Source organism: Varanus komodoensis, unplaced genomic scaffold (assembly GCF_004798865.1).
Source record: "Varanus komodoensis strain SLA01 unplaced genomic scaffold, ASM479886v1 scaffold9, whole genome shotgun sequence".
Taxonomy (NCBI): Eukaryota; Metazoa; Chordata; class Lepidosauria; order Squamata; family Varanidae; genus Varanus; species Varanus komodoensis.
The window spans coordinates 26,945,233-27,168,721 of NW_025336598.1; the positions used below are offsets into that span (position 1 = coordinate 26,945,233).

Below are 223,489 nucleotides of genomic sequence, written 5' to 3' on the forward strand. Positions count from 1 at the left end.
TGTTGCCTGTTCCTATTTATGAGCAAGGTATGTTCTTACCCCATATCTGTTTACAATTTATTTTAAGTGTTAAAATATGCTTAAATTCCTGAAGCTACTTGTGAACTGGTCTAGGTAAATGTCCCTTTGCAATGACTTGTAATGGACTAAAAAAGAGATGAGAAACATATAGTCCTTCCAAATGTTGTTTGGACTCCCATTGTCCCATGGGAGTCCAACTCCCATTATCCTTCACCATTGTCTATGCTAGTTAAGGCTTTGTTCCAGTTTTCTAATAACTAGAATATTTGTAATGTCACAGATCTACTGATGGTGGATGAGGGGCAGGTGATAACACAGCAAATGGAAAGATCAAGTCATTCCTGCTGCTCCAGAGGAAAACTGTACAGGGACTTGGAGTTATACATAGCATGGCGTAATGCTGGGAGCTAGGAAGATGGCAGGCATTCCCACAGGAGACCAGCCGTGTCACAGATGCTGAAAAATGTCTCAGCGAGGCTGGGGCGCTTGGGTTGGCTCAAGGTCCTAGGATGCAACATGGGGAGGAAGACGAGAGGCAGAGTATCTAAAGGCTAGCTGCTTTGCCACACCAGACCTTTCCTGAGAATGGCTCAGGTGCACAGCCAGTGCAAGGGGCTGCAGGGGATGAGGAACTCCCAGATGTGGACCAAGCCCTCCCCTCTCAGCTGGACCCAGTGGCAAAGCACCAGCAGAGGCAAGAGGGCCAACTGGATCAGGAGCGAGCAGAATGCGGGCATGCTCGCTTTCAGGGGGTGCCTTCCAAAGGGCTGGGGTGCACGCATGTTCATAAGGAGAGCTTCAGGAGGCAATCTTTAGATTGGGTTCAACATACCATTTGTGCATGCTCAGAGACTCATCTGAGTGACTTGCATTTAGAAGCAATAAAGAGTGTTTTGCAAGGACGTTGACTGTGACTGGTGTTTGTTTGAAGGAGGAACCATGGCTTGCAATACATAAGAACCTAAGACTAAATATAAAAATAACTATTCATGTTACACTTTTTAAGTGTAAATATCGAGTCATACAAGAAGCATCTAAACATATTATCAGCTTTGACTAGCTAATACGTTGGCAGAGAAATGCTGTGAGTTGCAGAACCTTTTCTGCCTAAACAAGCATAGGACTGTGCCCTAAGTAATACTAAAACAAATTCAAATGTAAAAGAAAACTATTGAAAAATCTACTACTAACAAACAACTACAAATGAACAATTAGTAACCTAGCGACAAGAGAACTAAATGAGGCATAGGAACTATTTTGTATATAAAGCACAAAAGACTAGATTTTCTCACTTCGTGCTTTTAGACAACATATAATACATAAAAAACACTCATGAACATTTCATGCTGCAATTAAGGATGCAATCCTATCTATGGCTGGCAAATTTTTGGAGTTCTAGGACTTTTCCCTCTAAACATACATAGGATTGCACCTTAGATTTCTAAAGCTGCAATCCCATATATACTTATATGAGAGTCAGTCAACACTGAAATTAATGGAGTTCACTTCTGAAAGCACATGTTTAGGGTTGCACTGTAACAGGATCAAGGCTAGGCTCTCTCGAGCAATGCCATGATTGAGATAATCTAAGATTCCATAAATCTGCCTGATCTAATGAGAGAATGCAATTAAATCTGAATTCCTGTCCACTCAACATTTTGTACTCAAGTTTTTTGAACATTTACTGAACTTTTAAAAAAGGCATTCAAAGTAACCTAGGCAAAATGGATTTATATCACACTACTGGGACCTGCAAAATTTTGTAAGCCATTGCATGTCAGAAAAAGAATGCAATATAAACTGTTACACAGGAAAGAATGCTGAAAAAAGAAAGCAAGAAAAAAGAAATATACACAATAAATTCACAATCAGGTGCACCATAATTAAAATAGGTAGTATTATAATTGTTTTAAAAAATCTTTACTAAAAGTATATTCAAGAACTCTATTGGCATAAACAAAGTGGCACTGACACTTGATACACAGGCAAGTCATTTGCCTAAAAATACACCTGATAGTCTAGCAATGGCATTTGTCTGTAACCCTCACTGTTCCAGGAGATGGAAAATGAGTTACTAAAAGACATGTAATCATCACTTACATTCGTCTTACTTGAGCAGAATGTTATTTGTCAGGTAATTTCTAGGTAGCAGGTCGTAAAGAGTGTCATACGCTAATAAAAGTGACATTTCTTAGTAGTAATTTGATGTTAGATAATGACATATCTAATATGAACTTTCATCCTTAGGATGTTTTGGAGTGTAAAACCTGCAAGCTCCAAGAGAAGTCTGGTAAAAGTAAAAAAGTCCTTTCAGGCTACAACCCTGGTGGCATCAACCTGGGGATAAATCCCACTGACCTCAGTGGGACTTGCTTCTGAGTAGACATATAAATGGCTATACTCTCATTCACTGATGTTTTACTAATTCTGTGAACCAGTATGGTTTAGTGAAGCCTATATGCTGCTCCCAGTCTCAGAGGCAGCATATCTAGGTACTGGAAAAGACAACTGAGACAGTGTTGTTGCACTCGTGTCCTCCATGTTTCCTGGGACTGCTGGCTGACCACTGTTTGACCAAAATGCTGGATTAGATGGACCTGTGGTCTGACCCAACATGTCTCCTTTTACGCCTTAAGTACCGGATATGGAGTATGAAAGTCTGAGTTCAAATAACTTGCTGTGAATCTCACGTGATGCTGTAGAAAGGTCTCCATCTCTAATCTAACAGAGTAGTTAGAATAAAAGGTATGCTGTCCTATAGATCTCTGAGGAACTGCAAGACACAAAGTCTTCTGCTTGTACCATAAAGGTGAACTTCTCATCTTCCTATGGATTACACCTGCTCTCACTTGAAAGAGACAAGAATTTGGCCTGAGACTAGGTGTAAGTGTACATTCAACACAACAAACACAGCGCTGGATCCAGACTAAGCTAGTGATATTTTAGCCTCCTTGAATTCCATGGGACTTATGATAATCATCATTAACATGTTCCATTGATTTCCACATAGGTTGGATCCACCCCTTAATTTGTAGTTACAACGGCAAGAAAGTTTGGTCTTTGTTAATCCATTTCTCCTTCTCCACAAGTTTCAGAGTGGCAATCCAGGCATTCAAGCATTTCTGAGTTTCATTTATTTCAAGAGGAATAGTGTGCAGCAATGGAACGAATCCACCTTTTAACATGCTTAATTTTAGCTGCCAAGTAGAGCAGCCATTTAAGCAGTCATCACAGTACCATACTATATGTTATACACCAAAAACCTGTATCCAAACATGGAATCAGATAATTCATTCATACAGAGGAGTTTCTTGTGTCACCTTGTCTCCATGGGGGTGGCAAAAAAATCTTGCACTGGATCAAGAAAGCTCCTCCTTATGCTTAAAAACTAAGTTCATCCCTATTGCACCCTAATAATTTAAAATTATTTGGTAGGAAGTTACAGGTATGCATTTATTTTGAATGAAGGAAACATTCCCAACTATGTTGGGTATTCCATATAGGCTTACAGCCAGCTCAGCCAACCTAACATTCAAACAAAATTTTAAAAGAGACCATAACATTTATACGTTAATGCACTCCCTCTCTGGTAATAACTATATTACTTAAAAGTTTCTAAAACACTTTGGGAAGCCAGCTTTATAAAAGGAATAAAGAAGCCATACCATAGAAATTACCCAAGTCACTTTTATAATGGTACCCAACCTTCTAGCCTCCCTAGATAGAGGAGGATTTCCATACTTTCCCTGTGTGCAATACAGCCGCAACTTAACAAAAAAATTTTTTTAATGTACTTCCCGCCTTTGATATCAAGGAGCCATGTGTTCAAATACACGCGGACATGTTCAACTACCTGAAAGCTTCAATTTGTAGGAAAAAGAAGAAAAGCAACGCTGGGGACACGGTACAAAGGGTGTTTACGCCACTGAAGTTCTTTTGAAATGGAAAGACACGGCATGGAGGAAGCTTGCAACTACGGCACAGCCTTACCAGTACCAGTGAGGAGCTCATCTTCAATGTAGCGGGGAACGTAGGTGGCAAAACTGTAATTTCCCTCTTTTTTTAAACTATTTTTTCTTCTTTTATTTTTGAAATCCTCATCTAAGTGGCAGTTTCTTGTACTATAGTGACTCCTGCTGGGAGAGTTAAGTTGAAGTAGCTGAAGGTCTCTTACAGATATATCAACTCCCGGCCAGTATAAAGATGTCCTAAACGCAGGAGATGGAGTTAAACTGTTCCCCTACCTTGGACGCAATGGCTTCTTTCATCACTAAGAACAAACCCCTAGGTTTTACAATTGAGACTGAGAAACTAGTACAGTACTTGTACAATTTTTGATCTACAGCATCACGACGTGAAGCTGCAACAATTAGATGTAAAGGGTCCATTCATGAGGAATAACATCACTTTGACCCTTTGTGTTAGCTCCTACTGCTAATCTTTCCATACGCGTGAACTTACTTTCAATTTGAAGAAGATGAAATAGTCTTTTGCAAAACCCAATACTGTTTTCTGATCTATGTACCTGAATGTAGAAACGTAGTCTTACCTCGTTTTTTTCTACGACAAGCCAAGCTACTTGTAATCCTTCCAAGCCTTTAAAGGGGACCTCCCTTGTTAGCATCTCCCAGAGAACCTAGAGTAGGAAAAAAGAAAAGAATTTTTATTTCTGTATTTTGTATTTTAAATGCATTATTAAACCTTAAAGCAGCACTATCTGTATCCAATTAGCAGGCAACCAGAGCCCATTTGCAAGAACCTGGACACATGTTTGTGTGCAAGGCCCTCATACTAAATTAATTTTGAATATTTCTCTCTATTATTTTATGTCAAACTCTGATTTAATAATTACTCAGGGAGGTGTGGGGCTGGATTTCGTGGAACAGACAAGGTTATGGTCCTCCTCCTATGTTCCCTAGCTGTTTACATCCGATGGTTGGGACATTACAACTACTGGATTTCTTCTCTTCCAATCTTACTAGAAAATGTTGCTGCAACCCTGTCTCTGTTGTATAAAAGCTATTGCTTAGAAGCTAATCTACAATTTTAGAAATGTGTTACTTCCAGAGTCACTTCTACAAAGAAAACAGTTAGCTCAACACATGAGAAGTGTTACGACCTACCGAACAATGGCTCCCCGTCTTGCAGTATATTTCTGTATAAATCCCAATGGCATAATGCTGTTTTTCAGTTTAACTGTTTAATAGCCATATTTTACTTTTAACCAAACCAGCAGTTCATATAAACATCATGTTTTAGTTAGCATGGCTCCAACTTATTCACTTAATTGCATACTGGAATCTCATGTGAGTTGCACTGAGATGGTGATCCCACAGTACCCCAAAGGGTAAAATAGTCCAGCAAGCCTAGGAGGCCAAAATCCTTTGTTTATGGATGTAGAATGCTCCCTTTTGGCAGTGGAATTGAACCACCCGGTTAGGTATTCCAAATATTACTACCTTCTCTAAGAGCTCACAGGCATGTCCTGTGAGTTAGCATTCAGGTTCAGTTCAGATAGACAGAATGGCCTCTAACTGGAACTCTGAAGGTAATCTGTAGGAAAAGGCAAACTCATTGATAGATGCTGCCCATATAAAGCTGGTTGAAGCCAACCGGAAATACCAAAGTGTGAGCCACTGTAACCTGCTGTAGATACCCTCCCACTTTTAATGTTATCTCTCCAGAAATTTAATAAAAAAGCTTCTTACAATCAGTGGCCAAAACCAAAGCCTCAGAGGTATTCCCACACACTGCGGCTGGTGGAGCTTCCCAAGTACCTCTCAATACTTCACACTGTGGGAAAACCTTAACATCTCATAAGATCACAGCCACCAACTCTAGCTAGGAAAGAAGCAAGCAGGGTTTGCAGAGCCGTAATCTGGATTAGACAGAATGTACCTTTCACTCACTGTATCAGTAAGTTTTCATACTCGAGGCAACATACATTCAATGCTGTTAGTGTCATGATGCTTCTTCACCAGGTCTATACTTCCAAACTTAATTTTATTACAATTAATAATTAATTATGCAATTAAGTGTATCTATGCATGCATTGGTAAAAGGAATACCACTGAATTGATGTTTCAATTGAATATGCTGTAACTATTTCAAGAGTTATCATCATCCTTCTTTTACCTATCAGGTAAAAGTATGCATACTATTTTCCTCCTAATGTAGAAGAATGATGTGTAATATTTTGAAAGACTGTATCAGTTGTTTGAATTACTGACATCTTTGATATATTAGGGATTGCTGGGTAAAAACCTATGATGTAACCTGGCATTTAAGGTCTACTAACTGTGCTAAAAGGCCAAGACTCTGATCGCAAACCTGTCTTCTTATATTTCACTCATATCTGTAAAAACCACCAAGAAGCTTAGAGTATAATGTAATTGTACCCATTTACACAGAAGCAAGTCCCACTGTTTTCAATGGGATTCTCCTCCAAGTAAGAATGAGAGAGAGTTGCACACCCTTACGTGTCCCATTAAATTATTGCCAAATCTCAAAAAGACAGATAAACCATGAAAAAGAAGGGCACAGCACGAACAATATATGCCACCCTCCCTAATTTTCTTGTGACTAATTCAGAAGAGGCAGGACCGACCAAGGAAAAACTTGGACCTTTGGGTTGACAGCATTACATTGTGCTATGGTGGGAAAATACTTTCTTCCTTTTTCATCGAAAGTAGAAAATAGAAAAACAATATGATAGTTCAATGAATACGACCCATTCTAGCAGGGAAAACCCGGGGAAAAAACAAATAAAAGAAAGGCCATGGATTCTGCCAACAGAATGCCATTTTTCAACAACTTAGTAGTTTACATTTGAAAAGGATTCTGCTCTTTGTTATCAGAATTTCAGCTGCACTTCAATTGATGAAAAGCAGATGTCTGTCTAGTACAAAAGCCACTTGTAAGTGCTCTGGTTTGTGATACTAGGCTGTTCAAAACTTGCATTTATGGACAAGGTTGTTTTAAAAGAAAAATGGTCCTGTTTTTCATGGACAAGTTCGTATCTTCAAAACATATTGTTGGCCTAAAGGTTTGTGTTAGGAAAAATGGAAGACATGTGAGGAGAAAAGCTTGACTGAACCCTGTGATAAGAAAATCAAAACCAATGCACTTCAGCTTACTAAAACAACTGTCTTAGAAACTGATCCATGTTATTATGCATCCATAAACATTTAGATAAGGGCCAATACACAGTAAGCTTTCTAAATGGTCATACTTGCTCATAACTTTTCAAATTCTTTTCGCTGTTTAACTTGAAAACCATTTCCATAACCAGCTAAAAATAAATATTCAAAGATTTGCAGTATCTGTCATTGGAACCTGCAGACTCAGTCTACTGGGCCGAAGCAGTATGGTTATTAGCCAAGCTGAAACACCAGCTCTTGCATGTTTACTGTTTCCCTTTAGTGAGGTGGACTTTTCTCCAAAAACACTGGATTAGATCTAGATTATGGGTGCCACCTTATATGTACTTACCTGGGAGTTTACATCTGGATAGACAAGAGCAGAATTTTGATGTGTAAGTTAATAGCAGCAGCCTACTAGGATCTAGCTAATCTAAGATGGACTTGTTAAATATTGTTTGGAGGTTCACAGAGGCTACTCACCACACCATATGAATATGTGTCACATGTTTCTGATACGGGGAGACTCTGGATAACCTCTGGAGCCATCCAAGGAAAGGTACCAACTAGAGACATGTGTGTTGTATGTGAGTGGAACCTTGAAGCACCAAAGTCACAAATCTAGACAAAGAAGTCAACAAACAAATGAACAAACGAACAAGCAGTAAAACAATTGTTCACACACTTGAAGAAAAAAAGATACCTAATATCTTTTATATATGGCTGAAGCAGCCTACCTTTAATACTCCATCACCAGCTATAACCACTGAAAATTAAAAAAAAAAACAGTAGTAAGGAAATGCCATTATAACTATAAACAAACTGTTCAGTTTCCTTAAAGAAATCTTCCCATCCTGATGATGGGCATGTTTATTTGGCAATCAGAATCCATACTGCCTCATACTGTCTCCGACCTGGTCCCCTCCAAATGTTTGGACTGCAATTCCAGCATACACAACCAAAAGATAACTATTGTTGGAACCCAAACTTCTTGAAAGAACTAGGTAGGGAAAGGCTGGTCTATGTCTACCAAAATATATCTTGGGATCATGGTGGACAGTCTACTGGAGATATTGACTCAAAGGTATAGCAGAGGAAAAGGAAACACTCAATGTTAGTAATTACTGGGAAATTATTGAAAAATAAAACTGTATCATAAAGGTATTATAAGGCTGTCATATGCATCTGCATTATTACATTTGGAATTTACAAAAAGGTATCAGAGGGCAAGAAATATTCTATATAAGGTCAACTGCTGTATCTTCCCAGAACAAAAAATAAAATATTTTGGACATTTTAGGTTAGGAAAAGAGCACCAGGGGAAAGCCACTGCTGTGGGAATAATATTAGGATTGAGGGTCATCCAATATAATTGGCTTACCTTAGGTACAAAACAAAACAGACAGACAGGACTGAAAACAAAAATTGCTACACAGTACTTAATTAAATTTTAAAGGTTTTATAAATAAGTTAGAAAGATTGATAAATGGATTAGAAAAGATCTAGTCTATTAACAGGTATTGGTCATGTTAACTGAATACAGGCTCCGCATTTATAGCAGCTTTCCACAACCTGGTGCCCTCAACAGCTGGAAGAGGTGCTCCTGCCAGTCTTTAAAATGATAAACATAAACATTAATTACATGAAATTAAGGATTAACTTCCTTTTTTTCTTTGCACATCAACTTTGGGTGTGTCCCATTGTACTAATCACACCTGGCGTAAGGACATTCCATCAGGACAAACAGCTACAGAGAAGCCTGAACTGCAGTCACTAACAACCTGCAGATCAAGAGACAAAAAACTACAGATCTTTGGTGCTGAACATGTTTCAGTGGCTTCTCATCTGGCTCACTAACAAGAACCAAAGTCCATTTCTTAACAAGGGTGTCCCCCGTGTGCAAAGCAAAACAGTTTGAGATGGCTGGAGCCCTTCTGTGTTACAGTGTAGCTGATTTTGCAAGTGGGGCAGGCATGTCAAAGGAGCAATATTTGGGTCTGCACAGGCATTGCCCCGCAAACCTCTTGTTGCTCCCGGTGGTATGAAGGAGAGGAACAGGCACACCCAGATGGCACCTAAAGATGATCCTGGTTTTCTACCTTATGTACGGTACGCAGAAGAACTGGCACAGAAAGCAAAACTGACAAGTCTCTAAGCAAAGCCTGGAGAAGGTCCATGTCAACTAGTAGCCCACTAATGAAAATTAAAGCAGAAAATTCTCATGATTCTTTCTTCAGCTGGATATATCTACCAAGTCTTCCTTAATTAATAAGGAAAACAAATTTCACTGTGATTTACAAATAAGCAAGCACCATTTGGATTATTTTCTTTGAGCCTGAAAAGCGATGACTTTTGGAGAAAATGTTTTTAAAATGGTGAGTGCTTCCTTGCAAGTACTAATGAGTTAGAAAGGTATCAGCTTTGACAAAACCAATTGTATTCTGGAGGTGGAGCAAATGGAGGGCTTGATTCACCTTCAACCAACTGGTATGCACATGCTGACTTGTTCAAAAGGGACACAGTTGTGGGTATAGGATGGTTGCAGGGGGTAGCTACACAAGTGTTATTTTTATTGTTTAATCTTTGCACGTGTATAATCCTTGCATCTAGCAAGCTGATCTGGGAAAAAGACCTGCTTCTGCATGAAGATCACCCTTGCTAGAAGATAGGCATGATAATCTTCAGAATCTAATCTAAATGTCAGACTTAACTTGCAAGTTTGCCAATGTTAAACTGTGTCAATATATCTGTTTTAATAGAAAATCATAATGTTAGCAAGTAATACGTACTAATTTACTTTAAAACATTATGTTCAATAGATGCCACAGATATTCTATGATGCAAATTCCATGAGGTATTTCATTCTGATGTTTCCCATGATGCAGAAGCAAATACCCAAATGTTTTTTGGAGTAACTTTACAGATGGGAAAATCTCAAAGACCCCAGTAACCTTCCCTTGGGACAAACAGGACAAAACATTTTTTCAGTGTTTTCAGAAACACATGGAACACATTCTAACTGTACTGTTTTCCCCCCTTGTATTTCCAGTCATAACACTAAAACCCAGTTTTTGCAGAACAATTAAATAGCACAGAGCTAAACATGCACATTCATGCTGTATTACCGTTTCGGGACTTCAGATCCCTGTGGATTACTTTCACTGGAGCCTCCATGTGCAAATAGTGCATTCCTAAAAGGAAATTAAAGGTTTTAAAAATTGTTGCAGCAAGATGACTTCTTATCAGTACTAGGAATAGCTGGTTCAGAAAAGGAATGAGCAGAGGATCTCTCCTCTCTCTCTCAGCACACCTCTGGGAGCTATTCACTGATGTCAATGGAACTTACGCGTATTTATTTATTTAGCAGACTTGTTTGTTTGTTTGTTTAGAAAATTTCTATGCCGCCCCATTCGCCGAAGCCTCGGGGTGGCTCACTTATATGCCATATCATGCATGAAGTCCAGTGTCCATGTTTGGAAGATGCTTTTCTTTCTCCTGACCACGAAATGCTAGAGCTCATAAAGGAAATTACTTTCCTTTATGAGCCCCACTTAATTGTTTTCTTATAGAGGATAATGGGGACCCCCTGTGTGTTGTGGACTGCACAGGAATGATAAATCAAGGTTTGGTGATAATTTCTAGGGTAATCACTTTACATAAGAAAGAAGTACTTTCAATTTAGATAAACAAGAAGGTACCACTTTTTAAAAAGGGGCAAGAATAGAACTCCATTACAGTGAGGGAAAAAGTGTATATACTCTAGTGAAATGTCTGCTACCCAATACAAGTTTCAACAAAAGGTAATGAGGAAACAGGGCCACATGTGCATCTCTGCAAATAGTGCAGAAGGAAACAGTGATGCTGTTTTCATTTCCCAATGAAATGAGGTATCTATAGATATCTAAAACACAGGCAGAACTTGTCATGGCCCAAATGGGAAAATATCGAAAGAGAAAGATTATCTTTCCAGACCATCACAAAGCAAAATGTAACAAAGGATTATGTCACAAAGTTATGGCATGTTTATATAAAACTACTGCGGACAAACGCTGGTTTCCTCAGCTAAGAAATGAAGATCAGCACCACCCCCTAGAATCAGACACAACTGTACTTAACGTCATGGGGGAACCATTACCTTTTTAACATGTTAACTGAAATAAAATGAGCACAAACTCTATCCCATAGAACAAACATGAAATTCCAGGTCTCCATGGTTGTCCCTCTTATAATACCAGTATTGATACATAAAATGTACACAACCCTGCATGAAATCAACTGCAAACTTACAATTCTGAAGTCAGTAGCCAACCCTGGTGCAGAGGAGAAATTTGGCTGCAAGTCACTGCTCTTCTTCATCGCTCGGCAGGTGCATACATTGCATAAGCACTGGTTTGTACTAACAGAGCATCAGTGCTAGTGCGGGGGCAAAGTTGGATACCACCCTGAATCGTCCTGACCAAGCATAACGATCTCCCGTAAGATTTTTTTCCATGGCATAAAGTACTGTAGATACAAAACAGGCAGTCTCCCCCGCTGCCTATCATGCCCACAAGCAGTTATATTGCCAAATATCTCTGACTCCAGATTTTATTTTCTCAGTGCATTATACAAGACAATGGAGACTTGCACGTACAAGCTCTTTCAACCTGTCTGAAACCACATGAGCTGGTACACACAATATAAAGCCTACTTCTAGCTTGTCTAACTCCCTTCTAGCACAACTGAGTTATTCAGATTTAGCTGAACTTTAGTAACAGGTATCCAGTCTCTGAGCTTCTGCAAATCCTTTAAAAAGCAAGGCAGAACAAAACAAAACTTCTTACACAATGGCACAGTTTTAGAAATAGGATATGTTAGCCAGTCGCTGCCTCAGAAATCTTCCAGCAAATTCTCCCCTCAATCTCCTTATATTTATATGTATACTTCAGAAAACCCCAATTATACCACTACGAGTAAGAGGAAATAAGCCACTTCCAAACTGTTTGTTCCTTTCCTTAAAGGTTATCCTAGGCAGGCACAAGGATTTGCTAGAGATCATTCTTAACCAATGTTTAATCTAATTTTATATGCCACTGCTTGCATTGCTATTGCAGCCAGTTCAGCTCTACATAAATCAGTAAGTTCCAAAGCAGAGGCCTCTAGCAGTTCAAATATGCCAAACATTCCCAAGAGTATTAAACACCCAGAATCCCACACCTAGGCCCTGTCCTGCACAGATAAGACCCCCAGTAAGAACCCACCCATACCCTACTTTCCACATCTGAGGCCCTCCCCTTAGAAAAGTTCAGAGGATAGGAACTAGGGAGAGGGCCTTTTCAGCGGTAGCCCCCTGATTGTGTAATGCTTTCCCCAGCAAGGCCTGCTTGGAGCTAATATACCCTGTTTCCCCGAAAATAAGACCTAACTGGAAAATAAACCCTAGCATGATTTTTTAGGATGCTCGTAATATAAGCCCTACCCCAAAAATAAGCCCCAGTTAAGATCATCAGCCAGACGGACGCATTTAGTACGTCCGTTGCAACACAATTTGAGGTTTGGAGAGTTATGACAATGTTCCAGAAGATGACATCACTGTATTTGAATAAATGTAGATTTTTGTACATGGATAAATGTAGATTTTTGTACATGGATAAATGAATAAATGTAGATTGTTGTACATGAAAAAATAAGACATCACCTGAAAATAAGCCCTTGTACGTCTTTTGGAGTAAAAATTAATATAAGACCTAGTCTTATTTTTGGGGAAACACGGTAGTAATCTTTCCAGCACTAGGTCAAGACTTTTGTGAATTCCCAGGCATCTGATGGCATAGCATTATTATTTTAATGCATCCATTTCATGAAACAGTTTAATGGTTGTCACTGATTTCTTGTAGTTTTATGGGGCAGTTGTATGGGGTAGCATGGCGTGGACATTTGTTTTAGCTATTCTAATTTTGTATACTTTGATTTTGTTTTAAATCACCTTGAGTCTTTTTCTTAATCTAGTAAGTTTTAGATCTAATAAAAATATAATCACAATCTACTGTCCAAACTACTAGATGACTACCCCTAGTCCTATAAAAATGCAAGGTAGCCAAAGTTGTTTTTGCAACATTCTCATCTGTGAATTCCATTTGTTGAATCACTTCTCATAATCATGGCATGATTAACACTGCCGCATGTGCTAGTTATGTGCTGGCAGGTTTTCCCTCATTGCACTTCCTGGGGCAGCCTGACATGTCACCAGCCTCTGGGGGAATCCTTTGAGTCATATGCCTTTCTTCTGTCTTAAGAGGCAATAGGATTATGCTTTTAGAGAAAACTGGAAACTTTGTTACTGTGAGCACAAGTGACAAATAATTTCTGTAGGCATTCTCAAAAGCTGCCTGAAATTATCTTATTTATTTTTAAGATTTATATCCTGCTTTTCCCCCCAATGTGCTCAAAGCTGCTTACATCACTCTCCTGATGCTGCTCTCAATTACATCAACAATCCTGTGGAGTAGGGCTGAGAGTCGGTGACTGACCCTAGGTCACCCAGTGGGCTCCATGGCTGAAAGGGACTAGAACCCAGATCACCTGACTCTCAGTCCCACACTCTTAACCACTACACTACACTACACTACAGTCCATTTGATAAATCAAGATTCAATAGCAGGTTTTTAAGAGAATCAGGAAAAGTAACCAAGTTGCTAGCGTAAGTTATGACCAATTCAGACTAAGGATTAAGCTGTTCTGAATGTAGACTAAATATGAGATCTGAAGGAAGACTATTTACCCCATGATTAACATATTTTATATATTGTCATGTTCTAAACACCACTATCAATGACTCTCACTTACCTTTAGCTATATCAGTTGCCCAAGTCATAATATGATCCATATCCATTTCTTCACTTCTGTTGCTATTAATGTAGTCATACAGTGATCCAGCAGATGCATATTCTGTTAAGAAAATCCACACAATTTAGAACTACTGAGAACACATTCCTAGGCAACTTTTTGCAAAAAATAAGTAAATATGGAAAAAAGGAAGGTAGGAAGGACATACAGCTTCCAGCATGGCCCAGGCATGGCCAGAGTATGGAGTTGTAGGGGTTTTTTTTTCCTTTGCCTAAACTTACACAGAATTAAGCCTGGAGTCTCATTAATGGACAGGCATATAGCAACAATGACTGGCAATCCTAGCTTTCCACATAAGTAGATTTACACTTCTTAGAATACTGCAACAAAGTAGTCCAATTAGCATGCAATAGGTGGAGTTCAAGTGCATTAATTTAAAGCAAAGGATGCTATTACTAACTGGTACAAGTTGTATAAAATTATTTTAATTAAGATGAAATTATAAAAATAATAATAACAAAAAGCATATGAAACAGGCTACCATGAAAATTTTTATTGTTGAAGAATGGTATAAAATGTATTTTAAAAATAAATGCATATACTTACTTAATGGACAGAAGAACTGGTCAACAAAAAGAACAATCTATTTGACACTATGATGATTATATAGCAGTAGCCATATAAATTATTGTTGGTTGCAAGATGCATATTATTGAGAAAAACTATTTTGCTCTTCCAAACTGAGCACATAAATGTACAGAACATACTGGCACTGCCATGACTGAACTCAGTAGTTCTAATTGCTAACCTTCTTCTGAAGTATAATCATACTGTTCAAACACCCCCCCCCCTTTGCGTGTCTTGACAAGGGGATATAAACGTCTTAAGATACACACACGTGCTCTCATGCTGGTGCACCACATTGCTTCAGGTCAAATTCTGCACCTCCTAAACTGTGCTCTGAATTCACCAGCCTGAGCAGGAGCATCAGTCCTTCTCAAAAGAAGTCTCCAAAATCTTGAGTTACTTTCTCTAAAGTTAGCTTCTAGACACAAACAGTGAAGGGGGGGACTAAAGGCAGTAATGCTCAAAAACAGCAAATAAGACGAAACTCGGTTGAATTCCTTTTTCAAATGCCATGATTTAATGGACCAATTCATGAAGATGAGATACTATGGTAAAATTATGGTTCTTGGTTATCCCAGCTGGTCAAGAAATTGTTCCATCCAAATGAAATGTTATGCAAGACTGTAAAAGCCCTTCTCCCTACATGTTTCTGCACTTGTTTTTCATGTATGTGGCTCATAAACACATTTGCTGATATAACCCAGACTGCAGGGAATCAAGTATTATGCAAGTGATGCAGTATTACATTACAGAGCTCGTATGGAAAAATTTCTATCTTACCATCTAGAATCTGGTCCAATAAAAGAGCACTCAGAAATGTTAATATATGGAAATTTATTTCTTAACCCACAAATTATATAAAGATTTATATCCTACTGATATTCATATTCCACAATAGGCCAACATGGGTTGGATCCAGATTTAGTCATCCTTACAGTAAGCCCATCAGGACATCATCAGTTATGAATAACTTAAGTTACATTGATTTCAGTAAGTCTTCCTTAACTGTAATTAAATTTGGATCCAACCCACTATCTGGACCTATAATTACTTATTACTTAAGTAATGCAGTTCTCTATGTGTTTTCAAGGATGGACCTTAATGTCCACAAAATTTAAACTAAGTACCATCTCTGAAACTTTCTAAGATGTGCTACTTTGTTTTCACAGAAAATACTGCACATGGCATTATGTAAATCACACATTAACATTCTGGCAAATTACATTAAAACACACAGATTTTCAAGGACTCTCTCTCAATCATAATCAATCCCTATTTCAGCTTTTGTTGCTTGTTACCAATCCCATTCTTGCAGTTTTACATTGCCATTGGTTTACTCTTCTGAACCCACTGATTAGCCTTGTATTGTACACACCACTGCTTTAGACACGATACATTGTCAACCAAGAATGCGCTTGCAACTTTGTCTATACAGTTCAAGTAAATCAAGATAAGTAACACTTAAAGATAAACTCCATGATACATTATATAAACTTATTTATGCTTAACTGAAAAGATCATTGTTCTAGTTGAAAGGAACAATTTCTGTTTGTTTCTCATGGGTAGCTTTTATTTGGCTTTAAACTGTTTAAACCTTCTCTAGATACTAATATTAATAGTGGAGAGATGGCAGCTTCCCACTTCATGGTTATTTCAGCGCACATTTACAAAATGCAAACTGGGAATGATGTCTGGTAGGGACTGTACATAGCATTATTGCTTGATAACTTCAAGCAAATCTGATGCTTGATATGCAAGCATGACATAAAAACATTTTTACCACTAATGTTTAGAAGAACTGCTTGCTACCATCACTGAGGGAACGTGACTGTAATGTCGTTAGGAAAAGTGTGACAGCCCAAATGCAGGAGAAGTGCTACTCACTCTCAGACTGTGTTAGTATGGCTGTTCAGAGACTGGAAGGTGAGAAAAACCATTAAGACCTAGTGCCTACTCTAAAGACAGGCAGCTTTGTCCTGCTGTTGGAGAGTTGTTGTAGGATGCAGAGCATGAAGTACCTCTCTAACTGGAACCATGTTTGGGCAGAATCTGATGTTAACAGCAGTGTACAACCGAGAACAGAATTAAAATGTCTTTTGCTACCCTGAGCTAAGTGTATGATTTTCAGACCTGCTGGATAGATAAAGCGGCAGTACATGGACCTTTACTAAGATACAGCTGATTTCAGAAACATCAGACTTGGCATGTAAAACATGCCATGGTCACCACCACTCTACCCATCGTCCACCCAAAGGAGGAGGAGCAACTTACCTGTAACAATGCCATAGTTGGGGGGTTCAATAACAGCTCCATAAAACTGAATGATGTTTCTGTGGCTGAGCACACTGAGTATTTCTGCCTGTTCAAAATCCAAGGAAAATGTTAAATGTAAATATAAAACTGCATGCAGGTTTAGTAAAATAAGAATAGAACACTCTGTGCAGCAGAAAGAAATACAGAAATACATTTCTTTCACTGCAGAAAGAATGCCTATTTTCTGAGAGAGCAAGGCCGAGATCACACAAATGGCTTCATACCAAATCATCTTCAGGTAAAGGGAAGCAATGTATGAATGGAATGGAAAATATGTGTAGGACTCAACAGATACAGTCAGATTTCTGTGACCACACTAGTAATTTTCAGAACTGCCACAACCTCTGAAATTGTCAGTTCATACAATATGCCTCTCCACATAATCTCTGAGAACAATCAAGAGGGACAGAGTAGAGACCACTGTCTGTCAGAAACTGAGACTCTGCAATAGGAAGTACAATATGGAATACTCTACAATATTTCTAAAGCTCAAACTTTTAAAATGCCTGAGTAAGGATCTAGGAAAGCCATGGATCAATGCTGTTGTCAAGGGAATTCATGGCTGGGAACATGCCAGTAGCCCACAACCCCAGAGGGTGCACTGGCAAAAGCCCCTGGAGCTGCTCATCAATGCAACCGCTTTTTCACCTGCTTCTTGCTCTAGCCCACACAGCGGTGGTGCTGAGAAGGAGAAGCAGCAGGTGCCTGACAAGCAAGCAACTGGTGGCAGTGATGAAAAAGAGGATGGAGACCAACAGCAGCTGGTGACAATGGTAGGGAGAAAGCCGCCTCACTGAGGAAGAGGACCCACTGAGAGTGTTGCACCTAAGGAACCTCAAGAACCCAAAGACAGCTCTGCCACAAATCAACTGTTTTCTAGCCCCAAAATTTTGAGTCTGCATTTCTGTTAGGGAAAGGGACAGTCCAAATTATGCCAGGAATTAAAAAGCTAAGAACATTACACTCAGTTGCAGCCTATGGATCAATCATAATAAGCATACAGAAGGACAAGCCCTATTGAAAAAGCGTCAACATGGCTTCTACAATGCTAAGTCCTACCACACTAACCTTTTAAAGTTCTTTGAGAGTGTCAGTAAACATGTGGACAGGAATGATCTTGTAGCCCTTCTTTACTTGGACGCTCAAAAGGCTTTTGATGAAGACCCTCACCAAAGATTCCTGAGCAAACTTAGCAGGCAAGGAACAAGAAGACCCATGGAAGCCCGCAAGCATGACACAAGTACAGCAGTATCCATCTACTCAAGTTCTCCAGCAACTGGAATAGTTTAATAGTTTAATTATGGGCTGTGTGAAGTGGTCTTTCCTTTTCCCCTTGGGTCCTCTTATGGATCAGTAAAAGAAAGCCGAGAATAGAAATAAAAGGAAAATTCTCTCAGTCAAAGGATGTAAACAGCGGGGTCCCACAGGAATGGCTTTCCAATTTACTCATAAATTATCTGGAATTAGAAGTAAACAGTGAAATGACCAAGGTTGCTGACACACTAAATTATTTGGGGTGGTTAAAACAAAAGTGGATTGTGAGGAGCTCCAAAAGAATCTCTCCAAACTGGCAGAATGGGAATTAAAATGGCAACTGCAATTCAATGTGAGCAAATGTAAAGTGAAACCTGTTGGAACTTCAAGTGCAAGCTGATCTGAGCTAGCAGTGACTGACCAAGAAAGATCCTGGAAAGTGGGCAGTTCAATAAAAATGCCAATACGGTGTGCAGCACCTGGGAAACAGGCAAAATCTATGTTGGGCCTATCAAAGAACAGAACTAAAAATAAGGCCACCAAACTTGTACTTCCCTTATACAAATCTATGGTGCCCAGTATTTAGGATACTGTGTACAATTTTGGTTGCTGCACCAAAAAAAGAATATTGTAGGGTTGGAAATGTATGGAAAAAATTAATTTCCTTTCTACAAGGAAAGATCACAACATGTGGGACTGCTTAGCTTAAAAGGGGGTAAAGGAGATATGATAGAGGCATACAATATCATGTAGGAAGTGGAGGCAACATTTTCTCCCTTTCTCACAATACAAGGATCCAGGGTCAAGTTGATCGGAGGAAGATTCAAGACAGATAAAAGGAAATCCTAATTAAACGACTGGGTGGGAGGATAGTGTAGTACGCATGGGCTTCCATGAGACAGCTGGTCCATCACTGTGTGAACAGAACGCTGGACTCAGTGTGCCCTTAGACCGATCTAGCAGGGCTCTTCTTAAATGCAAATTTTTTTTTTTTTAAAAATGCATTTTTTTCCTGCCCAGTAACTAGCAAGCTTTGCTTTGATGTATCAGTCATGATTTTTTTTTCTTGTTCTTTTATTCCTCCTTTGTTTTTTGGAAGAGTAAAGGTCAAGCCAGGGTGAATTAGAAAGGAACCACACTGGGAAAAGGAGAAGAGAAAACTGTCCAATATGCATCTTTGTTTCTCAGATGAAGGCTGCAGTCCTACACTCAAATGCCCATGAACTCAATGGAACTTATTTCTGCGACAGATGCAAAACCTGCTTGATACTGTCTAACAGTATAAATAATATTCTATATAATTGGTAATTTAACATGGCTTTGTGGTCAGATTTGCACCATTGTTCAAGATATGTGTGAAAAATGACACAGTGGGAAACTTAATTTAAACCAATGATTTAAACTAACCTTCTTTGTTCCTGATTTAAATTATTATTTAAATCCATGACAGTTTGCATGTAATGGCATCAAATCATGGGTCCATTGATTATTCATGGATTGGTTAACCCATGATTTGCTGCAGTACCTGCCCCATTAAGTACCAAAGCCTCTTTCAATATGCAAGCTCTGATCATTCTGATAAAGAGGTTGCTCTGTGACTTCCAAACCAGGGCACTATAATTAATCATGTCTTAAAGAACCCAATTAGTAGTTAACTAGAAATTGATTTTGTTTAACAATTAACCCATAGTTAACCCATGATCAGCCCACTGTTGAAGCCATTTTCCTATTCTGATATCACAGAGCAACCTCCAGTCAGGCTGATTGGAGGATGGATATTTGAAATAGCAATTGCACGAGACAAGTATGCACCACAGCAATTCAAGCATTAATTAGCCTATTAGGCCCGCTAATATGAATCGATCCACACTAATGTTGCCAAGGTTTTTTTGGAGCAGCTAAACTGCATTTGATGATATTTGCAGGAAATCATATAAGCAGCCTCCCCATATTGATGGATAAATAAAGACTTGGAGCTGGGAAACTCAAAGAACTATTTCCATTCATAATTTATGTTAAAATTTCTCACTTTCCTTTCATTCTGCTTTCTTTCTATTACTGAGCTGCAGGCAGTGTGAAATTGGAAAACCAACACAGTTAATTAATGCACTAGCCATTTCAACCACGCTGGCTTAGTTATTCCACACGACTCCCACAATGTTGCTGTGGGGGGAGAGAAGCAGAGTCCTGCTGTTTGAGCAGCCATGTAGGCAAACATGTATGAGCATGCAGTTCCTGTCTGCAATCCAGCAGCCTCGCCTGTGCAGAAAGAACCATTTGATCCACTGGTTCCCCTCCACACACACTACTTGGGCTTCTTGCTAAACGACAGGATTTCAATCTTGTTGAAAGGGCTCCATGTATACTTTGTGTTCAATTGTCTCAAAGCCCTGAAAATATGTTCTACTCCTGGCCATCTAATTTAAAACATTATTGGTACAGTCACTACACATTTTTATACTGGTGAGACTGCATTATGGAAGAAAAACTACATTATGCATAGCTTGCAGTTATGTTATAGCCACAAATTCTGGTTTGCATCAGTTTTACTGAGGTCACTAGTTTTCACTCCCAACAGCAAATCTCTCCAGATGCGAAATGAAACAGCCACCTTTCTCTCACAGTGTATCTCCTCAAATAGGCTCACTGTCTCTCAGAATCTCTTTAGGAAATAAAATATCCAAACAAAATCCAGTTGACAACTTCAGTTGCACAGTGAACTATAAATCTGAAAGTAAATGTCAACATACATAAGTGAACGAGATGAATAAGTTGCCCATAAGCCACTCTCAGCCAAGGGGGCCCTGATGAAACCCAGAGTTGTTTTGATAGCTCCTTGCTCTTCATGATGCTGTTTGTTCAAATGAGCTCTCCAATTATCGTTGGAGTCTTCCAGATGCAGGTATATTTAATCCGGGATCATGTGGCACTGGGGTGGCACACAGATGGATTGCATGCCTCTACTCACACTGATTTCTACAGACAGTGATTGACCACAGCTTGTTTAGGCATATCATAGCAAAGGGGTTGAATACTTGAGCAACTGACCAGCGCCAGTTTGTTTTTGTTTACTTACTGTGCCATGGTAAAAATATTTCGCACTGGTGTCTTGTGTACATCAGATAACAATGCCAATGAGCCCCATTACAATTTCAGGTTGCCTTACAACAAAATGCAGAAAAATCAAAGGAGGGGTGAATATTTCTGCAGAGCCTTGCTTTAATCCAGCAGGAGAGAGCTATGTGCAGAAACCAGAAATTCTGATTACTAATTAGTATTACTAATGCTAATGATGCCATAAGACCTTTGTTTTGTATTTTTTGCTTGTATTTTGTTGCTGATTTTTAATGTGTTATTGGTTTTCATTATATTTTTATTGTGTTTTTATCTTGTGGTTATGAGCCACCTGGAAGTGCTGTGGCACAATTGGGTGGCATGCAAACGTTTCAAATAAATAAATAATACTTCACCATACAGACTAAGCAAGCAAACAAAACAAAATTGCAGTGTGAGGCAGTTAGAACCCAGAGATCATACTTAGAAAATGTTTTATTATATTTGTTCTACAGGAGAAATCATAAATGTATAACAAGCCAAAGGATTACAGCTAATCCGCAAGTTTAAATTTTAAGTTTTGTCCTCATAGAGGAATCAGTGTATTTTTTTCAGCTGGCAGACACAAAAATACAGGGCAATATACTGATTTATTCTACACTGCTCTTACTTTTGTCTTCAAATATGAAAACCTTGAGATGGTGCTTTTAAGTCCGGACAGCTGAAACACATAATGGAAAGAACCTCCTTATTTGTAGCACTGTTTGTTAACACATTTTAACACGCATCCATAATATGCATGGAAGAGTCATGAATCAAGGACACATTCATGCATTTCCTTCAGAATGCTCTCAAATATTTTCTCCTTTCTTTTCCCCAAATATGTTAAGAACTATGTACATGAGGGGCATTGAACCTCTTGCAGCCAGAGAGCTAAATTCCATTTTAGAGAGGTTCTCAGAGCCAAATGCAGCAAGGGTGGGGCTGCCAGGAGCTGGTCTCTCCCTTCCTCCTTCCAAGTAGATCAAGACAAAAGGCTTCCTAACTACAGTCTGTATTATGTTAATACCAGCCTGCTAGACTGGCTGACTTCACCTTCAAGGGGTCCCATGCCACGTGTGGGCCAATGGGTCGGAATGCCTGGTGCTGCTCAACTGGGCTGCCTTCTTAATCTGATGTCTGCCAATTAGACTAATACAGTTAAGTCCAACACCATGCAACTCTGCCTGTTCAAGAGAGATTAGCACAGAACCAGATGCTGACTGGCTCTCAGAAGCCTCTTGGCTTATCTCCGGCTTCACCGGCCCTCATAGCATTTCATCTAAGGATTCCAATCCTGCCTCCTCCTGCAGTTCTGCCTGAACTGAATTTGAGGCACCAGCCTTTGAAAGCTGTATTTTAGAAAACATGGACCTAGTTTGTAATTCACTGCATCTTCCCCAGTACATTTCTGGAGATGTAAATCAAGAACATTCAAGTACCTTAACATCACTAATATCCACCTTCAGGCTTGTTAGGGTGCTTCCAGATGCAGGCTTTCATCCTGCAATCAATTTGATCTCAATCACAGAATTTTAGGAAGGATCCAGACAATTACATCTTCCATTTGCAACCTCTTCCACCACGCTGTCCCACTGCTTCTTTTGTGCTTTTTCTGACCAGAAATCTATTGATGAGGAAAAGCCAGAGTAGGCGTACGAAGACTTTTGATCTGCAGAATAAGTAACTCTCTGTCTGGAAGCAGCCTTAGTTTCTCTGAACACTTAGTGAGATTGCAAAAAGACAGATGCACTCAAATCATATTTCAACCTACCTGTATTCTACCTTAATTCACAGCTACTTGCTGAATCATGATAGTTCTGTCATAGTGTCTCATGTTCATACCATTGCTTGCAAACTAGTCTCAGCTCAATGCTTTCCTGTACCTGAGTTGTGCACACTATAACATCCTCAGTGTCTTTCTTGAAATCTAGTGCTTATATAAAGTGTATGCAAACATGAAAGGAGTCAGGGTCAAATCCTCACTCCAGGATCTCACTGCTCTAGGTTGTGCTCTAGTGGCAGCCCCCCTTTCATTCACAAGATTACTTGCCACAACAGCCTGGCATTTCCATTTTTCATTTTCTTTATGACATCTGACAAACCGAATTCAAAAATATAGCTCCTGAATGCCACTCTGGGTGAAAGGCCAATCTTGACTGCAGGCACACCACCCTCGGAATGCCACTTTGGATTTATGTAAATGTGCAAGTGCACACTTGTCTAAGTTCAAGCAGATTTATTTTAAAATGCAAAAACATTTGTGCACTGTTTTTAAAAAATGGATGATAAACCAGTGATAGCCTCCCCATGTGCCTCACAGGAAACAGACTGGGTCTCTACGACACGGCAACCAACTGTGGCTTGTCACCAATGGTGTGCTGTTGTGTCCCCATTCAGGGAATGCATGACATGCATGCAAAGTATGTTGGTCCCTTTGGTGAACAATGCTACAAAAACTTTAAAAAAAAAACCCTAACTCTGGACGTTAAAGAAATTGTGGCCAACTGTATTAAGATAGGAAGAATATATCAAATGTTATGAATGTGATGTTATAATTGATGTGTTGTTGCTTTAGATGAAGCTTTATTGAAAAAAGTTACTCTAAAAAAGTGTTATGCCATTAAAACTTAATATAATTATGACTGGGATAAGCATCCTTTCTTTCCTAATGTATTTTCCCTGTACATAAGCCAGAAGAAGAAAACTGTCAGCAAACCACTGAAAAGACTGCACTCTGATTCAAAGAATCTATGGAACTCAAACCTTATAGTTAAAATCATACTCAAGTTAAAGCAACCAGACCTTATTTCTTCAGGAAGAATATTTTCTACTGTGCATGGTTCTTTTTAATATTAAAAAATTAAGATTTCATCCTCACCTCTTTTTTAAGAACAGTGAAAAGTGGGTTTGGCCCCATAGAATTTTCCAATCAAGCCAAAAGGGCAGAATCTTCACTCGAAAGCTCACAAAGAGACTGCTCCATCCCTTCCCAATTTATCCACTGCTACAGTTCTTTCAAAAGGGGTGTCTGGTAATAGAACATGAGCGCTGAAATATTCAAAAAGCATAGGACAGGAATATTTCCATCAAATCCAATTGTGGTCCAAACCCAACCAGCTGTTAAGTCAAGCAATAAGAATGTATGCACACTTCTGCTTAATAAAATTTGAATCAAACACTTTGCATCTGATTCTCCATGTGAGCTTTTATGCAAACTTCTAAAGTGTAAGGAATCCTGGGGTGGAAAAGCTGTTCTGAGAGCTTTCACATAGTTCATATAATTAGGGAAACCACTTCCTTTGATTGTAAGTGTTCAAAACAGCTGAATTTCTTCTATCAAAGGAACTCTATGATTTGGGTCATCTCTTTTACTTCCTCTTTCATGTTTCCCAGGATGAGAGGTGAGAGGCTGCAGAGCACATTATTGGGGGAAAAATCACTTTTTGTTTTAAGGATTGAACTTGGACTATTCAAAAGGTTGCCATTTGGGAGCTCTCTTTCTTTCCCTCCCTCTGTTTCCTTCCCTTTTCTGTTGAGGTCCTTCAGTAGCGCTGGTGAATGTAGTCCAAACCGCCAATTTAAGACTGAGAGAAAACTGGTTTGTGATTTGTAAAGAAAGAGATTGTATTTTTGCTTTGTACTGTTTGGGATGAATGTGTAATTAGAAGGGGGCTGAAACTGCAAGGTCTTGCCCTCCCTATCCAGATACCTTTTAGCAGTTCTAAACTCTGACCAGGCCAATGGAAAAAAGAAAAATTAGAGATGTAAAAGAAGATAAAGAAAGCCATTACCTCTGCTTTTGAGAATAGTTATCTAGTCTCTCTCCTTAAAAGTCTCTTCCCTTAAACACAAACACCACACACAGGGAAATCAAGTAACCAGCTAAAGGAGAAAAATATTGCTTGTGTTTGAAAATCAGTGCCAAAGCGGTGACAGTGTTAAGTGTCACTTATTCCAAAAGACTTTCTCCTGCCAGCCACCAACTCTAATCTGCAGAACAGATCCTCTTTCCACAATATCTCTCCTCCAATTAAAAATAAAAATGATTGCAAAGAGCACCCATGTGATTTGAAAAGCTATTTAAGTTAACTGGGAATCTATCCACTTAGACTACACTCCAAGACAAACTTAGGCATGCCTAAATCCATTGACTTTACTGGGCTTAAATGCAAGCAAGTCAGAGCATGGCAAATGACTTCTGAGAATTATCATTTCCTTGCTAAGCCTTGGTACTATCAGACATATATATAATCATCTAATGATGCAACTCTTTTTCTTTAAATGGAAGCTAGCTACATGTTAACACCATTATCCATCTAATATTAAAGGCAGTGTTCCTCTCTAAATCAGGGCATGATCTGACAGCACATGAGGCTGATCCAAAATAGGTCTGGGTTTGGTCAGTACACCGAGTGGAGCTCACCTGGCATTCCCATGCAGCCACCCTGAGTCCCACGATGAAAAGAACGTGAGGCATAAATTAATATTGTAAATGAGTAACTATCAGCTGCTGCGGAACATCAACAGGCGAGTTCTCCTGCACTTGTCCCCTGGTTGACGGCTGTGTGAACAGAATGCTGGGCAGGATGGACACTTAATCTGATGGAGCAAAACTCTTCTCAGCTCTCAGCCTGCTCAGTGGTTACTTTTCCAAGGGATCCTGCTCAGGCATGATTGGCGCAGGTAGCCTTTGGCTCATGAGCTACCTTCCCTGTCCCTTTTGGCACCACGCAGAAAACATAATAAGCCTACAGAGAGAAACTGCCTTAGTTTATATACATTTTCCTGACCTGCAAATTATTCACAGACAGAGGCAGGATCTTTTTGTTGTCATTAAATCTCCCTATGGGAAGGAATGACGGGCAGGGCAGGGGTGTACATTTAACGCTTGTTCTTCTTCTTACCTTGAGGCCTAGTAACGCAACTGAGGTGGAGTGTTATCGGAAGGAAAGCAGAAGAGATTAATGCACCTTCTCTCAATACCTTTTGAGTGTCTCTGCAAAGGCCAGTCCAAAAGCCATGAAAATCTTGGGCGGCAGACTGGAGGAAAAGACACCCAGCCAGCATAAGATTATCCCTCAACAAAAGTGCTGTATCTAAGTAGGTGTGTGACAAGAGCGGCACCTTGCAAACTAGGGCTTCCATTTACTTATGGCTAAAAAAGAAGAAATGCAATGCATGCAAAAACAGGACAAATATTGGCATAAAATGCTGATTTATATGTATAGGTGTGCATAATTATTATTTCAAAATAATTGCTATAATTTAAATGGCAACACAGCACGTTTTTCCACAGTGGAAAAAACAGAGACTGGTGACCTGAGTGACTTGGATACCACCTCAGGCTGCTGTCGAGGAGTCAAGTCTTGTTTGGCAACTCCAAGGGGATTCTTCCAGACTCTTTGTTCTTTATCTTTAAATTGGACACAGATTGGACAGTGCTTCAAACAGAGGACAGTGACTGCTCTGTAAAGTAGGTCACATAACCACTCAAGTGCAAACACTGGCTTGACCTTAAATATTCATGGCTGATCTTCCATACTTTGATGAGTTAGGCAAAATATTAGATGCCCACATTCGTGTCTCTCTTTCCCACCCAAAACGTGGCCTGCAGGGGTGGGTACTGCTTTTTTTCCTACTGCAGAAACTCTGTTATGAAAGAAAAGATGGAATAGCTGCATAAGGTCTTCTGAAAGTGCCAGCAGCCCTTCATCCTGAATTACCCCAGTATTCAAGATTTAGGAGACTCCTACCCTTTCCCTTCCAAGAAGGTGTATCTTAGCCTGTTACGTTAGGTACCTTACCGAGTACATATAGTTTTTACCAATGTAGTGTTCATTCCACAAAATTTTGTTTCTATAAGTTGCTTACACATAAAGTGGAAATAAATAGGTTGAATTTATTTTTATAGTTTTTCTTAGTTGGCCCAGTAAGTTCCACCATCAAACCCAGAGATGACCTGCGATAAAAATGTAGCTTTGCACATTAATTTCCAAGTTATTAAAGCTAAGGAAGACAACCAGGATGCAGTTTTAAGTACTTGGGGACATGTGGGTAATATGAAAGGACCCAAAGGATAACAAAGTCCAGAGGGATTTTTTTGTTTTGTTTTCAGTTTTAATTGAAGTTAAATAGAATCTTAAAATGTGGATCATAAGATCCAGCAATGCAATACTATTTAATTTAGCAAGTGCTCAGAACTGCAGTTTTTCCACACATGTTGGCTGCTGCAGAAAATTATGCAAACAGGCAGTGCAATTGGCATTATATCCCATAACCTGTTACTGATCAATATGCTGCTCCTCACCCTACCCCCGCTTATAATGCAAGAACATACACTTTGTGAAAATGCACTGTGGATGTTCTTTTAGTAGATGTCTTATGCTCCTCTTCTTCCTGACTCTCCCACTCATTCTCACACAATCTGAGAAATGCTCAAAAATGCTGAACTTGCACCAACACGCTCACATATCTTTTCCCCATAGAAGCCAAACTCATTTATTCCAGGAAAACGTGACTTCAGAATCCATCCCCCCACACCACACTGCATCCATTTGCCTGGAGTGTGCAGAGGTGCCACTGAACAAATTCAGCCCTTATGAGAGTAATTGGAGGTCTGTGGCCACCATTTCAGAAGCTGGAAAAACAAAAAGATGAGAAACATGCAAAAATTGAATGCAGAAAATTGAAATCAAATCAAAAGCTACCAGAGGACTACCCTGGACAACCTTTGGCCGTTATCACATAGCAATGCATCTGAAACGTTTGCACCAGCGCCGGCCTATGCAAGCGTTGTGGGATCACAGCAAAACCAATGTGAGACCATACGCAATGAACTGCGCCACCACAGAGATTCTTGTCTTGAGCCAGTTCTAAACCCCTATGTGCTGGAGCAGCAATTCTTATGTTCAGCCGATTGGTGTATTTACGTAGCAGTGACTGACGGGTAGCTTTCTCTGTATCTGTGCAGAGCCCAGTTAACATAAACAGGTGCTCAATGTTTCCTTATAACTGTTTATACTGCCCTCTTAAAAAGGAAACTTTCTTCATGCACATCTTAAATGGCAGACAGCGTAAGCAGAGAGGAACTTAACAAGGCTGCAGCTGCGTTATTTTATAATTCCATTTAATCTTTTTCTATCCATTTTATCTGAGATACTAAACCAAAAGCTAGACAAACTATTTGCAAGAGTCACCTTCCCAATAGAAGCAGAAGATGGTAGTAAGATGGTAAGAATGCAAGGATTACGTTAACATTTCTATCAAATACAGTAATTGCTAAACATTGCATTATATTAGAAAGGTTTAAAATATATTCTGGAAATACATGATTATTTGCTCTGGACAACTTTTATATGCTTCCACCTTTATTGAGGTGCCATATGCGCTGTGCAACTGTAGTGAAAGCATAGGCCCAAGTCACAAAATTGCAGTGTCAAGGCATACCGTGAAAAAATGTCTTTTTTAAATGCTGGTGAAGAGCAATGCTGCAAGTCCAGTAGCTTCAATACTGTATTTTGCCAGTACATTTCCCTCATTTTTTACAATAACCTCTACTACAGAAAGCTGGCATTTTAGGATGAATTGATGTAGCCTCAATGTGGAAAAGGTGTTCTTTGTTATTACAAGACAGCAGTCAAATGTACAATTTCCCATCTTAATTCTGGGAGGTTTTTTTAAAACTTGGGAAAATGAAGTACAGTTCCAGGAAGACCCTACCCTGCTTGTTTTGTTTTCCTGAGCTTCTGCATTACTTTTTAGAATCACATCCCTTTTGCTGCTGAGATTTCTCTTCTAATGTCATGCTTTTCGGCAGAGCATATTGATGTATGACAAAATACAATATTGTAGATACTTCCAGCATTGCTCTCCCATCAACATTTTAAAAGGTATTTTTAAAAGGTGACTCGGGCCTATGCTTTCCCTACAGTTGCTCAGCACATATGGAACCCCAGCAAAGGAAGAAGCATCTAAATACTCTCCAAAGTAAATAAATAATCACCTATATATCACATTTTTCTATATGTATAAAAATCGCCTTACTCAACCACCCTCCTTTGCCTACAAACATCCAACTCAGGAAACACAAAACATTCCCCACCACTGCTAATCGCACTTCCTTCTCTCCTTGTCAACACCTTTTTCATACCATGTAGGAATGCAGCTTTTTCCTCCTACAGACTTAAATTTGCATTTGCATTTGAATTGCTTTTTTTTTTTTAGTGCAGGAAAGGTTTGTAGGGAAAGCAGAATTAAAACCGAATATTCATACTGCTAACTAAGTTGGACTTTCAGATAAGAAACTGGGCAGAAAAAGACAGCATAATATAGTAAGTTAATATCTAACCTAAAAACAGGCCTCACCTCTTCTAATAGAGCACCAGCCACCCCAGGAGAAACCCATCCCTGAATGGTGTGTCACAGCAAAGACCTAAGTCAGGTCAAAGGATATGTCTGGATTCAACCCTGAGAAAGCACAACATCACTGAACTGTATCCAGACTTAGCCTTGCTTAGGGTAGACTAACTGAAATCAGCAGTACACAATATAATCATAACTAACCCATACCATTAATTTAAATGGATCTATTTGAAGCATAACTATGCCTGGATTCAGCCCAATATATCATTTATTTATTTGTTCTGCTACTAGTTCATCATATCCATTTCATTAAGGCATATGGGTATCTTGATCTTTTTCTTTATTAGTACTTGATTTCATGATACATGCCGAATAAGCCAGGGTTTTTGGTCCAGGACAGTCTGGCATATAAATATTATAAGTAAAGGGTTTGGTCTAAATGAGTCTGTGCTAATGAACATAAACTTGGTCAAATGGGGTGGACAAGTTTAGCCCGGCTGGTTCTCTACCCTTATGAAGATCAACTGAATGGTGACTGTCTTCAGAGATGACATAACTAAGCTGCAGCTTATCTTTCTCACTCCTGCTACATTAACTCAAGAGTCTGTGAAAACAAGCTATGCCTGTAGCTTAGTGAGTCTGTGCTGGAGCAGAGTCAGCACATTTTTGCTCTCTGCCAGAAACCCGATTGCACTATGGGTTCCCCTAGATATCTGATATACAGCAAGCCTGTTGGACTGTTAATGCTGCAGACCCTCAGCTTACGCACAGGTATAAATAACCCTTATGTCACAGGCACACCTTAAGTCTTTGGTGACCTTCACCAAAGGAAATTGGATCCAGAGGAAGTGTTGGGACCCTTGAAACTTCTCATTGCTTGGAAGTGGGGTGTAGGCACATAACAATCAAGCGATGCATGCTTTTCCAGCTTTTCAATAAGCACGTCAGAGGAACACAAGCAAGAGGCTGTCCAATTAATGTGATTGCTGCTACCAAATTACAGCCCAAGCACTATATTCTTACCCTGTCTCTTGCATCCTCAGTCTTTGGTAAGCCTCCAGGATGAGGTGGGAAGCCTCCAAAATGTATACACGTGGATGGGAAAAAACATAATTAAGTTGATATAACTTTGCTCATTCCTACAGCTAATGAAGAAGAAAACGGCCTTTACGCTCCTTAACACTGGTTTGCCACCTTAGTCCCCACTTGATTATGGACTACAGCTCCCATGACCCCCCATCAGCAAGCCTGATATTCACGGCTGATGTATGCATTTTAGACCAGCAGCATTTAAGGAATCAGGATTGAAACGCACGGTCTCAGGGTTTTCTCTGCCCAAGACATTCACGGTGCGCTTGTGACCCCTCACTCATGGAAGTTTGCAGGGCCCTCCTGCAATGTTATCCTCCTCCTAGGGTCTCTTCTTTGTTTTCCAGCCTCTTCCATGGCTTTTTAAAGAGCAGGGATAATGCAGTATTTTCCTAGATGATGCCATTATTCCATGCAGAAGCCTTATGAAATGTCTCAGTCCTGCTCCGTACTACTGTGCCATCTTGCACTGTGTAGTGGAACACACTGGAGCACATGGAAAGGCAGAGAGACAACCTGGAGTGGAATGGCAGTGGGGAGACTTGTGTGAAGGACACAGCAGTCCTTCTGCAAAGAAAAGAGAAGCAACGGCCTTGGCAAAGCACTCGGTTATGCCTCATGTACAGCAGCCCTTGGGAGTCCAACTTATTAAAGGGCTTTCAAAGCTTTCAAAGCACTTTGAATTATGCCCAAAATGTTCTAGGAAGGTAAAGTCAATTTCACAGGCTCAGTTCCCCACACGCTTCGCAAGGTACCTATGGCAAGACCATCTACTCCATGCAGATACAGGGCAATGATCAACCATATTATAATACCGAAAACTCATTCAAAATTGAGAAATATGTAGCAGCAGACACCCAATGAGGAGTCTGAATAGTGCTTCTACCTGCTGCAGTTACTTAACCTTTCAGGCAAGGCCCAGGGGCACCTGAGGTTTCAAACATCAGTGATTTCAGGAAGCCAGCTCTTTACCCAAAGAATGCAATAAGCAGGTGGCAATAAAAAGCACCATTATCAAATTCTAATCATTTTATTAGTGTCATAGAAGGCTTGGAGGATTTATCAGTAAGGAAGCCAGGAATGCCTTTTCTGTTCCTTTCCAACAAGAAAGGACAGAGACAGGAAATGTTGCCATGTTTGATCCTTCTCCACAATTTCATTTGCAGAAACGATTTTCTTTAACAGATTTCTCTAATGCCTTCCTTAATAATAAAGCAGTGAAGTGTACCAGTGTATAATGCAGTAAGTATAGTGAAGCAGCTAAGCATGATGGATTTAGATGTGAGAAATCCAGATTTAAGTCTGCATCTGACCATAAAGTTTAGCATGGGCTCAGACACCACACAGCCTAACCTGAGTCACAGGGTGGATTAGAGGGCAAAATGAGGCAGCCTAGATATGTCAGCCTGCAGCAAGAGTTGCTTACAACACACGTGAATAATAAATATAGATCAAATACTCATATGAACTGTTATTGACTTTTAGAGGGCTGTGCCTTCCTACTGGAGGTAAGCTCTATAAACAGCAAGGATATGAAGTACATAATCTACAGACATATTATTATAAAACTAGACTCCATATTGATCCACAAGGCAAATACCATCCCCCGCTCTCAGAGATTACCGGTATGTTGAATTTACATATAAATATGTTATAGATGCAAGAAAGAACACTAAGGAAATATGATTAATGTTTTTCTGTTAACAGCTGAACAAATCAAATCTCCATGACTAGGTGGTATTTTATTTGCTGGTTCAAACAACAGAAAACAATGGATTTTAATTAAATCTTTCCAAGACTGAAACTGTTCTGTACTCATAAGTCTGCCAAAAGTATATTTATGGAAATTAACTTGTACAGCATCTCACTGATCTTAAAATAAAAGTTCTTATCTGATAACTTGTGCTGTTATTACTCAAAACATTCCTTATAGACCTAAGCTTCAACCAGCGATAAAAGAACTTTGAGACTGAATCACTCAAGAAAATCAAGGTTTGCACGTGGCGTGCATTTTTCTAACCATAAATTTAACCCTACTGAAAAAATAGTAAGTGAGGATAAATTGCCTATTCTGGATAGAAATCCATATGAGAATCTAGAACATCCGGAATTATAGTCCCAAGCACAATTACCCTGAAGCTCACAATGATGTCATTGAGAGATATTTTACAAGCAAATGAAGCATGTTTTACACTTGGGCTTGCACCCAATGCAATTCATCCATCAGCGGAATGCAAACCGCTGGTGGGAGATTCCCTCTCTCCATTCAGCTCCCATCACACACGAATATTGCTCCAAAGCACCGCAGGGTAAATATGTAGACAGGGGTGCAGAGGGGGAGAACAAGGGGAAATACCCCTGAATGAGTGGATGTCTGCTTCAGACCTGCAGGATGTGGCCCTTAGTATTTAGATTTACTTAAAATCCCACTGAATTCAGGAATGTCAAATCAAATCCCTTCCACTTTCGGCTGCATTCCTACAGGCACCTGAGAGGAGTAAAGCCACTGAACTCAGTGGAACTGACTTCTGAGTAGGTATATATACAGTTGCACCGTTAACCTATCGTGACAACAAGCAGAACACCAAAGTGAGAGATCCTTTAGCCCAGACAACTATAAAAAGCCACCACACGTAGACTCCTTTAGAAAATCCCAGCCCATTATAGTGAGTTGACTTTATTTTCTTTACATGTCAAATACTTAATCAGTAAATACTATCAAGCAAGTCAGAAACTGGGTGGTCTTCAATGGCACAAGTTAGGCATATTTGGTAATTTAAATTTCTATATTATAGATTTAATTTGCTATTTCGTTTCAGTATATTTCTCTTTTCTTGCATTCTGAAATAACCAATGTGCTTGGCTTTGATATAAATGACATAACCTGCTCTGGATTGCTATCTTATAACAGATATGCAACCCAGTCATATGCATGTTTACTAAGAAGCAAATCATACCCTAATACGTGTACACAGGATTGGGCTGCATATCCGTTATTAAACAGCAATGTATCACTCAAGATGCACTCTTAAAGTTTCCATAATGTGCTCTTGAGATATTCTCTTATAGTTTGCATAATCAACAAACCTACTCAGTTAGCATCCTGACCAAGCACGGAAAAGCAGGGTACAATCCAAAACACTCCTTGGAAATAATTTTCACTTATATCTCAGTAAATCTCAGTAAACATACATAGGACAGGATTGTAAGTACTTTCAACCTATTCATACCACTACTTCATTTCTAATTTTGTGAGGGTATTTTGCTACCTACATATAAATAATGTTGTCTTCCTGAGTTGTGTGGCCTTATAACAGAAGCCGGAGTTCATACTGAGAATACCTATTCGTATGACAACATCTTTCTGTAAATAAAGATCTGACTGAAATATGATGTTGCGCATCTAGGCTGCAATCCCGCCTGCAATGAGAAGCATGCAATTCTCAGAAAAATCAACATGACAGGTACTTTTATAACCGAGTGCAAAAGTGCACCACTAGATTAGCAATATTTTAACAAAAGAGAAGCTATCCTATTAGGCTCTTGCTAGACACTGGTTTAAAAATCAGGAAATAAACATGAAGTTGACTCTATCCCATTCACCAACATGCTGAATGTCAAAGTTTACTTTTCAGTATGTCCTCCTATATGCAAAGTTTAATTACATTAAGTCATTCCATCAGAAGTACCCTGGCAACCAACTAGGAAAAAAGGGGGCTGCCAGTGGGGCTGGGCAATATTAAATGCTCGGACACAAGAGGGAAGATACTATAAAAAAAGAAAGAGCTTGTGTTTAGCCACCAACTGAAATGTTACTACTCAGTCATTTTTCTGACAGAAAGAACCAGTTAACTGCATGCTTACCTCCTTTTCTATTTTAAGCAGCTTCTTCACAGCCACCTCCTTGTCCTGAGAGATCCATCTGGCTCGGTATACACTGCCAAAACTCCCTCCGCCACAGTTTTCAAAGAACTGCAAGTCATCAAATTTAATTTGCACAAATGAAGCTCCGAGAGACAACATCTCATAATGACAAAATATACCACGAAAAAAATCTGTAAAAGAAATGGGGGAAAACTAATTATACTTCTGTCGCTACAATTCATTGTATTCTTAAACTTTTCCTTATATGATAATGCAAGCAAAGTTCTGCCGGTAGAACCTTGGACACTCACACTGAGTATATATAAACAGCTAGAAAATCCACTGCACGCTCTCCTATTTTCAGTTGCTGGAACAACTCACGTCTGTCTGTCTGTCTGTCTGTGTGGGATCTGTGCATGCGCACAGAGAGTACAAGACCGGTTCCCTCAGAGTGACATACCCTGTCAAGGGGAAGCACTCTGCAACTGCCAGCTTGCCTAGGAGTTCTGGAATGTGGGGTATGCCATGTATCCATGCTGTGAACACTTTGAGAAATATACATAACCTAAGCCCCTGAACATTCCAGCATAACCACTACTTTAGGCCTCTCCAGACCAAGCCGTCCGTCTGAAAATTCTCACTAAAGCAGATGCAGGGTGAGAAAACTCAGCCAAAGTCTGTTCCAGAAATGGTTTAGCTGTAGTTTCAACGGTAAATGCAGAATAATTTATCTCGACTGCAATAAACCAAACCCCCACATGTTTGCCAACACAGGATTTCTTTTTCAGTAATAAGAGATCATACCATATTCCTTATAAGTAGAACAAACATTCTTCCCTTAAAGTTGTGAGTCACAGGGCATCTTCTTACGGATTATGATCCAGCCTAAGTCTGACCCCCTGACTAAAAGATCACACTGGAAAATCACACCTGGAATCTCCAACATGGTGAGTCCTCCCCTGGCACCAGCCACGGTCTCTGCCCCCTTTCCTGTCCTTTCTTCTTCTTTTGGACTTGGAGACAGGCATGCTGGAAACTGAGGTGCTGCCCTCAAGAGTTTGAATGAGTGGCTTAGTATTTTGGAGGAGAGGCTATATGATGTAAGGTGTCCTGCCTATGTATGGGAGCTCAGACATGAATTCTGCCTTGCACTTCAGTTCTTGTGCAAGTTGCTTTTCTTTCAGCCTCACCAGTTTGCCTTCAGAGAGAATTAGTACTTTGCGACTGACCATATGCACCATAACAGCCATTTTATCAATGTGAATTGATTAATGGCTGCCCTCCTATGGCAGCCATTTTGTGAGAGTACCCACAAAATTGCAAATGCGCCCACAGATTCAAAAAGAGAGGAAAAACCCTGTCACACGCAATGTTCAGGTTAGCAGAAAAGTTAATTAACCCCAGTCTTCAAGAATGAGAACAAACCATAGGTTAACTTGGGGTTGTTTAAAACACAAACGACTCCAAGTTGTCAGGAAACAACCTGTTGTCAAACTTGTTGTCATGGAAACAACCTATGAATCCCACATTCCTAGGCCAGCTGGAAGCCTGAAGCAGCTTGTGCACAATGCAGATCGCTGCAACTGCTATCAAAAGCAACGTGATGTACGAACAGGGTAAATGTAAATTTTAGGGACATGACAGTGTACCTGAAAAGCCTGACTCCATCTCACAGTGTGGCAATACTGTGCTGTATATCCAACAACAGAGCTTGTTCAGTTGGTTAGTTTTAAATAACCAACAAAGCAAGCACAATCACATAGCAATTTACAAAGACTCTGGGAGGACTTTTTTGCACAGTTCTGTACTGAACAGGTTACTCTGGTCTTGCAGAGAGTTCACAGCTGGAGAAATAAGTGACTGCCATGAGCTGTTTCTTGACCAAATTCTATTACATTGCAAAGCTGTATTTGAGTGAGTGCACACGCACACGTGTATGTATCACAACCATTCTCTGGGTCTAGCCCCTATATATTTTTACTTGAGAACGCTGTCATAATCAGGGGGAAAGGTAAACCTAAAAAACAGGTTCAACCATCTACTGAGTTTCCATGTCTGCTACTGACTAAGTTATTTCCCCATTACAAATTGGAGATGGGAAGGAGGGGCACAGCTGAGTCTGATTCTCAGTGACTCACATAGCACAACCCAAGGTGCTCATGGCTCAGGTGGTGATATCCACTGGTGATTTTCAAACTATTTGCTTGACTCAGACTTCCCCAGCCTATTGCCCTCCAGAGGTGGTGAACTGCAACTTCCAACAACCCAGCAAGGATGCATGTTTTGAAAAAGCTGCCTTAGCTTTGAAGTGGTGCTTTATAAGCAAAAAAAAAGTGCTAGCTAATGTATTGTACCATCACAACAATATAAGCCTTCCTTATTTTTAAAGTTTCTCCACAGAACTTGTTTCTCCACAGACACTTCCTCTACTAGGGCAGGGAGTAAAAGCAGGTTGCTTTCCTGTAACTGATGTTCTTCGAGTGGCCATCTGTGCAGTCACACATACGGGTGCTGTGCCTGCACAGTGCCTTTGGCCGGAAGATTGATAGCTAACGATTTTTGGCGGGAAAAAGCTCCGCTCCCCCTCCCCTTCTAGCCTATAAAGAGCGGAGCGTCCGCCATTTTGTTCAGTCTTTGAAGACCGAATGTTCGCCCCCATGTGGAAAAAATATCCCTACTATAAATGATATTGGTACCATGAAAAAAAGGGAAACGTTCAGTATCGATGAAAATGTCCACTCACCGACACCAAGAAGGGCCGGCGGGTGGGTTGTGTGACTGCACAGATGGCCACTCGAAGAACATCAGTTACAGGTAAGCAACCTGCTTTTCTTCGTCGTGGCCTCTGTGCATCACACATATGGGTAGATTAACAAGCTTACCATTATTGGAGGAGGGGAGGTGTCCTCAAGAAGAACAGATGAAAGACCGGCCCTGCCAAAGGAGCAGTCTTGCCTAGCGTGAACATCTAGGCGATAATGCTTAGCGAAAGTGCAAAGAGCTGCCCAAGTAGCTGCTCTGCATACGTCATCAATGGGGACTCCCGACGCGAAAGCAGAGGATGTAGCGACAGCCCTAGGCGAGTGGCTTCGAAGAACTCTAGGTAAGTCAATACTAGCCAGCTGATAAGACAGGGTAATTGTATGGACTATCCACTTGGAAAGCCTCTGAGGAGTGATCAGAGCGCCTTGATCTCGGGTAGAGTATTTGACGAAGAGTTTATTTGAGCGTCGAATAGACTCAGTCCTCGATCTATAGAAGGCTAGGCAGTGTCGAACGTAAAGTGAGTGCAACGATCTTTCTAATGGAGTCGTCGGGGATGGAAAAAAGGCAGGTAAGACAATGTCTTGTCCCATATGAAAAGAGGTGGCTACCTTAGGAAGAAAAGATGGATCTAATCGCAAGACAACTTTTTCTCTGTGAAAATTCAGGTAAGGAGGATCTATGCAGAGAGCGCATAGCTCGCTAGCCCTTCGAGCTGAAGTAACTGCCACAAGAAACGCTGTCTTCCAGGAAACAAGGCATAAATCGACTGTTGCTAAGGGTTCGAAGGGAGCTCTTGTAAGGGCTTGTAAGACTACAGAGAGACTCCAGGTAGGCATCAGTGGTCTGATTGATGGGTTAAGATTATGAAGTCCCTACAGAAATCTCTTTATAACAGGCTGAGAGAAGATGGGTGATCTGTCAACTAAGCCACAATGATAGGCGATTGCTGCCGTGTACACTTTAATAGAAGATGGCTTCAGTCCAGACTGATGCAGTTCTAATAGGAACTGAAGGATCTGATGTATAGATATGCAGCATATGGAGAGAACGAATAAGGCTCGGCAAAGGTTGATAATCGTCACCATTTTGCCACATAGGACTTCCGCGCAGACGGTTTTAACGCAGAATCAAGGATGTGCTGAATATCTGGATGAAAGGCTGTCGGCACCGACAGGACGTTGCTTGGATCCGATGACACGGGAGGAACAAGTGAAGAAGCGCTGAACTCACCGGATCTGGAGGCAGGATTCGATCCACTTACAGATGCCATCGATACTGATAGTGAAATGTCAGTTATCGGATTCGCCACGCTGTTAAGTTCATGACGGTAGATCTGGATGGTGAAGCGTGCCGTCCCGTTGGGTTATGAGGTACGGAAGCAGTGGAAGATGGAGGTATTCTCTGTGGGAGATGTTGAGCAGTGTCGAAAACCAAGCTTGGCATGGCCACCAAGGGGTAATCAGTAATCCTGTGGTCCGATTGTGTACAATCTTCGCTATCACTCTCATAGTAAGAGGGATCGGGGGAAAGGCGTAAAGTTCAGGTTGCTCCAGGGGATCATGAAGGCGTCCCCTAGGGATCCGTGTCTGATTCCCGCTCTCGAACAGAAAACATCACACACCTTGTTCTGTTGGGTGGCGAATAAGTCCACATCGGGAAACCCCCAACGACAGACAAGACGGTCGCGCATCCGAGGATCTAGTTCCCATTCATGAGAGATGAGCATGTGTCTGCTGAGAAGATTCGCTTCCACATTGTCCGTACCAGCTAGATGGACTGCCATTGGCGTAATGTCTCTCGGGATGCACCAATCCCAGATTTTCATCGAGAGTCTGGCCAGAGCCGGTGACTTTGTTCCCCCTAGCTTGTTCAGATAAAAGACAGTGGCTATATTGTCCAAAGTTATCTGAACAACTCGATGTCAGAGAACGTCCTCGAAAGAACGCAGGGCCTTGAATACAGCCAGGAGTTCCAGGAAGTTGATATGATTCCTGGATTCTTGATGATTCCACGTGCCCTGAGTGTGTAAATCGGAGCATACTGCTCCCCATCCCAGGAGAGATGCATCGGTACCAAGGGTTACCGAAGGGCATCGGGGTCTGAATGGAACCCCAACAGTCAGATTGGCTGGAACTGACCACCAGAGTAGAGAATGGAGCACAGAGGATGGAATTCGAATCAACTTTGATGGCAAATTCCTCTGTGGACGGAACATCTTGTTTAACAGGAGTTGTATGGGACGAAGTCGAAGTCTGGCATGTGGGACCACAGCAACTGAGGAAGCCATATGCCCCAGAAGTCTCTGGATGGACTTTGCCCGAACTGTGCTGTCTCGTTGCATTCGATGGATGTGGCGAGCAAGAGTTTGTTGTCTGTCCCAAGGAAGGAAGGCTTTTCCCACCGTAGAATCCAAACGGGCTCCGATGAAAGTAATCGTCTGTACCAGAAGAAGAGAAGATTTCTCAGTATTAATGCATAGTCCCAGTTCGTCTAATAAGGCACAGGTCATACGGATGGAAGCGAGAAGTGCTTCCCTAGATTGGGACACCAGCAACCAGTCGTCAAGGTAAGGGTAAATTTGTACCCCTTGGAGGTGTAGAAAAGCGCAGACAGGGGCCATACATTTGGTGAACACTCTCGGAGCGGTAGCCAGTCCGAAAGGCAAAACTGTAAATTCGAATAATTGGGATGCAACAGCAAAACAAAGGAAGCGCCTATAATTTGGGTGAATGGGAATGTGGAAATAAGCGTCCTTCAAGTCCAATGAGGCGAACCAATCCTCTTTCCTTAGCAGTGGCAGAATATTTTGAAGGGTGGTCATTCGAAACTTTTTCGTTGCGATGAATTGATTCAGATTGCGTAAGTCCAAGATCAGACGCAGACCACCGTCCCGCTTCGGGACCGTAAAATATCTGGAATAGAATCCATGAGGACCGTCAGCCCGGGCCACTTGTTGAATTGTTCCTTTACGAAGAAGTTGTTGGACTTCATCGAGCAATACCGGCGAGCATGATGTAAACCAGATCGGACTCAATGGAGGAATGATGTCGAATTCTATCCGATAGCCGTGCTGTATGATGGACAATACCCACCGATCAGATGTGATGGACTCCCAAATGGGGAGTCGGCCTTTCAGTCAGTCCCCAGATGAGAGGGGGGTGGGTATAAAAGGAATCAGAGGAGTGGTTCGTCCGTCCCGTCAACGCTGTCTCCTACCTCCGTCGGAACGACGACGGCCCTGCTGGTACCGTTGTGGAGGCTGTTGACGGCTGCATTGCTGTTGCTGCTACCAGTGTTGAGGCTGCTGTTGAGGCTGGTATGATTGCCTATAAGATGGACGGGTCCATGATCACTTACGCCTGGTGTGGGTCTGTAGCTCCATCCTCTGTGCTGTCATGCGAGACTCATGGAGTTTCTTTAGCTTGTGGTCGGTCCTCGAGTGGAAAAGCCCAGACCCGGCAAAGGGCATTTCCTCTATTCACCTCTTCGTCTCCTTCAGGAAGTTACAGTTCCGTAACCAGACGTGCCTCCGGAAGGAGATGGCACCGACCAAGGCCCTCGAGTCTGTGTCCACATGATGTTGGGCAATGGACAATTGCTGGACGGTGACTTGCATCGCCTCCTTGATGAAGACCTTAGCCAGGTCACCCTGGTGGTCCGGGAGGGCTGAGACGATGTTATGGAGGCGCTGCATAATGAAGTATTGATACCTCGCAAGCGTCGCCTCGTAACTGGAAATTCTCAGTCCTAGGCCAGAGGCAGTGTACACTCACCTGGCCAGGGAGTCGCTCTTCCGTCCCTCCTTGTTCCTCGGTGCGGTGTGACCTCCTGCCTCTCTGCCCTGGGAGGACTCCACCACCACCGACTTTGGTTCGGGGTGGCGGAGGAGGAAGGGTATGTCCTCTCCTCCCGAACCTGGTACATGGATTCGTACCTCTGCAAAGTCGGTTGAGGGAGAGCGGGCAAGTCCCAGGGTTGCATCATCGCCTGTTGCAAGGTGGTGATCAGCGGCAGGACGACTGATGTAGATTGTTCCCCGCGGATGACGTCATAAAACTTACCCGTACTCAGTCCCGGACGCTGGACGGCATCGATCTCAAGGGACTGGACAAGGCGGGACATCAACTCCGCGAAGGAGACGTGTGATTTGTCCGGTGACGCAGGGTCCTGGGAGGTCACAGTGACGTCTGGGGAGGTAGAATCGACCTCCGAATCATCAGAAGCAGCACCATAGTACAGGGGAGCCGATGAAGAGGACTCAGCCGGAGAGAAGGACCAGCTACTCTCATCCTGAGGAGGTATCGGGGACGCATGTCTCGGGCCTGAGGACAGTGGACAGTCGTGAGGAGGTGGTGAAGATCAACCCCTGGGACCAGGGTAGTATCTGACAGAATGCGGATTGCCCCAGGCCTGATAGTAGGGACGGTACCATCCTTCGGAACGGTGTTCCACGGAGCGACTCCTCCAGCTCCTGGGCGGGGACATTTCAACATCCGCCTCCAATGTGGCTGCGGGCATAGGTGTGGGAGACCTAGACCTAGGGGAAGAATCTTGAACCTCCCCCTCAGAAATCGACTCCTGTGGTAGAGTTGGGAGAGGCTCTGCCGAAAGGTCAGCCACACGGTGAGGGGACCCTTGAGGGGTAACCCTCATAGCCGCCTGAAGGGCCGGGTCAGGTGGAGTCAGTACGGTGACTGCCGCCAGTACCGAGGGGGCCATCGAACCCGAGTCACGATGCCTGGGACGCTCCAGATCCTTAGATTTCGACGGCTTCGGAGCCTTCTCCTTCCTGGCCTTCTTGTGGTCTGCCAATTTGTGAGTATCGGCATGCTCGCATTTCTCATGGTTCTTCTTCAGAGAAGCAGGCCAAGCACCCATGGTAGACGCGCCTTCATCTGAAGGGTGAGAGGGCGGAGCCAAAGGGCGTGAAGGCAGAGGAGCAGTGGAAGAGCCAGGCTTCGGAGTGGTGACTAGTGGGTCAGACTGCAGAAGAGCCCGATCCCACAAAGGCCTCCGTAGGCGGTTCTCGTGATTTTTCCTGGCCTGCTTAGAGAAGGCCAGGCAGTGAGAACACTTATCGGTCCTATGCCCTTCCCCCAGGCAGAGGAGGCATAGGTCATGCGGGTCTGCAGGAGACATCTTAGACCCGCATTCCGTGCACTTGCGGAAAGCCGCTCGCTGCGCCATCATAAGAAAAGGAAAAAAGGAGAAGATAGTGCAGAGGGTAAGAATATATTTTTGGTTTTTGGTTTTTTTTTTATAGAAGATCAAAGAGAGTTAGAACGATAGAAAAAACAGAGAACTCTCAAGAGGAACAAGAATTTCTACAAGAACTACTAATACTAACAGGGCTATAATAATTGGGAGAGAAGAACAATCGAGAACAAACAAGACGAGCAACGGTCAGAGCGAGAGTGAAAGTGGCACAAGGCACAGTGAACAGCGATCGCAAAGGCTGAACAAAATGGCAGATGCTCCGCTCCTTATAGGCTAGAGGAGGAGGGGGAGAGGCGCTTTTTCCCACCAAAAACCATTAGCTATCAATCTTCCGGCCAAAGGCACTGCGCAGGCGCAGCACCCATATGTGTGATGCACAGAGGCCACGACGAAGAACTAACCCATTCAGATGTTTAGACTACATAAGTCACCATGGTCAAACATCAGGAATGATGAGAATTGTAATCCAAAACATCTGGAGGGTACCAAGTTGCTTATATCTGCACTAGGGGCTCCCTTTAAAGATACAGAGAAACTTTTTGTTACACTGTCATGTATTTGGCTCTGAAATGGTGTGCACATCACAATTTTTAATTCCTTAATTGTTAAAGCGTGGATAAATGTGGGATTCAATTCTCAGTTGCCTAACCATAAACAACCCAGATATCACAAAATCACCAAGGAATATTCTTGCACTGTTAATTGAAACCAAATATGGCACCACTCAGATGGCTTGCGCACTCCACTTCTCTTTTAATTCCTTGATTATACAACCCAGGAATTGCCCATTGTGATGTACAAATTGGGTGCGTATGATTAATTCTGTTGCAATCCTTCCTTTAGGCACATGTCTTTAGTCACACAATTAAAATCACAAAAACCTTGCCAATGGAATTTCTGCCATATGCATTGTCAAGACCCATCTGCATTTTCTTGCAAAGCTCAATCAGTGCACTTAGCAGAGATTACCAACCAGGGTTAGAAGGAACAGAGAAGCTGAGCAAAGGATGTCTTAGCGCTATGCAAGATCAGTAGCTCCATCTACAGATGGGAAAGAGTTACACATAAGCAGACCTGTGGAGGGGGGGCTGCCCCTCCAAACCTTCCCTGCCATTCTTCTTTCCCTCAAACAAATAACTGAAATAACAGTTTTATCTTGTAAAAGGCCTGCAAACCAGATGAACTCTCCCCCTACATTTTCGGCAGTCCCTAGGCTAACAGAGCGGGCCTAATATGGGCCCAAGTATAACACGGAATTTTGCGGAATCCAACCAGAAAATAATGCAGGGATGGAAAAAGGACCTCTACAAATATACTTACCAAGCCCATGGTCACCAGTCAATAGCATAAAAAAGGATGGAATGAATACAATTTCCTATCAGGATCCAGGCCAAGGTGAAAGCACAGTATCAGTTCCTGTGCCTTTCTTCTGACAGTATAACAAAGTGTGGAACCCATTGTAACAAACACTTTCTCCAAATGGTTATGCTAACACCAAAAAGTCATTCTGTCATGTATGAGGAGTCCAGAATATGAGTCATTCAGTGCCAGTATTGCCCAATTTGTAAATACCTCCCACACCACAAAGTTTATAGCAGAAAGGGGCCTAATGTACCTAAAGCACACTGAGTACTCTATATGTATGTGAACCACATTTTTAAATAATAATAATAATTATTACTACTACTACTACTATTACTATTATTTGTATTTGCATTATGCTCTATAGCCTAGCGGCTCCCCAGACAGCTTACAATAAAACAGCTAAAACAATTTAAGACAACAACAAATAACACAATTTGTTATTTGTTGTTATTAAAACCATATAAAACCAATAAAAAAAACAATGCAATATAAAACACAAAGAATAAAATATAAAAACAATGGCAATGCAACGAGAAAATTCAATTGAAAAGACAAGTAGCAATATTAAACAGTGTTTAGAAAACCAAGTTAGCTATTAAATGCCTGTTTAAACAGACCAGTCTTTACTTGGCAGCTAAAAGAAATCAATGATGATTCTAGGCTCGCCTCCCTGGGAAGCATATTCCATAAGCAGGGTGCCACCATGGAAAAGGCCCTTCTCCTTGCCCTTCCCCCCTCACTTCTTTTGAGATACACAGAGGCAGAGAAGGACCTCTGTCGATGATCTTAGTGAACAGTGAACTTACCTCCCACGCCACAAAGATAACAGCAGAGAAGGTCCTGAAGCACACTGAATAGTCTATATGTATGTGAAAAACTATATAAATACCATTATTAATATTAATGGTGATAATAACAATATACTTGTTTATTGTTCCTTTGTGGGGTATTTTACAGAATAGGATGCAACAACCTGCTGTTTATTTCTATTGCCCCATGTAACCTATTCCTTTAAAACTGATTTCTCAAAAACAAGATTCACAACCTCTTTATCTGCAGAAACAGCAAATGTGGCCTATGTATTGTTGTAGTTTTCTCTTTTTCTGTCTCCAATTCAATAAATAAAAATAGCAATTTAGGTTATCCAGCATTAGTACTTTGGTGGCACCTGGGCAGAGATGGAGGGGGGGTTGTTGTTCATTTTGCTTCCATCACCTCTCGTTTTGTCTCTTAGTGGCTTAGACTTTCTTCTTCATTTGTTTCCGCACACTGCACTCTGCTTTCTGTTTTGCATGCCACAGATTCTGTAACAAAACAGACTCATCTGCAGCATTCTGAGCCACTCACTTCTGTTGGATTTGCTCCCAAGAAGGCAATCCTCACAAACACAAATGTTAACAATAAGATTTTATTACTGGCAATAATCTGCAAGAAGAATGATGTCTTTGAGTAGAGCCAAACTAGATAGTGTAAGACAGAGAGTTGCTGATACGTCATGCATTTATTTCATTTGTTCCCTGCCATGTCTAAGACAACAACATGACGCAGTGCATGTCCCACTCCTGCCTAGTATCACTGGCTGGCTTGAGGCATGTCAGGTTGCAATTCATTTTTTCCCATTTAATTCCATTTCTATACAACTCAACATTTAAAGCTCTCTGGGCAGTTCACGACAGTTCATAAAAACAGAGACCATAATGTAAATACAAATGGCATACTCATATAAGTACAGGAAACAGAATCAACACTTGGAGAAACTAAGCACAATTTGCCAACACAGTTAGATCAGCATTAAAAGCCCCCATATCCCATGAGTCACTAGTGGATGCCCCAGGGAAAGGGCAGTGTTGACAGGCATCAACAGTGCAAAGATGTCTCATCATCAGTTCCTTCCATCGGAGCACATGGCAGTGCTTACTTACCATGTCCATTATATCCCTTATAATGAACTTTGGTGAAAACCCATAAAGTGAGAGAGGGAAAGGGGGGAAGGAGAAAGGAGGTGACTCAGGCAAGAAAAGGAAATGAAGTGCCGCAATACCTAAGCGAAAAACTGGCATCTGCATGCACGTGACAGTGCTGGTGGTGGAATGTTTCATTATCTTCCACAAAAGGGCAATGGGTAACTTGACTGATGGCAGAATCAGCATCAAGACCAGTCTAACTAGTTATGCACAGACAAACCTTGCTATAAAAGCAATGTATCTCCTGTGGCACAACTGTCTCGGGTCCAAAATCCAGATGTTACAGGTTGCACCACTGCACTAGTTCGTCTCCCAGCCATTCAACACACAACTGGAAAGATGTTTTGCTGAAGCCAAGGAAAGCTGGCCAGTGAACACATGCTTAGGATCAGATCAGGCGTTTTCTCCAGTTCCAAAGCATGTATTCTGCTTGTCTGTTCACAAGACATAAATACTTGGAACTTAGCATGTGACTGTGATCTCATTTCCCGCACTCCTTCACCCCCAAGGGAAGGAGGGCTGAGGACAGGAGCTTAATCTTAAGGTTCAGTGTAGAGCCACCATTCTGCCTGTGGGCTATTTATTTATTTAAAGCTTTTCTATCCCATCCCCTACAAACATCTCGGGACAGCTTCCAATAAATGAGTAGAATAAATAAACCCCACAGCATCTGGCCATTAATATACTAAACCCAGTTAAAACCAACTAAACATTAAAATAGCAGCAAAATAACAAGGGTTTTTCTCTTTCTCACTCTCCTCCCCTGCTTTCCCCCTACTGGTTGCCTGTGTATCGGTGTATGAAAATGCTCCGGAAATTGGTATTTCCCTTAGACAGGATAAAGCAGTGGTCCTCAGATAACCTTCACTCTGGTCAGAGCCTTCTGAAAGAGGAACTTTCCATTTGTGAGCATGCAATGTGCCTTTCTAAAACGGCTCCTTCTTGAGAAAATAACAAGGAAAGCAACACTGTGAATTTTCTCAAGTCTTATGACCCGATCGTTTGCAGAGGCTCAATTGGGAGTGCCTGGCTACTATAGTATGAGAGCCACAGGGAAGGTTTTGGTGATTGGTTTTGTTGTCTGCAACAGATTAGGAACACATGAAGCGCATTTGAAGGAATGGCTCCATCCTTATCTATCATAGAGAGACTTTTCTAAAGTAACCATTACCTCATGAAAAGAAAGCGCTTAAGGTGAGGGTTACTTTAGAAATTTCTCTCCAGGATGGACTCCAACTTCAATCTGATTGAAACAACTTAATGAGGCCCACGAGTCACCCCCTCCACACACACAAAACCCCACCTGAGCAGCAAACTTACATTCTGCAGTTTTTCTGAGATGAGAAGGCGATGTATTCACTTCCAGACTATTATTTTTATAGCTTAGAAAGTGTTGTCTTTCACATCAGAGAGAAAAGAATCTAAGCAACCTTTGTTGCATTTTGTATTTCAATGTTAATACCCAGCAGCCCATTGTAGTATGTGCTTTATATATCCAACTCTTTAACAACAGCACTGTCAGTTCAGTATTGTTAAATCTATGCTGCTCAGCATGACTCTGTTATCTGATAGTTGCCTTTATGCCCTAAGGGCCTAAAATGTTCCTAAATGAGAATAAGCCTAGATGGGAAAGAGGATATTCACAGCCTTGTGTTTACTGCAGTACAATAAGCTACAGCAGCCTACAGTGTTCCTTCCCTTCCTTTGCTGGAGTTGGGCTCCAAGCTCTCTTAAAAACAGGGAACTTAAAAAGCAGTATTTGAAGGAAAAGATTAAATGTGTAGACAGGTGCTCATTTGGTTGCCTGTCAGTAAAAATCATCCCCCAGTAACTAAGCAGTAAGACTCTCTAAGAAGTGTTGGACTTTTTTCCTTTTCCTTTATGGTTGTCAAAGAAAGATGTTTGTAGGCTCATCTGCAAAGCTGAGCCTGGATCCCACAAAAAAGCCATTTGCTTTTTAATCGTAACGATTGTTTAAGTAATTGGGTAGGGATGTTCTTTTAATTTAAAGAGAGCTTATTTTTATCAGTGCATAAATTTTGTGGACTTATTTGGAGAAGTGAGCTTAAACCCTGAAGGGTTTAGCCTGTTACACTCTCGTTCCTTCTGCTAAAATCTTTTGTCCAGAAGCAGGCAGGAATCTAAGAATCCCACATACTCTGGCTCTTGATCCCAGCTTGGGAGCTGCTTGCCAGATGGAATGCCTCTTCCTGTATTCAGACAGATTACAGGGCCACAGTTTCAAACATCGCATTTGTTTGGATGGAACAGTTATTCCAGAGAAGTAAGACCTTCTGAGATGCTGTGCTTACAATATTCTTTTCCCACAAAGGCCCATCAGGCCTTAACATTGTTGATATACTAGAAGAGGACATATGTATTTGTTCCAACAAGACTTTGGAGAATGCTGAACATTTGGACTGTTGCCTTTTAAAGTCACTGGATGAAACTTGCAGCAGGATGCAAAGGTCAACATTGATTAAAATAGTTTAAGTATTGTTCCAGTACTGAACATTTTGCAGAGGAAGAGACTGGGGAGCTATGTACATCCATGCCAATCACTCAGTTTAATGTTTCATTTGGCACCTTATATTTCAAGCCTTGCTGGAATTATGATTGTTAGAGATAATGACAAAGCATTGTATTTTCAATTTCATTTTCTTCATCATGTGAAAATTGCTTTTACAGTCTTAAGCAAATTTTCTAGAAAAGTCCAGACACTGTGCAGTACAATCCCAAGTATGTTTATTCAGGAAAAAAATTCCTCTATGTTCAATTGGACTTACTCAGTAGGAAAGACATTTAGCACTGTGGCCTTGTTTAATCATCTTATGGTAAACTTATCAAATTATAGAGCTATGTTAATTTAATATGTGATATTAAGGCATCTAGCTTTTTGCATGAAGTAAGCATATCCCAAGATAGCAGTGTTTCCGCAAACTGAACAAATTGTGTATCTTAACAGAGTACCAAATCCATAACACTTCAAGCACACAGACGTGACCTAACATAATAGTACTAACATGTCTTGAACAATTAGTTACCATATTTCCAAAGAATCCAAGAACCAGATGATTCTCTACAAATCTCCCCTTTCCAAATGAAGATCTTAAAAATTAATTAAAATAAAACCAAAGCACAAAGTGGCTTTCAGTGCTTCCTTTAGAAAGGCAACATGCCAATGTATTGCCAATAAAGCAGTACTACATTTGTGCTAGCTTAAAACATATACCAGAATGTGCCAAGTTTCCTTATTTGGGGAAAAAAGCAGTTCCTTGGCTTTCCAGAACTTTTACAATCCATTTTTAGATTCGTGCTTTCGTGTCCCAATATTGCACTCAGCTCTTGGGATTTCAAGTGCAATCCCCTTGCAAACACCCAAAGCAGTGACAGACAGAAAAATACATATAACATGTCGGTTTATTCCGTTACATTCTCCATAAGAAAAACCGCACTGTAAATAGCAAATACAGCTTTCATTTTTTTAGGATAGAAAGTGTGCATTTATTAGGTCTCATTATTAGGATCGTTTTCTGTCCAAGCAAGGGTCCTGACATTTTCAGCAGCTGCCTAAAGGAGAAGCTGTCAGAGGAAGATTTCTCTGTGGTGACTCCCAGGGCCAGAAAGTTTCACTTACCAGGCAGAACAAGAGCTTTTTTTTGTGGCGGGGGAGCTTAACCACACCAAAATCCCCTACAAATTTTACCCTTGGCTTTTCTCAAAACCTTGCTCCCAAAAGAAAGTCATCAACCAAAGACTTTCACAAGCTTGCTAACTTCTATATATAGAATTTTAACCAAACATGTTTTCTCTTCTGTTTGAAAATCCCTTGTAACTTATCTTTCTTTGATTTCTAGTGTTCTTAAGCAGTCAGATTGTGCACACCAGGGTTGTGCTGGGAGCAAGAGATGGTATCATGATTAACAAAAATGTGCCATGGCCCTTAAGATATCAACACAGACTGAGGTCTCCTAGCCTTTTCTACTAAAAGGGTTTTTTTTTTAAGAAAATCGACAAAGGAAAGTTGGGTCTGAAGAGGAAGACCTCAGAATGTACCATAAAATCTGGTGAATGAGGTGGGATGAAAGTCCTGTATGGAAGAACTCCCAATACCTCACCTGAAGGGGCTTTTCATGGCATCTCTCCATACATGGAAGGCTCTGCCCATCTGGACTTGCATGACATCCTTATTATTAAACTTTAGCAACCAGTTTAAATCCCTTCTGTTTGCCCACCCAGTAAGCCCACATGAATATATTACCCTTTTTTAAAAAAAGTACTAGTCTGCTGGGAATTTGAAGAGGAAGAAAAGGTAGCTGAATTTCGGTGCAGGAACTGGAGGGAGTGGCTTCCCTCTTCTACCAGCCAATCTGGTTTCTAAGCTGGGTGCAGTGTCTTTCCCTATGCATGGAACTCCTTGTTTCCTATGGTCCCAAGGCTAGTGCTTCAATGCAAGGGCAATTTTAACCATGTTTTTAATTGAACAGTGATCCAGTGGCATTTTTGGTAGTGAATAGTTTTAACTGTGGTAATGTCTGGGGTTTAGTTACATGGTACTTACATGCTTGTGGGGGGGGGGGGGATGATTTTCCTGCTCAAGTATGCAAACTATTTGCTTTGCTGCACTTTTGTTAGCTGCTTTGTGAACTTTATTTTAAATTAAAATTAAATACTTGAGTTAAAAAGCATTCTGTAAATATTCAAAACAATTCAAAACAATTTAATAGTCCATACCTTTAGAAGTGGCATTATATGAACATTAAGCATAGTGCTCAGTTCACTGTGGATACTGCTGCCACATACGGAAGATGCTCATTCTATTTTTGCCCAACCTTATCTATGCCACATTTCACCAACATGGCAACTTGAGATGATTTGGACTTTTAACTCCTATCAGCTCCAGTCAGCATGGCCAATGACCAGGAATTCCGGGATTTGTAGTTCTAGAGATCAGCAAAGCCTTTGTCAACAAACAAAAACAAAGACTTTCTGTCTAAATGGGAACTTTGTATCTGCCTCCTATATTGCAGTTCTGTTCCACTTTTCTGGCTTGATGCAAATTCTAATGATTAAGATTATGGTGATTACATTTATATCCTGCCTTTTCTCCTTTTTGAGAGGAACCTAAGGCAGCTTCCATAGTCTTCCTCCACTCCATTTAATCCTCACAGCAACACCATGAGAGGTGGGTTAGGCCATGAGTGAGCCAAAGTCACCCAGCAAGCTTCATGGCTGAATGGGAACCTGAATTTCCAGGTCCCCAGTCCAGGACGCTCCCCGCCATACCACACTGCGTCTCTTACCTATGCTCTGGAGCACCCTGACTCAAAGTATGTGGGCAGGGGAAAGTGGTGAGATGAATGAGGCATGCATGACTTCTCATCCACCCTCGAGACCAGCACTACCTGTGGATGACTAGGCAGTAAGCAGTGGTAAACGTAAGCCAGAGGCATGTCATGGAATCTCCCAGCTGTGGACAGAATACAGTCTGCAGGTCCTCCCCAACCAGGCAGCCAGTTCTACCCTTAGAACTTCTCAAAACCAAGCCAAGCTATGCCAAACCAAAACAGAATGTGGGAGAAACCAGAACTGACAGATTTGCCACTTCAGGCCTGGGGCTTTGCATGCTTTGCTCTCCAAAGGATGGGTATGAATCTTAATCAGGGACTTAGCTGTATAAATCAGGGATTTAGCTGTATAAGTCTTTCTCTTTCTGGATGGACTCCTCATCTTCATGGATCTTCTCCATGCTGATAACAACAATATCTACTAAATTTGAATGGTATAGGTGGGTGAGAATTTCACTTCAGTTCATTTTTCTATTAGAATTTACCAGGATTCAGAAAGTTCTTAATATTTAGGAAAGGAAGAACATGAGATCAGTTAAAAAAAACCGGATAGGGGAGAAAGCAAAACTGGCAGATTTGCCCATTCTTACTTCTCTTTCTCTCCAGACCCTCTCCTCCCACAGCTCTTCCATACTGTGCCACCATGTTGCTCTGCATCATGCCAAGGCAATGAGCTCTCCAGGGGAACAGAGCTTTTTCCACTCCCAGAGGCAGTGTGCTGCTTTTTGTTGGAATGTGTGTATGTGTAAGAAACAGGTGTACAAATGTATGGGTGAATGGAGTGTGTGGGGGAGTATGTGAGAACAGAATGAGTGCCTGTGTTTCTGTGTTGGTGTGAATGACTGTGTGTGTGTGCAGGCAACCATGCCAATTTTGAGGATGGTGCCACCCACTGCTGCCATGGGTCCCCCAGTGCTGCTCTCAGGCTGAAAAGGGTCCTCATTTTGGAATCAAAATATCTGACTAGGAGAAGGAGACTCCAGCTGAAATCCTCCATCAGCCAAGAAGCGTATTTGGTAACAGTAGGTCAATCTTACTCTTGAAGCCTGATTTACATCACACAATTGTTGCTCAGATGAATTTGGGGAAGAATTGATGCTGAATCAGTTCTTTGGAGGAAAAGTAAGATATGAATGTATTAAGTGAACAGACAATTAAGATCTTTTGAGCCTACAGATTCCATCAAATGCTACCTTTATATATGAATCTTAAGCATTATTACTATTTTAACTTTTTAATTTTTATAAAAGTGCTAAAGCCTAGGGTTTTAGGACGACTGGGTGTTCTGTTCTACAGAGCAATCATGACAAAACAGATAGAAAGACAAGCAGTCAAATATTAAGTTTCCATTTTTCACACAAGTGTACAGTGCTCTGCAAGATGCTACATCACTCTTGTTATGACTTTCTAATAGTTTCTGCATAAGTCACAGATAAAACATTTCAAGGTAGCTTATACAACTAAATCTATGTCCGAACAAATGTGTATGTATCTCAAAATCTGCAATGACACTTAAACATGTGCAAGGTTTTGACACCTCAATTTATTTCAGCTGTTTGGTTTTGGACTTGAAACAAGGGCACAAAACCAGCCTTATTCTCAAGGAATACTAATCAGAGATCAGAAGCCCAGCTTCAGCACTCACGGGTCAAGCAGCTGTCAGGGCTTCACACCTTGGTAAGCTCACTGGCGCCAATGCCTGGCTGCAACCGGTGTCTAGCAGAGGCAAGCAGTCATTTTAATTTCCCACAATTCCCTTGATGTCACCCCCTTCCAAGCTACTAAACCCTTTGCACTCTTACTTGGGACTTCTGCATTTTAACAGTGCAGCTCTCTCAGATGTTTTTAATGCAGCATCTAAGTCCAAGCACACTTAAAACTCATTAAGGCTTACTTCTGAGTAAATATGCCAGGTATCAAGCTGTCAGAGCTGCAGTACTGCATAGTCATTTCAGGGCATTCCGAATGTTGCTTAAGAGATTGCATTCTTCACAGACACTGCAAAAAGAAAACTAATTTCCTCACAAAGCTAAATATCTAAGTGGGCTTTAATTGTGTTTTTTAATGTTTTTATTGGTTGCATAACTTGTAGCTTTTCTCCTTCCATGGGGGCCACAAAATAAAAGCATAAAAAAACCAAAGGAAAAACAAAACCATGATTCTAAGTGACCTTTCTGAGGAGGTTGGGAAAAGGCCGAAACTCAGGAGAATGAAATATGAACCTACTCATCCCTGTGCCTGTTGCAAGAGAGGAGTTGCTCAGGTACACCTGATTCAGGAAAAAAGCAGCAGCATCACCGCCACCAGGGCCTACTGGTGGAATTCCAGTCTCCATAGCAAGTTAAAAACAAGAGCCATAAAGTGTAAAGAGAGCACGAGCGTGCTTTTAAGTTAAACACAACGTTGGATTCCAAGAACAAGAAGGGACGTTTCCAACTCGTTAGCAAACTTATATAAAACCTTCTTGGCAGGCGAAAGGGTCTGACTTGGCAAGCCAGGCGCGCGGTCCCCTTTTCAAGAGGCTGAGGCCGGCCAGAGCGAGCGCAGCAGGGAAATTTATTACTCCGAGAGGTCTCTCCTGCTCCAAACACGCGCTAAGCTGCCAACCTTTCTAGCTCGGGTGGATCGACGCGCCTTTGGGCTCTCAGCGGCGCCAAACGGGGAGCTGCGGCGCGCCCCTGGCCCGGCCCCCCGCCCGGCCCAGCCCGGCCCGCTGCCCCGTCCCCCCTCGTGGGAAGGAGGCGCGGGGCGCAGCCTCGGGCATTCTCCTCCCGCAGAAGGCAGCCCCACTTCAGCCAGCCAGCCCGGTTTGCGCAACGACGCAGCGCGCGCCTTTACCTTCCTGCGGGGACACCGGAGTGGCGCTGCCCGCCGAGAGGAGCCGCGAACTTGTCCGTGAGGAGCCGCTCGGCTCGCTTCTTCCGTCTCGGGGCGCCTTCAGCCGGCGGGACCTCTTGCGACGCGCGGGGAGTGCGTATGCGCGCGCGCGAGGGAGCGAGCGTGTTTTTCTTGTGTGTTTGTGGGTGTGTGAGCGCGCGCCGTGTGAGAGTGTGTGTGTGTTTCTGCGCGCGCGCGCGCACGCTGTGTCTCGCACGCTTCCGGCTCATGTCAAAGGAGGCGAACAATCCGGCCGCTTGGTGTCTCCGGAGCCCGCGCTGGAAGCGCCACCGCGCGCCCCGCTGAGCCCGGAGCAGCGGCAACCCGCGTCCCCCTCGCGGGGCTCCGCGCCCTCAAGCCTTCACCTGAAGAGGACGCCAGCTCGTAACCCGCCCCCCCGCCCACACACGCGACTCACGGAGCAAAGTCCAACTTTATCAGCCCCAGGCCTCGACCAAACTGCAGGGCAGAGCCGCGCGGGATTTCTTCATATATTAAAACAGAATGAACGAATAAAGAAAAGGCCATTCCTTTGAGATACAACAGAACGCAAGCAGGAGTGGGGTTCCCACCCAGCACTACCTGAAGATACCAGAGATTAACCTTTAACCAGCAAACTTTTGCACGCAAGGCAGCTGCTCTGCCACTGAGCTGGTGTCCATGTGGTGTTTTAAATATGAGCAGAGTTATATTGGCGAAGGCTTCTTGGAAAGCTTTTGGGGAAATTTGCAAGAGACCTCCGGACTCCTGCTGGTGTTTGCTGTTAACCGAGGGACGGGCACGCCAAGCCTGCTTATGCTCAGTGGGCTGCACCGGCAGGTCTGCTGTCTGAAGCACTCGACACGGAAATTCTCTGGTGCACAACTGGTATAACTTCCAGGCACCAAGGCGGAATTTTCGGTGACTTGGCCTATGGTTGGTCTGGCCTACGGTGGTCTACTCTTCATTATTTGGTTCAAGCCGTGGAGTTTGAATTTTATTGCCTAAGACAATAAAATAATGTTTACTTAAACCATTTGGCCATTTAAATCCACTGGAGTGACTGCTGGAGAAAAGAGCTCAGGATTGCTTTGTAAGGCTTCGATCCAAAACAGGCACAGTGAGGAGGAAACCCCCCTTGAGCACAGCAGGGCCGACTTCTGAGTACACGGTGGAGCATTGCACTGCATGGTTGAAATCCTATATGGTAGAAATACCTACATGGTAGAAAGGCCAACAGTGGGATTTACTTTTGAGATAATGAGCATAGGATGATTCTTACACTGCCACCCCAGGAATTAAATAATCTCTACTTTAACACATTCCAGAGATTTTATATCTCTTTCTAAAGGACTTCCTGTGAGAATTGGTTTTAAGGAGTAGTAGGGACATCTATTTTGCAAGGTTGGTACCTAGTGCTGCTGATAGGGATATGGGAGGACTGACTCTGGGCATTAACAGACTGGCTTAGAAAACACATTTTAGCAGGTTAGTTGTTGGTAGAACCATTAGCAACCTTACGCACCCGGTGGTGATATAATGGCATGACTGCGGACAATGGTCCTGAAATATATTTTAGAGCTCAGAGTTCCAGTCGTTACTGAGACTCATACATCAGCAGGTAAGATGTTACAGTACTAGCAGGAGCACAGATTATGCAGTAATAAAAGTAGGAATGTAATAATGTAAAATAAAGTGCAAAAGTAGGACCTCAGCAGAACTTTAAGAAAGCAAAAATGGGGATGACAGAGGTGTTGCACAAGTATAAGGTCAACAATGAAGAAATTGAAGTTGTGTAATAGTTTGCATACCTTGGCTCCATCACCAAATGGATAATTAAAAGACTGAGACTAGGAAGGGCAACAATGAAAGAACTAGAAAGGATTGTCAAGTGTAAGGATGTTTCATTGGAAACCAAGGCCAAGATCAACACTGATATATTCCCAATGCCTAGGTTTGCAGGTGAAAGCTGACAGTGAAGACAACTGGCAAGTAGAAAATTGGCATGTTCGAAACATGGTGCTGGAGGACAGTTTTGCAAATACCCTGGACCGACAGAAAGAGAAGTGCGTGGGTCCTAGATTAAATCAAGCCAAAACTCACCCAGAAGCAAAAGTGATAAAAAAGAGGCTGTCATAGTTTGAACAGAGTCTGAGAAGATAAGATTTGCTGGAGAAGATGATAATGCTAGGCAAAAGAAGGGGGAGACTAACTCTGAAGTGGAAGCCACAGGAAAAGGAAGCCGTAGCTCTGAGTTTGCAAGCTAAGCCGGACTGCCAAGGACAGAACTTTCCGGAGGGCGTTCATTTATAGGATTCCGATAAGTTGGACATGACTTGACAGCAAATAACAATAACAACATAGGTGATGTGGATCTGAAGCTGGGAAGCACAGTGCACAACCTGCTATGTAGTTTCCCTCTGAAAACCTCTTTGGAACAAATGAGGACGATCAATTGATGCTGTCCTTCTCCTGCCCAGCTCCCATTAGTGGCACTACAAGTTTTCAGAACTTTCTGATACCTTTTATCCATTGGGTTGAATTGAAATATATTGCTCCCCAAGCAGAAGGCCATTCTATTTTATAGGGTACCCAAACATGCAGGAGCATATTTTTCTAGACAAAATCTAATGTTGCATGGGTAAACTTCTGCTCACATAACAGCACATTTCAAGAGCTTTCCCTAGAAGCAAAACTGACAAAACTGACCCTGTCCTACTTCAGACACATCATAAGAAAGCAAGACTTCCTGAAGAAGATGGTAATACTAGAGAAAGTCAAAGGCAGAAGAAGACGAGCGAATAAGTGATGGATTGAGTCCATCAAGGAAGCCACAGCCTTCCATTTGCAACAGCTGAGCAGGGCTGTCATGGAGAGAACATGCTGAAGGGCTTTCATTCATGGGGCCACCATAAGTCAGAGGCCACTTGACTGAGCAGAGCAGCAACGATGGGGAATCCTCTCCTTGCCTTGGCAGCACTTATTTCTCTCCAAAATCTGCTCTAGCGCCCTCAACCTTTGGGAACGGATCTGAGGGATGGGGGGTGGCAAGGGTGGGCGCCCCTTGCACCCAGCCCCTTCCTGTTGGGCTGATGGATGGCATCTGCCAGCCAGAGGGCTTGCCTTACAGCCCAGCCCATGATGTCCTTATGTATGCAATAGCAGCACCGCATACTTTTCACTTAGTTCACTCAGTATAGTCATTGTTTTGTGTAATACTCTTTCCTATATACGCATTGAATACAGCACAATTGATTTAGGAAGAAAAACGCATATATCACAAAGATGCAACCTGCATGCATGTCATAGCAATGTGCTATAGGTATCACAATGAATAATTGTGGCAAATACATATATACATAGGTGAGTGACATCATCTGCAGCAACTCTAGAAAGTGGGCATACTAACTTCTCCTTCCGGCTTGTTGGAGCAGTTACTGCAGGTGTGCAGATCCCTCCCATGTATGTCCCAGGCCTTAAACTGACACAATTTCTCCTTCACTTGCTTCCTCAGCACCATATTTGCATACATCTTGTGGGGGGTTTTTAGAACTCTCAAGGAAACATGGGAATCCCAGCAGCAAGTGCTCCAGAGAGGAGCTGCGTCAAGGAGGGAAAGAATTGGTGTTTCCAACAATTGAGAGGATTACTTTACTAAGTGGGTGATATTGCCACCTCTCCCTTTTTTTTGTTGATCAAACTTTCCCGGTATTTCCCCCGCCAATTGGTGTTTTTCTATTGACAGTGAGGCAGGTGACCTCTGGAAATTGCCAGACTCGGCCTCTTTGCAGCCCTGCCTTGTCTTCCCCTTGACAGCTGAAGCAGACAAAGGAATTGACCACAGAAGGCCACACTGGCCAGAGGTCCCTAAATGCACACTTGGGCATCTACGATAAACTAGGAAATCAAGGGAAGAACGAATCCCAATTGCAACTTTTTGAATCTCCAGGGAAAAAATGGGGATGGATGAAAAAAGGTAGCAACTCAATGGGGCAAGAGGCAAGACCAGGTCTGCCATGAAGGACACGAGTATATGGGCTGCAGGACCAAGGGAGAAGAGGAGGAGAACAAGCTCTGGTGCCCAGTCAGCTGTCATGTGCCCTGCAGCTTGTTCAGTGAACAATCCGCTCACCATGACTTGTTCGCAGGATGGTCTACCATGACACGTTTATCTGCCCATTACATGACTCGCACCTTTAACAAAATTAAACCATGTTGCTTAAAATGTGCTCTTAATCCACATTTCCAGTTCCTTGGTTAAAACCTCCAGTAAGCTCTCTGCCGAAATCCCTCCCTCCCTGCTTGGTATTGCCACCCAAGGCACTGTTTGGTGATGCATCCTTGAATGCAGGACCTACGAAATAAACAAAATTCGTTTCCCTCTTGCTTTTGCTCATAATGTAATTATAATATAGACTGGGGTAGAACCCACACAACTTGACACATCTTTCCAGTGATTGTCTCCTGAGATTTTCTCTGTCAGTGGGTTGGCTCCACATGGCTAAATGAGGTTCCATTGACTTCAATGGCTCTGCTTTCAATCTGACTAAATCCAGAACCATTGCACTGTTCCTTAACACAGCTTGCTGCTGCATGTCAGTTAACAGTGAGCTGGACTATTAAACCAAACACTGGGATGAGAGAAGTAACTGCCAGAAAATGTTGCAGTTTATTCCCATCTCCTGCTGACCTCTCCTATTTAGATTTCAGAGTCTTCATGGAACTCAGGCTCTGTCATTGCAAACATCTCGCCTGCTCCAGGGCTTAAAATACAGACCAATGGCAGTAGGATGCTATGTTTTCAGCCCTCTGAGAACTTTAGGGGTGCAGGCTATTTAACTCCTTTGGGGTTTTGTGCATAGGACAACCAGAGACTTACTGCCGTTTTACGTTGTTGGGTTGATTTGCAGTGATTGATCCTAAATGGAGGTTTTCCAGCATTAGCACTCCAGAAGATGCTGCTCCCCAGTCAGGCTCTAAGGATGATCACAAGGCCCATAGGCAGCCTTCCCTCCGACGCCCTCCTGCCACGAGCACAAGCAACATCCATGCCTCTTCACACAGACCAGATGCATCTGTTAGGGAAGGAGGAGGGAGAAATTATAGCTGAACCACCTTCTCGCCTTCTTGGTCCATTTGCAAATGTAGCAACTGAGCGGTCGAAGGTGGACTTGACTGTCCCTCCTGCCCTGTTCATCATAGAGACATAGGAATGGAGTGAGTCAGAAGGGGCCTCCGGGCCATCTAGTCTGACCCCCAGCACCAGCTGGCTCCGCTCACGACATGCCCACCATGTGGACGTCCAGCCTATCATCACAGCATTGCAATTTGTAGAAAAATACTGATGATGATGACAGCAATGTGGTACAAGTTTTCTTCTTCTTTGCCTGTACCCTGCTCTTAATCCTTCCTTAATCTGCATCCTTAAATATATATATGTATATACATTCTTGGTGCAACTTCCATAGAGTGCAGAATTCTGCATCAGTGGGAGCGAAGCTTGTTGATTCAAGCCTTGTCTTGTTACACCAGTTCACTCCCACTGCTGTATGTATTAATGAGCGCTCTTAATTTTACAATCTGCCATGTCCGTTTGACTTCCCTGAACAGATCTCATGGTTTTCACATCCCGGCAGAACTTGATTATTACATCAGATGTGGTGACTAATTTGCTTACATCTTTCACCCCCACCTTTTTCCCTGAGGCAACAATGAATTATTCAGACCACTTGCTGGCACATTTGAATAGAATATTCTGATTCATAGGAAGTTGCTTCAGACCTGGTACAAACTTAAAGCTGGTTGAATATGGCATACTGGAGTTGGCAAATCGATCTGCTTTGCTTTGCCCTACACTAATTTTTTAACCTCATTTTTCTCTCCCAAATATGCACTTGGTGAATTTTGGTAAATTCATATAAACATGAAATGGAACGAAATTCACACCTATCTGTGCCAGCAAAATTGAAAAGTTATCCAAGCATGGAGTCAACCAAGATGTATTTGCCTACCCTATAGCAGATGATGTGGAGCCTGTCACAAGGGGGGGGGGGCATCCCTAATTCAGTACCACTAGCATGGCTGAATGCACAGCAATTCCCAGGCAGACTTTCAAGGGTTAAGCACAAAGTCCTGGGTTTGGGGGGGGGGAGGCTTTCTCCCACATTGGAAATGCTAAACTATCACATTCTTTTTTTTGTCCCACATATGGAGAATGTTGTGAATGTTGATAAATTCTTCTCAGCATTGAATTGAATTGAAATTCTCACCTAATATTTGGCTGCATTAACCCCAATATGGGACAGAATTCCTCCATGAGAGGTCCGGTTAATTCAAACTGGATGGTTATAGGAATGTTATCCACAGAAGCAGGAAACAATATTTAATCAAACCCCACTTTCTGAAACACATTCTAGGATAGCTCCACCTTATGCTGATGGCTGCTATAGGAATCAGCAGGAAGGTTCCAGACTAGGTCCTTCCTCACTATTGACCGGTCACCTGAATAACCCTCTGTGGAGGCTGACTGGCATCCACGGAAAACCTCATGATTGGTTGGGAAAGAGGCCAGACAAGGCTCTTTCCTATGTTACTCTTAGGATCCTGATAAGCAAGAGATAGTGAGCTGGTCTGCCATTCCACTTTATTTTTAAAGTGGCATATTAATTCTTTAATCAATATACTAAATTGAAAATGTGATTTGGATATTTTGTTCTTTGCCTAGTCTGAAAGTGGCCCTTACCCGAGCATCAAACTGCTTCTCACATACCCTTCAAAATTTAAAGACCTCTCTGGCAGAGGGGCTTTTATCCATAACTATGGAAGTCTATATTCTCACATTTTGGGGAAATAAGAGTTATTAAAAATATGAGTGGTGGCAGAGAGTGGTGGCAATTCAGTTACTGGGTTGCGTGGAAATTCAGTGTCCTACCTTGCAGGGAGGGAGATACAGGCATGTCAGTTTTGTTACAACAAACCAGATAGGGTGGTACAATCTTTTGTCCTAGAATTTTCTACGGAGAACCTTTTCTCTCTGTGATGGACAGTGGAAGCTCTGGATTAGCAGCTTGCTTTTCAACCAAATCAATAGTTTGCCCTGTTTGAAAACTGTTTCTAACTGGCTGCTGCCAATCCCAAGCTGGTCACTCCATATTTTCTAGGGGAAAATTTTGCATAAACATGCTCAACAATTTAGCTCCCGTGGTTTCCTTGTGAGCTGAGTTTGCAGCGCTGAAGCACAGTGGCATGTCTCCCTGTTGAAACACAGGTTTGGGTGTTGCTCCTTGGATTCAGAAGAAGTCTAGAGCATAAGTACAATATAAAAGGCACTGTGTTTCATTTCCGCCACTACGGCCCCTTCAGGTAATACTGAAATTAAACCATTTGATCCTTTAATATTTCTACTAATATCACAGTTTGTAGTTGATAGCTTTACTCAGCTGGCACTTACTCCTACATTGTAAATATTCCCAAACATGCTCTTAATCTTATATATAGCCCTCATGCTAGTTCTTATATTAAACTTTGCAATCCAATAGAGTTAAATTGCTGTTCTAATTTCAGAGCAGCTTTTCTCTGTGGTGTAATGCAGTTTTTAACACTGTGCTTATTTTTGAATCCGCCTGATCATCTCATTGTTTCATCTGTTTCCGTTGTCTAATCGAATCTAATATCACCCTGGCCCATTTTTGTGTGGCTGCAGTTGGTGCTGGACCTCGTCATTTCAGAGGGCTTGGCCAAGTCTCCATTGAGAAGACAGTTCGCCTGAAATGGGATTTTGAAAACAGCAAGATACCAGTTCCTTTCTATGTGTGCACACCTGTGCATGCACGCACACACACACACACACACACACACACACACACACACGTGCAAGGGAAAATGTTTTATCGCTATTTAACACATATTCAGACAAAAGCCAGAAGGGAACCCCCAGATTCTCTTTTCCCATACTGTCCAACACCGATTCCACACATTGCTGCTCTGTGACTGTCTCTATCAGACAAGGAGGTACAAATATTGAAAAACAAAGAAGCAAATATTTCAGAATGTTGCAAACAAAAGCAAGACATTTTTGCACAAAGAAGCAAAGTGGGTGAGGACAAGAGGCGGATCCAAGACTGCTGCAGCCAGTCCTGAGTCCATCAGGATTTCCCTCCTCGCTCAGATGGGCATAAACATTTTGGTACATGCACAGGGTCCCTTCCCATACCTGCGGATGGGGATAAAGCAACAGGGGAAATGCTCGCTGGTGTGGCCTTGTGACCACCTTGTGCATGCTTTTGACAACTAGGATTCAAGCAAGAGGAGTAGCGAGGTCTTGGCACCGGCAAGTGGTCTGATACGAAGAATTTTCTCTTGGATGTTTACCGTCATGGCCCCAAACGGCTGCGCTGTGGACCATTCCCAGCACAGGCACTCGTCTGCACACATTTCTTCCAACACAGGATGGTTCAGATCATACTTAAAAGGTGCAATCCCTGAAAGGTGTGTGGAGCTGTCAGTCATGGACATTCGAGCAGAGATGGTCTGTCCACACTCCATGCTCAGTTCCTGGGGGGGAGGGGGGAGGGAATCCAGAAACTGACTTCCCATACATTGCAGTAGCTGCCGAAGGCCTTCCTCCAGGTGCCTCTTGGGGGAGGCTCAGAGGGTGGGAAGGAGGAAGCCAGCCTGCTTGCTGAAAACTGCCCCCCCCCCCACACACACACCCCAGGAAAGATCATTCTAATTAGGTCCTTCTGACATGAACATCTTTTCAGCACCAAGGTTAAGACAAGTGCTTGGTACTATATGATGTGATTTTAATCAGGTCTTGAATTTTTGTTGTTGTTTTAGAGCTATGTAAGGTATTTTTAAGGTTTTAAGCTTTGCAAACTGCCCAGAGCAATTCAGTATTAGGGTATTCATTGATATGGAAATTCAAGGAATGAAGGAAGGAATGGCACTGGCTCAGCTGGGCACCTGCCAAGCAGAGAATTCTTTGGAGATGCTGTTTCTGGCCACCACCCAAGTGTGTCTTCACCTGCTTCTTGCTCCAGCCAAGGGGATGATGGGGGTGGGGAGGAGCAGGACCTGCCTGGTCTCCTCCCTCCCTGCATCTCTGCCAGCCAAGGAAGCACGTGACAGTGACGAGGCGGAGGAGGGGGGGGCAGTAACTGGGGAGAGGCAGTGGGAAGGGAGGGGGTGCCCATTGAGGAGGACTTTAAAAGGTCCCCAGAACCTCCATAGCGCTCCGCATCTTGAGGCTCTTGGGCTGCCCTGCATTTGTCACTTGCGCCCTGCCAAGGGCAGCACTGCACAAACATGCAGGCATTTTCATACTTGCAAAAGCTTCAAGGGCCTCTGCATGAGCAGCTGCTCCTCTGCAGTCTCACATGTAAATCTGGGAGATTCAGGGTTGCTCAAGCCAGCAGTAGCTTGGGCAACAGGGTAACAATGCCTGCTGCGTTCAGCAAGAGTCTCAAGCAAGAATGTGAGTTGGACAATGCCCAAGAGAGGAGGTAATATTCCCCCCACCCACTCCCCCCTTTCACTTTCCTGCTGCCATTGACTCAGCCAGCCCCAAGGAAAAGAACCCAGCCCACCTCCATTAGCAGCCACTAATAGCAGGAGTGATTATTAGTAGATCTCTGGGTGATTTGCAGAAGAAGAGCAAGGATTTCAGCCTCCTGATTGTTTAGCAACACCAGTGGGAAATCCCATTCTAAATTATGCTGCTGATTTTTTTTTTAAGCTTGAGTTAAGAGTGGACAAACATTCCATATTCCTAGACCTGTAACCCTTAATTGTTTGTGTATGTCTTTTGCCCCCTCCTCTAGCTGGTGGGTCTCAAGGTTCTAGTTAGATCCTGCAAGCCTGAAAGGAGCCCATCTAGACATATTGAACCTGGCTGTGAGGACAAGATTTCCCTCTCAGTTTGGCTAAGCAGAGAAATGGAATGGAGTGGGAAGGATGAAAGCGTGTAGGTGTTTGCTAAAGGACACACAAAAGGAAAGAACCCAGATGGGCATCTCCACCACTTTAAATGCATTAGAGATTGAGACACAGGTGCATTTATAACACTGGACTTAATCACCTGAAAGGTGGGCAGAGGGACCCGTGTTCAGGTGATGGTGCATTTTGCTTCACTTGCCTCCAACAAGGCAAGTCATTCCTGCTGTGCTGGGGTACCTCTGTCCATTCTGCTGGGTGGGGCCTTGTTCTTCTGCTCCCAATGAAGGGGGCAGCTAATATCCTGCCCAAGCAAAGAGGAGGAAAGCAAATCAACCTGGATTTCCACAGATTCAAATCTGCAAGGGACTTAAATTCATCTTCACTCCAAAACACGAAGCCTGCACCTGGAATGTTTACGTGAGAGTAGAGTCAGGGTATGGTAGAAGTTTCCACTTTTTCCCCCTCTTTTTTCCCTTTTTTTTTAAGGAAAACTTTTTAATCCAGCTATTATTTCCTTTGATTGCTAATACATTGACCTTTGGTGACACCTGCTGCTTGTGCCTGCTGAACTTTAATGCTGATCAGAGTAAAGAACACTATGGTTATTTGAAAAGGCAGGGTGTAATGCATTTCAGATTAACGGTGAAAGAAAAGCTATTCAAGGAGGCAGAGGTTCACTTTGCTATAGCACACTCTATGCTGCTTTTCTTATTATCAGTAGGGAAAAAAATGAAATGAGAATAGCACATCTTTTAATTTCCTTCCACTATTACCTCTTGATTTGCATTCAGGTCTCCCAGAAGGAATACCTCTGAATTCAGAAGAAGGCTATTTAAGCTGCATGGTGTTTAAAAATTGCTGGAAGAGGTTAAGGTACCGTATATTATGCAGTTGACCTTACTAAGAAGCTACGCTAACAATTTAGACTTATAATTTTCTCCAGTTACATTTTGTTAAAATATTTCTTTTTTCATTTTATTTTTCATAGCAAAACTCATTATCCCTTCTGGGTACCCCTGCAGGTTAAACCCTTTGATTTTCTCTTAACTTGTTTTTTAAGATATTTTAAATGGCATAAAAAATTATGAGAAGTTATTTTACTTGCACAGAATTGTCTGGCCTTTTTGCCTCTCCATGGAGTGAATTGTTTTGTTTTGTCTTTTTATCTCCCTTCGTTGGAAGAACCGAGCAGCAGACAGCATCCTGTAATGCTGCAGTGCTCAATGCAGTATTTCATCATGTTTAAAAAAACTCTTGGGACTTGGCTTCTCAGTTAAAAATCTTGAATACTACAAGAAAGAGTTAGATGTAGTGTGTTTTGTACTAGCCTGGAAGTTTCTCCTACAACTGCACAACATTGGATTTCTGCTCTAGACAAATATTGCAGGAATTGATTTTATTTGAATGTATTTCTTAGGTGCGTGAATGAGAGGAAGAACGCCTGCTGTGGACCGCTGAGGGTTGCTGCTCTACAGTGAATTCCATCGCACTACCATCATCGTGCTGGTTAAGAACACTTTTGCAAGATGGCATCCACCACCCCCAGCAAAACCTGCCCATTGGTCCATAGGGCAGGTGTCCCATTCAGCCAGGTATCGCATTTTACAGAGGACAGCCCTCTAGACATTGGAAGAGCTCTCCAAGGATAGTGCTGCATTGGAAGGCGTCCTCTATTTAGTGGGCTGCCTAGTCCAAGCCTGGTTTACAGTGGAAGAACCATGAGGTCTGGGGTTGGTTGCAGAAACTGCCTCAGCCACCCTTCTGGTTGCTCCATGCTAGGAGGGCGATGGGGGAGTTGATCCTCTAGGAGCTCGTGGTGGTTCAGAGAATCAGCCACGGTATCCTCCTGGACTGCCTTGCTGGACTGGTAAATTGTTCTGCAGAGGTTGCTTTCCTATCCAAATCGCAAACCGTGATGCTGGGGGACCACAGTCTGACCACTTGACACGGATGCTATGGGATCTCCCAGGTTGCAGTCACGTCCCGTGCGCTTTGGAGCATCTATCTAAAGCCACTCGGTGTGCTCACCAGATACGAGCAGTGAGGTGCCACAAAAAGCACAGGGAGTGACATTCAGCTCTGCTTCTTTCTAATTCAGGTGTGCTGCAGGGGGGACCAGTGTTTGAGCTCAATCACGGACCAACTGAGGAACAAAAAACTGAGACTTGGTGGTGGTAATATGGATTCACCCACTTTTGGATGGAGTTGCACTGCCTGTGAAAGAACAAGTTTGCAGCTTGGAGGTGCTGTTTGATCTTTCTCTGTGACTGAAGCCACAAGGCTTGTGCTGGGACAAGGAGTGCCTTTAACCAGCAGCTTAGATTGATTTCATTAGTCTTTCACAGAACTGCTCCCAGCTCTGGTGGCAACAGACTTTTTTAAAGGTGCAGGCAAGATCTTGGTGTCTTCTTCTTCATCTGTGAAACCTATGTAACTTTTGCTTTAAGAGATGCAAATTGTCCCCATCTTTGATAGTGTCTGTTGACATGAAATCTGACGAGGAGGGTATCAATTGTCATAAGTGTTAATTTAAGCTGTTTATTTTATCATCAACATCTAGCTCCTTTGAGACCATGGGGGGTGGCTTGAGTAGCAGAGAGGAGAATACTGTTTCAAATGCAACATTAGTTTGATCATTTATAAATTCCTGCACCCCAGCTGCGTTCCTAGATTATTCCTGCTACTACAATTAATAGCATTAAGGAGGTAACACAGACATCTTTGCTGATAATTGCTGCACGTTTCAGATGATATGCTTCTTAACCCAGGTTCAGTTTCTCTGAGTAAAATGAAAACAAAGGCTACACTGGGGAAGGAGAACCTTTCAGTGCTGCCCTGAGGCTAGACTTCAGGACTGAAGATGCACCTGGGGAGGGAACAAATGCCCACTGAGAGAGCAGCAGGTGATGGGTCGAGCAGTAAACTGCCTCCATTAAAATTGAGCCAGCATGGTTGGGTCAGCACTGTACTAGGTTGGGACTGCTCCCCGTTGCATCTTTTTTTCCTTGGTTTTTTAAAAACCATTTTATATTCACTAGCTGTACATGGTCACAGATGCTCATTCTATTGTTTTTCAGGTAAAAATATTGTCCTTTGCTGTAAAACCATGTTGTGCATTCCCAAGTATGTGCATGTAGCATTAGGAGAGCGGAAGGTCTTGCCAATGTATCGCTCTGGTCATGATCATGTATGGAAGCAATGCACATCTCTGTTGAAAGAGTGCTACAAAACCACCTTAAGTCCCACGGCTGAAATGGCTTAATGCTAGTGGCTGTAGAAAACTTCCTGGAGGCTGTAAGGCATGGATGCCTGGAAAGAAGAGAAGTGCGGACTTTTTTTTGTACTAAATATGGATAGGATTGCACCCTACTGGGATCATGGAAGTCCTGGCTCCACTAAAAACCCTGACTCCTTTGAGATTTGAAGATGACTCCTCCATTTGGACCCTGGCATATCACCCCTTCTTATAGAAACATACAGAGACTTAGCTTAAAGCAACTAGTTTTAGCCCCTTTTGCCCAAGTCACAGACAAGAAATGTTTATTTACACCTGAGGATCTATGCTCCCAGTTTATGTTAGGGTGTGGATTAGGAACACAGCCTGGTATTTTAAACTGTTTTTTTAGGGTTAAGCACTACCCGTCACTTGGGAAAAACTTGCCTGCATTTGGGAAGGTGTTTGATTCTTTTTGCTTGCACTGAATACGATCCGTTTGACACAGGGCAGAGATGACGAGGGAGCTCTTTACTGCGTGCTCTGTTTTGCAGTATCTGTTTGATTTCAGAAAGCAAGTACTATGCAATCTCTGCCTGATTTATCTTTGGGTCCTTTTCTTTCAAAAGAGGATTCTCACCGATGAATGTTGCAGCACATTAAGTAGTTCATGAAACCTGAGGCTATCATACCATTCTTTAGAAGGTCTCCAGCAAGGCTTTCCCATTCGACTGAGCAGGCAAGGGACTAAAACTAGGACTTCTTGAAGCTGAGAAGGGCAACTTCATGCTTATGGCAGTGGAGCTAGACGAAAAGTATCCATGGTCATCCCTCAGAATGCCTTACTGGGCCTGATATTGTGCCACTGTGGAACACCAGGGCATCCAAATGGAGGCTCACAGGCCCAGCTGCCTGAGAAGGAAGGCCCAGGAGAGGCATCGGTGCTAGTGAACTCTGCTCCCCCACTGGGGCCCTGGCAGCTGCCCTAGCATGCCAGGCACTGACCCCACACTTGTGCTTCAGCCATGCCCATTAAACTCGCCGCTATTAATGACATCACTGAGGAAGAAGGCACTCATCAAACAACAGACAGTGCGGTCTCCAGTTTTCATTGGGCAAACATTACAGTCCACACTGAGCAGCACACAGTATTGGTAGTAATAGATTAGAAAGGATAAAGGTACAAATAACAGAAGTTACCATTTTTAATAAATGTCTGCAAACATATTTTAGTTGGCAGTTACATTTAATGAAGACAGTGCACTTTATTTACATAAAACATACAAGACACTCTTTGTTGGCATGATATCTAGACCAAGTCCAAAGACCAAACAGTACCTCAATGACATGCTAAATAAAAATAGATAAAAAATATTATGACACAACAACCACATAAAGAAATAAATAACTCTCTCAATGAATTAACATTTTGTATACTGCCTACTTAAAAGTGCAAAACAATTCTTGAAAATTAGAAGATATTTTGTAAAATTTAAAGTCCAGAAAATATGACCCAATCAGCCCAAAGTGCAGCTGATGCTGAAAATTTCAGTGTCCAGGAAAAGTTTACCTTGAAATAAATTGTGCATATTGTGCTCTTTTTTGAAGAAGTTGGTGTTGGTTTTTTGCTGCTTTGAATGGTTTCTGTCCCTAAAACCTCTTTACCTTTGTCCTGGCTTTCTGTAAAATCCTGATTAGCAGTTAAAAAAAAATGCCGTCCAAAATAAATGAAATGTAAACAAATATGTACCTAAGCACTAGAGGCCCAGTCAGTGCCAGGGTTAACTTTCATGGCCACAATGCTTTACAGCTGTAAGGCAAATGTGGTTAAGAGCTGTCCTTTAAAAATATAGTTCTCTTGCAGTGAAAGGTTTTCTATTCTCTGAATACTAGAGCCATAGTCATACACGACTGTACCAGTTTTCTGCCATTAGTTATCTTTGCCACTGAAGCTCATGTGAGCCAAACATGCAAAAATCAATAGCAAATGTTGGCCTTTAATTTGATAATGGATTAGAAAATGCTGCCATTTCTTCTATTAGATAAGAGAACCCACCTATATATTCCTTAGCAACAGCAGACATGCGAGTTCTCTTTCCACCAGTGCTGAAATCTTCCCTCTCTTTCTCTCTCATTTTAAGTCAAAATTCCTGTTCTGTACAAGACTTCGAGTATGTTTCAGAATTCGCTAACAGGACGCAACACTAGCAACCTCCAAGCTACAGTGCAAGCTGGACCCCTCAGCCACCAAATGCCTCTGTCATTCCTCGGGGGTGGGAGGGACATTGTGCGTTCACTACCGGAGAGGTTCTCATCTCTCGTCGCTTATGTTTGCAGTGGCAGTGCAGCAGCAGGAAGGGCTGGCATTCTGAACAAATGACCTTGTGCCAGAGAGAGAAAAAGGGAGGTGTCATCGCTCGGAACACTTAAGCACGCCGTGGCTCTAGCCGGTGTGACATCTGCGATAAAGTCCTCTGGTTGTCAATCACGCTTAATTGCCGCACATAACTCCGGACATCCTGATGGTTCTTATTTGCCAGAGATGCGTCAGGATCTGATGAAACAGAAATGATGTGCCGTTCGTATGCTTAGTCAATCTTAAACCTGAGCAGAATATACAAATAACTTATGCTTTCTAGTGAAAGGATACGAAGGGGGAAAATCCCGGGCCAGCCATCTGCAAACCTTCCGTTACCTTCATCTGTGCAAAATGGACCTTGTCGTATTCTTCCTTGGGAAGCGTTCCACAACCTGGTCCCACATTTAACTTTTGTTTCTTATTTCCACTGATACCGGATAAGCTTTGAACATCATTGTTTTAGCACAGGTAGCATTGCCACATGGAGTAAAGGGCTCCTGGAATCTCAAAATGTTACCTGCATCTGTCCAGTAAAATGCTCCAGGGGACACAATCCTGCAATCACTGGGATTAGATAGTGCCTCTAGTCTAGGCATCACCAACCTAGCACTCCAGGATGCTGGGAGTTGGAGTCCCACACATCTGGAGTGTCTGGCTGCTGGAATCTATAATTCTAGATTGTGACCCCAGTTATAACCTAGGGCAGTAGAAGCTGATGAAAATTATAGTCAGGAAAATACACACTTTGCAATACTTACTGAAAGGTTGGCTCTGGCAGAATTTCACTGTTCTGACAGTGTTTGAAATCATGCGCTAAAAGGAAAAATGACAACTATAAATGATAGTCAGAGACAGATGAGAATTAAAGCAATCATCCTACATGGGGAAAGCAAGCATGCCAGGGAAAATGTTTTTGTTTCCACTGTTCTCTTATTTTTCCATGTGCAGGTCTCTCTTAATGTGGGCCACATGAAACATGTCACAACCTATTTTTATGTTCTTATGTTCTTCATTCTACACTCTGAATTTGTACAGCATCACATGCATTTTATTCATTCATACGGCTAATCTGACACAGCTCTTATAAGCTTTCTCAGCAACACTGGTGAACGGATGCTTGCCAGACCGGTGCAAAAATGCTTCCCCTGTGGGAACAGATCTAGCCCAACATTCCGCTTTGTGTGGTGGGCAGGCAGCTACTTCGGGGGACTGATGGGCACAACTTGAAGGAAACAGGCTTTCCTTGGGTTGGATGCCACTGCCCTTGTTATAGCTGCCGGTGAAACTGGATTTCTGTATCCTTCCATAGAGAGTACATATTCCATAGAGAATACAATTGAAGACTGCTGGTGAAATGGATTTCCGCAGCCTCTCCCCGCTGCTGCAGCCCCCCACATCATGCCCTCCAGATCTCCAAAGGGTCCTCCCAACCCTCAGAATGTCTGGGCACATGGGGGGCTCCCCAGAGGAGAGGATATGGAAGCCCCATTCCACCAGTAGTATCCATCCTGCAGGCACAAGAAGGAAGCTGGATCCAGGCCTCTGCAGTATGTCCCCAGGTCAGTTTGTTGCCTGAGCTGAAGGGCAAGAGGGCACCCCTTCCCACTCCATCCGTAGGAGAAGACCACATGGACACGTGGGTGACAGACAGCTTCCAAAGGAGGCAAACTAGCTTAGGCAGCACAGGGGGTCTGAGCGCACACACAGCTCTGCCCCCTTAAACAAAGAATTGCCACATCTTCCCCGCAGCCTCTGCTACCCAATTCTGCAGTATCTGGTATTCAGAAGGATACTGCTTCTGAACAAGACGGTTTCACTTTACTGATAGTCCTATTTTCCAGGAATCTGTTTAATCTCTTTTGTGTTTGTTTAATCTCTTTAGCCAAAAAAAAAAAAAAAAACCTTTGAACATATGCCTCCACATCAAACTGGGTTTTTATTCCTAGGTTTTCCAAGGAGCATTCTGAAAAGCATACAGCTAGGAAGAGATCTACCAATGTCTACCAGAAGATACTGGGTCAGATCCAGACTGAGCGAGACTTAGAGAAGGCTCATTACAATCAACTGGACTCCCATCCATCGTGACTTACTTAAGTGCTATTGACTTCAGTGGGCCTGTTCTGGCTATCAAGTCTGGAGCTGACCCATTGCAAAAATAAGAATGTCTGATTATTCTTTCCTATTAGTAGGAGGACTCAAGCAAGCTTTTAGTTCCATAGAGAGTACAATTCATGTGGCTGCTGCAAACCTGAGGGCACAAGCCTTTCGCTGCTCAATGGCTACCGGAAAGGCTGTTATTCCGTTTCAGAAATGCACTGCAAGGTCAGAATGGAAACTCTGACCTTGAAGTGCCCTCCCTCCACCCCGGCAGCCAGTGCCGTCCTTTCCGCGTTGGCTGTGGCTCCGAAGTCAGAAGACTGGCCTTGGAGCTGCTGCTGCAGGGGTGCTCCCGGGGGTGGGAAGGGAAGGGAAGGGAAGGGAAGGGAAGGGAAGGGAAGGGAAGGAGAGGCTCCAGGCCTCAGCTTCCCCTGGCAAAAAGCACAGATAGCTGAAATTGGCCATCCAGGTGTTTTGTGCGATGGGAGAAGTGCAGAGCAGATCTGTGTCTCCATGCTCCTTCCGTCCTTGAGAGGATGCCTGCAATCCTCTGAGTCTGCAGGACTATGGAGGAGCTCACTAGAATGTGTCCTGAGAGGGCTTATGGGCTAAGCAGCATAATACTTCTCAGTATTGCTACCTCTTCCCATTTCCATTACGTAACAATACCCAGGCTTTTGTTTACGTAACGCTGAGGTTCACCCGGTGTGCCGCTGAACCCTACCTACTATGATAAAGCCACAGAAGGCCAGGCCTTGATCCTGCCAGGGGAGAACTGTTGTTCCCCTGGAGGCTCTGGGTCGCCTGCCCCTTGCTCCTCGGGCACAGCCTGCAGTCCCGGTTCAGGTCCTGTGCGCAGCCTAGAACGGTGGCTGCAGGCCAGCACATTAGCTGCTAATCCGCTCCTAGACCATGCTTCTATATTGGTATAAATATTCATACACGCCATACAAAAAACCACTCAGCCACATGCTTTTCGCATAGGCTTTATGTCCCGAAAATGAAAGAAGGCTTGCCTCCTCTTTCTCCCAATAAGGATCAGTGTATGAATGCCCATTGTTCGGATCCATAAAACCTGAAAACCAATATGCACACATTTGCTAATCCTCATTTCACACCTCAAGGGCGAAGAGGCTCGGTAAAAAGGAGAACCGCTGGATGGCCCTGATTTGTCCTGCCACGGATGGAGGAGCTTGTGCTGCAGCGGCACCTCGGAATGGCCAGGGGCTGCTTCGTGCGGCTCCCACAGCAGCGAGCGAGTGCGGGGAAGGCCTGGGCAGGGAGAGGGATTCGTCTCTTCAATTAGCTTCGTGAGTTCCTCCATCTCTGCCCATTTGTTCCATTGCTCCATTCAGACGGGACCCGTCGGGGCACCTCTTGTGTGGCCAGGTGTCCTACACTGCAGAAGACAGTCCTCTAGTTTGCAGAACTAGCAGAGGGCAGTGCCAGGTCTAGACCTGGTTTAAAAGTGGGAGAGTCTTGGAAAGACCTTGAAGCTGTCTACCAAGAGTAAGCTATTGAATAAGGGACTGAGCAAGGCACATGCGTCACTGATCACAATCCCCCGATATGGGGAAACAGACTGCATCTCTATTTCAATAAGGTTTTTTCCTAAATTTGTACTTATATACATACGCCTCCCTAAACAAAGATTGTATAAATTGATGTCCTCTTTTCATGATGTAATTCTTCTGGGGGGAGGGGCAATGTGCAAGTTACCACCCTAGACACCTCTAGGCATAAGCTTTCTCTATCTAACCATCCCCAGTTCTTCTTCCACCTTATCCATCCCACAATTTTGCTACTGACAACAAATAGCTTGATTTCCTGGTCTTGTTAGATATGTGAAGGCTGGAAACCCATCCAAAAAGAATTCCTTTTCTTTCCAAAAGCCCTTTTTTGTCCCCTACCCATGCCCAAATTAGGAAAATTCAGCCACTGCAGATAGTGAGTCAGTGTGATAAATACAATATTTAAAGAATATGTTCATATCTTGCTACTTCTCCTTTATTTCCTCGAAATGATTTGTAAAAATGACATAACAGGAAGACAAAGGATACAAAGTTTCTGCATGTTCTAAAGCCACACTGAAAAGATTTTAGTATAATATTCTCTGGAAAGATGGCCAGCATTGCGACTTCTCCAATTCCTCATTAAATTAGCACTCATGCCCTTTGTACAGATAGCCAATCAGTCTCGGGCACATGAGGCAGCAGCTGAACAGGGATGCCTAGCTGCCCAGTGAGGAGGGAACAGGGACATGGGGAAGCCAAGGCAGCAGCACTGCTCCAGGTGCGAATGCCAAGCCGATACATCAAAACAGAAGACGAGTGAGGACTCCTGCATCTCTATTAAGGGGCATCTGAGTCGCTTTCCCCTCCCAGCAGGAAGAAACACAACCTCACTGCTCTGCGCAGCCTCTGGACAGAGCGGAGCCGGTATCTTTCTCTCCACCTTGTGCAATGGCACCACAGTCCTGCATTAGCCCGCCCGGTTCCTCCTGCATCCCCAAGGCAAGGGCATGTGGGTCTCACAGAATCAGGCCACGGAAAGAGACAGGGAAACATTGGCTTTGCTGGGGAAATGGAATCCAGAGTGGGCCTGCTTTGGATGCAGCTGAAGGCATAATTGTCACAAAGGTGGGAGCCATGTGTCTGGACTATACCAGTTCCTCACAGGAAGCCCTGACCTACTGGCTTTCACTCCATGCCAGAGAAGGTGCTAGAACAGACTTTTTTTTCCCTGCCCAACATATTCAGGAATGTTTTTTATGTTTTGATTTTCATTTATATGGAGGAACATTCAGTCACCTGAGTTCCATTAATCTTCTGAAGTGCCACAGTCCTGAAACATCTGCTACTTTTGAAAATAAGGCCTTTGTCTTAGGTAGATGATACCTACTGCCATTGTAGAGATAGCCTCAGGAGAAAAGTTTCTGAATCTGGGGTCAAACGCAGCCTTTATTCATTTATTTATTTATGCACATATTTATATGCCAGCTATAACTGCCAAAAGGCCCTCCAGATGTGCCCGGTATGGTGCAAGAGACCCCTTTGCAAAATCGGAATAGTTGTAAAATGGGTGTTCTTAAGCAGCACTGCAGGCATGTCAGATCACAATCCACAGACTTGCTATGTGCGAGAGTGCCCTCCAGAGGCTGTTTTGGAAAACAGCGAGCATTCACAGAGTTCTTAAAAAAAACCATGGAAACAGAAAAACAATGACTATTCTTTTAACTAACAGGCATCAAGGGAACCTCTTTTCTGAGAAAGCAGGATATTCTATGGAGATCAATAATTGTCTAACGACTGGAAATGAAAGAGGTATCTGCCAGCGAAACTAGCCACAGAGAAAAACGAGAGAGATGAATAGATGTTTTATGAAATAACTTGCCGCAGCTTCGTTTGTCAGCATCAGATGCATTAAACTAACAAGTGAGAGGAAAGAAAGTATCAAAGAGGTGTACTTCTGGAATGACATTCTTAGAATGTAGTTATAACATGAGAACTAGAGTTGCCTTGGAATTGGAAGCGAAATAGTTTGCTGTTTGATGCCTTGCCTAGTGCAGTCCTAGGCAAGTTAAGGCAGAAAAAAATTTAGGCCTTTTTTCAGTCTAAAGGTGCACAGGATTGCACCTCTAGTCCCTTTTACATGTCCAGTCATAGAAATTTTCATCTCAAAATGCAAATCGTCGCCACCACCTCCATCTGCTACTCCTTTTGGCTGAGTGCGGATAATGCCAACAAGTCAGCCTTCATCTTTGTACGGCCACCCAAATACTTGCTTCACACTTTACCTACCATTTTTTCAAAGTTCACTAGATTGTCAATGAACGTCTTGTTGCCTTCGTGGGTAAAGGTCATGTCTGCAAGAGAAATTAAGACATCGACTCCATGACTAGGAGTGATTGCATCTGGCACGCATTAACATGAAGGCTCCTAGAACAGGCTGGGTGACCTTGCGGCCGGGACTACAGAGAGCCTCACTGAACACATCCGTGTGCAACCGTCAGAAATACCTCATGCCATTTCAAAATGCTGCTCACTGGGATGCCTTCTACTTGCGTCTGCAGCTATGCCGAGGGTGCAATCCTAGGGGGGTGTCAGTGACCCTCCAAACACGAGTGACTGCAGGCCTCCCATGCAGTGTAGGGCGGGCGCTGCCGCCAAGGGGGCCCTGGAAGTCCTCTTGCGCCGCACAACAGCTACAGAGCCAGTTTTGCCTGTCTAGCTATGGCTGCTCCAGGGGACGGGCAAGGCTGCCGAGGAGACACCTCGTATCTCTACTCAGCTTGTTGGCGCCAGCCCCCTCCTCCCCGCATGCAACACCCATGAGCCCCCTTCTTGGAGGTAGCTCTGCAGCCTAGGAAAACCAACCAGCACAGTTCCTCCCACGCCGGCTGCGAGGAGATGGGACGTGTGGGCAGGGATTCCCCTGTTCTGTGGTTGGAGAAATTTTCCAACCTTGGAACTGGGAATCTAAACCATGCAGGGCACCCTAGGCCCTACATAGGGGCCACAGGATTGCTTTGACAGACAGCAAAGCATATGTTTATGAAAAGAAATCCCCTTCGCATAGCCTGTCAAAGCACGGGAAACAGATCAAACATCCCATCTGAGAGCCCTGCTTTTACTTTTCACTAGTATTTCTTCTTCTTCTTCTTCTTCGGCTAGTTACCTTTTATGAGTAAAGGCATGAAGGGGATAACAGGAGGCTCCAGCTTCGCTACGGTGAGCCGGTAGGCCCTGTGGTTTCTTGAGGGGTCCTAGAAAAGACAAGAAACGATCAGCCCTCTGCAAGCATCGCTTACCAGGGAGAGCCATTTTAAAACCTTGCCATCACCTTGGAATGCCATTTTTAGGAAAACGCTTCTGGGAGAATTAGAAGAGTCATCCTCCACTTCAATCAGTGCCTGTTTCTGTATGTTAAGCACTCTCAGATGAGTGTTTACAAAAGCAGTGTCTATTATTAAATGGAAAAGTATAGCGAGAGGTATTGTTTTTAAACAACCTGCTTATCTGAATAGAAGTCTCTTTTGGGCATTTGCTTAGTCATCTCTAGCAGTGGTACAATCACAGTTCTGCAGCACTAACACATGATCAAATCTGAGGATGGAATGTACAATCTAGCAGCTATATGCAGGGATGATAATGTTCCCCACATTTCCCAGAGATTGGCTTTAAGTGGGGCATACATTTTCTCAGAATAGGTTCCCTAAGGGTATAATTTATTAGTCATACATGCTTGTTTTATCAGCACTATAATGGGATCATAAACTCTTTAAAGTCACACAAGGACACATAAAATGTTGAAAGTAGAGGAATTCGGATCAGGGGCTCAGGAAAAAAAAATCCAGGTAACATTGTGTACAGTATTAAGTTTCTCTTGCCATTTACCATTAAACTTTCAAACTCAGCATAGATCTTCTTGAACTTGCTTGGAAGTTTCTGTCAATTGATACAAACAAACAAAATACAAGACGTGAGAGTTGTATTAAGGCGTTACATAACAGATGAACCCATTTCCTGAAGCTACAGAGGGTGATTCAGCCTTCTGCCCCATACGGTCCAGCCTGGCTTGTGCTGCCCCACGCACAGGATTCCCTGCCACGGCCCCTTCTGTCTGCTAGCCGACTGGGGCTTGCCCAGGTGCACCCAAAGCAACAGGCTGAGTTGCTCCCACTGTTTCTTTAACACAGTCCCGAGATGGAAGAAGCCTTGCTCTTTTGCCACACGTTTACAACAATGCAGCAGTGAAAAACACAGCAAGTTTCCTAGCAACCAGATTATAAATAGAGCCACGAAGCTTGGCGCGGACTTGGTTCCAAGCCCCCAAATACCCTGGGAAATCTAGATAGTGTTGCTCTTGGTTCAGAGAGGCGATACAGCAGTAAAATAGCCCACGTTCCCATCTGGCTTTGCCAGTATTCATCCAAGAGGGCGGGAGTGGAAGGAGGACCACTGAAGGATCCATGTTAGCCCCACTTTACTGCAGCACATCTGACAAATGCATAATCAGGACTTCAGGAACACTGATCTGACTATCTCAGTTACAAGTTTCTGTAGTATTTACTGGTCCATCATTCCTCAAGCACAGGCTTCCCAGAGATGCTGTGTAAAATAAGGTGCTGCAGAAATGCTTAACTAGCTTTGCAACCAAAGGTTACACCATGGCCTTGGGTATTATTTTTGGCAGATTTATGCTGGTGGCAAAGGTTGCACTCATTATGCACTTACCTGGAAGGAAGCAGCAGTGAGATCAGTGGGATTAACAGTAGCCACATGCATGACTGTGCAATAAGGCCAGGATCCACAGAGCCCATACATTAGTTCGATAAGCTCTAAGGGTACATAGGCTCACTCACTCTATCTATCTATCTATCTATCTATCTATCTATCTATCTATCTATCTATCTGTTTAGGGCAAACATCAGTCTATATATGCCTACATAATACTAAAAACTTCAGATGTTCCCATAGTTTAGAGCTGCCTTCCTCAGCCTTCCAGGTGCTTTGAACTACAATTCCCCCATTCATAAGTACTGGCCAACTTGGTGCTGATGGGAGCTGTAGTCCAGCATATCTAAGAGGATCCAGGCCAGGGATTGCTGGTGACAGCAAGCATGAGTTTAAGCCAGTGGCTGAGCAAACATCAAGCTTGCAGGACCGACTTTATTTTTTCAGAGGAGGCTCCGGATCCACCAGTTCTGAACACAGGAACGTCTTCTGAGTGAGGGAACTGGATGCACCACACCAGAATCGAATCCTGGTTCCCCTGAGCATCCTTCATTTCAGCAGTATGAGAAAAGGCAGCGCTTCAGCTCCGCCCTTTCCGCTGTTGCACGGCCACTTGCTGGCAAGTGTCCAGCAAGATGTGCTTTCAGCATCCATGGAGGCTTTCTATCTGATCGAGAACCCCAGAAAACCGGCATCCCCAGTCCTACGGAAAGCCTCCACGATTGCAGGAGGCCCTCTGCTTCCAACAGTTGAGCACTACTAGTGGAAGGTGATAAATGTGGCAATGGAGGGAGTGAGGCTAGAGCTGCCTCTGCTGGAGAGGTCAAGTTCACCACTGGGAGGATGCCTGACAAGGAAGAAATCAAAGCCCAACAGTTGTTGGCTTCACCTAAAACTTACCTCCCATGTCATCGTGAGGCGGCTCACGGCAACATTGCTTAGTCCCATGATTAAAGCAAAAAAAGAATTCAGATTTTTGTATTCCTTACAGCTGGAAAAGAAGAGATTTATAGTTTGAAGAGGAAAGAGAGGAAACCTTTTTGGAGAATGATAAAAAATAATGGAAGAACACATTTTCATTGTTACAGCCCTTCTCTTCTTAATTGCATTCATCCAGACAGGGCTTCATAGCACACTTAACTTCAACAGACTGGTGAAAATAAAACAGCATATTTACTCTAAACTAACTTGAGGCCTTGGCTACAATTCTGAACATACTGACTTAAAAGGCAAATATGATTTGTACCATCAGGAGTGACTTCCAGAAAAACTTACCTTGAACTGAGTTGGTTGTTTGGGTTCAAATGACAAGGCACCCTGAACCAAGCAGTCTTTGACAGGAACTCTTTTTGATTTTTGTTCTGGTGATTTGTTCCGTGCCAGCCAGAATTTCTCTTAGAACTAGACCAGGGCTGGGAAACCTTTTTCAGCTGTGGGCCATACAGGTTTCCCACAAGCATGTTGCCAGCCATGTGTGAGCCACAGCCTGAGGTAAGCCCAGTCCCCCCAGCAGCTGGCTTGTGTCCCCACTGTGTGTCCACACACACCCGTTCTCCTGTGGGGGACCAGCTGACTGATGACACAGCCCTCCATGGGCTGCCCTGTGTCAGGGCTTATAGCTATGCCCCCTGGCACCAACGGGGTGTGGACGTGCCCCTGGTGGTCGCATCAGGACGATGGTCCACCATCTCCCTCATGGGGCCGGGACATAGGGCAGGGGATGCCTTTGGTTCCAGTGGTACTGGGAGAACGGCTCTCCCAGTGAGGCTGCCAGCAACTGGCTTCCTCTGTCCCATACCTTCTTCCTCCCACTTCCAGCAACATTGGAGATAACAAGGGAATTCCCTTCCTCCGTCTCTTCTCCAAGCTCCTGGCAGTCTCCAGGCCAAGGGGTAGGGATTAGAGAAGTGGAACTAGAGAAGTACCTGAGGCTCTGCAGACCAGAGACCGCCTTTCGCTCCAGTAGGCATTTATACCTACTGAAGCAAATTTATTTATTAGTTTTATATCCTGCCTTTTTTCTTTAAAAAAAACCCCTCATCTTCCTTCTCCTGTTCTCAAATCTTATTCCCACAACGCTGTGAAGTAGGTTCAGCTGATATTCTGTGACTGGTCCAAAGTCATCCCGTGGGCTCCATGGCTGAGTGGGGACTAGCACCCAGATGGCCCGAGTCCCAGTCCTGTGCTCTCAGCCATTACACTACACTGAACAGCTTTTATCTTGGGGTAAGGCGAGCCATGTCCACACCTGTGCAGAGAAAATGCAATAAAACCCCACTTTTCTGTTTACTTGCTCACCAGAGAGAGTCAATATCAGGAGCAAGTCATCTGGAGGCTTGTACAGATGCAGAGATTACAATCTCTTGCATGTTGCTTGGGACGCCTGCCACACAAGAGACAGTGGATTCGGCACATGAAGAGGAAGCCCCCCCCCCCCACCGCCCTCAAGGGTCCACAGCTAGATATCCCTCAGGCTAAATTTGGCTCAGGAAAAGTTGCTGAGGCCTGTGGTGCACGTACCAAACTGCAGTGACACAGGAGTGGAGCGAGTTTCTCTCCACTTCTGTTTATGGACAGGGCTTGGGATGCTGGCCCACCAACTCCCCCGTGCTTTTGAAAGTGATTGGTACAACCCCCTTGCAGTTAACCTGTCTTTTTTCCTCTGGCAAGGTATCCAGGTCAGCTTTACCTTAGCAACATTTTATCCTCACCACAACCACCTGCAGAGGGAGGGAGGTTAGGCTGAGAATCCCAGACTGGCCCAGTGTCAGCCGGTGAGCTTCATGGCTGAGTGAAGGCAGATCCCCTAGGTCCCCAGTCTAGCGCTTTCACTGCCACATCACACTGGACTGCAAGTTGCCGTCCTTTCTCCCTTAAACATAATCCCAGTTGCTGATCCCAGACCTTGTGCATCTGTGGCCTGCAGCCTTCTGCTGCTTCCAGAGTGTTCTAGATCATGGCGAGTGCCCATCCACTTGGAAGTGGCCTGACCCAAGCTGTTTTGGGGACAATCTCCCTTACATCCCTGTGGACCACTCTCCTCCCCTTTCTGCTCTAGCTTTTGTTCCCTTCACATTGCTTCTTTTAGCAAGAAAACCCCCTCCATACTCCTCTTGCTAGCAGAGCACTTGCAAAAAATCAAATGTCATGGGTTATAATAGAAAGATAAAGATAGTGGGTGTCGAGTCTGCTCAAGTCCTTGTATTGAAAAAGCCAAAGTAATTCAGCTATGCAGTTTACTACGGGAGCGCTGCAAAAACATGGAAGTAAACAGTGGGTTGTCTAGTTACACGGCAGGAGTTTAATGTTATGGTGATGCTGGAACACCAGTTGGTTGCTTACCCCTGGCAATCCTTATCACTTCTTCAGCCATTACTTTTTCTTATTAAGATAAGCCATAATTGTTTGATTTCAAAAAGTATATATAAATCATTCAAATTATTTGGCTTAATAACAACCTCCCCCCATTGTGCTGAAAATTAGGAAAAGAAACTATTTATTGTTCTTCTGTATGCATGCCACTGCCCTCTGCTGGGTGCAATGTGGAACAGCTCCTTCCAAACTGGCCAAAGCATAAGCATTTTTGCACGCTAAGAACTCTGTTCACACCATGCAAACCTCCTAAGCTTTTTCTGTGAGGCACTGAATGCACCCCGAAGCACACTGGAAATGCTTTCTTTCATCTGCAGATGTAGGCAGAGCTGGAAACACTCAGCACTTTGCACAGGTAGCTGCTGCATGACATTCTCCTACAGAGAATTTAGATTTTACAAAGAAGTCAGCTTGGGATTTACCTAAATCCAGAGGTGTGGTGGAAAATGTTTAGGTGCCGGTGCTCATCATGCCAGTTTCCATAGCAAGCCCCCAAGGAGAGGCCAATACCACAGGCACCTGTCTCTGCCTATATACTACACATGTCGTTAATAAAGCTCATCAGGACGATCACACATTGAGGACCAACCCATGCCAAAATACTTTGCATTAGGGCTAGTTCGCAAGGACTGAGTTGAGATGACACAATCACCCACTTTCAAGGGGTTCTTCTTGAACTCTGGGGTCATCATGTTCTCTGAACCCAGCCTAGGAAACAGACCATGGTGACCAACCCACAGTCCACAAGCCAGTGCCAAGTCATGGATTCTCTTCATGGGCTGTTTGTGGTTAACAAGCTTGTTAACAGAATGGCTTGCTAACAGAATTGGGTTCAGACTGTATGATAACCCATGGCTCAATGACAACCTATGGCTCAATGACAACCCACACACAACCCCTTGAGTCAATATATTGTCCTAGTCTGCATGACTGTGATGTCCAAACCTGGCATAAGTGGGTTGTTGCCACAGCTAACAAACTACCACCAACCCCAAAATAGCCCTTGCACTGTGGATTGTTTGTTTCTACAAAAATCCATTTCCCCCTGGATAAACTCAGAGAGGGCAAGGAAGCCAGAGATGGCGAAGCAGATGACATCATTCGCCCTCCTAATCAGAAACTCCAGTGCTTCAACCATGTGAGTTCCACTAAATTAAATAACTGTCTAAATCAATATATGATAATTATTTTGCTCAACCTCATGTGTATATTTGCATATTAAAACACCCCTTTGTAATATATAGTTTGAATATTCCTATGATACCTGAAATCATGGCAGGGCCTAGAGCAGCTTTCCCCCAGCTGGTACAACTGAGAGCCAGTGTGGTGTTGTGGTTGAGAGTGTGGGTCTGGGACACAAGTGATCTGGGTTCTAGTCCCTGCCCAGCCATGGTGCCCTTTGGGCCATTCCCAGACTCTCAGCCCAACCTCACGGAGAATGGGGTAAGCCACCTTGAGTTTCTTGAAAGAAAAAAAGGCAGAGTATAAATATAATAGAATAGAAAAGAATGAATAAGTAAACAAATACGCTGGGATTATCCCCATTCAGGAAACCAATGGGCATTCTAGTTGGGGATATTGGGAGCTGTAGTGCTTTGTTCAGTCTAAACATGTATAGGATTGTGCCTTTAATGTATTTCTCCTTATATAAATGTTTTAGTACAATCACTCAAGGCGGTTATTCAACTTAACACATTTGATCATACTTACTGGGCTGCTATTTTAATAAACTTCTTTAAGAGTTGAACACGTTTGCTGAGCTGGGAACATAGGCAAATCTCTGTAACCACCCAGAATTGGATTTCATTAAATCTTCGTAAAAACAAATCCAAATTTGCTGTAGTCTTTTTAAAATTGTGCCTTCCAAAGGTGTGATAGACTAGTTCCAGCTAAAAAAAGGTTGACATGAGAACAGGAAACCAGTTAGACAAATTATTTGTTAGACAAAATATCCTTGGATAATCACTAATTATGCTTCCAAATGATCTGAATATTGCTGCAGAGCAAATGTTCTACAATCTAGCAGACAAAAGCTCAATGTACTTACTAGTATCATGTATTTAATACATTTCCATAAATGTCACTAGGGTCATATAAAACAATTCAAATAAAAACAATAATGCATAAAAACATTTTCAAACCATTAAAACAACATTAAAACCACTTACAATTTAAAAAGTCCAATTAAAAATACATGCGATTTTGTTTTTTCTGTTTCTCTTCCCCTTTTAAATGCTGATTATCTTTCCCTTTCCTGGTTTGCAATAAACAGAGCTTGCCATTATGTCAGAATTAGACAAACCTTAATTAGCATAAACCACAATCGTGACTTGAATCCAAAACATGAAATGTGTTAGCAAACATTGGCATACAGTCAATCCTGGTTTGTATTAACCTTAGTTTATCTGATTTGGATGTCACAGTAAATTCTGACAACTTCAGATGACTGTTATCAATGTTTCATCAGTTAAATGAAGCCTTCTGGACAGGTCTGAATACTGTGGATTTCAATCCAAATTTTATTCCCCCATTTCCACATGCTGAACTGACACAAAGAAAGATATATTTAGTTGCCTTGATGTGCATCACCAGGTTGCTGCTCCATTTCTACCCACAGGCAAATCTGTAACTGTTTGAATAAAATGCACTTAAAACTTCCAAATTTCCTAAACACCAAAAAGTATAAAACCATATGCTGCTAAAAAAACCTTATACATGATTCATATGGGCCATAAAATAAATTTAGGTGTGATAGGACAGTATATATTAGAATGTATTTCCACTCCACTCCCCTCCCCTCCATCCTAGATCATTTTTCCAGAAAAGCAAGAATTGGCAGCAATGCTGTGTCTCTACACAGAACCACGCCCTTCCCCTTGCAGTCCGAAGTAGTACAGTCTGTTCCACCACCTCTACATTCTGCCGCCTGTTTGGGCTGCATGTTTAGTGGAGGCTGGATCCTAAGCTAGGAAAAATTTGCAAGGACATACACACGAATTCGTATTACCTCGTGCACACAGTTAAAAAGTTCCCACTCATAAATGGTCATCTGGTATGCCAGGTCTTTGGAACTCATGAGTTCAAATGTTCCCATAGTCCCAGCAGACGGCCCTTCTTGTTCCTGTAGCGGTGTCTGCAAAAAATAACAAGGTGTCTTGAAATCTTTATTATCAATCTGGTCCCTTATTCTGTCTTGGCAGCATCTTTTTTTCTTTTTCTTTCCATATTCTTACATATAAAAATATCATATAAATGTCTTATGTGACCTCTGGTTGCAACAGGCAATAAAAACTGAAATATTAGGTGGCCGATGTATTTCCTCTAATGGAGAAAACCTACACTAGAAAAGGAAAAATTGCCTCACAACACACATATGCACCATTTATATTTATAACCTGCCTTCTTGCCAAAAAGTGGCACTCATACTGCGGCACAAATGTACAAGCAAAATAGGTTCAGGTATGGTTGTGCCATGCAGTGTGCATCATCCTTTCCCCCTGCCTGGCATGTCTTTATTTATTTCATTGTTATACTGCCCAATAATTAGTGACATTAAAAGCTCAACGTTACATAGCTCTGAAAGCACTTTCACAGCTATTATGCCTCACACCTCTATGACAGTTGCATAGCTCTGAGGGCTGACAGTACTCTTTTGACACTATGTATTGCTCTGCTTTACAGCTTTCTATAGCCCAGCGTTTTAGTTGCCTCGGCTTCCCTTGGCTTGTGAGTGGCTTGGATCACACGAGCTGATGATCAGGAGCAACTGTGATGAGTGTGCTGCTCTTGGGAGTAAAATCGCTGGGACCAGGGAGCCTTTTTGTCCTTTCAGTTTTTCTGACTCTTCTCTGAAAACGACAGAAGGCACGTCTGTCACCAGCACGGAGGGTTCTAGTTAGAAACAAGATGGAACAAAATTCTTGCAAGTTGTGAGAAGGTTGCAGATTTTATTTCTTCAAAATGACTCTACATTTTCCATAGCGCAGATCCAGTGTTTGCAATCCTGCAAACAGGGATCTACTCACAGTTTTAATTTGTGCTCTAAGTGATTTAGCTTACTGCCCCAGCTGCACTTCCACATGCTTTTTATTCCACAAGAGGGCAGCGCAGTTCATCAACAGTTTCCCCTCCAACTGCTTCCATATTGTGATATATTAAATAATAGCAATGTATTATAAAAACACGTGCCACTAGTTCAGTGGGGCTCGATGGGGCTAGTCCATGAAAATATTTAGACAGATGCTACCTAACACAGTAGCATTTTCTCCCAATGCACAGTCTCTCATGCGTAGGGAAAAGATCAGCATTAAGGCCACGGGGGCAAAACTATCTTATCCATTTTATTAGGAAGGGTTAGGCTGCAAGTCAACAGTAGATACTTTTCACCTACTTTTCCTACTCTGCAGACAGCCTTAGGAAAATCACAGGACAATCACATGCCACAACTGGAATCTTCTAAAAATGCTGATCTTCCCCCGACAGGCAAGCTGCTTTTCCTCGACTGATGACGGGACTCAGTAAAACAGTCCAAACAGCTCTGGCTATGCTTAGCTTTCTCTTTTGCTTGCACGCACTGCAGTCTAAGGCAACGCATGCCGTAAGCTCGCAAGCATTTTGAGCAATGCACATTTCAAATGCGTGACGGCAATCCGTCATAAATAGCATGAGGGACGCTACAGCCACCAATTACAGAACATCTTGGCTGTGTGAACTAATTGTTGCAGGTCAGCTTGCACAGGTGTGTCTCTCTTCCAATGTGAAGGCAATAACCTTCAATGAGAAGCAAACCTGTAAGTGATCAGCCTGCTCAAAGTTTGTGTTTTGTGATGAAAAACTTAGGATCAGGCTATTAGAAAACCTGCATGAATGCCAAAGACACTGATAACACGATGCAACGCACATTGTAAAAAGCCTTTCCTCCCACAGCTGTCTTCTAAGCTATTCTAAATAGTGCTTACCTGAAAGGGTAAGAGGAAAGATGGTAATAATCCTGAAAATTTGAGCATGATCTAGCTACCGTTAAGCACTTTTAAATTATTTACATTTCAATGAAAGGCACTGGGAATTTTCCTGGTAAAGTCAATAGCACTTTAAAAAACAAACAAATGACCCTCTGGTTGGTTAGCATCCATTAACGTAATTATGAACCAGAATTAGGGATGTAGACATTTGTTAAATCCTCTCCACTGTGTTTCACAGATCGTAAAGCATCTTTTGTTCTGTCATCTACCTATCGACAGAATTGGTGTTTTTAAGGGATTTATGAGAATTTTTTTCCACTTGCATAAATGTGCATGACAGAAATGCATAAATGCAAATATGCATTAGCACAAATAAAAAAATGGTCAGCAAGTCCACAGTATCCACAAGAAATGGAAACAGCCATTCTGCCTTAGAATCAGGGGCTGAATTCACAGAAAGCCAAATGCATTTGAACTTGTTGCATGTTTTTTGGACCTCCCTGCTAGAAATACACTTTCATATACTTTGATGATTCCCTAACTTTTAGAGAAGCCTGAGGCGAGGAGGAACATGTGCTACAGGAGAAAATTTTCTTTCTTTCCATTTAATTAACTACTTTATATCCTACTTTTCTACCAAAAATGTCACCCAAGGTGGCTAGTAGTAAGAGCATGCAGAGTAAGAGTAAGAGCTGAGAGCCTGCTCCCACATTTCCATTCTCAGATACCCAGTTCTTTTTCACAGGCCTGTTTAGTGAAGGCTTGGCAGTGTGGACATTTGTCCACTCAATATTCTTCCCCCAAGCGGAATGGCCACCAGTTGAGGGCATTTTTATGCTGCATTTGGCAGATTTTTGAAATGGCAGTTTGAGTGACACTGGGAGGAGAAGAAGAGAGAAATCCAAGAGTAAGAAGGAGTAATGATAGAAGGGGTTTTAAAAAATATTTTTTGTGAGGGATAAAGAGGGAAGGGGAAGACTTTGAAAAAGGGGATAGGGGAGACCAGAAAATAGAGATAGGAAGTGAGAAGAGATACATGGTGTGAGAGAGCTGAGATAAAAAATGAGGATTTGTGGAGAAAGGCTGAGGAAATTGAAGCTAGAGAGTCCAATGCACTGCAAATGGTGGTTGAAAGGGAACTGAGAAAATGGCGGCACTCTGCCTATTTATATAATGGAAAGGGGAGGCGGGGCTCCCACCAACATTCTAGGCTTATCTAGAGGAATCTTCCCGAACATGGCACTGCACAGATGCAGCACCCACATGTGTGATGCACAGAGACCACGACAAAAGTACCACGATCTTAATTAAAACATAATCTAAAAATGGACCACTGAAACAATTAAAATACAGCAATTAAATTAATAGACAGCAAAAACCAGTTAAAATATGTAACAACACTAGATTAACTTATATGCCAAAGGCCTGCCTGAATATCCTCTCTTGGGAGTGTGTCCTGAAGCCTTGGAGTGGCCACCAAGAACGGCCTATTTCACATCATCACCAAACAGTGCTAATGGTGGCAGGACCAAGAAAATGGCCTCCCATGAAGATTTAGGCACCTGAGCTGACTCCTATGGGAGCTGTCAGGAAGCCCAGCTCCAAGTCACAGAGGGCTTCATAAGTAGGATGTGTGAAAATTTGGTTTCTGTTTCCAAATCATGCAAACACAATCCATTAGCAAGCATGAATGTGAAATGAAGCAAATTCCAGAATTAGTGATCATACTTGAAAAATGCGTATTTTAAAAAAATCACATTGAAATGTGCATTAAAAAGGAGAAAGACATGCACTTCTGAAGGATATCCTAGAAAAGTACAGCATTCCCATCTGAAATAGTGGAAAATATACGGAAAAATGAAAATGGCAGCAAGCCAAAATGAGCTTCAATTAGACTATTGGAGAATTCAGAGGCATTCAAAAAGCACCCCTTCTCCCATTGTCGTTTATAAATCACAACCAGCATTTTGCATCATGCCCAGAAACACACTGTAGCACCTGAGCCTTTTGTATACGCAGGAGTCATATGCTCCCTGTAACTGGTCCCAGCCAAAAGCCCTGAAACACTGGTCAAAGGAGCCATAGCCAAACCCTGCCCAACTTTTTGACTTGTTGAGTTTAACTCACTGAGCTTTGCCTGTTCAAGCTCAACAACTGGTGCGCTTCAGCTTCAGCTTCAGCTGTGAAGCAGTACAAAAATGAAATGAACCACAATAACAATGGAAGCAAGCATGGGTCCACACAGATTTTACTTTCTAAAAATAAAATTTCATTTTATTTAGTTACATCTTTGTGTATTTTTTAATGCTAAGTATTTTAGATTGAAAAATATCTTTGGCTCTGAAGTAAAGGCAAGGCTTCCATTTTACAGTCACTTCTGAAAGGAATGGAAGCTGATAAAGTGGCTCATTAAAAGCAAAACAAGGGCCAACATCAAGGTGTGGAGCAATGGAGTTCATGCTGACACAGCTTGGCAAGGAGAGCTGCTTTTAACAACATTAAAAGGACCAAAAAGTACATTAAACAAAATCTAGTCCTGCAAAAGTGGACCCCCTTGGAGGATGGATGGAATTAACTTACCAGTAAGTACTTGTAAACATTTTTCATGTTAAAAGAATGCAAGGCTTTTAATGAGAATATCATTGTAATTTTAACGACAGAAGTATGACTTTTACAGTAATTTATTCTCTGCCCATATAATACTAAAGCCTCTTATAAACTACTTCTATATTTTACTAGGGAAGACAATAATACCAGGGGAAGTCAAAGAGGGAAGAAGAGGAAGAAGACCAAATTTGTAATGACTTAATTCTATAAAATAAGCCACGGCCACAAATTTAAAAGAACTGAGCCGGGCTTTCAAGAACATTCATTCATTCAGTCATGCATTCATTCACAGGGTCACAGTAAATCAGAGACGGCTTGATGGCATGTAACAACAACTGTTCCTACACTCGAAAACACTGTTTTCACACCACAACTGTTGGCCATATTATTCTCCCATACTTGCATATCCACAGAATGAAATTTGGCACCTGGTGGGAATGAGAATTATAAAGACCTACAGTATAAAATCAATATGGTCTCCTTTCCCATAGTTTTGGTCTCATCACAGCCCTTTTCTCAAACCTATGCTTTGAAAAACTGCTGAAAGGCTGTACAGAAGAAATAATTGAGGATAAGAGATATTTATCTCATTTTATCAGTCAACTAATTTGAGCTAGCAAGACTCTCTGACCTGCAATGTTTTCAGAGGCCAGCATACTTACATACCAGTGAGTCAAACTGGTCCCGAGGACATGCAAAGAGACGTCCATTAATACTGAGCGTTGTAAACACCGAAACATCATTGGGTTTGAGCACCACCTTTTCTGTAAGCAGAAACGCATGTGATGCACACGTTTACCATCATAGCAGTAATTATGGCAAAAGTAAGTTGTAAGACATGCTACTGGAGCAAAACAGAATGGTGGAATCACACCTGATTTTCTTTGGCACAGTCTATTCTTCATACAGAAACAGAAACAGAGGAAGCTGCCATTCTTTGTTTGGTCCATCCATCCCAGTATTGTCAACACGGACCAGCAGTGCTGCTCCAGATTTTCAGGAAGGGCTTTTTACTGGCCTTCGTGGACACCTGGACTTCTGCTGCAAAGCAGGTGCTCTTCCACTGACCCTCTGACCCTCCTCATGGTTTCATGAGTTTACTGAGCAGACTTTGGTTGATACACCAATCTCATCATCTTCACTATCATCACATTTGTCATAGTAAGAACATCTTTCTCAAGTGCAGATTGGGGTCCCAGTCAATAATAGATAACTGCATTTTGTTTGCATTCATACAAGCCGATTCTGAATCTTTGCCTGGGAAACAGACACCATCTGCCCTAATTCATAGAGCTCTCCAAGTGTTATCTAAATCTGTGGAATCCTATTCTTGGCAGGAAGTGGGGATACTACTTCAGCAGATAAAAGAATAATATATTCCTTGGAATTTCTAGCTTTATTTTGCCAGCTTGCCCAGCATTCCCTGTCTATCTACATGCAAGGGTAAGCCTAGCTAGGACATCTTCCAGACTAGCTCATTATCTCTCACCAACCCATGGTGCCATTCCACTGGAAAATCAAGGTCAAGCTGGAAAGATAATTTCCTGAGTTGTTTCTCCTTCAACCCCCTAGCGTTCCCAGTTTGCACAGCCAAGGCCATAACCCAGGAATGGGACATACCAGGTTTGCTTCATAATCTTTTGACAACAAGAAACAGCATGTTCACTCCTGCACAGCTCTGATAGTCCATGTACTGTTGTTACGCCCAAACGGGGCGAATGACTTTAACGACCTGCAACCCTGTGCATATTTTCCAGGGAATGAGCCTCACTGAACTCAGGAGGACTTGCTTCTGAGGAAACGTGCCTAGTTACATTTAGTCCTGACGAGAGGGCTTATTTACTGACATAATTCTCTCTGTCCCAGCATTTGTGCATCAGAATGCCTCCCACTCTGATGAAAGAAGTCCTACTGAAATTGCAAACTAGCACCACCCCCTGGCATCAAGTTATTTGCAAAAGGCATAATTGCTGACCAGAATTTCCATTTGCATTCTAGTGCTGTTTTAATTAGCTCTGTCAGAGCTCACAGTGCCACACAAAATTGGAACCAGCAGTACCTCAAGGAAGCATTTCCCTTCCACACCCTTCCCTTCAATTAATGTTCAATCTTAAAGGTCAAATATTAAATCTTGTGTCAGAACAAAGTAACTCAAAAGAAGACACTTCTGCCATAGCAAAAAAATGGTTTCCTAAATTCCATTAGGAAATTAAAAAATAAAGGGCAAGATCCAGCCCACCATGAGCAGATCACCCATTCTTGGAAGATTCCCATCAGTTTCAAATAACCTTTCCCACAAAACAAACAATTTGCACTGAGCTGTTGGAGCTGGATGGGACCAAAGGAGGCATGGGGAGGTCTCCAATTCCTTCAGCGGTTCCCATATAATTGGGGGTGGGAAGAGGCAAGAAAAAGGGTTATCTAGGCTCTTCGGAATCCTCCAGGCCTGGTTACCCTGCCTGGATTGCTGTGCATTATGTTCATAGAGATAGGGCTAAACCAGAAGAATTTTTGTTGAGATACAAATACAGATAGCAAGAATACAGGGAGCAAGAGATTTCAAGACCTTAAGGCTTGGGAAGGGTTTTTTTAAAACTGTATTATCTGTCAGGACTAACCCTACCATGAAACAGAAAAAGGCAACTGCCTCAGGCAGAAGAGCTCAGATATCATGAAAGTGCAGCAAATTATTGATACATTCTTCCATCATTCTTGCTCCCAGGGTGGGGAAGAGGAGCATGTGGTGTTTTCATGTGCCAAGCTCACAGGACTGGCTTTGGGGTAGGGTGTGCCTTGACTTGGGTGGCTGCACTACTGGCAAAGTATCTGGGATTGGGCAGCATTTGGCATCTGCTCCATAGCTGGAAAACTAGAATAAGCCAGGCAGGGCTTTCAGCAGGCGATAAGTGTGAGATCTTTGCTCAGCATGTTTCCTCCCTCCCTTCCCTCCCTGCATGCAGGGCCTTCTGTGATGAAATTACTACAGAGGGCAGACCTTCTGGCCCCCATTCACCATTTCCTCTAGCACTTTGGTTTGCCCAGAGAGTCTCTTTCAAATTCTGCATCGGTCCAGGTATTGCAACTGAACAGGACCTACTGAGCTGATCGGTGTGTCATGCGATGTATCTGAGGGTACCAAGAAAACCAGCTTTTCTCTTCCATCTTGGTCTGCTGTTCCAGGGCAAGTGGTGAATGTTAAGGATTATTCAAATGACCTCACCTCCACCAGAGCTCATCTTCACCAATATCAAGCCTTCTCCAGATCCCAGCTTGTCAGCAACGGCACTGATGACTTCCTTAACAGAAGACAACACTGGAATGCGTATTGTGGTGTATGTGTGGTCTATGCAGTACACCTTGAACAAAACTGCAGACAGAAATTACACCATTTATTCATATGGACTTCAAGAACAAGATGCACAGAATAGAAACACGACTAAGCATTGCCTGTATCCCAGTGGTTGTCTCAGAATTTAAGGGTTTAAGTCCTAAGGGATGCTCAGGACACCCAGGGTAGTAGTGGTGGCTCCAGGGTTTGGAGGAGCATGCGGCAAGATGTTCTCAGTTGGCCCTGTTTCCTGAGTGAGTGTACCTACTGCTGTCTCTTCCACACCACCTTCTGTAGCAGGGATTTTAGCCTGAGAGCTAAACTCCACTGGCTGGCAGGAATGAAAGCAAAGGGTGGGGCAAAAAACAAAAGAAGGCTCAAGGAGCCCAAATATCAGCAGGTCTTATCTGAAAAGCTCTTCCTGCCAGTAACTAAGCCTTGGGAGAGCCATTGCGTCCTTTTCAAAAAGGAGAAAAGCACATAAAAGCCAGGAAACCACCACACTATCTATAGTTAGGGGGAAGAGAGTGGTGGCCAGGTTCCAGAGGAGCAGCCTGCGAGGCAACCCAGAGACTGGACTGCAACCTCAGAAGAGCACACTTGGCCTCTGGGTCTGAGATTCCCCACCCTGATAAGGAGAAGACAAGGCGTGCCCTGAATCAGGGGAAGCGGCTCATGGAGCTCTTCCCATGTCTATCTTCTGCCGCCACCGCCTCCTCCTGCATCCACCGCCACCTCCTCATCCCTCCCACTCACTGCTGCTGCCTCCACCATCCGTTTGCTCACCTGCTTACTTCCCTTCCCAAGAGTTTTCTGGCAGCACAGTGGAACATTTAAAATGCAGCTGCAATCCTCATCTTGGGGTGCAATGGGGGCAGCGAGGGGATGCAGGTGGGCAAGACGGTGGCATTATTTGTGCAGGAGGAGGAGGATGGAAAGGCACAACATGGAGCCATGTCCCATCTCAGAGCTGCTGCCCACCCACTGGGGAAAACTTTCCATGGGACGGAAGGGCTGTTGCTTCGACTTGCCATGGGGTGGCCCTGCTGAGCCTGCAGGTGCTCCACAGCCGTCTGGCCAAGGTTACACCTGGCCATGGGTCTGCCCACCTGTCTGCTCCATTATAGCACAGGCTTGAGCAGAGGAGTGAAATGGAGTGAGTGGATTTAGATGCCTGCAGCATCCTGCCGTAGGCCAGCAACTGTGCTTAGGGGGGGTCAGCCCTGTTTCCTTGCCACTGAGCACCACAGTCCCGTGATCCTGTGCACTGACGTACTTTCATCGCTTCCCCTGATGGGCTGGCGCTTTTGCGTTCTTTCATCCGTTGTGTTAAAGTGCTGCAAAAGAACTTTGTGCTGGAACAAAACAAAACAAAACAAAACAGAGCAAACACTTCATGATCACCGATGCAAGAGGGAACCCTTCTTGTACATACCGCACCTGAGTAGCAATGCTTGTGATATTTCACTATACATGCTTGGTTTTACTGAGAGGCTAACAGCTCAGGGCATTGTCACATCTTGCATTTTTATTTATCTGTTTATTGGATTTTTATCCCACATCATTGGCCAGAAGGCTCCCTGAGTGTTTTACAAGATTAAAAACATGCAATAAAAAGCAATTGAAAATTCACAATTGATATGATAATAAAAAAGAAATCAAGTGCCATTATAACTTCACAAAACCTTAAATTTTTCTCCAACAAGACATACTAAAAGGCACAGCAACAAATTATAAAACACAATGTAAAATGTTTAAACCGTTAAAATTAGCTTAACCTTGAAAATATTGGGCGAATAAAAAGGAATAAAGAGAAGGCACCGGGTGAATCTGGGGAGCTGATTCTAGAGTCAGGGTGCCACTATCAAGAAGACCCTTCTCCTTATAGCAGCCCTCCTTTTTTCCTGAGGAGGGGGCTCCTTGAGAAGGACTTCCAAAGATGATCTAAGGGGCCAGGTAGGCAATATGGGAAGAGGCGCTGCTTTTTGACAAGTGCAAGCAAAATATTGATTTGCACAATAAACCTATTTCCTAAGTATTTGTGACATGAGTACATGTGTCAGGATCTGTTCACCCCATCAACAATAGGTAGTATTTACCAGTCTGTACATGTAAAGCTCCTTTAGTGGTTAGCAAAATATCATTTTCTGTGGGTCAAACATCTATCATATTTACCTTTTTCTGAGGTGCTTTAGCTTCTTCGGAGCTATAAGAAAAGAGAAGTGGCAAATTTGAAAGTTAATTTCTGGGGATTTAAGATACATTTTAAGTATTATGCTTGTTTGTTTGCTTGTTTAAATAGACTAATATTGTTTAGATGCTTCTAATCAGAGTCACTTGTGCTTCAGAAGTTTCATTTCATTTAACTTATTTTATTTTATTTTCGATTTATATCCTGCCTTTTTCCTACAAAGGGCTCAAGGCAGCTTACATCTCCTCCTCCATCTTATCCCCACAACAACACCCTGTGAGGTAGGTTGGGCTGAGAGTCTGTGACTGGCCCAAAGTCACCCAGTTGGCTCCATGGCTGAGCGGGGACTAGAACCCAGGTCATCTGAGTCCCAGTCCCACGCTCTTAACCACTACACCACACTGGCTCTCCACTTTTAAATGGCTTTTTCATTCATGAACACACAAAGCACTTTACAGGATTAAAAATAAAAAAGATTAAAACACTGAAAAAACAATAAATCAACATATAAGCAAACCAAATTCAAAGTAGCACTAAAAAGCCATCCACAGCTAATGAGAAGAATTTATGAATAAAACATTTCCTGAGGAAAATCAGTTTTCACTGGACATCTAAATGCTTAAAAGTGCTTCCCAACAGATCTCCAAGGACAGGGAATACCCCAGTCAGCAATACAACAACACAACAAACTCTTTAACAAGTCATGGTTTTAACTTGTGCTACCTATTGCTGCTGTCTAAATTTGGTTTTAACTCTGGGTTTTATATTTTGTATTGGCATGTTTACAATTTTCCTGTTATCTGTATTTTATATTGCACTTTTATTTGTGCTATTGTAAACTGCCCAGAGAGTATCAGCTATTGGGGTGCACAGAAATAAAATTATCCTAAATGTTACTGGGGAAAGTAGAAAAACATGATGCTGTGTTTGGTATACATATTTCTAAAAATGTTCTACCTATTTTTGGCTGATGGTTAGGCTAAAAAGAGTGTTCCTTATATACAGCTAAAGGCATTTACAAAGGATCACTGAGAGACAAGCAAACTCAAGGCTGCACTTACATCTGTTTCATAGTTTTCTCTAGCTCTGGAAGCTGGTCTTTGAGTGCTGTTATCACCCTTGTATCATCTGATACAGATACATAAAATTCCTGTTAAATGATAAAGAACACAATTCAAACAATAATACAGAGTCGACAATTCAGTATGTCAAGGTATGTCTCACAGGTGCACTGACTGCGAATAAGAATTAGCTATTCGATAAACTGACCTATCCATGTTAGATTGCAAACATCCATCTATAGCTAATGGTTTAGAAAAGCATCTAGACCATGGGTCCTCAAACTATGGCCCAGGGGCCAGATCCAGCCCACCATGCCCATTTGAACCCGCCACATGCACCCGCGCCTGCACCCACACCCGCTGTCGCCCACCCCCCCGTCGTGCAGGGAGGCAGCGCTTTGCTCACTGAGAAAACCATCTTCAAGCGAGCAAGCCACTGCCTTGTGCACCCGCCTCGCGGCACGCGCCCGCCCCCACCTCCCCTCGCCCCGCGCGCCCGCCCCTCGCCTTGCTGCATGCCCTGCCCCCCGCCAGCCCACGCACACTGCCAGCACCACCTTTCTGGCCCCCGCCCAGCACCGGCAGCTTCCAACTGGTCCCCTGGTGGAAAAGCCTGAGGACCCCGATCTAGACCAGTGCTGTACCCTCAAGAAGAGTGCAATATAATGTTCAAAGGGATGGAAGAGGTCCTCTAAAACCTATTTTACCTCTAATACAAGATAATCTCCACCTTTTGATGCCCAGGACTGCTAGTGCCAACTGAGATGGTTACTCCTGGCAACAAATTTGAGATGCAATTAAAGGGAGCCACGCGATTTTAATAGTTTTTTTTTTTTTTTAATGGCAGCAGGTTCTGCCATTTTGATTTTCCAGCTCATGAACTAAAATGTCTTGGCTTGACAAAACAACACTGGCCACAGTTGCCTTGTATGTACAGGAATGAGAGTTACTCTATTTGATGACAATTTTATTTATTTATTAGATTTTTTCTTACAAACTCAAGGCAGTTTAAATCATTCTCCTCCTCCTGCTCTCCATCTTTTCCCCGCAACAGCAACCTTGTGAGGTGGGTTGGGCTGGGAGTCTGTGCCTGGCCCAGTCACCCACTTGGCTCCACAGCTGAGCACAGAATAGAGCCCAGGAAGCCTGAGTCCCAGTCCTGCACTTGCAGCCACCATACCACTCTGGAGATCTCCTCAGTGCAACCCACTCCACAGGTCATTCTTAGACCCTTGATCTCCTCCCTGAAATTAAAGCCAGCTCCTTTCAGCAAACACTCCACACGTGGCCCTACCCAAGAGAAAGAAACCTCCTTTTGCACCTGCAACCAAACTCTTTGCAGGAATTCCAAAGCTCAGAGAATCCTCGGTCTGGCACAGCTCTCTGCTGCAATTGTGACGGACACTCGCTCGGAAGCAGCAGCTGCAGCAGTTGTGACCTACCTCCAGAAAGGCCATTGCAGACTCATCCTCTGGCAGGAGATCGCCATACAAAGCAGCCCACAGCAAAACGAGGCGAGTGACTCTCCTCTTATTGTTTAGGGCATAATCCATTTTTTCTTGCTCTGTTCCTTGGGAAGGCTGGGCATGATAAGTGGCAAGATGTCAAGGAAAACATTTGCTTTTATTCCCCCCACCCCCCGGCACATAGAATTTCCCATTGCTTGCTCCTAACATAGCAAGCACCATGAAACACAACTGCCTGGTAGGGTTTGAACGATCAATGATGTTTGTATGTGCTTTGCATGTTTAAGGGTTTTCGCAGCTTTTGATGGCTTGGCACTGTTGTGAGTGGGGAGGAAGGAAGTTAAAGCAAAAGGGCATTTCCTAATAAAGCCTGAGTGGTCAATTGTTCATGGGGTATGGAGCAATTCATGACACTGCTCTGGGCTGAGCATTGCGGAGGGCTGGGTACATGGAACCACTCGTGCACCGAAGGCAGTGTCTGAGGCATGTGTCCCACATTAAGGGAATTCTCACTATTCTTTCTCTTCCCAGGGGAGAAAGTGGAGGGTCCCAGCAATTCAGAGAAGTGGACTTCCAGGTTAGGGTAAAGACAGACAGAGCAATATCAAGTCAACTGACTCTTGAGGAAAATTAAAGTATAACATAATTTGATCTGTCATGTTTATCAGGGACTAAAATCCCTTTCATCAGCTGCAGTTTTTTTTACTGTTGCTTTTGTTGTTGGTTTTATGGCTGTTTTTATTGCTCTTAATGTCATCACAGTTGCATGTGCTTTGCTGTTATTTATTTATTGCTACATGATGCCTTGGGAGGGCTGTTGATCTGAAAGGCCAGCAAGCAATATTTTACCTAAATAGTTAAAAAAAGTGTGTGTCATAGTAAATATGTTACTTTGCTAAATTACTGTAAGATTTTTTGTAGATTTGGGGGGCAACAGACTAATAGGGACATCCTTCTGGAAGATAATCAAGAGGCACACAGGATTTAAAAAATATTTGTTGCAGATAGCTTTATAACTGTGCCAGTTCTTCTGTTTACCGTACATAAGGTAGAAAACCAGGATCATCTTTAGGTGCCGTCTGGGTGTGCCTGTTCATCTCCTTCATACCACCGGAAGCAACAAGAGGTTTGCGGGGCAATGCCTGTGCAGACCCAAATATTGCTTCTTTGACATGCCTGCCCCACTTGCAAAATCAGCTACACTGTAACACAGAAGGGCTCCGGCCATCTCAGACTGTTTTGATTTGCACAGGTGGGACACCCTTGTTATGAAATGGACTTTGGTTCTTGTTAGTGAGCCAGATGAGAAGCCACTGGAACATGTTCAGCACCAAAGATCTGTAGTTTTTTGTCTCTTGATCTGCAGGTTGTTAGTGACTGCAGTTCAGGCTTCTCTGTCCTGATGGAATGTCCTTACGCCAAGTGTGATTAGTACAATGGGACACACCCAAAGCTGATGTGCAAAAGAATATATGCATGTATGTAAGTTTGCAGGGTGGGTGTGGACTACCGGAATTCCAGGCTGGACTTGTCAATCAAGGAAATAAAATGGCTGGTTCACATTTTTCTGATCTGCGCTGTGATGTCGTCAGCTCACAACCCTGGGGAAGGACTGCTGGTGATCCACTGACCCTCTTCATGGAGATGTGGCTCCGTCAGGAAGGTGCACAGGCACGTTCTTCCCTAACACAATCCAGGCTCTCCCTTGGCAGCCTTCTGTGCCGAGAAAGCTGGAGAAAGCCCGCCTATACCCATCGCTCTCTCCCTGCTGTGTGCACTTCCGCAGTGACACACCAACCAACCAACCAAGAGTTCAGCACAAGCAATGGAAACAAGAGATACTTTTAGCGTATACATGATTATGTCATGGCAGTTTTTAAACTAGCCAAGAGAACTGACTGCAATGTAGGCATGATTGTTAGTACTGACAAGTCAATACTGAAGAGGGGGTAGCCTCTGCCCTTGATAAGAGTAGCTGCAGTGATGGAGAAAGCAGAAGCAGAGTTCCTTCTTCCTTGCCCACAGCCTTGAAGCAGAACAGCAAAACTGGTGTACCCCATCATTTCGAAATGTACAGTGACATTTTTGTTTGACCAAGTTTTTGTTTTATTTAAAAGTACTTATTCAGGGATAGAAATTCGGCCCTTTGAGAGGGCAAATCTTAAGATGAAAATCAAACATGAAGACTGGGTTCACACCGTATGGTAAGTGAGGGTGGCTCCTAACCCAAGGGTGGCTTGCCTTGCCGTCTGAACCCAGTCACAGTGGCTGGAGTGTGGTAGGCAAACCATGCTGCTGGATTCCAACAAGACACCGAGCCATCAAACCTCACATGGTTTGTCTTCTAATAATCCAGTCAGTGACTGTTCGGCACAGCCTTAGCTTAAGGGATTGGATGGATGGATGCTGACTGTGCCTTATAACATCTATCTCAACCTCCAATGCCAGGGTCATTCCATCTGATTTTGCAAGCACTGACACGATTTCTGGAACTAGCCCTGCTTTCCCTGGAATACACTGATAGGCAGACTTGACAGCCAGAGCGTTAGCTATAGATAGATATTCGCAAAGCAGGGAAAATTGAATACAATCATATTTTGTACATTCCAGGTGAAATTAATGGCCCAGAATATTTTGCAGCTCTGACAGCTCTGACAAGCACAGTGCCGTCATGCAGATAATTCTTAAAATAAACTCTTTCCTTCAAAGTATGAGGACTCTGACAGAAAATCTGTGAGGTTATGAAGGCTGCACACAAGGCAAAACAGTATTTCCGAAAGAAGAAAGGGTGTTAGAAAAGTGGGAATTCTAAAATCAAATGTCCACAGGCCGAAGGACAAATGTGACCATGGATCCAGAAAATATTACAAATGTGCCCACAGATTAAAAAAAAAAGATTGCCTACCATTTGTTTCTCTGCAAGGGATGGTAACATGTACATGATATGATTAAACCAGTCATTTCAGAAAACGTTCGGGAAGTGGGCCTGTTAAACCGTAATTTTATAACCACCTTTTGGAAATTATAAAAAAGTCCTTGCAAACTGCTACAACAGTTTGACTCCTGAGATTTGGGACCTCTGCAGAAATCCACCTTTTCATCTAACTTGGAAAATATTTAGCCAAGATCAAAAAAGTTAGACAGGCTATTTTACGGAGGCGAAAAGCAGAGAGGAGATGTTGCACTGCAGGCATTGGTCCATATAACATTTCAGAAGCCAGGTAATACTGCACTGAGTCACTCCCAACATGCAGCCTTTACTGTGCAAGCACTATAATTATTTAATATCCTTTTACCTGCTTATTAAGTGACTCACCACAGGCACCAGTAATTTTCCCCCCAGATCTCTGTTGCTCATCAACTTATTTTTAATTCTGCTAATAATTTCTCCCATGCAAATTTGCCACATGAAAAGGTAGGGCCCTCCCTCTCCAACATTCATGCCGCATATCTACAAGAATAGTAGTGCCGAGTATAAATAAATACCCGAGAGGCTGTAATTTCTAAGGTGTTACTCAATAATGATGTTGTAACTGAATACTGATTCCATCCTATTTTGCAGTTTAACTTGTAATACAGCCTGTTTTGGCCTCAACGTGACTGGGGACCTGCTTCTCTTGGGGCACCATCCCATGCATGTTTAGTCAGAAAAAGTCCTAGGATTTCCATCCGTGTGTATTGGGGAATGCTGGGAGTTGCAGGACATTTTTTCTGTCTAAATATGCATAGGGTCATACCCTTAATGTGGGTTATTAAACTAGTGCTCCATTTTTTCCCCTGACTGTTCTCAGTCAATTTGATGAAAAAAGGATTGCTTTCAAAAAGAAATTAAAAAGAGAAGAATATTTTTGGTCAGCTACCCATGGCTTGAGTTTAGCATTCTTGGGTTTACTTTCTTAGGACTGTGTTTAGGTACTCGGTCACTTTAAGTGAAGTCCAGGGGAGGACGTCACACGCACTCCCTCAGCTTTTTCAGGTCAGGAAGCAAAGGCAGCCTCCAAGGTTGCAAGGCGATGGAGAGGTGTGCCACAGACAGAAATGCACACGGCACTCTCAGGCATCTTGCAATCCGCCAGTACCACCTCATATAAAACATCCTGAGAAGGAGGCAAAAGCGGAAGGTTCCCTCACAGGGAAAGAAAACTATCAGGAAAGTGGAGGAAAGAGTCTGGCACAGCACTAGCCCCACCTCTTCCCTGGGGGTGGATAACACTGCCCTTTTCTACCTCGTCGCCTGTCCCCACCCCACTCCAGAACTCTAGGAGAAGCTTTCAGAAATGCAGTGTTTTAAGGATCCTGCGGAAGGTGCTCCATCCTGAAGAATGACCACTAGAGTGGAACTAAAATTTATCAGGGAAATACATCTCAAATAAGCTGTATTTCCAGAATTCTGAGATCTTTCTTTTTTTACTACCCACCCTAGGAAAAAAACTGCTTTGCAGAATTCTCCCATGTTTTCTTCACCAGGTGTTTTTTGGTGCTGGATGCCCTCCCTTCTTTCTCCTTCACAATGCCCTGGAATGATATAGGATATGGTGCATTTTGGAGAAGCAGACTAAAGAAGCCTAATCTCCCTTGCACAACTGATGGGTCCTGCTTGTCCACTGCAATTGACAGGGTCGACTACTTGCAGAAGGAAACTGGTGGAGTAGAAAAGGACTGGCAAGAGCATAAATGCCCTGTTAGATCTGCTCGGTGTTTAGACTTGAGAAAACCATTCCATCTCAGTACACTGTTCTTCTGTATTTACACAGGCCTTTCAGTTCCCTGACTCTAAGCTATTGGCTGGGTAGGTAGGTGGTCAGGCTAGAACCACTGAAATTCAATGCTATGTGAGGTTTAAACCCCAAAAGGACAAACCGTTCAATTCTGGGAAAAGAAAGTATGGGGACAGGGCTGCCATGGGTCCAGTAAAAGACAAAATGAATGCAAGCAGTGTAGCAGTGGTGGTCTACACATATGCTAAAGGCTGTCCTCAGCTAGAGATCTCATAGCTACAAGCAAGCTGGCTAGACCACTGTCTCTTAGTAAGCCAGACTGTTCCCAGTAAGTACTTTTTGCCACAGCTAAATATTTTGACCTAAAATATTTACAGCAATTTGTGGAGCTTGTTTTCCTTTGAAGAAGACAAAGTTTTCACTTTTGATGAGATTGATGTTTGAAACTTTGATTTTAAATAAACTTCAAAAAGGATATTGAGCCATCAAAGCTGGGCAAAGCTGACTATTTGGCATGAACACACAGTGCATCATCACAAAATCATGTACACCAGTATCTGTGAACAGAAAACCATAAGAGTACATTATTCCTGCATGTTTTCCCAAGATAATTGCCTTTTTAGTGAAAAAAAAACCCTCTTGTTATTTCCCTAAAGAAGACAAAGGACTTATTTTGCCAGACATGTTTCCACTCATGAAATGTTTAAAGTATAACTCTACACCAGAGTTTAGCATAAGAACAACCCTAGCTTCCTTACCTGAAAGGAGATCAGAAATTTTTGTCCGTTTTTGATTAACTGCAGGTTACTGTGCCATCCTCTGCACCTGATCAAAACAGGGTTAATCATAGTTATAACTATGTTATAACTATAACATATGTTATAACTATGTTATTATAGTTAATCATAAACCATAGTTTATGAAGCTAACTTGTTTTCACTAATCATTGTTAAGGTTAGTCACAGTTCAGGGCTCAGAGAACATGCTAAATTGCAGTGACTATAAAATGGAAGTGGAAGTTTCTGACCCCTCCACAGCTATGCTGGTGAGGAGAGGATAAGGAGAGAAGCAGGGCTTGTACTCAAATGCTAAACCATGATTTAGTGTTACAGCTGAATGCACCCAAGACTTCTAGCTGTATGAAACAGGCCTTTTCTGCCTCTTCTTTCTGGCTGAAGGGTCTTGGGCCCTCCATACCAAAATCCCACCCCTGAGGTTTTGGGAGACCTTCTGAAACAGGATGTGGTGAAGAGGGGTGATGCTGAAAGGGAGGGGAGACTGGGGGACTGGTGGAAACAGAAATCCATGCAAACCTCTTTCACAAGAGCACAGATAACAATATATACATATTGACAGACAAACTCATAAAAGGAAAAACATAAAGTGCATCATACATAAACTATCTGACTAATTGAATTACCTGTGCTTAATAATAAATTTCCACAGATGTAAAGCATCTGAATCATATGAATTTTAGCATTTTAGCGAACAAAATGTGGAAATAAACATGCAGGTCACTTGAAGTTTCTTCTTCAAGGTTGCAGTCCTGTGCACTCTAACCAGGAAGCAAGCTGCTCTGAATGCAGGGACTTTCTTCTAGGAACATGAATAGGGCTCTGCTGTGAGTTTTCATCAAGTCTACACATGCCACAATTCTGTGGGAGCACAGAAGAGCTGCAGAATGCGCTACCCCTTGTGGAATTCACCTCCTTGCGAATCCTAGCTTTCTTCTTTTTCCAAGCCTAAGTTTTATGATGGTTTAGAGACAGCTTGCAAGTATGTGGACAATGCCAGAGCCAAGAAAAAGAATATTTCAATTGTCCACAGTGTGGGCTTTCAGTGTCCTTCTCAGATCTCTTGCTCTTACCCATGGTAAGCAGAATAAGAATACACGATCTTGACAAATATGGACAATGGGGAACATTGTGCATACCTGCATAATTTGCATAATTTGACAGGCTGAGAAATTCTGTGCAGAAATCGGATCACCTTGGTTAAGAATTCCGAGTTCTTTTTCTAGGTATAAAAGTGTCTTCTCTGAACTTGTCTTATGGCATTTTCACAGCAGCGCAACCTTTAGATGAAACTCTGACTTGCTGAGTTTGGCTTCTTTTCATAAATGTCAAATTATAAAATCCAAAGCAGTGCTCAAAGAAACTGACAATTTAGTTGATGTGAAATGTATGGGCCACCCACTCAGCCCATTTCAGATCTGGAGGAGAGGAATGCTCCAGCCTATGCTGGCGCAGGGAGCAAAGGGCTAAAGTTTCTACTTCAACTTTGAGCTCCTGGCTATGTCTTTAAAGTAAAGCACTATTTGACCCAAAGGGGAGACAGATACTAATGACTGTTACTAGCATTGTCATGACTGACAGGACTCCACACCAAGAGTCCTCTTCACACTATTTTTGCTATTCTATGCCAGATTTCTTCAGACCAGTTATATTACAACTTTTTATATTTTGTAATAAAGATATTATGAGGGAAGGTTTGTTTTGTTTTTTGGTAGTATATTTTTCAGTGTGAGCTAAACTTGTGGTACTCTTCTGGAGGAAAAGGAATGACTTTAGCAGCTGCAAGGAACAACTGGCTGTAAATGCCCCGGTAGACATGTCTACTCTGAAGTAAATCACATTGCCTTCAGTGCCTTTACTCCTGTGAAAATCAGTATAGAAGAAGAATTACAAGGGACAACTAGCTGAAAATGCCCTGCGATATGCTTCTTCCCTCATTAATTTGTCCAATCCTCCTTTTAAAAGGCCCAAATTGGTGCCCATCACAACATTTTATGGAAGTAAATTCTATAGTTTAACTATAAGCTGTATGAAAAAGTAGTCCCTTTTTGTCTGTCCCAAATCACCAACCAATCGCTTTCACAGGATGGCCCCAGGTATTAGCACTGAAGGAGAGGGAGCCAATGTTTCCTGCTCCATTTTCTCCACACCGTGCATAATTCTGTACATCTCTAACATGCCTCCCTGGACTCGCCTTTTCGAAAGTTAAATGATTTCAGCTGTTGGAAGCATCTCTCATGGGGGAGTTGTTCCAAGCCCTCAGCTGTTTGTTGCAATTCTCTGAACTTTTTCCAGCTCTACAGTATTCTTATTTTAGGTGCGGCAACCAGAATTGTTGGATGTTTGGAGCAGGCGTATAAAGGAAATAATGAAATCCAATGCTGGGGGACTAAATTTCAGATATTTTATTTCAGATATTTTATTGTCCTACAGGACAATATGAATCGTTTTAAGCTTGGATATTCTCTCTGAAGCCAATTGGCTTAACTTAAATTGCTGAGATCCCCAATGACTTCTAATATATGAGAATGCATTTTCATGTAATGTAGACAAAATCCAATGGATGTTAGCCAGGGCATTGTTTTCTTTCGTAGTCTTCTATATAACAAACTGTTTCAGATGTTTCATGTCTTTTATTAATTGCAGCTAGTGCAAATGAGAAGAAAAATGAGTGAGTGATTACAGATTGTTTGTGCCTCTAAAACTGAAGAAAGGAATATCATGATTGAAACTGTAGGTCATACAGTCACAAATAGAATACTGCCCCAAGATATTTTGGGTAACAACCATTTCAAAATACTTCCAGAAGATAAGTCACACCGGAAAGTTTTGGAAAATAGAATAAAATGAAAAGGGGGTGGGATTCTAACAGAAATGTGAAACTTGGTACCAAACAATTCCAGACAATTCTTTAGGGCAGTACAGTATTTGTGTGGAGTATATTGCCATACCTAATACACGTGTAAAGTTTGACTGTGGCCTTACACTGTCTAGCTGTCTGAATCCTTCCTTAAATGATTTGGTATGCAGAACTAAAGAGTTTACTTCTTATGCTACTCTAAAATTATGATAAGGCTTTTATTAATTTAGCCTACCTGATCCTTCATTCAATGGTGATTCAAGGCGCAGAGTTTCTAGGAAGTGTTCCAAAATTTTCTCTGGAGTTCCGGACATCACAATATACCTGAATAAGAACAACGAAAATTATTACCTAAACTACTACTCTGCACTGCACTTCTGAAGAAGGAGAGGTATACTGAATAAACAAGACAGTCTTATTATGGAGCATGTCTTTTTTATTTTGGCATATGTTTAATGTAACAATAAATACGTAATAAAAATAGTAGAAGCAATTATAATTCAATCAAATTCACCAAAATGACCTGTACAGTTTTATCACTTGGCTCAGTTTCATTAACTGGCATTAGGTTTATTCAGGATAAAAAAGAGTCCAGGTTAGGAGTCCAGGTTAGTAAATACAGCGGAAATACAATTAAGGAAGAAACAGGGAGAGAGAGAAGCAGCAAAGTAAAGCAGTGACGTTTCCAGAACCAGGTGCTTTAGGGACAGAGACCAGCAAAATAAGCATTTGTTACACAAGACAATTCTGAGATCAGCCGCATTGCTCACAAAAGATCCAAAACAATATTATGGACCATTTACCTCTGCCATTTTGTGAGGATTCGCAGGAATGAGAAAGAGGCATCTTTTCCACTTTATGCTGAAGCCCTTTGTGGCAAAGTACTTAAGACTTGCAGCACTATGCATGTCTAGGCAGAATTAAGTCATATATCTATGAGCATCCACCAGCCAATATAGGTGGCTTGGGCATTCTGGGAATTGCATGACCATCCTGTGCAAATATGCCTAGGATTCCACCCTAAATGTTTTTGAAAATTTGTATGCTCCTGGAATTATCTACTGTTTTCTTTTTCATTTTGAGCTCTGCATGGGACAATGTGATGATCTTACAGGGAATAAGTAAAGCGACTGATCAATTAATAAGCAGAGAAGATAGGTGTTCCACTGAGCTCATGTAATACTCTCAGCTGCTAAATTACAAGGTGTAAAGATAGAGAGCTCATTATGAAATCCAGAAACCTTGCTTGGGTCACGTAAAGCAGCATAAATGAACTTGTCCATTCATTGGAGGCTACAGATCAAGGTCTCCTGGTGGTTCATTGACCTGCGCAGGCACATCTGGTGGCAAGCAGTGGGAGCACCTTTCTTGTTCTGGCACCCCACTTTTGGAATTCTTTTCCAACAACACTGTGACAGGTGCCAGCCCTTATCAGGTTTGGTACCAGTTTAAAAAAATGACCTGTTCAAAATAGACTTTTGCTGCTTTTTATATACTTTCCTAGTTGAGTTTTCTGTTTTTACCGTGGCTCTATTTTCATTGTGCCTTTTGCTTATTTTAAATTGTTGTTTTAATTAATCCTGTATGCTGCTTGTGAGTTGGTCATGAGAGGCAGTATATAAACATTTGCAATAAATAATATTAACATCTCCTGAATCCACATCCCCAGGTGTAGCCAACAGCTAAGGAAGCCATTACTAAAGGTGAGGGGATTCCGGTCCATTGGGCACCTCTGCACTCCAAGCACTCAACTGTCATGTATCACGGAAAAACGAAAACTTCAGTTAAACTCTTCTATTTCCTTTTCCAGGAAATGTTGGAGGGATTTTTTTGGTGTTGGCTAAATACTGGGTTCTTACAACTTTGCATCCTGAATTCAAGTGGAGGGGGAAGTTCCCTCCAGTTCTCCCTAAAAAAGCTCCTGCTGAGAAGCAAGTAGTGGAGCTAAGCTCCCAGGAGCTTCTCCTTACTTTGAGCGCTGGCCATCACACACTTCTTTTACCTGCTAGCCCTTTGGGAAGAGCTGTATTGATGTCCCAAGAACACAAACCCTTGTTAAGCCAAGTGAACATCCTTGCAGAGAGACTAACTGGGTATCTCGGGGAGTAAAGCAGAGAGTGAGAGAGACAGACAGAGAGAGTTCGGTTTGCCGTACTTTGAATATGAAAGTGAAAATGAAACAGAGGAAGTGGCTTGCGGTGCCAGAAGACTAGTTGGCAGCAATGCTCTGCAAGACGCCAGTCAGTTAAGAGAGGACGTGATTGCTCCTGAAAAGAAAGATCTTCACAGTCAGCTTTTCAAGGGATATCACTTTGAAATGGGGCTGTGTTTGGGGTTAGCGGGACATGAAATGGGTCCAAACTGCATTGAGGCCACTCGCTCCCAATCTGAAGCCTTTCTCAGCCTTTTACATCCCTCCAAATTAGAGAAGTCGGCCCCAAAAGCTTTCTTGTAGGGTGGGAACTCACATCCCAGTGCAGTTTGGGATTTGTCACCAGTGAGCAAAACATTTTCTGAGCACGCCCCTTCCCCATCAATGTATTACATGGCTGTTTTCTGGGCTGATCCCTTGTTCAGACTATGTTCTAATTTCCTGACATGGAGGAAATATCAAAGTACACAAATAAGCACATGTAAGAACCATGTTCCTTCCAGGGCACCTTGGGAACTTGACGGCTTCTCTACATGAGGCACTCTTCGTGCGCTCACTCAGAGTAGTTTGCCAGTGCTTTACATGATGTCGCAATTTTCCCATGCTCTTCCATGGTTCCCAAGCATTTCCTCAACCCTTTTTTGGAAAGCAAGCAGGGTGTACTATTATCTGAAAATGGCAGGATGAATTGTAATAAGAATCTGGTCAATTTTTGCATTTCCACAATACCACAGCACTGTTTGGTGGTTGTGGAATGGGACGTATAGAAGAGAGAGAAAAGGCTCCAGAAAAAAAAAGAGTAAAGGGGGATGAGCTGAAAGAATCTGGAAGCAGATGCCTCAACAAAGTGGTTGTTAAAAGCCTTGTGTCGTGTTGAGAGGAGGGGGCTGGAGATCTTGCATGGAGAACTCTCAGCATCTCAAAGAGTTCTAATTTGCAGCAAGCTCCCTTATTTAGTGATTCAGAACTGCTAGGCTCTAACTTTATAGTATAGTTAGGGTAAGAAGAAGGGAACAAAAGTTTATTTCAGAGCTGACATAGGGATATTTTTCTTCTAAGGCTTTTCGATTCAGATTCCACCTAGCAAGGCAGGAGCTCCAAGTGGAACAAAACACACTTGATCAATGCCCAGGAAACTATCTGGAACCAACCAACCAACCAACCAAACAAAAACTTGCTCTAGCTAAAAATGTTCAGGGGAGCAAGCACAGCAGAGGGAGAGAAATCCGTGATCAGGGGTAGCCATGACAGTTTGACTGAACAGTTCTCATATGCTTAGGAAACTGGCAGTTCAGCTAGTAGGCAGAAGAAGATGGGTCTTCCTGGAAGCTTTGGAAGAAGCTATACCAAAGCAAGAGGTACGAAGTGGGAGAGATTTCTTCTCTGTTACCACAAGATAGAAAACTTTAAGGGAATTCTTAGTTACTAGAAGACAACAAGGCATTTCTGAGGAATCATGAAATTAGGTTAGCAGAACAGAGGTAGGAGAGTTGCTTGGAAAGTGGCAGGCATTTGAGACTCAAGCCTTCTGCACCAGCAGCACACGATTCAATCCATGTCGAAGTAAAGGATCTCAGGTAATAGTGCTGGACAAAGCTTCTTGCTGGGATACTGCTTGGAGGGCTTCTGCCATCGGAAAAGACAATACGGAGCTAGCTAGATGGTCACAGGTAGTATTTGCATAATGATCAGTATTCCCATGCTGCTCAGCCTGAACTACGTAAATAAACAGAACTAGTAATGCAAGCAACTTGAACTTTCAATTATAGCCAATCTTAATTCAGACAATTTTGGCTAGGAATTAATCCAGTTCAATTCTATCCCACACTGAATTATGCCCTCCTTGGGTATTCTCATCAGAGGCTGAAATAATGCAATTGCTTCTGTTTTTAAAGGTAGAATTTAAAAAAAAATGTTCTTAAGATGAAAGTCAGTATATATGCACCTGAGCACCCCCAAATCTTTATCTGTGGGGCTTGATTTGGTGCAGAGTGAATAATGCACAGATGCACACTATTAGAATTAAAAATCCAAAAACTAAAATCTATTTTCAACGCATTTTCAAAAAGTTTTTATCACTAATTGCTCTGCTTAGTAACCAGAACAATTATTGCTGGCACACTGCTCTTAAAAGCTTTTGTACATGGCAAAAATTTGTACCAAAATCTCCTTAGAACTGACTGCGAAAATCTGAAGGAACTCAGTTTTTGAAGGAAATGTGCATGGCTGGGTAGTTGGTCCTTTTCACGTGTGACGTTGCGCATTTCTTTGTGGGGTCAATGAAATCATTTGCATGCATGCATCATAGCACCATACCACAAAAACATACTTCTGCTGAGGCGGCTGTGAGATTCCCTGATTGGCAGCCCTGTTTCCTGCTGGTATCTTCTCCAGCACCAAAACATCCTGGTCATGTTCCTTAAGTCTTACAGTATTTGCTTCAACGTCCTGAAAGAATATTTTAAGAATTAGTGCACTAGATATCAGTAACTTCTAAAACATTGGTGTAATGATTTAAAGTGTTATGGGACTGTGTTCCTAGTTTCAGAAGTGTGTGGGGGGTAAAAGAGGGGGATGAGTGAATGGGGTGACTGGTTAGCCATTGAGAGTGTAAGGGCAGCACTTGGAAGTGTGTGAGGAGAGAGAAATAGAAATGTCAGTCAGTCAGCTGTGGTCTTTCAGCATTGACAGTCAAGTGAGAAGTGTCAGAAGGGTTTTGGGTTGCCAGAAGTCTACAGAGCCTAAAGAGGCTGCCTTCTCATTAGAATCCACCAGAGTGCTGTGAAAAGCACTTCAGATTCCAAAGAAGAGGTAGAAAACTCAGAGGACACATTAGTGAGAGGGGAGAGCCAGAACCTTATACTGGGAAGTATGATAAGGGCATGTAGAGAGAAGCTGACAGAAACCTGAGCACAGGGGAGAAATGAGGATCTGTGTGTGAGGGTTGGGAAGACTAAGAGTTTTTACATTGTTTTATTTACTAAGAAAAAGATGCATAACATCTTGAAATTATTGTGTTCATTTTACAAATAAAGTTTTATTTTGTTTATAAAATAAACAAAACTCAGAGTCATAAGCTGTTTGATGATGAGTGTCTCATATTCAGGACCATATAGTCCAGCAAAGGAGCCTTACCGCTTGATAACCATACTGTGGGAGGGTAATTGGGATTGGGATTAAATTCCTGGTGGCAGCATTACCTACTATGAGAAACAGAGGGAGATTTAAGAAAGTTAAAGACACTCCATATCCCAACAAGTTATAGGAGTGCCCACAATTGTACTTGTGACAGTTGGTTTGACTCAACGAATGCTCCAGCAATGGAAGAGAAGGAGCCCAGATCCAGTGGAAACTTCTGCTGGACGAAGGAAGAGGAGAGGAAGGCAGTGTGCCCTCCTCCTCTGGGCAGCCCCTGCACCTGCACTGCATACCGTGCTGGAGGGTTCTCCAACCCAGGGTGAGAGGGCTTGCCACACGCAAGGTAAATTCGCAGAAATGGTCCACCATTTCTGCTAAAAGAACTGCCCATGAGTGGAACTTTGCAACAGAGGAGCTCAAGCTGTTGTGTTAATTAGGATCCAAATCAATGAAATGCAAGTGACTTTCATGTACTGCAAATAAATACTGGAAAGCAGTACGCTACAGTTCTGTATTCCCAGAGAAAAAGGGGAAAGATATGGGATCCAATCCAGGAATTTCATCCCATTGGCATCAATGGAGAAAGTTCATTAAAACTTGCACCTAATTCAAGACCTGTGAATTGCAATGGGATTAATGCACAGCCAATCTCCCTTGGGTCTTAGTCATTGGGCACAATCCTGTGTTCACTTTAGTAGCTTAAATCCTACCAAAGTCAATGGGATTTAAGTGACTGAACCACCTTTGCATTTTTTCCTATGCTTGCAGATCTTCCTGCGTTAAAGCTGATATAATATCTACATCCCTTTTTCAGCAGAGAAGGAAACCATCTTTTCAAATCTCTTTCCCCACACCCCTAGAGTTCAAAAGATGGTTCCTCCTTATATTTCAGTAGTTGTTTAACCACCAAATTCATTTTCCAATTTAAAATTGGACTCAGATTCCCTACTGGAGTTCAACCCATTCTGAACAATAGTATCAAGCCCCATAGATGCCACTAGCAGTAATTTTTATCACTACTAGTGGTAATATAAGATTCTAGCTGTAGTCATGCCCATTCGGTCCCATTGTCAGAGGGAATCATAGAATCATACAGTTGGAAGGGGCCTAGCAGGCCACTGAGTCCAACTACCTGCTCAGTGCAGGACTCAAACAGCCCATCCAGATTTCTACCCAGCCCAACCCTGCTTAGCTTCCACGACTGGGGAGGGTCAGGCACCTCTTTCAATCAGCCATGGAGCAACAGCAATTCCCACTTCTGCAAGAATGGACGAAGGGGCCACAGACCTCCCAAGGCTTGAGGGAAGTATTTCAGGGGGAGTTTTTCTGGAGGGAAAATAGACTGGTGAGTTCTTGTCAGCACTCACTTACCCGAAGTATCCTGTTAAAGTCTTCCTTGTCTACTCTCAAGAAGTGGCAATTGTCTTCTCGTAGAACAATGGATGCTGCTCTGGGAGCGTCGTTCACTAATGCTAGCTTGCCAAAATCATCACCTTCATGTAGGGTACACACCACACCCTAAGAAGAAGAAGAACAGCAACAACCACCACCACCACCAGGAGAAAATGTATTTACATAGAGAAACCCTCATTTAAAGTTTGTTCCATTGACATCCATGTGCAAACATTGCTTTCCTAAGCCCAATATTAGAACAAATGCATCTGGCAGGAAATCAACAGCCAAAATAATACAGAGGAAACAATATACAGCAGCTGGTTATTACTAATACTATGGAAAGGCAAATGCAAAGAAAGAAATAATGGGCTTGTTCTCCGAAATTTGATTCAGTGACAGAGAGATTTCTGGCTCTACAAATGAAGCCAAGTTTCTATTTGTTTTTGTTCTTTTAAGTCAATATTTTTAAAATCAAGTTTGTTGAATAATAGGCCTTCCTCAGAGATTGCCAGTCTCAGAGATGTATTCTGGCTTATTATCAGACTGCCCTAACTCAAGTCCTGTTTATCAGAATGTGACTTTCAGAGGCAGAGGCGTTTAGCTTTTTCTTAACTCTTTCCCAATGCACATCCTAAAGCTGATTTCTTTTACTTCAAATTCCTCTACTGCATCTTCTGTAATCCGAGCAACTTACCATCTACAAGTAATAATACAGAATACAGCACGAACATAGAAGAGTACTACCATGTGCCCCTTGCAACTGATCTCCCTCTCCAAGGCTGGAGAGAGACATTCCCCTCAGATGGGAAAGGTCAGCCACAGATCCCACCCCCACCCTGCCACCATCATGGAAAATTCCATGGCCGCTTCCTCCCAAGGAAGCATTTCCTGATAAGACATCCTTGCTTTTCATGTTTCTTGTGCCTGTGTCCCACTGAAATCCACTGGACTAGTAAATGCAGATTGTATGACTAGGATCTCCTTGCACAGACATTTACAGGTGAGGGAAATTCCAGGCACTAGAGCGGAGGGGGCGCGATCCACGCTTTGTTCCCATGCCATAGCACATGCCTGGTCTGTATGGGAGTGTTGTTTGTTGCTTTCTGCTGCAAGTTGTCTCCAGCTTATAGCAACCAATGAATTTGAGTCCTCCAATATTTCCAGCCCTTGACTGCCCTGCTCAAGGCTGTGGCTTCCAGTATGGAATTGATCGAGCCCTCTCATATTTAGCTTTATGGAATCAACCCTTTCATTTCATATTTGGCTGTACGTGAGGGTTACCTATAAATCCATCTATTTGTGACTAATTCAAACCATAGGACCGATTTTCAGCAGGACATAAGAATGACTTTCTCTGTATTTCAGAGAAACAAATATTCTGGGTTGTACCCAGCTACCTATGGTCCAGCTATGTTCTGCTATGTTCACACAAAGTGTCCATTCTTGTAATCCAGGTAACCTAACTTTTACTGATCCACCCAGCCATGTGCCCACATCCCCAAAGGTAGCCTTCTCCAATCTGGTGCTCTCCAGATGTCTTGGACTGGAATTCCCAACACCTTGGGCTTCCCGACACGAGGCATTTATTGTGTACTTGTTTTGACCCTCCAGGTGAGCTTCTGTGTCTGAACAGCACTTTTGATGAGTTTGTTTTTTTTGTTTTTTTTAAGAGTAGCCAAAATTGGTATTTCAGGAAAGTAAGAGAAGCATGATTTTATCTTGCATGATCACACTGCTCTGCAACACCACAGTGCCACAGGAGTTATGTAGTGTAAAAGCAGAACAGGAAATGCTCTTTGTGTAGTGCCTGCATCTCAATTTTGTGAGGAGACCTAAAGTAGAAGCTGCAGATTAATAGCTGATTAATAGCCCCATGTGGAAAAGCTCTTACAGGCTGAGTTGTAGCCTGAGACATCTGGAGAAGGTGAAGGCTACCCCAAATGTTTTGGGTCCCCTAGAGAACCATATGGAATATGGCACAGAGGACTGTGGTATGTGCCACAGGTTGCTCAAGCAGAAACAGTTTCAGTAGCTCTAAATCTCCTCTAGACAGAACCTATCCTTCCATAGTTAAGCAGATACAATTCTGCCTCGAACACACTTGCATACACAGACATATGAAACTAAGGGAATATTCAGAAGTGTAAAAAAAAGTACCTTGCCATAGATGACTACATTTACTGATCCTTTTAGAATAATATACCAAGAAGTTCCTTCTTCACCCTGGTTAAATACTACCAACAGAGAAAAAAAGAAGACAAACTTCTAAAGGTCCGGTTTCTTAGGAAAATCAATGCTATGTGTTTTACTTTCTTCAGCCTTGTTTGTTTTATTTTTTAATTTGCAGAGATTCTCTGATATATTTTGATTAATTCTGGACCCAACCAATTAATCAAAAATCAAAACCATAACAATTTACTGTCCTTTCATGACCCTCCGATTCAAGAGCTTACTGGGTGACTTTGGGCCAGTCACAAAATCTCAGCCCAAACTCCATCCAGAGCTAAATCCTGTATGAGGCCGGATCCCACGTGGCAGACTGAAATGGTAGAGTTCCAATGGTGGCAGAATGGAATGTACCACTTTAGGCTACAAGTGGGAGAAGCACCTTTTTAATGCTCCCAGACATGGACAACCACATTGTATGGAGAAAATTGTACGTTGGAAGCCGTCCCGAGGATTATGCGAATGGGATGGCATACAAAAAAAATCCAAATAAATAAATAAATAAAATAACAGGGAGCAGGTTCAGCTACATCTTATCTCAAGGATGTGCTGGTTTCCCCACTCCCTTCCCATAAAGATGGGTGGGTGGGTTTGTTTTTGCCTGGGGAGCATGTGGAAGTGCATGCTCTATCTATGGTCTGGAGTGGACCATCCACTCGACTGTCTCTAGAATCTAGATGCTTTCTAGCTCTAGATGCTTTCCAGCTGCTTTCTGCTGCATCTGTAACCCTAAGACAGTTTATTAGCAGTAAGGCCCATTAAGGTCACTGGGACTATATTTCCAAATAAATAGGACATTAATAAGCATGGTTATGAATAGTCAGTTTTAATTATACATTCTCATTTCACCCTTTTCACCCCCTGCCCTGAAATGTTAAATATCACCTGTGAAGGACCACCAACTCCTATATCAGGTCCATCAATTTCCTCATAAGACAAATGGGCCAGCCTATTTCTGGGGTTTGGTTTCTGCACTTACGATCTGTATTCTGAATTGCAGAATTTTGAATTGGCTCAATATGATGCTGTCGTAAAATTCATTTTACTTACAGACGGTTCCTGCTTTGGGATGTGACTCAAACACCAGAACACCTGCTAGCTCCCGCTTTACCTTGAAGCAAAATGAAGAAACAGTGATGCATCTGATTTGTGTGGGTGCTTGCAATCTCATATAAGGGATGGGGGAGCAAGGGGGGGGGTCGCACCATCCAAACAGATTCCACTAGATTCCACTGACAACAGCATCCAAAAGCCTGGTGCTGTCGGAAGAGCACATTTATGGCTCAGTTTCTAGTGGAGTAAAACAGAGGAAAAGCTGTGCAGAAATAGATGAACCCTGAAGAACTCATTGAGGTTCAGCCAAACCTGCCAGTTAGGAAGAGTAGCTTAGGGCAATGCTACCATAACGTTTCCCAATCTTGGATGATAACTCTTAACGTTCATAACCAATGGCTGCGCTGCTTGGGGCTGATGAGATATGGTCAAAACCCCTGAAGGGCACCACTGATATATTTACATTGCAATTTAATAAATTTGCATGTATAACTATAAATTAGCATATGCACATTTTGTACAGATCCATATTCTATGGGGTGAAGCATCCCCCTCCTTTTGCACCCCTCTCCCAGGGCTAAGTACAAATCAGCCCAGTTTTATGATTTATTTGTAGCGAATGGCAATAACATAAAACACTCACTGTTGTTGAAAGATGAGATAAAGCCTTAATGTGCAGAAGTTCTTCATAGATAATTTCTAGGTCATCAACAGTTCTCTGGCCCGGCCTAAAGAAAGAAAACAACATGCTTTTAAGTATGTGTTTATATGAGATCAAGGATCTATTAACTATTTTTTTCTCTACACATTTATAAATACAATGGCTTCTGAATAGCTAGTTCTCAGAACAGTGCACAGCAGATTAAGAATGCATTAGATCCACAGCAAAAGTAAACAAACCTTTTTACTACCACTATTTTTTAGATTACTTCTTTCAAGGCCAAGCTTCCTGAATAAGAGGGAGAGAAATCTATGATTTTGGATCAGACTCATGACTGTTTCTGGAAAAGCAGCTGCGGAGGTGCTGCCATGTTTTTGCAGAGCACCACCAGCAGAGAATGGGGCATTTAAGCACCCCACTTTCTTTCTGTCTGTCTGTCTGTCTGTCTGTCTGTCTGTCTTTCCCAATCAAAACCATACACATTGAAGGTGTACTTTGTCCCCCAGGAAATGTGTGTGAGGTGTGGAAAAAAGAGAGAAAACCAATTTATATATTTAGACAATTTATCTACACCATTTTACAACTATTCAGTACATCAAATAATTATTCTACATCATTTAAACAACTTACATATTTACACGCATACAACCAATCAAGTAACATTTAGCGGATCAGTTTGAAGAGTATAATGGTACAATCCTAAGCCAATTTAGACAGAGAAAAAGGCCTGCAACTCCAGCATGCTCCATCCAGGTATGCATCTTGAATTAATTCCTTGATGGTTCAAATAATTTAAGTAAGTTTTAAATTACTTTTTAAACTACTAAAATGTTGTATATTTTTAGTTGCTAAAATTTCTTTAACTCCTGTCTGTCCTAGCAAGAAATAATTCAGCATATCACTGAGGAATCAAAACCAAGAGGGATACTCTCCTCATGTACTGCTAGGGAAGGCTCAAAAGTACTGAACGCAAGCAGAATGCCAAATGCTCTGCCCCAGCAAGGCAATTCCTAGGACCTTATTCTCAAGGATACAAGGAACCCCATATTAACAAAGGCACTGTTGGCAGAAAGAACACGTTCTGAGAGAGGGGTTAGAAAAAGTGGAATAAATTCAGAAGGGAGAAGGCTATCGGTGGCCTCTTGTGATGGCTACGTATTCTTTCCAGCATCAGAGGTGATATGCCTTTGAAAACCATTCCCTGGGAAACAGGAGTGGAGAAAGGCTCTTGCCTTCAGGTTCTGCTTGCAGATGGGCTATGGGGTGATGTACAGATGTAATAAAGAAAATAAATAATAGTCCCCCAGCTGGCCTCTGCAGGAGACAAGATATTGCTTCAAGGGAGCCTTGGCACGATGCAGCAGCTTCACCTTGTGTCCTCAGTTTGTTTAGCACTTTAGCCACCTGTTCTACAAAATGGCTGACGCTGCCTTGGGAGGATTCGAAATTCCGAACTTTTCACATTTCCCTAGTCAGGAAAGCCAAGCTAAATTGGGTGCTCCATGGCTCTGTGTGCAAAGCTCCCTTTTGTTCAGCTGACTGTTTAAATTATGGATAACGAAGAAAGGGAGTGGGGAGCAAAAGGGTTGGTGGCACTACCCAGCAATCTTTTCACTCAGCAGTGTGACACTATTTCATCTTCGCCAGAAAGAAGAGGGCTGGAATTTCTTATTTAAATACAAGTAGCCCCGAAAAGGTCATCTGAAATATAAAGTGTCTTTACCTTACATATCTGAGAACAAAGCTATTTTTTCCATTTGTTGCCGACACACTAAACTTTTCTAGATTTAACAGAAAGGCTAAACTCTTCTAGATCCAAACCCTCAAAGAAGTTTTTGGTCTATGGTTCACTGGTTTCTAATTGGAATATATTGAATGAAGAGCCATTTAAAAAAGTAATTTCTGATTTATACCACAGGGCAGAAAAGTTTACAAAAAGTCAAGATTTCTGGGTCAAAACTTAACATCTGAAAAGTCCATTCTACAGTCATGTCTACATAGGACAAGCCAAATTTTGCATGAGTGTTGATTGGATTGTGCTTTTCTTGTAGGCATAAGGAAAAGCAGAAGCTGCTTTAATACAGCCAGATCAACCTTAAAAGATTTTGCCTTGCTTCTGCTGAAGGACGAGGATAAAAGTGGTAAACTCAATCAGATCTAAGAAGATAGTTAAATCTTTAGGGCTTCAATCCTTTGGCAGTGGGGTAGGAAACTGATAGATCTCCATATATTACTGACTTCAGTTCTCATCACCTCCATCCAACATGGCAAATGTCAATGTAATGATGGGGTTTGTAGTCCAACATCCAGAATGCCACAGGCTTCCCTGCCCTGCTATATCTACTTTCCTGAGAATAAGCACCACCACATTCAGTGAAACTTATTTCTCAGTGGACACGTGTCAGATTGCCTTGTAAACCTCACTGAATTGCAGTGTAAAAGGCTATCAGTGGATCTATGCTAGCTCCTGTATCAGAGCTCATACGCATATGTACATCAGTTGTTGAGGAACATGGGCAAGAGGGTGCTATTGTAATCACGTCCTCCTTGAGGGTTTCCTTTGGGTAGCTGTGCAAACAAAAAGCTGGCTTAGATGGGTCACTGACGGGATCCAGCAAGGCTCCAAGATGCAACTTCAGCTATTTATTTCTCCCTGGACTGAGCTGTGGCGTGCCCTCCATAATTCTGTCTAACACTCTTTTGAAGCCACTATCACCACTCTGCTTGCAGGAAAGCTGAAAGCTCAGCCTCAAGCAGAGAAGGATCTGGAGAGTGAGAAGCACTTCCTCAAGTTCTCTTGGAAGGAAGCTGGGAAAAGCAGCCCTTTGTGAGGGGTGAAGAACTGCTGGCTGGCTGGGCGTCTTCCTCCTTCAGCCCGGGTGAATCTGGTAAGAGCTCATCATTTGCCAGACTGCAGAATCTACAAAGGAGCTCCCATCTCTCCAACCTCCCCTGCCTACAGGAAAGCACTTTCAGCATTTCAACCAGGTGGGGCAAAGCCATTCGCAGGTGAGCAGCATCTGGGCAGGTTCTCACACCTGTCCCTCGTGGGACTAGCATGACAACCATCAGTGGGCCCCTTGCCATGGGTTTCATGTCATGGTCGCCCAACACATTTCCCTGAAGCCAAACTGGTGAGACTAAAAGAAAAGGAGCTCACCAAAGTACAAGGCTCAAGTACAATGGGGCCTTCAAAAGGCAGAATCACTCTTTTGAACCTCAACACAGGTGCTGGAAGACATGCATTTCCGTTGGCAATAAGTTTGCATCCCAATTTGAAAGAAAGCCTTAAGAAATTCAATTTAAAAAGAGGTGCAGGAAGCTTGGCAGGTACCTATGGGCACTGTGACACCCACTCCTCTCTCTGCACGAACCTGCCCATCCCTGCATTCATCAGCTAAGGCCCTCTCCTGGTGTCTCCCCTGAGCAAGCAGGGGAGGGGGCCTTCTTAGTGGTGGTCCCCAATAATGGAATGATCTCCGAGATGAGGCCTGCCTGATACCATCACCATCCTTTTGGCACCACATTAAGACCTCTCAGTCATTTGGCAGCAAATGAGCTTTTAATTGTGTTTTGACTTCTTTTTAGTTGATTGTCCAACAATGTTTTTAGATATGTGTGTGTGTGTGTGTGTGTGTGTGTGTGAGCGTGTTTATATGGTTTTAAAAACTAATTTTTATATTTTAAGGTATTAATATTTTTAAGGTTCTCTGCCCACAGAACCTTAACTATGAGATGGTTTAGAAATGCTAGAAAAATGAAAGACTGGCATCCCCAGCTGTATCTGCATCATGCAAGTATCTGTATCTGTATCATATCTCATGCAAGCAAGCAACTTGGTCACACATGACAGAGGATGCACAGGGCGCTTACATGGGGTGTCGTTTGACCCTTGGCAAGTGCTGGGCATATTTCAGCTCTCAGAAATTGCTCTGCAACAGGTGCAATCCTAGGCATGCCTATATCTGGTGGAATTTCCTTCCAAGTAGATATGGCTAGGATTGGGCTATGAAATAGTTACTGTGCAGATCAAGGTTTAAATACACTCTTCTGCTTGAAAACTGGCACAGAACAAATGGGCAAAATTAGAAGAGATATACAGTAAATTTGCACCTTTGTCTTTTTTTGCACTGTATTTTTCGTATTTACAACAGGCTCTGACTAGCTTTTCCACTTGAAAGGGTATGTCTGGTCATAAAGCAACAGTTTCATTGCTTCATAGTCAATGGACAGGAGCCCCAAGTTACCCATTTTCATTTCTTCCACATTATTACCTTTTAAAAACTGCATCTTATTAGTACTTTCATAAATGTTTAATTTTATGGTCCTCTATATTCGTTGCTTATTATTTCACAGTATGTGCTGTGCTGTGCTGTGCTGTGCTGTGCTGTGCTGTGCTTTGCTTTGCATGTGGGGTTTGTTTTTCTTTTTAAGGTCTTTTTTTTTTTAAGTACCCATGCAAGTATAATCTCCAAAATTCCAACACAACGTCTGTCTTTTGAACAAATAGATGTCTCATTCTGATGAATGCGTTTGTACTTTTATTTCAGATTTCCGTGATGAGTGAAAATGTCACACAGCAGCAGTCACAACCAGTTTTGCAGATGCCCCAGGCTTTTGTTTGTCCAGGTATCACATGGTAAAATATTAGGCCTTGCAGCTTCCACAAAGCTGTGTGCTGCCCCACTGAAGTAGCTTTCTAGGATCCTGCTGTGAGAAGACCTACTTTCTGTAAGAGACTTGTTGGGCAAGCTATTCCTAGTTATACCCAGGATAATAAATGGGGAGGCAGATGGAAAACCAAGCTGCGCATTAGTGGAAGGGAGAGTTCTGTTGAAATTACATGATCAATACACACGGCTGGCTATTTGAGTAGTCCATCAAGGTCACAGGCACTGCATCTCTTATCGCTGCAGCACGTACAAGAGTCAAGAAAGCATCTCTATGGCAGGGGCCGCTGTGGGACTTGCAAGGCCTGCTTTCCTCCCCTGTAGACTTGGAGAAACTTCTGCTCATGAATTCCAGAGATGGAGGGCAAGATGGCAGCCAATTGAGAAAGCGCTACTGCAGGAAGATGTGTGCGTGTGTTTATACATCATCAGCAATACGCCAGGCACTGTACGGAAAACAGCAGTGGCTGGTTACTTTTCCAAAGCTCTTGCAACTTCAACCAGGGAATTTGTGCCCCTCCGGAGGTTGCTATGAATACAACCCCATCATCTCTCACCACTGTCTATGTTGGACAGGACTCATAAGAGGTGCAGCCCAACATCATCTGGAAGGCTGCATATTCCCCACCCCTGATCTAAAGGACAGGCCAGAGGTTAAGAGATGGGAAAAGGCAGCATAAAAATGGCATCAGCCAAATCTCTACCTGTTCACCTTCAACAGGTAGAGTACAAGTTGGGTGGCCCCGACGTGCTCCAGGTTCTGGCGTAGCCACTGAAGGCCCTCCACAGACTCTTCGGATGCGTCCAGGGTCACAGCTACCTGCTCTGCCTGCCAAGAGCAACCTAAAGCCCCATACTTGGTGGAGACAGTGCCTTTCGCAGTCTCAGGAAGATGAGCCGGAGTTGGAAAGGTGCATTCCAAGCAAGCTGGATGGAGTCAGGAAGGTGGGTGGGTCGGGTGTTTCCTCTCTGCCTCTTCCCCAGCAACGCCAAGTGACAACAGAGGGAGGAGAGGCCCAGCCAAGACTTTCCTCTGCCCCCATCATCTCACGCATCTCCATGAAGAACTTCCACACCCTTGTTTCCACGTCAATCTTCTAGGGGGCATCTTCTGACTCCACACATGTCACTGCAGAACAAAGCAAGCAACAGGCCTGCCTACGGACAGTGTGACTCGTTCCTGCGCCCAGCAGTTGTCGGCGGGATTTGCACACATTGCAGCTGTCTCTCTGTCCACTGTCACCCTCCCTAGTCACAGCCAAAGCGCACATTCTGGTTGGGAACCCAGATGCTTTTCATGCCACCTAGCCATGTTCCCTGCATAGGTTTGCATCACAGCCAAGGGTGGAAGGCAAGAACTGAAGGACCTGGATCCTGAAAGCACAGACCCACACAGCACCCCAAAAGAAAATGCTGCTGCGCCTGGACTGAGCTGTTTCACACACACACGTCTGAGGAAAGCCCCTCAGAGTCTACTGACCACGCAACTGGCTGCATCAGCAGTGCTGCACAGACGTATGGGAATGCAGCTTTTGCTGCTGAACCACTTATCACTATTATTTATATCTCAGGCTTCTTTTTGGTTAGAAAACTGCTCAGTCACTGGCTGTAGAATGAAATATTGGACTAGAGAAGGAGGAGGAAGATAAATGCATCTCTAATTACCTGATTACCTGGGAATAGGCCCCATTCAACTCAATGGCACTTACTTTCTGTGTGTGTGTGTGTTTCGCAGTTATCAGCCTTCTGTGGAAGCTTCTGAGACACAATGACCTGGGGACACAAATACTAAAGAGCTGGTCCCCGAGGAGGCCCTTTCTGCCTTGCTGTGCAGAGGGAGGGAGGGAAGAAGCCACTCTACGACTACTTGGCACCCATATCTTCATCATACAATTGTCTCCATTACAACTGATGCTTTCAAAGTTAAATACTGCACTTAATTCATAGTGATTAAATGTATGAATTTATGTTTAAATGAGAGCAAGCCAGCATGTCATGCTAACTGCTACATCAGCTAAAATACAGATTAAAAAATAAAAATTCAATTTAAGTTGTCATTTCTGAATTGCAATATACTGAAAAAAGAAGTCACAGCGTTCAAATATTTCTCCAAGAGCATACTACAAACGTGTATTTCTTTCTTGCATGCATCATTAGAAGCAGGCAGCTTTGTTTGCTGCATTGAAAAAGGAAGCTAATTTTACATTTATAGCAATGTATGGCTTTTAACAAAAAGGAAAAGGGAAAAAGAATAACCTTACCAATAGCAACAAGAGTCTGCCAATTTCCCCCCAACTGCTTCAGGACAGCTTTATTCTGTTGTTTTTTTTTTAACACTACAGACATTCATCATTTGACAGTTAAAATGTTGCAGTTAATATAATAAATAGAGAATTTAAAAAGTTGCCTGTCAAAACAAGTGACACATTTTGCAAGTGAGTTTCAGATTTGAAACAATAGAAAGCACCTTTTAAAGCAACAGCATCATTATACAATCAAATGCTCCAAGTAATCTTTTCAGCATTTAAAAAAATACATTGCTTCTTCCTTGGTAATTATGTGAGTTTTGCATCCTCTTGAACAGTTGCAAGTCAAAGACAGCAGCTGTAGTGATTTGCAAATTGGGAATATTTTTCAAGTCAACACAAAACCAATATGCTACACCTCTTGTAAACTTTAATAATATGGCTCCAGTATCTAGTCAAAACTAGGCCTAGTTCTCATCAGTGTGATAGCAAATTTGTGACTGGACTGTTATTCTACAAGCTACCTGTCAGGGCAAACAGGAATCTTCCTCATGTGGAGTGTGAGTAGTCAAGGAGGAAGTTGGGGTAGGAGCTGGACATCCTGCAGGCGACTGGTTGACCACGGTGTGAGAAGAATGCTGGACTACACTGGCCTTTGGGATGATCCAGCACAGTTCTTCCTATCTCCTTAATACCCCTCTCCCATTTTGTTCCTCAGCTACTGGTACTCGTAAACCTGGATGTTGCATATCATCCAGAAATTGAATACTACCACTAGATAGCTCTCCTCTGCCCACCCCACCCATTCCATAAATCTGACTAATTCCTCTTTCAGAGCTATCTAAGATTGTGGCCCTCACTGTATCTTTTGGTGGTGAACACCAGAGATTGACTGGCTGTGTTCACCCAAACTGACGAACAACCCTCATGGTTACCATGTTCTGCATTTTTTTTACCATAAAACTAGAGCCATCATGACAGCAGTCCCTGATAGCTTTGTCCTGTGTGAATTAGTCTGATCTCTTTTTCAAGTCCTGTGATTGGGAAGGCCTTGCCCATCCTGAAGCCAGTGCAAGTTCCAGATCTGAGGCTCTGCAGAACATCATAAGGTATACTTGCATGCCACAGACAGACTGTAACAGAGGCTTGCAAGTTAAAATATGGTGTTCATAAAACACATCTGATGGTACTCTGTGCATTTCATGTGCATTCCGGTGCTTCTATAAAGCCCAAAACTGCCTTGCAAAATCCAGAGATATGGAAAAGCAGAAGGATAACTACACCTTAGTTGGTGATGTCAAGATTGGCCAACCTGGGCACAGTCCTATGGTCTCCCAACATGTTCTGGGAAGCCACTAGGTTCTTTGGGGTGCCAGCTCAGATCCTACAGTCTCAGAGCTGGGATTCCAAAGGCTGAGTTCCCTGCTCTGCACAGACAGCACTGCACAAGTGGCCCCCCACCCCAAGGCCACGACTGGGCCTCGGAGGGGAAAATGGCATGCCTAAGGGGTGGGGCAGGAAGAGCTGGCCCACAGGGTTGCACCAGTCCCATTTGGTCCCCTAGGCTCCTTCCCCCCTGGTGCTACATCTGGACGGCCAAGAACCACCACCCAAACAAAGTGCAGTGGGCAAGGTGCAGTGACTGGGGAGACTGCCGCTGCTGAGCTTTACTCTGCACACCCAGAAGCATCTTCATAGCCTATGCATCTGGGAGGACTGTCTCCTTCACTCCTAAACTCTTGGGATAGCCTCGATCTGATGAGTTAGCTAGGTAGCTGTATATGGACGGTTCCCAGGCAGCAGTCTGTTCCTAGGTACCACCATATGTTGGTATCACACTGCCCCGAGACATGAAGAGAGCTAAGCAGAGGAAGGACTGGGGCTGTGAAAGCAGCTAGATTGGTTAGTGGTGAGAGTGCCTGAACTTGATCCCGGAACTCAGGATCTGGGATCCAGTCCCCACTTGGCCAGGAGGACTGCTCCTTTGGGCCAGTCTCTGATTCTCAGCCAAATCTACAGGGTTGGGTTGACCCTGCTCACAGGGTTGCTGTAAGGATAAAATGGAGAGGAGGAAGGTTATGTATGCCGTCTTGGGTTCCTTGCAAGGAAAAGGTGGGAAAGACATATAATAAATACATCTGCTGTTGGATCATTTGTATCCAGGGCACTGAGGGAACAATGAAAGCAATGGGAAAGGGGCAAGGAGAACACCAAAGCCAAGGATATCCTCACAATTGTTTCCCTCGGAAATTGTGGGCAGAAGCAAACAGAGCCTCTTCCTCCAACAGTGAGGGCCTGACCACATGTTATGGTCACTTGTTCTTTTTGTTCCCCTCACATTTAAAATCATATTTTTAAAAGGGCTGCCATATGACGCAAAAGAAATGTGGGTGGGGGGTGACCACCTTCAGCTTTTCCATTTTTATCTTTCATCTACTAAAATCATCCTGCATAATGCAGCCACAGATGTTTTGAAACCTTTCAGCAGAACACAATCTGTATGTACCCTCCTGGCAACCGAGTTTGTGGTCTGGCTGAAACCTTAGAAGATCCCAAGCCTTCCTCCAGAGACTCAAAAACAGTAATCTATGCATCATCTTTCTTACGGCTTTCTAAGAATCATCCTCATGTGGGCATCTGGTCCAATCTGAGAGAGCAGAAGCATGGTGTCCTGCAGTTCTTCATCACACTCTTTCTTCTCTTCCTCAGTCAGCATTGGCACATCTTCATGCTCATCATCCAAAAATCGGTAAAACAAGTATTTGTCCTGGAAGTGCTGCTCTTGATCCACTGGAAGGACCAATATGAATTTAGGAATTAATGTAGGAAAGTGTCAGCGCTTCAACAAGATAAAATGACTTAGAGCCACAGTTCTCACTAGACAAGATGTTACTCTGTATGCAGGACCAGCCAGCTGCCAGGGCACTGCTGGACTTCTCAGAAGTCTCTCCCTGCAATGCCTTGCCTCCGCCACGGGCCAAACGGCACTGCCAGCGATGCATCGGCAGAAGGCACCTCTGCAGTTCATGTGGAGCATTAATGCTGGAATAGCCCAGAGCACAAGCCAATTGACTATTTCGTATTATTTAAAGCTTTTATATACCATCCTTCACTAAAAGTCCCAGGAAATTGATATAATTCCTTGCTTTCTGATTTCATGACACCTCTACTACATGGACTTCAAAGTACATCTCTTCTGTAAGGATTTTAGCTGTTCAGCTTAATCACACAGTTATGTACAGTGATACCTCAGCTCACGAACCCAAATCAGGTCGCAAACAGAAATTTCTGAAAAATTTTGCCTCGGGTCGCGAACTCCGCATCGGGTGACGATTGCGATCACACCCGTCTCGCCCACACCCAAGCGTACTTGCTTCACATTTTTGTGATTGAAAAAAAAAAGTTACAGAATGGATTAACCTTATTTACATTGAACCTCATGGGGAAATCTGACTTGGTTCACAACCAATTTGTGTGGCGACCAGAGCCCTGGAACGGCTTAAGTTCATGAGCCAAGGTGCCACTGTATAGGTTGCTTGGGTTGATCGCTTTTATGCTGTATCATCCTGATACCTTTTGTTAACCTTTTATTTTACGTTTTGTAAAAGCTGGATTTGCACCATCACCCTTCCCCCGTCTTCTTCCATTTCTCTTTGCTTGCCTTGCACCTCATCTGAAAACCAGAGGGAGTGCTGCCCTTTAACAGCGTGGCTCACGTGCAGCAGGAGATGTCTTTGGAAGCTGCAGTTATACCTCTTTTGTCTACATTGAAGGCACAGAGCCTCAAGGCAAGGACAGATCTTAGGGAGGGATGAGCCTCTTTCTACTGTGTATCTCTTTCTCATATTCATCCCATACCACTTCCTATGGATTTGTTTTTTAAAAATCAGAGCACAGAAATGTGCATTCAAATTGTATGCAGTTCCTTGAAGTTTCTCTCCCAACTTTTTCACTGTTCGAACGAATTTCTCCCTCAAAATACACTGTGGGGGCCAAAAAGCACATTGTAAAACTTGGAGCAATGTACAGTATGAAGGATAACCATATTCCGATCCAACTGATTAAGTCAGTTTGCACCTGGACAGCTTCTCTGATGCATTTTTCTGTCCCCTCTGCATCCAGCCACCACAAGAACTAGCATGGCACAGGAGCAAGGAGTCAAATGTGAATGCCAGGCCGAAAAGCATGAAGTGGAGGCGTCCTTTTACCATTTTGCTTTGAAAGCACGATGCTTTTTCTTTTGAAGGGTGTTAACAAGAAACATGCATTTCGTGCCTGTGCTATGCAATTCATTTACTGAGCTCCCCCCACCATCACCAACCCATCTCCCGTTCCCTAATTTATTTTCTATGAAGGACCCACATAGTTAAAATACCAAATCTCAGCAGACATAATCTATACTGGGGATGCACAGATCAATCTACTTTGGGTCCATGTCAGTTTGACATGTGATCATTTCCAAATTCCAAATTGGTGGCTTCCTGTTTTTGTTCCATCTTGTTTCTCTCTTAATCTCTACATGCTTCTTTCTTTCTTTTTTTTCCTTTTTCTTTTTGGAATGGGGGAGGAAATCAGCTTGAAAATTTATATGCATTTTAAAACATGGTACAAATGCATATTCTATGCATTTCAATGTGTTTATAAATCCAAGCAGTGCATTTCAAAATTTGAAGATGTGCAAAACCAGAAGAATAACGGTATTCAGAACCATGTATTTGTTTGTGATATCCAAATTAGACTGATTTGTTTCCAGACTCCTGGGGCATCCCTAATCTACCAGTGCAAATAGATAGAACCATAGAGATAGTTCCTAGGTACCACCCAGTTCCTAGGTACCCTTGTTCTTTGGCACCAGAGCATTGTAAAACTGGAAGAGGGCTAGCAGATTAAAGGGCAGGGCTATGAAAGCAGATACTGACATAAAGCACAAGGTCAAATATGGAGAAATGATTACTGTTTATTTGTAACTGAGAAAATATTGAGGTGGTAACTCTGTGCATAAATAAGGCGTGTGGATCGGGGCAAAACTGTGCCACTTGCTCCAGAAACTGTGGTTACCCCAGTTCATCCCTTTCTTTAAAGTCCTATGGCATGAACAATGGTACACTTGGAGGTAGCATTAGGGGTGGATGCTAAGCACAATTTCCTTTCCCTGATGATATGGGGTAACCTGCCCTCCATCAAGGTGGATTTCACTCATTGGGACAGGTTTCCGGGTGCAGAGACACCTGCATTCCTGAGGTATCCCCAGAAACATACCAGTTCTCATTTAACTTATTCAATACTTGTCATGGTATAAACATGTGGTTTGTATGAATGCAGGGAGAATTCTGAAGTTCCAGCACTCATTGTGACATTCGCTCTAGAACCACCCACAAGAGAAGTTGCAAAACGTAGGTGGTTGTTTCGATCCACATCCCCAAGCCAGTTCATCTCCAACAGGGGCAGGTCTTTTGTAAAGCTAAGTGGTCGCAATTGCCAATTTGAGATCACTCCAAAATACATCGCACCACAACAGGGATATCTTGCAACAATATGCAGGTGGAATCTGGGAGATCCAGTTCTGTCCCCACTTGGCTATAAAATTCACTTTGGGCCAGTCAGTCATGCTCCGTTCAACCCACCTCACAGGGTTGTTGTTCTGTGAATACAGCGGAGTGGAGGATTGTTTTTCTCCTTGCAAGATAAAAACGATGGGATATGAATTCAGTGTCAAAATCAGCAGCAGCTGCAAGGGCTTCCTCTTACCGTGGTTGAGAACACCTTCCTCCAGCAACACCTGCCACATGCCCACAGCCTGCGTCCGCACATGAACACACGAACCTTGCTGCATCATCCAGTCTACTAGTTCTGTCCCTACACAGCACTGCCTGCAGAAGGGGAGAAAGACACTACTTCTAATTTCGCCACAGTGACTCTCAGTGCATGGCATTTTCTATGGCACTTGATGTAACCATAAACAGAGCCAGGTCAAGAAAGGGAAGCTGCTTGAAGCGCCTATCAGGGATAATGGCAGCAAGAAACTTTGCCTCAGCTAGACAAGTCAGACCTCATCGTAGAAGGCATGACACCGAGTTATTCAATGCAGTCTCTCAAAAGACTGTCAGAAACAGCCAATTTTGAGAACATAATGTAAAAGCCAGCCAGGCATACGGGAAAGTAACTCCAAGAGTGAGTCAGTCTGACACAAGTCTCTACCTAGAATAAATCCGGATGGCATTCAGCGTGCACCAATATGCTCCTGGCTGCAGAGAGGATTCCCCTGCACACAGGACTGCTTTGTGTTTGTGAGAGGGATCAGCGTTCTGATGCAGAAGCAGCAACAGCCAGCACACTCCGGGGAGTTCCACTGCCCTGTCGGACTTTTGAAACAGGATGGGAAGCAGAAGCGTAACATCGCACTTACAAAACGAAAGCCTTCCTGGAGTGCATATCTACACAGGGGGGTCTTTCCCAACTGGTTCCCATCCAGAGGAACTGGACTATGGCTACCATCATCCTCAAGCAGACCTAACCACTGGCCATGTCAACTGAGGATCATGTCACTTGCAGTCCAACATTTATGTGCTGGTGGGGGGTGCTATGTTTGGAATGGCTGATAAGAGTCATTTGGAACTGAATGACTAACTCAGGGATGCATCAAAATGGTAAGAAATCTGATGCACATTCAGTCCAAGATAAACCCCCACCTATGAAAATACAGTATGTTCATATTTTTCCCAGAAAGCATGATGGCACACATATTTTAAAATTTATTTATTGATCAATGCTGAAATTAATACTGACTTGTTTACAGCTGAAGGGGAGGGTATTTTATAAAAGTGTATCACTCTAGTAAAAATATCAGGTAATGTTAGTTCCCAGAATGCCCATAAATAAACACAAACAAGCTAGAAGGGCTGTTGCTTCTGTTGATTTCAACTGCTTGCCAGCTATAAAGAGATGCTAAATACAGAATTCCACATATATGGACTCCAGGTTGCCACTGGCAACCATGCATAACTTCTCAGCCAGTGCGCATCCAGCCCTGGAACAAGAAGAAAGATCCTTCATTCTCCCATCTCACAAATTCCCCATGTACGAAGAAGGAGGGCACTGTCACTTAATGCCAGGTTGGAGAAATAGATTCCACTCTCCTTTGCCACACTAATCCTCTCATTTTGCAAACATCTGGAAGCAGAGAGAAACCTTCTCATATAACTGCCTCTGGGCTTGCCATCCAGAGTGGATCATTTGCTAATTTTGTGTCATACTTTACAGGTCCTTCCTCTGTATCTCTTTCCACAGTTCCAGCAGATTCACAAGAAAAAACAGTCTGGCCTTCTGGGTCTGCAAGACCAGCACAATGTCTCCTTGCACCCCTTGGTCCTCTGGTAGCTGATGAGGGTCATTAACTCTCCTAAAGTGTCTTCAAGGAATGGCACAAGGTCAATAGCTCATATATATACTGTTGTAAAGCCTCCCGAAAACTGGAAGAGGACTCATTGTGGTTTCCAAGTATCATGAATGGCTGATCTCTCTCCTTGCTCAGGTTATCTTCATGTGCCTCAGGAGGAGGATGTCATTCATATGTGAGTACAGGTAATCGCTAGCATCTACCAACACCAACCAAAATCTGTGGCGCCTTCATTCAGCAAGGGTCTGATACTGCACGACTTCATTCCAATAGTTAAAGCTAAAGCTTTCTGCAGGTTTATATTCTGCCACAAAGAAAGAAACTAACAAAATTGCACCTCATGTAATCTCTATGTTGTTTCCTTTTTGGTAGAAACAGCACTATGAACTAGCATAGCAGAACAGCACTGGGATCCTTTGCTCAGCGGATATGGGAGAACTAAGCAAAGCAGTGGCTTTGAAAGGAACTTGCCTGTATTTATGAGGGAAACTTCATAGGGTTTCAATCTATGTTGTCCACATAGTTTCACAGTATGGATTGTTTTTGTTATGTGCCACCAAGTCATCTCTAAGTTATGGTGACCTGAATGAAATGAATGAAAGCCCTCCAAAATGTCCAGGCCTTGACAGCTCTGCTCAGCTTTGGTGAATTCAAGGCTGTGACTTCCTCTAGGGAACTGATCCATTTCCATCTCATAGTTGGTCTTTCTCTTCCTCTTTTGCCTCTCCTCAGTATGATTGCCTTTTTCAGAGAGTCCAGCCTTCTCACGATGTACCAGAAGTTTCAGTTTCATCATTTTTTGCTTCCGAGGATTTGATCTAGGATCCACTTGTTCACCTGTCTGCCACAAAGCTCTCCTCCTGCACCATGTTTTGAATGCATCAGTTTTCTTCCTTTATCTTCACTGTCAGGCTTCACACCTATACATAGTGATTGGGAACATAATAGTATAGACTGTTTTGCCTTGGTCTCCAGTGAAATATGCTACACTTGCTGATCTTGTCTAGTTCCTTCATCATTGCCCTTGCCAGCCTCGCTTTCCTCAAATTTCTTGGTTACAGTTTCCATTTGAATTGAGGACTGAGCCAAGATATGTAAAATATTTCACAGATTCAATTTCTTTACTGTTGACCTTAAAGCTCCGTAATTCTTCTTATGTAGTTATGATTTTTGTTTCTTAATGTTCAGCCCCAGTCCTGGTTTTGCACATTTTTCCACTTTTATCAGCAATCCCTTCAATTTCTGCCAGTAATACAGTATCATCTGTTATCTTAAAATATTGCTGTATCTTCCACTAACTTTCACTCCTTCTTCCTCTGATCTTAATCCAGCTTTCATTCTGCTATGTTTTGAATACAGCCTGTACAGATAGGAAGATAAAATACACCCTTGCCTGATGCCTTTGTCTATAGGAAACCATTCTGTTTCTCCAGATTGCATGCTAACAAGAGCTTCTTGTCCAAAATACAGGTTATGCATCGGGACAAACAAATCCTGAGGCACACCCAATTCTTTCAGAATCATCCATAGCTCCTCATGAGCCAACCATTCAAAAGCTTTGTTATAGGCTATAAGGCATAGATCGATCTGAAATTCTTTGGTGCACTTCAGTAGCCAACATACACTTTTGATATGGACTTGAGAGCTTCTTCCTTTTTTGGAATCTAGCCTGTGCATCAGGGATTTCTTGCTCCACATAGGCTAAAATTCTTTGTTGCACCCTCCTGAACATCACTTTGCTTGCACGGGAAATTAGTGCAATGGTCCTGTAGCTGCTGCACTCCTTATCAGCTCCTTCCCTGGACATTGGAATGTATACTGTTACGTTTCCAGTCTGTGGGATACTATTTATTTTCCATATGTGTTAGCATATTCTTATTAAGATTTGGACCGATCCAACCTCTGTAGCTTGGGACAGTTCTATCGGAACCTGAGATACTCCAGGTGCTTTATTTCTTCCAAGTGTATTCTGAACCATTTTCACTTCACCTTCTGATATTGTAGGTTCTTCCTCACAGGACTATACTTCAAAGTATAGTCCTGTGAGGATTTCACCTCTTCTGTGTAATTCTCCTGTATATTGTTTCCATCTTCTCTTTATTTTCTTTTGGTCCAATGGTATGTTCCTCTGTTTGTCTTTTAGCATTCCTAATCTAGGTTTGAACTGCCCTTGGATTTCTTGGATCTTCTGGAAGAAGTCCCTTGTTTTCCCCCCTCATTTGTTGTTCTCTACTATTTCTTTGCATTAGTCATTGTAATAGTTCTTTTTGTCTCTACATGATAGTCACTGAAAGTTGAGTTCAGGGTTCTGTTCTTATTTCTGTTACCTCATCCATGTAGTTTCCTTTTCTTTTTTTTCAAGAATTGCCGTTTTGCATTCTTCCCTAAAAATGCCTCTGCTTTTCAGTCCACATTTTTTCTGGGTTCATGGTAAATTGAGTTTGGTGGTGCAAATCTTTTCTTTATGCGGACTTTAAACTCCTAAAATTGCTATTTAAGTTGCATTATGAGACTATGCTACTGTTAGTGATCTTTTTTTTAGCTGTACTCTGATTTTTGATAATAAAAGTTCATGGTCACTACCACAATCTGCTCCTGGACTTGTTTTGGCTGTGTTAATACAGATTCTTCAGGAATAGGGCAACATTTAGATCTATCTGTTATGCTTATGTTTAACTGCAGCAATCTCACAAACACACTCTGTCCTTGTTACTCCTTTCTGACCCAAACAGCCAGCTGTAATTACTTTCCTCATTTAAGCACTTGTAACAATGGTCTCTGACAGCACAATCTTATTGGGACTCACTCTCAGGGAACCGAGCATAGGAAAGTAGCCTGGATGTTAGCTGAACTTAGTTCCTACTAAAATTAGCAGGGCAACCTTAGTTCCCAGTGAGAATCAGTTCCTTGCAAGGCTGCAGCTCATGGCTATTATGGGAGAAAGAAAAAAACATAGGTAAGTTTCCTAGCTTTAGTTTCTTATCCTGCCCAAATCACACAGATAACTCATTTTAACAAGGCAGTGCTGCCACCAGCAGGTTGGATAACACAATGAACAATAATACGCAGAAATCTGTACCTACTAACAGAATAAAATACAGTAACACTGACCCTGAGTGCATTCCTATCTGTGTCTACTCAGAAGCCAGTCCCACTGAGTTCAATGAGAATTACTCCTAGGTATGAGTATACCCTCATTCATACACATACACACATTCATCTGGAACCTTGCATATACCGACACTCTGAGCATATGCAACCATTCAAACATCCATTTTCCTCAGTGAGCAATCAGGGCTGTTGGGGTGGAGGGCCAGATTAAAGCTTCCCTCCTACTTGGCCAGGTCGTTTCTGTTAGCGGCACTGGAACAACATTAGAAGAGCAGTGCAGCAGAATCTGCCAGTGATTTCTATTAGTAGCACTGGAGCAGCAAACTGTTTTCCACCATTCAGCTCATGGCTGATCAACTAGGCAGCAGGGGAATGTGAGTGGAGTTTCCAGTCTTCATGAAGAGCAGGCAAGGACCATGAGTTGCCCATGAGGTCTGAGGCTAAAATCCATGACAATTTAAACAGGACACAGAGTGTGGAAGGTAAACTTACCTGTCTGGCATTCCATGTGGCCTATTTCTTGTTCGAATCAAAATGCTTGGCCTGCACATGCAGCATTAGCTCCTTAATGAGGCTAGAATTAAGCATACCAAGAGCCACAAATTTCTGCTGGCTTAGGGTGTGTTCCAATTACCCCAAGCAAATTCTGGTATCTTGAAACCTCAGAAGATAGCAAACTATAAATAAAAGTCACAAGATGATGTTCACAAAATGAAGGGGATGTATTTGTTTCCTTATCCAATCAGCTTGCAAGTACCTGTATGTTTTCAGATGATATTTGCGGTCTCTTATCATATGAGGTGCTCTGGAGAGAATTGCATTCCGTAGTACCTTTCCAGCACGGAGGATTTTTTCTGATGGAACCTTAAGAAGGATGAAGAAGGAGGAAAGAAGGTAGTAAAGGTATTTTATGCTTTCATGATCCCTTGAAAGACAAAATAGCACCCACTAGTATGCAGTAATGATACTAGCATTACTTCACTAATATTTGAAGACTTATTAAACTAGGTTTTGACAGTGTAATGGGTATTATAAACATCGCCCTACATTGGTAGCTATGTTTCTCCTAGGAACTTGTGGCTATTGTACCAGATGAGAGTCCTATGGGTACTCATAGGAAGATGTTGGTCTCCTGAACTTCCCAGTTTCTGTCGAGAGAGGGATTTGATTTTTGAATGTGCGTGGAGATGGAAATGGATGGAGCTGCTCAGTATGACAGCTCCCTGCATGTCTTTCAAAGGTTCTATACCTTTAAGAGGTTGCTGCATTAGAATTGATGCCTCCACAGTGTATTCTCTCCCTTCCATCCACTAGGCCGTTGGTATATAGCAAGTGTCCATAAAACTGATCCCTTCCAGATGTGTTTACTGCATATCCCATCCTCAGCAGTGCTTGCTGGGGATGGTGGTAGCTGCAGCCCAACAATATCTGGAAGACCACACTTTCACATCTGTTAACTATACCTTACTGTTATGCCAGCTTGCAAAACAAGCTTTTACTTTTTAATGCTGCTTTCCATTATTGAGACTATATGATCAATATATGGTGTTCCCTAATCATACAAACAGCAAAAAAACAAAACAAAACAAAACAAAACAAAACAAAACAAAACAAAACAAAAAAACCAGAGTGCAAGGGCAATAAACCTCATACTCTGAACCAGGAAGAATGCATAAAGAAAGAAAATGCTGAATCCACACAAGGGGCTTCTGGGTAGGTTTGCACATCATGCTAACCCACTGTGTGATTAATTCATGGCAGGTTGTCTGTTTGCTGTGCAACCTGCAGGGTCCCTCATCAAACTCAATGTGGTTTGCTGCCCTGCCAGCTCATTGCTCTTGTGTCCGCCAAAGGTCCCTCATGGCAGAACATCTTCCCTCCCCAGCTCTGCTCCTGTCACTACGCCTCTTCATCATGAATGGTTTTGGGGGGGAAAGAGTCTCAAAAGAGGTTTTTTGGAGGACTTCATTCTGACACCTGAGCATTGTGTATTTTATTATTATTTCTGTTAGTCTTTCAGAGATATAGAAGTGTGCAATCACAACTATCCAATCTGCGTAGTCTGGCCTTGTCCATTCTTACTGGCCACAGGGAGGACAAGACAAGAAGACATTTCAGCTAATTTGCACACAGGTGCCGGCTGTTATTTGCCTTCCTGTCAACTGAAAAGGACCAGAAAAGGTGAGGAGAGTTAAGTACATAAAAGGGGTGATGGCAGTGTGACCCACTTAGCAAAGTAATTGTTCCCATTTTAATTGTTGAACTGACACAATAATAATGTTTTAATCATAAGGTAGAGGAGTAATTTAAACTAGGGTAGTCTGTTCATTGGCTAATCCCATCATGAATTATTGCACATCTAACTCCTATTACCTCTGTAATGGTTTTAGCTGGATGAAGTGGGATATGATGATCAATACAAACAGCCTGAAAAATAAAATATAAGTGAAGTAAACAAATGAAAGAAACAAAAACATTTTTTTTAAAAAATAAACTTTCTAAAATGAAATGTGTTGGGAGTCCAAAATGATAAAAATCAACATCTGCATGTGGTAAAGCAATTCTCCATGGTATTGTGGCTATCATGCAATGCAATTAAAGACAACTAGGTTCTATACAAGAGTGCTATGTATAAGCCATTTCTGAGTTAAAACATGGCAAGGAACTGCTGAGACACCTGTGTCGAAACCAAGGAAAGGACAAATCACCGTATCACTGACCTGGGTAGCTTTCCCCCAGTCAGTTTTGCACATGTAGCAAAACTGTACCAGAAAGATGTCCAATGAGATGTCCTCACTGCATGCTCCACACTACGTCAATTATACTTATTTGGTAAATAATGGAAATTTAATAATTTCAATTATTCAAACAAAAGTCTCTATTCCTGGTAGCTGAAGGCACAAGTCATTCTCATTTTCCAAGCCATATGGAACCACCTGTGTACCACAGGTATTAGCCAGTCATCATTAACCAACATTCAGGTTGCTTTCTAGCACACACTAAACACATTACTCTGGATATGAAACCTATAAACCACATACACGAGTACCTGCTTGAAAAGAGACTGACTAGGGCAGCCTTCTCCGACCTGGTGTCCACTAGATGTTTTGGACATCAGCTTAGAGAGCCCGTGTGGTGTAATGGCTTAGAGCATGGAACTGAGGAGCTCCAGGTTCTAGTCCCCTCTCAGCCATGGAGCTCACTGGGTGACTTTGGGTGGTAAGTCACCGACTTTGAGCCCAACCTACCTCACAGGGTTGTTATTGTACAGATAAGACTGAAAGAAGGAGGAGACCTATGTAAGCTGCCTCAAGTTCCTTGGAAGGAAGAAATCTGGAGTGGATGACTCTGAATTCTCTTTGGGTTTTGGCTTTCTTTCCTGAATTCACCTGCAGAGACTCTGTGCAACCTTTTCATTTGTGTGTGTAGTCTAACACAGGCAATAAGAATTGTACTGCTGTTAAGTTCATGTCACCATTTGTTTCTGTTCAGTAGGGTCTGGTTATATATTTCAATATTTTTTCTGCATTTTCTGAAGCAACTTATGTTTTTGGAGCCACACAGGATAAAAGATTTGGGTGAACTTGTGACATACAGCAAGCAGTTGGCAGGATTACACACACACACACACACACACACACACACACACACACAATGAATAATGGTTAATAAACTCCCATTAGCTCCAGACAGAATGGCCAGGAATGCCAGGAATTGTAGCCCAACTGAAGGGCAACAGGCTGGGGAAGTCTGGCATAATGGATTCAGGCCAGAGTTTCACACATTACTGATTCTACATTTTATTGCGATTTCAACTGTTTTAGCTGCAGATTTCACTTCAAAATTGCATGAACATCATTAACTGCTTTGGGTGTTTTTGAAAAGCAGCATACAAATTCTGGCATAATTAGATGCAGCAGAGAGTCAGGGGGTTGTGAGAGCTGCGGCCTTTTAGATGTTGGACTACAGCTCCCATCACCCCTAACCACTGGCCAAGTTGGCTAGCGCCTACGGGAGCTGGAATCCAACAAATCTGAAAGACCAAAGGCTGCTGTATCTGACCAGATATTGCCCAGACTTCCTGTGACGTTTTTCTCCTCTTTAACCCGGACAGACTGGGCAAGTTGTTATTCTTTGCAAAGGAGGGTGAGGAGAGGCTGCTTAAACTTTCCCCCTCATGTTATTTTTCAGCTGCTTTTCTCACCCACAGGAGAAAGGATACAGGTACCTTACAGAACATTCAATTTGGTCTTGCTAAAGAGCTCAAATGGAAAAAGCAGATGGCATTTATTTTAAGAAGAGTTCATTTTAGTGCTCTGCTTTAGTTCTATTTCTATTTAGTTCTATCTCTGTTTAGTTCTAAATATTTGTTTCTATTTTAGTGATCTCTGTTTATTCATAACATGGCTACAATATGCTGTTGTGTAATCAGTGCAGCCAGCATAAGTTAAAATGCTACATCAGACATGCATTCTTGAGTATTTTGTAGGGTGCAGATACAAACCAACAACTAATGCCCTTCTTTTTAAAACAGATGCACACAAAATGACCCCACCATTACCAAAAATGACACATCTTGGCCAATGTCAAAGGAAAAGGAGTGCTGAGATGGAATATGGGCTGTGAGCAAATACATGCAGGAAGAAGACTGGAACACAACTAATGATTTTCCTGTCATCTTTCTTCTCCTATGCTACAGCCAAACAGCTGCTATAACTGCTTTGCATGAATTGAATATGACGCTCCAAAAGGCAAAATACCGTGCCCCGGGCTGTGCATAAAAGATATTACTGTAGATTGAGGCTGCATTTGTCATGGTCATTCTCAGTGGGGAGATAGAAACCACTTGCCAGGGATGTTTTAATCTACGCAAGAATAATGACTGTTGTTCCTTTTGTACTGAACAAAACATGCTTATTTAAATCATCTGTACATTCGAAGTCAAAATAGGACACTGAAGGCTGAAAGTGTTCATCCTGATCACAAAATAACATGTGATTCAAGTATGTTCCTCCAAGGAGATTTTTTTTTTTTTGCTTTTCTTTTTCTTTTTAGATAGAAAAGTGCAATCAAGGCCTTCTCATTCTGTAGGACATTTAGAGATAGTTTAGGAAGAGTTGTTTGCTGCTGCTTAATGCTAAAACAAATGCTTTGATTCTTCCTGGCTGCCAAAAGACACTATCCTGTGGTCTTTGTTGTTGTTACGTGCTGTCAAATTGTCTGACTTATGGCAACCCTAGGAATGAACACTATCCAAAATATCCTGTCCTTGGCAGCCTTGCTCTTGTAAACGGTCGGCTGTGGCTTCCTTAATGTAATCAAGCCACTTCATATTTGGTCTTCCTCTTCTGCCTTCAACTCTCCCTAGCACTACTATTTTCTCCAGCAAGTTGTGCCTTCTCATGATGTCTCCAAAGTACAATATCTCCAGTTTCTTTGCTTTTGTTTCCAGGGGAAGTTCTGGTTACTTCTGATTTATGACACCTTTATTGGTATCCTAAGCCTAACCCCTTCAGTCAGTTCAGGGTATTTGCAAAGCTCTCCTCCAGCACCATGTTTCAAACTCATCAATTTTCTTCCTGTCAGCTTTCTTCACTGTCCAGCTTTTGCACCCATACATTGTGATCGGAAGTACAATAGTTTGGACGATCTTGACCTTGGTCTCCACTAAAATGGCCTTACAAACGATCTTTTCTAGTTCCTTCATGCTGCCCTTCCAAGCCTCAGCCTTCTCCTAATTGCTTGACTGCTGTCTCCCCTTTGAATTCATGATTGAGCTCATGTAACTTTCCCTGGGAAGATCCCTGGGGCAGCCACCAAGAAGGTCCTCTTCCACATTCCCACCAAGTGTGCCTGTGAGGGTGATGGGGCCAAGAGAAGGGCCTGCCCAGAAGCCCTTAAATTGAAGAATATGGTCTTTCATATAGTTGGGACCTGAGCGGTACAGGTCATCACCAGAACTGTGCCCAGAAACAGACTGGGAGCCAGTGATGCTGTTTGCACAGAGATGTTGTGTGCTCCCTGTAGCCAGCACCAGTCTGCAGTCTGGCAGCAGCCCTCTGAACCAGCTGCCAAACACTCTTCAGAGGTAGCCCCACACAGAACATGTTGCAGGAATCCAGATAGGATACAACTAAGGCATCTGCTACCATGGCCAAATCAGACAGCTTGAGGCACAATAGTTTTAACTGTGCAAATGAACTTCTGGCCACTGCTGGGACCTGGGCACCCAGGCTCAGAGTGGAATCCAGAAGTACACCCAAGCTGTAGACCTATGTCTTTAGGGGGAATGTAATCTCATCCAGCACAGGTTGAATCCCTATTCTTTGATCCACCTTTGGACCAACCAGAGCACTTCTGTCTGTTTTGGCTTAAGATTCAGTTTGTTTGTCCCCATCCAGTCCAATACTGCCGACAGACTCTGATTTAGGACTGACATTGCTTCCCTGAAGTGAGATGAAAAGGAGCAATAGAGTTGGGTGTCATCAGTATACTGGTGACACTGAATCATGCATATGTGAAACAGCATGGAAGACAGGACAGAACCCTGAAGAACTCCACAGGCCAGTGGCTAGGGAGTTGAACAGAAGTACCTACAGCACCACCCTCTGGGTCCGCCCCTCCAGGAAAGAATGGAGCCACTGCGAGTGCATCCCTCCAATTCCCATCCCAGCAAGCCAGCTAAGAAGGATACCGTGATTAAGGATATCGAAAACCAGCAGAACCAACAGGGACACATTCCCTGCGTATCGAGCTCCAGCACAGCTCATCCTCCAAGGCAACTCAAGCTGTTTCTGTCCCATAACCAGGTCTGAAGCCAACCTGCAATGGATCCGGATACTCCATCTCATCAAGGAACCTCTGGAGTTGGGAGGCCACCACACTTTCCAATACTCTGCATTCGAGCCACTCCATTTCTTCAGCGCTTTTCCTTTCCAGGATAAAATATTTTGTGTTTTCTGACTGAAAATGTCGCATTCCAGTCTACTTTAGTTAGTTTACTTAGAATACTGTGATGTTTAATTGTTCCATGCCTTGTTAACATGGTTTCCAGTTTGCCTTGTTTCATGCTTCACATACTCCATATTTCAATGGTATGTGCTGTGCAGCATCAGGATTTCTCTGCCTCCATGCATGTCAGACACTAGACTTTCTTTCGGCTTGGATCTGGTTTTGTCATTAGTGACACTGCTGCTTGAACCTGGCCTGTGTTCTTTCACTAGGGTGTCTCATCTTCTGGCACTACCTCTAGTTTCAGTTTCATCATAGGGTTTTCAATGTAAGAAATATTCAGAATCGGTTTACCACTGCCTTTTTCTGCACAGAACTAACCAGGAATAACTTGAGCATCACCACCATTGTCTGTGAAAGATTCTCTGCCAGTGTCACCTTCTGCTGCCCAATAGTAGCTCTTCAGGAGTTCTCTGCCCGTATAACCATTAGAGAGTTCCATTCTCTCCTGCTGATGTGACCACTCCTCCTGAAGAAACTTTAGTCTGGCATCTCAACTTTGGCCATTCAGAGCTGAGCGGCCTTGTGAGGAGACCAGTTTAGTGACAAAATCTGGCCTCCTGGCAGAATTGCTTTCAGCTTCTTTGACATTCTCAAACCCCCTCATCATGTTAAGAAGGAGCAGTGATCTTTAGGGTGTGCCTATACAATTTTATCTATTTAAGGCTTTTATAAACCATTCAATTAGCAAAAAGCTGTCAGAACAGTGTACAGAAAAATGAAAAACCATATAGAACATAATATACATACACTGATATCAAGAAGACATCTAAAACATTTATCAAAATATAGCATCATAAACAGTGATAACCAATATATGAATATATGTGTATATATGTGTGTGTGTGTGTATAGTTGGCACCAGGTACATCTCCCTAAGAAACCAGTTCCCCGATCAGGGTGCCACGGCCAAGAAGGCCCTCCCCCTCGTGGCCACCTTCCTTACTCCTTTTAAAGGTACCTCCCAGAGAGGGCCTAAATAAAGCCACACCACAAATGCCTTGAGTAGAAAAAGATATCAGTTCCAGGGATGGAGATCCAATAGGATCTGAAGGTGGTTTAGAAAAGGCAGGACACCTGGAAGCATGTCTGGCTTTCTTCTCCCAGGAAAACCCTATGGCAGTCTTCTCCAACCTGGTCCCCTCCAGATGTTTTAGTGTACAACTCCCAACCTGACAGGAATTGAAGTTTAAACATCTGGAGGGCCTCCGCTTGGGTCCTTTTGCCTTTCCTCATGTTCGAACTGGCAGCCAGTTGAATTGAGGGACAATCTGACATAGCCGATCCACAACTACACCCGAGTCTTGTGTGAAGACTTTACAGAAATGTGCGGGGACATTGATTTTGCCTCTTCCCTTCCAACACAGAGTGATGGGCCTTAGACAAATCAACTTGTTTACTGTCAGGGTATGAAGTGTCTGAATAGTGCAATCCTGTCTTAAGCTTCTTAAGACTTTTTAGAAGACTTATTACTAACTTATTATTACTTATCATTAGACTTACTACTAACACGTATTATTATAAGTGTTAGTTCTTAACACTTATTAGAGAGGAACTCCAGCTGGATTTTGTGGAACATACCTCAGCACACGTATGTCAGTAAATGTTAAAAAGACATTGCAAATCCTCACTCCGTTGTGCAGCATTTCCCATTTCACTGTAGAAATAATGGGAAAATAGCCTACATGGGACTTGGAATTGCCACGATTTTGATTCAGAAGCTGCAGCCCTGTAACTGTTCTTTCCTGGAAAATAACCCATGCTGAGTTGGCTGGGATTTGCTTTTGAGCAAACATAATTAAAATCATGCTAAGATTCTGTTCCAAAAACATGTTAGTGAGACAGTAAATTACTTTATCTTCTCTCTTATTAATCTCTGAAATCTTTGCTGTCAGACTTCTTTATATATACATTAAAAACTTCCACAGATATATCACATATTGTTCGATTATTTAATTGGCTTTCTATTACATTTTCACTCTGGAACAGCAATTTCCAGAATTATTTGTGGGACAGGTGTTCACAATGCTCTTTGTAAGATACTGTGACTGACTACACAAATTTCAGGGGGTTTTTTAATTTCTTTTTTCATTTTTTCTGCCAAAGTTGAAAGAATAATTGCAAGATTCAGGAGAATTCATTTGACTGTTTCAAACATCTACTCCACTTGTCAGAAGAACTGAACCTTGAAAAAGACTGCCCTGTTACTCACTGTAATTACTTTTCCCCAAAACTCCAGCTGTAAAAACTAATGGAGCATGTGGGCATGTCTTTATAGACTGATGGAATCGTGCTGAAGACATGGTAAAGAAACAAGGGAAGAAAATGAGATTCTGACTTGCATCTGATCAGGTGATCCTCCGGCCCTGGCTGAAGTGACCATTTCTTGTGGTCCAATCCCATTTCCAGTATATGGGCGGAGGATGTGTACTCCTCCAGATGTTCTTGGCCTGCAAATTCCATCAGCCCTATTCAGCACAGGCAGTGAGTGGGAAGCAATGAAAAGAGCTCCAGTCAAACATCTGGGGAGGCACATGTTCCCATTCCTCTTGTAAAGTACATGGTTGCATTCCAGAACCTGAAGCAGCAGAAACAACCTGAGCATGGAGGAAGAGACTTAATCACCACTATCCGTGTCTCTGTCAGAGCTCTTAAAAATGGACCATAAAGTGAAAGTGGAGCTTGAGAGCTCAGCTAGTGGGACTGTAGGAAATCTGGTTCTTTTCTACTCAGTGTTCTCCTAATATACCTGCTTGCAGGATATAGTGCATATTAATACCTCAAGGGTTAGCATGTTTGGCTCTGGCTTATTCATTACTGATAAATAATAACTGAGATTGTGCTGTAATGGTTGATCCTGCCTATTTAGTGGGAGCTTGAAATGTGCTGTTAATATTAGAGAAAGGGATTCCTTTGTTTCTTTATTGTTGCAATCATGTACCATCACTTATTTATTTGTATTTGTTCTAGCTCATCTGTTTTCCTCTTGCAAGGAAATGATGACAGCTTTCATAATCCACCTCTCATTTTTATCCCCCAAACAACAACCCTGTGAGGCAGATTAGAATGAGAGTCTGGGAGTGGTGCAAAGCTACCTAGCGAGTTCATGGCCGAATGGGGGCTAGAACCCAGATCTCCAGTCCCATGCTCTTACCAATGCACCACACTGCATAATTGATGCCCCGGTATGCTTTCTTGCTCTTTCTATGACTACTGTATGGTTAGCCACCTTGAACCATTCTGTGGAAAAGCTACACAAAAATTAAATGAGCGTGATAACTATTAAATCTACTCAAAGCCCGTATAGTATTTCTGAAATCAAGAATCCCCAATCTGTCTGTCTATCTGTCTATTTATTTATTTATTATTTGGAATTCTTATATGCCGCCCCATTCGCATAAGCCTCGGGGCCTAAGTGTTATTCTACACATGGGACTTCTAAAAATGTCATGACATTTCCAGACAGTTTAATACGCCCAAATATTGAGAATACACCCAAAACAGCTGTGTTTTCTGAAATCCCAAAATAATAGCCCTTCCTCAGGATTTCTTTTGGATTGCTACTCTAGGAGGAGATGCCAATAAAACCCAGGCCATTGCTGCTATGAACAATTATATTAGTATTTATTTTAGAAACGTTTTTCCCACCACGTGGTTCACTGAGCCCTTAAGGTGGCTCATAACAATACAAATAGGTTAACACACACTAAGAAGTGTAACTGTCAAAATTTAAAAATCTAAAACTCAGAAAGCATAAACAAAGCAATACAGCAGCAAACAGAAGTCTTATATTAACATTCTGTAAGCCCTCCTCGCCACCTGCTGGAACAGAACTGTTTTTGCCAATTTCCTAAAAGTGAAAGCAGAGCTGGCCTGCTGAGCATCTCAAGCAGTAGTTCCTGGCTAAACAAAAGAAGAAAGAAGAACCCAAATCTGTTATTTTGTCAGCAGGTGATGGGGCATTCCCACCCAACCACCCACTGCTCTTTAGCTAGCCTGACTTAAGGCAACTTTCTAAAGTAGAGATAGTTTGAAAATGTGCACTCACACATTGTAGCCTATTGGGGAAAATGAGTGTGCTCCTGATTTTAAAAGTATTTGGATTGGGGGTTTTTTTTGTTATTGTTTTTTACATTTGGGGGGAAAAAGGTGTGAATGAGGTAGAACGTGCTTTATGGAAGCATCCAGTGAACATCGACAAGCTCAAACATCCTGTGCTCACCTTTTCCTCAGTTGGGGATTGGACTCTACCTTTGAATTCAGCTTTCGATTTCTTTTTGCCCCTTGCCATGACACCTTCCTTTTTGAGATGGTGGCCTGGGCAGGCTTCTCAAATGGCCAGATGTCCCTGTGACCCCCAAAGTTTTCCTCTTCCTGCTTTACAGCATGTTTAGTGGCATACTGCAGACATGCAGCTTTAATTTTACAGTCCATTCATGATTTCTAAATCATAGTGGAGGACAGGCAAAGGTCTCTACCAGGGTGGGGCAGCACGTGGCCTCCAGACGGCTATTTTTCCAGATCAGAGTTAATTTAAATTACATCAGTTTTAAAACTGATTTGTGACTTGAGCATATGTGGAATGATTCGATGTATTAAAATTGATTTGTAAGTAGAATATTGGTTTGTTTGAGTTGATTTTCAGGTATATGGGTAGGGCATATGAGAAGCAAGAAGATATTTTCATATCTTGAATGTTTAGTGCCAGTCTTCAGGCTTCCTCCCAGTGTCTCCATAAGATAAATTTCCAACTGGAAAACTTGTCTCGACTGTATGTGCATGTAAAGGGATGCACAATACTAGTGCAATGCACAGATGCACAGAATTTACAGGCTAGGGGGATTTACTATGGCTCTTACAGTCTTACAGTAAGATTATGGCTCTCAGGTATAGAATTATTTACATTGTTGTACTCTATGTTTTGCCTGTTTTCCACAAACTAATGATTTTCCTAGTTTATCTTCCAATAGCCCTGTGTGTTAGGCTGGGCTGAGAGGTAGTAACTGGCCCAGATCATCCACTGAGAAATGAGAGGCCTTTCCTTAAACCACAAAATATCCTGGGCCAGCACCAGCTGTATTTGCGTGTGCTGTCTTTGGTTGGTGTCTAAGTGAATCAGTATGTGTCTCTAGAGTATGTGCATGCACGTGCACATGCCATAGAAGGGGAAACTTGTGTTATGTCATCCACCATGAAAGAGAAGCTGGTCTTTTGCTTCCAAGAAAGCATGAAAGGTGATTGTCACTAAAATATGTAGTGAAATATGTTGCATTGTCCTATGTTTTTTGACTGTGTTTGCACAAACGTCATGTGAGAGGTCAGTATAAGGGCCACAGCAGAGGTCACTGTAGGCTGCTAGCCCCAGGGCCTCTCATGACTTCATCTAGCTCTCGTGCTATTATCACAGGAAATTATCACTGACAAGAACAGCATCCTGATTCTGTTGGGCTTCAAACCTCAAAATTCCCTCTGCATTATCTTCATTCAGACTCACAAGTCATAGGATCTCCTGCCGTGTTTCTGGTGGAGCTTTTCCTCCCAAAGAAACCCACAACTAATTCCTTGGGGAAAAGCTGAAGGTAGTTTGAAGCCTATGAAGTGTGTCCCCAACCTGAAAGGTAAAAGAACGATCAGATGGGCCTTGAAGCTGCCCATCAGTGCAAGCGCCTGGACAACAGACTTGAGTGGAAATCACACAGGCTATCTGGCCACAGTCTTCTCCACTAGGGGGAGATGGACTGCATTTCAAGTGAAACTACAGCCGTTACTTCTAAACTGGCAACTCTACTGATAAACTGGCTTATGCCCTTATTTGTCAGCTCTTTTGGGGAGGTATTTCCTCCCTCTTTGGCAATTTAATAGTGGCCAGAGATGCTGCAAAAGAAGCAATACATTAAACTCAAAGAACGTTCCCAACCATTTTTCTTTAAATCCCTCATTATTAGAGATAACGGAATCCTCCGCACACCAAAATCTTCTCTGAAAGTTTCACCCGACCTTCCGAGCAAGACTGGAGGGGTTGTGAAAGAGAATCAATTCTCCTGACAGATGTTGCAGGCAGACTCCTTAGCTACAACTCACTGTCTTCACCTTGCCAGTGATTCCTCTTGAGGCTGCACCAGAGGAATGTGTTCCAGTGTCCACTTGGGCAACCTGGAAAAGGGGATTTTGGTATCCAAAAGCAGCCCTATACTAAGTACCAGCCTTGCCCAGTCTGGAACCCTCCATATGCTCTGGCCTACAGCCTCCAGAATGCTGGTCAGGGCAGATGTGAGCTGAAGTCCAAAGCAACTAAGGGCATCAGGTCGAAGGACGCTGCTAGGCAGACATTCCTCTTTTCTTTTGCTGGGGCTCCAGCACAAAACGACGCCCTTTACAAGCCTGTCAAAATGAACCAAACATAATTTAAAGAGGCCAAAGCTTTAAAATGTAAAGGAAAGTGGTAGTGGCTTCTAAAAGGCTACTGCAAGTCTAAAAGGCTACTGAAGATGGGTAATTGATGTCTAAACCTCCCTAATCTTCTCCTCCAGCTCAGGGCAAGGTGGCCCGTGCTCTGATCTAACACAGAACCCCTCAGCAGGGATGCAGGAGCATTTTCTCTGTGGTTGCAAAACAGTCAAACAAGACCTGCCTGCAACCCCTGAAGTGGATACAAGCAGGGGAATACGTGTATATGGCTGCCCTTGAGAAATGCAGTTCTTTAGTGAATAAGCAGTTTGCAATCGTGCCTTTTCATGCTTAGGCTATGGTGGGAAGTTAAACAACCCTGAAAACATACCATTTTTGGTCCCATTTTCCCATTTGTGCAAATTGAACAGATATTACAAGTGATTGTGTTAAATGAGATCAGAAAAACATCAAGCTGATGTTCAAAGAATCTGGATGAATGGGAACATTGTTTGTTCCCTAATTAATGCATCTACACTTTTTCCACATCACGTATGTGCCAAATGGAAGAGAGATGGCGATGAATCTCTCAACAATAGTTCTCAAACAGCTGGCCAAGTGAACATAAGGGAAGAGCTTGGAAGATAGCTGTTCTCATCCAATCTTCTATTTAGAACTCCCACTGACAAAAGTGTGGCTTTGTGTGCTAAGGGACAGAAGAATAGTGATTTGCCTAAAGTTTTCAACCATGGCAGTCCATCTGGCTGGCTCTGGGCTTGTTTTTTCCCCTAGGGGTTTCATAGCATCATGAGCCGTGTGGCTAATGGGCAGGCTAGAAATCAAATAATAAATAAATTAAAAAATAACCCACCTTATCTAATGTCGGACGTACCCATTCTAATGTTATCTGATCTAGAGGAGACATTTTTGCTACATATCCTTTAAGACGTATTAACTTATTTTACATTGTGTTGATTTCTGAAGAATCGTTCAAAAAATTCTTCAGATATTTCCTTTTTTGTTGCCACAAAATGATTAATGCCTCTTTATATTGAGTGGTAATTCATATGATAAAAAACCATATCCTTTTCTCAGAGGGTGTAATAAAAAGTATACTTATCCCATAATCCTATGCACACTTATTCAGAACAAAGTCACAGTGACTTCAACAGGTTTTATTTTCAAATACACTTACTTAGGTTTCCTTCCTTAAATTTAAGCCAGCCTTTTTTATTTTTTTAAAGCAAGTTGCATCCTGGGTTAAAAAAATGTTTGTGGATGCTGATCTGTCATCCTGTTTTACCCACAACAATGGAAAGTGTCACAGGATAATTCCATCCCAAAGTGTTTATTTTTATGCAGGATAAGGATGGGTCAGGAAATACCACATTGCAAGAGTAGAGGAAAACCAAGAAAATGCAGCAATGCCTGTGAGGTTATTAAAGGTTAAAAATATGAGTTTAAAAGATCAGTCTCATAAGGAAGCAGGACAGACAGGAAGTAGTCGACGGGAATAAGAACATAATTATTTTTGTTATTCTTTTAATTCAGTAGTTATTCTCACTTGAGGAATAGTCCCACAGGTATTATTTCTCATGATCTGATCAAGCTATTAATTTTAATAATAAAAGTAGAAAATAGATGCACCATGCAACTCCCCACTAGCCGGAGAGAGAGAGAGAGAGAGAATAAAAATTGAAGTAAAATCACAGATTAGTATGACCATTTTCCTATCTCTGTCTCATCATTAACAGAGAAAAAGGCATCATTAGCTATATGTTGTATGTGGTCAGCTATATGATTATAGATTTCTTTCAGTCTAAAAACAGGAATCCCCAAAACCCTAGTCCACTACCATTTGATCTAATCAGATATTTAGCTAGAATTAACACTGTTTCTTTTCTTTGTTCCTCTAATCTCATTTAATTTCCCCTGAAGTGACACAGTAAAATGCTGCCCTCTTTCAATTGCTCCCAGATCATTCTGGTAACACCTGAAACTTCTACCATGCAGTTAGCTCTGGCTGAGGATTTACATATAATAGTGTGCTGCTTGCCAGATTAGATGCTGCATCAACAGCTTGGAATATAACCTTAAAATGACCCTAATCCAGGTAGGTTCTTCGAAGTGGTGAATAAGCAGCCTCAAAACAAAAGCAGCCAGGTGATTCCAAGGAACGTAAATGCAGAGTTAAAGGTAGAGAAGGGTGCAATGGAATAAAGGGGATGGTTGAACAAGGGGCCAATTTCACTTCTGAAGAAATTCAGTTCCAGTAGTGGATGTGAATGAAGGCAAGCAGGAACACGCCCAAGGGCAAAAATTGCCCCAAACAGCAGCCTATTTTAGCTTAAAGATCTTAGTGCCAGTAACTAAACCTTAGCACAAGACTTTCACCGTTTTTGGGGTGGGGAGCACAAAAGTCAGGAAACCACAACTGCTTGGTATGTGGAAAATGGAACAGAGCTACTGGAAATGGTAGAGTCAGCTGAAGAACCCTCAAATACCAAACTGAGATTCAAGATGGACTGGATTTGACCTGCAGGCCTGAGATTCAATGCCCTGCATATAGCATTTACACTTACTAGTTTCTGAATGTTCCAATAAAACTAATTAACAGTAATTCAATAATTTCTTTTCTAGCTGCAAGCATCTTGTTGTATCAGTGTGATGTACTAACACCAAGTCTGGGCTTATTTCCTATCTTACCTATATAAATCAGCTTCAACTTTGCTCACTTACTTTCCTTCCTAGCCAATGGTTTGCAACTTGGTAACTTGCAGAATTTTGCTGACAGAAATGGTCCAACGAGCACCAGCATCTTTATTTTCCACATTAGTCACAGTGATATCGACATTTCCCCTGATGCAATTCATTTATTCTGCCATAACAGACAGTTATGTGTACAAGCCTGGTCTAACCAAGTATTATGCAGTTTCACAAGCATCGAAAACATTTATTAATTGTTATAACCCTAGGCCTGCCGGGAATGCCAACCCAGTCTTCCAAGTTGTTCCACACATTCACACTCCCTTTCCCCAGCCACATTCTTCCCTTTTAACCAGTGCTTCGTGCTTCCACAGTTTTCTTTTCCTCCCGCCTCCTGAACTTATAAAATGTCTCTCCTAAGACTTTGTTATTGGCTATAAGCATTATAAGCTGGAATGTGCTGATTTTTGTGCATTTCTGGTTCCATCCCTTTTGTCTTTGGCCTCACCTACTACTGGAATTTGTCCCCCAAAAGCTCCTCTGAAATGGAACCTCTGCAGTATAGAATTGCAACCTTAGAAATGCATTTGCAAAATCATTCACTGCATTCACCCCTATGTCTACTGCCCCTCCATCCCACCCCCTTAACAAATATTTACCTTATTGCTGTTTTTGGAGATGGAGCAACTACTAGACATATTGTCCTTATCAGGCATTCCTGTAAGAGAGTAGGGAAAACATCAGAATAACGCTTCCTGAGGAATAAAGCTTCCCATTCAAGCCAAGAGTTTATTTTCCCTTATACCCAAACCTTTAATCACAATCAGTTTTACTTCCATGTTACAGATGTTCTACCAAGGTTGCTCCCTCCAATAATATCAACTCTACATATTCTTAAGTTTCACATTCTCTGGGGCGAGACAACCCAAGATATGTATCAACTAAAATCAAACTGCTAATTGAATAGTATCTCCCCAAAACCACTTAATGGAAGGCTAAAGAATGTACTAGCTCTGCTGAAACAGATGCCCAATTAAAAAAAAAAAAGCTGGAGTAGGATACACACAGACTTCAAATAATCAAATGGGGATAGGGGAGAGACACAAGTATTCACAAAATGAAAAAAAAAAATCCTGGGGAAGATTACCTTGCTGATATTCCACTGTTTAATGGCTATATGAGCACTTTCAGTCTTGAATGGCAGAACGGATGATGCCATGAATGTGCGCTCAGCTTCAACAGAAGCATTCATGAAATAAAACCTGTTAGCAAGGTCAAATCACTGGAGAAGACCCTGACGCTGGGAACAATGGACGGCAAAAGAAGACGGGGGCGGCAGAGGATGAGGTGGCTAGACGGAGTCACTGGGGCAGTGGGTGTGGGCTTGGGTGGACTCCGAGGGACTCCAGAACAATCACATTACACACAGCATCGCAAGTCAAGATGGACACTATTTGGATTTAAATAACATTTCCAGGTGAAACTTTAGAGCGACGCTGTCCTGCCTCCCTCACAGAATTTTATGGGAGTTGAGACGGCACATCTCCCACTGGTCCTCAGCCTGCACTTTCCCACCCTGCTTCCATCGTTCCCTTTCAGCAGGAAGTCCATGAAATAAAAGGTTGGTGAGACCCTCTGCCTGCTAGCTCTAGGACCCTGCTGTCTGGAAGCATCTGGTCTCCTGAGACAGATGAGCAACCAACTGCGTATTTCTGTGTGCCAGTATCCCTGTCCTCACACAGAATAGGGACCTCTGAACCATTTCCCGCATCTTTGAAGGAGGCTTCGCAAAGGAAACAATGGGGAAGGAAATGACACTGAAGAAGCTTCTCCCTGCTCGTGGTGATGGTGGGGGAATTTTTGATAAAATAGTGGGGGGCAGGGAGAAGGTGCAACCCTCCTCTCCTGGAGTGCAGTGGTCCACTCCTGAGATGAGATGAATCTGGGTCCCACAAGCACACATTGAAGTAAATGAAAGGACAACCCAGAGCCGCATGCTGTGTGAGCAGAGTAATGTGTAGTTTAGCCTTCCAAAGGAACGATATAAACAGGCAGGTGATGGTCATTTAAAAACAGTGAGTGCCCTGCATTCCAGCACATACTGCATCACCCTGTGGTTCTTTTCCCAAGAGGGCTCCACCCTTAAACGTGGCCCCGAAATTTCTCCAGACAGACATATGCCATACTGCAAGCCTATATAGGATTCCCATCTTAGCATACTTACTGTCATTGTTGGAGCCAGTCTCCATAACACCATATGGAGGAGCAAGAAGTCCTGACATATACTGTCGATATTTCTGGGGAAGAAAATAGTGCAAAGATCATTTTGGCAGAAGTTATGTACATTGATCTTTGAAATGAGATGAAATTTTGAAAGATAACCTCGAGAGACATACATGATGCCCACTGTTTCTTTTTCCATCTGCTTACAACCTTTTAAGCAGCAGTCAATACTGCCTTTGCACCTCCACTAGTTCTGCTGCACCAGGGCAAACTTCTGCTAGCACAAGGGGTATTAGCAGTTCCTAAAGTAACTCCAGAAACGAGCAGAAATGCCATTTCTAGAGGGAGACCTGTCAGACCAGCTCCATTCTGAGGGCTGTGCTGACTTGGCTGTTTGGGAATTGAGCATTGCCAGTCATTTCCAGTACTTTTCCGGATCCACTAGTTCCTGCAGTGGTATTTTGGTTCCCATGTGATACCACCCTCACAGGGCAGAATGCCACAGAAGATGCAGATAAACTGGTGTAGCACCTGCAGGTGTTATGCTTTTGAACAGCTTGCTTAGAATGAAACACATCTTAATTTTAGCTCTTGTCAAGTTTGAAGCAATGACTAGGCTAGTTTCAACCTTTAGATGCTCGCCCATGTGTTGGCCACACCTGTGACTGGTGTCAGTCTGAAGGGAGTGAAAAGCTTCCTCAGGAGAATGGAAATCTCAGGAAACTCATTAAATGATGGGCTATTATTCAATGCCAATTGCAATATATTGCAATGCCATCTTGTTCAATTCCAGGACATTAACAGTTCCTTTTGCCCCCTCTTACACATGATATAAATCAGTCTCCCTCAAGTAGGTGCCCTGCAGGTATTTTGGACTAAACTCCTAGCATTCTTTGTCACTGGCCATATGGGCTGGGGTTGATGAGAACAGAAGTCTGAAACATCTGGAGGCTGTAAGGGAAGACTGATTATGGAGATTTTCTCCAAAGTGATGAAAGTGCATCTCTGAACTGTATACTAATATAATGTACAGTAAATCACCCTGATCACAAGGGGTATCGCCTCATTGATGCTGCACACCCATGAATGCTTGTGTAGTACAGACATAATCAATACTGCATTAAGCTTATGTAACTTTTGGTCTAGCTATTAAGTTATGTCCTTGTAAACTGAGAAACAAAGAATATAATGCAGTAAAATTGACATAATTGTAGGTTAATATAAATCCATACACACTTACCGAGGCACTGTGAATCATATTTCCTTGTCATCATATTAAGGAGCATGCAATCTTAATTCCATTTAAAATTGATTGCACAATGACTTTGTACAAAGGAGATTTAGGAATCACGGAACATTTTTTTGGTTTGTTTAACTGTATGTTGATTTGCATTTGAACTGTTAGATGGCTGGTATTTATGCTTATTCACATTCACACACAATTCACAACGCAACTCTATTGCACATGATTATCTTCCGAATCAAATGGATGAATACCTTCAGATCCAACAACTGAGGAGCAGAAAAAAATTTTCTGCGAATATGTTGCAACTCACTGAAGAAGCTGTTGGGGTAAAAATACCTCACATTTAACAACCCAACTGGTGAAGCTGGTCCAGATTCTGGTTTAGAGATCCAAAGTTCAGCACCAAAATGCATATAATGAGTACACTGTTGGCCTTCTGGAGCTCCCATGTTTGCTCTAAAGAAAAAGGCAAATACTCAAAGACTCTGTCTTCTCCCCCATGGAGTGGAAGAAGAACACTGAGGGGGTTTTATGACTATTCTCATGGTTTGATGGATTAGTTCTACAAGCTGCCTGTTCCACTTCGCTGTGGAAGTGGTACGAAAATGGCACTAAAGAATGGAATGCGCCCCATTCAAGACGACAAAAGAGATTCAAACCATTGATCAACAATTTAATTCCAATGTCAGAGTATTAAGTTCTAAAAGATTATTATTATGCTACCTAAATAGTTCCCCCAGCTATCATCTCTTGCTGCAGAAGTATCAGAAGATAAATATTTACTATTAAATGTCATTCATTTTAGTCCTCTTTCAAAGACAATAAAAATAAACACACTTTTGCCTGGCACTGTGGTTTTGGCTTTTTGTGTATTCCTTTCACCTCAGCCACTGCCTCACCTGCTGCCCATTGTGTTGAGAAAAGGTCAGTGGGAAGGGCAGCTCCATAGTAGTTATTATATTTATGTATGCAACTTTATCATTATATTTAGACGGTTCCCTTTATCTTTTCCAAAAAAATGCTCCCCATTTACTATTTCATTTCATTGCTATACCAGCCAACAGCCAAGCTTTCTGGGTGGTTTACACCTTTTAAAGCCTTTTAAAAGTTATACAAACCATATACATACAGAACATATAATATACTACATGGGCACACACATATATCTGAATACCTTTTTAAACCATCAACAGTTCAAGACCTGTATAGAAACCTCAACCTATGTTGCCAAATACTCAAGAGAGGGAGGTCATAACCTGGTGCCAAAAGGGTAACAAAACTGCTGTCAGACAGGCTGCACTGGGAAAATCATTCCACAATTGGGGGGTCAGCACTGAGCAGACTCTCTCCTTGTGGTGGCTTTCCAAGCCTTCCTCACAGAAGACACCTGGAGGAGGAGGGCTTTCGATTATGATTGCACCGTATCAGTAGCACCACACTGGGGTAGCTGCTCAATTACGTATTGCAGTTCTGAGCTGCGTAAGGTTTTATAGGTCAAAACGAATACCTTGAATCAGGCTTGAAAACATACAACCTGTGTAAGCAAGCCAGAAACTGTGACTCACATGGATCATTTATACAGCATAACCACTTTTTTCAGTATCTTTTTTTGTAATGTCATCAGCTATCCCAACATTTAATTTTACCAACTGATACTCATCTCTGCAAACTCTGCTGAAATCAACAAGCTGAGCTGAATAACAGTATTGATTTGGACCTGCTACTCTGGCTTGTTGTTTGATTTTCTGTACTAGGATGGCCCCTTCTGGTTGTCAAAAAGAGGAAACTCAAAAAATGACACCATTTTGAATATGCTAATTTGCATGTATAAATACACATTTAGAAATAATTGCTATGATTTAAATAAAATACAGCACATCCCATCATATTGAAGAAGACTGCCTCGGTGATCTTTGTCTCCTGGGCAACCGCAAGGCCCATTACTAGGGCTAAAAGAATCCCTTAATTTTAGTTTCTCATATTTAGTCTTCAGTTCATTCAAAATGATGAGATTTCTTTTTAATCAGCTTTGAAAATACATACATGTGTTTGTGCACATTTTCCCTAATGCATACATTTTACTGTGCTCTTAATTCATATTTGCATTTTTGCATGCACTTTGATTTTTGTACACATATTGTTTCGAGAACTCCACTGCAAAATCCAGAGACATGTGGCGATTGAAGGATAACTGATTTTCAGTTCACACATTAGTTCAAAACAGCATAATTTCTTCCTCCACCCCTACCTTGCTCTTCTTCCTCATGGTTCTTCAGCTAAAACCAGACATGGGCTGGGCAGACAACCCAATGGGAGACACCTTCAAGTAGAGGACTGTCATCCAACAGCTCTTCAAACAGAGGCACATCCTCTGTAACGGAGTACAGCTAGCTACCTTATTCTGTAGGTTTTTCATTGGAGCGTTTGTCTTCCCAAGACTAAGGTATTTTTGACACCTTTTTAATAAACTGTTTTTAATAATAACTGACAAAGCTTTGAACAGCAACAGCAACCAAAACTTCACTTTATTAATGCTATTTTTCCAAGTTAAGACAACTTGTACTGCTCCCATAACTATGCATCTCTTTTATGTTTAACTTGCTTATAATTGATTTCACCAAATTACTCCAAATTGAAAGTCAGTGTTTACCTTCCTCCAAAGGCCTTCTTTCAGTTGCATAAATAAAAATGTATACCTCTTATTTTATCACCATTTATTTTAGAACTGGTTAGCTGTCCAAACGCAGTAATAATCTTCTTTACCTTGACCAATACATGCACTCAGCATGGCTGAACAGGACGCCACCTGCCTTATGAGGAATCTCTTCTCCTGTTTCAAAAGTGTCTCCCTCTAGTAACTCAGCACCAACTGAAGCCAAGGCAGGAGATTCTTACTGTTCAGCCACAACATAAAATTAAGAAGGTCATAACGAAGGGCTGGCATGGTAGCTCTGTTGCCCTGAGATCAGAAGTGCCCTGCCTGAGGAGGCGAGGAACCCTTAGCCCCTGCCGGGAAAGAACCCGGAACCACGGCTTGGCCTGTGCAGGCCCTGGGCCCCCACGTTCCTAAGCTGTCCTCTCCTTCAGGGATTCCATTGACTGCTCTGAGGGATGGCTAATTCCAGGAGGCCTGGCCTGGGGACAGGAAGCACCAGAGCCACCAACCCTAGGCTTGGCTTTGGTTCAAGACCATAGGTAGCAACCCTGCAGCCTGTGCTCTCATAAGTTACTCCAGCTCTGGTTTCTTAAAGGACAATTTTTTCTTACAGTCATGTCTGTAAGAAGCACTGTCCTGAGGGCTCTCAATCCTGAGTGCTGACACCCCCAACTTGCCCTCCAGAGCAGCCATTAGTAAATTAGAAGTATCTACTTACTGTTTCAACCTAACTGGAGTTTAAGAATTCAGATAAATGCTGCTTAGCTTTATTTATAGATTTATAGATTTGTCATCCATTTAGAAAAGCAGTTCATCATTCTAAAATAAATTAATTAAAATAACATGAGAAGGATCTTTGTGCACTCAAAGGATCAAATACTAGATTAAAAAGAAACCTTGTTAGTTCTAGTAAAGGTAAGATTTTCTAAAGATTCTCAAAATCTTCTTGCTGTTATTCCTTTGACACCAAGACAGCTACTTGGATTTGATCTTCAGACCTATTTCCATATTTTCTATTTTCTTACAAAGTTCTGGTGTATAATACAATTCTCCACATGGAGACGTAATACAATCCTACTAATTAACTATATAGTTTCCAAACAGAACTCCAATTCAGCACTTATTCTCCAAATACTGAGCACAATAATTTTCCATCACCAGCAGGAGGCATATAACAGCCAGCTCCTTAAAAATTGTAAATCCAGCAGGATAGAGGGTGTTAAAGTCTAATAGATGGATATGACCTAAGGTGCCTTCAATTCTGCTTTCAGAATTTACCCATTTATACACTGATAAAGCTATTGTATATGTATAATAATTGCTTAAAGATTGAACCACCTTTCATCCTGAATAAACACAGGCTATGATGGACTTGCTTTAGGAAAAGCTGTAAGTATTTGTTCATTCAAAAAAATGAATGCAGTATGAATTTTCACTTTTATTTATGTCTGGAGCTGAAACTACTGGCAATTTAGTGAAGTGTAAACACTGAAAGTATACTAAAAGGGCAACTTGCTTCAAAACTTGATGTTGCAAATGTGGCTGTTTTGGTAAATCATCATTGTTTAAAAATACCATCCTCATGCATTTAACAGGATTCAGCCACCACATGCTGTATGACTGATCTGCTGATCTGAAATCCTATTTCAGCATATCTGAATTCCTTTCCACAACATTAATACAATTCAGCAAGGAACACTGCATAACAGCTTTTAAAGGGGGATGGTGCCTATTTTAGCACAATTTAACAACCATATTCAGTACAATCAGGACAACTGCATTTGTGATACAAGATGTGTTGGGTGATGCTGTGAAGCATGTGTGCATGTTTTTAAAAAGTGATGCAAAAAACCTTTCAGACTTTTAGAGTCTGTGGTGCCCGTGCATGCTGCAGTTTCAAAGGTTGTTTCCAATCTTCTCCCAATTTAGTTTTCAGATACACTGAAACACTTCGCTCAACAAAATAACAGATCTTATTTTAATCCAGTTCAGACTTAATAGGAAACAACAGAATTGCGCAACAAGAACAAGACATGGCAAGCTTTATTCTAGTGTGTTCCCTGTTTCCCTTCCACATCTTCTTTCTCATACTAGTGGCCCTCAAGGTTTGCCATTTTAATCTCAAAATATTAAAACTATGGTTTGGTCCTGCCTTGTTCTAACTAACCAGAGTTTTAGGCAAACCGCAGTTCTCCAAGTGCAGTAGTGGGAGCTACTGACTTCCCGATCAGCACAAAAGAGAAGAACAGGAGAGGGATGTTGACATGAATCTGAAGATAACTGAACTTTGTTCATACATTGGGAAAGAAAGTGGCCACATGTCCCACTTTACCAAGGACAGCCCTTCATTTGAAGGTGTTCTATGTTCAAGGGCTGTCTGGCTCAAATCTAATTTGAAGAACCATACAAATGGGTGCTGGGGCCTTGACGCTACCCATCATGATTCAGCACCTGCACACCAAAATGTCTAGGCTGACACACAGTTCTCCTGGTCATATTGCCATAAGGTGATAGAAGAAGGTGAGGTGCGTTATATTTCTAATTGAATTATTAATAGTAATTATTTCTAAATTTCCATCTATACAGATGACTCAGAATATACAAATCAGAGTCCCCTCTTGTGGTGATCCATAAGTAGCCATACCTGGGCTGCATTTAGACTCAGTCATCCTTGGAAGAGACCCACTGAAAACAACAGAACCTAAACTATTCATGACTCACTGATTTCAATGGGCCTATTCTAAGTATCACTAAATCTGGCTCTAACTGCATTTGTTTGTTTGTTTTCGTTGTATGTAATCAAGTTATCTCTAACTTATGCAGCCCTATGAATGAAGCCCTCCAAAATGTTCTATCCATAACATCCCGACTTAGCTATTTTATTATATTCTTATCTCACCGTTTTTCCTTCCAAGGGACTCAAGGTAGCTTACATAATCTTCCTTGTCCTCTCAATTTCATCCTCACAACAATTACTCCATCAAGTAGGTTAGGCTGAGAGTCCATGCCTGGCCCAAAGCCACCTTGTGAGCTCCATGGCTGAGCGGGGACTAGAATCTGGAGCTCCCAGATCTCCATCGCTCAGATTTGAACTGCTCCTCTACTTCCTAGTTCATATACGTGTTTCAGCTGTCCATAATTATTAGGCACTGCTTCTCTTTTCTAGTCCTTGTCTCAAGCAAATCAATGTACCAATTCTTGCTTTTGTGAGGATGGCATGTCCAAATATCAGGTCTCAACTTTACTCCTGTACTCCTGTTAGGGTATGGGTCCTTGGAAGGTGCCCAATCACATCAAGTCTTCACATTTGCCCTGAGATACAGGATATTTTTGCGCTGAAAAACAATCCTTGGTACGAGAACTGCAGCGTTACAGTCATGCCTCTATTTTCATTTATGCCGTGATGGAAATTATGGAAGTGTTGGTGCGGCAGTTATTGGCATTGTGCCTTTCTTCCTTCCTCAACGTGTGGTTGGCATTCAGCCTCTTAGAGGGAGATTTGGCATCTACCACACCCTGAGGTAGGTTGGTGGAATGAACTGGTTTCTTGGTGATCATAAATACAATTCACTTTCATTTTAGGAGCACTTGGCCTGGTGCAGCCACAGCTGCTCAATACTGCAACTATGATTAGGCAACTGGGGACAACTCTCCGTGTTCCTCCCTCATCCCCTCTTGTGTGCAAATTGCCCCCTCCCTTCCATTTTCAGAGCTAACCGGAGTTAGACTTACGTCTGCACCAGTTATTGTTTTGCTTTGAAATAAACCAGGGCTGGTTCCAGATCACAGTCTGAAAATACACTGAGATGTGAGGTATCATTCACATTGATGCAGATAGTAGTAAGACTATGGAAGAAAAAGAAGTGCAAATTTGCACATAGAAGGGAGAAAGAGAGCATTTAAGGTAACCGAATCTCTTACAAGATTTGTCGACTGCCCAGAGAGCATCAGCTAAAAAGTATTTATTTATTCATTTATATCAGTTTGGACCTTTACTGTGTAAGAGATTTCGTCTGGCCTCAACCACTTGATAATTTTTTAATGCATTGGTGCCTTCCGTCCAAATGGCAGATGAAGTCCACATCTGTCATCTCCTAGCGCTTAACTGAGGCCACATTCTGATACTGCTGCAACATCACTCCCTAACATTTTTGCAGAGTCCCACAAGAAATCTGCTGAAAGGAAGTTTTTAAAATACTATTATTTCCTCACACAGGTTTCAGAAGCAAAAGTATATAGTATATTTGCATTAATAAAATATTACATTGTGAGATCTGCAGGAGACTCACTGCCATGATTCTAATTTAAAATACTGTCTGCTCAGTATATCAGAGTACAGTAATTAGTAAGCATTTCTCCAAGGCAAGTTCAAATAGGGGAAAGAAACACGCCCATGTATGGCAAATCAATGCCACTTAACTGAATGTCACAAAAAGGACCTGCCTCGTGGCTATTTGTTATTGGATGGTAAATTCTAAACTGGAGTTGCAGTAACAGTGCTGTAGATACTATTGCCATAAGTGATTCAAACCTAGATGAGAGTGGGATTAAATGACTAAAAGCAAAATAAGGGTAGAATTTTTCAAAAGCTAGCACATGTTTGTTTCTCAACTCTCCATAAGAGAATCTCTGTTATAATCTCTGTCTGGATGGTACTCATTAATAGCATTTTGGAACAAAATTAATTCCAGATCCTAATTTTTTAGTTTTAAAAGTAGAAATGAAGAGTCATGCAGGGAGAGAAACATAGTACAGATGACTGAAGCCACCTGTAGTTACCAAAAAAATTACATAAACTATGGAAAAAATCATCCTAAAATGCATTTACTTGCTTTTCCAGCAAATGAAAATAAAGAAGGAAAAGACATAAAGATGCAACTACAGAAGTGTTAAGAGCATTTGGATGTTACAGTAAACTGTAGTTTAGCAAGAAGTGAACAAGCCTACTTTCCTTGGGATCATGAACTTCAGTCTCCTTCCTTACTACAGACAGAAGGAAGGACATGGAAATTCTCACTTTTATTTGAATTAAAGACACTTTGCCATGTTACCTGGACTATGGTTAATTTTAAATGCATTTGGTTTCAAATAAACAAGCTTTGCACTGTAGGTCATGAAGCTGCCTTGCACTTCACACTTCTTGCTTCATGCAAGATTTAATGGAAAGCAGAAGAAAAAAATTCTGAACCAATTCTCACTGGCCAAGTGCAAGGAGAAGACAGAAGTGGGTTTGGGAGAGGGAAGAATAGGCTTGTTCAAGTCTCATGAAATTATAGCTTAATCTGACAATACAATATATTCAATGGTCTAAATTAAGAAGTATTCTAAAGTCAGCACCTTTTCTTCTCACAGAAGAGTAAAGAGGAGAGCACTAAGGAAATGAATGTACCCTAAATCTAGCAAGGTCCCTCTGTGCAAGATTTTGCACAAACTCTTCTAAAGTTCTTATCTTAACTTTGTCTATTGAAAGAGGATATGGTGGCAACATTCCTATCCTAACATCACATATCTACACATATCTACTGAGAAGCAGAAAAGTGATAAATGGAAAAGGATTGCAGGCAGCCAAATTATACTATACAATTAAATTACTGAAATTTAAATGAAACAAAGAAAACTAAGATAATTAAAGAGCAATTAGGTAACAAAACAATCCAACCATTAACCAAAACTAATAAGCAGCTAAACGGGACTTAGGGCAGGTCAAAAGGTTTTCAAAATAAAATAAAGGCCAAATGTAATGTAATGTCAAAGAAATAAGTAAATTATTTTAGAGCCCAACAAAAATATTGATTCAACAACCTTTCAAATGATCAATTATCCCAACAATTACCATATTATCAAACATCTATTTTACTATCAAATATAATATAGTATTCTCAAATAAATATCACTCAGTCCAGGCAAGGACATTATCTTTGGGATATTCTAACTGTAGTAGTATTTGTTTACTAAACAGCAGCCAGAGGTGCAATCTGGAATACACCGAAGCATGATGGAGCTGGGAGCAGGAAAGGATTTAAGCCCCACAGCTCTCTTCTCCCCGGAGAAAAAATGACAGTGACACTAAGGTTAAGTGTCCTTCCATGGCAAATAACACCCGCCAGGGTTGGGGGTGATCTAGACCATGGGTCCTCAAACTATGGCCTGAGGGCCGGATCCGGCCCGCCATGCCCATTTGGACCCACTGCATGCGCATGCCACTGCCCACCTCGCCCCGCGCACAGAGAGGCAGCGGTTTGCTCACTCAGAAAAAATGATCTCCAAGCAAGCAAGCTGCTGCCTCGTGTGCCCGCCTCGAGGCGCATGCCCGCCCCTGCCTCCCCTCGCTGTGCACCCTGCTCCCACTTCAGCGCACGCCCGCACACACCACCCCCGCCTCCTCACTGGTCCACGTGCACCGCCAGCACCACCTTTCCGGCCCACACCAAGCACTGACACCTTTCAACTGGCCCCCTGGTGGAAAAGTTTGAGGACCCCTGATCTAGACCATGGCAGAGAAAGGAGCAACAAGGTTAAATCCCCCTCCTCCCCCTCCATGCTATGGTTCTAACAGAAATCAGACTTCTTTACAGTATCACATCACTTCCTGTTTAAATCTTCTGACACATCCAGTCCATAAGGGCTGCAAGAATGCAACTGATTCCCCTGAATAAGCATTGTGCCCAGGTGCTCTTATAGAGGTCATTCTTATCTTCCTTATATAGGCAATGTGATACTATGCCATAGGTCTATGTCTGTTCACACACTGGCATTTATTTACAGTTGATTTTAATTTGTCTTCTTGCATTCCTCAAAGAGTGCCTTAGCCCATTGTAACCAAACAGAAAGACTTAGGACACAATTGAATGCATGTTCAGACAGAAAAGAAGTTCTATAACTCCCAGAATTCCATAGCCCGCCATGTTGGCTGGTGAATGCTGAAGTATGGAAGACTTTTTTCAGTCTAAGCCTGCATAGGATTGCATCTTTAAACACGAATCCATTTGTCATGGCATAAGTCTCTGTGACTTGGTACCAATCTAGTCGCAATGCAGCAAATTTGTGCAAAGGTACTGGATGGATAAGGAAGAAAACAGCTTTAGATGGTGCAGTGGTTCACAAATAACATCAAACCATGGTTTCATACTCCAGAACCAACCCTGTGTTCTCGTATGTTCTCCTCTCCCTCCCGTCTCCAAACTGGCAAGCTGTGGTTTGTTTCATACCAGAAAGTAACTAATGTAGGGGAGTGTGGAAGAGCAAGAGAAAGTGCACAAGGAAATCCTCATAGTGCCAAACCATGCTCTGGCATGATGCGTGGCCAAAGGGAAAAGACTGCATTTGGTGGAAACACCAACCTGTCACTTAGCACTACACAAATATTCCCTGGGCCCATGTACTTCACTTTTACCTACATGATTGCAACGACGGTGGAAATATCCAGTGCCATTTTCAACTAACAACACTTTGTCATTGAAATGAACCAGGGCAAACTGTAATTAACTTAAAATTTAAACTGTAAACTATATTTTGCCCAAACAAAAAAACAAACAAACAAACAAAGATTAAACTAGGGTCTCTGGTTCCAATGTGTCTGGCTAAACCAGTACAGAAATGAACTGTGGGTCCTACTTCAGATGGAGCAACAAACAGAAACCGGAAGTGGATTTTCCACTCTCCTCCTTGTTGCCTCACCCAAAAAAGAAGCGGAGAAGAGGAAATCAGCTCATGCACCTCATACTAAACCATAACTCTGTACGGCCCAACTGGGTCAGTGAAAATAATTTGGATTGCTCAGTTCCATGTGAAACACTGATGGATTTAAGGTTCTCTCAAGGTAAGTCAACCAACTGCTCTTGAGCCAAGGCACGTGATAAGTGACTTGTATTCAGTTTGTATCATGGTAGGTTTCTTCATCCCCAGGCCTTGCTTGTGGCCTGTATTTCCTATATAGCTCTTATTATAATAAATTCAGTATGCTTGGGGTGGGGAGGACTTTGAGTACACAATAGACACTCTGCCTGGCTTTAAAGATCAGTAAGAAAAAATGTGCCCAGCTCAGTGAAGTTTTGCTGAATAAGAGATAGGCTTTCCTAGCAGCACCGTATGCAAACAGAGAAACACAGGGTACAAAAACTCATCTCCAAGGGAACTAACATATGAACAATGACCAAACAACAAATTGCTAAGTATTTTTCTGCTTCAGTTAATTTATGGACATTATTCCCATCATGCAGTTCTTCAAAATTCAGAAAAAGTCAAACTCGGTCTCCTAGAGGAACTCACTCAGGAAATGTGTTTAATGGCTAGACACTATTTATACCCAGAAAGGGCAGAAGAATGCAGAAATACTTGACAAGGACATAGTGACGCATCTGTACCATTTCTTCATTTCCATAACAAGGCTGAAAATTTATTTTTTTAATTTATTTTTCGATTTATATCCTGCCTTTTTCCTACAAAGGGCTCAAGGCAGCTTACATCATTCTCCTCCTCCATCTTATCCCCACAACAGCAACCCTGTGAGGTAGGTTGGGCTGAGAGTCTGTGACTGGCCCAAAGTCACCCAGTTGGCTCCATGGCTGAGCGGGGACTAGAACCCAGATCGCCTGAGTCCCAGTCCCAGGCTCTTAACCACTGCACCACACTGGCTCTCAGTGGTAGCACAAACTACTGGCAGCACAAGCTACTTTAAAAACTCCAGTTTGGTTCACCTGGCCTAGAGCTTTGCAAGCAAAGTTTTAAAAAAGTGAATACAAAAACAACACTAGGAGAGTATTGTCTTCTTTTTATCTGAATGAACTTCTGACTAAATATGCTCACTTTATAAATCAGATGATGAATAATCTAAGTGCCTATCCTGAAAAGAGTTATACAGAACCTCAGATGTCAAGCTGTGTTCCTGCTACCTCTTCCATTATCTCTGCAGTAGAGATTCTGCAATGACAACATAGTAGGAAATTGTAGGTATGATGCAAGCAGCATGAGAATGTCTCTGCTCAAGCTCTAGCAATTGCAAATCTTTCTTCGCAGTGATGAAATCAACAAAGTAGCTTGAAAACACACCGAGCACCAAACTATTGGATCAGGTGGTATCTTGTTTTGCATAATATTTTACCCCCGTATAGCCATAATTCAAGTTGTTTGGACATCACTTTCACAGCAGAAAATATTCTACCATGTCTACAATGAAAACATTAGCAGAGGCAGTATTTTTCACAAGGGGAGCTATCCTGGAATAATTTCTCCCACAAATAGCTTGCACTCAAAACCAATTTCTGTCTTCCTCACAATATCTCTTTCTCCAAGGGCACTAGAGATTAAGAAAATGCTTTCTAATCTTATGCTATTACATGTTCACTTGTGCCTGGAAGGCCAATGCAACCAAAAGCTCCAACCATGGCTCTGAGCAAGGATCTAATTATCTTTTATTTAATTAGTGCAGCCCCTGACCATTTGTTCTAAGGAGCACCAAACTTAATCAGGCTTCTTTATTTATTATGAAAACAGACTCCAAAAATACACCCAACCCAACAAAATTATGACTGTGTGCGAAACCCATATGCGGGTCAAGAAGCAACAGTGAGAACTGGACACGGAACCACTGATTGGTTCAAAATTGAGAAAGGAGTTCGGCAAGGCTGTATACTGTCGCCCTGTCTATTTAACTTATATGCAGAGCACATCATGAGAAAGGCGGGGCTAGATGAATCACCAGTTGGAATTAAGATTGCCGGGAGAAATATCAACAACCTCAGATATGCAGATGATACCACTCTCATGGCAGAAGGTGAAGAGGAACTAAAGAGCCCCTTGATGCGGGTAAAGGAGGAGAGTGCAAAAGTTGGCCTGAAATTCAACATTAAGAAAACTAAGATCATGGCATCTGGTCCTCTCACTTCCTGGCAAATAGATGGGGAAGAAATGGAGGTAGTGACAGATTTTATTTTCCTGGGCTCCAAGATCACCGCAGACGGGGACTGCAGCCAAGAAATTAAAAGACGCTTGCTCCTGCGGAGGAAAGCTATGGCAAATCTAGACAGCATACTAAAAAGCAGAGACATCACCCTGCCGACAAAAGTACATATAGTCAAGGCTATGGTTTTCCCAGTTGCAATGTATGGCTGTGAAAGCTGGACCGTAAGGAAGGCTGAGCACAGAAAGATTGAGGCCTTTGAATTGTGGTGCTGGAGGAGACACCTGCAAGTCCCTTGGACCACAAGGCTATCAAACTGTCCTAGAGGAGATCAACCCTGACTGCTCTTTAGAAGGCCAGATCCTGAAGATGAAACTCAAGGACTCCCTGGAAAAGAGCCTCATGCTGGGAACAATAGATGGCAAAAGAAGCAGGGTACGGCAGAGGATGAGGTGGCCAGATGGAGTCACTGAGGCAGTCGGTGTGAGCTTAGGTGGACTCTGCGAGATGGTGGAGGACAGGAAGGCCTGAAGGAATGTTGTCCATGGGGTCGCGATGGGTTGGACACGACTTTGCAACTAACAACAACAACAACAACAACTTTAGCTGAACCCTTAAACACGCCAGTTCACTCCTTTTGTGTTGCATGAACTGATCCAAGGGTTCATTTGCTGAATTCAGGAGAGAAAGACAAATGATTCAATCAGCCATGAAAACCTATTCTCATAGAGTGACTATATGTCCTCTTTTTACAATCATCTATTTTAAAGGCTGCCTGATTATTGTTCTCTGTTTTCAAGTGTGGGTCACTCCAAACTCACTTTAAAGATAAAGAATCATCAAGAGCAAGTGGTGGACCTTGAATTTGGCCTTCAACAGCACCTGGACACAGGCTGAGCAAGGCACAAAGGGCACTATATGGTGAGATGTATTGTATTTCTATTTAAAGTATAATAATTATTTCTAAATTTGCATCTACAGAAGTTTTACCAAATCAGTACATGGAACTGTTAGGCAAATCAGTGTGTTCTTTTTTTTCACTGATGCATTTCTTTTCTTCTGTGGCCACTCTATTCCAATTATCTACCAGCCTGAACTCAAGATTTGGTAGAATCTTAGAAACTAAGTACACAAGATCCCTCTTTACACATTATAAAACTGAAAGCATGGAGGAAAAGGAGGGACACAATGGTCCATCTCCTCAGCCTGACCCCATGTTGACAGGGGAGGTGTAACCATGTCTGACTGAACACAGTTACAATCTTCTGCATGATTGGGAGTCCTGATAGCACCATGTTACTGATCCTGTCGGAAATGGCAATTGCATTCAGCCAAATGCTGTTATACCTTCGCTACAGAACTTCCATATCAACATGGTTTTGGCTGGGGGTGGGACCAATGTACATTTCTCTTCTATCCATGCTCTCAGTTTTGGAATGCTTAAAAGAGAGTTTGAGACAAGGTAGGTCATCTTAAGGACCTAAGCCCTAAGAGACAACTAGATGTGGAAGATTTTTGTGTGGAGGAAGAGAGCCAGAACATGCCCAGTGGTCCACTCCGACCTCCACTGATTGCCTGGATCTTATGGACCTTCTTACATATGTGTACAAACTGTACACACATAAATGCATTATAGTTAAATACTTCACACATAAGCCTTATGAAAACTGCAGGTTAGACCAGCTGGCACCGTCCTGTACTTCCCGCCACATATTGATGGATTCTGTTTCTCTGCGATAAATTCTAAATCTTTTTTCCTTCCTGCCCTCTTACACAACAAAATGGAAATTATTATCTGTTCTGGAATTTGCAGTTAATTATAAAGATATTATTATAGTACTGCAAAGACAGCCAATGCAACATTGCATCCTGAAATTTTGTAACCCAGTCATTCTCAGCCTGATGCTTCACAGATGTTTTGGACTGTACCCATCATTCTATAGATGCTTGGGCTGTACCCAAGCATCCCATAATTCCAGACCATTATCCATACTAATGGGAGCTCAGTGGGAGTTGTACTTCAAAATAACCAGAAGGCACAAGCTTGGGGGAGGCTGCTATACTGTCACAGAACAAGATCTCTGGCGCTGTGGTTCTATAGCGTATCAGATGTTAATTCCATTGCATTACACTGGGCTAACACGCAGGTGAGTGCATCACAGACAAATCACACAAACAACTGATTAGATCTCAGATTGCTATAATTTCACTAGAACATTACAAAGCACCTGCCATTTTCAGCTATTGCCTGTAATATGTGGTCCTTGGAACTTCAAAAAGCCCAGTATGAAAACTCAATTCCCATTCTTTTGTTCATATTTATCAGGAAGGAAATACAATATCAAACCTTGCACGGTATCTCTTTGAAAATAATGGCAAATACTGAACTCATCAGGCCCAGAGTTGTCCTCATATGATATTTCTCAGAAGAGCCTTTGCCAAAGAAACCCTGGATGCCTTTTTAATATTCAATCAGGCTTTTTGATTGCTAATCCCACAAAGAGAATCCAGCTTCCGTTATGATTAAATCCAAGAGAAAGCTCTTTCTTTGGTTAATTTTCTATCAAAGAAGCCCTTTCATCCTTATATATTTCACTGAGGCTTTCTGGCCCTGTACTGATGTTTGTTTGATTGTGTCATATGCAATTTTGACTCATATGCAGAGAAATTACAAATTTTGAGAATGATAAAAAAGTTGGTCAATTTCTCCAAGTGCCCCTTGAGGCTTACATTTCAGCATGTTTCTTTGTTAGGGCTGATTCACACATACATGTTCTTCAATCAAATGACCGAAACCAGCAATTAGCTTGCATGTGTGAACATCCACCATAGTCAAAGTGCCACAGATGAAACTCCCAATATCAGCTGGCAGTGCAAACAATTAACATCGCCTGAGCCGGACTGCACGTAACATCCACCACAGGAATACCACCACAAGGCAGTGTACATGTAGAGCGGAGATGGGGAACTTCTACCCTCCAGATACTGCTGAAGTGCAACTGCTGGCTATGCTGGCCAGGGCTGATAGGAATTGCAGTCCAACAAAATCTGCCCTGTTCCTGCTATAGCAAGTTCTTCCCTATCCTGCCAAAATGTTGAGGAGCACTTGCCTGAAGAACCCATTACTATGGCAGCAAATACACAAAAATCGTGGAGAACTGCAGACCCTTGAGTTAGCTATCATTAAAATCACTCACAAACTCCACCCAAATAAACTAAGTGTGGAGCTCGAGCAAATGTCTGGGATGATGGTGGCACTGTTCTACAGTCCAGAGCCATGAATAGGACAACCTCATTTCTGGTAACCGCATCCTGACCTTTGAGAGCAAAGGTGGCAGAAGCACATCCTCCAGCAATAATTATATCTAGTAAATGAGCAGAACCATTAGATACGTCTGAATGAATGTATCAGCTTTTTATTAAAGGCAGAATCTTTTTAATAAATATCCCGAGGGTAATCACAGTTTTATTGGTCATCACAAGATCTGATGCAGACCCCATAAGCCTAAAAGCTTAGTAATTCAATACAGTGTACACATATAAGTAGATTTAAAGCCAATAGCCCATTTTGCAATGTTTTGTTGCACTACATTATTTTACTTTCAGTACTGAAGTTCAGAGCTTTTATATCTTTTCTAGGAAGTTGAGAATCCAGATCAAAATAGATGTTGAATACCAAGATAGCATTGTGCTTCTAAGAAATAAAGAATGTAAATATGAACAGGTAAATAAAATTTTGACCCAATGCAATTCACATTATAGTCTTGAAGAACTGACTGCATAACCGATAAGGTGAATTAACAGCATCACAGTCATTAAAAGCAATTCTAATTATGACAGATGAATAAAACATTGCATCACAATTCATAACCATGTTCTAATAAGTGGCTATCAGCAGGTGTTACAAACCTAAAAATGGTTTATTACCCTGAAAGTGCAGATCTCATGTCTATTATCAGGCAAAATACATGATGCGAAAGTACTCCTCACCCCCACCCCCTTGCAGGAAAGTTTCAAAGGTGCAGAAGCTGCTGCTGAGCAGCTGCAAATTGCATGGGTCACTTCTGCCTTCCTCTCTCTCCTTTTAAACACTTTGTTCTCTGTACGGAGAAATAAGACTGCTCTCTCCTCAGAAGCGTCTTTCATTGTGAAAAGCTGCATGAGAAAACCAAGGGATCAGCAAGCCAAGCTAAAGTGCTGAAGGTGGCACAGGATTCTTTGGCAAGAAGTGAAAAATGAAGCAAAGTACCAGATAAGATGCATGTACAATGCACAGACGCGCACACACGTTTTTGTCCAAAGAAAAGTAGAAATGTCCTCTACAAGGTGGCTCACGTAGGCAGACCTGATATTTCTTGAAAAGTCTGGAGATGGTTGTTATGGAAAACTCTGAGATAAAGAGTTGTGGGCAGAATGATCCCCAGAAGAAGACGTAGCTGTGTGTGCTAAACTGAGATATTGGGATCTTACCAATGTGTGAGATGAGGGGGTGAGGAGAGGAAAAAAAAATATCAAAAGAAGTTTCCAAGTTTCCACACTTGCCATCTGCTCTGAGGTAGAGGGCGATTTTTCCAATGCCAATAGTTGCTTGACGAGGGATCCTCAGCAGGGGAGGCCACTGGGACTCCTTGTCCATTGCAGCTTTTATTTTGAACTTTACAGGAGCTATCCATGCTGAAGCAATTTTGGAGTTCAGCACCACAGATTGCTCCCATAGAGCTCAGAATAAAAGCTGCACTAGATAAGGATCTTCACAAATGAAGGATTCACCAGCTACCCATCATCATCAGAAATACAGAAACTGAGACTACAGTCTAGAACAGTCTTCCCCAGTTTGATGCCCTGAAGATGCTTTGGACTGATGGGATGCTGGGACTGATGGGAGCTAAATCCCATCAGTCCCAGCCAGCATAGCCAATGGTATGGACTTTTGGGAGCAATGACTCAAAACATCTGAAGGGCATTAGGCTGTGAAGACTAGTCTAACAATTGAATATCATACTTAAGGATAAGCCCAATGAAATTAGTCATGACTTAAGTCCCATAGATTTCCATGAGTCTGTTATAAGTATGACTAATTCTGGATTTAACCCATTGTCTCTTGAATTCATTTTTTAAAAAAGCAGTTTTAGCCATAATCTAAGACCTGTTGCTAGACTGGGCTTAGCTGAACTGAACAAGATGAGGAGATAGACTAATACAATGGGTTCTTAGTCCGTTTATGTAATATCTGTTGTCGCACAGTCTCATCCATCACCAAGCACTGAGGATTTCTCTGTTCCTCACATTCCCGCCCCCAGTCATAGCCCTCCAAATTTTTGTAATGCCTCTGCTATACTTCAGAAACAGAAAAAGAGCAACATTAGCCACTCTTTTCTTTTTAACCACCTGTTCTTCACTCATTTGGGCCATTTGGTAGTGCCCAAAATGTGCGACCCTATACATCTTTAGAAAGAGGAATTCCTGGCTAACTGGGTTTTACTCTTCTGAACAGTCCACATGACTGCACCCTACCTCAGCGAAGGGCAAAGGTAGTTCTTCAGATGATTTGGAAGTATTCCTGACCGTTGGCCATGCTCTCAGGTGCTTCTGGGAGCTGAAGTCCCAAACATCTGGAGGTCTACCATTCATCTGCCCCTGATTCCAGACTCAATCCTGCAACATGTGTTGAAGCAAATACAGCTGATATAATCATGATGGGGACTGGATAAAATTATATCAGCTTTATTCAGGCTGCATTACATAATCCCTCAAATTTCCCCTTTGCAATAAAGAGATATCTCACTTCTCATTACAACTGTCAGGTTTAAAAGTATGATGACATTTTGAGATTAGCAGGTGGTCCCTTCAGCTAAGAAAAGCTATAAAATGTGTTAAGGAAGATGAAAAAATGAGTTTAAAACAGAGCGACAGTATAACTGCTGAAAAAAATATTGTATCATAAATGTCAGTGGGAAACAGTGCTGAGAACATGCCGAGAAACACAATGTCACAGAAAACAATCTTATTTTGTATCTATGTAGCATATGCAAAAGCCAAAAACAACTGCAGAGCCATAATACAATAGCCCTGAACTTAACAAAAATGTAAAATCATCAGTATCCCTATCTGTCTCAAATCTTAATATAGATAAATGCCAAAAACTGGGACTGGAACATTCTACTTTGTTGTAAAACTGGGTAGAAAATGTGTGGTAATTCTCGATACTGCCTGTGCCCCTTTTAGGAAAATTGACGAATTTTCTTACCAGTAGCATCTAAGCAAAGTGAGAACTTCCAGTGGCTACCCTCATTCCCCATGAATGCTTTCAGCCCACATGATGGGGCTCAGAAAATTCTTAGGAAATTAAGACTGCAGGCAACTCCAGAGTGATGCTTTCTTCTGAAGCACACCCAGCCACCAGGGAAGAGAAGAGGGAAAAACCAATGGATGGGGGTAACGGTGGGTTCAAAGAAGTTACTGGGTATGTTGTAAGAGTTGAAGTCCAGAGCATTTCAGTAGCACATGGATTGGGATGACTGACTTGTAATGTACTTGGCATAGTGTACATGCAACCTCACAGGCTTTTTCCCTTTCTTAACTGGGTATGACTGATAACAGAGTATACAAACACTGCTAAAAGGAAATTTTTAAGGAGATCATGAAAGAAAATTAGCCACATGATGAGTCATTCTGGAGGAGCGCTGGCTTTGTGCCTGTAACAAGGCACAAGAGGAATCAAATGACCTACTTTTGAGAAGATACACCAGCCTCTGAAACTTAATTATCTCATAGTCTTTAAGGAAAACTTAATCAAGAAGCCTTAATCTTAACGTGGTATACTCCTGATGATGGGCATTTTCACATTTTTTTTACATTACATCCTCTTGATGATGTTGCAAGATTTGTTTCATTTATTTAGTTATTTTTAGAAGGAGAAAGAAATATCTTGCCACATGTGAATAATGTGTAGATATTTAGCACAAACCAGCCTTCTTCTTCCAGGTTGGTCCCCTCTGGATATGGATGTGAGTGGACACTCTCAGGGGAAGGCGACAGCACTGGGCTTATCATCTTGCCGGCTTTCTTTTTTCCACCTTGTCAGTCTCTCCTACCTGCACATTTACCAACTCCTCTCCTGGCTAACACCTTTGTGGTGCGGTGCCTGAAAGGAGTTCCAGAAGGTCCAGTGCCCAGGGGAGGAAGGAAATCAACCCAGGGCCTGCCTGACTGACTGATAATGGTCACCTACATTTTGGGTTTGACTCTAGGGTTGCCCAACATGGGAGGCTGATGAAAAGTGAAGTCTCTTGGCAGAGCAAAGACAAAGATAATGGTCACCCTCCAACTTTAGGACCCCCAGGATATCCAGTGGGCTACCAAGGGCAGTGGTGGGAGCTCCATCAGTGAGGATGTTCAAGGAAAGATTGGACAAACTACACATTGGGTATTACATGAGTGGAGCCAGCTGGAGCGGAGTGTTAGACTAGATGGCCAGGGAGGCCCCTTCTGACTCACTCTTTTTCTGTGCTTCTATTATACCTGGTTTTGATTGTCTGTACATTTGCTTTTAGAATTGGGGGTGGGGGGCTTGCAGTTCCTTTGCAGGGCCTGACTAGGTGCTGGACAGAGAAATTACAGGACCAAGTGAGAGGATGGGGTGGGGCATTAGGGTGGTGATGGAGAGTTGGTGTTGGATGGAAGGTTAGCCAGGTGGAGGGAATGCAGCCCAGGCAATGAACAACGCTGCTGTGTTCTGGCCTTCCCCACAAGTGTGGCTTTGGCAGTTGCCCATCAGCAGGCCCATAGCTCTCCACATGCTACTTTTAAATACCAGACTGGTGCTGAGTAAGACCTCAATCATGGACGAGGCAGCCCATCAGGCATGTAAAACGAAGACCTGGTTGAGCAAAGAGAGAGGAGGTTGCCTTTCCCACCAAAGTACTTGGTTCAGCATCAGTCTGTGTGCTGTGGCCTATAAAGCTGAGAGTGCCGACAAGTTGCATGGACAAGTTCAAACAACCACTTCTACACGAGATCCTTGTCCCTCTTGGCTGACAGAACAGCCAGCTGGGCCAGTGAGGTGATCAAAGCCTCTTTACGAGAGGGAATAGTCTCATACCACCTGAAACAGGCCACTCCTGGAGAAAGCCTCCTTGTACCCAGAACATCTCAATACTTTCAGGCCAATGTCAAATACCCCTTTCCTGGGCAAGCTCCGAGAGTGAGTGGCAGTCAACCAGTTCCAGGAACTCTTGGATCAGCCAAGGTTCAGGCTGGGTTTTGGCACAGAAACAGCTTTGGTCACCCTATATGATGTCCTACATCAGGAGAGATAGGGGGAGTCTGATTCTTTTGATAATTCAGGATTTCTCAGCGATTTTCCATTCCATTGACCACAGCATTCCTCTGAGGCAGCTGCCTGAGTTGGGAGCACCTTATCACATAGATTCCTCTCCTACTTAGATGGTTCCCTGCAAAAGGTGGTGTTTGTGGGATGTCGGGTGTGTTTGCTGACTCACTGGAGGGGAGAATAATCAGTCTTTTTTTAAACAGTACTTCCAAAATACACCTACAGAGATACACATCTGCAAATAACACTTCTATTAAAACATTCCTACATAGGTATACAGCTTTGCAGGTGGCACAATGGAAAATATTGCCGTAAATACTTCAGTGGCTGATCACACACCTTTGCAACCCCATCAGCAAAACAGCAGTGGCTTAGAAGAGGAGCACAGTGATCAGCCTTTCCTAACACCTTTCCCACCTCCCTCACTGGAAGTCTTCCTTCTCTTCCTCACACACTCCATGCCCAAAGAGAGGGAGAGTAAAATCCATGCTACTTCCCCTCTGAAAACAGTAACAACCTATGGAGTTTTTTTGGTTTATTTATTTATTTATTTATTATTTTTATCCTGCCTTTTTCCTACAAAGGGCTCAAGGCAGCTTACATCATTCTCCTCCTCCATCTTATCCCCACAACAACAGCCCTGTGAGGTAGGTTGGGCTGAGAGTCTGTGACTGGCCCAAAGTCACCCAGGTGGCTCCATGGCTGAGTGGGGACTAGAACCCAGATCGTCTGAGTCCCAGTTCCACGCTCTTAACCACTACACCACACTAGCTCTCACTCTTCCACACTGTTCCACTCTTCCCAGTTATACTCCCCTCTCCTTTTTGTTCTTTTCCTTGCCTCAAAGCAACTGGTAGCTTCAGATGCAATGGTATACTGATCTATTCAAAAAATGTCACCCACCTTCAATGGCCTTTACTCCTCAGTAAAGAAGGCTCCAAGATGGAAGGAAATCATGCCAGAAAAAGTAATAATAAAACTGCATGGCAGTGAGAGGAACTGGCTATTGTGTTGGTTTGCAGAAGAGGTTGGAGAATATCCCTTAGTGGAGGGAGAGAAAGCAATATAGAAACACAGAAACATAGAAAACAGAGCGAGTCAGAAGGGGCCTCCCGGGCCATCTAGTCTGACCTCTGGCACCAGCCGGCTCCGCTCACGACATGCCCACCATGTGGACGTCCAGCCTATCCTTGAACACCCACACCGATGGGGCCTCAACCACCTCCCGGGGAAGCCCATTCCACCCCCTCGGGGTCCTGACTGTCAGGAAATGCTTCCTGGCATCCAAATGGAACCTTGGCTCCCTGAGCTTTGCTCCGTTGGAGCGCATTCTGCCTTCCTCTGCAGGGGAGAGCAGGTCTCTACCCATCTCCATGTGACATCCCCTCACATCCCTGTATGTCGTCAACATATTTGATGCTTTCCCTATTATAAAAAGATCCCTCTTTTTCCTGGTTATAATGATGTGAACTTTTGCTGGTACACATGAATTAAACAATGTGAGAAAAGCCCTGAGGCAACCAGTCTTGTTTTATAACCACACCCTTCACTTGATGCTGCACGGCACAAATCTGCATTGCCAAGTGAGACAACTCTGCCCACATGTCCTTCCAAACTCCTCCTACTGCTGCTGCAATTACAACACCATGCATTGGTGTATGCGATCTGATGACACCATCAATCCGGTCGATACTGTACTATATTCTTTAAATGTGTGCCCAGCAAACACCAATAACTTTTGGAAATAACACCGTCACAGAGGTGCCTCACAAATGAAGGGGGCTTGTTGAGCCTGTTGGAAAAGGCTAGTTATAGGCACTCGCTGCCCAGTTTAATTGAGCAGAAGCCTCTTGGCTTCCATTTGATAAGTATGTCTGAAAAGTAATTATATGAATATGAAATCTATAGCATATTAGCAGGCATTTCTAACTCATTTTGTTCACATCACTGTATGCTTGCTTTTTCACACTGGGTAGTCTTCAAGAACATTCTGCTGAATAGTTCTGATACAAATGGGAGGTTTCCCTTCTGTAAAACATTCCCATTCCAGAACATCAAAACAGCTGATAGCTGTAAATGGTGCATTCTTTTAAAACAGGCAACAGGGCAAAATAACTGATTTATTTGCTTATGCATTCAAGGACACTTTTTTTTTCCAGTTTTCACATGGTAAAAAAACCAAACCAAACTGTTAAGGCCTCCTGGCTTCTGCATAATGGACTGAATAAAGCAAAAATGTCAGTTTCAAGAAAGTAGCAAGTTTCAAGAAAGGAGCAAGAGGAAAAGGTAAACAACAGGTTCTCAGTGGAAGTGCACAGAATCCAGATTAAAATTTAAAGTACTGTGCTTAAAGAAGCACAGCTTGATTAATTTAAGGGCCTGCAGCAATAACATCACATCTAAAGTATGCCTCATGGTCAAACAGTCCAAATATCTGAAAACTTTATGGGAAGGCAAGTAAAATGATGTGGCCTTGAGGAGGCACTTTCATCAAGGAAATATTGGGTGACACCAGCTTGACGAAGAGTCATGCAGCAGCTGTCGGTTCTGCCCCCCACCCCAGTTCCCCATAGCCAACACATTAAACATGTGCAACAGACAGTCTGTCAGAGTCACAATGCTTTGGGCCAAGCAGGCCCAAGTTTTTGCAACAGGCAAGCCCCTAGAATATCCCCCCTCCCCCGTTCTGCTAAGCAAAGGAGTCCAACCGGTATCTCCAGGTACTCACTGCTGTCCTTGGCTTAACCAGATCTCTCAGCTTGCACTGACCCTGCTAGCTGTAACGGAGGATCATTGGTCTAAAGCATACAGTGTAGAATAGCTGAAAAACTCCCAATTTCCAAAGTGGGAAACATTCCTCTAGGAGGAATTCCAATAGGAGATTAGCTAATCCCAGAGTGCGAAGTAATGGGAAGGAGGCTGCCACACTGGCAGCTCCATAGGTGGTGGGGACAGGGCAGTCCCTGGTTTAAGCAGCATTGCCTGATGGGCCAATCATCCATATCCTCTACATATATGCATTTAATAATACACACAGAGCCAGAGCAGACATTACATCTGCTAGATCTAGTTTGCTCCTTTTCATTCTAGAAAAATCACAGAGGCCTCAATCTGGAACCCACCTACTTTGGGTCCCAATCTAGATCAGAAAAGGTATGCTTGCAATTTCTGTTGCAAAACAGTGACTCATAAAGCAAATGGATCTGCGTATCATAATAGAAATTTCAGAAATGAGGCCCCATTCAGTTAGTGGATGCAGGGTGCCCACTGTAGGGTAAAAATTAAAATGTTACATCTGACAGCTAGGTCTTTAGAGTAACAGTTGCTTTGGTCTACAGAGAAGCGCGCGCACACCAACGGATTCCCATCTTTCCAACCCCACAACAGTCTAAGAGGCCAAGAAGCGATCCCAACATTCAAAGCTAGACCTGAGGGAGCTTGTCAGAAATAGCATCAGCCCAAGGTACTTTACTGCCAGAGGCAAAGGTCATGATGGTGTCCACCTCCCATTGCCTGTATAGAAGCCGCAGCAGTGCGAACTCCCTTCAATGTGCGAACAGGACAGCACTCTGCACTGCACCCAAGGCAGCAAGTTTGCATGGTGTGTAGCACACAGCAGGCCACACGGCTTGCGGCTCTGTCCATCTTGTGCCCATTCCTGCTCCCAGGATTGATTGATTTAAAGCTTTTCCATCTCATCCCTACACGTCTCGGGACAGCTTACAGGATATGCCTCCTGACATGGCCACCTCACTCCACCCCAGTCGGGCCTGGTTAATATTGGTATGCTTGAACAACCAAAATGGACTGCATGGAAACAATGTGCCTCTTGAGTTGCTTATTATTTAGCAACCACTCACTCGGAGCGGCATGGCAGCTGACACTGCCCTTGCTGTGTAGAAAGGCCTTTCCTTCTCTTATGGAGAACCTTCTTGGGATCCAGGGGGAAAAGAGCTCTCCCTCTCATTGCCAGGGGGCACGGGTGTGTGCAGACAGAGATGAAAGTCTCAGTTTCATGTTGTCAGTTTTCTGTCAGATATTTTTCCCTGCTGCTTTCCAATGCTTTCACTGGGAGGGAAATGGACACACGTTTTCATGGCTCGTTTTACACTGAGGAGGGACAACTTGTGGCCTTCTAGATGTTCTGGACTACAACTCACATCAGCACTAGGAGGCACAGACACTGTCCATACTAGAATGAGAGCAGAGAAGTCACACCATGAGTGATAAAGCTTTTGTGCCCATTTAAACGTCAGGGCTTCCTCATGAACATTGGACGTTATTGTTCAGTGAAGAGCTCAGAAGTGTACTACAGCACCATTTTTCCATCCTGCTGCCATCCAGTTTTGTTGGGCTGCAGCTCCCATAATCCACAGCAAGCAGAGATAATGACCATACTACCCCTGGTTGGGGGAGGCTGTATTAGAGAGTTTTATCTCTCCTCACATTTCCCATGATTCCCTGCAAAAAGGGGATAAGTATTGATCTAGTTCAAGTCTCTGCTGTAGCAAGCCAGAATGAAGGCACAATCCTATGCCTATTTGGCAGCAAAAAGACCTATAGTCATAACTGTAACTTTAGCATGGCTAATGGAGCATACTAAAAGCTGTAGGCCTTTTCCCCCCAAATGTACCTAGCATTGTTCAATGTGTTTTTGATTGAGAAATATTACTAAAAGTTGATAAATTCATATTAATCCACATCTAAGGCATAGCTTACTAAATTGTAGGTGGTGTAGACAGGAGAATGTGTGAACATTTCAGTAATATGTCAGTATTATTGTACTAATATTTTTCTTATTCTTTCTTCCCATCACCAGCAGATATATAAGTTACTCATCAGTGTCAAGGAACTTACAATGCAATCCTATGCATTTCTACTCTGAATTGAGGCTTATTGTGTTCAGTGAAACTTACTCCCAGATAAGCATGAATACAACTTTACAGCCAACATATTAAGGTACAAGAGTTTTATTCAGTATATTTCATTATTCCTTTAAAGTCAACAATCAGGATAAGCTGTCTTTCCTACCATATTAATTTAAGTTATTCATTTCAACAATTTATCATATGCTTCTATTTTAGAAGAACACTCAGATCAGCTAATATACAGTTAGATATTTTCCAACAAATCACAGTTATCACTGACATTGCACATACAAACATACACACAACGGTTCTTGGGCCAAAGTCCAATGGAAACAGTATAGAATCTACAACCAGAAACAAACCAACAAACAAAAAAATCACAGTTTCAACAGCTATATTTCCCCCCTGATCATTCAAATGGAGAGAGAAGGGGAGCCATCATGGTTCCTGCCAAATCTTTGCTCCACTTGAGACAAATTCTGGAGATGTTCATTTGGAGAGCCAAGAGGCAGTGATGAGGTTCTTTGCCTTAGGTGATATGCCATTCTCTCACTTGTACTCCAAGCCTTTCTGAAATGTAAGACTCCTCATGCAAGTTCAAGTTGCCTGCCACCAAGGAGGAAATTAAGGTGGTGACTCAAAAGTACTAGGAATTTGGGGCCATATTGAAAATCAGCTGTGGTCAGTGGTAAAGACTAGGAAGGGGAAGAAAAATGCTTTCAGCAGCTTTGGCCAGTACCAAAGAATTGATGAGACAGGCTAAACCTGGAATAAAACAGAAATTTTTGCCAGTGGTTCCAGCAATCTTAGGGTTACAAAAGTTGCCTCTGCCTGAGTTCTAGGGATCCTGCTTCTCTCCAACTGCTCATCCCGGGGTCTCCTGGCTCTCTGTGCAGCATGTTTAGAGGGCTAGAGGGGCTGCTGTGTGAATGAGGGGGCAGGCAAGCCCACTTCTATCATTGCAGTTGATTCAGTCCACAAAGTGAAACAGGCAGCCTGGCTTTAGGAGCATGAGAAGTCCCAGAGGGCAAAGGATCCTGATCCCAGGGAAAAAGCATTGAGGAGACTCCCAAGCTGCTCTGAACAATGACAGGAGGTGGCTATTGTAGTCACGTGCTGCTTGCAACCTCCCATCTGGTTGGCCAACAGACATGAGGTTAAGAAGGCTTTTGGATAGATCTAGCACCGCTCTTTATTTACCACTGTAACTAAAATGGTTTAGCTTACTAGAAATATCACAAGTCAATAAGAGGTACCAATTTACACAAACATTGCAAATGTCTAAGTGTTACTCTTAATTAAATATCCCTGCTTTTAAATAAATTCTGCTTTTGATTCTCATACAACAAACATCCAGTTGTTATTTGCACTCTGCACACAAACTAGTATTAATACTATTAATGATCAGCTTATTAATTTAGACATCTATTTGTCAGACCTTCAGAAGAAAGATAAAAAACACATTATTTTGCACTATGCACAGCTTTTAGAATACAGTCAGGCAATGCGTGGTTCTTCAAATATTGTTGGATTCCATCTCCTATCAACCCTAGACAATACTGCCATTGCTCAGGGATGATAGAAGCTGTAGCCAAGAGCATCTGGTGGGTTTGGGGTTCCTCTCCTCTGTTTTAGAATATATAAAGCAGGGGTGGGTCACATGTAGATCAAAACATCTGGAGACTCACAACTTCTTTCAGCCCTCACCAGCAAAGCCCAATATGAGGGACACAAGTTTGGCGTTACAGGGCAAAACATCTGAGGGACCATCAGTTGCCCAACCCTGATATAGAGGGCTCAGTTGTCTACTGCCTGGAAACTCTCCAGGGTTCAGAAGCATCCCTCTCAATCTCCACTTCAGAGTTCTCAGCATTCGACTGAATATACCCTATCCACTTGTTTGTTTCCTGCTCTTTACCTTAATTTCAGCCGGCTGTGTGATCTGTGTCTTCCAAATATGAACCTGTGAACTCAGCCACAGCAGTAGCAGACACCTTCCTCTTGAGGTTGAGTATCCAGGAACTGATCAAATTGCTACTCTTTATTGGCTCCACCACAGAATTAAACATTTTCTGCCTTAGTGTCATAAAATCAATGGTAGTTGCATACCGGGACTGTGGAAACCACAAGTCTGTATTCAGTCAACATGACAAGTCATGGTGATATGGAGAAACCACAGAACACACATGTTCTTATCATAGTTTCTAAAGACCAAACTTACAATGGTGAATTACCAAAAGAAGGTTTGAACAGCAGGACAGAGCAACCATGGCAAAACACCACCATGGCTTGCCATGTTGTCGGAACCTCACCTACATATGTACATATGCTTACAAGGCACTGAAACCAACATTCTGTTGCTTTATAAACAGGCCTAGAGGACATGAGCACAAGCCATCAGCTGGAAGCAAGCCTGACAGGAATTTGGCCTATTTTTGCTGCCTGCCACTTAATAGGGACAGCTGAGTTTGCTGTATCAACATTGTGTTAAGGGGACATACGTTCAAAAAAGCAGTTAACACATGGCAAAGAGTCACAGGTAAGCACAGCTTCCTAGGACATGTCTCCAAATGACTGTGGCTAGGAATCTTCCCTTTGTGTTTGTGCATCCCGAGTGCTGAAGTGCCTAACCATCAATATACTGGTAACACACAGCTCTCGTTCGCCTTTCATTCTTCACTGGGTGAGGTTGTAGATGTGCCAAATGAGTGCCTGACTGTGACAATGGGATGGATGAAGAATGAGTAAGGGGTATGCCATTAACAATAAAAGCTATGAACTTTCCAGGCATGTGTAAATCATCGAGGCAAGGCGGAGAGGCAGTTAGCGGTCAGTTCATCTGGTCAGATGTGGCTGCACTCCTCTTAAAGGAGCAGGTTTGTCCTTCAGAAGTCCTCCTGCTGCTGCTACCTGCCACTGAGGCTCACATAGTGCCTTCTACCAGCTTAGACAGGTGGCCCAGCTATGCCCCTATTTGAATAGGAGTGCCCAGGCTTTGGTAATCTCCAAGTGAGTGCATTCTGTGCGGAGCTGCCCTTGAAGACTGCTGAGGAGCTGCGGTCTAATTGCTAATAATTGGTGCCAGGAGGTCCAACCATATAACATCCATTGCATTTGCTGCCTGTATGCTTCCAAGCCCAGATCAAGATGCTGGTTTTAACCTGCAAGGCCTTATACAGCTTGGAACCCAGCTGTCTTTTCAGCCCTCTACTCCCAGGGCTTTAAATGACATTTCATGGCAATTGCTAGGACATTTGTTATCTGTCTTTTTAAAACACATCTGGCATTTTTACTGAAATTTGTTTTGTCTGTTTACACAGTTTTAAATGTTATACATTGTACTACATATTGTATATATTGGATGTTTTATACTACCTGTACTTGTGTTTTTAATGAATTGCTGTGAGCTCGAGTTCCTGGGCACTAGCTTTTGCTTGTGTCTTTAGTTACCCAGCTCAAGAACAGTAAGACTTCTAATATTGTAATTTTTTTCTAGAGTAAATGGATCATTCATACGCATAAGCAATGTTTATACATCCACCTCAAACAAAACCCACAAAAACCCAAGAAAATTAAAAGCACGTTTCCAGTAATGATGCTATTTAGAATAAACATTGGGCCTGCACTTTCCATGCAGTTGAATAATAATTTACACAAAGACACAAAGTACCAGTTTCAAGGTTGCTGCCATTTTTAATCAGAGCCTGACTGATCCAACTTTGACAAAATCATTAGTAATTTTGATTTAATATGTTGACATACTGAAAAAACAAAAAGGCAAGAAAGAATTGATTTCAGTAATGTAGGCAAATGATATGCACATATCCTGAACAAGTGTCACAATACATACACACACTATAATTTATGTAGATGCAGGAACCAAAAGACAACACTGTTCAATTGAGGGACAATTATAGACCATTCACTGGCCCAAGTGCCTTCAGGCTAGGGGCTGCAAAAGTTCAATGCCTCCTTGTACCAGAAGTTCCATGAGGAATTGTGCCTTGCTCTAATTTTGGAATCTGAAAAAACAAAAACAAAACAAAACCAGGAAGGTTTCTTTTTGAAAAAATTGTATCTTTTTGAAAAAGAAAATTGCTTCAAATAATAAGGAAGCTCAGTATGAAGCAAAAGAATACTACTGATATCTTCAAAGTATTGAAGCAACGGTTGGCTGCCACATGAGTATGAGGATTAATAGCAGCCATCCTCTACTGTGATGTTTAGGCAGATTCAACCTAGTCATTCGTACTGGTCCCCTCTCCCACTTCACATCTTCGTTTCCTTTGGCAGAAACATGGCACAGGTACGAGCCTAGAGATTCCAGGAAGAATCGTAAGCCTAAAGATTACAGGAAGAATGAGGAAAAGAGTCCTTTCTGGCAGCAGACTCCAACCAGTGCCAATTTTAGTTCAGTGCATTATTCTTGAAAACTTAGGAATAAATACTTTATAAAATATATACTGACTGCTGGAATTCTCTCACGTAGTCAATGCATACCAATAGCTGGTATGTTGAAAATGCAAAGTAAGTGGATTGGAAAGTGGGTTAAGTTTGGCATATGAGTTGTATGTATTCCATAGTGTGTACATGGTGTGTACGCACACACACTCTGCTGGAGCAATCACACCACCAAATCCTACCCCAAAACATTCTATATTTCAAGTTTGCCTGATGAATATATAAATCAACTTAACTCGATTAAATTGGCTGCTTGACACTGCCAGATTTGCCCAGGCTTTTGATATGTGGCAACTAAGGAGAAGGCATTCTCAGTACAGGCACCACAACTGTGAAACTCCCTCCTCTCTCATGGATGGTCTGTGCCCATTCTTAGCTTGCACAGCCACCCAAAGATTTATTTTTGCATCCAGTCAGGCTTTTGACTGAATCTATGTTGCTGTTCTTGTGAAGTATTATTTCTTTTTTGTTCTTCCCAATTTTATTGGTCAGTAAATGTTTCTAGGATTTTATTGTATTTTATTGATTTTGCACCTTGGCCTTGGGATTAATTTTATAATGAAAACTGGGTAATAAATTTTAACGAATAAACAAACCAAGCGAACTGCACCTGTCAGCTGAGTGGAGGTGAAAGGCTGCCATAAAAAAGTAAGAAGTTCTTGTTTGTTTATTTTTTGATTTATATCCTGCCTTTTTCCTACAAAGGGCTCAAGGCAGCTTATATCGCCTCCTCCATCTTATCCCCACAACAACAACCCTGTGAGGTAGGTTGGGCTGAGTCTGTGACTGGCCCAAAGTCACCCAGTTGGCTTCATGGCTGAGCGGTGACTCGAACCCAGATCGTCTGAGTCCCTATCCCATGCTCTTAACCACTACACCACAATGGCTCTCAGCCTGGGTCTGGCAGGAAGTTGTCAAGATATATCAGTTTTTACTCAAACTAAAAAAGCCACACGCTGGTTTAGCTAGCAAGACAGCTTATTCTTAGTTGTACCATTTTGATATCACAGCCTATGTTGGCTTTTGAAACAGCAAAAACACTGCTGTTCCAGCAATAGCATTAAACAGAAGAAGCTGGATAAGCCAGACCAGACCTTGAGATGGGTATCACACACCTGCAGAAGCCTTTGAATTTAATAATGGCCCATTTATGATGCACCCATGAAATCCCCTACAGAAGAAGAGAAGCACCAAAATGCAGATCTGCAACAGTGAGAGTCACAGAATGTCAGTCTTGCTCAACAAGAACCAGGGCAGTGCTGGGTACTTAAAAGAGACAAAGGCTAAGGTCCATAGGAAAAATTAATGGCAGAAATTTGCATATGCAAACATACCTATGCAAATAGATGTGCATAATTAGAAAATACTATAATTTGTATTTTATATAAGGTAAACCAATTACCATCTTGTTTACTTTGTGCAGTGTCCCAAAGTAGCCAGCAAAACAGCTCGTGTTGCTGCGGCAAAGAGCAGCACTGCAGCGAAGCCTTCTATGCTTCTCTCCAGGGCTTCTGACCACACTGCATAATTGCCACACTTGTCCCCTGCCACTGCCCGCTGGGGAGTTCCTGGTTCCGCAGGCACTGGCAGGGTGAACCGGGCTCTGATCCTGACAATGGGCTTCAAAATGGCACAATTACTGGAGAGTAACCCCCATTCAATATAGTAGGAGTTCTGACTGAATCCCTGCTCTTCACCTGAAATGGAGGAGCTCACACTATCATCAACATGCACAATAGCACTGGGCAAAGACCGTGCTGTTTCAGCTGACTTTGCCAACCTCGGAAATCTCTACAGACGTGTTCGGGAATGGCCCCAAGGTATTTTTCTGTTTGAGGAAGAGCAGCAAATGGTTCGTCCCACAGTCAAGGTACAGTGTAGCGTTCAGAGCTAGTCAAATTGTTCTGGACCATAAGGCAGAAAATCCTTCATGTACCTCTCCTCTTCCCTAGCAGTGGAAATACAGTAATAATTAATAAATAAAGTCGGCAATGATGTCCCCAATCAGCTGTCCAAGATAGGGACATAAATTGGGGTATGTGTGTGAGACAGAGACTGAGTGAGCGTGATTAAAGGATCCTGTCTCCTAACAACCATATTTCTAAAAAAGAAAAAAAAAATCCAAGTAGAAAGACTCAAAGGAGGCAGCAGCAGCAGAAGCACATGTGGGCAAAAAGCCAACTAGTTCAGGGAGATCAGCTGCAGCAATGTTTATTAGGTTTCCTACACCTTTACTTCAGCTAATGCCTTTTTTATCCAGTTTCATGAAAAGCAACATTTTTCAAAATAACTTTCTGTACAATGGATTGTCCATGAAAGCCTACTAAGCTACAGTTAATTTGTGAGTCCTTAAGGTGCCACAAGGCAGTGCACAAAGAAGCAGCACACTGCTATCCTTCTTCCGCAATTAGTTGCCTTTCTCTAGTCTGGGCAAATCCCTCACACCAAGGAGGACCATGCACCGATCAGAATCTGACCATGGGGGTCCTGCAATGAACAGGTGCCCTCCTCAACAGTGGCTGTGGAACCAAGGAAGTCCAAGAACAAGCAAGCCAGCAAGCCATACACTTACCCTAAATTTACTTATATTCTGCCTTTTCAGCTTTTGTGAGGAACCCAAAAAGGTAAATACATACTAATTCTTCCCATCACATGTTTAGTACGTTTCTGCAGGAGGAAATCAATTTCAGGAATCCAACGGCTATCCAAGAAAGTTGAGCAGGCTTGCACTGCTTACTCCAAGTTCTTATGTTTACTGAAAAATGACCTCCACTAAAAGTCTGTTCTAAAAATCTTCCTTTCTATTTTACACATAATGCACACATGCTGCATCTGAGGTAGTGTTGCTTTATTGCTTTTTTGATCCATTATGAAGAGGTTTGTCTGCCTTTCTCTACAATACAGCAGTATTTAACAGGTGTAATATTTAATTTCATGAACAAAAAGGTATGTATACAGAGCATTGCATTAAATTAAGCAACTTTTTTGGAATGATTTAATGCTGTGTTACACCAACAACTTAGCAGGCAGGCTGGTGGTTCTTCCAGAGCTTTTTTGCCAGGTTTGATAGATTCCTTAGCCCTTACAGACATTTTGAAAAAGCATTGAACTAGCTGCCATCATATCACATCAAAACACCACCAGCTCTTATAATCCCAGAATGAAATAAATACTGACATAGCTTAATGGTTACTGCACAGAGATATGAAGGCTATGGTGTGCCCGACCATAGATACATAATGCCAACCCTCCTGAGGGAATGGTCGAAAACCTCTGGCCTCTCCAGATCCTGGGGTAGTGATCTTATCTTAGCTCTTCTGGAAGGGTTTCCTGGGCACTGAAAAGGTTAATTCGTCTTCGGAGTTACTGATATCCATTGCCTATACTGCGCACACCTGTGAAAAACCAGTCACTTAAAAGAAGCTGTCAAGCCTCCGATCCAAGTACAACAATACAAGGGAATGGGTAGAAAAGACACCACAGTCAACAGCCAAGCGGGTTAGGCATCAAATATTTCCTTTGTGACCCTTGGGAAACTGGGCACCTCAGCACACAAGCCATTCCATTCACCTCCGGGGCTGCCAATGGTCCAGCAAGAAACCTTGCCTTCCTGCTGCTCTTGTGCCTTAAACAGAGATTTGATATGCATGAACTTGGAGGCTTTCAGGGATGAAGCAACAACACATTACTCGTTAATTGCTGCACTCCACACTGCTCTTAGAGCGACAGCTGCAGGTCTGGGTTCAAATGCTTCAGAACATTTGTTCAGTCCATTAGAACAACTCTGAGCTATATATTGTAACCTATGTTTCATCAGAGGCTTGTTACATACCACACATGCAAGCAGATCATGATATTAGCATCTATGAGATCTCTGTCCCAGCCTCCTTTAGCAGGAGCACCTGTTTGGATAATGACTTCAGAAGATCTGCCCCAGAGATCTCACAGCCCCAACAGTAGCCAGGAAGAGACCCTGTCATTGCTCGATCAACAGGAATGCAGCTCAGGGTTGTGTGCATCCTCTCTCTGCTTGCGTGCTCTGCTTCTGCAGTTCAATCGTGTTTCCAGGTCTGCCTTTGAGGCAAACTCTGCTTTGTGATCATCATAAAGTAAATCATAATTTACATAATCAGATGTAATGGCAAGAGAGAAAGTACGTGCGGAGAGTGTGTGGAGAGAACTGGAGCTTGTGAAGATGCTCAAGCCGACTTCTGCCAGTCTCATCGTAGTTGTCTAAATCTGTGCTGTTGTTTTGCAAAGCATGATATACAATTAGAAATGAATGGAACAATTTTGGAGTGTGCATAATGAAGTGCCATTATTTAAAAAATAGTACATGGCAGCTACAAAATGTGATGCGTTTCTGGCTTTTGGCTAGGAATGCTACCATGTTATTTTATACATGGCAGTCATTTTTCCACTTGATCATGAAGCAAAATAATAATTTTTTTAAAGAGTCACAGCTGTAATGACTAGAGAGGAAATAAGCTCCACAACCATACAGAATCCTTGGATTCTCACTGTGGAAAATATTAGCCCCATGCCCACAGCCCTCATATAACTAGACCACCTCAGATACAGGCAACCTTTTAAAGCATGCGTATATTCGGATATTTGAGAAACTGTCCTGGACACCATTTGCCAGAAGAGGCAAAGCACAAATAACCTGGCCAAAAGACTGAATTCAAGGCAGATCAGGGGTCTGAACTCCTGCGTTCCAAATGACTCCTTTGAACACACAATTTTCAGTATTAAAATTGCAGAAACTTGTTTCACAGTGATCCCAGCAGTCAGTAGAAAGGTTTAATTTAGGTGGGAAATGTAAGACACCTGTATCAGCACCAAGAAAGGTGTCCAGGTATGCACTGCTGCTGGTAGGCATTATACAGCCCGGTCCTGAACTTGACATACCCATTTATAAACACAAGAAAGATAATCACCACAGTCTCATAACAACCCCCCATCCCACACACACAATTAACCTATCACTCCCCCCCACCACTTTTTCATCTTTTAATGGTGGTAATGACCTAGGCCTAGGGCATTAGAAAGGATTAATGACTAACTGGAATTAATGGGCCTTGGATTTAGATCAGCTATCAACTTGTCCAGTACATCATTAATCCTCTGAAATATTCTAGACACCATTCTGTCATTATTATTAAAACTTCCTAATTGGGAAAGCAATAAATGCAATTGTATCTTGGGGGCACTGCTCATTTTAAAATCATAGGCACAGGATTAAGAAAGGTAAGTTGGCTTGAAATGCAGCCTTCAACCTTCTGAACCTTCAACCACTTGAGTACAACATCAGTAAATCACGGTTCAGATGCTGAGCCAGCCATCTCACCTTTGGACTTATGGAAGAGCTGGCCACCTCGCATCTACCATCATGTTTTATTGATTGCAAAACATGAAAGCCCACCGTGGTTTAATTTACCCATGGGGGCTGTCGTGTTATGCCAGGTGCCCATGGGTGTTTGGAGAGCTATGTTACGCAAGCCCAGCTAGCAGCAGATTTGTTTTGAGAGTAGACCCTCTAACCTTCCAACGCCTGCCACCTGGGCTCACATGACATCACAAGCCACAGCAAGCCAGGCACCCATGAGCACCATACGGAAATAGCGCCCAGCAGGCCCTGTAGATGAGTTAAGCCAAGGCGGGTGTCTTGGTATGAGAGCCAGGTTATTGTGCCCCCTCTACTTGTGAGGGGGCCACTAAGTAGGATTCTTCCTCCTCAAAAAAAGATGCGAAATCACAGGAGTGAGCCTCTTGCTCATACAGGCTCCCCCTCAGAGCCCCTACATCACACATTACTCCTGTCTCTCAGTAAGCTGGTTGTATTTTTTCTGTTCAAAAGAGAAAGGGTAATACATTTTTGAAGTAAAAATAAAGTGAGCATGGGTTGCAGAGAAACGCTGGGAGTTATGAGGCTATTTTTGTCTACATATGCAAAGGACAGCACCATTAGAAGTAAAGTCCTTTTCTCTCCTTAGGGCAGACAATGGAGCAAGTAAGCCATCACAAGCAGGCCTTCTAATTGTTTAATTCAAGTTGTTATTTAATTCATTTAATTTATACTCCTCCTTTTTGCCAAAACTGAGGCTCAAGGCAGCTAGCAGTAATAAATCTGTAAGTGAAAGCTTGTATAAAAACTTAAGATAAAAACAAGTATATCAAAAATACAATGAAAATCAGGACAGTAAAGAAATAGTCATCTCCCAAGCCACTCCAGCAGCAGATAACATGCCAAAATCTTGTTTAAGTAAAACATACTTTCCACTGGAAGCAAAAGTCACTCAGGATGGGGCCAAACTAGAGTTTCTCATCACAGTTGTACACAACTATCTGCTGGGAGATATTATCCAGAGTTTTAGGATTTGCTGCTGCTAGCATGGTAAGGCTGCCTAATGCTATCTCATGTTTCCCTCTAAATCAAAGGAAGCTGTTCTGGTTCTGCATCAGTGCCTGTTCTCAGCATTGTAGCTGAGATCAGGGCAAACCAATTGAAGCATAATCCAGACCACTCAGAAGTGTTCCTGGCTACTCACAAGGCAGATCAGGAAGCAGAGATTTAACCTGTGCAAGAAAAAGCAACACTCTCCCTGAAGACTCAAGGTTCATACTTTGAGTAGAATCTTAGAGCTAGCCTCTGACCATGGATGTCCAGGTCTTGGTGGAGACCACTCTTTTCAAAGCTGAAGCTACTGCCCCAACTACACCTGTTCCGAGGGATATCTGATTCAGCCATAGTTGAACATGCCTTAGCTAGTTCCCTTTCAGAACCATCCTACATGGGGCTGCCCAGAATTTCAACTGGTCCAGAATGCTGCAGCCAAGCTGTTTACTGGGGCTGGTTACAGGGAGAATGCGACTCCGTTGACAAGGGTCAACTGGCAACCAATCTGTTTCATGGCAGAATTCAAAGTACCTTCTCCCACATGGGCCCAAGCAATCCTTCAGATCTTCTGAAGAGCATTTGTCTATAGACTGCAACCATCAGAGCCATGTTTGGTGATAATGCAAGAAAGGGCCCTTTGGTGGCTGTTCCCAGCCTGCAGACCTCTCTCTCCAAGGTGGCTGAGTTCACTCCCTCTCTGCTATAATTCGGATGGCAGACAAAGACTGCTGTATTCAAAAAGGTCTATAATGGGTTCTGTAGGTTGGGTACTGTTTCTATTCTGTAACTGTTATGTTTTTATGGTGTTCTGACATGATTTATTGTTTTAATCAATTTTAAATTGTTTTTGTAAGTAGCCTTGAGTGCCATTTTTTGATAGAAAGGTTGAGTATAAAGCAAATAATAAAGTAATTTAACACATATCCATCTTGTCAACAACCAGGACTTAGACTCATGAGCAGGAAGAGTCCAACTCCATTATTAAACAAGGTATTCTCCAAAGAAGCTTCCCCACTTCGGTGGTAATTATCCTTTACCCAGGCCAACTATGGGACCTTCCCTGAGTAAGATGGCCCTGCATTGCTAATCTCTCCTGGCTACTCCTGCTCCAGATACTAATCTAGCCTACGTAAATACCCAGTCCTTCACTCCAGATATACAGCTCTCAATTCCCTGGAAAGGTGCTCTTGTCTGTTGACCCCAACTTGAACTCTGACCGTATCTGCTTTAACCCTCTGAAGCACCAACCCATGTGACTCATGTGACTAATTTATCGGCTTCAACCAGTGCTCCCTGAACTGTGTGCACCGTCGTGCGGCTAATGCTGACAAATTTCTGACAGCCCTGACAGAAGCAATGGATCTCAAGCAAACAGGAACACACAGGTGGAATGACCTAAACAATCAGTCATATTACTGATATAATGACATCATCTTTTTAAAAGGAACAAAGAACAAAATACAGTATTTGAAAGAACGAAGTACAGTATTTGAAAGAACAAAGTACAGTATCTGACTTTTCAATCCACCTCTGAATTAAGACTGGAGGACTAGTACATTCTCTGATGTAGGATGTAAATACCAGCCATTGTCGTGCCGAGTGATGTGGTGTAAACACAGGCACTCAGATGTATAGAACACAAACACATTCCATGCATGTAGCATCATCAGAAGATGGAGCTGATGCAGGCCAGCGGCATTCCTCAGACAAAGCAGGTCTGGTCCTCAGCACTGATTTCAGGTGTTCAGGTGTGAAAGAGGAAAGGGCTCCTATATCTGTTAATAGCTGTAGAAGATGGTATGGCAGCAGGCACAGTTTGTCAAGCCTACTGAAACTGTCCTCTTCTACACTGCCGTTAAAGAGATGCAGGAGCCTCCCCTTCCACATCCAGTCAGCCTGGAGACATTGCAGACTTTTGAAGTGTTTGTGCTTATCCAAATTCTCCATTCAGTAGCCTCCTCTCTAAACATCAATATTCCTGAATTTACGGATAACTCTTGTGCGGAGCAGAGAGTGCAGAGAAACAACTAGGCCTCCTCTTTCCATGTCAGCTGAGTGAAGTTCCCTGGAGCAGCACTGCTGCCTCTCCCACCCACATGGCTAGTGAAAGGGTGCCATGCTCTCCTCTTATCTGCTGGTACAAAAACAAGCAATCCATCGATCGATCGATCGGGGAGGATGAGTGGAAAGCCCGCCCTCCACACTGTGCTGCCAGAGGGGCTGCTTTTGAGGAGGATCCGCAGCCAGAATGCCCCTTCACCAAGCCTGGGTCAAAGAAGGGAAACCCTGCCAGCTCTCTCTGGTAGCCTTGCTCATCCATGCTTGAGACTTGCCAGCCATATCAGGAGCTGCTGGCTGCATGCGTGTGTGCCTGGGAGAGCTACGCTGGGAAACCCTGAATTCTTCTGTGATAACGCAAACAGACTCACACTTCCTATCATGTGTGCGTGAGAGAGAACTCTATATACTCAGTATCACAACATCGTGGGAAATAGGGCAGAGGAAGCAGTTTAGGAAATGTTTAGTAAAGGTCTTCAGTTTTTTCTTCTTGTTGTTATGACTATTATGATCATTATTATTGTGAATTGGTAGTCCAGAGACAGCCTGATATGCCCAGCTTTCTGAGCAAGGTAGAGCAGCTCAGCCTTCCCTGAGCAATGAATCACTCCAACTGGCAAGCCAGGTCACACCTGGTACTCATGTAGTTAATCTTGTAAGGCTACATGCAGCCTTGTTAGCTCTTCAGATCGCTCTGGGCCAAGCCACCCCCAACCTGCCCTCTATGATGTCCTCCTACAAATCCCAGCATTCCTGACCACTGGCTATGCTGACTGCAGCTGATGCTGAGTATGGTCCGACATGTGTGAAGAGCACCATGCTGGGGAGGCTCCCCAGTGGTGCTGGGGAGCAGCAATGGAGACTGAGTCAGCTGCAGCTTCTGCTTGTTGGTTGAACATGGAAGCACTTCCCTTGCTGCTGTGACACACACTTCTGGGTTCAAGAAACTGCCACAGCAGCTACTATTCAGAACCGCCTAGGCCACTGCCAGCTGTTCATCTGGATAAGAACCTCAGGCAGTGCAGCGGTTAGAGGGTTGGGCTGGGGCTCAGCAGGTCCGGTTTTGAGCCCCTGCTCAGCCACGAAGTTCACTGGATGACTTTGGGTCACTCGCAGACCCTCAGGGGTGCTTGTGAGAATGCAACGGAAATGAGGGTTATCTAGGGGCTTGTGCTCCTTGGAGGAAAGGCAGGACAGAAACTTCACAAATAAACTCTGCAAAAAAGGGATCTTAATAACTACTTTCCAGACTAGAAAACCAAAGCCTTTCGTAAATCAGATATACAGCCAGCCAGCACATCAATGCCTGAGGCGATATTGGAATTCCCTTTTTCTCTCCTCCTTTGAACACTTAAAGCAGGATTTAAAAAATATATTTCTTCAATTTGTGTGTGCTGGGGAAGGAAGGAATGTAGTTCAAAGGGTGGGTGGTGTGCCCATTGATCCCTAACCACATCATCACCATCTTCCCTACTCCCGAAAGGACACGTGCTGTTTAGATTTCAGTATTTAAGTCTCAAATATGCAAACCCAACTAAAATCACTCTCTCTACATCTGTGCAGCAAAACTCCCCTTGTTTGCTTTTGCACTTGTGCATATGCTATTCAATCATGTTCTTCTGCAAACTAGCATCTGTCTTCCCCGCAACCCTGGGAGCAAGCATTAGCAGCTCATTCTAGTTTCATGCAGGACATAATGTTTGAGTGGTTGCAAATATATTTATCTGCTGTGCAAGGAGGCTGCAATTCTATGCACGGTTACTTTGGAGTAAGCCCCAATTAACTAACTGGAGCTTACTTCTGAATAGGCATGTCTAGAATGGCACTGCAAATAGGATAATCTAATTTCATTACTGAGAGGAGGGGCACCATTCTGAAATTTAAAAAAAGAACCCTCTGAATGCAGTTTTTATGCAAAGAATCGAGGTGCTGCTGCAATAAATCCCTGCTCCTGTTCTAGGAACTTCCAGAAAAACATCCACACGGATTATAAAAACTAACTAACAGGAAGCATCTTTTTGTTATCACTGTTTTAATAACAAGTCTACAACTCTTATCAACCTTGCACAATAAAAGAATATGCTGAGAGGCTTCTCCTTGCCTCTCAAGTATTTCTTCCTAAGTCATAAAAATAGGAAAGCAGCACACACAAATATACAATGCAGAGCTCCTACTAATCACTGACGGTTCATTCCGTGTCTATCTGTTAGTTGAAAACCTTTCCTCTTTTTCAAAAGTGAAAGGAGCAAGATTGATGTTAAAAAACAGAAAAGCATGCCCAGATCCCCAACACGCTGTAAGAAAGCTTTAAAACTTACACTGCCGGGTTCTCATCAGTCCAGCCGGGCCAGCAGCCTTAGCAGCGCATTTTAGGTTTTTTATGCAAGCTGCGTTCCTCTTAGTGATGTTCAGGCACATGGTCAAGTTGCACTCAGCTTCTCCCCTAGTGATGCACGAGAGGCGAGCCCTGCTGATTTATCTGGTCTCTCTGCAGCAGATTAGCACTAATGTTTTTCTCTCTGCATCCTACCTTTCTTTAAGCCACAAGCTCTGCGTTATCATTGGCGATCCACATTAAACAATGAATGCAGCAGATAGCCTTTCTCTCCGTACTCGCACACAAATGGAACAATTGCTAGGTAACTACACATACAACAAATAACACTGTTTAAATGCATTGACTCCCCGCCCCCTCCAATTAGCCTGCTGGCGAGAGTAGCTAAGATAGATGGCCTCCTGCAAAATAAGACTGCTTGTAGTTCAAAGGTCTGTTTGCAATTTATTCTTCTGAAATGTATTTAGTTGAGACAGATAGTCTCAGGCAAATCATTTGTTTTCAAAAAAAAAAAACCAGCAATGCTGGTAGCTGTAGCCTAGGATAAAGGGCGCGCACACATGCAAATTTACTGTTTACTCAATGTAATAAGGTTGGGGGAAACCGAATACAAAGTGGAACCGGCTTTAATGCATTTAACATCCATTAGCAGCCATGTTCTCCTGCTCATAAACAGGTTTTATTTAATTACGCTATACTGTGTGGATAGGCGATTCACTCACTCTAGTTCTAATCCATTCCTCTTTTCTGCTCTCTTTGGAACAACAGACATTTTAAAGCCTTTTGGAAGTCATTTTTCTGAAGAGTTGCTCTCACACTGATGGTTTACACTTTGCCTGAGAAAATGTCAACAACTTTGCTGCACCTATTGCTGCACAAACTGAATGAAGCTTTGTTAGATTATTCTGGGCCTTCCAGTAATCAAGGAAGGTCTTAGCAATAAGAAACCATATTTTATTCATGATGTTTTCAGGCCAAGACAACACAAGCTTGAAAAAAAGAAAGAAAAAAGAACAGTTTAAATTTTCATAAGCACTTTCAAACACTCAAGAAAACAGAAAATGCCCCAGAGCATTTATTCATTAAAAATTTGAACGGTCTGACAAGTTTGACCACTGTCTAAATCAATGCATATCATACTTCTTCCTAGACTGATTCTTTCCAGTTCTCCCATTAGCCTTATAAACCTGCTCTTGGAGTAACAGCAAATACCCTGTTCACACAAATTAATACTCAAGCTTTCATCAAGGTAGAAAACTTTTATACACAGATGCCCGACATTAAGGTTTATGCTTTGCCTTCTGTGTTGACCATGCGTAATAATACGTAGTACACACAAAATGACCAAATAGTTTCCACCTATACTGTGAAGCGCTGCTATTTTTGTTGTTATTGATCTTTTAACTTCCCTAACTAGTAATAACAAAGAAATTCAGCATGCGAATTCCAACATTAAAAGGCATCATATGAATGCACGGAAGGATGTGCATCTTTTCCATTGAACGACTCCTGTGGTGGATTCCAGCAACTTACTGTGATTTGCAGAGCCACAGAATTCTCCAGCAGAATACAGTGACCAACTTGACTGCAAGGGAGATGCCTTGGCACATTTATCCAAACTGAGATTAGTTCCGTCCATGAAGATGGGGGAGGGGGAATCACTTCTGCTCTTGCAACAAAAGTGTCATGGGACTTGTAATGGCTGCAAGCAAATAAGATCTCCTTGTTTTAAAATCCCTTTGAAGATACGTTTAATAGCAGGAGGGTGGAGCATATGTTCCCTGATTCATATGAAATACACTTCTTCAGCTTGGCTGTCGATTGGCCAGGCTTTCTTGAAAAAGCTGAAAGAAGTGCAGCTTTTTATTGGCCTTCTCTGCTTGTTTACTGGGTATCAGTACTGACATGAGACTTTCTGTTATGTGTGCTCAAACAAAAATCAGCATTATTTGAGTGCAGTGTTAAGATGCTTTGTATTAAAATTTAAGGCCCTAAATGGCTTGAGGCCAGGTTATCTAAAGGGCCATCTCTTCCCACATGTGCCTGGATCCTAAGATTGTCATCTGAGGTCCTGCTCAGAGAGGCCGTCTGAAGGAAACAGAGGGTGGCTATGTAGAGAAGGGCCTTCTTGGTGGTGGCACCCCAACTTTGGAATCAGTTCCCCAAAGGTTTGCCTGGTGCCCTCTCTACTCCTTTCAGCACCTGGTGAAAACCTTTTCATTTGCCCAATATTTTAATAGTTAATGTAATTTTAAAAAGAAAGTTTAAATGGTATTTATTGTACTTTAGAGGTACTATGCCTTTGGATTAATCTGAATTGTGGCTGCTGTGGGGTTTTTATTGTGTGTTTTGTTATTTTATTGTTTAGTATGAATGTAGATTTAATATTACTCTTTTATTGCATTTGTTGAAATTGTGTTTTTGTAAGCCACCCAGAGAGCCATCTTTATTTATTTATTTATTTATTTATTTATTAAATTTGTATGCCGTCCAATTACTAATGTCTCTGGACGGCTAACAGCATAAATAAATTGACGACCCACTCTGGCTGCAAAATAATAAAATACAATAATGAAATTCAATATGAAAACATATTAAAATATTGATTAAATAAAAAGGTTTTGACCTGGCACCGAAAAACATATAATGACGGCACCAGGTGGACCTCTCTGGGGAGCTCATTCCATAGTCAGGGTGCCACTGCAGAGAACGCCCTCCTCCGGGTACTCTGTCTCCTAATATCTTTCACATCTTAGCTAATGGGCAGTGGAGAAATTCAAGAAATAAATAAATACAAGTAGGTAAAAGGACAACCATTATAGCAACTAGAAAAATAGGAAAATCCTTCATTCTACTTTGTACTTATAGGTGACCAAACAGCCCTTGGGTGAGAAAGCTCACCCGTTCCCTGTGGTGTAGTGAGAGCCAGTGTGGTGCAGTGGTTAAGAGCATGGGACTGGGACTCAGAGGATCTGGGTTCGAGTCCCCGCTCAGCCATGGAGCCAACTGGGGGACTTTGGGCCAGTCACAGTCTCTCAGCCCAACCTACCTCACAGGGTTGTTGTTGTGGGGATAAGATGGAGGAGGAGAGATCATGTAAGCTGCCTTGAGCCCTTTGTAGGAAAAAGGCAGGATATAAAAAGAAAATAAATAAATAAATAAATAAATGAGAAAGGCCTCTATCGAGCAAAGATGGACAATGAGTCACCCTCTAGATGTTATTGGACTGCAAGTCCCATCATTCCTCATCATTGGCTGTACTGGCTAGGGCTGAAGGGACTTGACAGGCAGTGAAACATCAAAGGGATGAATGTGTTGTGGCTGGGTTGACTGCTCCTTGTGTCAGCTGGCGCATTACTGAACCCTGGCTGGGGCTCCGTCTTGCAGGAGAGACTTACATGAGTTATACATGGCACAGTTTCAGCTACTGCATTGTTATTTTGCTTGCCGAAGGTTCTGTGATTTTCTCAGTATCTTTTCTTCCCTTCTCTCCGGCCACCCTTTCCTCATCTTAATAAACTATTTATCTAGCTGTAGAGCTGTGTGTGCTTCCTTCCAGGTAAATTTCAATGCCAAGCTCAGTGCCTTTTAGGCTTGGAGACTAAAATTAGAGGGAGTCAGATCGAACCCTTGTTTTAGTCTTGCCAAGTATGGGGGGGGGGGGTCCAAAGTTCCCCTTACTTGAGCTGGAGTGGATAAACTAACTGACTTGGTGATCCCTGCCTTCTTCACAGTGGGTTTGGGGAACTCCTCCCTTCTCACTCCAAGATTAGGATACCAATGAATGTTTTCCAGAGAAAGGAAGCCGTTTCCTTTGGATCTGTTTGGGACTTTCTAGGAAAAAGATGCTTTGGTCAGATCAGCAGGGCTCTTCACCGGGGAGCAAACATTGAACTAGTAATTTCAAAACACTGTGAACCAGAATTAAAGCATAATCCAGATTGGCAGAGATGCTGCTATTGTATACAATGATCTTGCAATCCTTTATGGTTCCAGAGTCATCATTTGAGTATTTCTTTTCTTTAACCCTGTGGGGTGATTTTGCATGGAAATAGAGGAGAGGTTTAATCCCCCATTGCTAGTGTGAATCGGGACCTACATGCTTATCCTAGAGTGCATACTCAGCAAAACAATATGCAATTAGTATAATATAATGTAACTAAATGTAACTAAAGCCTAAAATTGTAGGTGATGCCTCCTGCATCACTAATCAGACCTCGCATTTTGGAATCTTATTTTCTCCCACAACAGGTTCCCCCCACCAAATGGGGGAGGGGGTGATATTAATACAGGGGACAATGAGATGCGGGGCACCTCTAGTCCTGTGTATGTTTAGACAGAAAAAGTCCTAAACTCCTTGCATGGCCAGCTGGGAATTGTAGACCTTTTTTTCTGCTAAAGCATGCAAAGGACTGAACCCTTAGAGTTTTTTAAAGGTTCTGGGTATTATCAAAAAGTGTTTAGCACTTCAAAGACTTATCACACTAGCCAAAACAACCTGCTGGCCAATGCCCTGTATCATGCATATTTAAAATGGTAAACGCTTTGATATTAGGCATTATGTGAAGTAACGAAATACAATTATTCCATCTTTCTATGTAACCGAGAAATATCTCCCTCTCTATCCTCTTTGAAGATTAGTTGTGTGAAACTTTAAAGTTTGCAGTGTCTTAAGTTTTAAAACAAGGAAACTTAACCCTGTAAGATACTATCTGCTGACGGTTTTGCGCCTTTCAAAAGCATGCTGCATTTGAAACAGTGTTGGTGCAAACATGGTTGTGTGTGTGTATATGTGTTACACGGTGTGCAGCAAGCCACACAATGCCCTAAAACTGGATATTATTACAGTTATTTATTTCATTTCTATACCACCCCATAGTCCAAGTTCTCTGCATGGTTTCCAACAATGTATAAAATGAAGCAATACAATACAATAACCACAAAAACAACCACATTAAAATGAATTTTAAATTTATTTAAAGTCGCTTTTAAAATACAGTAAAAAAAGATCCTACAAAGAAAAAGAATTACTGGGATAATCCCTCAGGTCCCTGGATAATCAAGAGGATCTTTAAAGGCCTCTTCATAAGGGCAGTCTTGATCTGGTGCCAAAAAGATGGGAAGTGTGGCACCAGAGAGGCAGCAGCATGGATGCTGTTCCAGAGATGGGGGACCACCACAGAAAAGGCCCTCCCCATTGTTGGCACCCTCCAAGCCTCCCATGGGAGGCCCCAGAAATTGAATGTAGTGTCCAAGAGACTGCAGTCGAGAGAGGTGTTCTGACAGGTACGGCAGCCCTAAGTTGCATAGGACTTTATAGGTTAAACTAGCATCTTGAACTGGGACTGGAAGCATACAGGCAGCCAATGCAGGTGGGCCAGAACTGGCCTTATGTGTTTTGACCTTTAGGTCCCAGTTATTGATCTGGCTGCTGTATTCTGCACCAGCTACAGCTTCTGAACCATCTTCAAGGGCAGCCCCATGTAGAGTGCCTGCAGTAATCTAATTTAGAAATTACCAGAGCATAGATGACTGAAGTCACGCTATATCTATCCAGATATGGGCATAGCTGGGTGACCAGCCAAAGCTGGTGGAAGGCACTCCATCCCACTGAAGCCACATGGGCATCAAGTGACAAAGATGGCTCAAGGAGAACCCCCAAGCTACAAACCTGCACCTTCAGGGGAAGTGACCCTGTCCAGAACAGGATGAGCTCCCTCCCTCCAGTCAGAAGAACCACCTGCTAATAGCATCTCAGTCTTGTCTGGATGTAGCTTCAGTTTCTTAGCCCTCATCCAGTCTATTATCATAGCCAGGCACTGGTTTAGCACAGCCACAACCTCACCTGCCGACAATGAAGAGGAGAAATAGAGCTGCGTGTTATCAGCACACTGATTGCAATGCATTCCGAAACTCTAGATGACCCACTCGGTGGTTTCATGTAGATGTTAAATAGTGTGGGAGGCAGAACAGACCCCTGGGGAACTCCGTGTGGGGCTGAACAGCATTCCTCAAACCCCATCTCACCTTCTGGAGATGGCCCTCCAAGCAAGAGTGGAACCAATGCACGGCACTGCCCCCAACTCCCAACACGGCACTGCCCCCAACAGGCAGCCCTCTCAGAAGGATGCCAGGGCTGGTGGTGTTGAAAGCTGCTGAGAGGTCCAGGAGTATCAATACCCCCCATCTAACTGGGACCCCCACCATCTCTCCACTTGCCCTCCCTCCCTCCCAGACATAGTCCAAGTTGTAAGCCCACATGAGCAGGGGGCATGCATGGGCAGCACCTTTGCATTCATGTGCAAACGGAAGGGGTGTGCTCCCTTTGGACAGTCCCTTCAGGGAGGCCTCTGCTGGGCTGGCCCACCACCCACCATCGTTGCTGCTGAAAGGCTCACCTGCTGGGTGGCCAGGGCAGGGGAGTCCGCTCTGCACCAGTGGGATCGGCTGGGATGGGGAGATCGCTGGAAAGGTGCATGTGGGTGGGGGAGCTGCTTGCAGGAGGTCTTAAAGGACCCCAACGGTCTGGCAGCCTCCAAACCAGTCTCAGGGTGCAGAGTGACGGGTGGTGCAAAATGCCCTAAATAAACAATTGCTCTGGATTGCTGAGCAGGTTCCCTTTGCCGTAAAAGTTACGCCAGCAAGGGCACCATCAGTGCTAGCTCAGCTTCCGGCCATTAAGCACTGGTGTGTTCGAAGTGTATGTGTGTGTCTGCATCGGAGTGTCTGTGTTTTATTTCAACCAAAAGAGTTCATTCTGGAAGTGCTACAGTGCCGGCAGAAGTGAAGCTCTATTTTCCTTACCGATACTCTGCTCTTTTGAATCCTATTAATAATAATATTAATCCTTTTTTGCTTCATCCCTTCCTGTAGGCAGCGTGAGTCAAGGCCCCCCAGGTGGAATATAGTGCAGTGTTCCCACTGCCACCTGTCATCTTGACAAGCGGTTGCAGATACGTGAATCGAAGAGCGGGCTTCAGAGGGGAATCGTGGTCAGCCAGTAGCGATCACACGGAGCTTGAGGACGCATAATGGCTGCTGCAGAGATGCTGCTGGAGACAGCCTTCCCGATTATACTTTTTAAAGTGCAGTGAGCATTGATGGCGTTACAGAAATGAACAGAAGCTGAGGGAAGGGGAGAAATTAAGGTGGGGGGATCTTTGCAACGAGTTCTTACCAGCTTCACTGAGCTGCTGCACTTCCCAGAATCTCTGTGGGAAGCTATTGTAGTTTTACTGGTAGGAAAATACTGAACTCCGCATGTAGATCACTCCTCGACTTTCATCTATGCCACTTTTTTGCTGACTCAAGAAGTAATCTAGTGATTTCATAATATTTTCCATTTCATTCAGATTATCATAAATTGTTCCTCGTCACAATATTCAATTTCTCATGAAAGCTTCGAAGGAAAGAGAAAACACAGGAATCTAGATGACATTATGAACCTATAGTATCTATATCACTTTTATCTCTTTTTCCAGGAGACAGTCCTGCACAGAAAATGTATAAAACTGTACCCCCCAGCAAAAAAAAAATCTATTTTATAATTAGTTCATATTATTGCTTTAAAAGTGGTGCACAACTCTGTGGACCACAAAAATTGTCCCCATGCATTGCACTATTACTTCAAAATGTTGCTTTTTGAATCAGGGTTCAGTTGGAACACCCTGAAACAGGAGTATGTGGTGATGGTGTTACTCTTTCGGGTACAATGATGAGAGGCTCAGAGACCCCACTCATTGAAGAAACCTGAAGGGGCTGCTAGGTCTGCAAAACAAGTATTTCCTGCATGTATTTATTTATTTATTAAAACATTTTTATGCCGCCCCATTCGCCGAAGCCTCAGGGCGGCTCACAAACAATGTATGGACCTTTAGTGGAAACACAACAAATGCCAAAAACAAACAAACAAACCTACAAGTGCAACACACTAAGTGGATTCATCACCACTTGTACCTCACATCCTGCTTGGCCGCTGGCACAAGCAGAAGGCAGCTTTTGGGTCACATGATTGGTTTCGGGGCATTCTGATGGATAAAAGGCCAGAGGTCACCGGGGGCTGCCCAATGCAACTCTAATGGTGGGCCCCTCCGTTAAAGGCCTCTGAGTGGGATTACAATATGGCCTTTAACGGAGGGGGCAAGCCCCTCAGAGCAATAAGCAGCAGTAGACTTCAAACAGATGAAGAAAGGCATTGCAGAAGAAACAGTTTTCTAATGAGCTGGAATCTTAAAGTCTTAAATCGTGCAGAGAGCTGAGAGGGTCCTCTCTGGGGATGAATTAAGTGGAAAACTTGTCAGCCAAGCAAGTTCCCCAAAGAAATTTAGTTCCTTACGACTAATTAATTGTTTCTGTTCCATCAATAGATTCAAACTAAGGGGAAAAAAATAGTCAAAGAGGATACAGCAACGTTCTCTATGTGCACAAATTGGTGATCTCCAGATGTGCTGGACTACAGGTCCCATAAAATATCTGGGTTGATGGGAGTTGTAGTCCAGTCCATCTGGAAGGTACCAGATGAGGAAAGGCAGGCCTAGGCATTTGGCTAGCTTCTGTGGTGATGGTGGAAGTAGAACAAATGTGTAAAGTACACCCTTTTCCCCCCATCAGTTTCCTTGTGGCAGTGGGAGAAGTCATCTTCCACTAGCAAGGATTTCCATTTTTTTTTTCAAAATTACAGCATCAGAAGCTCATGTGTTAAAAAAACCTAACTTCTAAAACATAAGATTGCTCAGCCGTCATCATGTCATTTTACAGTGTTTATTTATAACACATCCAAAGGACTCGCTGTGGGAGGCAGATATTGTATGTTAATTACTGAGTGGGTCCCTTTTCCCCTTGTGTGACAATGTGTCAAATCAGACATGGATGAAAGAAACAAAAGATGCAAGTGTGCAGTTTTAATGTATCAATATAAGACAAAAGTATCAGGGCCCATTATCTAGACCAGTGATGGCCAACCTTTTAGAGACCGAGTGCCCAAACTGCAACCCCAAACCCACTTATTTATCGCAAAGTGCCAACACTGCAATAAAACCTGAAAACTGAGGTTTTGGTTTAGAAAAGACACCTCACAGCCAGACCAAGCAAATACATATATATATATACCCTTGGCAGAACACTGACTGGCCATGCAAAAGCTCAGATGAGTTGCGGCTAATGAGTTGCGGCTCGTGACATCATCACCTTGCTCTGCTACTCTTTTCCGAGCATGCACATGGCCCCTATATGTGCTGTTATCCGATACTCAGCAGCTGGGGTGATGCTGGGGAGACTTGGCTCTTGTGCGGACAGAGAGAGCTCTGTGTGCCCACTGTGGCACGCATGCCATAGGTTCGCCACCACTGGCCTGACCCTACCCTGGTGAACACCCCAAACCCTAATATCAGGCTAAAGTTCCATTGAAAAGAGGGCAATTTCGAAAAAGCCTTCCTTGAGTAGCTTTTTCTGCACAGCTCATCCTTTCTGCCCATTCTAAACACATTCCAACCACCAAAATCATGCAAAGACACCTCGTTTTTCTAACCCTAACCCTACCCTGGTGCACACGCCTAACCCTAATATATGGCCAAAGATCTATTGAAAATAATGCGAGTTTGAAAAAGCCCTCCTTGAGTAGCTTTTTCTCCACAGCTTATCTTTTCTGCCCATTCTAAACACATTCCAACCATCAAAATGATGCCAGGACACCTCAATTTTCTAACCCTAACCCTACCCTGGTGCACAGCCCTAACCCTAATATAAGGGTATAATATCATTGAAAGGGGTGATTCTGAAAAAGCGTTCCTTGAGTACCTTTTTCTGCACAGCTCAACATTTCTGCCCATTCTAAACACGTTCCAACCATCAAAATCATGCAAAGACACCTCATTTTTCTAACCCTAACCCTACCCTGGTGCACACCCGTAACCCGTAATAGGGGTAAAGTTCCATTGAAAATAATGGGATTTTGAAAAAGCCTCCTTTCTGAGCATGCACATGGCCCTATGTGTGCTGCTATCTGATGCTCAGCTGCTGGGGCGACTTGGCTCATGTGCCAACAGAGAGGGCTGTGCGTGCCTGCTGTGGCACGCATGCCATAGGTTCGCCACCACTGCTCTAGACCCACTCCACTCTGGGTTTTGACATGGCTTGGTCACCCTTTTTGTGAGAGAGGGAAAAGGAGGGTACAACCCTGCCAATTGTGTTCTTCACTCACCTGCTTTTGTATCATCAGCATGAGCATTCTGGATCAACTCTGCGGGCTGGGCATTGGAGGCTCTGGGTCAATTTCAGAGAATACCATTGGGTGACTGTTCCTCAGCCCCTTGGCAGCTGAGTCATGGTGTTCCACAGTACCATCTTATCTCCAGTGTTGCTTAACATCTACAGAAAGTCACTGGGACCCACTGTGTGAGGATCTGGAGGTAAGTACCTTCCGTATCCCCTGAATCAAGTGAGGCTGTGCAAGTCCTGAATCTGTGCCTAGACTCAGTGATGGGCTGGATGAGGCTGAACCTTGGCTCTGTGTGTGAGTGGTTCCCCGGTCTGTGAGACAGGCTCATGACCTGTTCCAAATCGGGTTGTCCTCCCTCTGAAAGATCTGGTCTGTATTTTGGGGGTATTCCTAGATTCCTCCATTGTCACTGGAGGACCAAGCGGGCATGGTGGCTCAAAGTGCAACCTGCTCTATCTGGGGCTGCCCTTAAGGCTGGTCTAGAAATTGAAGCTAGCGCAGACTGAAGCAGCCCAGCTGTTGCTGGGAGCTGTCCCTTTTCAGCATGTAACTCCTTTGCTAAGGAAACTGTACCAGCCTCCCTACTACTGAGCCAAGTTTAAGCTTTTGGGCACTGCTGTGTAAAGCCCCAATGGAAAGCAGCTTTAACCCACAGTTTGCCTACAGTATATTTGGAAGGGGAAACTATCACTTGAATTTGGAACTGTGGTTAGCACACTTCAAGGGAGGTGATATTTTAGGCCCAGGGCACAACAATAAAATGGCAGCCACAAGTGAGCATGTCACAAAACTTGCCCAGAGGCATTGATGGGAAATAATTTATTCACTTTTTTTAACCTTTATAGCCTGCCCTTTTCTGTTTTGTGAACATTCCTGTCTGTACTCTACAGTTTCTAAATAAAGTCTGAAATATTTCTAAATAAACCATCATTCCTACATATTAAATAAATCCTGTTGTTAGAAGGACATTACTAAGCAAGAATGGATTCACTTTTTTGTGAAAAGGAGAAAATGGCATGCCTCTATAAATAAAAGCAGATTAATCCTTTGTAGAAGCAAGATTTATTTGAGTGGGGGAAAGCCAAGAAGAGAGGGATGGTGACAGATTAGAAATTTCAGTCCCTGATATAACTTTAGTGTCCTGTATGACCTCAGGAATTAGCACAAACAGACAAGCAGTACATTTCAGAAAAAAATTACAATACTTACTGTGCTATTCTCAGAACAGCAATAAAAGTCCCTAAGCTACATACAGGATACAAGTTAAAAGAACCACTGCTCTAATTAAATCTAACAAATAATCAAGACCCCACCACCACCAAACAGGTGTGCTTAACATGAAAGCACTCTCTTTTTAGACAGACAACATCTTGACAAGGAAATGTTCACTCAGACCTTGCTTTAAATGCTACTCACAAGCATTGCATATATTTTCCCAAACAAAGGAAGTCAGTTATTAAAAAAAAAAAAGAATTATTCCAGGAAATAGAATTCCCATTTCCCATGAATGTTAAAAAAACAAAAAAATCAGAGGAGATGCAAAACCTTAAACGAAAACCTCCTGAATACCCGTTTTATCCAGGCCTTCTAATGTCATTGCATTTTCAGAGTACTACACTGTAGATTACGGTTTTGATTTGTTTCCCTCAAGCCTGGCTTTCATCTGCAGCAAAGTGTGGCAGAATGCTGAGGGAGTTGAACAGCTTGTCATACCTCACTGTGATGAGAATATCACTTTTTTCCTAAACTTGGGGGAGCTTACAACTTGCAAGCAGAAAACTAGCACAACAAGAAGTGGGCTGCACTAGACCCTTTCTCTTTGATGCACTAGGATAGTTTTTGTTTTTTACATGGAAAACCTGAAAAAATGATATCCCCACCCCACCCTACATGCCACTAGCCCGCTGGGTGTGTAGACTAGGATGTTACGTAGATCAAAGAGCTGAAAAGTCATACTAAATGGACCATGTTCCTTTCCAGAAGGTTATGGCTTTTTAAGAGCAAGCTGTTAACAACGCTTTCTTTGATCTACTTACTGTCTTTTTTGTTTACATGCACAATTTTCCTCATAGCAGCTATTTGACTTAAAATAACCAGGCTTAGCCTGGATATCCCAGAGAGGCCTGAATTATTATTTCTTTCTGGATTTCTCTCTAAATTTAACATTTTAATTAAAATCTCAGCAGGGGGTGTACCTCAAAGAGCTCTGCATGAGTGGTCAAAGCCTAAACATCCCCGCCACATTAAACAGAACAGCTAAAAGAGAAGCCTATGGAATCTGCCAGGTTCCACAGGGAGTTTTGCTGCCATCTTCAAGACATTCTTGTGTCTAAAACCATGCGCCACTGACTACTCATTTCCTGACTAAAACCTTGCTTTCTGTCTGGTGGGCGCTGTCCAGCCACATACGGCAGCTGAAAGTTTGTTAAAGGTGGGGAAAGGGGTTGCGTTTAAGGACCAACTTCACATTAGAAATGAATCTCTCTAAGAAAAACCAGACAGAAGCCTGCTTCTTTGCTGCAAAGCAGCTTCAGGAAAGCAATTAGAGAGAAGGTGGTCCTTAATCCATGAGTTGGCTATGGCACCAAAATAAAGACCAGAGTCTTTTAATCTCGCTCCCCACTTATTTTCTTTTTGCTGAGGAACAGTTTGATAGGGAACAGTTTTGTTCACTGACGCAGCAAAGGAAGGCAATACTCTTTTCTTTTCCTTCCTGCTGCATTTCCTCTGCATCCATCTCAGCCTTTCTCTTTCTCTCTAACACACACACACAGAGCTTCCCTCACACCTAATTGCACTTCTTTTTCCATGCAAACCTCCATCAGAAATCCAGGGGCAGGAAGATCATCAGCAGGATAGCCTTGATCTTGCTCTTTAGCACTCTTTAAAAACAGGACCAGATGTCCATATCAATGCTAGTTTTCCTGGAACAGGAGAATACATAGCAACACACGGAATAAAATGCCAAATAAACTTTGAAAATCTGGCACAGTGTGCCAAAGTGATGTTAATATAGGAAGAGATGTACTGTCATCATTATAGACATTATAACCAGTATATAACCAACAACATTTTGCACAGCACCAACTATAGATGTATAGTTTTCCAAGGTGTTATAACTAGACTGGACAGAAGGTGCAATATCAATCAGATAATGCACTATACCTAGAGAGGGTGTATAGATTGCATGTGCCTTTGTTAAAGAAAGATTGATTGTGTATAAAGAGTACTTCAAAAGACAAAACAAATGCACCCAGCATTATGGGCTAAAATGCCAGGTAGCAAGACCTTTTACTATGCTTTTTCCTATTCCTACAGCATCTACAATCCTATGCTGCCTACCAGACTTTAATTCCATAGTTATGTAACTCCAGCCAAAGAAGCACCTATTAAAACCACTCATAGCTGATTGACTGAAATCACAAAAAGCAAACTGTATGTATGATAGAAAGTAATCAAACAGTGGGCCAAAATTCCACATTCTGATGACAGAGTCTACATGAATACACATTCACTGTGTACTTTGCGAACTTGTGAAGGATCTGTTAATACCTTTAGACTAAGATGAGGAAGATGGTGGCATGCTTAGAAAGCATACGCAGCTTATACCACCACACCTTCACTATATTCAGACTTTCATATCTGAGCTTAATCAGTCAAGATATGAATGACCCTTTTGAGGCACAAGCAGACAAACCACAAAGTCTTCAATTAACCAGAATTTCCCACATTATCTTACAGAGGAAATGATGTTTGCCAACTCTGAAACAAGCCGGGATATTAAACCATAGTTTGAAGTGGGCTTCATATCTTGGCTTGTTTCAAAGCTGAGATCCTTAGTTTCCCAGTTCAGATGCAATGAGAAACTATAGGTACTTAGAAGCTCCCTGGTTCGATCATGTTCCACACAGAGAAGAATGAAGGTGCTGCATCCACGTGTGGGTAAAATACTTGTTCAAAATGCTTGTTTGTTGAAACTTTCTCATTTGTTCCAGATGAAATAAAGGGCTGCATGAGAAGAATATAAATCGCTATTCTCTCATCCTTCTACTTGCATACTTCAATCATATTACAACACAGAATAATCTCTTTTGGAAGATCTTCTGGTTTTTTTCTTAATGTAATCAGTTTGCTGCATTACAACAGCTGGACTCCTTTTTCCTGCATTCAGCCAATAAGCCATATTGAGTGAGTTGAGTCAAAGCAGTTTGCAAGGAAGGTTTCAGAACACTTGCGTGTTTTTTGTATTTCTGGGGTCTCCAAACTCTTTGCTACTTGAAATCACATGATTGTTCCCTAAAGCCAAACATTCCTCTGTTTACTAACTCTTTGCGTTTATACCTGTACAGAGCTTACAGAGAGAGAAATCACAACAAAGGTTTCTGGAGCTGATTACTGGGCAATAAACCAGTAAAATAGCATTGCATAGATCAGCTCAATAATTTAAGTTGCTAGACTTAGAATCTAAGCTTCCTCTTGAATTTTACAGTGATGCATCATGTATTAATTTCCTTCTCAAATGAACCCTAAAATTTTCCTGGCATGCAAACACTTGAAAACAAAAGATAAATAAATTATAAGTAAGGATGCTCTGATACAGGCACAACACTTTTACCACTCCTCAAACTATAATGACTATCACTAAATATCTGAACTAAGTGTGGTTAGCAAAGAATCTGCCTTGTGCGCTAATGAGCAAACAAAAGGGAAGTAATTTTGTCTCATTTATTTCAGCAGGAGATATTCACATAGTTTGCTTTCTCTTAAATTTTGGCTGAATAGTGACCAAAGTCTCTTTTGAATAAGCTGTAATCATTACAGAGTAATGGTATTTCTTGATCACAGGAACAGCATCCCAACACTTTTTATCTCTAGTTTGTTAAAGTATGTAGTACCCTGGTATTGCTTAAACATACTTAAATATACATTTAAAATTAGGCAGTTTCTTTGCCTGCAATAGAAAATATGTGCAATGCAGACTTTAGAGATTTCCCTTTAAAATTGCTATATATAAGGATATTGAAATTAGAGAGATGTATATGAAGGACTTTAAGCTTATTTTGATTTGAAAAAAGCTTCCTGATCCTTTTAGAATGGTTCACATTTGATATTATATAACATTATGTAAGAGTTCAAGCACAGTGTAATTTGTTTTTCTTAAGCACATTTCTTCAAAAGGGTAGGTTTTTATTCTCTGTTTAAAGCTTTTCTCAGAAATTATTTTTGATTTACCATTCAGTAACAGAGAGTCACATAATCAAAAGAACATGAGAGCAGTCAGTGCTTACCAAGTCAGTTTGCTCATTCCTACTGTGCCTAGTCAATAAAGAAGAGTCGCCTGTAGAAGTCCTTTTGCAGTCTCTTTCCAAATAATGAAGTCAAAACTTTCTCAGTTACACAACAGAAAACACTGCAGTTGTGACTGCTCTGCTTGTGAATCACCTGCTATTCATTATTATAATTGCACTACATGATCCTTTTATTCCGCAGGAGAGACAACTATTTGTTTCTCTGTTAATTGTCTTGGGAAGTTTAAGCCATGCACAGCAATGTGAAAATACTCTAAAAATAAGCCAACGGATTCACCGTCTTCCTGTCTGACTTTGTGCAACCTAATCAAAGGCTGAAACATGGGCACACGCTCTTGTACTATCAGTATGGACAAATAAATGAACTTCTCTCATCATCTCTTTAAAAAAAGCAAGACGGCAGGGTATAGCAGTGGGATATATGAGGGAAATACCAGAGTGTATGCTTCTTGCATTCAGAATCCACCACTGTGTTTAGATTTGTTTTCTTTCAAAGAAAATGTCAAAGTCCAGAGAATAACCTATATTACTAGCTTGAGGAGCCTACATTTTCTAAAAAAAACCCAAAACTCAAAAGCTCAGGGGAGGCAAAGGCTCACCTTTTAGAACTTCGGGTTTGGAGATACCTTAACCCATAAGCAGAGATTTCATCTTTTCCAAGCTGCTGCAACAGCTGCCTATGTAAAACAAGATGTCTCTGAGGAAGAATATGATCTGCAGCCAAGCAGATGTTCTTGGACAGAGTATTATTTCAATAGAAATAGTCATCAGGGGTTGGTGGCAGAACAGCCATTTTGCCAGTAATTGCTTTGGTTGTTTTGACAAAACATTAATGATGAAGAACAGAGGGAAGGAATTTTGAGGTTTGGGGGAAAGAGGCTTGGAGGAAAGCATTGTTTGTTAGTTCCAATAGAATGGCAAAATAGGTTGGCCTAAAAGGCCAACTGCCTTGTGCAAAAGAACCAGGAGTGGGAGAGAAGCAGATGGAGAGATAGTGCCAGCCCAAGACATTTTGCTGCATGACAAGCAGATAGCCCCCCAGTCCACTTACAAAAGTCCATCAGGCTGCCAGCGGGATGCAGCCTCCCAGAGCCTCATGACAGCATCAGCTCCATTACATGCCTACCTCCAGGGACAGCCGCTGGGGCTGGGCTCTGAAGCTGTGGCAGGCCATCTGCGCCGCCCCCCTCCTGTCCATGGGCACTCGCTGAAATAAGAGCACGGGGGCCCTGGCACATCCGATCCCCTGGTGTAGCTGGCTTTTGGCCCACATGTGCTTCCCCTCCTGCTGTGCCCCATGGACTCTTTCTGCCTTGCTTCTGAAATCAAACGCCCTCCTGTCCCCGGTGCCAACTTCCCTTTGGACACACAGAGAAGGCCTTAGCAGACAGGCTGCTCTGAAGAGACAACGCACAAGGAGAGGCTTTACAGAACATGCAAATGAGCAATGCAAATCTGTGCAGCTTGTTTTGCCCTGTGTGTCCGAGCCCTGCATCATTTCAGTAGCACCAGCCCTACATAGCCCTGTTGTATTCTATGAAGTAGAGTTTGAGGCTCAGCACAAAAGCATGATACTGAAAAAACAAGTGCAAAGTAAATAATTACTCTGTGCAATATCCAGCAGTGCCCACATGTGAGTAGAAACTACTCCAAGATCTTGGGATGCTAGTAGATCCTTAAGCCAGCAAATATGCTAAAACACTCCTTTTGGGGACAGGGGAGGGCACTTGACATGAGCTCCCCTGACCTGTCCCCTGGAAACTAGGGGTTCCCCTGGTTTCTGGAGCTGATTTAGAAAGCACTAGCAGTAGATCCCACAAGTGCAAAACAAACTGTGGGAGCACAATGGCTTTGGATACTACTGTGCAAATCTGTACAAGGATCCTTAGGATCCTTTCAGATTAGGTCTAGTGGCTTCAAACTGAACTGTTTCAAACTTCTGCAATAGGAAATGGGTTAAGATCTTTAAATATTTGCCATTTCCATCCATAGTGTGACATGATGTGACAGTACCACATTTATAAAGCTGGAATCTCTTTACAGTATTCTACTACAAATATTAGCTGAATTAAATAAAAACTCTCAAAAGACTAAAAGGACATTGTCCAGATGATTCTATAGATTCAAAGGAATCAGGGCTATTTGTGCACACTTGAGCTAAAAAGTATTTTTTTCACAGCCATGCAGTAAAAAGCTGGTTGAGGAATAAGCATCAAATTCTGATGTCTTCTCCCTAAATTGCCAGTCAGGTAACCCTATATGGCAAACAGCTCCCCTACAACTAAGCAGTGATTGATTGATGGGTTGGTTGGTTGGTTGTAACAGATCTCTAGTTCATGGACACATCATATAGGCAGAAAATTAAAGACAGATTCTATCACTTCTGTGGAATTCCATGCAAAGTCAGCATCCTCCTTAAGGCTATAAAACCAACAGATTATGTTGCATAAGGGCCCTGAAATACCTTTCCAGTACAAGCAACACTTCTTTGGTAGTATTTTCAAACCTTGAATGTGTTTACTCTCCATTGTCTGCCAGATTAGTATGTTAACACATGAATGATGTTTATTAAGCATGAAGACACAACTAATTAAAATCAGCAAGAGCTTCAACGGTTTGTCATCCATGTGCCAACTAATGATCTTTTTTTTCAAAGTTAACCTCATTTAGCTGCCAATTTGAAACTTCCCCCAAACTGCTTCTCCCACATAGCATTACAAATATTTGACAGTGTCCAGATCTTTGGGGGAGTTTAACTGAACAACATCAGAAAGTCTGGCAAATAAAAAGCAATTTCAGTTTGCAGCTAAAAGAATATTTTAAAAATATGGATCTTTATCAAAGCTGAAGCCAAGAAAACAAAAATAAAAACCTAAATCGGGGAAATTACATATGGTTATTTAGCAAAGAAAGAATAAAGTTGATCTTTAAGACAAAAAAGAGCCTTGCAATATTTTAAATAAGTTCTTTCCTAATCTTGGTATCCTCCAGCTTTGTTGGACTACAACTTCCATCACCCAGACAAGCATGTAACCGTGGTGGTTAGGGATAGTGGAAATTATAGTTGACCCTTTTGGTGGGCACCAGACTGCAGAAGTTTGCCATGAGGACTAACAAGCTATGATGTGGTCGATGTTGAACTCCTTTTTATTTTTGATATAACAGATAAACATAGCTACCATTTTAGATAATGTTTCTTTAAAAATTAGGGTTTTCCACAGACCCAGCTCACAAACAAAGTGGTGCATTCCCTGTATGTGAGCCATATATTTAATTCCAGAGCTGGTTTCACTACTGGTCATGTCATCTCCCCATTACATTACTATAGTTGACCAGGTGGCCCATTGGCTTACCTCCCAGAGCGCCTTGAAGTCCTTCTGTTCAATTCGCAGGAGCTCACTGTTCTCTCTTGTAACGATGGTGGCATGTCGAGGGGTGTTATCCAAAATCGACTCTCCAAAAGCGGTTCCAATTCCCAAGGTGCATATGGTTACAGCATCCTGTGAATCAGAATTAAAGGCACATACACTTGGTGCTTTGGTGAGGGTGAGTTTCATGATGTGATCCTCCATGAGACCCTGTAGATTTTCATCATGAACAGATACCTTAGGATCTGCCAATTCATTACCTGTGTGTGGCAAAATCAGACCTGAATTGAAAGTCAGCCTCAGAATGACCTTTCTTCAGTATGTGTCGACTAGCATTGCTCATGAGAAAACGGCTCTCTATTACCACCATTTAGTGCTCAAATTATTGCAAGTGGTGGAAGATGAGTCTGGAGTGAGACTTTTGCTCCAGTTTAGACTCTGAACTTTCTGGTCTTCTGATTGGGGTCTTTGGATAATAACACACATTGTTTCACTTGCTTCCACATGCGGTAGGCCATGCCAGGGGACTCTTCTGATCATTTTTCTGGGGGGGGGGGGAGGGGGCTTGCTTGTTCCAATGGCTCCACTGCCCTGATGCTTCTACCACTATGATGGGTCCTTGGGTTCTTTTTCCAGAAGACTGTCAAAGCACAGTTTGGCTAAATCTGGGGCAAATAGGTTCTGAACATCATTAAGCTTCGTTATGAGCAGAGCCGGCTGGAGCTGGGGGTCAGAATAGATGGCCCAGGAGACCCCTTCTGACTTGCTCTGTTTCTATGTTTATAAGCTTCCCCTCCATCTCTTTCTACATAATTCAAGCACAGCCCCAAACATACTCCTGTCCAGGTACTTCATGGGCAATATCCAGGCTCCTCCAAGACTCTTCCTTCTTTATATGTATTTTTAAACCAGTTGTGGACTGGGCAGCCCTCCGAATAAAAGATGCATTCAAATAGAGGGCTGACCCCTGCAAAGGACATCTGACCGTCCCTCATTAAAGGCTGATGACCAAAGCAAGGAGAAAATGCTAGATGGCAAGTAGCAATCCTTGCCTAGCATCTACTCCTTAGAAATTAATTAACCATTGGATGAAAGCACCAAAGACATATTTCCTGCTTACCTAGATGAATCAGATATTTAATGAGTTAGATAAAAGGACCTAAAATTAGGCCTCATTTCTACTTTCTGGTAGTTGTTGATACCCAGCTCATTAAATTCAAAGGATCCTGTGTAGCTCATAGGAGATCATCCAATTATGTCATCCATGATTCAGAATTTCTCCCCAGTTATTTAACAATGTTGTGATGGCTGGCTGACCAACCCATCTGGACAATGCAGGAAGCTACTAACTCAAAGACCAGCTTGGTATAGGCTTCTGTATAGCTTGAAGTGCCTGATCCTGCCTAATCTTGGAAGTGAAGCAGAGTCAGGCCTGGCTGAAATCTGGATGAGTGACTTAAATGTTGTGAAGCACCCAGAGAGCTCTGGGTATGGGGGGTATAGAAGATGATGATGATGATGATGATGATGATGATGATAGTAGTCCATGCTCATAGTGAGGGAACATCTGGCCCTCCAGATGGCGTTGGACTGCAACTCCCATCAACCCTAGCCTGCATACTCAATCATGAGGGATCCGTAGGCATTGTAGTCCAATAACCTCTGGAGCGTCCCATTCCAGGAGGGTTCCATTCCTGGTCTACATGGACAGGCAGCAGCTTTGTACATTTGCAGACAAAGGTCCTATCCATAGCTTCTAGAGGTTGCAACTGGGACCATCTGTCTGCAATGCATGTTCTTGACCCACAGAGCTCGGGTCGGTCCCACACCAAAGAATCAGAGATGTAAAAGCAATGCGGGCATCACACATGTTACTACTGCAGTTACAGATGGTGGCACTGCTGTGGCAACACTGCACAAGCAACAGGTCTCCATTAAAACTGCTACCTCTCTCTTTTTGGCCAGGATCCTTTTGCCTGTAACAGCTATGAACAGGGATGAGGGGGAAAAAAAGGGGGGGAGGTCTACTGCATTTTTATCATATTGTTTTGCAGTGGCAAACAAACCTGTAACTGTCTAGCTGCACGGACCACAGCAATTTTTCACCAAAAATTAAGCTCCAGCACATGCAGAAAGAGAATCAAGTCTCTAAGAAGAAATCTAAGAAGTTTCTCAAGGAAACAGAGATGGGCAATGCAATTTTGTGAGCAGAAGAGCATTATTTTCATTTGTGACCCTGCTACATGGCAACATTATCATATTCTCAAATATGTTCCCCCAGATTGTTTTTACAATGACCTTAATCTTGTAAACAAGCAAATATCCAGCCTCTCTGATCTCCACTGGCTGCCTGTTCTCTTCTGAGCCTCCTTAAAGGTCTTGATGTTGACCTACAAAGTGCTAAATGGTTGGCGCCCAACTACCTGTTGGAAGGTCTCCTGTGGTATTTCACAAGCTTAGCTGCTGAGATCATGGGAGGGGGTCCTGCTAGCAATCCCTTCCAAGAGCAACTGCAGGGAGGCAGTGACCTGAATGAGGTCCTTCTCACTTGGGATGAACTTGCTATGATACTCCCTATTTTGAGGGCAATCTCAGTGGTTCAGTCTCACTTACGATACACCCCTATGCCTAGGCCTTTGGATTCCTTAGATGTTTTTGAAGAGGTCTTTGAGTCTTGCACTTTGTCTGGAACCCCGCTGGAAACCATTTCTTGTCACAGCCCCGAGTGTCTTATAGAGAAGATTGGTATAAACCACCAGAAAAAGTCTGCAGTCCTGGTGGTAAGAAATAGGGACTTAAAATTAAACAAAGACCTCTTAAAAGGCAAGCTGTTTTTTTTTTCCTTCAGCAGGGAGCAAGCTTATTTGGTACTCCAGATTCTGTCTACCGTCTTTGAAGAAATCTGGTGCATGATGCCAGTCCGATGGCCTAACATGGCTCTCCTAATATTCCTGTGGACTGACTTGAGGAACGTTGCCAGCTAAGCAGCCTGGCTGGTGGTTCCCTACTGCAATCCCAGAAGTAGCAGGGGGTCCCGCTCCTACAAGGTGGCTGACCCTGAATTTCCCTATGCTTCTCTCCCTCTCCACAGGGAAAGTGGGCCGATTCGGTTTGCTTTGTATTTTTAAGCAAAACAGCCTCATTCACACTTCCTGGACTAAATGGTCAGTCGGAACAGTTACATTTCCATTCTTGCACTTCTCTGAATTTTGTGATCACTTTTTTCTGTTCAAAACATGCATCAAAATAGTCTTTAAACACATATTTTGGATAAATTAGGGCTGTACAACATGTAGGGTGAAATGCACGCAAAGACATGTATTTTGTGAAAAATATATTAATGTGGATTTCTGTGTCCTTTTTAAAAAAATGCAGATTGAGGCAGATTTATAAAAGAGTCCATGCAGCCTGGAAGTAGAAATAGCCCGGTCATGCACCCCAAATCTCCACCTCCTGCCAGCTGTGAAACTGCCTTCTCTTCTCCTGCCAAGTGCAGTGAGGTTGGCAGGCAGGGGCATGTGCACCACCAAAAAAGCTGCATGAGTGAACTGGCTCCCTAAGCATTTCCAGTTTGAAGTTCCTTTTCAAACTGGAAAAGCTTGAAAAGCTGTCAACTCGCCAAAGCCCTTTCTGGCCTTTCCTACGGCTGTCTTTGGTCTTCTGACAGAAGGCAAAGGCCAGATTGATCCGTGCCCACCAGCAGCCAGAATGCCAAATCTCTTCTTGCCTGCTCTCCTCCTGCTCAAGCTAGTGAGATACCAAAGGTGAAAGAGGGACAACAGCCACTTGCCATGCCAGGCCTGGAGTGCTAGCAGAGGCAGTCCAACACATCCGGAGGCCACAGGCTGGGAAAGGCTCCTTCCCCGTGTCATCTTCCGCTCCTACAACCAGGGAGGAAGAAGGCTGTTGCACTGGCGTAGGTCTTCCCTTGCAAGCAGGCCGCAGCCTCCCAAAGTTACAGACTGCAAGCGCCACGCCACACTGTGGGGGCCCGCAGAGATTCAGAGTCCAGGTTTTATTGGCTCACCGGCTCGGGGAGTTTGTTCTCGAAAACGAACAGACCTTCCCAAATGAAGAAAGGTGGCAGAAGTGCCCCTGTGTTGAAGTTTGCTTATTTCAGCCATGGGAAAAAGAAAAGATCTTACGCGTTCCAGAACTGCCCTCTTGTGGCAGGCTGCCATTTTGCAGACGTTAATAAAACCCGGTATTATTCCTTCTAATGCTAAACCGGGAGTTCTTTTCCCCCAAAATGACTACTGGCTTTATTCATTTCTAAGTTAGCATTAGCGAAGTAAATGTACTGGAAGTAAATTTCTAGCACATCTAGTACGTTTCTTTTAACTGTTTTCAATGGTTGAAAATATTAAATATACGAGATGTCAATGGAGAAAGACATCAAGGCCTGAGTGGGAGCTGCACACCAATTCAGGAAGGTCTATTCCAGTGTGCTACCAGCTCCTGAACTGATCCCACTAAGTTATGCTTTTGCTCTTTCTTTTTTCCCACAAATTGGCCATATGCTATTAATCAGCTATTGCTGGTGATAAGCACAGCAATACTGATTTTTTCACATTTTTGCTGTTAAGTGCTCCATTTCCTCTAATGTTTGTGTGTCTCCTTAGCACTGTCAGTATGCTTTGCAAAGCAACACAAAAATACAGTTCCCTTCCTAAGAAGCTCCTTTCCACCCAGTCGGTCTAGTGGTCCATCCAGTTCAATACGGTTAGCAGGTTTTTAGATATTAGCACTGAAGCTGGTTTTTATTCTGGTTTTTACCTTTGGTTTAATTCTATTTTTTATGCTATGCTTTACTATATGACTGTATTTTATGGCTTTAAGCTTCATTCTGTGAGCTGCTGAGAAAGCTGCAGCTATTGGGCAGTAAGAAAAGATAACAGATGAGTAAATATCGTTGGTGCTCAAGGCAGGGCTTCAGACAAGGGCCATTTCTTGCCATACCTGGAGAGGTTGGGGACTGAACCTAGAAACATCTGATTGCAAAGCCACATTGCTGAGTTAGGGCTTTTCCCTGTATGGGACTATTGGGAGTGGTATATAAATTTAACTAATAAAGAAAGAAAATTAAAGGCAGATGTCCCGCGTTGGTACAAAAGTTTTCAATAAATGTGAACAACTCATGGTCCACTCTATCTATCTATCTAGTTATTTATTTATTTTGTCCTACAACTTCCACCATCACTAGTCATTGGGTATGCTGGCCAGGACTGATGGGAGTTGTAGGCCTCAAGATATAGTGTTACCTCCCTGTGCCTTAGAGCTATAGTTTTGACAGCTTAGAGGACAATAACAGGAAGGAAGGAAAAGATTATGGACCCTCACCCCAAAAAGGATGTTTAGAGATAGGAAAGACAAGACCAATGAAAATATATTGAAGCTTTGTTTGAATTGTTAAAGGGACTGAGAGGTAAAGTATTAAGTGAAGGGCTTCACTGAAAAGGTGATATCATACGTGAAACAGGTGAAGTTCCAGCCACAGCAGGCAGCAGTGGGAAGAACGGATGGAGTAATGCAGTGATGCGCTCTGAACGGCTGAGGTTGATCGAGTCAGAGGAATACAGGTAAAGCTGAGCTGTATAGATAATAAATATTCCAATTTATGTTGGTGATGTGGTCATGGGGTGGGTACATATTTTCATATGTGGTAGGAATGTGAATATATAATGAAGCTTTGGAAAGAGGTTTTTAAAGAGAGTAGTAAAATATTAAGTTTAAATATTGAAATATGCCCTGCAATCACATCCCTCTTCATATTTAATAAGAAACAATGGGGTTGGAATAATGAAGAAGTTTCATTAATTAATGATAAATTAACCTGTGATAGTAAAGTGAGAAAGGGGCATATAAAAAAATAAGTTTAATGACAGTTGGGATGCATTTATTGAGTACGTATTAAAAAGGGGAAAGGATCTGAACCATCAAAAGAATCACTGCTATTCTGGAAGGGGGAAATGCCCTGAAAGACTGTTTGAATGAGCTTTTCTTTCTGTAATATCCATCCTATGCTCCTGGTGGTGGGAGGGTACGGTATCTTTTAAAATAAGCTTTATTTTAATTGTATGCTTAATCTTATATGTTTTTATTTTGGCTGTAAGTTGTTTTAGTTGCATTTTAGATTGAAACATTAATTTAAAAAAATTAAAAGAGGAATAAAAGTAGGGCAAAGAAAAAAAGGCATGTTTAAATCTCAAAATAGGTTATTGTTTAGCAAACACACAAGCAGCTCAAAATGCATCGATGGTCACATTTTCTGCGAAGCAGCTTTCCATATCACCTTTTAACATCAGAATTAAGAGCCAACATGCTCTGCCATTGATGCCATTGAAGTGATGCCATTAATTCCACCAGGAAATGGTTGAGATTCAGACTCAATATAGATTGGAGGGGAAACACCACTGCAAAAAGATAATGAAGATAAGGAGCAGCAATATGTATTTATGTTAATAAATAACACTGAGAGTCAGTCGGCCGTCATGGTTAGAGTGTTGGACTGGGACTCAGGATAATCAGGTTTTAGTCCCCTCTCGGACCTGAAGCTTACTGGGTGACTTTGGGCCACTCATGCCTCCTCAGCCTAACCTACCTCTCAGGGTTGTTGTGAGGATAAACTGGAGAGGAGGAGAAACTTATAAGCTGCCTTGATTTCCTTGCAAGGGGAAGAAAGGCAGAATATGAATGCAGTGTTGTAATAATAGCAATAGTATTTCTAATAATAAAGAGAGAGAGTGATGCTAGTGGGTGAGTTTCAAATAAATGCAATAAACAGAGAAACAAATAATACAGTCTCATTCCAGAGACATGACCAGTTGGACATCAGGCTGATCTGTGCAGTCACACACCGGTTCAGCGCTAAAAGAAGCCACCGTGAGGGTAGCAGTGCTTCAGAGGGCAGCCATGGAGCTGGATGACCTCCTCTGCCCCTGCAGATTTTTTTTTCAACAAAAGAATTGTAGCACTGGAAAGGAACATCTCAGGTTGTGGGAGACACCATATTTATCAACTGGTAAGTAGAGATGGATACATTTTGTGACTTCTCTCACACCTGTGCCTCTCACAGTCTGTTCCATCATCTGGAGTTTTTATCTGAGAACTTTGTTCGTTTGCAAACATGCACTTGCACTAATGTCCATATGCACAAATGCACACTTGTGCAAAGCCCTCAGCAGTTCTACAGAATCTGCACAGTGTGGAGAAAGCTGCTCTGCTGTGGAATCTGCAAGTCGGATTCACACAAATCCAGTCTCGGATTGCAGACTTCCTGAGCACTTTTACTGACGGACAACCTGCTCCCCAGAAAGTTGTGCTTTATTAGAATTGTAACTGTACCTGGTGGTTGCTTGTGTCAGAAACTTTAACATCCAGAGATCCTGTCAGAACAGCATACCAATTTGTTCCAATATCACCTTGACGAAATACTGCAAACAAACAGAAAGAACAGCACAGCTCTGGTTAAACGGTGCATTTAACCGCAATGGCTTCATGTTGATGTTGACTAACTGTGGCCATAGCTGTCCCATTACAGCAGGTCTGCAGTCACAGTCATTAGGGAGCAGAGTAAGTGGGGCAGGAGGGACAATTCTTAGCACTAAGCCACCAGTTCCTAGGATTCTTTGGGGATTGGCAATTCCACTGAGTTTTGCCAAGCATTGCACTGCCCTTCTTTCTTTCTGCTGATATGCACTCGCAATCCATCAGATTACTCGAAGACAGCCTCTCGGTCAGCATCTCCCAACCTACCGATTTGTTCGGCTACAACACTGACAATGCCCCAGCCAGTGTGATAGAAGCCTGATTGCTAAGTACCCCTCGCCTGCATTTTCCCTTGGATGTTTCACATTTTATTTTGATATCATGCTGTGCTTTGGGAACTCATTTGAGATGGAAAGGAGATTACAGGTCCTTAGATGAACAAACATCTGCACCGACCTTAATCCCCCTGCTGCTGCAGCTGCAGCACCACCATGGCCCCTCTTGCCTTTGTCTTCCTGCAGTGCAAAGCCATGGGAGGAGAGGATGGGGCCTGGCCTGGCCACAGAGCCGATGGGCTTTGTACACTGATGGACATCGCTGGATGCATTGCAGCGGAACTGCAACAGTGACCCCATGGAAAGAGCATTGCCGTTTGAACTGAGCCAGGTGGGGTGGAACTGGCGTTGCTGGGCCACATCCTGAAGAAGTGGCCCTGTCTCTTTCAGCTGCGATGGAAGGTGTAGTCATGGCTTTTTCCACGCCACCCTTCTCCTGGTGGTGGTGCTCACCCTCCTCTCCCTCCTGCTGCACAGCAAAACAAGAACCCAGCTCGCTTCAGCTAGCAGGAATGTGAAACTGCTTTCAGCCCCAGGGTGGAATCCCAATTTGGAGAAGTTCTAGGGAGCTGCATTCCGCCAGTGGAGGCTGAGAGCAATGTAAACAGGGCCCAAGGCAAGAGCGTTGGGGTCAAAAATACCCCCTACACACACACACACACACACACACACACACACACACACACACACACACACACCTGCCAGCATGTTGTAGCTTAAAGCTCTTACTGCCAGGAGCTGGGAGTGGCATTTCAAGTTTCAGAATGGGGGAGGAGGGCAGGGGGGATGCGTTGCACAAAAGCTGAGAAACTATCAAATTGCAGGGGGTTGGTGAAAAGGGCCAGACTGGGATCCAAGGAGGACTGCATTTGGCCCCCAGACCTGAGGTCTTCCACCCAAGGATCGGCAGGAAGGGAGGAACACTGGGGCCAGGAAAAGTTGGGGCAGCAGTTGATGGCATTTTAAAGATTGGCTGGATCTCTAGGTTGCAACACAGATGCCATTTATGAAGGTTTTAGCTGTGGCGACTGATGAATAATAGCTGTTTGAGACACGTAAGTCAGCATCACTTGATATATCAAGTTCCTTCCAGGCTTGGATCTAGCAGCCCTGGGTGATGCACTGCATGGTTTGCTCCCATTTTATAAAAGTCCAAAGAGGTGGTAGCAGTATTTGAAAACCATCATACAAGCTTGAGCTGTGTGTACTGACAGGGGAGGCCAAACACTGGCTGAGTTTACCTGTCACGATAAGCTGCCCTGAATGCAAACCAGTGGCTTGCTTAATCCATTGCAAAGCCATGATCTCACTGACGGATGAGCAGGCACATCCTGGTTTGCCGTGGCTTAGGCTTGCTGTGCACATTTGTACTAATGTGCCTTAATTCATGCACATATATGTAAATGTGCATCAGTTAATGCAAATGTGTGCAAATCTCTTCAAAAGTGACAGAAGATTAAGCAACTCAAATTCCTCCACTCCCCTTAAATCTTCAGTTTCATACTTTTCATGCCACATCAGGACAAGTTGCTCTGAAAACAAACCATGTTGGACAACCCAAGAACAAGACAGGGGTTCTCTGGGTAGCTTAGGCACGGGTAACAAACCAGGCTGAAGAAACCACACCAGATTTGGGCATCATGACAAGCCACTCTAAAGCAAAAAGGACTGGCACAACCCACTGCGGGCTGTCATGGCATGCAAACCAGGCCACTGCTGTCTTCCTTGTGAAACAGCTCCTAACACAGCTCCTTACTATTTCTAAAGAGGCCATCTTAAGAGGCTTCGGCAAATGGGGCGGCATAGAAATGTTGTAATAAATAAAATAAATAATAAATCTCAGCCAGTCTGTCTCCCCTCCTATTACCAGACCTTAGTGCAAAGATTTCAAAGGCTATTCTAACCATCACAAATGATTCTTTCTCTTTCTTTCTTAACATAGATTTTCCTTTGCCAAAAAGGGTGGCCAACAGAATGTATACTGGAAATAACTGGGCACGTCTCACATGGCAGAAAATTTGAAAAGTTGGAAGAACCATTGCTTGATGTACCTGTCTTCAGAATAACATCTAATGCTAGAAAAAATAAATTAAAATGTCCCTCTGATCTGATTCCTGCTTTACTGTTACGGATTTTATTATTCAATAATAATCTCTTACATGTGATTCCCTTTTCCAGATTTTCATAATAACCGCAGAGACAGATTTGCTGTAGAAGATTTGGATGAAATTTCTCAAAAGCTTTCACTTCTTTTAGCCGGGTGAATATAATATCAACATCTTCGCTGGAACGCTCCAAAGGCCTACAAGAACAGAAATGAAATGTGTTTAGCTGTACATCAAAGAACGTATTTCTTTCACTTTTAAGGTCACCTTATCCCAAAAGCACAAAAGGAAGGATTAAAATAGGTTTAAAATCAAACCACTAGCTAAATAAAGTAAAATGCACATGGAAAAACTCCACACAGTTAAATCCAGCTGAAATTCTAAATCAAATACATTCATCTTCCTAGCAACAAATAACACCTAACCTTGGCCGGATGTTGTTGTTGTTACTCTGATGTGCCATCAACCCTATTTTTTATTTATTTATTTATTTATTAAAACATTTCTATGCCTCCCCTTGCCGAAGCCTCGGGGCGGCTTACAACATCTAATAAAATACACAATAAATTAAAACAATAACAATTAAAATATATACAATAGAATAAAATAAGCCGCCCTGGCCAAATAAAATTCAATAATATTAACATTTAAAATGCTGCTTAAATAAAAAGGTCTTCGCCTGGCGCCGAAAAACAAATAACGACGGCGCCAGGCAGACCTCTCTGGGGAGGTCT

The 223,489-nt window shown here is 42.6% G+C and overlaps 2 protein-coding genes across 2 annotated transcripts in view; both read right to left on the minus strand.

Annotated features, from left to right (window-relative positions):
* Positions 1-54,298, minus strand: part of MAP3K20 (mitogen-activated protein kinase kinase kinase 20) — a 115,941-nt gene extending 61,643 nt beyond the window's left edge. Inside the window, exons 1-11 of the mRNA XM_044418202.1 lie at positions 54,088-54,298; positions 34,590-34,780; positions 16,884-16,971; positions 13,986-14,087; positions 10,286-10,351; positions 7,898-7,926; positions 7,644-7,781; positions 4,571-4,657; positions 2,172-2,193; positions 1,766-1,771; positions 1,540-1,580 (exon numbers count right to left, since the gene is read on the minus strand). Of these exons, the coding sequence (XP_044274137.1) occupies positions 1,540-1,580; positions 1,766-1,771; positions 2,172-2,193; positions 4,571-4,657; positions 7,644-7,781; positions 7,898-7,926; positions 10,286-10,351; positions 13,986-14,087; positions 16,884-16,971; positions 34,590-34,748 (738 nt within the window). The 5' untranslated portion in view covers positions 34,749-34,780; positions 54,088-54,298. The remainder of the gene's footprint in view (positions 1-1,539; positions 1,581-1,765; positions 1,772-2,171; positions 2,194-4,570; positions 4,658-7,643; positions 7,782-7,897; positions 7,927-10,285; positions 10,352-13,985; positions 14,088-16,883; positions 16,972-34,589; positions 34,781-54,087) is intronic.
* A 15,383-nt stretch (positions 54,299-69,681) lies between these two features.
* RAPGEF4 (Rap guanine nucleotide exchange factor 4) lies at positions 69,682-212,899 on the minus strand. The gene is made up of 27 exons (XM_044417979.1): positions 212,813-212,899; positions 151,682-151,754; positions 150,117-150,175; positions 134,111-134,217; positions 128,595-128,716; positions 125,453-125,636; positions 115,913-115,997; positions 115,267-115,327; positions 114,148-114,224; positions 111,967-112,113; positions 109,787-109,905; positions 105,541-105,629; positions 102,130-102,208; positions 96,910-97,060; positions 95,468-95,556; positions 94,391-94,421; positions 93,492-93,570; positions 92,108-92,254; positions 89,554-89,651; positions 84,327-84,452; positions 83,030-83,208; positions 78,848-78,938; positions 77,108-77,158; positions 76,389-76,476; positions 75,512-75,576; positions 70,373-70,427; positions 69,682-69,809 (listed from the first exon to the last, which is right to left on the minus strand). The coding sequence occupies exons 2-27, from the start codon at positions 151,737-151,739 to the stop codon at positions 69,682-69,684; spliced, it is 2,565 nt and encodes an 854-aa protein (XP_044273914.1). The 5' UTR covers positions 151,740-151,754; positions 212,813-212,899.
* Positions 212,900-223,489: the final 10,590 nt, after the last annotated feature.

Bases quoted from the DNA above. Each gene is read 5' to 3' on its own strand.
- RAPGEF4 (XM_044417979.1), bottom strand. From the start codon at position 151,739: ATGTCAGGACTTCTTGCTCCTCCATATGGTGTTATGGAGACTGGCTCC. The intron at 128,717-134,110 runs GTACTTGCAAGC...CCCCTTCTGCAG, and splicing joins TATCATCTGAAAACATACAG to GCAGTGCTGTGTAGGGACAG. The intron at 83,209-84,326 runs GTAATACGAATT...ACCTTTTTTTAG, and splicing joins TTTTTAACTGTGTGCACGAG to CTGGAACTAGTCTATCACAC.